Here is a 217,241-nt window from a genome sequence, read left to right on the forward strand (position 1 = left end):
AGAGCACCCCATTATATAAATGGCCACAAAGAGAAAAGGTAGGGAGACAGAGACAACAAAGGATCAAGCCAACAGACAAAGGGGTAGAAAGAAGACAAAGGGAATGAAAAAGGGGCAGGAAGAAAAGACCTAAATACAAACAAGCTATAGTAAAGTAGAACTAGGGATAAACCAAAATATTTACTAAGACTAAAAGAGAAGAGGGGAAAGAAGTGTGGAAAAGCTACTCAGGAGCATCCTCCACTTGATCAATCCATTCTACCAGTCTACTTATTATTATAGATTAGTATATTTTCACCGTCAGCTCCCTTATTTGCTAATTGATTTGCTATTCTACTACCTTCTTAGAAAATATGTTGAATCTAAATTTCTTCGAAGAGGTCTAGAAGTTTTAGAACTTCTTCCAATTTATAATTTAAGACCCAGTTTGGGGTCTTCCTTTTTCTAATGGCATTTATGACAATCTATGAATCTCCTTCAATAATAAGTTTTGTAATTCTTAGGTTTAGGCAAATTTGGAGACCTTCTTGGAGGGCTTCTAATTCTATTAGGTTGTTTGTGGTGGAGCCTATGGATTTGGCCCTTTTAGAGATCCAATTGCCATAATCATTATCAATGATGCATCCTATTCTTGCAATCCTAGGGTTGTCTCTTGAAGCTCCATCAAAATTTAATTTTGTCCAACCACTTGGGGGGGGGGTATCCATCTACACTTGTCCCTAGCATCTTGATTCTTTTTTATATATACAAAAGTAGGGGATTAATTAGAGGTTTCAAGAATACAAGCCTCAATTTTGTTAGTAAGCTCAAATACAGACATGTCCTGACCGTGAAATATTCTTCTATTTCTTTATTTCCATACTTCCCTATAAGGATAGATGGACAAATAGTCTATACTTTACCATAGATACGACTACTACTACCAGATGGCCAACCCTTAAGAAGATCATCCACATACTCTGGCAAAGGAGTGGTCTAACCCAACATTTGTTGGAGCCATTCCCAACAATATTTTGTATATGAGCAATAATATAAGAGATGATCAATATCTTCACTATCATGCTTACATAACGCACATCTGGATGGGCCCTCAATGCCTATCTTTCTAAGTCTCTCAACAGTTAAAATCCTTTTTTGGGAGGTAGTCCATAGAAAGAAGCTTGCTTTTGGTAGGCAAGACGATTCCCAACAAAGTTTAAGGGGAAGAATAACTTCTTCCCACCTTTGTGATTGAGTGATTATTCTATATCCATTTTTAACGTTATATCTATTGTCTTTTGATGCTTCTCGTATAAGTTTGTCTTTCCTCACTAATTGCTTTATTTTTCTCTTATGAATGATATTTTCATAAACGTCTTTTACTGCTAGTTCCAGGTCAATATTATCAATAGTTTTCCATTCCCAACTTATACTGCGAAGAAAATCTTCCTTAATTTTATAATTGTTGACCTTAAGCCCCCAAAGTTTGACTAATTGATCTTTAAGGATTGGTGGGATACCTAAGCAATCTACTAGAGGGTGACCATCCCAGGAGTCCTCCTAGAAGAGAGCTTCATCACCATTACCAACGTCCCAAGTGAGATATTTACTAATTAGGGATATGCTTTTTGCTATAAAATTCTAGCTTTCAGATCCTTTAGGTAGGTTCCTCATTCTAAAGAAGGAGTAAGGGTTAGATGCATATAGGTATTAGTTATATAAAAAATTTGACCATTTTTTATCTCTTTCTAGGAATAGTCACCAAGTCAATTTGGCCCTTAAGGCTTCATTTTGCCAGCTTGAGTTTTTGATACCTAGACCCCCTAGTTCCTTTGGTTTACATACATTTTCCCATTTTATAAGTGCTAATTCTTTTTGTTCATCTATGTCATTCCATAAGAAACTTCTGAGTTTTGCTTTTGCCTTCTTATTAATAGTTTTAGTTAGAGGTAAGCAAGAAAGAGGATAGGTTGGGAGGGCAAACAAGACTACTTTGATCTTTGTGACTTTACCAACTTTTGTGAGCCATTTATCTTTCCAACCTCGTATCTTTTTATCCATTCTTAGGATGCTATGCCATCCCTTGTTTGTTTTACTACCTTTTTCTAGCTCTATTCCTAAGTATTTACATGGGAATGTGCCCCTTTTATATCCCATAATATTACAGATCTATTTTTCTATTTCAAGTTTGGTCTTAATGATTTTTATTTTTATTTTTTTAGCATTCACTATTTGTCCTGATGCTTTCATGTACTATTGAATAATAAACTTAAGGTTTAGGGCCTCTTCTATTGTACTTTCTCATGGCAAAATGGTATCATCTGCATATTGTTCATGAGTAATATTTGGGACATTTTTGATTACAGTAATTCCTTTGATTCTACCTTCAGTCAGAGCTTTAGTTTTTGCTCTACCAAAGGCTTCTACCATGATAATGTATACGAAAGGTGATAGAGGATCTCCTTGTCTTATACTTCTTGATGTGGTTAAAGAAGCCTTTCGGAGTACCATTATTAAGAACTGATATTTTAGTTGTTGAGATGCATTGATAGATAAGATTAATCCATTGGTGTGAGAATCCAAAGGCTTCTAAGGTTTTCCATAGAAACCTCTGATCAATCATCTCATATGCTTTCTAAATATCCAGTTTCATGAACATGCTTGCCATTTTATTCTTATTGGCTGAATGCAACATTTCTTGAATAATAATAATCCCATCTATAATTGATCTTCCTGGTACAAAACCTATTTGTTCTTCTAAGATGAGCTTCGGGAGAATCGGTTTCAGTTAGTTAGCTAAAATTTTGGATATGATTTTATAAATGGTGTTGCAAAGAGCTATGGGTTTGAAATCCCTTGGATTTTTAGGGTCATCTTTTTTGGGTATCAAGGTAAGAAAGGTATTATTAAATTTTGATAGTAATGATCCACCATTTCTTGAAGCTTCAATGGATTTCCAAAGATCAATTTCGATAATATCCCAACATTTTTGGTAAAAGAAAGCCTGAAATCTATCTAGACGTGGAGATTTGTCTGGGTTCATGTTGAATATCAAAAATCTAACTTCTTCCAGAGATATGGGTGTATTCAATACTTTATTATCTTTTGTAGTAACTACTTTTGGGATAGCTTCTAACATTTTTGATTGGGCTATCATATTCAAACTATCAAAATTATTTAATAAATTATTGAAATGACCTACAACAATCTTTGCTATGTTGTTTGGATTTCTAGTGTCACTACTTGTTGAGTCTTTGATTTTTATAATTTTTCTTTTAGCTTTACTATACAAAGTACTGTTATGAGTTTTTTTAGTATTTCAATCTCCTTCTTCTACCCATTTTTCTCTTGATTTTTGTCTCCAGAAGACTTCTTCCTTTGCTAGAATGTTTTCCTGTTTGGCGAGTAGTTCTTTTCTAGAGAAGATTTCTCGTTATTCATTCCTTCCTTAATTATTTTTATGTTTAATTTTTTAAAGCTTTCGTTGTTGTCTATTTTTTCTTTAAATATATTGTCGAATTGTTCTTTATTCCACTTAAGTATATTCTCTTTAATCATTTTCATCTTAGAGACAAATATGTACATTTTGGAACCTTTAAAATTGCCTTGAGTCCACCATACTTTAATAAGCTCCATAATTTTTTTTGTCTAAGTACCACATTTTTTCATATTAAAAAGGATTTTTGAAAGGTTTTGTAGGTTCAATAAATTCAATTCTAATAGGGCAATGATTTGATCCTGCTATAAGTAGAATTGAGGATTGTATATCTAAAGCTAATTCTCTTAGTTCTCCTTTGAGAAAGAATATGTCAAGTTTCTTAGCAATAAATGAAAAATCTTTCCTTCTATTGTTCCATGTGTACTTAATATTATTAATATGAATATCGAATATGTTGTTAAGGTCTATCCATTTTTTAAAGTCCATAGAAGCTTGGGAGATTTGTTGGATGCCTCCGAATTTTTCATCTATGTTCATGATAGTATTAAAATCCCCACGTATTAGAATGTGTTCATTGCTTTAATTTTTAATAAATAGACTTATTTCTTCCCATAATTTTTTTTAATCTATGTTATGGGTAGGTCCATAAATGTTTATTAAAATTAACTGTAAGTTAGTCTTTATGCTTTTAATTTTGCTGTTCATCCACAAATTATTTGATCTTAATACATTTAGAGTTACTTCCCTAGGATTCCAAATCATACCTAATCCCCCTGAAGCTCATCTAGATTCTTGTAGGTTAATGTTCCAACTACCTAATTTATTTTCTAGATTAATTCCTTCTTCCTTATTTAGTTTTGTTTCTTGTAATATAATAATTTCATATTCAAATTGTTTTAAATTTTTCTCTAGTAAGTGTTTCTTGCTAGGAGCATTTAAACTCTAGCATTCTAGGTAGTAATCTTCATGCTACCTTAGGAAGGTTCTTTCCCTTCCTTGGTTTGAGTAATTGACTGATCTTTTGTTATTTTTTTGCCTGCCTGTCTGCTTCTCTGAGTTCTTTAAGAGACTTCCTTCATCTTTTAGCTTTCATTCTTCCATATTTAGGGGTATTTATCCCTTCTTGATTCATCAAAATACCCAATTGCTCTATGTTCTCCTATGCATTTATCACACTATCAGATTGTTTTCCTTCTTTCTCAGCTTTTTTTTTCCTAATTCTTTCATTATCTATTCTGCAAGGATTGTTTGTGCTTTTGTTTCTATATTATCTTCTAAATCTGATATTCTCCATACTTTGTCCATATCTGCATCATCTTCTTGTCTTGTTATTGTTCTTGATTCGGTTGTCTGTAGAACTTTACTTATCTTATCTTCTTCCTCAATGATTAACATATCTCCTCTTAAATCATCAAAGGTGTAGTTATCTTTGCCTAGCTTCAGAACTCTCTACATTAATTCCTCTTTTTGTAAGTCACTACTTTTATCAATACTGTCAAAGTTAAATACTTGGATCAATTCATCAGTTAATGGTTCCAAGTTCTCTTTCTCTACCTCATCTGAAATGAACATTTCCAAATCTTCATTCTTTGTTGGGTCGTTATTCATAAAATCATGAAAATCTTGTGTTATATTTCCTTTCATCTTATTTTGACCCTTCTCACATGCATTGTACTCACTAAGATTATTAGTAGGAAAGTCTTGTATTATGGTTGGTGTTTGCCAAAATTCGATGAACATATTTATTGCCTCTCTTTTGGATTCTATGATTTCCTTCATAGACCTCTTCTTTCTTTTGCAGTAGAGTTTCCATTATTTCCTTCATACACTTAGCATTTCTTTGCTCTAGAGATTCATCCGAGAAAAGAAGTTTGTTTTCTATTTCTTCAAGAGTACTATTGTTATTTACTAAGAGCTTTTTGTCCTGAGACCTAAATTCCTTTTCTGATAGTTTTTCTTTCCCACTTAGTTCTTTTATTTGTTTTTCTTTCTATGCTTTCTTTTGTTTCTTGTTTAGCCTTCTTTTACTATTGATTGCACTTTGCATCCTTGTGCTAGGAATATTATGCTTTATTTTCTCTTCTTCTCTTCTAGTGATTTCTCTGGAACTTTGATCTTCACCGGTAAGAGCAATTTTCATCTGTGAGCTAGTGCCTTTACATTCTTTCATTTTTGAAAACTGAGTAATTCTTTTACTGTTATCTGATTTTGGAAACTTTTCCTTTTCTTTATTTTAGGTTTCCTTTTTCCTTGCAACTTGTAGTATCTCTATTTCTTTCTTCTGATCTTTCTTGGAGATTGGTGTGATAATGTTTTTAATCTTTGTAGTTGAAGTTAGAAATATTGTTTTTTCTTTTCTTATTTCACCATCCTCCAATTTTGAATCTATTTTTCCTATTGCATCCTGAGTAGCCTCCAAAAGGTCTTTATCATTTAAGAATTTCTCTTGATAATCCTTTATGTTTCTTATATCCATCATAGAGAATGTATCTTTAAGATCTGATGTTGGTTGATAAGTTTTAAATGTAATCTTTCTCTCATTATTTAATCTAATTATTTTAGAGATTTGACCTTCAAATCTGTAGTAGTTTAAGTTATATATTGATATGTTTGTTATTAACTTAATAGGTTTGAATTCTGGATTTTTAATTTTTTATTTGATCAATAATTTAATATTATTGTAGTATTTATAAGAACCGTCTATTCCTATCAAAATTTCAATTGAAAAACCTATTTTCCTGAGAATCTCTACATGCATAAGTTCAGGAGGTAGATATTGAATGGAAATCCAGATTGATATGGGGAAGTTTAACTATTCTTCCTTACAATCTAGAGTCCATTCAAAGAATTTAACATAACCTTTAAAATAACAATAAGAGACAAAGAGGAAATCTTTTTCAACATATTCATCACAGTAATATTTATATGTTAATCTATTAGAATGATGAGATATACTTACCTATTTTTTACAAAATTCCTTTAGCCAATTAATGAGATTGATCATCTCTTGTTTTGGCCCATTCGAATATGCGAAAACACTGACATTCTGACAGTCTTGCCAGTGATCTTCGCTGTCCTAATTGCTGATAATCAAGATTTGTTCCTCAATTTTTTTAAGTTTAATATTGGGGTGAGTAGTCGTGGGGGGTTGAAGGGAGGAATGTATAGGAAGCTTGGGGATAGTATTCCTACGGTGAGGGGGAATATACATGTTAGGAAGGTTATGTGGTAGTTTAAAGTTTGAATTCTCCTTCTTCCGAAGATGTGCTTCATAGGTATTGAAGGAAATTGCATGGGGTTCATCTAGGAATCCTATCTACTAAGAGTACAAGGGTAATCTATCTTAGTCTACATATTTTGTATGGTTAAAGAAGAGAATTTGTTTGTCTAAACTTGAAGTGGAGCAGATGATATTAGGTCGAAAGCCTTTTTAGGCATAAGTGCAGACTAATTTGGAGAAATCATCTATTTTAATGGTTTGAGGAATTAACATAAGCTTACTTGCCCTTTTATGAGCCAGGGAGACTTAGAGCGAAGTGACCTGATTCATTTCCAATTTAGCTCTGGCTCTGTTATTCGCATTGCATTTTACCTCTAGTTGAAACCCTAATCTCTCTGTTGATTTCATTGATATCTCTTGAATGGTAGCACTTGGCTTTTTATTAATGATTCGATGTAAATTGTAATTCGCCTGCAGTATATTAGGATGCTCCAGTTCATTGTGCTCAATTAGGGTTAAAAAGGGGTTTGTTGTCTTCACTGCATACCATAAATTTGTAGAATGTGCGAGTTTGAGGGACGGAGGGTCGATGCATTGTCTCCCATACTTGTTTGCTTCTATTTTTTCTGCATTTGGGCCATACTTTGCAAACTACACCGCAATATCTCTTCCATCAAGACACTCAATCGCCTTTTGTGCCTAATTTGCATATTTGTACCAAACAAGTGCAAATCCTTGGGACTTGCTAGTTCTCCTGTCTATGGGAATAAATATATCCACAACCTTACCATATTGATTGAAGAGCGGAAATAGATCATCAGTGCTAGTGGGAAATGTTATGTTAAGAACCAGAAGTGAATATGTGTCTCTGATATTTGGAGGCCCCGATCTCTCGAAGTGCAACATTTTTAAGGTTACAGAGAGTTCAGAAACTATTTTTAAATCCTTGTTATCATTCGATGGTGTATTACATGATAAAAAACTTAATCCACAATTAACTTTTTTTGTAATAGGCAGGTGGTAGACTTGGCTAGGAAAAATACCTGCGGGAACTTGTCAATGATGTCCACAGTTAAAAACTAGCATAGTTTAGAAGAAAAATATCAAAAACCCTCGGAAGCAACACGATAAACAATTTAATGGGAAAGGAGAAGGAAAACATGGTGGCAACAAAATTCAACGACCAGCAAGTTTGTTCATCTTGAATGCCTCTATGATCAAAATTAAGTACGCATAAATCGACCCAATATTTTGAGGGATTTTTTTTCTTTAACTTCAATCGAGGTATAATAATCTATATATAATTACTTGTATAAAATACAATTTTTTAAAAAAATGACTTTAATTTAAAAATGAAATATATTTTATGTAAAATTTTAATTTTATAAAAATATAAAGTTTAAATATAAGTAAAAAATAAAATTGCATTAACAATTTAATTGGAAAAAATAATTGTAATAACAATATTTTCATAATCATTAATTTATTCTTTTCATAATATTAACTATTTTGAATACATTATATATATATATATATATATATATATGGCTCACTTCAAATTTTGTTCAATTTTTTTCTATTAACATGGTGTATATATTGCATATATATTTTTAGAGTTAAAAAGATAGAACACGAGAAGAAATGAACTAAAAAATGAATTCAATAGACTTTTATTAAAAAATCTTGTAAATATTTATATTAAAAAAAATTTAAAATAATTATTATATTAGCAAAAATAAAATTAACATTTAAAATTATATCAAAATTTTAAATTGAAAAAGATGTTATACAATTTTAATTTCTCAAAAATAATTATAATATTTTCTAATATAATAAAAACTTATTCAACTGTCAATTAAAATATTGGGAAAAAATGTTGTTTCAAGACAATATTAAGATTTTTTTTCATTAAATCAATTAGCAAATTAAAAAATAATTTAGTTTAAGATAATAGATAAACTTCAATTTACTTTAAAAAAAATTAATACTTACTAGAATTTACCTTTTAAAATGATATTTAAAATGTTATTTTTATTATTCTTATTAGAGTTTGGTGAATGATTTTATGGATAATAAAATTATGGGCAAATTTATATATGCACCTTATTTAAGACAAATATAAAGGACTTTGACTATTTAACACTAGTTGAGATGCATATAAGTTGCCCCATAGCCCCAGGCCATTCTTTATAGCCGAGATACTTCACTCTCTTGGTGAAAACCAGATTTTAACATATGAATCAACGCGGGACATTAACTGACTACATTTGCGCGCGGATTTGTATATTTTTTCCCACCTGTTCTCTGCTGAAGTTTGGCGAAGTTTAATCGTGGAGCATGGGAGAGCACTCTGTCTCAAAAGTAGATTGCAGTCGTATCATCGCCCACTTTGTAACTAGTTTTTCTCTTAGCTTCTAATTAATGGTTTCATATCTTCTGGAACAATGATCAAGGTCGTAGCGATGCGCTTGTTTTATATCGTTAATTTTATGCTTGACAGTGGTTTTGGCAATTGTAGGGCTAGAGCTAATTGGTAGCTTCATAGATTGCAAATTGGGATTCCCATTTCACATCATGAAAAAAGCATACGATTTCTGGGGGAAGAAAAAGCCGCTTTCGGAAGGAGCTTTAAAGCCCACGCTTAGAAAAAGGTTCATTTTAGCCAAATTTTCATTCGAGGTGTCTCTTGTAGACCCTTCCTATTAGATATCTGTTTCTTTATTATTACACTACCACTGGGTTCTGGCATCATCACAAATTTTCAGAGAAGGCCAAACCCAGCCAATACACCTATTGCAGAGATTTCCCACACTCTTGGAAAGCAGATAGAATGAAGGTTAAGACAATCCCATAGTATCAAAAAATTATCTCCTAGTTACCTGGCAGGGCATCCAGAGCTAAAATCTGTACGGTCACTTTTCCCCAATTGATTAATTTTCCATACATATTAAAAACATTAAAATTATCTAATAACAAAGTTTCGCTGCTTTTAAACTACCTGCAGGGATCCTTCAGCAGATCGAATTCCCCATACCAGGGAGTTAATAATAATAATCAGTCGTTACTGTTGGGATATGAAGCCCAACAGTCACACTGTCTATTCAGCTTCATATGACCATTCAGTTGAAGGCTTTTGTCAGTGTATAAATAGACATGATGTCATGTACTGTATGGTATTGGATAGTCCATTAATATAATTATTCCCTACTTCAAGTGTGGACGTAGGTAAGTTTTGCCGAACCACAATAAATACTTGTGTTATTGTCTTCCATCTTCTTTATTCTGTTTTGTTCCATTTCTTTGCTTGTTTTAATATTTACAATTGGTATCAGAGGTAGTTTGGCTTGAGCAGAGAAGGAGGAAGAAGATGATGATGTTGATTTTGTCATTGAAAAATTTCTTGAAAATTTAGATTCCGCTGAAGAGGAGGACATTGAAGCAAGCGAGGATGAAGTTGAGGATGAAGAGGAGGATGCTGAAGAAAGTGAGGATGAACTTGATGAAGCTGGTGTTTATACGATTGAGGAGGAGTATCAAGAAGAGATTTATGAGGTTGAAGGAAGAGAATTTCCTACTCACAGACCAACTGTTTTGTCTGCACTATAAGTCGGAGGCTTTGTATTGCATAATGAATATTGAAAAAGATAATTTTGAAAAAGAGTGGGACTTTTTTGAAGAAAATTTGTTTCTAGAAGAAGATAATACTAAGAAGAGCTATTCAGAGGACCTTTATCTTACACAAATGTATGACTCGTTGAGAGAGAAGTTTCCTCTTGGTGAAAACCAATCACAAGAAGATTCCGGATGCCTGGCAACTGAAGATCTAAGGAGCGCAGCGATTATAGAGCTCAAGAAGGCCAGTGAGAGCCAGGAGTTCAAGGTTGTGCATGATCCAGAAGCCTTTGGCATGTCAGAGAATAAGAACTCTGATGATTTATTGTTGCAGATTGCAGCAGTAGAAGTAGAATGGAATGCATTAACTGCAGTCTTCTCTGTGAAAGGTGGTGTGCAAGAAGATAAAGGGATAGGTACAGAAAAAGAGAGAAAACGAAAGGACAACAATTCAAACATCAGAAGAGCAGCCACGGTTAGGCATAAGGCTAAGATGTTTTAGCTTCCAACGAATTCTCTATCTGAACAGTCCAACGAAAGAGATCAAAACAGAGATAATTATCTGTTTGAACAGTCATATTTGACTTGCCTTGCCATGATTGGTAATGATAACAGTTGCAAATGTGATGAGTTTGGCAGCCACGGTGGGCATATTTCTTTGAGCAATACAGAAGATATCTACGGTATTGGATAGTCCATTAATATAATTATTCCCTACTTCGAGTGTGGACGTAGGCAAGTTTTGCCAAACCACGATAAATACTTGCGTTATTGTCTTCCATCTTCTTTATTCTGTTTTGTTCCATTTCTTTGCTTGTTTTAATATTTACAATTACATCTGAACTTAGGGAGCTAATATTATTCTATTTTGGGTAATGCAGAAATAATTCTTAAATTATCTATGTTATCGTATAATGCATCTTGGTGTCTTGTTAATAAACGTTAATGTATGAACTTAGTTTGACAATAGTCAGTCACAAGGAAACGAGAGGGAGTCTGCAATTGAGGGAGGTGATAAGGGCACCCATTTGTAGTGATAGTTATATGGGAGAATAACTAAAAGAGAACCCTATTGTACTGTCATAAAGGGAGAACTGTTAAGGACACCCTATTGTAGTGGAAGTTTAGAGAGAACAATTATGAGGGCACTTGTTGCACTATGATTAAAGGAGACTTCTAAGGACACTCTATTACGGTGACAGTTAAGGTACAACTATGAAGGCACCTTACTGCATTGTGGTTGAAGAACCACCAAGGGCATCCTATTGCAAGTACCTTAACAACTCCTATGTTGGGAGACTTTTGGTGAATCATTGAAGAATGGAGGGCTTCATGCAGGGAGAATTGTGATCATAGGGCACCCTACAATGCTTCCTTGTTCCCACATCTTCAATAATTGGAGTTCACATATAATATTGCGTCGTCATGAGGGTTGCCATGATGAACTAGCCTAGCCAACTGTAGGAACCTGCTAGAAATGGGGACAATACAATTTGAAAGGACATTTAATTTTGTGAATTCACTTCCTTCTTTACTTTGATTAACAATTCTCCCCACCAGTTGTATTAATATCTTAATGATATTTTTCCTATTTAATATCTATTTGCATATGTTGTCTTATCTCAAGCAATCTTACCTCTTAGGTCCTGCCATGCTAGTTATAATCATTGACTAACAATTCAATTCTTATGATTGTCTTGGTGAGAGCCACTCAATATCCACATGAGAAGGTCAATAATGGAGAATATCAATTGGGTGTAAATAGTGAAAATAGGTATTATTATTAATCTAGGTTGCTGAATCCTTGCATATAGGCCCATATCTTGATTCCAGTGCAATGTTGATATTTATTCCTCTAGTATTCTGCTCGGAATCCAATAGGATTCTAACCAGGCATCTAGATACCTATGGAGTTCTGCTTTGGATTCCAGGCTAGAATCTTGCCAAAATCAAAAGGAATTTATAGCCACCCAAGGGCATGGGTGCCTGAGAAGGGGCCCCACATGCCATTTTATATTTTTAAAAATCTAAAAAGCATTTGCAACCTAATTTTGATCATAAGGCATGCATTTGGAGTACATACTCCATCCACTTGGTGAAGCGCAATTGTTTGGGTTGCAAAAAAGCAAAGGATTTGGTTTTCACACATTCCAACCTTCACCTATTGTTATATAAGAAAATAGAGTACCATGAGGGTGTGACAAGGAATTGGAATCTAATCCCTGAGTGTGCTGATTTAGATGCCATAGTTGCACAACTTGCCCAAGTTTCTATAGATGAACAAGAGGTAGCTTTTCCACATGACATGGACATAGCAAGTGGCATGACTGTTGGTTCAAATGAAGTTGAAGCGGAATCAATTGTTGACCTTAATTCTTATAAAAATAGCGAAGATGAATTTGGATGTTGAGTATGAAATATGAGTTGTAATTTCAATTTTCATTGTGTAATGGCATTTTGAGACTTTTGCAAAGTATGAATATGATATATGAGATATTTAATTTATAATTTTATTGGCAATTATGGATTAATGAGTATCATGCTTCTAATTTAATTATTATTATATGTTTGAAGTTTCAAACCAATGATGAACATGTACATGTATGAATATCCATACATATTTAAATATATGTATACATGTATATGTATATGTGTATATATATATGTATATGTATATGTACACAATACTAGAACCCGCCCAATTTTTTTTTGCTTAATTGAGGAACCTGAATCCAAGCTTGAATCTTTATCAAAACTAGGATCGACGACTTTGTTATTAATGGATATAATGCAGTGATAGAACAAACTATCACATGACCATCAATAAGACTTATGCCACAATTATTATTGTCTTCATTGTGACTTAAGTCACAAATTGTCGTTAATGAATATAAGGATACTTTCTTCAAAAGAAATGAAAACTTCAAACGTGCATAACTATTGATACCACCATGATGGCTATTGTTGGGCACCATTTCCTCATCAGAGCATTTACGTGCTTTCAGGTGTAATATATGATGCCTAAATCACCATGACTAAAGTATCCTTGCACAAGTCTACAAAGTAGAGAGTTGAAAACAATCTTTTAAATTGACTTCCTCTTAGTTAACCAATAGGTATATATATAAATATTTTAAGGCATCTCCCTTATAAATTTTTCTATGTGATCATAAGTAAATCACTTAACATTATCTTGAATATATTGCTTACTTGATTTCAATGTTGTTGATAGATTGTTATGACCAACTTTTATTTGTAGAGAGGATGTTTTGTGGTGAAATAATAAAATTTGATATAATAAGATAGCATTGGCAATTTTGTAGATTACAAAAATCTTCCTAGAAAGATCCAAAACAGTTTTCCTTTCACAAATTTCATGAATATGAACAAACCTAGAAATAGATTAAGTTTTCAGTCAAGACTAGATGGATTGAATGAAGAAAGAACACTTAGAACTAGGCTTCCTAGAAGTCATAAAAAGGGTTATGACACTAGAGAGAGCAATGCCTTGGACCCAATGGTTTTCTAATCAGCAAAATAAGATTTTTCATATTGCAAGAAAGATTGATGACAACAAAAATAGTAGAGGCTTGGTAAGGTTCTTATACCTCACAAACCTTCGTGGTGTTGAAATGCTCATGGAGCTTCTTATACAAGGAAATCTTAGAAGCCAAGTTACAAGTGTTAAAGCAAACAAGTAATGTCATTAAAAAAAAGGTCAGAGAAATATGATGAAGAATCAAAAAATAAGGTGGTAGAGTATGAGGAAGTAAACACATCAGAGCCATAAGTTGAAGAAAAGGTTTTAGTAGTTACAATTGCTAGTTTTGAGTTTGCTGTGATATTGACAACAAATACTAAGCAATTTGGGAATGCTATTGTTTATTGGGAATTCGAAGTAATAGATTTAAATGTTAGTTGTTTAGAATTTGGTTAGTGCGATTAGTCTAAGCAAGAAATTATTTCTATTTTTTTAAAAAAAAAAGTGGTGGTTAAACTTATTAACGTAGTAGTGACACTAGCATGAAATGCCCTCATGCCCCACGTGAAATGATTTTGAACTAGAGCTATGAACTGGTGACATCAGAAATGGGAAACCTCATCTCTGCTAAGGCTCAAACCCGTGAGCACATGGGATCAACAAAGGTATAAACCCATGATCACAATGGGCTTGCAGGGGTTTGATCCTTGGTGGGCACAACACCACCGCTTAACCAACACATGAAGTAGTGAACCTATTTATTTCCAATCTAATATTAGGAATAATTTTGAATTTTTCCATTAGTTGCAACCAACCCATCTTTTGAGGTGGATGTAGAGAGATTTGTGCATTGGAATAACCCATTTTTGACATCTCCCAATTCAAGTTATGTAACTTGTGTTAATGTTAAAGTATCACAACAAAATTCCAATGGTGAAATGGCTCTTTGAAAATACAACCTTTGAGAGATAGAGCAATTAGTAGCGTTAGGTATGATCCAAGGTTTTTTAGGGCAATATGGATAGTCAAGTGGAACCGTTTAACTTTAAACACAAGAAATATATAGTTATTAAGAAACCGCATTAACAAGATTTAGCAATGAATAAGTAGTTAATGAAATACACTACATCACTAGAGAGATTCAAAGTACTTCCAAGATTGATTTGGGATCTTGATATCTTCAAGATGACTTAATCAAGTGGAGAAGAGATTCTGGAGCATCCTAGTTTGTGATTGAGGAAAATCAATTTTGGAAAGGTGCTAGGGCTTGACACTGCAAACATAGCTCGTTTAAGTGCCATGCTATAAAAACCCTTGTCTTTCCTATAATAGTAAATTACTATAAAGAGTAAGTGTTGTACCAAACATAGAATAGTCTTGAATGTTTTTGTACTTTGGAAGGGAAAGAGCCTCCTACTCTACCAACTGAGAACCCTCTAACTATGTAACTTAGCCTATGAGGGCTACTGATAGGCTAACTCTTGATGCATGAGCATCCTGGGTGTAAGGGTAATCTTGCATCACTCAAAACTATTTATGTTTATTCTTTTGCAATAAGGGTTGTTTTAATGCAGAGTTGTTATTTCTAAAAGATTACTATTTTTAGTAAGTTGGCTTTTTGATCTCATAATGTTTTGATTTCATACATGGAGGTTCAATTTAGACATATCAGCTTGTCATTAGAGTTTCATTGCAATACCAAGTGTATTTGTGAAATTATTGAAAATTTTCGGTACAAAAAATTTAAACTCAGTCTTGAAGGCCTTAAGAGGCTCCAAAAAGGGGTCAAGCCCTAACTGATTGGTGCTTGTGCTTGTCAAACGTTGTAGATCAGGTTGTGCCGTTTGCGAGAGGGGTAATAATAGTCAATTAGAGCAATGATTGATGAGTTAGGGTCTCTAGAAGCTGTGCTACTTGAAATTATGGAAAATGAAATTATTTGGGTCAACTCTAATGTAATAAAATATGAAAAATAATAATAATTTAGGGTTGGTCGACCTCAAGGGCTAGGGCTACATTTTGAGAACCTTCTTGGGTAGTGGAAAATTGCCTATATAAAGATGGTCCATATGGTTGTCTAGGACAGTTTGGGGGTTGTTGTTGGTGGCTTTGGCTTATAAAATAGTCTAAGGAAAATGCTCATGTGGCTTTGCATGTAGTATTTCTGAAATTTGTAAATCCATACTTTAGGAGATAATAATAAGTCAGCTTTCTGTTATTCTAACTTGTTGTTATGTCTTTATTTTTGTTATGTGTTTTTGTTATTGATGGGAGTACCCTTCATTAAGTAGTATCAGAGCCAAAGTTCTTGAGTGTGTAGATAGATCACCAATTGTGAGGTAGTTCGCACTTGGATTGTAGTTGTGGGTTTGAATGATAAGCACGAAAATACCTCCACGAAGAGAATGTGGCGGAAGAGCCGAAGGTGTTACAACTGAGGGTTTTAGAGCCCTCCAAAGACAAGTGCAACATTGCAAGAGGAGATTCATAGAGGAACGAATATTGCGGTAAGAGATGAAAGCAAGGATGAATTCAAAGGATATGTTGAATAGGAACGAGTAGAAGTGACTCGAGATCTTGAGAAAGATTTTTTAGAGCCATTTCCAGGATTGGAAAATGTCCCAAGATTGAATTCCCCACATTTTTGGGAAATCTTAACCTAGAGGAGCTGATCGACTAGATTAATGATCTTGAAGAATATTTTGAGTATGAAGAAATCAAAGACTCAAAGAGGGTCAAGATTGCGAAGGCCAAATTGAAAGGGCATGCAAAATTTGGTGGGAGGAGATTCAGTTGGAGCGAAATATAGAAGAGGAAAGGAGAAAATCACAAGATGGGGTTGGATAGTGGAGAAATTGAAGAGACAATTCGTTCTTGTCGATTATGAGCTTGATATACTAAAAAAAGTGCAGAGGTTGAAGTAAGCAGGAGGATTTGTTCAAGAGTATACAACACAATTCAATTGTGTCCTCATCTAAACAGGTAATTAGGAAGTTGACAAGGTGAAAGTTGCTTGTTACCTTAATGGGTTGAGGCCAAGTATTCAAGAGGAGTTGAGTCTAGTTAGAATGATTAGTATTGAAGAGGCATTCCAATTTGCCTTAAGGGTGGAAGAAAAATTGAGCAAGAAGTTTGAAAGCAGGCAAGGTGGAAGAGGTATGGAGGCCAAAATGAAGATCATAAAAATAATGATGAGGTGAGAAACAATTAGAATCAGATGGGAAACAATTCAATTGCTTCAGTGATCGAAATAATAGAGATTAGAGAGGAAGAGGAAGAGGCCAAGGGCCTAAAAGAGGAGGTTTTTGTGGAACTTGTTTCCATTGTGGTGAAGAAGGTCATAGAGCATGTTGATGTCCTCAACAGCAATGAAGGATAGAAGACCCAAAGGCAATGCACGAGTTGCACATGTGGATGAAGATGCCAAGTCATCACATTCTAAAGATACTGAAAGAGGAGGTCCTAATTAATCGAAGAGTCTTGTTGAATGGTGAGAATGAACTTGAAAAAAGGAGCTCGTTTCGTTTTAGGTGCAAGTGTGAGGATAAGTGTTGTGATGTGATTACTGATAGTGGGAGCACAAACAGTTTGTTGTCAGAGGAGATGATCACAAAGTTAAAGCTCAAGAGAGAGAGAGACACCCACATCCATACCGGATTGCCTGGGTGCAGGATGATCACAAGGTCATGGTCAATGAATAGTGCCTTGTAAAGTTCAAGATTGGGAGCTACCATGATGAGTTACTATGTGGCATTATACCCATGGATGCATGTCATATGTTGCTGGGGAGACCATGACAGTTTGACAAGCGTGTTGTACATGATGGTCGTGCAAATACCTATTCCCTGACAAAGGATGGAGTGAGACATAAGCTAAGTCCATTGAAGGGCATAAAATAAAAGGCAGGGTAAACTTTAAGCAACCCCCCTATAGAAAAAGATAAAAATATTGGCAAATCTTACATTGTTTTGAAATATTAAATAATTTCTATTATTTAATTGGCAAATCTTACATTTAAACTTTTTTTTTTAGAACTAAATTTTATAAAAATGTGGCGATTTTAAATATTTTTAAGAACTAGATTATTAGCCAAAATTTTCTAAAATCATCCAATTGGCGAATATTAGCCACTAAAAAATACCCTGATAAAAGGTATGTAGCAATGCCAAAATATGTTTAGTTGATGGAAGAAAGTTCCTACAAGGCATGAGGCATGGTCATACATATTTTGCTTTAATTCCACAAGATGGTAAAGAAGTAGAAGATGTACATGTAAAAGTTTCAGATTTGCTGAATGAGTTTTAGGATTTTGTATTTGTAATGTGCCTGATGGATTACCACTAGTAAGGAATATCAGTCATCAGATGGACTTGATTCCAGGAGTTAGTTTTCCAAATAAGGCAGCACATAGAATGACCCTAATAGAAAGTGAAGAGTTGAATAGGCAAGTACAAGAGTTATTGCAGAAGGGATTGATTCGAGAGAGCTTGATTCCATGTGCTGTATACATAGTATTGACACCAAAGAAAAACGAAGAATAGAGGATGTGTAGAGATTCTAGAGCTATTAATAAGATCACAATCAAGTACAGATTTCCCTTGCCAAGGATGGATAATAGACTGTTTGAGCGGATCTGTGTATTTCACAAAGATAGATTTGAAGAGTGGATATCTCCAAATCCGGATTAGAGGAGACGGATGGAAGATTGACTTCAAGACAAAGGAAGGGTTGTTTGAGTGGTTAGTCACGTCTTTTCGGCTATCCAATGCATCGAGCACATTCTTGTGGCTCATTTTGGGTGAGTTTGTCATTGTTTACCTAGATGATATTTTGATCTTCAGTATGGCATTGGAAGAGCATATAATGCATAGTCACAAGGTGTTTGAGAAGTTAAGGGAAGAGAAGTTGTTGATTAATCTGAAGAAGTGTAGGTTTGTTAAGGAGTTAATATACTTGGGATTTGTAGTTTCATGTAATGTTCCCACCAAAATTTCCTATTCCTGGCATACTTGCAGGCTAGTATGATCAAGTGGGAAGACCCTGTAGGCAGGATTTGGTGTTGATGATTCCCTATATGGTATGTACATCAAGATGGAAGAGAAATTAGAGTTGTACGGTGGAGTGGACTGGGCTGTAAGGGTGATGTCATACGGTAGGCAACACATGGAGTTCATGCGGTGTTTCTTTGGCTACCTTACAATAAGTCTTAGAAGGAAGGGAGTGGGTATGGTGAGGGTGGGCTGCTGTACAATGCAACATATCATATGGTGAAAGTAGACGTGTCGTACAATGAGGAGATGAAGGACTGTACGATGAGCTGTAACAAACGAATTTTCATAACCAATTTAAAACTCCTAATGATTTGATTTATAAGTAGCTGATTCCATTTCACATGACAATGACTACTATTAACCAAATATAACTATGATAAAAGTAACTGTTTCTAACCTAACTGTATTTCATGTTCAACTGAGAAATAAATATATATACATTGCTAACAATTTAACCATTTCTAACTGATAACATATTTAGCAGAAAAGTAACAACTAACTTTCTTAATTGAATTTATATCAAACTGAAATAAACATTTATTCAATGTAAATGAAAAATATTTACTCTATTTTGAAATATAGAACTGTCTAATTATTCCTACTAAAGGATTTAAAAGTAAAAGTGAAAAAAAAACATACAGAAATAACGAAAGATTGTTTATCTGGTTGTTCAAGCTTTGACATTGGTGAGAGGAGAAGCATTGGCATAGGCTTAACCTCCCAACCTTAGACCATACTTATCCCCACACATCCTAACTTATTAGAACGACCCTCCCTACCTCGAGATCGGGCTTGGGATGTTCTTCAATCCAGCCATCCGAGCTACTGGGTGGCTTGAGTGCCCAATCAGTTATACCTATATAACTGTCGTCTACGGACAAACAAGTGATCTCAAGATTGGCACATATGCCTATAAACTACCTTGGCCAAAGATTTCAGATGGGTTCATGGATCCGATCACCACCACACGACTTGACAACATATTCCATTATCGGGACATGCATGAGCTGTTAATTATTCATTATTTAGATATTCGTATCTGATTTCATTATTGGTTCTTACAAGTTATTTCCACCTCTTCACCATTCCATGGCTTCTATGCTGAGTGAATCCTAGGTACCTGAAAGATTATGATCATCCTGTTATTATTTACACCTCTTCACCATTCCATGGCTTCTTTGGCGGTGAATTTCTTGGTGTTTGTAAGATTATGAGCATTCTGATATTATTTACACCTCTTCACCAATTCCATGGCATCTTGCCGGTGAATTCCTCAGTGTTATAAGTATTCTGATTATGTTTGGGAAATTATGATAGCATGGTCATTGATGTCGGTTCACACATTCAATCAAGTTTTCTACAGCTACCATTTGAATTCATAAATGATGTAAATCACAAGGATACTCGATGAAGGATACTCGATGAAGATCTTCAATGATCTCCATGTAATGAAGGGGATCAACAACAAAGTATTATAAAATGATTTCAGTTTAACAATGCATAGCTGGCTATGGACGGATATTCAAATCAAAATAAAAATAAGTTATGAACTTGAAAACATATTTTGTTTTATTCTCAGTCCTATCATTATGTACTGACTGTAATCAAACATTATACTTTGTGACAATCGAACTATGAATTACAAATGCTTCTACTGTATTTCATTCAACCTTGGAATGAGTAGCCGACTATAGTCAGGCTTATACTTAGAAATGAAGAAGGTAAATTATGACATGCGATTGCTTAAATTCGTGACTAGTGATTAAGATGTGGCTCCTCTCGCCTCTGGCCAAATCTTCTGTTGGCTACTAGGTCACCCACTGATTGATACTTGATTTCAGACTTCAGTCGCCGATAGAATTAAGAAGGAAAAAAAAAGGAAATCGGGTTTGAGAAAACTGGGGAATGTTCGGCTTAATATGAAACATATAGGATAATAGAAAGGAGAGGAAGGAATGATCCGCCTTAGTCGATTCATGGCTTCTTTAAAGGTTAGCCGAGACTCTTCAACTTCTATCGGTTTTTCAAGATGCCCATTCAAATTCATAAACATTAATTCAAGTTGAGAAGAAAAGAAATGTAGAGGGAAAAGAAATAAAGAGGAGTTGAAGAGTTATAATCTTTATTTTATTATTATAATACGTTCTTATATACGTTCACATAAGTATATTGATGAGGTGACATCATTAGATTATATTATTATAATTTATTGGTGCCATTTCATTTTTATATTTATGTGTTCCTATGTAAGTGTTTATTATAATGATAAGAAAAAAATTAATAAACAATCTCTAAAGGTATGTATTATTATTTAATTTAGATTATTGTATGTTTTATTATATTGTTTCCTTAATAGCTCATGCCGTCTCATAATGTAACTTGTGGACAAGCCTTCGAATCCTTTCCAAGGAGGTCTTAGGTCATACTTGCTGATCCTGATGACTGAACCAAATGAACATCCCATTCCGATGATCCTGTTTAGCAATGCTTCCCTTCTCTTCAGTTTGCTCCTGCAATCACCCATGTAAAACATTCTCGCCAAAAATTAATTCCATAGTATTTCAAAACAAAATATATTGATCGTTAATTCAATTCAAACAATTGCTAATCATCTAATAACATTTATAAGTTACCAGTCATTTCATCAATGTATATAAATAACTAACTCATTTCACGCGATCATGAAAAGAAATAATTTTTTAACAATTGGTACAACGTATATAAATAACTAACTCATTTCACATGATCATGAAAAGAAATAATTCGTTAAACCAATAGTTATAATCACATTTTAAAATTAGGGCAAAATTTGGGATGTAACATACCCTTCCCCTTAGATTTTTCATCGTCCTCAATGAACATAACAACAAAACTTTAAACAATACTTAATCAGTTTATACAGGAAGAAAAGAAATGTTCAGTTTCTAGTTCCAGAGAAAAGATGGGGGTATTTTTGGGTAATTTCATGATAATCCTCCCAAGTGGCATTATCTTCAGCATACTGGTCCCACTGGACCTTGTATTGAGTCACCTCCTGATTTTGTAAGGGTAGCTTATGTACCTCGAGTATTCTAAGCGGTTTTAGCTCTACCACCCCTGGTTCTCGCGCCTGCAATAATTTCCAATTGATCATATGATCATGGTGGGTAATGTACTTTTTAAGATATGATACATGCAAGACGTCATTCATCCTGGCAAGGGTTGGTGGTAAAGCAATTCTGTAAGCTACTAGGTTCACAACTTCCAGTACTTTAAAGGGTCCCACATATCTCAGGGCTAACTTAGCATTCTTACCAAACTTGATGGTACTTTTATGAGGTTTAACTCTTAATAATACTTTTTCCCGTACTGAGAATTCTCTAGGTGTTCTTCCGGCGTCAGCATAACTTTTTTGTCTGTCGTTAGCTTCCTTTAATCTTTGACGAATCTGGATTATCTGTTCTTCCATTTCTTTAAGCATTTCGGGTCCAACAATGATTTTATCTTCGAACTGATTCCAACTGACACGAGTTCTACATTTACGACCATAGAAGGCCTCAAAGGGAGCCATTTTAATGGTGGATTGATAGGAGTTGTTATATGCAAATTGTACCAAGGGTAACTATGTTTCTCATTGGTATTGTTGGTCCATACAGTATACTCTTAGAAGATCTTCTAATACCTGATTCACTCTTTCCGTTTGACTATCTGTATTAGGATTATAAGCTGGATTGATGTTTAATTTAGTGCCCAAAGCTGAAAATAATGTTTGCCAGAATTTGGAAGTTATCCTAGCATCCCTATCTGAAATAATTTTCTCTGGAATTCCATGCAATCTGAAAATTTCTTTTATGAATTTATGGACAATCTCCGGTGCTCCATCAGTTAAATTCCCTAGTATAAAATGAGTAACCTTTGTCAATCTATCAACCACGACCAAAATGGTATTGTATCGATTTCGTGTCATAGGTAATCCTTGTATGAAATCCATGGATATTATCTGTCATTTTCACTTGGGTGCCTCATTAGGGTGTAAAGGACCTGCTGGGTATCGATGTTCTGCTTTTACTCTCTGGCATTCCAAACAATTAGTGACAAAATTTGTGATCTCCCTTTTCATCCCCTTCCAAAATTATTGGGGTTTTATATCATATAGCATTTTGTTACTCCCAAGTGTCCTGAATATGGGGTTGAATGGAATTCTCCTAAAATCAGTCTTCGGAGTTCAGGGTCGTTGGGTACATAGATCCTGTTGTGATATCTTAGTAATCCATCCTCTTCTAAACTAAACTCTGAATACTTGGAATCTTGTGGATCCCTGATAAGAGCTGGGCTGATTTTTGCATAAAACTCATCATGTTCTAAGTGTTGTAAAATTTGATCCCTTAACTTGAAGTTTACAGTAGCTATTGTAGAGACGTGTCTTCTTTGACTTAGGGCATTTGCCACCTTGTTTTCCTTGCCTTTAATATAACATGTTGAACTCGTAATCTGTTAAAAATTCCAACCACCTCCTTTGTCTAGCATTTAGATTCGGTTGGGTGAAGATATATTTCAAACCGTGATGATTAGATCTAAGTTCTAAAGGTTTTCCGATTAAGTAACGTCTCCACATTTGCAAGGCATGCACAATAGCTGCTAATTCAAGATCATGGGGTGCGTAATTCTGTTCATGGTTTTTTAGTTTCCTAGATTCATAAGCAATAACCTGTTCATCCTACATTAACACACCTCCTAATCCTTCTCCAGATGCATCTGTTATAACTACAAACTGCTTTTGTGGATCAGACACCTTTACTATGGGTGTTGTAGTTAGTTTTTCTTTCAAAAACTCAAAGGCTGATTGACATTTTTTTGTCCAGATAAATTTCTTTCCCTTCCTTTGAAGCGATGTGATCGGATAGGCTATCCTTGAGAAATTTTTGACAAATTTTCTATAGAATCCTGCTAATCCCATAAAGCTTCTAACCTTTAATACATTTCTAGGTATAGGCCATTTCTTAATTGCTTTTATTTTTGATGGGTCTACTACTATGCCTTGAGTTGATATAATGTGCCCTATATACTGAATTTCCTTTTGATAAAAGCCGCACTTAGATAATTTTTCATACAATTTATGTTCTCTTAATCTTTGCAAAACTATTTCTAAATGCCTTGGATGTTCTTCCTCGTTCTTAGAATAGATTAAAATATCATCTATAAAGACCAATATAAACTTATCCAGGCAATCTTGAAATATGTTGTTCATTAAGTTCATAAAAGTTGCCGGGGCTTTGGTTAATCCGAATGACAATACTGTAAACTCGTAATGTCCATACTTAGTTCTGAATGTGGTTTTATGTATATCTTCATCCTTTATACGAAGCTGGTGGTAACCTGACCTCAAATCAATTTTTGAAAACACTGTCGCACCCTTCATTTGATCAAAGAGATCATCTATTCTAGGTAGTGGGTACCGGTTTTTGATGGTAACTTTATTGAGCATTTTGTAATCTATGCATAATATCATGGTTCCAAATCCTTCTTTCTAACAAACAATTCTGGGGCTCCCCATGTTGAGACATTGGGCCAGAACAGTTTCTTATCTAACATGTCCTGAAGTTGGATCTGTAATTCTATTAATTCTATAGTTGTCATCCTACATGGTGCCCGAGATATGGGTTCTGCCCTTGGTATCAAAGCTATGGTGAAATCAAAGGCTCGGGAAGGGGGTAGTTCAGGGAGTTCTCCAGGAAACACATCTTGATAATTCTTTAAATAGGGGTATTTTTCCTCGAAAGATTCTTTTAACTTTTCTCTGATTTCCCCATTCTCATAAATATAGTCATCTCCATAAGTGGTGGTTTTAGGTTCTCTTGTGTCCTTAATCCTGATTGCAAAAATCTCACAACCTTTTTTTGCATATCTCTTAAGTTGCATTGCAAAGATCTGTTTTGATCTAATTTCATGTTTAATCCCTGTAATGCTTGTTGGTCTACCTCGATCATCCATATAGTTTACAGTTTTGGCAAGACAATCTACCTTGGCCTAATGTTCATCGAGCCAATTGATTCCTATGATAATGTCGTAGGACCCAAGAGGTGCTACATACAAGTTCAATTTTGTTGAAAAATTTGGAAAGTCAACTTGAGCTTCAAATAGGCATTGCTCTACCTTAGCCCTTGACTGGTTTGCATATTCGACTGTCCATGGTTTTGCCATAAAGCTAGATCTTTTTGGAAACCTACTTAATAATCTAGGTGATATAAAACATTTAGAAGCTCCAGTATCAATTAAAATGGACACAGGATTTTTGTAGATCTTACTTGGAGTTTCAATAGGGCCTATCTGCTGTTCTGCTTGCCTATTATCCAGGGCTGCATGAATCCTCTGCTGGAAAACTTTCTGTTGTTGTGGAAGAGGTGGTCGTTGTGGTTGGTTGGTGTTGGGTTTACTGGAGCACTTACTAGCATAATGATTTCCTCCACAGGTGAAGCATCCTAGAAGTGGTCCCTTCTTTTCATTATTCTTGTCATTCTTATTTGCATTGAAGTTACCTTTAACATCTTTAATTCCATTTCCCTTTGACTCTGGTTTGCTGTACTTGAAATCCTTAAATTGTCTTTTTTGGGGTCCAAAATCAGCACCCTTTGAATTCCAGGTTGTTTTTCTCTTATTGTCTCAGATGGAGTCATCCCTCCTGATTTTGTGCTCTTGCCGAACAACCTTCTCTAGAGCTTCATCCATGGTTTGGGGAGTGAGAACATCAATAACTCCACCTATTCTATTGTTCAAACCCATAATGAATTTTCTCACTTTTAGATTGGTATCCGGCTGATACAGTGGTATATACTTTAACAGTCGGGTGAACTTTTCCCAATACTTATGTATTGATAGGTCTCCTTGCTTTAAGTTTTGGAAGTCTAAAAGTTTCTGATCATACAAGGTTTGAGGCAGCCAACAGTTCCTGAAAATTTTTACAAATTTTTCCCAAGTGATCTCGGTGGTTTTTATGTTCTGTTCAACTTTGGTGTGTCCCCACCAGGTTGTAGCTTCTCTGGTAAAGTGATACATTCCCCAAACTACTTTTGATGTTTTAGAGAAATTCCTAATCTCAAAATATTGTTCCATTTCAGTTAACCAAACTTTTGCTTTCTCCCCAGACTCAGAACTGAAAACTTGGGTGATTTGATTTTCTTAATATTTGTTGATAGATCAGCCACTATTTCTTGTTTTTTTTGTTTTTCTGATTGTTTGAGTGAGGAGGTGTTCTTGTTATGCTCGGAGATTTCTGTCTCTACTCTAGGAGGAGGTGAGGATTGAGTTTCCTCGTGGTTCTGCCCTATTTGGGCTGCCATATCATTCATTTTCTTTCCATGTTTACCAACTTCAATTGCGTTTCTTGCAAGATCTGAAATAACAAGTCATTAGAAGACTGAGTGTTCTCATGAATTATGCCTTGCTCTACAACGTTCTCGTTGTTGTTCATTTTATGTTTATTGTTTTCACCTGTTAATATACAAATTTGTGTCAATTAAGTGGATTTAAAATTTTTTTTTCACAAAAAGAAAAAGTCTTGCAAATGCATGAAACGCATGAATTAATAACTTTCGTACTTTGTTGCTTTACTTAGAGCAACCTTATTTAAAAAAATTTCTTTGATTGAGGACGTTTACATCAAAATATTTTAGTCTTGCTTTACAACACTTAATTTTGGCTCAGATTGGTACATATCTCGCACCATCCAGGATCTATGGAACTGTAAAAGAGGATTGCTTTGTCGAGCATTCCAGTTTTGAATCAACTTGTTCCTATATGCTGCCTTACTAGCAGGAGTCTAATTGACTCTTTCTTTCTTTATCCGTTGTATTGCCTGGTTCAGAGTTTCGTTATCTTGGGGCATGGAGTAGCAGGCGTAGTCATATTTTGGCATGTTTTTGATTAAATAAGGAAAAATAGGATGTCGAGTCTTCTTGCGGGGTGTTTTACGTACTTGCATCCTGTGCAATCAGTCTAGAACTTTCAGGTTTTCATAAAAGGTAGCGTGCCTTAGGTTTAGTGTCGAACCCAGTGCTCTGATACCATATGTAACAAACGAATTTTAATAACCAATTTAAAAATCCTAATGATTTGATTTATAAGTAGCTGATTCTATTTCACATGACAATGACTTCTATTAACCGAATATAACTATGATAAAAGTAACTGTTTCTAACCTAATAGTATTTCATGTTCAGCTGAGAAATAAATATATATACATTGCTAACAATTTAACCATTTCTAACTAATAACATATTCAGCTTAAAAGTAACAACTAACTTTCTTAACTGAATTTATATCAATCTGAAATAAACATTTATTCAATGTAAATGAAAAAGATTTACTCTATCTAAAATATAAAACTATCTAATTATTCCTACTAAAGGATTTAAAAGTAAAAGTGAAAAATAAACATACAAAAATAACGGAAGATTTTTTATCTGGTTGTTCAAGCTTTGGCATTGGTGAGAGGAGAAGCATTGACATAGGCTTAACCTCCCAACCTTAGACCATACTTATCCCCACACATCCTAACTTATTAGAACAACCCTCCCTACCTCGAGATTGGGCTTGGGATGTTCTTTAGTCGAGCCATCCGAACTATTGGGTGGTTTGAGTGCCCAATCAGTTACACTTATATAACTGACGTCTGCGGACAAACAAGTGATCTCAAGATTGGCACATATGTCTATAAACTACCTTGGTCAAGGATTTTAGATGGGTTCATGGACTCGATCACTACTAGTCGACTTAACAACAGATTCCATTACCGGCACATGCATGAGCTATTAATTATTCATTATTTAGATATTCATATCTGATTTCATTATTGGTTCTCACAAGTTAGTTCCACCTCTTCACCATTCCATGGCTTCTATTCTAGGTGAATCCTAGGTGCCTGAAAGATTATGATCATCCTGTTATTATTTACACCTCTTCACCATTCCATGGCTTCTTTGTCGGTGAATTCCTTGGTGTTTGTAAGATTATGAGCATTTTTGATATTATTTACGCCTCTTCACCAATTCTATGGCATCTTGTCGGTGAATTCCTCAGTGTTATAAGTATTCTGATTATGTTTGGGAAATTATGATAGCATGGTCATTGATGTCGGTTCACACATTCAATCAAGTTTTCTACAGCTACCATTTCAATTCATAAATAATGTAAATCACAAGGATACTCGATGAAGATCTTCAATGATCTCTATGTAATGAAGGCATTAACAACAAAGTATTATAAAATGATTTCAATCTAACAATGCATAGCCGGCTATGGACAGATATTCAAATTAGAATAGAAAGAAGTTATGAACTTGAAAACATATTTTGTTTTATTCCGAGTCCTATCATTATGTACCGACAGTAATCAAACATTATACGTAGTGAAAATCGAACTATGAATTACAAATGCTTCTGCTGTATTTCATTCAACCTTGGAATGAGTAGCCGACTATAGTCAGGCTTATACTTAAACAGAAGAAGGTAAATTATGACATGCGATTGCTTAAATTCGTGACCTATGATTAAATGTGGCTCCTCTCACCCCTGGCCAAAACTTCTGTTGGCTACTTGCTCACCTGCTAATTGATACTTGATTTCAGACTTCAGTTGCTGGTAGAACTAAGAAGAAAAAAAAAGGAAATCGGGTTTGAGAAAACTTGGGAATGTTTGGCTTAATATGAAACGTATCAAATAATAGAAAGGAGAGGAAGGAAGGAATGATCCGCCTTAGTCGATTCATGGCTTCTTTAAAGGTCAGCCGAGACTCCTTGGCTTCCATTGGTTTTTCAAGATTTCTATTCGAACTCATAAACATCAATTCAATTTGAGAAGAAAAGAAATGTAGAGGGAAAAGAAATAAAGAGGAGTTGAAGAGTTATAATCTTTATTTTATTATTATAATACATACTTATATACGTTCACATAAGTATATTGATGAGGTGACATTATTAGATTATATTATTATAATTTATTGGTGCCATTTCATTTTTATATTTATGTTGTTAGCCGACTGGATGGGTCCGGCGGTGTTTCTGTAGCCGACGGGATGATGTCCGGCGGTGTTTCTGTAGCCGACGGGGTGATGTCCGACGGCGTTTCTGTATTCTGTAGCCGATGTTGTCGGTAATAGTTTGTAGCAGATAGAATATTTGTGGCCGACGAACTCCTTCGGGAAGGTTCGACGGTAGTATTTATATCCCGTCTGGGATCATTGTAAAGCATCATTCATCTACTATTGCAAATCTTATGAAGCATATTGTATGTCTGGCGTATGCAAATATTATTTTGCTATTATTGTCTGTATGCGTTGATTTCTTTCACCTGTACGGTAAACATTTGGCGCCGTTGCCTTATGAACTTAGAAGGTGGGAGGAATGAAGATTAATGCCAAATCAGCTTAACAAGGATCGGAATAAGGTCAAGGGAAAAGATGGAATCTGTATTGCGCAAGAGAATTTAATGCTGGCACAGCAAGCCGAACGTCGACGGAGATTTCAAAAGATTGCCGACGGAAACCAAAGCCCGAAGGAACTGTTGGAGGAGACTCGGTAGCGAGTGGAATTGGTGGAAGAAGCACAGGAGGAATTCTTGAATTTGTGTTCGCCGAGGGAAGAAAATTCAGACGGAAGAGCATCAACTCGCACGGCTCGCAGTGCCGAGGGAGCACGAGCGTGGAGTGACCTCTTCGTTCGGGATAGACTTCCGCGGGAAACAACTTTAGAAGATCCTTCTTCTTCACCAAGATTCGCAACTGTCGAGACCTCTAGTGTGGGAGAGCAGTCTGCCGGTGTGGGAGAGCAGTCCGCCGGTGTGGGAGTGCAGACCGTCGGTGTGGGAGTTCAAACCTCAAAGTGGGAGTGCAGACCGCCGGTGCGGGAGTGTAGACCTTCAGTGTTGTGATGGCGGGACCCAAAGAAAAGCTGCCGAAGTTTGAGGGCGATGGTACAGTCGACCCCATCCGACATTGTAAGACATGTGAGACGATCTGGAGGGCAAATGGCATAACTGATGAAGACGACTGGATGAGACAATTTTCGGCAACCCTACGGGGTGTGGCAATTGATTGGTTTTCGGATACGGATCCACAAAAGCTAAATAGTTGGGATAACATTAAAAAGGAGTTCTTGGCGGAATTTAAACTCTTGCGAGATGATAATGAAATCGTAGCGGAAATTTTCAATACCAAACAGGGGAAGCACGAAACTGTCCGCGTCTATGCCAGGAGATTAAAAGACTTAATAAACAAAATGGAAAGCAAGTCAGCGGACGGATTGCAAAAAAGATGGTTTGTGGACGGCCTACGCTCGAAGTTGCGGAGGAAAATGAAAATTGTGCCACCGTCGTCATATATGGATGCTTATAACAGAGCACTGGACCTTGAAAGTGCACACAAGACAAAGAAGAAGAAAACTAGCTCCTCTGACTCTGATGACGACGAATCTGCTGGAGATGATAGCAGCGACGACGAAGGTAGTAGCAAAAAGGTTCGCGCCTTACAGAAGGATATGGTTCGAATGATGGAGTTTAAAAATATGCAGAAGGAGCCAAAAGGTAGTGAACTATGGTGTACGGAGTGTAAGATAGACGGGCATACTAAAGGATCGTGTCTAAAGAACCAATTTTGTGACATTTGTCAGATCATGGACCATTCGACAAAGGAGTGCCCCTTTAACATGAAGACAAGAGGATCTCCGCAGGTGTTTCTCACACAGGAGGCTTCCCCGTCGGGTAGTAGTGGAAACACGAATATCGCCGGTGCTACATTCGGAGGATACATAAATAATAACAGAGGGCAAAATAACAACAATGCAAACAATAACAATAATAATGGGAGCCGAAGTCGAACTCAGTATGATGCAAACGAATGGCAAATCATTCAATGCCGAGCATGTAATTTGTGGGGTCATTTTGCGCGGGATTGTACAACGGCAAACACACCGAAATTATTATGCAGATAGTGCGGACCCGGCGATCATGAAGATTCCAAGTGTCCAAAGTCTGGAGTAAACTTAATCACTGCCGGCACGGATGTAGAGGAGGTTTTGGCAATTACACGGAGGCAAGCGGAGGGAAAGAGAAAATCGAGGGAAGCGCAAGCGAGAATTGCAAAGGCATCGTCGGCAGGGACATCTCAGTTGAAGGACATCACCGACACCTTGGCAAAGAACTTCGCAGAACAAAACATTGTACGACAGATCTTACAAATGGAGATACCAGTCAAGATAAGTGACCTCCTTCTCACAATGCCCCAGTTACGGACGGCCATTTTGAATCATACACTGTTTCCGAAAGCACCGGAGGACACAGGAAGGGACAGTAGGGAAGTGATAACAACAGACCCAATGCTGCTGGCACTCACATCCGAACGGCATCCGGCGGTCGTCGAGATGGGGATTTTGGGAAATGTTTTGACAGAGACAATTGTTGACGGAGGGTCCAGCGTGAATGTCTTACCGGAGGATACCTGGAAGAAGTTGGGGAAGCCGACGCTGTAGGAGGTAGTGGGACATGAGATCTACTCATTTATGGATGGTTTTTTCGGATACAATCAAATTTCAATCGTAGAGGAGGATAAGTTGAAGACGACCTTTGTCGTAGATGGGGTGTACGCCTATAATCGAATGCCGTTCGGTTTGTCCAATGCGCTTGCGACATTCTAGCGAATCATATTGCACATCTTTAATAAGATGTCCGTTGGAAACTTCAAGGCATTTCTGGATGATTGGTCGGTGTTCAGTGTGGAGGACAAACATCTGGTAACATTGGGCGAATGTATGGAGAGATGCTGACGTGCGCACCTGGCCCTAAACCTGAAGAAGTGCAGGTTTATGGTTCCCCAGGGAAGGTTGCTCGGACACATAGTTTGTAAGGAGGGGTTGAAGATAGATCCGGATGAGGTGAGAGTGATATTGGAGATGCAGCCGTCTACCAATTTAACGGAGGTAAAATCTTTCCTCGGACATATAGGCTATTACAGATGCTTCATCAATTTTTTTGCCAAGGTAGCATATCCGCTGGACAGGTTAATGTGCAAGGGAGAATCATTCCGATGGGAAAAGGATCAAGATGAAGCATTTGAAGGGCTCAAAGTGCGGTTGGCTACGACACCCATCCTGACGTATTTGGATTGGAGCAAAGAATTTCATGTACATGTCGACGCGTCCAATTATGCAATTTGAGCACAAATAGGTACCCACGGGCTGGATCACCCGATCTACTTTGCCAGTCGACTACTATCAAAAGTTGAACATAATTACAGTACGACCGAACGGGAAGCTTTGGGGATGGTCTACGCAGTACAAAATTTTTGTCATTACTTGCTAGCGACACTGTTCATCTTCTATGTCGACCATTAGGCTCTACTATATATGATCAACAAACCTGTCATTCAAGGAAGGATTAGCCGTTGGTTACTCTTGTTGCAGGAGTTTACCTTCAAGATCATCGTATGGCCAAGGAAGAAACATGTAAGCGCAGATCATCTGTCACGTATCAGAACAGGAGAACCGACAGACGGTGTGAATGATGACTTTCCTGATGCATAGTTGTTTTAGATTGCTGCACTACCGAAGTGGTACACAAGCATTGGCGAGTACCTGTCGACGGGACAGTTTCCAAGTAGCATGCCACCAAATGAAAGACGAAAGTTGGTGATGCGGAGCCGAACATTTCAGCTGATTAATGGGTTGTATAAAATGGGACCCGATCAGATCCTGAGGCGCTGTCCTGGAGGAAGAAATCCCACGAGTACTGAAGGAAGCGCATGAAGGACCGGCAGTAGGACACATGGGGCCGGACACAACTACACGAAAGATACTCCTGGCAGGATATGGTGGCCAATGGTACACAACGACACCAAGGAGTGGGTCATTGCATGCGATACATGTCAGCGAGCTGAGAAACCTTTGTAGAGAGACTTCATGCCTCTGAATCCCTCTCATGCTCAAGAGCTCTTTGAACGACGGGGTTTGGACTTCATTGGACCTCTGAAGATGAGCAGAACCAGAAGGTGCTGTTACATCGTCGTCGTGACGGAGTACTTGACCAAATGGGTGGAGGCACGCGCATTGCTAGACAACTCAGCGATAAGCACAACAAACTTTATTTATGAACAAATTATTACTAGGTATGGGATCTCATTGCAGTTAACGAGTGATAGAGAGGGACATTTTGTAAACCATGTTATCTGCCTGCTCACCACGGAGTTCAAAATTTATCATTCGTTATCAAGCCCGTACTACTGAAGAGCAAACGGATAGGCCGAGGCTACCAATAAAGTCTTGGTCTTGATTATATACAAATTTTGCACGGTCGAAGGCGAGGACTAGAAGGAAAAATTACCCTCCGCCCTTTGGGCTTACCGCACGGCGTATAAAGTCACAACGGGGCACATGCCGTTTCAACTGATGTTCGGATAGGAGGTCGTAGTACCAGCGGAATTCATGATACCAAGCCTAAGGATTGCATTGGAAAACAAGTTGGGAGACATGGAAAGCTTAAGGGAGCGGTTGTACAAACTGAACAGGCTGGAGGAGAAGCGATTATTGGCGCAATGGGTGACTGAGGTAACACAAAATAAGCGGAAGGCATGGCACGATAAGCACTTGAAATTGAACAGGTTTCAACTCGGACAGTGGGTGTTGAAGTACGACGGCCAGAATGAGATCAAACCAGGCAAGTTCAAGGTTAAGTGGGTTGGGCCGTATCAGATCCGGGAGGTAGGCGACAATGGAGCGATCAAGTTATGGACGCTTGATGGACAAGAAGTTCCCGACACAGTCAACGGGTGCAAGTTAAAAATTTATCGCACACCTTCGCCACCTCGAACTCTGAAGGAGTAATAGTATTGTATCGAACAAAAAAAAAAAAAGAAAAAAAAAAAGGAAAAAAGAAAAAATTGAAAAAAAAGACTTTTTTTTTATTGAAAAAGAAAAGAAAAAAAAGAACCGTACGGATTTTTAACCCTACTTACTGTACGATTTTTGGAGGATTCATATGACAAAGTCTGGCAAGAGCGTACGGATTTTTTTAATATTAAGTCTGAAATTGGCACAAAACTACACGGATTTTTGGCACAAGAGGGTACAAATTTTTTTTGGCATACGGACTTTCACAACTATATTAACTGTACACCGTACAAACTTCATTGGGTGCATGGCAATTGCCGTACAACATTTAGAGGTCTCAATACAGATTTTAAAAAAAAGTTATTGTACGAATTTTTCAATATAGTGACCATACAGATTTCATCAGCTAATGTACGGATTTCTATGGTGAAAGTTACAGTACGGATTCCAACTTGATTCATCTGCACACCTTGCAATCTGCTGTACGAGTTTTGAGAGCAACCACAGAATTTGTATGACTCACCGTACGAATTTTTGAGGAAAGCCACTGTACGGATTTGTTATCCTTCTGATGTACGGTTTTGTTATTTGATTTTTTAACTTCTTGAATGTACGAATTTGCCTTGGAAGATTGGAATACGGCTTTTTGCAACATCCTACTGTATGAATTCTAGCACCAACGTATGGACTTGAAAGCCATTTCCTTGCTGTACGGATTTTAGTGTACTACTTCAGCAAACGGGTTGCAACCTCATTGTTGTACAGTTCTGTACGTTTGGAGGAAAAAAAAAGTATAACTGACCTACAGGAATATGGAGTCTGTAGGAAAACGAGAGTGGAAAAAGCAGCTGGAATAGTCTGAAGTTGGGGAGGGCATGAACATGTTTGGTGCGGGAAATCAGAATGAAGGCACTAGCAGCAAGCAAAAGCAGAAACCCCTGACACTTGCAACAGCCGAAATTACACCACAAACTATACAATTCGAGGGGTTGAGTGGAATAGACTGTAGAAGATGGTGGCAAGAAACCCTTGAAATGCATCTAGTAAAAGCCAGCATCAGAAGAGCACAAGTAGAATGGGCTATTTAGATGCCTGTTTTTTGCATTTGAGACTATGAAGGGTTCCTACGCGCCATGATTGAGACCTATGGCAGAGCTTCACGAAGGAGCACATTTGAGTATTTAGACAAAGACTTGGTGGTCTCATTCAAGGCAGCTGATTTCACGCGAGTCTTTGGTATTCCAGGGCCTCAGGGCAAAAAGGTTTAACCGAAGAAAATTTCTAAGGAGGTAAAGCTATTTTTGATTAGACTAGTATGTGGAGACATGACGGAAGCAGAGCAGGTGGCATTGGTTGCGACATCGAAGGGGAGGGGTTTAAAGAAAACAGACATTTAGGAAGGACCATGGCGATGCCTGATGGACTTGGTCAAAAGTAGGCTTACGGAATCCTCTAGGGCATCCGGTATTTCATTTCCACAGGTGTCTATGATGAATGGAATAATGAATGGAAAGGTGTACGATTGGGTGTCCCTGCTGGCTGAGCGTATGCACGAGTTCATGACCCTCCAGCATAAGACATTCTATATGCCTTACTATACCACTGGCCTCTTCCTTGATGTGGTAGCACGAATGATTCCAATAGACGAGTTGAAGGCAAAATCGGGACCACTTTCTCCTGGAGAATCCCCAATCATGCAATGGAAGCACTTGGATACAACCACGGGGCAGAAAGGCGTTGCAGGACAGCAGAGGCCTCGGATGGACACGGGTGGTGATACTGATAGCGGTCGTCAGGAGACATCTTCGGAGGAGAACAATATAGGGAACAAAGAAGGGGAAGAAGATGATGATAAGGAGGTTCAGGTTGTCATGGCTACCCCCTTGCTGTTTCCGCGCAGTACAGTTCCTGTTACTCCCTGTTTGGTGCTAGCAGGTCTGCGCATGGCTCACATTCCAGGGTTTGGACAGGCAAGGCGGTCAGTACTGATGACCGATGCACCCCAGCAGGCAATCACAGTAGCAACACTATGGCAACATGTGGTAAGGCCTTCTCCTGTCCGACTAGGAGTTGGGTTTGCCGTAGGGTTTGCTCAGACGATAACACTCGTCAACCGAGGGACTTTTTAGCCCCTACTGAAGCACTTCCGGTAGTAGCACCCGTGGAACCTGCTGTATCTCAGCTAGCAGCAGATGTTGCCGTAGCGCAGCCAATAGAAGTTCTTGTAGTGCAACAAGCGGGAGTTTCCGAGGCACAGCCAAGAGTGGAAGTCACTGTAGCACAGCCAGTAGGAGTTCAAGAACCTTCAATAGAGAACGTACCAGACAGAGGGGAGGAGACGGCCATGGAGGTAGCCGATCTTCCAGCATCGGAGTTAGCAGACCGACAGAGCACTTCAGGTGTACACTTGGAGGTCATAGGATCTGATGTAGTGGTGACGGTGGATGTAACACTTTTGGCATCACCAGAGCATGATAGAGAGAGTCGCATTCGGGAGGTCAGTACTTTTTTGAGCACGCGGTTCCACCGTGCTCCGACTCCTAGGATGGCTTATGTACCGACTCCTATGCGAGATGATATTTTCGAGGTAGACACTCAACCACAGGTAGCACAGCTCGTTCTGGATATTGGACTGTCGCATTGTATTGTTGAGCGTATGGCCAACGCCGTGGAGATGGTTATGCAGGGACATTCATCAGCACGGGAGGCAGGAATGAAGGAGGCATTTCTTGCCGACTTCGCAGCTCTAGCCTCACGGGCTCGTCAGGTTTTGGATTCCATGGAGACTCAGGCATTGGATTTGATTGTAAAGGAGCTGGAGGGAGTCATCTCGTTCATGCGACTTGGATGCCTAGCTGCCTTCATGGTCTGTTTTGAGGAGCGAGGTTGGCCGTATGTAGAGACTGATGAGATGCTTTAGGACTGGGCCACCATGGCGAGTTTTGGTGTGGACAGTCGGGTTGAGGTTTTGTTCCAGGAGATAGGTTGCACAAGTAGGCGTACTACACTCTTTAGAAGGCGCATGCAAATCAGGTAGCAGCTAAGAGAGCTTGGGAGGAGTTAGCTGCCAGGTTGGCTTCAGAGAGAGCAGCCTGGGAATCCGAAAGGGTAGCTTGGCAATTCGAGAGACAAGCCTTGTTAGTAGAGGAGCAGTTGGCAGTGGAGAAGGTGCAGGCAGTGGCGGACAAGGAGGAGATGGGGGAAGTTGGAGCGATGATGCAGTCCGTGCTGGAGCCTTAGATGGAAGCGGAAGCGGAGTTGAAGGTTCGGAAGGAACAGGTCTACAAGCTTCGGGCTGAGCTGAGTGATTTGAGAGCACGGACCTGTCCCCCTGCGTAGCATCTTGGTCGTTAGTTGCACAATTTTGTTGTATCGTCGTCAGGAGATGACTGTTTTTTTTGGGGGGAATGATGTAGTCAGTAAATAATTGTAATGAGCCGACGGGTAGGATAGTATATATTATTTGTTATGTAGCCGACTTGTGCCTGACGGGTTCCTTCGGGAACCTTCTGAAAGGCCCTTCGGAGAGTATTTATACCCCCTTCGGGAAGCATTGTAATCATCATATCATATCGTCAAGCATAATGTAATGTTTTGGCATAGGCGAATAACGGAAGGAGTTCTGCTATTTCCATCTATTGTCTGTGTGCATCAATCAATTAATCTATGCAGTAAACAACATGGTGGATAGAGATGTTATGAAGTTGATTTACATTAGCATTGAAGAACAAAATGCAAACATTTTCACCAAGCCTCTTGCAAAGTTGAAAATTGAGTACTTTACGAACAAACTTGGTATGACTAAACTGTAACTCAAGATTAAAATTTCATATTGTGTAACTTAATATTTAATAAAATCAATATTGCAATATTGTGGATGTATTGTGGCATGAAAGATGACAATTTTTTATGCAGATAAGGTCGCTATTTTAAGGTGACGATCTTATCAATAGCTTGACCTATTATCATGTGTCTCTAAATTGGTTGAAACACTTGATGACAAATGTATCAAGATTGACTACATTAAGTTGAAATCTCGGTTGTGTCAGATATCTTGATACAAGTGTTATCACTGAATCTAGTTCCGAACTAGTCTGGGATTGTGATAACAATTGTATCATAATTGTGATGGATTGAAGACTTCGTTATCTTCATCATCTAAAATTGATACTAGAGCTTTCCTGAGTTGTATGCTTTCAATCCTTCTTCTTCTAAGAGGGAGTGCTAAGATTATAATCTCATTCGGATTGAAGTTTTTAGACTATCACTATGAAATTAATATATTTATATATATAATATGTATTTGAGAAATTATTTATATATATATATATATATATATATTGATATTCACAAACATACATATACATATGGATCAAATTAATTATAAAAATACTGATGGAATCACATCTTTACTGAAAGTATAAATTAAGGACTAATTGATAGTTATTAATCGATGTTTTATGAATATCCAAAGTCAAGCCCACGGAGGGCCATGACTCTCCGTGGCATATGCCATGGGAGAGTCATGTCCCTCTGTGGACATTGGCTCTCCATATATAAATAGTAGATGCTATTGGTGACTGCAAAGATAATCATATCAATATCAAGGGCATAGCAATTACCAATAGTCACCCGATATAAGTTATCACCATTACATCATATTTTGATTTGAATATTGAACATTAAAGTATATATATATATATCTATATATATCTATATATATATATATACACACACACACACATATAACAATTATCCAAGTCTGATATATAAAATAGCATTGATTTTCTCTATAAAGATCCAATTTTTTTTTAACAATAGCACTTATTGATTTCTCTGTGTTTCAAGTTACTCTTCCAATATCAATATATATATATATATATATATATATATATATATATATATATATATATATATATATATATATATATGATATAAAGAGGCATGTCTCTGTAGAGAATTTTTTTGTTAATATCTTAAATCACATTAGTTATTGCTTTAACATATATCACAAATGATATTTTCTCAATGTATTACCATGATTATAATATATGATAATAATTTATACATATATAATATATCTCTTATATATAATATATGTATATATATTATATATAGATAATATATACGTATAATATATCTCATATATAATTTGTTAATAATAATAATGCTCTATTCTGGGCTTCCAATAAGCTTATCTCCCTTCCTCATATCTAGGAATTCCATCTTTATGGGCGCTGACAAACTTAGCTACTGGAACCCTATTATTGAAAGAATTAAAAGTAGAATATTTGCCTGTAAGGTTTGCTGACTTTCATTGTTTGGTAAAATCCTGCTTATTAAATCCATTCTTATAACAATCCCAAATTATTTTATCTCAATTCCTTCAATCTCCTTGTTCAATGATCCATCAAATTGAGGAGATTATCAGAGATTTATTATGGTCTAGTAATTTGATTGCACAAAAGAAGACTCCTCTAATCTCACTAAAGGAAATGTCATCCGCATACGACTTTGGAGGTGCTAAACTTCAAGACTTATCTCTTGGAAATAAGGCCTTTGTAGGTAAATTAATATGTCACATGTACACCAAGCTTGACAGAAAATGGTGTAAAATCTTGCAAGAGAAATATCTAGATTCAAGGGAACCTAGTAGGATCCTAATTGCCCTTAATCCCCTAAAAGGGTTTGTGGTCTGGAATTTCATGACCTCATCTAGGGATATCATCACAAGTTACATTCACGGGAAGTTCAGAATGGGGAATGCATTAACTTCTGGGAAGATTCATGGAATGATCTACCCCCTTTGTCATGTAATCCCGACCTTTCAATTATTGCCGAATCTTCTTCTAGATGTTGGTAGTGGAAATTGTCAGATTATGTTTGTGCAGTTGACATATTCACAAGTAAAGCTCATGGCGAGATTCATCCAAACTTCTAGTTTCCCCTTTGCAGGCTGCAAGTCTTCAAGGTATTCTTGATAAGCGAGTATTCTCTCTCTTTAACAAAAATGATTGCTTGTTTTGGGCCCCCTCTCCTGATGGAAATTATTCAATCAAACATGGATACAAAGTTCTTCAGCTCCTCATGAATCAAAAGTCCAGGCATAGGGCCTTTTCTCTTTGCTAGAATAAGTATGAAGGCAGGGTGTTTTGCTTGGTTAGCCCTTCAGAAGCGTATTCTTACGAGTGATGGATTGGAGCTTTTCAATATTGCTAGATCTTTCCAATATGTTTTGTGCAATTCTGATTCAAAAACAATTGACCATTTATTTCTTCATTGTCCCTTTGCCCAACATTGCTGGCGTTTTGTCATGAATAAACTAAGCATTGCTTTCCCCTTTCTGAACTCGCATTGGGACATTGTTCCAAGCCTAGCCTATATTATTCCCTGAAGCAATGTTTTCTGCTCTATGATTTTGTTCTCCTGCTGCGATCCTATGGGCCATTTCGCGGGAACATAATAAAAGGTTTTTTAGAAAAATTTCTTTCTCCTTGGAGTCTTTGATTCTCAATCTTGAGATATCAATTTTGGAAACAAGTCTCTCATGTGCTTATAGACGAGATAGTAGGCATGATTTCACTTCATGGAATGTAAATATCTGTAAGGAATGGACAGATATCACTTACCCTACCTTCCCCTTCCCAATTCGTCAGTAGCTGCAAGATCCATGAGGTCAAAGGTTAAATGCCTTCCTTCTTGTAGTGGTCAAGCGAAGATAAATTTTGATGGAGCCTCTAGAGGAAACCCGAGCCTGTCAGGAATTGGTATTTGTATTCAGGGTTCTTCACATTCAGTTTTGACTTTGAGATATTTGAATGTGCAGCAAGATACAAACAATTTGATTGAAGCTTTGGCCTTGCTAAATGGTTTGTTCCTTGGGAAAAAACATGGTTTCAATTATATTCACTGTCATGTCCCCTTTTTGGAGGTAATTTGATTTAATTAATTTAATTAATTAAGTTGTCCAAAATAATGAATATTTTATGAGGATGACTAATTAATTATTTTAATTAAATAAATAAGTGGTATTAAGTTAATTATTTATAAAGTTATCAAATAAACAAATATTAAAAGGAAACTTTATATTTAATTAATTTAATAAAGTGACTTGAATTATAAAATATTTTATAAAGTCACTTAATAAATAAAATAATGTTTTAGAAGTTTCTGGAGAAAGTGGAGAAAAAAGAATAAATAGGCATTCTGGGCTTCATTCTCAACAGGCAGATTTGTTGTTGTTGATGTTGATGTTTGTTGATGTGCATTGTGGAGCCTAGGGTTTCTGCAGTAGTCACAATTGGCCATTGAGAACGAAAACTCTCAATTGGTACGCAATTTTGAGGGTGTGAAATATCATTTGAATTATTGCAGCTGGGAGGAAGATACTTCAATCTTCTATTTGTGCTACATTGAGAAAAAAATAGATCCGAAAATGCAAAGTGAAAAAGCAGATCCAAAAAAGCAAAGCGGAAAGGCAGCATTGGTGAAATTTATTACAGCCATCTACAATTAGGTTCCTTTGGATATTTCATGCATTTTTCTTATCATTTAGATGCATATTAGAAGGTAAGGTTGTAGGTGAAAGTTTGTATCAGATTTAAGCATTATTCTTGCGGATGTAAGCCAAGAGTCTTGGCATCTTTTCATTGTCATCATTATAGTAAAGATAATATTTCAAATTAAGTGTCATCCTTTGGGAGTTATATATTATTGTAATGATCATTTGAATATTATATGAGGATGTATGCCAATTGTATGATGAAAAGTCTCTTGGCTGTAGGTGGTTAGTTTGATGTTAGAATTCATTATTATGCATAGAAAGTATATAAAAGACTTGCATAAGAATCCTAGGTGTTTTATAGAATCATTTAGAAGTGAACTTCAAGTAATACTTGCAATCACAAGTACTGGAGCAAACTGAAATTTATAACAGTCATAGATCCCTTGAATGCCAATTGTCTGACATAATGTCAAGTGGCTGAAGATGAATAATTTGCATATAGAAAGCATTGAAGTGCATAAATGGGAAGTTGTAAATGCATCTAAGTGATTGTTTATGCATACTAGAGTTGTTTTCAAGCATTGGAAGTGTTCATTAGTCAATTTTCAAATAACATATCAGTCTGATCACATAAACCAGCAAGCGGGGAGGTTGCAAGTGAATTCTTTGATGATATTCCTTGAGTACCGTATCAACACTTTGAGATCAGATTTGAGCAGGGACATTACATTCACATTGAGGATGATTCGTCAGTTATTATCAATGCATGTATATCAATGAAAACCCACAATCGTAGGCTTGCATGCATCCTTCATCAAGCTTGGGCACTTATGGACTCTTTTGGTGATTGTTACATTTCACACTGCTATGGTGAGGGTAATAGGCTTGCTGATAGATTAGCAAATATGGGATGTGATCATGTCAACATTGACTCCACCACAATGAATTTTAATATTTTTGATTTCCCCCAGCTCTCACAAATTAGTAGAGATGACTTGGCATTATTATGTAATAACCTATGTTGCTCGGGGATGCGTACCCAAGCAAAATACAAGAGTTTCCAAGACGAGCACATCCTGGGGATGGGGGGATGGGTATGGGACATCCCCCAGCTGTCCCCAAAAAAGGCAATTTACCAGGGGACATCCTTGAAACTTGGGGATGATTGGGAAAGGACAGTTTAGAAAGGGTATGCATAGATGTCTCCCAACCGTACTGGGTATGGTGAGCTGTTCCCAAATGTTCAAAAAAAAAAAGGAAATAATTTTTTTTAATGCTAAAAAATTAAAAAGTGAATATAAAAAAATAATTTTAAGGCTCCTAACTAGGTCGCTGACGTGGGCCCCACCCCTCCAAATGCGATAGAGGCAGAATAGGAGTAGCAGTCTACTTCATTTTTCTATGTTGAATGTGAACATGATTATGATACATTGATACTTATTACTTTATGGCAGTCCTCTAGCCTTTGGGCATATAGCTTTAGGCATATTTAGATTTAGATTTTCAGATTTATCATGTTTATCATTATGATATTGTTCATTGATATTGATATGCATTTTGACAATTGAGTACTGAAATCGGATATTATTAATTATTTTCTAGATGGCATTCAAATGTTGTATGTTATGGTTCTATAATGTTTAAATGACATGCTTTAGTTTCATATGAATGACATGTATATTTGTAAATTTCAATGTATATTTTAAAATTTTCCTATATATATATAGCCGTCTCCTCCCCTCCATCCCCAAAATTGCCAAAAAAATTTGCCTTCTTGGAAACCTGTCCCGCCATCCCCCACTGTCCCCATACCGGAAACTTGGGGAAACCTAGGTAATAACCCGTGGATGGTTATAACTTAAACAAGTATAATTTTCCTTTACTAAACCATGCTTGACATTTCATCGAACACTTGGCAAGCAATTCTAGCTCATCTAATTATGCAATAATGTTTCTTGGTTTTGTCTAACTAATCATGAATTGGAAACTTTAATGGAATTTGCAGCATATAATTCACACCACTATGCAACAGGTTTGAACTTGCACTTTTTGATTTTTAACTTCGCAATAAATAATACCATAGTTTTGAAGAGAGAATACTTTATGCACAACTAATCACCTTTATTATGGTTGCAATTTTAACAATCACTTATGACAACTAAACAAATACAAATGCATAAGTAAATTTTATGTATAGAGGAACGTGGAAAATGATGTACATTAGATAAACATGTGCATGTAGCTCTCTGAAGGCAAATTGCATGAAAGATCCTTGATGGATCTCTTCTGCTGATCTACTGTAATTTTCTATTTTTAAATTTGTTTTCTTGTTTATTTATGTTTTCTTGCAGAACTAGACAGAAGTGCAGAAAGGTTTGTTTTTGATAGTTTTATAACATAGAAAGGAATAGGGAACAACAACCATGAAACAAGAGTGAAATAAATAAGGTATTCAGTAAAAATCAGAATTATTGCAAACCGTACCAGATAGATTTGTCTGAATTATAGAGCCAAGCAATAAATCCAATGCATTTCCCAAAGCTCACTTACAAATTTGTTGTCAAACTGGAAGGTGAAGATTGTTCTCGAATCCAACATACATTTGGAGGTGAATACAAGCAATACTCTATACATCACGTGGTGTATTTGCTGCAAATGACGTCTCACAGGCTGCAATGAACCACGTTCAAACTAGAAAGATGATATGCCACGCTGAAACCCCGATGAGAAATGATGCCTCTGTCCTTAATCACCACGCACAATGCCTAAGAGATTCGGTGCCAAAGATTGCTAAGGGCTCGTCCCAGCCAATCACTAACCCGGGGTTTGCGTCCCAGACTAGAAATCGCCCATTCAGAGCAAATTCATAAACAAGTTGTCAAATATGCAAAAGATGATCTTAGAATGAAGCTTCTATCTCCTTATAACCCCTCTCAATTGCAAATCGAACCCTAAGTGTCTGCAAGTGGCGTTGGGTACTGAAAGTGTTATAATTTCTCATTTTAAAGTGGTCATGTTACTAGAAAATGACGTTTTTCCTCATAGATAGAAATTTGTTCAATGAATTGCCTTGAGACCAAAGAGAAAGATTTAGAGAATTTCGAGACCTTTCCAATGAGCTATCACACCATAGGATGCGCATCTAGATGAGGCCAAAAATCCCTTATTACTCCAAAATGGCTAATAACTTAGCCTTATTTAATTATTAAACACTAACTTAGGAAATATTAAAAATATAACCCAAATAGCCACAAAATGCCCAACTGACATCACGAACCATAAAATCATCCTTTCACTTGTCTGTGACTGAAGTCAGAAATCAAGGATCCATTGGCAGTCTCATCCCTAAAATCTAGGGATGCTCCTAAAATTTAGGAAACAAGCCCTATCCCTCTGAAACTGAACCCAAAGAGTAATCTCGTGGAGACCCAACCCTAGGCAAGATCATACCTCCTACAAAATAGGAACTGCCTCCCAAAAACAAGGAATGTCTCCCAAATGATCAATAACTGCCAGAACATCAAGTCCCCAACACTGAATAACCATACTGGGTCTCTATCCAACCATGTCAGCCTACAAGACCCCATAATAAGCTGACTCACATGTTTCTGCTAGACTAAGCTAAAAGAGGGGACATGACATTGCAGCTTACAAGAAAATAAAATGATTGTTGTGGGCCTTAGAATGTGAAACATAGGCTTCAAATACCAATCCACAGGATTGGAAATAAATTGCAGGCTGTTTAAAATGAGGAACATGGTCTGCTGTAGCTTGTAGCCCTAATAACACATCCCAAGCCTGGGAGAAGGGCTTCCAACTTGCTATGAGTGATGTCTCTGCCTAGGAACGGGTTGCAGATGTCTTCAGATACCAAAATCGCTGCTTCCCAGGTAAAAACGACAGCCCAAACAGGCATAGATCGATTCCCAAATAGCATACGCAGGTTGATAAATTACCAAAGAAGCTCTCTTAATGTCATTAATAATCTCCAACAACAAACTTCTTCTTAGCAAACAATGGATGACAGTAGGAAAATTGGCAAAGTGTATACCTCAGCCCAATTTGCCAAGCAATCTCGGAATAATTCCCAGAATTGATTCTACAATACTTCAACTATAGATCCAAAACCCTTATACTTCAGCAAGGGCATAGAAAATCAGAATTTCAGGTAAACGTCACAAAGATGACAAAGCAAAATAAGTTAATCAAATGATCAGATGCTTTTCTTATCAGACGGGCTCATATTTATAATCTCCAAATGACTCAAGTTTCCCAAATAAACTCCATAAGATTAAAATATAATAAAGTGCCATTATAATATAATTTATTAATTGCTTCTGGCTTCCAAAAATGACTTTTTCACCATAACATAATATTTTGATACACAAGGCCACTATTTCTTGTGCCCACGATTTAAAACTTGTCGACCTGACACCAACGAGCTATGAAATTGCAAGAACTGAAGAAATGTCGCTCTCACTCACCTTCAGTTGACTGGTCACATGATGCCTCTGTAACCCCTACCTCCTATGCAATCTCTTTGTCTCACTAACTGCACTGTGATAGTAAATCAAATCAGAACTACTCACCACAAGTTTGCTTACTAAATGGCAATAATAAGAGCACAAACATTTACTACTCGCACACATCTGCAATCAAGGTACAATTACTCGGTACCTCAATCGACACCTTTGAATAAGCGGAATCTCACGCAATATTGCACTCCTCACATGACTCTTCTTCCCCCTCAATAGAAATTTTCTGTAAATCCTAATCCTGAGACCCATCGAAAACCTCCTCAGAGTCATCACCCAATAACCGAGAAGGGGTATCATACCCACTGTAGCTCATAGCATCATCAAATGGATCATCGAAGGTGTCCATACTGTTTGTATCCCCATTAGCTGACAAAGCCTCAACTACTGTCACCTGACTCTGCACACATGACTTTATGCCAGACTGTGAATCAATATCGCTAAAACATACACCAACATCTGTTGACTTTGCTGTAATACCCAAATCACTAATAACACAATTGGATGACTCCATACATGCATCAGTGCCACCCAAGGGACCAACTGCCTCTCGCAAAGGAGCAACACTGCGACAATTGACATACAAATCTCCAATGACAAATCCCTCTTTGAAAAAGTCAGAACAATCAGCAGTAACTATTGCCTTAATAGCACTTGCATTATCCGCACCAACAACTTTGGAATCCTCAACCAGCTGAAGCTCAGTGTTGCTGTCCACCAATGACATTGACACATCCACGTCTCTGTGTGGAAAGTCCATGTTCAGAACTACAGATAGGACTAGTGGTTGCTGTATTGAACACAGGTACATTTTCCTCCTCAATGCCAACCGGTGAGAACTCAAGCCTTCTTCCTTGCATCTTCGGTGCTCATCTCCTAAAAGAGGAAACCATATACCTCGCTGCCCTATCAACCGTCTTTGGATCCGATAGTCTCGCATCCAATCTCTGTTGATGAAGTTTAAGTTTCTCTATACCCTCTCTCAAGGCATTTATTTTTCTGCTATCTTCCTTACTACTACGCCAACTCCCAAAACTACTAAGCCTCCTGTATCTATCCATAGCTGGAAAAAGCTAGAGTGTTGGTCATTCCCAAAACAATAACATATCTGGAATAAAAATAACTTTCCTACCCCATAGGATGGCAAGAAACTGCCCTAATACCACTATAATAACCCCTGGCTAGTTGTAACTTAAACAAATATCAATTTCCTTTACTAAACCGTGTTTGACATTTCATCGAACACTTGGCAAGTAATTCTGGGTCTTTTAGTTATGCAATAATGTTTCTTGGCTATGTCTAACTAATCATGAATTGGAAACTATAATGGGAATGTAGCATATAATTCACACCACTATGCAATAGATTTGAACTTGTACATTGCGATTTTTAACTTCACAATAGTTTTGAAGAGAGAAAATATTGTATGCACAACTGATCACCTTTATTATGATTGCAATTCTAACAATTAAAAATGACAACTAAACAAATACAAATGCATAAGTAAATTTCATATATAGAGGAACTTGGAAAATGATGTATATTAGATAAACGTGGGCTTGTAGCTTTCCTAGGGCCAATTGTAGCTTACAGGAAAATGAAATGATTATAGTGGCCCTTAGAATGTGAAATGAAACACAGGCTTCAAATACCAATCACAGAAATCGCAGGCCTTGGAGAATGGCTTCCAACCTGCTATGAATGACGTCTTGGCCTAGAAATGGGTTGTAGATGTCTTTAGATACCAAATTCGTGACTTCCCCAATAAAAACGACAACCCAAACATGCATAGATCGATTCCCAAACAACATACACAGGTTGATGTGAAATTACCAAAGAAACTCTCATAATGTCATTAACAATCTCCAACAACAAACTTCTCCTTACCAACAGTAGATGACAGTAGGAGAATAGGCAAAGTGTATACCTCAGCCCAATTTGCCAAGCAATCTTAGAATATTTCCTAGAGTTGAATCTACAATACTTCATTTGTAGATCCGAAACCCTTATACTTCAACAAGGGCACAAAAAATTAGAACTTTACGAAAACGTCGCAAAGACGACAAAGCAAAATAAGATAATCAAATGATTGGATTTGTTTCTTATCAAATGGGCTCATATTTATGATTTCGAAATGGCACATGTTTCCCAAATAAACTCAACAGCATTAAAATATAATAAAGTGCCATTATAATATTGTTTATTAATTGCTTTTGGCTCCCAAAATTGACCTTTTCCACCATAACATAATATTCTGACACACAAGACCACTGTTTCTTATGCCCACAATTTAAAACTTTTCGACCCGCTTCCAACAAGATATTATACCAAGGTGACCAACATACAACACCAACAAAGATAACAACCTCAAAATATTTAGATGAATGATAGTAATTATTCACTCGTCTTCCAAAAACAACTGTTGAAGCATTAGAATCGAAATCTGACAACACTAGAATGATCCTGATGAAGAAAGATGATGAATGAACTTGATGTGGTAACTTATTATAAATAGACACTCCCTCCAAGATTTTTGGAGCCCAAACCAAAAGCCTAAAATAAAAGCTAAGAGCATCACTCAACTCCTCTAATTCATCTGAGCTCATTGGAACCAAGAGTTGACTTATTATGAATTGTAATTCCCTCAAACGGAGCAAAACACAACATATGCTGCTGGAAAGCCTATAGCCCCACAATTACAATCAACATTAACAAACTCATCCGATTATAATCAACTAGTAACACAAGATATATATAGTGATCCAGATTCAAGCAATGTTGTTACTGCAACATCAAAACTATCTTTGGGGATAGTCTCCCGTGTGTGTGTTGGATAGGATAAGTTGAAGTATTGCCCTGACGTGTTTGGAGCCATCTTGGGAAGTTTAGAGCAGCTGAGAAATCAGAAGCTGTAGATCAATGAAATGAGATGGTGCTGAAACTTATGCATACATTGGGCATTCTGCAGTTGTAAATTGTTTTTTGTCAATTTCTTAGGGATATGATACCGGGTTGGAGCTCCACATGAAAAAGCTTATCTTTCTCATGGTTATGATAATTATCATCTTTGGTTGCCTCATTAGTTTTGCTTCCTAGTTGTTCAAGACTTCGCTTTCTTGATTTTCTAGGGTGACAGGTGGCAAGAGCAGTAAGAATTGTGTAAATTGTTTTGATAAATACCCATCTTGTTGCTGATTAGACCTACCATTCTGAAGGTGCAAAAATCAATGAATGTGCAGTAGGTACATAGTTTGGAGACTGGTTTTTAATAATTAGCATACAATGTATTAGTTGTAAAAGAGACTTTCTATATGTGAGTTGTATTTCGGGGCTTTTTTGTAAGGCTGTTGGATTAAGCCATCCTTTTTTGCCCTGGGTTTAATAACTAGATTAGAATACTTTAATAGGAGTTGGAGCATTTTGTATGACCAATCATAAGATCAATTTTGGTTGCTCCTTTAGAATTGGTTTTCTTTATGAATTTGAAAACATATCTTTTGTATTATATGAGTAACTAATGAGGGTTTTCTTTCTAGTTCTTTCTCTTTGGAGCTCTTTTGAACCAAGTTATTATTATTAATAAAAAAATATAGTGTTTTTTTCACTTTTGCCCAAAAATAAAATAAAATAATACTCTGACAATAATAGTGAAAGATAGAAATCAAATGTTCAATGCTTATAGGCCATTCAAACATTTGATTTCATTGATTGGAATCATCTGATTGAAGCTACAATCATTCCCATTTATAATTCCTTCATGAGGTTTGATCCATGAGACTAACCTCAAAAGTCACTTTAATGACTTAGATGCTTTTGCATTTGTTGCACAATTGACTTTATGATATAAAATCATATCCTTCTTGATTTAGGCACCCACTTTTAGTGACATTTTTAATGTACATTAATGATGTCCTTGGCCCCTTTTACTATATAAACCTTATAATAAGCTTTAAGAATAAATTATTAATAAAGTGCCACTTTATCAATAAACATGAGATCAAGCTATTAATTTCCTCCAAGAAGTTAACCAAGAATCTAGATATCCACTGCAAATGCCAAATGTATAGGTGCCTGGCAAAAGATAGCAGCTGTGCAAATCTGACTTACTATAAATTATTAAATTTCTGCTCAAGCAAAAGGTGTTAGGGCTTGACATTGCAAACATAGCCCGTTTAGGTACCTTGCTATAATTAGAAATCCTGACTTTCTTGATATAGTCACTTACTATAAATAGTTAGTATGTTTCAATACTTTGGAAGGGAAAGAGCCTCCTGCTTTGCCAACTAAGAACCCTCTAACCATCTGACTTAGCCTATGAGGGCCAATGATAGGCTAACCCAAACATAAGCCATGGCGAGCTAAAATGGGGACATTACAGAGGAGGCATTTTAATCAATCATTCTAGTTTCTGATTTGTACTTCTTGTTGGAGCATTGGACTTTGGCTCAATTAACTTGAGGACAAAAACCCTGTAGGTTTGGGATTGGGGGATGAAATCCACATTTCCTTGGAATGTGTTCACATGGATCGCCATTAGATGCCATTGATATTTGACTTGGAACTGTTTCAGGGTCTATGTTGGCTGTCTTTGATGTGTTGATCACTCACATATGACCAATCTGGATTTAGATTCTCTTCTGTTGCTCTTTAAGGTTTGATATTGCTTATAATTGCTGGCAACAATCATTATGAAATCTTTGTCACAACTCTGGTTTTATAAGGACAAGTCATTGGCATATATTTATTCTTATAGGCTCTAAACAGAAAGGATTGTGACAATCATTGCTCCAACTACGGAAAATCCTCTACAAATCCGATATTGTGTCTCTCAGTGCTGTATTATCATATAAGCAGACCAATTAAGAAATATTCCTAGTTACCGGATTCGTCACTTTACCCTTCGATTCGGATCTGGATTTGCATATGGATCCTTGAGGATTCGTAATCTTGCCTATGGATCCGTCAGAATAGGCAGGATTATGGGTCTTGCCCGGATCCTCAAGGATCCACATGCGGATCCGCGTGAATCCGCGGCAGGGTCATAAAGAAATTGCAAAAAAGTGGGCCCAGGCCCATTTTTTAATGTTTTTTTTTCTAAAGGCTCTAAACCCTAAAAACGACCCTCTAAATCACAATGCAAGTTCATTTACTATCTATTTTACTCTCTATTTTGCTCTCTCATACTTGCTAGTTTGAAGTAAAGAGCTTGGATTCGAAGGAGATCGGTTGTGGAGCTCCAAATACCTTGTAAGAAGTGTTTAAAGTATGCATTTCAAACATATTCTTGAGTTCTTTTATAGATTATTGATTTATTTTTAGTTTTCCAAATTTTCAAGGTTTTGTGTGAGTGTGAAACATGGTTTTCTTTCATTTTTTTTTCTAGATTGCAAGAATAGAACAATGAGTAGTCAATGCTCAGTGGGTGGGGGTGGGGCTACATCACCAAGCTTCAAAATTGATAAGGGGTCTCCTTTATGGAGACACACAACAAGAACTGCACAATGTCCTGGAGGTGGGGCATACATATGGAAATGTAATTTTTGCAACATACAACATAGAAGCTCCTATTCCCGAGTGAAACTACATTTGTTGGGCCTTGCGGGTGAAGGAATTAACATGTGTCTGGGTAGTGATAAGAAGTGATTACCAGTTGCACAAATAGCATCATTAGCAAAAGAGCAAGAGGATGTTGATAGAGCAGTTGCAAAAGCAAAACGTGGTGCTTCCAAAAGAACAAATTTGCCAACACCATCATCCGATCAAACAAACACAAGAACTCATCTTTTTTTGCCTATGCCAACTACAAATGATGAAGATGAAGAGCCATCTCCACTCACCCGCAAGAGAGGCCCACTAGATAAGGCATTCCAAAATGAAAAGAGAGACATTGCTGATCACAAAATTGGACGTTGTTTAATTGCAAATGGTGTTTCATTTAATTTTGTGAGATCATCTTATTTTAGGGAGATGGTGGAAGCAGTAAATGATGCACCCCATGGTTACAAACTGCCTGGTTATGAGAAGTTGCGCACTACCATATTACATGATGAGAGGAAATATGTAGAGGCTCAACTTCAACCAATAAAAGATTTTTGGGTTCAATCGGGTGTGTCTATTATTTCGGATGGGTGGAAAGATTGTAGAAACCATCCATTGATCAATGTTATTGCTGTATGCCCTAAGGGGGCAATGTTCTTGAAGGCAGTTGATTGTGAAGGGCAAGTGAAAGATGCGGAATTTATTTCACGCATTCTCATTGATGCTATAGAGTTAGTGGGTCCTGATAATGTTGTCCAAGTGGTCACTTACAATGGAAAAGTTTGCAGGGCTGCAGGGATAATTGTAGAGTCTAGATATGATCATATCTTTTGGACACCATGCACCGTCCACTCTATCAATTTAGTGATGAAAGCAATTGGCGCCGAACTAGATTGGATGAAAAGGATATATGAGGAAGGTGAAGAGATTCAAATGTTTGTGACAAGTCACCACATGTCACAAGCAATTTTTAGGAGTTTCTCGGACTTGGAGTTATTGAAGGTAAATTTGTATATTTATTATATAATTGAATATTATTGGATTCCATAATTATTAATTTTTGTTGTTGTTTACATTAACATGTTTTAATTTTTAAATGTATTACTAACTTGAGTTTGATATGTTCTTAGGTTGCTGAAACCCGCTTTGCCTCTCACACAATCGTCTTGAGACGACTTGTGAAGGTAAAAGAAGCATTGAAACAGATGGTCATTAGCCCCCAATGGGGCATTTGGAAGAATTCCAATACAACAAGGGCCATAAATGTGAGAAGAATGATACTAGATGAGGATTGGTGGGGTCTTGTGAGTTATGTGTTGGAAATCACCAATTCAATAATGGCAATGCTTCGCTTCGCAGACAGTGATGAGCCATGCCTTGGGGAGATTTATGATTCCATGGATAGTATGCTGGAAAAAATTAAATTGGTAAGTTTTATGCTCTTTTACAACAATTTGAATTTTTTATTTGAGAGATATCTAAATTCTAAAGTTTAAATTGACATATTCACTAATTATAATTATTATTCATATTTCATATCCTAGGTCATATAGAGGAGGGAGAATGATCCTGAGGACACCCTTTACAAGAAGGTGGAAAAACTTGTTCATCATTGATGGAACAAGATGACCATACCTTTGCACCTCCTTGCATATGTGCTATCCTTGAGGTACTGTAGTTCTTATCAAATGCTTGTGCTTATTTTATCCAATGTTTGTGCTATTGATATTTGATAGTGTTCAATTGTCTTTTGTTATCCCCAGGTGTTATAGTGCAGAGGTACTTCACCTTCCAGGTAGAGTGCCACCATGTACAGATGTAGAGGTTGCAGATGGGTATAAGAAGGCACTAGCTAAGATATTCCAAGATCAAGAGATTGGGGCAATTGTGAGGAGTGAATTTGCTGCCTTCAACCCAGATGAGGATTTCCTCCCTATTGCCATAGCAGACCGAAGCAGGATGGGTGCCATCAAATGGTGGTACCTTCGTAGGCAAGCCTTCACATACCTCCAACCTTTTTCCATAAAGGTCCTATCCCAAGTAAGTTTGTAAAATTAAGCTTAAGGTTAACACTCTTAATTCCTTGAATTTATTATTTAATTTATTTATCTTGATTGTTGTATTGATAATTTTTAATTTCTCTTTAGGTTGCTAGCTCTTCTGCAGCTAAGCGGAATTGGAGTACTTACTCCTTTATCCACTCAGTCAAACGCAACCGGTTGGCTCCAAAAAAATCAGAAGACCTTGTGTTCTGTCACAACAATTTGTGCTTGTTGTCACGGAAGGATCCAAAGTACAAGAAGGGGCCTGAAAAGCTTTGGGATGTAGCACCCAAGACTCCTGATTTAGATATGACCATTCGGGATCTTGCTAGATCCACTTTGATTGATGTGGATGATGAGGAGGACAATTATGAGTTAACAATCCCCTCTACTAGTACTATTGGTGTTTTGGGTTCCTCTACTGATACAGATGCAGTACTTGCAGCTCATCAGTACCCCTCTGATGCGGATTTTCTTGAAAATCCATTTGATAATTAAATAAAAAACTTTTAGTCTTGACTCTTGACTCTTTTATGAGTAAATCATGTTACAAACTTTAAGTTTAATGATCTATATTTTGAATGTTACAAACTTTCACTTTCAGTAATTCAATGTGAATGTGTTGATTTTCTTTATAATCATGAAAATAGATTAATTATCAATGTCATTGATCAAGTATACTAGATTCATAGATGCATACGATGAAATGATTTAGTTTTAGAATTATGTATATTTCTCTTATTTTTTAGTATATATAATGCACACACACACACACACACACACACACACACACATATATATATATCCACGAATCATAATTGGGAAAAAAAAATCCCCAAATCCGCGGATCCGATTCTGTGCCCGAATCGGCAACTATGGAAATATTCATTCAAATAAAGAAATTATTGCTTGTTTGTGCTGCAGTATAATGATATTGCTGGTAGTTATAAAGGTTTCATATATCATTATCACACTTATGTTTCATTAATGATAGCTTCCAGAAGTTCTATCTCTGCATAAGGATTAATTGGCTTTCGTATGCATTATTGTTTGGCTTGTTTCCAATACTACACTTGCAATGAAATCTGTTCCCGGCTTCATTTATGATTGTTGAGATTTACTGAGTTGATTTTAACTAGAGTCAGAAAAGATCAAAGTATTCTGACGTGGGGATATTACAGAAGGTACATCTCCAACTACTACAATATTTTTGAGCAGGATGCTTTTCTACCAACCTAAGTTTTTCTTGAGTTAATTTGTACTCTCTCCTATGGCTTATTTAGGTTTTGCTACTTGGAAGATATTAATATCTGTATTGCTTGCTTCTCTTTTACATTTAGCTTGTGCCTTCCCTCAATTTTCTTTGTTTGAGATGAGATTTCCTTGATCCCACTCTTAAAATGTATTCCAGTCTTGAAATTTGTTCTCACTTGATTTCCTGTCTGCTCTTTGTCCTCCATTACTTAATTTTCTTGAACTCCACCTGCTTTCGAGTTAATCTCATAGGCCAACTTCATTCTGGTTCATCTTGCATGGCATTTAGTTTAGTTCACACTCTCTTGTCAGTGACACCACTTGCATTTAACTGGAACCTTTTCGTAGTCCAAGTTCTGCACTGGTTCCTTCTAAGAATTTCAACGCCGAAGCTTCCAGCAGTCCTTGGTTGAGTTCTATCCTCATGCATCGTGCACATGATGAATTCTTCTCTTTGTTTTAAGAACAGTGCATTTTCTATTTGTGTTCCAAGGTGTTAGTAAGACCTTGCATCACTAAAGATGCAGGATTTTTCCACAAACTGAGAAAGTCCAAATGATTTCTGTAATTAGATCAAAATTTATGTTCTACTTAGTAAAACCTGTTGGTACCCATATGTCAAGATCCTTCCTGATTAAGAAAAATAAAAATTCTTTAAAGGGATGTGCAACTGTGATAATAAACAACACACATTTTTTTATGCTTTTTTGCTTTCAATAATTTCGTACCCTGGTACAGAATTACCATGAACTTTTAGAGATGGCCAAATATTGGAAAAATTCTACTCCATAACCTTCTTATTGAATTCCTTCAGAATATTTTGAATCTTCTCTTCAAAATGTTTAAAATCCATAACCTTTTTTTTAAAAAAGCCTTAAGAATATTTTGAACCTTCTCTTCAAAATGTTTAAAATGAGTTATCTCCTATCTTTCAATTATGTAAGGGTTGTCTCAATTGTTTTTCATCAACCCTTGTGACAAATCATTATGAAGATCACTTTTGACCTGGTAGAAGGTTGTAGCTAAGAGAACTTTCAAATGATTTGAGAGGGAAGTTAAATTATTGGTTCAAGACTGCCATAATAGGAGAGTCAATTGTAGAAACTGGAATGAATCCCAAATACAACATGAAGGCTATAGGGACAAAATGAACAACAACTAGAACAAGAATAGGAATCACCTAGCATCCATTACTTTGAATATGTTTGAGTGCTTATGTTGAATCTTAGTGTAGTTCACTTGTCATTATCGAATGATGGGATTATGAACATTAAAGTTAACATAAATGTATAACCTTCATGGGGTATATTATGAATAACATCACCATTTTATGCATTCTTGAGTTGTATTTTAACAAACATTGTAGGAAATTAATAATATTGTGTTGTTTAATTTTATGGAGAAATCAATCATTTTTGTGAAAGGCTACTGTTTGGGAATGATCATATTGGGCATTGATTTTTCCTAGCCATTGCATTATCTTTGAGAAGGGGTGCCCAAGTTCATCACTTGAACCTACTTCTCATCAACTTCATAGAAACTCTTGGATTTCTAGGAGGTTGATTGTAATGCTATATGAGCAAAATAGAAAAAATTATGAATCCTTTGTTGAAGTAATGGTTCCCAAATAATTTTTGTAAAGATTGTGTGGACTATTAAACACAATACGAGGCCAAGACTAGTTTCTTGAGATATTTTTTCTTTCAGTAGTCTGAGTATATTCTTTGATGATTTATCAAAAACAATGAATCCTTTGTCAAAGTATTGGTTACCAAATAATTTTTTCAAAGATTATGTGGACTATTAAACACAATGCCAGAACAACATATGTTTCTTGAGATCCTTTTTAAAATTATATTACAAGTAAATTCTTCCATGTTTCTATGTGCAGGATGTGGACTGTTTCTATGCCCAGACTGAAGTACTTAAAAACCCACACTTGAGAGATCGACCAGTTGGAATTACACAGGTGGTTTTCCTAGTTCAAATCAAACAAATGCTTTTCTTTTTGAAATACATTTTACGATATAAATTAGTGAAAAATTCTTCTGTACTCTTCCATGGTATCTACAATGGGAAGATACCGAGAGAAACATGCAACACATTAACTAATTTGAAGTTCGTAGCATTCTATTAAGTTCTAGTTCATAATTTTTCAGTGGATAAAATATCAAAATGTGTTTGTAGTTTCTGCCAATATATATCAACTTGACATTAATTGTCTCCTTTTTTGCATTGTATTCTATTACTTTGTGTCTGTAAAACTACTCGGAATATTTAATTAAAATTATACAACCACATAGACATGCACAGACACATACTTCACATGTTTGCATATAAATTTTGGAAAATACAAACCATTTTCATTTGTATCAAAGTCAATGTTTGTGCTCTTATTATTGCCATTCATTAATGGTAAGCTTTGTCAATGCCAGTGGGAAAAATACAAATGGGAAGCACTTATGGTTGGTATAATTGTTGGACACAACTGGTCACACATAAAAATTGAAAATACGTTTGTTCATTACACTTTAGTTCAACATTTCTTCTGCAAGTAATGGGGACATTGCTGCATTACTCTTGAGTTTTCAGCATGGGCGGACAGGGAAATGGGTTTCCATGACTGTTTTTGTTGCCATTTTAGGGAATGACAGGGATGGCAGAGGGGAGTGGTATATAAAAATTAAGGAAAATTATATGTGTGTGTGTGCGTGTGCGTGTGCATGTGCATATATATATATAAAATTTCAAATATATTCATACGATAACATAGATAAAAGTAAAATCATTGATAATAGACACATGCATTATACATATCAATTGAGTTGACACTTGAAATGAGAGTTCAAATTTCAATTTCATACGTTCATTGAATCTGAAAACACTGTCAATATGCATGAATAAGGAATATCAAAATTCCCGAAGGCTGCAACTTTCATCAAATGAAAAGTATCATATCCTATATCATTGCATCAATGTATCATATAATACCAAATTTCTCAAAAGACTCAAGTCTTAAAGTCAAAACTCAAAAATAAAACCAAGATATTATGCTGCTGCCCCTAAACCTTCATCAAAATTAGTGCCACTGCAACTGTGCGCCTCAAACTTAAAGCTTGCATCATCCTACAGATACCTAACCAATCCTTCTTGTTGGCCGTCTCATCAAGTTGGGCAGCATCTTCAGGATTACTTTCCCACTGTAAAGCTGGACTCTATCGATACTCTACAGTCTGACAATCTCTATCTCGCAGAGCACCATGCACAACTTCTTGTATGAGGTAAGCTTATTATTCTTGATGCAATGGATAAAGCCATATGTAAACCAATTCTTCTCTGCAGTAGAAGAACTAGAAACTTGTGAGTGGAGGCAAATGGCAAGTGTCCTCAACTTTGGTGCATCTAATCCATGCCATTGCCACCATCCCATAAGATTTTTGTTGTGCCATTACTACTCTATCCATCTTCACCTTTGGTGTGCTGAAGTTTGGACCATAAAGATTTGAGAGGCAACCCATTATTCATGAAGTACACTAGATTGCTTAGGTGAATATGTGATTTCCCCTTATGTAGTATTTTAGGTTTGGGACAAATTTCTTATTGAAAGAGACTTCTCTTTGCTAAACTTATATTCTAAATGAATTTGGGTAGTAACAATATCCAGTTCTTGAATATTCACTTCATTATTATTAACTCAAATGTAATAAATGATGGAGGTTATCTTGGGCCTGCAATCCTTATGTCTAGATATTAATATCAATCTGAGAACCTGATAAGGAATCTCATTGAACCAATCAACTATCTTAAAATCGCTGCTTAGATTAGTTATTAACTCTTTAGTAATATCATTGTTTCAAAACATCTTTTGAAGCATATTAACACTAAGGATATATGCTCTTATTATTATGAATGAATCAATGTTTGTCATGACTATTGTTTTTAGATATATTGATTGCTGCCATAGTTTGCTACAGTTTATATTTAATGAATTACTCTAGTTTGCTACAGTTTATATTTAATGAATTACTCCTTGTAATCTCACATACGTCGTTACTTTCAATTTCTTCAGACCATACTTTCATATCTGTTGATATTAATATTGGATGCCTTACTCTTAGGTGATGGCCTTTTAATGTTCTTTTTATCTCTCCCACTAATCGTATCCCTTATAGCATAACTAACTGCTGCCTCTCTAAATTGTTGGTGTTGATTATATCTGCTACCGATTGACTTACCATTATGCCTTCTTATGACACACATTGATTAACTATTGACTTGAATCCACTTTTACCTACTTTAGTTGACTATCATTAATGTATAATTCATCGGGTTTGTGTAGTGTTTGTTGGGTGGAAATTTTTCAACTGACAGTTTTGTGAAAATCCAGTGGCAAAATAGGATGACCAGCCACAACGTATGGGACAAAGTCTCTCCTACCTTATAGGAAAGGTTCCACCTTCTCATCATTCTTTGGATCAACTCAAGGTAAGCAAGAAGTGGAGATTTTGAAAGGGTATTACCAATATTCTTTCTTCTTAACACTCAGGAAAGAAACCACTTACCCGTAGAGTGAGTAATGGACAAGATGGAATCTCTAACTACACTTCTATCTAAAGCTTGAAACAGTGATATCGATAAACCAACACCAACTCCAAGGCTAGTTGAAAGAGTAACCGGTTTGGCTCTAAGTCCGGTCTTAATCTATTCTATAAGAATAACCTTCACTATTGGGGCTCAAAGACATCCAGAAGTAAAGAACTCTTACTATTTTCGTGAATTAAGAACGTAATACAAGCTATAATCAAAGCTCCTAGTCTATGTATTACCACAGTCTCTTCCAGTCAAAGCTTCGAATCCAATTGTATCTTGACTCTTTATGCTGAATTATTTAAACCAAACAATAAAAGCATGAATCAAAGAAGACAAATAGAAATCACAGTCAAAGCGTCCAATTTTTAGTAATCACAATTGCACTCAATCAAAGTTCAGCGCCAATTGCTTCTTTATTCACTTTTTAGCCAAAATAGTACTACACAATCAAGTTTATGCTTGCACAATTTCTTCAGAGTTTTCTTGCATACCAACAAAAGATGATTTTTACAATGGGAGGACACTCCTTTATATAGGCGAAGGAGTTGAGAAAAAAAGTGTAGGAAAAAGTGGGAGCAATTCAACCAACTTTGACCCAATCAAACTAGGTGAGAGAAATTATTGGATTATATGTCATAAGGATATGCAATCGAATTACATTAATTACATAATTTCATGCAATTCATTCTCTCCAACTACAAACATGAAAACTAAAGAAAGAAAAAGACAGAAGAAAGATGCAACAATCCTAGGGATTTTCTGAAGGGCCTTGTACTTGGCGATGCAATCACGTACTATATGAAGATCTTAGATTTCCATTGTCTTTGATATTGCTTCAATTCTGACTACATCGACATATGCTGATTTCACAACCTTGTAATTTGGTGAAAGAAAATTCCATAGGCGCTTTGCTATTGATTTGTATGTAGCAAACTTGTTCATCACGTGTAATCAGAATTAAGAATTGCACACAGATAATGAATACGAACATGAACAGCAACTAGCAGAACTCTTATTATTATTCGCATATACCCACAGTACATTATACTTCCATGATAAGATATGATCTGATATTCTCATTACAATGCTTCCCGAAGGGGTTATAAATACTTTTCGAAGAACTTTCATGAAGGTATCTGTCAGCCAGATACATTATGTCCGCTACAAACTATTTACCCGTCGGCTGCATAACAAGAACTTTTCCGAAGGGATCCGTCGGCTGATACACAATTTCCTTTCCGAAGGGACCCGTCGGCTGATACACAATTTCTTTTTTGAAGGGACCCATCGGCTGATACACAATTTCTTTTCTGAAGGGACCCATCGGCTGATACACAATTTCCTTTTTGAAGGGACCCATCGGCCGATACACAATTTCTACCGACGACATCATCCCCCCCAAAAAGAAAAGTCGTCTCCTGACGACTATTACAAAATCTCTGAGACAAATCAACAACCAAAATACATTGACTGACTAACTGGTCTTCAACACTGTCACCTTAGCCAATTTGACATCTGACCTTGATAGCCACCTGTGCCGCTTTTGCCTTCCAATTCCGAGTACACTGAACCAAGTGTCGCTGCACTGCCTCCAACTAGATGATCAGCTCCTCCCGAGTTCTCTACGCATCCACCAAGACAGCCTCACGGCCAACACCTACTCTCAGTGCCTCTGATACACAGACACTCCATGCCTGCCGCTCCAAGTCTTCTCAACTGGTTAGACTTCCACGACTGATATTCGCCACGACTGGGGGTCCAGGGGGCAACGCCCCCGGCGGGGTCTAGGGGCAGCGCCCCTCGCCGCCAAGACCAAATTAGCACTCCGAAACCCACACAAAACTGCACGGAACACACCATTTCTGTCATTTTCTGCCGATTCTACACTCTTTCTGGCAATTACTGATGCTTCCCCTTCCCATGGCATCATCTAATACTCATTCTGAGCAACTTGATTCTATCGTTGTTTTTTTTTTTTGTTTAGAAAACCTCTTGTCACCCTTCTGTGATGAAATCCGTACGGCTTCAATCTTGACACTGTCTGCTGATTGCATATGGATGCCTCCTTCCTGGAGCTGCCACGTACACGGGTTTTGATGAAACAATTCTGAAGGCGTCTTCACTATTTCAATCTTCTGGAAAAGCCGTACTGCAATATCCCACCAATTCTTCAAAATCCGTACGATGGAAAATAACAAAATTGGCTCCAAATTCCGTACGTTAACCTTCTGAGGCTATCAAAATCCGTACAATGGTTTCAGTGCAACTTTTAAAAACCGTACAGTGCAAGAAAAAACCATCCCACAGCAAAACCGTACACCAACTTTGAAGATGGAAACCGTACATTGTCTTTAAAAACCATACTGCAAGCATGAAATCCGTACGTTGTCTTTAAAAACCGTACTGCAAGCATGAAATCCGTACGTTGGCTTTAAAAACCGTACTGCAAACATGAAATCGGTACGTTGGCTTTAAAAACCGTATTGCAAACATGAAATCCGTACGTTGGCTTTAAAAACCATACTGCAAACATGAAATCCGTACGCTGGCTTTAAAAACTGTACTGCAAACATGAAATCCGTACGTTGGCTTTAAAAACCGTATTGCAAACATGAAATCCATACGTTGGCTTTAAAAACCGTACTGCAAACATGAAATTCGTACACCCTCCTTCAAATATGAAAAATCATACGTTACTTCCATTTCCCTTTAGATGAGAACCCGTACGGTGTTGTCCCTTGCAATTATGAAACCATACGGTACTTTCCAGAAACCGTACGATACTTTCCAGAAACCGTACGGTACTTTTCAGAAATCGTACGGTACTTTCCAGAAACTGTACGGTACTTTTCTTCTCTTTTTTTTTTTTTTTTTGGTTTAATTTTTTTGAACAACTATGTACAATATTTACATATGTACAGTACTTACAGTCTTCTTCTCTCAGTTGTTCGTCCATGGAGGTGCGTTACTTCTTTCATGGCAGACATTCAACTTTGATCTATTCACGGTGTCGGCAACTTCCTTTCCGTCTAGCATCCATTGTTTTACTACTCCATTATCACCCACTTCCCGAATTTGATATGGTCCGACCCACTTAACTCTGAACTTGCCTGGGTTGATCTCATTTCGTCCATCATACCTCAACGCCAACTGTCCTGGTTGAAACCTGCTACGCCTGTTCTGTGTCATCTCCATATCGCCTAGTTTGTTCCCGAAGCTCCGTACCATGGACTCCGTCAGCTGCCCCTTCTGTTCGTCAATAACACTTCCATTCTGTACTGCTACAACTTTTATTGAACCCTTCCTCTTTGTTGCCTGTGCAGATCGTATCGTGTGTCTTCCTTGCCGTCGATACCTTTCTGCTATATTTGTGGTTTGACATAATACTTTCTTCTTGCGCAGTCGTACAGTAGAATCTTTCCTTCTTTTGGGTTCGTACTGTATGTTCTGTCCTTCAGCTTCAGTCATATCCGCGTTTCCTTCTTCGGCTTCTCTATGTTGCTTCGAACATTCATTTCCTCCTTTGGCTTCTCCATGTTCCTTCGGACATTCATTCTTCCGTCGGCTTCTCTGTGTTTCTTCGGACATTCATTTCTTCCTTCGACTTCTCTGTGTTCCTTCGGACATTCATTTCCTTCTTCTTTCTTACCTTCGTCGATCCTTAGCATATTACAACTTGGAAAGAGCTCGTAATCCTCTATCTGCCAGTGGTAAAGACCATTTATTGAATCCAGATAGTCATCTCCTTCCAATCGTAGGACTCCCTCCTGATCGGGTTCCATACTCTGCCTCCTCTCATCGTCTTCTCCTTCAAAATCCGACGATAAAGCTTCTTCTCCAACCATCTGAGTGTGTAGATCGATGACATACTTGCGGCCTTTGCTTTCAAATGATAAAGTATTTTTCTTCCAATCGTGTTTTGCCTTGGCTTGTATCAACCACCCTCGGCCCAGAATGGCATCATATCCTCTCCGTTTCAGTGGGATCACGACAAAGTCCAACAGGAATGGCTGTGTTCCAATCATCACTGGTTGTGCTGTCAGGACTCCCAATGGCTTGATTCCATGTTGATCGGCCGTTAGCAGCTGGAATGTAGGCGGCCATAATGTCGGCTGTACCAACTTTTTCCAAGTGTCTTCAGGAAACACATTGACACCGGACCCTCCGTCCACAATTGTTTCTGTCAATACAGTCCCGAGAATGCCCATTTCAACAACCGCCGGATAGCGTCCGGATGAAAGAGCTAACAACATCGGATCTTTTGCACTTGTGCCACTTTCCTTGTCTTTTTTGTCCGCTGCACTTGCTCCACTTTCCTGCTTCCTTCCATTTTCTCCTGGTAGTTGGGCAATGGGAACGATGTTTGTGAGTGTTGATCGGAGTTGAGGCATAGTGAGCAACAAATCACTTATCCTGACGGGTATCTCATCTTGCAAAATTTTCTGTACAATGTTCTGTTCTGCGCAGTTTCATACGGAAGTACTCAGCGTGTCCTTCAGGTGTGTCGTTTCTGCTTGTGTTGCTTTCTGGATCTCTACCCATGCTTCCTCCAGTCTCTTCTTTTCTTCCACCGAGTCGGGGTACACTTTCGCTTGCTGCTGTGTGATGGCCAAAACCTCTTCTTCGTTTGTCATGACGGTGATCAAGTTTACTCCCGACTTCGGACACCTAGCATCTTCATGATCACCAGGTCCACACCATCTGCATAACAATTTCGGTGTGTTCGCCGTTGTACACTCTCGGGCGAAGTGACCCCACAGATTGCATGCGCGGCATTGAACAATCGGTCGACCATTCGCATCATACTGAATTCGACTCCTTCCGCCTGTATTGTTGTTGCTGCTATTGTTGTTATTTTGACTGAGCTAGGTTGTTTCTGTATCCGCCCGATGTGGCACCTTCCGTACTGGTGTTCCCGTTCCCTCCTGACGGGGATGCCTCCTGTGACAGGAACACTTGCTGCGGTGTCCTTGTTTTTAAATTGAAAGGGCATTCCTTTACCGAGTGTCCCAAGATCTGGCAGATTTCACAAAATTGATCTTTCAGGTAGGATCCCTTCGTATGGCCTTCTTTCTTACACTCCGTGCACCATAGGTCATTGCCCTTAGTCTCCTTGTTCATGTTTTTGAATTCCTTCATCATCCGCATCATCTCCTTCTGGAGGGCCCGTACCTTCTTATTGCTTTCTTCGTCATCGCTGCTATCTGCTGCTGAAGATGCATCGTCTTCTGAATCGGACGAGCTGTTTTTCTTCTTCTTCTTTGTCTTCTGGTCACTTTCGAGGTATGCTTCATTGTATGTTGATGGTGGCACGATCTTCATCTTTTTCTGCAGCTTCGGGTGAAGGCCTTCAATGAACCATCTTTTCTGGAGCCCATCTGCCGGCTTGTTCTCCATTTTACTGATTAAGTCCTTCAATCTCCTAGCAAAGACCCGTACTGTTTCAATCTTCTTTTGCTTGGTATTGAATATCCCGCTACAATTTCATTATCATCCCGCAAAAGTTGAAATTCTGCGATGAACTCCTTACTGTTATCCCAACTATTTAATTTCTGTGGATCAGCATCAGTAAACCAATCAATCGCAACACCCCGTAGGGTAGCGGGAAATTGTCGGATCCATTCGTTTGTATCTGTTATGCCGTTTGCCCTCCAGATCGTTTCACATGTTTTACAATGTCGAATGGGATCAGCTGCTTCATCACCATCGAATTTAGGCAATTTTTCCTTCGGACCTGCCATTATCACTGTATGTCGAGGGTTTTGTTGTGTACCTGCGCTGTTTTGCACTCCCGCGCTGTTTTGAACACCCGCGCTGTTCTGCACACCCGCACTGTTCTGGACTTCCGCACTGTTTTCAACACCCGCGCTGTTTGGTGAAGAAGAGGGTTCGTCAACCGAAGCTATTCATTCCGGAAGTATATCTCGATCGAAGAGGTCACTCCATGCTCATGCTCCTTCGGCATTCCGAGCTGTGCGAGTTGATCTCCTTCCGTTAGGATTCTCTTCCCGTGGCGTATGCAGGTTCAGAAACTCCTCCCTCGCTTCTTCCACCAAATCAAGCCGTTGTCGAGTCTCCTTCAACAATCCTTCTGCGCTCTTGTTTCGGTTGGGAATCTTCTGAAATCTCCTTCGACACTCTATTTGGTGAGACAAAATTAAATTTTCCTACGCAACGCGTATGTCATCTTTTTCCTTCAGCTTACTCTTATCTTTGTTCAATTGATTCGGCATTTAATTCATATCCGCTTGCCTGTGTACCAGGTCCATCGGGCAATGACGCCAAATGTTTACCGTACAGGTTAATTAAGAATTGCACACAGATAATGAATATGAACATGAACAGCAACCAACAAAACTCTTATTATTATTCGCATATGCCCACAGTACATTATGCTTCCATGATAAGATATGATCCGATATTCTCATTACAATGCTTCTTGAAGGGGTTATAAATACTTTTCGAAGAACTTTCCCGAAGGTATCCGTCGGCCAGATACATTGTCCACTACAAACTATTTACTCGTCGGCTGCATAACAAGAACTTTTTCGAAGGGACCCGTCGGCTGATACACAATTTCCTTTCCGAAGGGACCCGTCGGCTGATACACAATTTCTTTTCCGAAGGGACCCATCGGCTGATACACAATTTCCTTTCCGAAGGGACCCATCGGCCGATACACAATTTCTACCGATGACAATTTCCATTGTCTTTGATACTGCTTCAATTCTGACTACATTGACATATGCTGATTTCATAACCTTGTAATTTGGTGAAAGAAAATTCCATAGGCGCTTTGCTATTGATTTGTATGTAGCAAACTTGTTCATCACGTGTAATCCAAATCCTTGAAAATCATGATCAGCATTAACTTTGATTTTATACTCTAAAGTTATTTCCTCCTTCATGACCAAGTTGTCATGTTCAGTGAGGATATTATATCCCATTTGTTCCACATTGCACATGATCTCTGTTTCAATCGATTGATCTCTACTCGAGTTGTCCTACCAATTGGTCCAAAATTATCACAATCTACTTCGAGCTTAGGATATACTCTCTTGAGGCAATTAGTTTTCAGCCACTTCTTAGTATTAAACAAGATGGATTGAAATCTATCAAACATAGAAGCACTTTCTTTTTGTTGCTACTGCATGGGAAAATGACACTACTTGTCAAAATCAGCCCGATGGTATTTTGAATCAAGAATGTTGTCATCATCTTTAACATGAGAATTGAGTGGGATCTCAATCATGTTAATATCAATGATTTGTTGCAATGTGAGCCTGCAATAATCTATCTTCATGATATCTAGCTCTATGGGAAAATCAATCCACATGTCCTCTATACAATGAACAAAGGTGAATGTTCTTTTGATCTTTGAATGCATACCTCGGTAATTGAAATTATACTTAGCCTTGAACTTCTTTAATGTGATAAGATGAAGTTCTGCCTCCATATTTTTCACCTTGTAGACCGAATTGATCATATACTAACCAATAACCAAGGGCTTGGCTGTAGTGATACCAAATTGTGGCCTGTGTTGAGTATTCTGGTATGCTTGAACCTCCGTCAACTGTTTGGCTAATTCCATAAGAATAATTTTATCAGTAGCATATCTTGACAGAGTATATGGTTCTCCTTTGAAATAGCCAACTCTCAAATAAGTGAAAGTTGGAAACTGCAAAAAGATAGCACCAAATTGATCACTTGTTTATCAAACTGACACCTGAAATGTCCAAAAAATGCATCTTGGACTCTCCTGTATTGATACTTGCTCTGTGTCAATGTGATTTTATTGTAATAGCTCCAAAGTGGAACTTGAAGCCGATCGCCTTTAGTTGAAAGTTTTGAGAAGGATCCCATAGATGCAACAATGTAAACGAGGTAAGAGTTCATGAAAAAATGGTGTTGATGTCCCCACATTGAGCAACTGCTTGCATAGTGTTGTATTGATAAGCTCTCCTCAAAAGATGCGGTCGTCATTGTCAAAGATTTGAATGTAATGAAATTAAAGATTTTTAATGACATCCATGAGGCCATAACCCAAGGGACCAACATAAAACTCCTTATTTAGATTGATGCGATTTCTCCAGGCTGTGCCTTTTGTTGTGAATGAATGAATGAAAGATTTTTAATGATGTCCACGAGGCCATAAGCCTAAGGGACCCACATAAAACTCGTAGTTAGTCTGATGTGATTTTTCCAAGCTGTCCCTTTTGTTGTGAATTTGCATAAGTAAAATGGCCCCCTTGAGGAGTCTTGGTCCTTTGAAAAGGTCTTTAATGCTATTCACTTTTAAAGTTTCTTTGTGCTGGTTGCGAATGTCCTCATATGCGGTGCAATCCTTGAGATAGTGCCACTCCGTTTTCACCACACCCTCGTTGCAAAATCTACAAATTCTGTCCTCCCACTCTTCCTTAGAGACCTTCCATCTGCCAGTTTCACATCTCAAACAGTGTGAACCAGATCTCAATTGGGCCATTAGGAGTTTTGCCTTTCCTTTATCTCAACTCCTAAATACTCTTTGTCATCATCTTCGCATGTGGGATTAAATTCTTTAACATCATAGGCTTTTTTCTACCTAACTGATTTGCCCACCTAGTAGATTTGATTTTTTCTGCCACCCATTTTTTTTATCTCAAAATTGTTTTCCGAGCACTCTTGGTAGTCAATGTTCCACTTGTTGAACCATTTATCATTTTGTTTCTTCCATGTCTTCTTTCGACGAGCCAGTTCTTCGTCGACTACCTTACTAGGCCAGCGATGTGCATCCATTTTACCCACTCTTTTAGATAGCTCAACAATCTAACAATTGTCGAGGCCTCCACCAGGAGCATGCCCACCTCCGCTAAAATAGTCTCGTATGGAACTATTGATTTGATTTTGAGATTAGTTGTGATGAAGTGTTTCTGAATTCTTTCAATTTGCCACCATTTATGGTTTGATACACTGCTGCCCCATACCTCGTTGCCATATAAAATAATCGGTATCACCAACAACCCAAAGAGGATTTTCTTAGTCTTCTAGTTCCGTAACTCCACTGTCTTGCACCTGTTCTGAAGAAGATAAGATGCCTTCCATCCCCCCTGTATCCTTTTTGATCGTCATGTTTCCGAACTTAGCCAGTAATGGAAATCTATCACCAGATACACGTATTCTTCTACAATCTCTAGTGCTTTGTCATTAAATATGAAATTGCATTGTTGTTTTCTTTTCCTCAAGGAAAATACTGTGATCTTAGTCTTAGAAGTGTTAACCTCCATTCCTACCTCTATGCAAAAGGTTTCTAAGTTCTTCAAATGTTCTCTCAGCCCCTATGCTGTTTTAGCAATGAGAATAAGGTCATCAGCATAAAGAAGTAATCTGATCACATATTCAGCGAGCCAAATACCCTCTCCATTGGCTTTGTTTACGCATTCCTCTAACTTGTCAATATAGAGGCCAAACAAGTTAGGAGATAACAGGCACCCTTGTTTGACCCCTATGTTGCTGCCAAAACATTTCGACATGCCCTCTTTGGTTCTGATTTTCGCCTTAACCTGTTCATAAAGTTTATAAATAACCCTATACTCTATTGGGACCTCCAATTCTTCCATCCTATTCCATAGCTTATCCCTAGGGACGGTGTCAAAAGCTTTCTTAAAGTCAACAAAGCTTCAAAAAGCCTCTTCCCCCTCTATTTATCCCACGCTTTTTTGATGAGGTACCTTAGGGTAATGTAGTGATCAATGGTGGAATGTTTTGATTTTAAACCCGCTTGACCCGTAGCTCTTTTCCCTTCTTTTTTGGCCCATCCACTGATTCTCCACTCTACCATACTCCCTTAGAGTTTGCTTAATAGGGGGTTCACCATGATGATGCAGTAGTTGGAAGGGTTGTTGACATTCCCGCTTTTGTGGAGAGGAATAACTACACTGGTGGTCCATTTCGTGGGAAAGCAACTTTGCATAATCATATCAAAAATGTTCTTGATGTGCGGGGTCAACAAATCTGTACCCCACTTTAGAAATTCAGCCCACAGCCTATCAATATCCTGAGCTTTTCCACTCGCTAATCTCCTTATCCCTAGAGTAATGTCTTCATCAAAAAATATTTCATCTGAGTTGTTGATTGTGGGGAGTGAAACTTCATCCTCCGCTCTCTCGTTAAGAGTCTTTGCATATTTTAACCGTTGGGAATCCATAATTTTATTTCCAACCTGTTTTCTAGCTGCTTGTAACTTCCTCCAAAAATCTTTAGGATTGTGCTTTCCTAACATGATTGTCTCCTTCCTCCGATTAATCACATATTCTTCTTTTTTGGATTTGATCAGCTGTTTGTATTCTCTTATGATTGTTTTGTTATCCTTTCTCCCTTTAAATTTTCTTTTTGTGACCTTGTATTCTTCGTCATACCATGGGTTAGCCAGAAAGGTGTTTGAGATGCTCTTCTTTATTCTTGTTCTCTTACAACCCTTTAGTGCTTCCTGAATTAGTGGGATCAGTGAGCTGCTGTTGATGTAGCTTTTCTTATCACTGTTTTCCTTGATATTCGTGATGTCATAGCGCATTTAGATCTGCTGTTCAAGAGCGGTGCAAAATATTTTTTTTATTTTCATTGTTTATAAGAATCTTGCCCTCTTTATGTCCTTTTGTGCTGCAATTTAGGACCTAATCACTTTTTCGCCTTTTGACCTTCATATAGTATTTAATACAGAGGGGCATATATTCTGAATTTAGGTCCATAGGACATTGTTTAATTCTGAAATCAGCTACCTTGGTGATGGTTGATTGTGAACATATCATATAGTCCACCCCACTTTGTCTGTTATACGTTTTACGAGTAATTTTGTTTGATTTTGGCCACATCTTCATACCATTACAACCAATCAACATGTGGAGGATACATAGCCCTAAGAGTTCAGTTCCAAAGTGAGACACACCACCTTTTTCATCCTGTGAGGTCTATTTACTAATACTATCATTATCTTCGTTTAGCCACAAGGGGTTGTTGTCCTCTGTTAGGTCATTGCTCAATGTAATGTCCCCATTTGTTGCTAGCATCAAAATTTTAGGGATTAGCCTAATATTGGATCCTCGTAGGCTAATGAGGATGGTTGGAGGGTCTTTTGAGGATTGATTCATCTCCAACATTCAGTGATTTATGGATTTGGCCTTCGTTTGATATCATTTGGACTTCATTTGCCATACTTACTATGTATAGTAAGTTAGGACTAATAGAGATGGACCCTTTCTATTTTTAGAAAGTGTATTTGGTCACATGGGGAATTATGAGGAGAGTCTCCTATTTTAGACAACATGGCAATCAGACAAGTATTTCAAGAGATATTAAAGTTCAAGTGACTTAAGTGATTTATTTAAATATTTTAATGTTATTATAAAGTTATAAGGTAACTTAAGTGACTAAAAAGACGAAATTGGCTTTTAATCCCACGTTGCTTAGTTGTTTGTATCTTCCCTCATATCGAGGTTATAAAAGCGTGGAGCTACATTGGGATTCACACCACGAATATATGTTATTTTGCAAATCCTAAAGGTTGCTTAAATGTGACTAGATATTTCCTAAGGACGAAACCCCTTAAGGAAATTAGTGAGGCTGGACGCAAACCTAGTACTGACATTTCACTTCATAGTTGAGAGTTGAATTGATTCATTTGGTTTATAGGAAGTTGGAGTCCCCATAGTAGATAGAAGTAATAGAGATTTGAAGGTAGTACCGGTTATTGGTAATGTAGAGGCAACAAGAGCAGGCAGACTAGAGTGCACACAACAGAAAGGTTGATAGTTTACACAGTCGAATTGCAGTTTTAGCTCAGTCTTTGGATGTCAAACGGTTGGGGTGATGAACAACCCAATGTGACCAACCTTAACACCTAAAGCCGACAGCAAGTTCGGAGTAAGAGTGGGAGCTGAATGCAAAAGGGAGAAGTGAGTGCATAATTCTATAAGGCAGCATCAGGTTATCCCCATGGCAATAGTGTAGATGTAGCATCCTCCAGCAGCAAGTTCTTCCCTCCACACAGTCTGCATCCTCTCTGGTATAGTAGGTATTGGGGTGGTCAGTGAGTAATGTGGCATCCATCTGAAGAAGTATCGATAGTGGTTGGGTGAACAACAGGAAGCGAGGATCATTCGCAACTTGCAGTACCGACATTTTGGGTCTGCATACACCACTCCAGGTTCCTTTTGTTGTAATTCATCTTGGCATTTTAAGACTGTCATTTTATGATAGTTAAGAAGTATCTCATTTAAAACTCGCATTTCAGTTGGGTTTTGCTGTCAGTTCTTATATTAGAAGTATACATATCAGTGAAATAATATTGTCCTTCTTGTGCCACCATTTGTATAAATCATCTTGGACATTTGCATATCATTTGTTTGGTCAGTATACCATCGGTTTTAATAACAGTCCCAGCTGGAAAATCACAGTGATATCAGAACATTCATTTTGACCTTACACACAAACTGTTTGTAAGAATGTCACTCGATGAGTTTTGAATTTTCTACAGTTCCTAGGATTGGGATATTACAGTGGTATCAGTGTTGGTCTTCTTGCTAGCCTGTGGATTTATAATAAGGATTTATCAGAAACAGTTTGAGTTGAGAGATGGAGATTGTTGAGTGAATTTGTAAGGAGCTGAAGATTTATTAATTTTTTGAAGCTATTTGGCTTGAGTGATATCATATATCTCTTCTTGTTCGACTACAATCATTCTTAAGTATCGGGAAGACTATTGATGTCATGTTTTTATATATTTGCTGCAAGCAGCTTGAAATATCATAGAAACTGAAGTTATCTTCTGCCGTGAAGGAGATGCATGTGTCGTGAGCAGTCTAAATAGGTTCGGTACGGTGAGGAGTGTTTATGCAAGTAGAAGTCCATTTGTGAATGCACTAGTGCAAAATCGTAGTTTTGGAAGATAGTGGTATTGTGATTTTTGCTATCATCACAGAGGTAATAAAAGCCAGGAGCCAATAGTGCTATGAAACAGAGCATTGTTTAGTAGCAGGTACAAGAAAGATGAAGTGAAACACGTACAAGGCACTCAAATGGCCTGTAATGTGAATGAACAAGAACGAGAAGTGAGGGAAACTTTGTGGGCTATTAGTAATGGGCAGAACAATATTGCCACCGCACTTCAGCAGCTTACAGGTGTTATGCAACAGTCAGCTCTGCCTCATAGGGCAACCTCGAGTCATCATAGTGGAGGTGGTAGTGTGGCAAGATCACCCCAATCTGCTAGGGCCCCCACACAGAACACTGATAGGCCTTTGATGCCCGTTTTTAATGCAGAGGAAGAGGTAGCACCACCTGTGACACCAAACTTACTACCTGATAACGTTATGGCAATGTACAATTAATGGGATTTATTCCCTGATCTAGTTAAGCAAAATTTGTCCTTTGTTCAATACTTAAATAAAAAAAAAGGAGAGTTTGTCAGATTCAGTGACAATTGAGAGGACAATGAGGTATATGGTTTCTGCCTTTAGAAGGCCGACATGGAGATTACAGGGAAGGAAGCTTGAGTTTTTCCCGACAGGTGTTTATGATGCAGATGTACCTGTATTTAGTACAACACCTGCTAGTCCTATTTGCAATGTTGATGATGGACTCAGTTTATAGAGATCAATAGATGTGTCAGTACCCTTGGTGGATAACGACACTAAGCTTCAACACGTTGAGGCCCCTAGAGTGGTTGCAGTTAGTGCAGGGACAATTGATGTAGTTGTTACTATTGATACTTCAGGCTCTCTTAAGGAGGGAATTATTATTGAAGATTTTTATGAGAGTTGTCATAGTGTTGCTCTAGTGCAGGAGGCAATTGCTTCCTTAGGTGGGACCGATGCATGTATGGAGTCACCTAGCTGTGATGCTGGTAATTTGGCTGTTACAATGGAGTCAGTAGATGTGGGTTCATGCTCTAGCGTTATTGATTCACAGCCTGGCATAGAGTCATGTGTGCAGGGTCAGGTGACGACAATTGAGGCTCTATTAGGTGATGGGGATGCAGACAGTATGGACACCTCTGGTGATTTGTTGGATGATGCTATGAGTTGCACTGGATATGATACCCCTTGTCAGATATTGGGTGATGACTCTGATGAGGTTTTGGAAGAGTCCCAGGATTGATGTTTACAGGATCTTACTATTGAGGTGGAAGCTGAGACATGTGGGGAGATTGAGATTGTGGGGGCTTCTATTTCTTTGAAGGAGTTGTTTGAGGTACATAGTAGTTGTATCTTGGATGCAGAGTTGTGCAAGGACAATAGCACATGTATAAGTGATCTTGTGGTGGATAGTTTTGGTTTAGTTTCCTATCATAGTGCAGTTATTGAGACACAGAGCTTGCATAGGAGTGAAGGGTTACAAAGGCATCATGTGACTTATCAGCTGAAGGTGAGTGATAGTAACATTTCTTCATCTCTTGCTCATTATGATGCTATTCGGCATATGCTAGCTACTTCTAGTTGGGGTGCCCCTATGTCAGATGAGCACAATGATAGTAGTATTTCCTTAGCAAAGGTTCATGCGCTTTGAGAGGCTGTTAGGATCTTGAAGCATAGTTACTCTCAGTTAGTTGATGATAGAGATTACCTTGTGGAGTGGGGTAACACCTACTATGAGATGTTGTTAGGGAAAGAGGAGGTGATTGAGCTCACCCAGGAGCTTGAGGTGAGGGTGGACTCTCTTCAGTACACTTAGTTGGCTCTTTAGGAGTCATAGTCACAGTTGGGTGAGGTTACCGTGGAATTAGAATGGGTACAGTCAACACCAGCCCCAGACCCTGTTCAGTTACATATTGTGGTTGGTTGTGAGTTTGCTTCTACGATCAAGGATGAGGGATGTGATGATCTGGTGAACACATTCGTCCAGGATATGAGTGTAGTATATACAGAGGAGGTGAGAGCATCAGTGGAGACGAACTCTCATGGTGATTTGCTTCCTTCTAGTGGAAGTGAATTTATTTCTTCTTTTCATACAGCTAGTAGCATTGGACAGTTGGCATTGTCACATTTTTAGAGAGGTTAGTTGTGGATTGCGAGGGAGCAGATTGATGCTTCCACATATAATTTCTACTGTACTGAGTCATTCATGGAGTATTTGTTGGAGGTTTCATACAACATATCTGAGGGTGCTCTCATTTGGGGCTCTCGTGCTATTTGACGATTGGTGAGGAAGATTGTAGAGACCTTGGCTACAATGCTTCCCAATAGGGATTTTAGGGGGTTGCCCAAGACCCTGCCCGACCAATAGTTTAGAGTTAGAGATTGGAGCCATCTTCTGATTTTCAGTTTGATGATGATGAGCCCTTGACAGAAATTGGGAGTTTTTATCGGCATTACATTGTGAAGAGAGCTCATCACTTTTCTTTTGACCCATAGGTAGAGGACTTGGTTTTCAACGTTATGGAAGGTGATAGAAGGTCTGTTATTCATTATATCCGCAGAGGGCATACTTCTCCACCAATGGAGGGAGATTCTGAGATATAGGGTATTATGAAACAATTGGATGTGCAAGTGAATGAGATGAATCAAAATAAAAAATGGATGACCTAATTGATTTCTAAGCCAAATTTCGAGCAGAGAATGATATCACTTTTTCTAAGAGTGGCAGGTGATGATACAGTTGCGGCTTCAGATTTGTAGGACATTTCTTATGAGACATTGCATTAGTTGGGCACAATTGAGGTGGAATGTGATGAGGATTTATGTCAGGTTAAGTCACATGATGCAGTGGTTGGCATGAGTTCTTTGGATCATGTATTTGATGGCGATGCAACGATAGTGAGAGTAGGAGCATGTGAGGATATTGTCATATCAGCAGCCACTTCAATGTTGGTTGAGCCATCCAATGAGGAGTTTAGCAATATGCATGTGGTTGTATATGTGTGCTCTAATGATAGTACATTTGTTATTGTTGATGAGGTGAGCGATGTAGTGATAGAGTCATGTTATACTATTGATCAACAGTGTTGATGTTCACTTCATGAATATTCCTACATTTGACATGGATGCAACATTGTCTTATGACAATCTGTTGTTTGAGGTTGATGTTGATCACTCACCTTAGTGGAGTTGGGCTCAGTTTTCGCCATTTGTAAAGATTCAGTTTTGTGTTGCGGCAATTAATAATGTTCCCATGTCCCCAAATTTTGACGTGGCTACACCTATGGTTGACAGAGTTGACATAGTTGGCATGAGTGCATATGGTTCTCTTGTAGTTACGTCTCTTCAAGGGATTGTTGATCAAGATTCCAGTCTAGTTTATATTATATGGGTGAGAACTAGGATGAAGATATTCCTTGTGGGGGATTCTTCTGGTGATATTCTAACTCCTTCATCATTAGCACAAGTTTTGAGTGCTATACTGCAGGTTATGTTGTTGGTCCTGATGATGTTAGTGTTATACAGTTGGTTCAATGTTAACAGGGGTGTCACATACTACTTCATTTGGGATCCAGGTGGAGGTTGGAGTTCACAATGATTGCTAGGTTGCTTGAGGTCAAACAATCTCAAGAAGGGAGGACTGTAATGTCCCCATTTGTTGCCAGCATTAGAATTTCAAGGATTAACCTATATTGGATCCTCGTAGGCTAATGAGGATGGTTAGAGGGTCGTTTAAGGATTGATTCATTTCCAACATTTAACAATTTATGGATTTGGCCTTTGTTCGATATCATTTGGACTCTATTTGCCATACTATGTATAGTAAGTCAGGAGTAATAGAGATGGACCCTTTCTATTTTTATAAAGTGTATTTGGTCACATTAGGAATAATGAGGAGAGATTCCTATTTCAGACGGCATGACAATCAGATAATTATTTAAAAACATTAAAGTTCAAGTGACTTAAGTGATTTATTTAAATATTTTAATGTTATTATAAAGTTATAAGGTAACTTAAGTAACTAAAAAGACGAAATTGGCTTAAAAGGCCACATTGCCTAGTTGTTTGTGTCTTCCCTCATATCAAGGTTATAAAAGCGTGGAGCTACATTAGGATTGACATTTCCTAAAGGTTGCTTAAATGTGATTGGATACTTCCTAAGGACAAAACTCCTTAAGAATATTTGTGAAGCCGGACGCAAACCTAGTACTCATTTTTCATTTCATAGTTGAAAGTTGAATTGATTTATTTAGTTTACAAGAAGTTGGAGTCCCCATAGTAGATAGAAGTAACAGAGATTCAAAGGTTGTACTACTTATTAGTAATGTACAACCAACAGGAGCAGGCAGACTAGAGTGTAGACAATAGAAAGGTTGATAGTTTACACAGCCGAATTGCAGTAATAGCTCAGTCTTTGGATGTCAAATGGTTGGGTGATCAACAACCCAACATGACCAACCTAAACACCAAAAGCCGGCAGCAAGTTGGGAGTAAGAGTGGGAGCTAAAAGCAAAAGGGAGAAGTGAGTGCATAATTCTATAAGACAGCATTGGGTTATCCCCACGACAATAGTGCAGATGTAGCATCCTCCAGCAGCAAGTTCGTCCCTCCACATAGTCTGCGTCCTCTCTAGTATAGTAGGTATTGGGGAGTCATTGAGTAAGGTGGCATCCCTCTGAAGAAGTATTGATAGTGGCTGGGTGAACAACAGGAAGCAAGGATCATTCTCAACTCGCAGTACCAACATTTCGGGTTTGCATACACCACTCTAGGTTCCTTTTGTTGTAATTCATCTCGGCATTTTAGGACTGTCATTTTATGATAGTTAAGAAGTATCTCATTTAAAACTCGTATTTTAGTTGGGTTTTGTTGTCAGTTCTTATATTAGAAGTATACATATCAATGAAATAATATTGTCCTTGTGCCACCATTTATATAAATTATCTTGGGCGTTTTCATATCATTTGTTTGGTCAGTATACCATCTGTTTTAATAATTGTCTCAGTTGGAAAATCACAGTGATATTAGAACATTCATTTTGGGCTTACACATAAACTGTTCGTAAAAATGTCACTAGATGAGCTCTGAATTTCCTATAGTTCCGAGGGTTGGGATATTACACCTAGTTGAATAGCTTGGTTACTCGCAGTCCTAGCATTAAAATCTCCTATAAGGATTGTGTTACCAGTATGATTAAAATAAAGCACATTTTTCTTTAAAGCTGCAAATGGGTCTTCATTGTCTAGGTGCCTCTTTTTATAGAATTTAAAGCTTTTTGGTGCAAAATAGCATGCTGCTAGCCATCTGATCTCCTCATCATCCTCAATCTTCAGCCATATAAAATGTTTATTTGGGTTGTCTTTCTCCAATTTTATGTTTTTGTTCCATGTATCTTTTATCAAGATAGTAATCGCTCCACGACCTTTACCTGTCTTTGTTTCCTCATTCCACATGGAGACTTTATTGTACCCTTCAATCTGGAATCCTACACCCCTCATGTTCATGTGGTTTTATGAGACAAATAATGTCTTGCCCCTCGGCTATGGGCCCCAACCCTGGTCCTCTTCTCCATGGATATCCTCTACAATTCCGACTCACCATGTTTAGATACTTTTGTGGGGCCCTAAGTTCCTATTTTTGATTCGCTGATTTATTGGCAATCTATGCTTTACTGTTTTTCATCCAATCCGATTTGCCGGCAACCCTTGCTGATTTTACTTTCTCCCACTCCTTCCTCCTTTCCTCTTGTTGGTTAATGGTCAAATCCTCGTCTAAGTATATTTGGTTGTCTTTGAGTAGGCCCCCATTCTTCAAGATTGCACTCTTGTCTTCTATGTTGCTGAAAGTAACTCTCACATGTCTATTTTACCCCATTTCCATACTGCTCCCAATTCTATTTGCTTGCCGGATTTTACCTGTCCAATTTAATTTGTCCCTAAGGAAATCATGTGTCAAAATCTCCGTTTTTTCACATTCCCCATAGTCTTATAAGCCTTTGATAATGATGTTTACAGCCTTTTCTTGTATTTCTTTCTCCTCTCTGATTTGTCTTCTGACTTGTTTTTGAATGACTTCCTTTTGTTCCGTGGATGGTTCATCGACCACTTGTGCCCATGATTTGGCCTCTTTTATTTTCTCTTTTAGTTCATTTTCTCTTAGCACCATGCCTGCTAATGTTGCTTGAACTTTCTCAATTTTTGTTGTGGTATCTGATTTAGTTATTTTTTCCAAGTTATTTTCAATTTTCAGTTTCCCTTCGTTCAAAGCCTATTTGATAGTGATAATTTCTTGTTGCCCTCTCTCGATGTTATCTTGAAGGTTTAAGACTTGCTTTTTCAACCATTTGTTTTCTCTTTCAAGTTCCTATTTGGTTATTGTGACCTCCTGCAAATTTTCCCTCTTGCTGTCCTTTCTCCTTCAAGGCCTCTATCCTTCTTTTCATGTCCATAAGGTCATTCAGATACATTTCCGAAGGCCAAAGCAAAGGAAAGGAGGAGGGGCTGTAAGGTTCTTGTAGAAAGCCCCCCTCGCAAGTTCCTTTGTCTACCCCATCTTTTATTTTAGGAATCCCTATCATAGTTTCCTGAGTTTCCTCTTGTACCGGTGAAACATCGTTTGTTTGTTCCTTTGTATCAATTACTAGGTGATTTTTAGCTGTCCTTGGTAAAATCATGATAAATTTCCTCTTTTGTAGTTGTCTTTTCTTCTTTTGGATTCTTTGTTTAAGTATCCTTAGGTATTTCTTTTTATTGACGAAAATGAATTTGGTGTTTACATTGTGATGCTCTTAGTGCTGCGTCTCTGGCGAGATGTACTAGCGATCTATAATAACTTTTGGTTGTGACTACATTTGAGGACTACATAGCGACCACTGTGCTATCCTGAGGTTGTTCAAACACTGGTTTAGGTTCCCATACTGTTGCTTGTCATGGTCTTGGGTTTTCGATGGAGGACCTCCTATTCTTAGTTTCACCATATTCTGCATTGTTACTAGAGGAACGAGAGGTCAAACAAACCCCAAGGTCCTAGCTTCTTGGTTTCCTAGCTCCTTAGTTCAAGTGAACCACATTTGAGAAGTCCCGTTTGGGCCCTTATGTATCCGTTGGCAAAAATCACTGTGTGTAACCCTAGATATAGAATCTCTGTATGTTTGTGTTCATTGTGTGTTTAGGTGGAGTTCTTTTTTTGTTGTGAGAGAAAAGGTGAATGTAGTTTTCGGGTTCCAAACCGCTCATAGACAAAATACAGTAGAAAGAAAGGAAAACGAGGGAGAGTTTGCAGAATCTGACCTATGGCTGCCACTTTTCGGAAAACCTTGCTATCGCCTGGTATTTGAAAAATGAATTTTTACGTCCATGGTTCAAAGTCACTAGACCCTTTGAGACCACATATCCTACTAAGGAGAGTTATCAAATCTTTGCATTGTGACTTGAATTTAGATCTGTGAATGGTCTTGGACCATCTTGAAAAATTATTTCTTCTGACATCCAACGAATATGCATGTATATACCTTTGATAATCAGCCTTCTTCTCATCCCATAACTCTAAAGACGTCTCTTTTGGTCATAGTAATGAGAATCGCAGCAATTCACACGATTCAACAGTTTGATTCAAGCCAAATGACTTTTTGTGAATCGGTGAATCGAATCAATGATAAAGGGTTTATGAAATAAGTTACTAAATTTCAAGGGTTTTTTAAATTTGTTGATTTGTGGCTGATTCGATTCCGATTCATGGCTGATTCGCGATTCAATTCAGCCTTGCCGATTCCGATCCGATTCCAATTTTTGTTACTTTGCTTTTGATAGATCTACACACTCGGCACTTTGAGAAACTCAGAAGATCTGCTCAATAACTTATGTATCCAGGCTGATGATGACATTACCATTTGCATCCTTGATTGTTTTGGTCTAAGGATAGAAATGTTGGACGCATCCTAAGATGGATTTTGGTTCCAAGGCAGCCATAGGGAAAGTAGACACCAAATGAATGTTGCTTCTCTTGAGGCGTCTCATGTCTCTGTTTGAAGGAGTTTTAACCCTTTGTAAGAAATCATTCATGTCAACATGTCCAATCTTTGTGTCAGATACTTGATTCAGAGGAGATGAGACATGTGATGCAGTTGCATGAGCTAATTCCTTATCATATTGGTACTTCATCTTTCCTTTAGACTTTGTAGACTTAGGCATGTCTTGTGCTGTAGCATGAAAATTCCAAAGGGTGAATACATCATTGGAAGATATGGACTCCATGAAAATATTGGCAAAAATGGATCTGTAAAGAACAATGTGTATGGAGTATTGATTAAATACTCATGGAATCTATGCAATGAAATGAATGAGATACGAAAAGAACATTTAGAGGGTGAAAATGGGACTTAGGAAAATGGAAAGCATGTGGGTAAGGATAAGCTTTATGTGACTATTTCAGGAATGTAAGCTAGATGCATGAAGTAACATGCAAATGATAACTTTGGTATTTAAAGAGTGACCCTCTACCAAAGTTGGGTTCTTCGAATGTAATCACATGTAATCATGTAATTAGGTTCGGAGGATGGGATTACATGTAAGTAGGCATTAAGGTATTTGCATGTAAATGATGATGGAAGATGAGGTTAAATTTAAATATGTACAAATGATGAGATTACATGTAAATGTAGATGAAGGATGGAATTACATATAAATGAAATAAATGTATTTGTGTTTGTAAGAAGATGGATGCAATGTGCTTTGGCATGTGTTGGTGGACTATGGAATGATGTGATGCCATTTGCATGAAAAAATGGCAAGTGGAATGGTGAAGAACACTTGCGTTCTTGGCAAAGAACCTTAGCCTTTTCGAAAGAGGAAAACAAAACAGCAAGCACACAACAAACAAAACTATGCACAAAACAAAAACATACCTTTGGTTTTTGAGTCAAACATGACAAATACCAAGTTGCTTTCCTACGCAAATTTGAAATTGGAATTTGGGGAAATTTTCAGCACGTGAAAATGAAAGTTTTTATCATATTTAAAGAAAATTTGCATAATACGTGGCATATTTTTGGACAAATGTACAAGGATGAACCAAAATATTCAATGAAATAGTGAAGGTTTGAATACTTCAACTTTCTTGGTGATCAAAGAGCCAAATATGGAAGATTAAGTAGGTTTGAAAGAATGTTTTTCCTCCAAATTCAAATCTTCAAACAACTTCTTGACTTTTTCAATACTTGCAAATGATGGATTTGAATGAGCAATAGATGAGGCGTTTTTGGATGGAGATAACAAAAACGTTTTCTTTAATTCTAAAAAGTGCAAGACATTTTTTCAAATATCATGTTCTTGAGATGTTTTTGATAAAAAACATGGTCTCAAGATGCAATGACATGAAATGTTTTTGGCAATGGATGGTAAAAACTTGATTCCCCAAGGTATAAACATGCATCAAAACCCCAAAATGCCTTCCATCTATCCAAAAACGTGATCTCTAAATATCATTTTTGGGCGTTTTTGGACAAAACGTGCCCTTGGTTTGCTTTGAAAAGACTCAATTTGGCAAGAGATGTTAACGCCAAAGGTATGAATATGCAAGGAAACTTCAAAACGCCTTCATGTAGATCGATTTCATGGATTAGAATGAAGAGAAAATCTGGACATGATCATAAAAACGTACCCTTGGATTGCATGAACATGGACGTTTTTGCTCTCCTATGCAAAATCGTGGTCTCAAGATCGATTTGCATGGATGGGAAAACCCAAACACACTCTATTAGAGGCTTTGCATGTTTTAAAATGCAAGTCTTTTTGCTCCTCTATGCAAATCGTGCTGTCCAGGTTGTTTTACATGTTTTGAAAACTTGCTTTTGGAGGTTGAGAGAACAAATCACACTCTCTAGGGCCATTTTCAAGTTTTAAAATATGCAATATGTAATATGCATCGAGCAAATTTGACCTTGGAAGCAAAATACACTCTCTATGTATTTACATGAGACAATTAACATGTAAAAGACCAAGTTCATGCAAATCACATTCTTGGAGGTCTATTACATGTTTTAGAAACATGTTTAAAGTGTTTAAAGTGCCTTTCTAGTGCAAATCTCACTCTTGGAGGCTCTTTACATGTAAATGTGTAATTGGGTTGAAAGTTGCATTTGCACAACTTAAATGATCAATTAAGCACATGGTTAATTGATTTTTGATCAACAATAAGATTTACACAGTATAATAAATAATAAATATATTAGGTGCAAATATTAATCAAAAAACAATATTTAACTTAGATGTTTTGAAATAAAACATAAAGTAACTCAAAAATAAAGCAAACTATATAGTTTAATTTTTCACTTAAGTGGAAAATTAAAAAACAACTCAACTTGAAAATATAGCATAAAGTAACTTAAAAATATAACATAAAATGAATTTATGTTATATTTTTCAAAAAGTGAATGTTAACATTAAAATATAACATGATATTTTACATTATGCAATTGCATTTGGAGAGTTCGCCTTTTGGGCACTTAAATGGTCATATTTTTTGACCGCCAAGCCCAATTAAGCCCTAAGATACACCGAATTGAAGGGAAAACCGAAAGCAAGGGATTGAACAAAGCCAAAAGACCATGAACAAACAAACACATACTCAAAAACGCAAAAAGGGACATTGAAGGCTTAAAAAACCAAGCACAGGCTTATAAAAAAGAAAAACAAAAAGGACTTGACGAAAGCCTTTAGTAAAAGGATTCATTATTCCAATTGGGGTTGATCAATTGATCAATATTATCCAATTAAATAATGAACTTATCATAGAGAAATGCAAAACTAAGTTAAAAAGTTTTGGACTGCTACCAACATTTTCTGGTGACAAAATGCAAGACAACAACTGACTCCGTCTTGGGAATGTTAGTCATTTGTTTTTGGAAACAAAAAGTGACATAGAATCTAGTTCTCTAAGTGCCTTCGTCCACTCCATTGGGTTATAGAGTTAGGCAACTAACAAAAATAAAGCTAAATATAAAGGACCCTATGAATCAAAAAACATAAAACTATGTACAAGGGTTACTTATCTGGTAATCACTAGAAGTAATGTTTTAGATGTTGTCCACTGTAAGGCAGTGGCATTGGTGTTCCATGACGATATGCAAGACAAAAACTGTATTCCCTTGCAATTTGATGAATTGTAAAAGGTTCTCGCCATAGAGAATCAAAATTTCCATGCATTCCTTTTGGTTCTCGCCTTTTGTCCTAGAGTAGGAAAGATCATCAATTTGAAATTCTCTGTATTTGGCCTTTTTTTCAAAAATAATTTTGACTTGTTGATGGTGAGCAGCAAGTTTATCAACCACCTCTTTTCTTTGCTCCTCCAATTGTTGAAGAAACATAATTCTCTTATCTAGAGCATCTTAATAAGTTTTGTCTTCGATGGTTTGTATCAGCTTAAGAGCAGGAAGCTCTAAAGTTATTTGAATCTCAGTAGTGATCTCATATAGAAACTCAAAAGGTGACATTCCAATTGCCCGCTTTAGAGTAATTTTGTCAACCCAAAAAGCATCAAACAACGCCTTGTGCTAGGTTCTTTGATTTGATTCAATCAACTTCCGCATGATGGTCACTATATTCTTATTGTTTGATTCTGCTTGACGCGGGTAATAATTTGATGCATGTGCCAAAGTTATCCCATAATTGAAACAAAAACCACTCCCTTTCTTAGAAGAGCAGATAGCTGCATTATTTGGGACAACTTTATTTGGAACACTATAACGTGAAATGATGTTCAGTTTCAAGAAATCACAAATTATTTCTGATGTAGAGCCTTTCACAGAAATTGCTTCTACCCACTTGGTAAAGTAGTCATTTGCCGCTAGGATGTGAGTATGACCCTTGCTTGAAGGTGGATTGATAGTACCAATGAATCGACTCCCCATTGTTTCAAAGGTTCGTCGATCTCCATTGTCTTTAATGGCAAAGCAACAAGCTTTTGTGTACCTACGAATTGTTGACACAATTCACATTTTCTTACCCATTGATATGCATCTTGAAAAAGTGTAAGCCAATAGTATTTTTCTCTCAAAATTTTATGTGCAGTGATAGGTGGTGAAAACTATCCATCGCAAGCTTGATTATGAAAAGAATCCAAAGTCCACACCTGTTGACTTTTTTCCACACATTGGAGAAAAGTTCCATCCATTTTATGCTTGTATAGACCATTGTCCCATAAGATGAAGCTAGAAGCTTTCAACTTGAGAGTACTCCATTCCTTATATGTCAAATGTGAGGGGCATTCTCCATAACTTAGATAGTATGCCATATTAGAGTACCAATCATTTCCAGTGCTGACAAACAAAATAGTAGGAAGAGAAGAGGAATTCTCATCGTCCACTTACAAAAATTCATTTTCAGACATAAGCTGAAAAAGTCCTTTGCTGTGAACTAGCTTGGTCGGTCGTATCTCCATATCATATTCTTGGATCTTGGCAATCCAGTTTCCTCTTTTTGTACCAAACTCTTGTTGTGTCAAGATAGTCTTGACAATAGTATCTAGAACCAGAGCTATAATATGAGAGTTCAGTGTGTAGAATCTGAAATGCTTCATTGCTTTGACAACAACATAAGCATGCTTCTCCATCTGATTGTATTTTAACTCATAAGCCTTCAGAGGGCAACTCATGAATGAAATAGGTGATTCAATGCCTTCATTTTTTGCAGATGAAGTATGCTTAGAAGCATAACTATACATGACGAAGCTTTTCATGTAATCAAGACATAGTAGCACGGGTGCGTGTGCTATTGCATCTTTGATTTCGGTGAATGCTTTCCTCCCTTCATGATTCTAGTGGAAAGCATCTTTCCCTTTCATCATATCAACAATGTGACAAGTCTTTTCATCAAAGTCTGGTAGAAACCTTCTCAAGAAATTCACCTTTCCAAAGAAAGAATGAACTAGTGTTTTGTTTGATGGTAAAGATAAGATTTGAATTGCTTGCACCTTCTCTGTATCGATTTTAATACCTTCTTTGGACACAATGTGTCCCAACAGCTTGCCTTTCATTAAACGAAAAACTGATTTCTTGGTATTTAGTGATATGCCATGTTGTGTGCATCTCTCCAAGACTTGTCGGAGATGAAAGAAATGATCTTGACGTGCTTTGGAGAAAACAGTCAAATCATCCAGGTATACAACGATGCTTTCATTGATGATACCATCAAAAGCAAGGTCCATTGCTCGCTGGAAAGTTGAAAAAGTCCAAAAGGCATCCGCCGATATGCAAATGTTCCACATGAGGTAGTGAATGCTATCTTATACTGATCATACTCACGAACTTCAATTTGATTGTAGCCCGAGAAACCATCAAGCATAGATAACATCTCTAAACGAGCAACAACTTGTAATACTTGGTCCATGACCGATAGTGCATAATTATGCTTGAGAGATAACTGATCGAGATTTTGAAAATCCACACATGCAAATTTTTCCATTCTTCTTTCTGACAACTATGTTAGCTACCCATGATGAATGATGGATAGGAAAGATAATAATTGCTTCCAATATCTTTTGAATTTGGGCGAGAATGGTACTCAAAATATTGGGATTGTATTGCCTCTGCTTCTGGCAGAAAGGAATTGTGCCAAACTTAAGATGGATATCATGCTGGACTTCCTTAGAACAAAAAGACTTCAGATATTCGTAAGAGTAAGCCAAAACATCCTTGTATTCACGAAGCAAAGTGATGAACTTTTCCTTTTCTTTGTTTGTACACCAGCTACTAGAGTTAACCATGTTAGGATTGTTTTTAGTTCCAATGTTGTATTTCTTATATTGTCCCAAAGAACTTGCCCTCGTCTTCTGCTGCTTTTTGACATACCTATCATGCTTGTCAAACAACTTCTCCAAAGAAATCGAACTCTTGGGGATCTTGTTTCCTTTCAATGGAATAACCTCCTGACCAATTTTAGGATCTTTATTAGAGATAACCTCATTGGGCGCATTTTTGCTTCCTTTAAAGTAAATATCGTCAAAACCTTCCTTAGATTCAAGGAAATTGATGATATGAATATCATCATTAAAAACTTGCCAGTGCTCACAATTGTCTGGGATACTTGGTCAATAAACCAACTTTATCTCATATATGCCATCTTCAAAATCTTGGTGAGGAATGAGTAGAGTAGCCGAAACAACAAGTAATCAGCCCTATCATTAAGCTCTCGAGGAGTTACTAAGATATTGAAAGCATCAAATGTCTTGATGAAATCCCAGATAAATCACGATAATGTCTAAGTTGATCATTTCTGGCTTGATACTGACCTTTGACTTGACATACTACTATTTCAACATCTCCTTTGACATGTAGATTCGGGATTCCTTTGATTTGCGCCATATTCAAACCCAATATCAAAGCCTCATATTCAGCTATGCTATTGGTATTAGGGAATTGTAACTTGTAAGAATAAAGGAAAGATTCCCCATTCTACTGAGTGATACTTTCTTTTCTTGGTATAAATTTGCATTCACTTTCGACAGGTTGGAAGGGTCACCGGTTTTGATACCACTGTAATATACCAAATTGCTTGCATTAAGAAAACACCCTTAAGGCTCTGTCAGATGGCGTTGTACGATCTGTATGTGATATCCCAAATTCATATGGAGACTAAGGTTGTACAATAAGAGTAGAGTTTGTTCTATGGAGAGCAAGACAAAGACTGTATAGTGATCGAGTATGATGGGCGTACGACACAATGATAACGATAGTGGGTTGTGATGGATGATGGAGGGGAGGCACAATGGAGACAAACAATCCGTAGGAAGAGGGCGGAAACCATATGGTGGGAGTGAGAGTATTACCATACGAAAGGCTAGTAGACCGTACAGTGATGGAGAGGTGAGTAGGCCTTTAGGTAAAGTCGAAGCTTCTACAAAGAAGTAAATTGCAAGCACCATGTAGAATGGATACATTCTTCCTTGGAGTATTCACAAATATATATTTCCTCAGTACAATCCAGCTATTGAATACAATAAGTACACTGAGAGATAATCATTTAATATGATCCCACACGATATAGAGGAAAGACATGCAATTTATCGCTTAAATAGAAAATACATTCGTTGACAAGGATGGCGCTTAGATTTGCCAGATCCGAGAAAAGTAAAATCAAGCAGAGTAGGGTAGGCCCAAAACCCTATCGAAACTACACAAGCCAAATAGGGATGACTTTTCACTTCTGAAACGACGAGATAATGAACTCAATTTGCAATACAAAATAAAATTATATGCATGCCAACAACAACCAACTCGACAAACATATATATCTTGTCAGAGGTAAACTCTTGAGGGAGAAAATAATGTGTCGACACATGACATGACTAACACCTATGGAAAATAAAAATAAAAATTGTCCCTAAGATATACTAATTCTATTGGGTTCTACACACAAATTTAATATCTTAATTTTATTTTATGACGAGGATATTATATTTGTTTATTATTTTATATATGTAGAAAATAAAATTTAATAATATATATGTAATTTGTAAAATTTTAAAAACTAAAAAGTGTGTTTATATTTATATTTTTTATTTAGATCTATATAAAATATAAGTATTTAAAACTAAAATTATGCAATTTTATATTATATAACTTGTATGTAAATTTTGATTTATATTTTTAAAATTAAATCTGAAATATATTGATCACATTTTATATCAGACAAGTATTTGGTGACTCCCTTCTTTAAAAGTATGAAATAATTTGATCTTAGTTAGTATATAATATATATTTTATTGCAAACTTATCTAATTCCTTATTCCTTATTCTTGGACTTGTAGACTTCTAGTCATTGTAGAAAATGGTTGGTGGCAGAAAGAGCCCTGGTGCTCAACTTAAATTGCTAGGCATTGCATGGAACAAAGAGATGCATGCAAAGACAAGGGTGGCAATTGCAAGATTTTGGTACGACAACGATATTCCCTTCAATGCTTTGTGTAGTTCATAGTGGGATCAATTGTTTATCGTGATTTTCATGTTTGGTAAGGGGTTGAAGCCCCCAACTCGTTATGAGGTCAGTAGATTGTTCCTATAGGATGATGTACAAAATATTCATCAACTTGTGGAAGAGAAAAGAAGAGTTTGGGAACAGAGAGGCTACACTCTTATATCTGATGGGTTGATAGATGGCAGGAATATGACACTCATCATCTTTCTAGTTGCTTAAGGGGGACAATTAGTATTTGTAAAATCAGTTAATGCCTCTGATCAAGTGAAAAATGAAGAGACTTTGTGCAACATGTTGGATGAGGTGGTGGAAGTGTGTAATGACCCTGCTCAAATCTGATTTAAAAATTTTGATTTTTGGCCTTGGAAATTTTGTCGAACACTTCACATACAAGGGTCATATGACTGATATAACATTTCAGTTTTCTTTAATGACTCTTTTCTTCAATTAACATCAATGAGAATGCTTGCAAGAAGACTCAAAATTGACTAAACAATGACCCTAACATGAATGTGCAACTTATTTTGACAATATTCAATGCATATATGTGACTGAAACTACTTGCAATATGCAGCTACAGCAACTAGTAATTATGACAAACACTTTGGATGCAACCTAAGATGGCATTGATGCACTTATAGCCAAGTGGCATTAATAAAAACACTGGGTATGCAAAATTATAACATTATTTATGCCAAAAAGAGAACTTACAGCCAATTGACATTTTGTCAAACAATTGGCATGCAAACTAATAAGCTGATCATGAAACTCTAGGTTGGCAATATAGATAGTCTAAAAATTACAATACTCTTTCACTTGCAAAATCCTAGCCTTCCTTTGATACCAATAATGCCAAATGGCAAACAAAGACAAGTACAATATAAAATAGTAAAGTGCTGAAGTTATATTTTTGTACTCAGCTGAAAACATACATTTCTCAAAAAATATGCCAAATGCCAAATGAGAAGTGAAGAACCTGATTGTAGATGGCTGTAATAATTTTTACCAATCCTGAAGATGCCAACACCCCAGCCAAAGTCACCCCAAATCTGAAAATGTACTTCCTTGCAAATTATCGAAAATGTCTAGGAGTTTTGAAAATTCCTTAAAAATAAATCATGGCATTTTGGAACTCCAAAATGCACCTATCTTTATCTCCTCGACGATAGAAATCTGATGCAAAAATACCTAGAATGATATGTTGAGTAATGAGAAAGATATGAACAAAAATGTCGTTCCAAAGCCCTATCCTGAAATTTTGAAAATTGGATCAGGCTTGTAGCAAAAACGAACCAGCAGCTATAAATCTTTCCTCCACCACAATCAAGCCTTCTAAAGATGTCCTGCAATCAATCCATGACTGAAAATGAATAGTCCTCAAAAAATGCCCTTCTGCTATAATTTCGGGTCTGCTAAAAGAAGCCTCCTAAAATTTCGAATCTGCTAAAAATAGCTTCCTATAATTTCGGACCTGCTAAAAACGACCTCCTATAATTTCAGCCTTGTTAAAAATGGCTTCCTATAATTTCGGACCTGCTAAAAATGACCTATAATTTCGGCCCTGCTAAAAATGCCTCTTGAAATGTTGGAATGCTGAAAATGGCCTTAGGTCCAATGATGCCCTAGCTGAAGTGACTATAGTATCACCTTCACATGTGCAACCCTTCAGAAGATATTCCACTTCCTCAATTATGCAAATCTAATGGAGACTCCATTCCCAAAGACCAATAGACTATTTGAAGACCAACTTGGCTCCACAATAGAGTATGTGACTGAATCACAATCCGATGTCAAGAGAGAAATACAAACTGGATGATCAAATGCAAGACCCATAGGGTCTATTTATTCACTTTTCAGTAGCTTCCTCTAGGAGTCACTTAAACATTCTAGAAGCATCCAAATATTCTTATGAAATAAAGTGCACTTATATAAATATTACTTTATAATAAAATGTGCATCTCAACATCAAATTATAAAACTAGGCCCGAATAAAGTAATTTTACTTTATAACAAATGTAGGCCCACATCACTAATCAACTGTAAGGACAAAATATTGCCAAATAGTCGCTGGTCGACTCTTTCCACATCACCACTAGTCTATGAGAGCCTGTGATAGACTGATCTTGCACGCTAAACGATGTCAGCCAAAATGGGGACATGACAGTTCGCCCTTCTTGAAATTGCTTGTCCCCAAGCAATGATTGAACAATAAACCAATCAACCCACTTGGATCCCAAATATAGTCATGTACTATACTGCTATCAATCAACACAGGCTCTTGCAATATCCTCTGCAATATAACCGAGAAGAATACATGAATTGTAATGTCCCTTCCATAGTCAGCTTGAAATATCAGGACATTTTTCCAGAGTTTCAATTACAAGATACTTCTTCCCATTTAAACTCTTTATTGACAATAAGTACCTTGATATTATGCAACAATTAGCTAGCCCATAATACTTTATTTGTATAGGCCTATCTACCAATGTTATATCCGTTTCTTATTTCTAGCCCTCATAGCCTTTAAACCATTGTTCACTTCTACTTGTTTCCAATTCAATTGTCAAGGACAATCTTCATCTTCTCTTCTACTTTGGATTGTTATATGAACTTAAATATTCTCTATGTGATCGCTTACTAGATGACCCCTGACTGATCTATCCTTCTTGGTTATAGGGCAATTCATAAGAATTAATTATTGGTAAACTGGTTATGATACTTGTGAGGCTTCTAGTGTTTATTATCACTGAAATCTTTTCCCTTTGATTTTACATTCATGGATTGTCCTGTATGTTGCCGTCTTTATTTTGTATATTCAATCACATCAAATAAACTCAGCTTCCAGTAAATAACGGGTTATATTGGAAAGTTGGCCCTATTCTTAGAGATATTGGATTTGCTTGTCTATAACTTCCCCAATCCCACGATAATGATTTGATTATTTGACTCTATTGCTCCCAACGTACATGTTGTGATGTTTATTCTCTAAATTTCTATTGATCTTTTATTCACTGGATAGAGCTTGGATTCTCCAGATATTGATGTGTTGATTGGATTGTATCTCCCATTGATTGTATACGATTGGTTGACTTCAAGAATTTTATACCTTCGTACCAATTCCCTATTGGAATTTATTATCATTTCTTTTGCTTATTATCATTTGGTTAGTCAATCGTATTCTCTTTAATTGCCAGAAAAAAGCTTCATGTTGGATAATTATTACTCGTGAATAAAGGGGGAGTGACTCTTGTTCTGTAAGTCTTCGTTCTGTGAAGTGCTTGCATCCTTCATGCGGCTATGAAATATTATTGTTAAATAATACGAATGCCCGAGTATATAAATATTATAGAAAGACGGTTTTGGTGCACATTCAGAAAGATTTCATTTCTTGTGGAGTTTCTGCTCTATCGTTGAGTTGGATCCCCTCCCATTAGGTATCTATCTATTGTTATTCTCCATTTCGATATAACTCCGTATATATTCCCAAAGATTGTTCGATGGTTTTCCTACCATTATTCAATTGATTGTTTTGCGTTGGAGGGTCCTAGCCTCTTTTACTCTTCTCCTCCAAAGATGGTTTTCTCCACACTTTTTCAATATGCGTGATGCTCCCACTTCTCTACTATATAAATAACGAGATGGATAATGATATATCATTCGTTGTGACTATTCTCTATAGTCATATTATTATAATTAATATTTAACATGTATTAATCATATATTTAAATATTATGTGATGAAATAATTAACATTATTTTAATATTTCTTATACAAATATTATTTGTTCTATTTTTAATAACAATCTCTTTGTTATTATATTTAATATTATTATTATATAATAATATTAAATAAATCATTTTTATATGTATTAGTGCAATTAGAATTCTTTGTTATTTAATTAATAAACTATATATAGTTTATTATTTTATTTAGTTAATATTTTAATTTACTAAATAATTATTTATTATTATTGGGTTTTCTAAATATTTATTTTTTCATTTATTTAATTGTATATGAACTCTATTATTATTAAATCATTCTTGGAAATGGGGACATTACATGAATGAAGCGTGAATCACTGCTCAACTGAACTTCAAATCCACTACTGCCATAGTCAGGAACCCACGAAACACAAAATCCCAAAATATCAAAACCCAAGTAGAGTGGACATCCCAAATTGCCAACATAGTAAATACCATCGACACATCCCACTGGCCTATGCGGGATGTACAATCCAACTCTGATGGACACTCCCAAATGAAATTGTACCAAGTACGGAGAATCCACACACTATGCACCTGTGCACCTACTGCAATCAGCACAACTCTGCAAATCACCAACCATTGTCTCATAACCATAACTCCCATGCACCGCTGATGGTGAGTAGACATCACAAGATAAACAACAAGAAATAGAACCCAAACCAAGTCTGCCTGCCATCAACTCCTCAACACAAGGATCAAATGCAAACTGATGTACATACCCTGCAGTATACTGCTGATAAAAAGAACCAGCCTAAGTTGACAACTTGCCATGCACAGGTGATGCAACCCACTGCAACTGATCGCCAAGTCAGGAGATGACAATGCCAAAGGAGTAGAATCAATAACAACCACTGAAGCATCACTCCCAAACTCCTGCTCTGAGCCATGTACTGTCAAGTTGTCAACCGCAGAACCTATCGCCATGTCATGCCCATCACAACTCTCATCCTGTGGCATCAAATCGTCCAATAATTGATGACAAGCACTAGGAACCAAAATACATCTCCGTATCATCATCTCATCAACATGGTTATCAAAGGTAAATTGATGAGCATACCTCACAGTGTAAAGCCGGTAGAATGTGCCAATCTCAGTCAGTGGCTCAGATTGCAATCTAGATGAAACTATCTGCAACCGATCACTAACCAAGCTGGAAATGACTACTACCTCCGTAGACATCGCCAAGGGAGTAGTATCACTAGCAAGAACCATGCCAATTGCTGGCATGATCTCTGACACAACATCCCTAGTCTCCATGCCATTAGCAGTAGATGCTATCACCATGCAAGGCATACCACAACAATCTGCTGCAGCACCCAACTCAACTAAACCTAACTCTAGTGGAAATGAACCCGATATGCCAATGCTAGTATCAAGGATGGATGCATCCCCATCTCCACTGTCTCTGACAATCTCGACCATGGACATCCTCGGATCACCAGACACCACAACCTGTGACTGTACAAAATCTGGTAAAGACTGCAGTCGCTCTAACTCCATGATCACCTCAGCCAAATGAAACTGTGAGTCCTTGAAAGCCAGTTGTGTACTCTCAAGAATCTCAGAAGTCACCTCAAGCTGCCGAGTAAGCTCACCCACCTCATCTTCCTTGGCCAATAATGCATCATATGCTGTAATCCCCCACTCCATAAAATAATCTCTGTGGGCTACCAACTGCATATAATTCCGTCTCAGAATCCGGATAGCCTCCCATAAAGAGTGGATCTCTGTCAAGGAAAGATAATTGCCTCCTTGCTCATCACTAGTAGGAGAACCCCATCCATAAACTGCTAACAACAGATGAGCAGCATCGAAATGCTGGCAAGCGATAGGAATGTCTCACTCACTAACTCTCAGCTTACTAGACACATGATGGCGCTAACTAGACTGTCTCCTACAAACCTCCTTTGATGCACTTTCCAAAGGAGTATCCTCAAAGTTATTGGTCTCTAGAGTATCAACATTCACATCCAGCGAATCAACTCCAAAGCTCATATCAACATACAAAGTATCAAAAACTGTAGCACTGTTGTCCAACTCCTTTGTACCAAAAGAAGCTGCCGAGGAAACTAAGTCCCCAAAATTGTCCACCGCATCCTCCTAGATGTCATCAATGCCAATATGATCCTGGGACTCATCTGTAAACACTGCCAAATATGAAAGATCATCAATACATTCCAACAAGAATGGTCGACTGGATATATGATCAAAGTTGAACACTGGTGTATAAAAACTAATACCAACATCGAACAAGCTACTGGTACAAGAAAGGACAACACCGTGCAATCTGCTAATCAAATCCATGATAGCACCCAAACAAACACTGCTACCACAAAGTGATAAAGATCTCCAGTCAACTGAATCCCAAACGCCAATATAACAATCTCGAGTCCATATCCGTAAACTAGAATCAGCTGGTAACTCAAGCAAACTCCTCACCTGAGTAATATGACTAATACCAACTCCACATACCTGTCTGACACTGTCCCGGTATCCTGGATGTGAATGCAAGATGAACTCACAACATTATCAACGACCACATATGATCTGCCTGCCGTAGACAGCTGAGTATCAGGTGTGCAAGATGGAACTAAACTCAACTCCACGCCATGCTCATCCCCATGTCTTTCCAAGTCCTGTAATGCCAATGGAGTATTCACCAAGGAAGCTCAAGTGTCCTCAAGCTCGCGAGAAAGCCTGTCAACTTCCTCCTCCTTCCTCCTCAAGGCATTTGAATAGTCTTCGGCAAGGCTAAGAAGATGGTCACGATCTGATAGAAGATGTAAATAACTCAACTTCATCATTCTCATTCCTTCCCTAATCACTTGTAAGTCAATACAAGAAGACTCTGCCTGAACTCCCTTTTGTCTGCCCTGTAACTGAATCCTTCGGATGTGATCCTCTATCATATGTCGCATCCTGTCATGATGAGATAATGAAGTCACAATACTATCTTCGCTCACCTTCAGCTGGCTAGACAAATCATGCGAAGTACTACCACCTTAACCTCATGTGACGAAGCATCCAAATGTGCTTGGTACTCCCTCTCAGCAAAGTCATGAATACTCAATGTCTGCTCATCTCTATTAGGTATCTCACCATCGTGCACAACAACATCCTCGAAATCATCATCTGAACCCCCTACACCGTAGTCACTGCCTGTCGTAACTAAACCATCCTGAGTACTTGTGACATCACCCTCTGGCGACCTGTATACGACTGTCTCAATTTGAGTGTCAAGTTGACCGTTACTATCAATCTGCATAATATCCTTTACCACTACCTCTTGTGGCAGAGTAGAATTTGAGACCTCTGCCTGGCTGTAAGCTAGTTTCTCGAACTCCTCATGCAAGTTCTTGGTAATTGTGTCATCTGCCCCGTGAGAAGATTTGCCAAATAGAAATCCAGTCAACTTATCCACCTTAGCTGGGTCGGACAGCATGTCATTCATAATACAGTGGTGCTTAACCAACTGTTCAGACATGTCATGGCTTATTTTCCCAAGTTCATCTCGAATGTCTAAATAACCATCCTTTCTGCTGTCTGACTCTGGATCTTCTTACTTTGTCTATCAACTGTCCAAGATCATGTCCTCTGAGACTCTGTACTATACCTGTCCATTTTGGATAAAGTAGAGTGCTGATCACTCATACAAGACGACTCTTACCTAACATGATGGTAAGAAAATCGCTCTGATACCACTGTAATGACCCTACTCAAATCTGATTTAAAACTTTTGATTTTTGGCTTTGGAAATTTTGTCGAACACTTCACATACAAGGGTCATATGACTGATATAACATTTCAGTTTGCTTTAATGACTCTTTTCTTCAATTAACATCAATGAGAATGCTTGCAAGAAGACTCAAAATTGACTAAACAATGACCTTAACATGAATGTGCAACTTATTTTGACAATATTCAATGCATATATGTGACTGAAACTACTTGCAATATGCAGCTACATCAACTAGTAATTATGACAAACACTTTGGATGCAACCTAAGATGGCATTGATGCACTTATAGCCAAGTGGCATTAATACAAACACTGGGTATGCAAAATTATAACATTATTTATGCCAAAAAGAGAACCTACAGCCAATTGACATTTTGTCAAACAATTGGTATGCAAACTAATGAGTTGATCATGAAACCCTAGGTTGGCAATATAAATAGTCTAAAAATTACAATACTCTTTCACTTGCAAAATCCTAGCCTTCCTTTGATTTCAATAATGCCAAATGGCAAACAAAGACAAGTACAATATAAAATAGTAAAGTGTTGAAGTTATATTTTTGTACTCAACTGAAAACATACATTTCTCAAAAAATATGCCAAATGCCAAATGAGAAGTGAAGAACCTGATTGTAGATGGCTGTAATAATTTTTACCAATCCTGAAGATGCCAACACCCCAGCCAAAGTCACCCCAAATCTGAAAATGTACTTCCTTGCAAATTATCGAAAATGTCTAGGAGTTTTGAAAATTCCTTAAAAATAAATCATGGCATTTTGGAACTCCAAAATGCACCTATCTTTATCTCCTCGACGATAGAAATCCAATGCAAAAATACTCATAATGATATATTGAGCAATGAGGAAGATATGAACAAAAATGTGGTTCCAAAGCCCTATCGTGAAATTTTGAAAATTGGATCAGACTTGTAGCAAAAAACGAACCAGCAGCAATAAATCTTTCCTCCACCACAATTAAGCCTTCTAAAGATGTTCTGCAATCAATCCATGACTGAAAATGAATAGTCCTCAAAAAATGCCCTCCTGCTATAATTTCAGGTCTGCTGAAAGAAGCCTCCTAAAATTTCGGATTTGCTAAAAATGACTTTCTATAATTTTGGACCTGCTAAAAACGACCTCCTATAATTTCGGCCCTGCTAAAAATGGCTTCCCATAATTTCGAACCTGCTAAAAAAGGCCTCCTATAATTTCGGCCCTGCTAAAAATGCCTCCTGAAATGCTGAAATGCTGAAAATGGCCTTAGGCCCAATGATGCTCTACCTGAAGTGACTATAGTATCACCTCCAAATGTGCAACCCTTCAGAAGATATTCCACTTCCTCAGTTATGCAAATCTAAGGGAGACTATGTTCCCAAAGACCAATAGACTATCTGAAGACCAACTTGGCTCCACAATAGATTATGTGACTGAATCACAATCTGATGTCAAGAGAGAAATACAAACTGGATGATCAAATGCAAGACCCATAGGGTCTGTTTATTCACTTTTCAGTAGCTTCCTCTAGAAGTCACTTAAACATTCTAGAAGCATCCAAATATTCTTATGAAATAAAGTGCACTTATATAAATTATTACTTTATAATAAAAAGTGCATCTCAACATCAAATTATAAAATTGGGCCCGAATAAAGTAGCTTTACTTTATAACAAACGTAGGCTCAAATCACTAATCAATTGTAAGGACAAAATATTGCCAAATAGTCGTTGGTTGACTCTCTCCACATCACGACCAGTCTACAAGAGCCTGTGATAGACTGATACGGCATGCTAAACGATGTCAGCCAAAATGGGGACATGACAAAGTGGGAGTGACTAATGTCATCCAAATTGACTGATAATGCAATTGTATGTGTGGTAGTTGGTAGAATGTGATGGATAGGCATCCCATTTTATATTGGAGTCCTAATGCTGCCCTGTGTCTTGACTTGCTCCTTGAGGACCTAGGGAAACTAAGTTGGGTGGAGAAAGTGGTTGAAGAAGGAAGGAATATCACAAAATACATCTACAACCACACATGGTTTCTGAGTGTTATGAGAGAGCACATTGATGGTAGGGATCTTCTGATCGAGGGTCATACACATTGCCACTAATTTCCTCACCTTGTAGAGGATATTGGACACATTGGCCAACTTGAGGTGGATATTTGTGAGTAAGAAATGGTTGGAGAATCCTCATGCCAAGAAGCCTGGAACATAGAAGGTTGTGAATGCTATGTTTTATATTTGATTGATGATTTATTATTTAATTTTCAAATATTGCTATTCGTTGATTTTTTTATAATGTTTTGTCCGGGTGTTAGAACTGTGTGTTAGAGTTCTATGAATGGTGGATGGGAATAAAAATCCTATGGGGTATCTATATGAGGCTTTGGATAGGGCCAAAGAGGTCATTCAACACGTGCATAAGTCAAATGAGATCAAATATAGACCCATATGAAACATAATCGATTGTAGGTGGAAGCGACAACTCCACCAACTTATTCATATATTTTCCTACTACTTGAACCCCAAGTTCTATTTCTCCAATACTTTTAGAGTAGATGCAGAGGTTCAAGTTGACTTGGACACATGTATTTAGAGATTGGTTGCTGATTTGGACCTTTGAGACCTCATACTTGATGAGTTACAAGGCTACAAGAGGGAAGAGGGGCCAGTGTTTTCTTTTCCCAATTGTAATTGTAGGAGATACTCCCAATAATCAGGTAAACAGGAGCATGTCTTTAGTTTTATTGGACCATTTTTTTATTCATTAAGTTTATTGAAATCTTCAACACATTATAAATTCTTTTTTTGTTGTATCCTTGCAAATTTGTTGTCGGAAGATTAATGGTGCCACAACACCTAATCTTCAAAAGCTTGCCATCTAAATATTATTGTAGTGTTGTAGTGCTTCTGGTTGCGAGAGAAACTAAAGTATTTTTGAGAACATACATACAACGAAGCACAATAGGTTGATCCAAAAGCGCTTGAATGACTTGGTTTATGTGCGGTACAACCTTTGGTTGCATGAAAAGGTGCAAGGGCAAGTTTCATATGAAGCATTTAACTTGGATGTGATTGATCCATATTCAACAAATTCGTTTGCTCCTCATGATGGTGATAATTTAGATGCACATGGGGATCTTCTATTGAATGATGAGTAGCTAGCTAAGTTTGAGATGGAGGCTGATGATTGGGATGCAAAAGTGGCAACATGCGAGGAGGAACATGAACTTGGTCATTCACTAGAGGCTTCTGTTGAGCCTGAGACACCTATTCAAGCACTTGTTGAGGATACTGCAACTACCTCAGCACCACCCATAAAGAAACATCAATATCTTCCGAGCTTTAGTCATAGACGCAATTTATGTTTTCTACTTCTAGTTTTCATTGATATTAGAACTTGAACTTATTATGTATTCAAAATTTGTAGTTTCATTGAGTTTTTTCTATATGTATCAAACTTTTTCAGATGTTGTACTTGTTTCTTGGTATATAATTCTATGCTAATCTACTAAGTTTTAGTTTCTATGTATTTAATTGAAAACTTTGATTAATATATGGTGTATCTGAAATCAGTATATGTTCTACGAATTCGGTGTGTATGTGTGGTTTTTAAGAATATTTTAAGAAATTGAATGTAATATCCCTTACTAATTCTAATTCCAATTTTATGATTTTTGACCTTATCAAACACTTTACCCAATGGGATATCTTGTAGATTGCTTCTAATATGCTTAACTTCAATTGGTAACAATAGAAATGCTTGCAAAAATCTTCAAAAACATCTCAACATTGTATTAGAATGAAAATGCAAATGGCTGATCACAATCATTGAGTGATGGCCAAGACTCTTGGCTTACAAAAGAATATTCTTTAGAAGCTCTCTCATACCAAGTTGACCTCCATGAAACCTGAACATAATTATACCTATGTGAAAGATTGAATATCTCTCACCCAAACAACTGCAACCCTTCGTAGGATCTTTCTCCACCTCAGTTATGCTTATCAATGAGAGTGATCATTCCCAATGACTAATGATGTGGCTTTGTAGAAACCCTTGGCTCCACAAAGGAACATATCAAAGCAATTGTCAAGAACTCGATGATCGAAATCTTAATTGCCACCCCCATATTCGTACATTTTCATCCTTTAAGAAGCTTCTAGGAACATTGAAGAGGTGGATCTTTCAAGAAGCTTCTAGAGATGTAGTGGTGGGTCCTTCAAGAAGCTTCTAGAAACATGAGGAGGCGGATCCTTCAAGAAGCTTCTAGAGACATGAGGAGGTGGGTACTTCAAGAAGCTTCTAAAAACATAAGGAGAAGCTTCTAGGAACATGAGGAGGTGGATCCTTCAAGAAGATTCTAGAAACATAAGAAGCTTTGACATGAAGAGGTGACTGTCCTTCAAGAAGCTTCTAGAAACATAAGGAGAGAGTTTCTAGGAACATGAGGAGGTGGATCCTTCTAGAGACATTTTATTTTGTTGTCTTAACAATAATTAAATATAAGGTTATCTTTTAATAATCATATAATAGATAACCTTATAATTAATTGATTTCTCCCTTGTTTCTCCTCTTACTACTTAGCCTTCTAAGAATGAAAGGCTAAGAACTCCACTAAGTGGCTAAAAAGATGGGGGCATTATATTGTATATTTTCAAACATTTGATAAAATTATCGATTTATTGCTGAATTTTTGGTGATTTTGAGATTTTCAGAATTTTTGGGTCATCCGGGATATTGCTGAGTCCAAGTTTTTAAAGTTTTGACTCAACAATAAATTTTAAAACATGAAAATCTGAAAAATCTAAAAATCAGCTATGTCTTACCTCACAATGGATTACCAATCATCATCAAGGATCTTTTTATTCGATGGTTTTTCCTTCAACAGTGTTTGCATTACACTATCTATTCCACTTTGAACTCACCACCATCATTTGTAGAGCATCATGCACCTCAATCATCCTCTAAGAAAATGAAGTAACCAACATATCTTGTTTATATAGGTTTAAAAAAATTCTTCTTTGAAAAACTTCTGAAGAGAGCAAGTGAAGTGTGGTGGTTGCAAATGAATATTTCATATTTCTAACTTTTATTAGCACTTCCTTTACCCAATCTAATTTTCATATGTACTTCAATGTATTGTTCAATGCATGAACACAAATGGAGTCCAAAATATGTGATTGTAAGCACTCTGCACCATCAAGCCAACCAATTTGCACATGTGATGAATCAATGATCACTTGAACAACATTTGAGACTTGAATCTCCTCTATGGCCTCTCTTAAAATGCCAAACTGTAATTTTGCATCCTTGGATTTCCTTGAACAATCAGCAGCCCTAAGAAAATAAGGGTCAATTGTACATGTGACTATTATGTTGATGAGTGGCTGATTTCTAATATCGGTTCACCCATCCATCAATAGAACAACTTGTCCTTACCCAAGTTTGCCTCATATCCTCCATCACCAAACTTACCTTAGAACTCACCTCACTATGCTTTGTCAAGGAGGGTAGTACGTAGTTTTATGATCTCCAAGATGTTCAAAGGAAAGACCAACATTGACTAAATGTTTGACCATTTTTTTTGAGGTAAGAAGAGCAGGTCACATGCAATGTGATGACACGAGTATAAAGAAAATTAGCAATGGAAGTCTCTATCGATTCCCGTGCCTGCATCTTGAACATATTTGAAACTGGCCCTGGCTGCCCACTATCGCTAGCCTTTCTCTGTCCTCTTTAGGCATCCACACTATGAGTAAAACTGCCATTACCTACATTAGATAGCAGAGGCTAATGAATAGACAGCTATGAGGGCTTATGCATTGGCATGAGCACACCATTACACTTGCTTTGTGCGTCCATATGCAATCTATAACTCTCTAACTTCTCATCCTCCTTTATATCTTTACAAGATTTGACTCCTGTGCGAAAAACTCCCAAGATTTAAGACCAAAACCCTCTAAAATTAGTGTTACATATATAACTTAATACGCCCTAGTCCCCCTTGAAATTTTCTTTTTGACATCTATTGGATGAGCAAGGCGAAGAACAAGATTTCTCAGGTTAAAAGGGCCATTAGTAGTCCTTCATGATAAAGGCTACTCAAACATTTTAGGTGCATATTGTGCTTCACCCCCAACACTAAACACTCCTAGCACGAATCTCAATTCCTTCTCATTCTTGGTTGCTACTGTCATTGCCCGTGTTGCTGCTGCTAATGTCTAATGTGTATAATGCAAGTTCATAATACTGAAATATAAAGAAAAAAAGTCAGATGTTTCTTCTGTAAACTTTAAAAAAAATTGTAAAAGAAAACCATAAATGAAACAGCCGACTTACCTTCAATGCTCCAACTCTAAATGCTCCTTGAAGCGGTACCATTGCCTCCTTTTTTTATCTACTTCAAAGCTTCAAACCCTGCTGCTTCTTTCCCCTTTTTGTCTCTCCTTGAAAATGACAATGAAATGAGAAAACATGGTTGCATTACCCATTTTGGGCAAGTTAGAAGTATGGGGGCACTTAAAACAATAACAATGTGTTTTAAAAATCTGTTTTATAAAAAAAATTGGCATTGATTTTTATTGAGAACAGGTGGTTGTCTTCACGACAGTCAAGGGGATGAAGTCAATAGCATCCCCAACTACCATAGATGTTTCCAATTTTCTTCACCTAATTGGTGATGGCTTGGAAATGTTTCATGTCATACTTAAAACAATAACAATGTGTTTTAAAAATCTGTTTTATAAAAAAAATTGGCATTGATTTTTATTGAGAATAGGTGGTTGTTGTTTACCGCATAAGGTAAGAAGTTAACACATGTATAATGCGATTCAATTCAGAACAGGTACTTTATTCATGTATGCACTTGCAGATTACAATCCGATTACAATGACTACAATTATCTATCGATTATATCTCCTCCTTCCAAAGTCCATCTTGGACGTGTACATATACCTTTCCGAAGGGGTGACTCAAGCGTCACGCGCTCGTTCGGATACTACTCTACCCGTCGGCTACACTATACATTTTACTGACAACATCATCCCCCCCCAAAAGAAAGGTCGTCTCCGGACGACAATTACAAAATATTTGAGACAAATTAACAACAAAATACATTAATTGACTAACTACAACAAGATAGATCTGTTTCTGTCGCATCACTTTCACATTCATCCTATGCCTGCACCAAACTGGTCTCCAACCCACGTTGCATCTGTAGCCTCTGCTAACACAATACTATATCCTTAGCTGACTTTGATAGCCACCCGTGCTGCTTTCTCTATTTCCAACTATTGGTTACACTGGGCCAAGTGTCGCTATACTGCCTTCAACTGGATGATCAGCTCCTCCCGAGCTCTCTACGCATCCACCAAGACAACCTCATGCCCAACACCTACTCCAAGTGCCTCCTCTGATACACAAACACTCATGCTTACAGCAGCAGCTCTAGGTCTCATCAACTGGTCACACTTCCCATGACTAATATCCGCAATGACTGGGGGTCTAGGGGGCAACGCCCCCAGCGAGGTCGAGGGGCAGTGCCCCTGCGGGGTCCTGGGGCAGTGCCCCAGGTGTGCTCCTTGTCGCAGTATAGGGCGGGGTCGAGGGGCAGCGCCCCTCGCCGCCAAGACCAAATTAGCACTCCGAAACCCACACAAAACTGCACGGAACACACCATTTCTGTCATTTTTTTCCGATTCCACACTCTTTCTGGCAACTGCTTATGTCTACCCTTCCCTTTGGCATCATGCATTACTCATTCCGAACTGTTTCAATCTGTCGTCGTTTTTTTTTTCGCTCTTCCACATCCTCTTTCCTGTAGACCTGCTTTGTGAATTGGCTACAACAATTCCTCTTCCTTTCCCGATACCCTTCGTACGGCTGTTCCAGCTTCTCCCTTGCCGTACGTTGTACGACCTTTTTCTTCCCTTTCCTCTGGTTGCCCAATCCGTACGGAAAGGCCGTACAGTCTTCTTACGCTATTCCTTGCTTGTGTTTTGGGCCGTACGGACATCAATGATTCATTGTGTTTCGACTTGCCTTAGGACCGTACGGTCTTTCTTTGTATCCTTCGCTATTCCACCGCGGTATGGTTTTTCCACTAGAAGTCGTATGGTCTATCTTCCGTACGGTACGGTATGGTCTAGTACAGTTTCATTTATAAACTAAACAAAAAACCTCAAGGCCGTATGGTCGCTACTCTTCACTGTACGATATCACAGTACGGGCTTATATCTCCAGCCTATGCGAGTTTTTCAGGCCATACGGTCATCCTTTTACAATGTGTTTTCTTTCAAGCCATACGGTCTTCCATTTAGCTCTCCTCTGTCTCTCTCAGGCCGTATGGTCTTCCATTTAGCTTCCTTGTGTCTCCAAGGGTTGTACGGTCTTTCATTTCACTCTTCTATGCTGGGTCTGATCGTATGGTCTTCTTTTATAGTCTCCTAGGGGCCGTACGGTCTTTTCTTAGTCTTCTCCAGGCATCAACAGCTGTACGGTCCTTTCTTTTCATAATTTACAACTTTATTACTTTAAGGTAGTAGAGTATTATATATATTTTTAACTTTGCATTACAAAGCTCGAGTCCGTATGGTCATAAAGGAAGGCCGTACTGTCATTAAGGACTCCTTTTTCAATTCTTTCTGAACTCATTTTATTAAAATTTCCTCCCTTTATTATCATTTTGTTATTTTGCTCCATTTTTTGCATACTTTTCATCTGATGATGTTTTCTATAGTCGTACTACAGGCTTTTGTTCCTCCAGAATTCCAATACATTTTATGTTTCATCTTTCATTTTATCACTTCATACTTTTACAGTGTATCACTTGATTTCAAAGTAACAAGAATCGGAATTGGATCGAAATCGGCAAGGCCGAATCAAATCGTGAATCGGCCATGAATTGGAATCGAATCGGCCATGAATCGGAAAATTAAAAAAACCCTTGAAATTTAGTGAGTAACTTATTTCATAAACCCTTTATCGCTGATTCGATTCACCGATTCACAAAAAATCGTTTGGCTTGAATCGAATCGCCGAATCGCGTGAATCGCATGAATCGCCGTGATTCTTGGAACTATGCTTGATTTTTTAACTAATTCGGCTTTAATATTATACATATGTACATTATTTACATTATTTACAGATATCTTTTCTTCGTTCATTCCCTTGCGCACAGAGGATCCTTCTTTTCCTTATATATTTTCAACTTTGATCCATTTACGGCATCTAGTATTTCTTTTCCGTCCGGTGTCCACAATTTAATTGCTCCATTATATCGAACTTCCCGTATCTTATACGGTCCAACTCATTTAACTTTAAATTTTTCAGGCCTTATTTCATTTCGTCCATTATACTTTAGTACTAACTGATCAGGTTGAAATCTGTTTAATTTTAAACATTTCTGATGCCATACCTTCCACCTATTTTGTGCAACTTCCACGGCCCATGCTGCATAGTTCTTATTCCTTCGGTACGGCCGCTTCCGTACAAATACCGCACCTTCGATTAATGGTATCCGATGGACACATAGTTCTGGTGGTACTTCTTTTAAGTCTTTATACGTCCAAGCTGCTGCCTTCAATATTGGGTTCCAATCATCTCCTACACAAATGTTCTTCGGATTTTCCTCATCACCCAAGTTCATTGTTTTCACTGTCAGCTTTTCATACTTTATTGGTTTATCTTTACTGAACGTATGGGTAGGTGTTTCATCCACCTGCGTTTCTCCCTCCTTCAGTTCACTGTACTCCTTTGAAAACTCATGGCCTTCTTTTCCTTCCTCGATACTCAAAATATTGCAGCTCGGAAAGACCTCATAATCTTCCATTTGCCAATGTAGCAATCCGTTTACTGAGTCTAGGTCGTCATCAGTTGACCCTCCTATTCTTAGCACGCCTTCATCATCTGGTTCCATCCTCTTTTTCCCTTCGTCATCACTCTCGCCACCGCCTTTTGAGTCCGACGACGCAGCTTCTTCTCCTACCATCTGTGTATGCAAATCAATTATAAATCTCCTACCTCCCTTCTCCATTGACAGGGTGTTCCTTTTCCAATCATGCTTTACCTTAGCTTGCACCAGCCACCCCCGTCCTAAGATGGCATCATACCCTCTTCTCTTTAATGGAATAACTACAAAATTCAGTAAAAATGGTTGTGTCCCAATTGTTACCGGCTGCGTCATTAGAGTGCCCAAGGGTTTTATCCCATGTTGATCTGCTGTAAGTAACTGAAAGGTGGGTGGCCATAGTGTTGGTTGTCCAAGTTTCTTCCAGATATCTTCCGGCATCACATTCACTCCCGATCCTCCGTCTACTATTGTATCCCTTAGCACCGTACCCAGAATGCCCATCTCCACCACTGCTAGGTGTCTACCTGTCGTAAGTGCTAATAACATCAGTTCTGTTGTTGTTGTTGTGGTTGTTTCCGTACTATCCTTTGCTTCCTCCGTTACTCTCGGGGACAGTGTCATATTTATAATAGTCGTACATAGTTGTGGCATGGTGAGAAGAAGATCATTTAATTTAATTGGCACTTCCATTTGCATTATTTGTTTCACCATGTCTTGTTCCGCCAAGTTTCTTTTCGAAGTTTCAGCAATGTCATTTACTTGTGACTTCTCCGCTCTCATCTGCTTCTCTATCTCTGTTCGGGCTTTTTGTAACCTCTCCTTCTCTTCTTCCGCATTCGGATATTTTGCCTTCCTCGCCTGCTCCCGCGCGATCGCCAACACGTTTTCATCACATGTTTCAATACTTAATAAATTTACGCCTTGCTTTGGACATTTTGAATCTTCATGGTCCCCCAGACCACACCATCTGCACAGTAGCTGCGGCGTCTCTTTCGTAGTACAGTCCTTCGCGAAGTGACCCCAAAGATTACATGCCCGGCACTGTATCATCGGCCTTCCGCTCGCATCATATTGTATTCTACTTCGGCATCCATTGTTATTGTTATTGTTTCCACCCCTTTCGCCTTTATTATATTGATATCCACCTGAAGTTGCATCATTGCCCGCATTGTTGCTATTGTTGACGCTTCCTGCGTTAGTAACACCTGCTGGTGTCCTTTTGTTTTCAAGTTAAATGGGCACTCTTTCAGGGAATGCCCCACCACCTGGCAGATGTCACAAAACTGCTTCTTCGGGCATGAACCTTTCGTATGGCCGTCCTCCTTACAATCTGTACACCACAATTCTTCTTTTACTGTATCTGGATTCTTTTTCAAATTTTTGAATTCTTTCATCAAATGTAGCATGTCTTTTTGTAGCACTTTCACCTTCTTGTTTGATTCCTCATCACTACTACTACTCTCCGAGGATGAATAATCTGAATCAGAGGACTTATGTTTCTTCTTCTTACTCATCTTCTGTTCACTTTCTAAATCCATGGCACGAGTATATGCATCGGTGTACGATGACGGTGGTACAATCTTCATTTTCTTTTTAAGAGCCAGCCGTAGCCCCTCCACGAACCACTGTTTTTTCAACCCATCCGCTGGTTGACTCTCCATCTTTCCGATCAATTCTTTCAGTCGCTTGGCTCAGGTTCGGATTGTCTCATTCTTTCCTTGTTTGGTGCTGTAGATTTCTGCCACTATTTCATTATCATCTCGGAGTAATCTGAATTCTGCTATAAATTCTTTTTTAACATTCTCCCATGTATTAAGTTTCTAAGGACTAGTGTCAGAAAACCAGTCTATCGCCACACCCTGTAGGGTCGCTGGAAATTGTCTTACCCAATCATCCTCATCTGTCACACCATTTGCCATCCATATGGTTTCACACGTTTTACAATGTCTGATAGGGTCTGCTGAACCATCACTATGAAACTTGGGTAACTTTTCTTTAGGGCTAGCCATCATTACTTGTCTTGGATTTTGAGGTACTTGTGTACCCGCGCTGTTATGGACTCTTGCGCTGTTCTGTGTTCCCGCATTGTTCTGAACTCCCGCGTTGTTCTGTGTTCCTGCGCTGTTTTGGACTCTCGCGCTGTTCTGAATAGCAGTCTTGTTTCCAACAACTGTGTTGTCTGGTGAAAAGTCTTCAAGTGACGTTCTATTCTCCGCCTGTATCCGTTCGTCCGGTGTATCAGGAACGAAGAGATCACTCCACGCTTGTGCTCCCTCGGCACTCCGAGCTGTGTGATTTGCTTCCCTTCCGTTCGGACACTCTCCCCTCGGCGTATACAGGTTAAGGAATTCTTCCCTTGTTTCCTCCACCAAATTCAAGCGTTGTCGAGTTTTTTCCAGCAATTCCTCGGCACTCCTTAGCCTACTAGGTGAGTGCACTCCCTCTGTCTATGTCCCTTCACCCCTTCGGTGCCCTTCGGCAATTTGTTGAAGTCTCTGTTTGCGTTCTACTTGCTGTGTTAAAATTAAAATTTCTTTTGCTGTACTTAGTTCATTCTTATCTTTGACCTTATTCCGATCTTTGTTTGGCAAATTCGGCATTAATCTTCATATCATTCGTTCATTCTAGGTACGTCTGGCAATGGCACCAAATGTTTACCACATAGGGTAAGAAGTTAACACATGTATAACACGGTTCAATTCAGAACAGGTACTTTATTCATGTATGCACTTGCAGATTACAATCCGATTACAATGACTACAATGATCTATCGATTATATCTCCTCCTTCCAAAGTCGATCTCGGACGTGTACATATACCTTTCCGAAGGGGTGACTCAAGCGTCACGCGCCCGTTCGGATACTACTCTACCCATCGGCTACACTATACATTTTACCGACAACAGTTGTCTTCACGACAGTCAAGGGGATGAGGTCAATAGCATCCCCAACTACCAGAGATGTTTCCAATTTTTTTCACCTAATTGGTGATGGCATAAATGTTTCGTGTCATCCCCCTGTCCCTGTTATGGTCCTTGTTTTTGGGACACTGCTATTCGGGGTAGACGCATGACCCTAGGTAAGCGTGGTATATTGTTTTCCCTGAATAAATATTAAGTTATGCGATATAAATGAGCTACTCTGTCATAACTATCGACTTTTTTCATATGATTATTTATGTAAATTGTAGCAATCGCTAGTGTTGGGTAGATAATTACTGTAGGTAGTTACCATCCTTCGATGTTGTTAAATAGACGGTTGATGTGAAAGGTACTAGAAGGTTCATTAAATCTAGACAATGTCGCTGTGTACAAAGATCGTGTGAGAAGCTACTCACACGTTTATAAATAAGGAATTAACACCTTAATATAATGAATCCCAATTTCGTATGAATAAAGCTATTTGTTTTTTTCGCATTTATGGAGAAGTATTTCTTCCATCTTTTAGATTTGCAGGCACAATCCTTTGATTATGGGCATCTAGGTAACTTTAGTGAACTTGTTCTCATGTTATTGTGTTTGCTAAGGTTATAGGTATGCTACAGCACATATATTTCAATTTAGGTGAGAAGTTCCAACAAAAATTTTCTCTTAAAAAAGTTTGCATCCTTTGACAACAATCTAGGGTCTAGAATTAGGGCTGGCTGATGATCCAACAGGGTCTAGAAAGTGCATAGGTTAGAGAGGCACAGATTGGAAAGCTTGACTTTTATGGAGAGAATGAAGAATGCTTTGGTCCTGGCTATTCTATAATTGTCCTTCATCGTAGGCTTATACGTAGCCATACAATGTCACCCTTTTTGTTGGGTTCAGTTCTGATCTAGGCACCACTATTCTTGTAAAGTTGTAGTAGAATTGCATTGCATGGCAATTTCAAGTTTGCCTATTGTATGTAGGTATAATTGAACACCCCATAAATTATTTTGAAGCTTGCATTTTGGTCACAACTTAGTTGCTAGTAAATCTACTTGATGATGAATGCTTAGCTTGTCCATGCACACAACATGGATATTTAAATTTAATGTTCTCTAAAATTGGATACGCAAGTTGTTCAGAGCTGTTCTAACTAGTTTTTCCTTTATTTTCAGCTGGATCCTAATTCTATTGTAAAGTTTTATAGTCTATTGCAATCCTGTATCGTTGCTATCTACTGTATAACTTATTTGGTTTTAGCACATGATATTGTTAGAACATATATTTTATTATAGTTTTCTTATCTCTGTTGCATTTTAAATTGTATAAGTGACATGTATTTCATTCAAGCATCTGACTTTTACTTGCAGTGGCTCGGGAACCACCAATAAAGTTTTGATGATAGTCTAGAAAAATCACTTAGCAATGTGACAGTTTTGTCTTTTGTTCATTATCAGAAGTTTTTAGTGGTCACTTGCAACTACTTGGCTCGTCAACATGGTGTACCAAAGATGGCATCAATTGAGGAAGCACAAAGGAGGTTCACTGAAAATTACTTTCTAATGGTTCATATTTTGTATACTTTTTTGATATTCTTCGTGTACAAAATTTAATATGAGGTAGCTATTTGTCAGACGCTATTGCATGCCATTTAAAGTGTACACAATTGTTGATGAATGATTTTCTTACGTTTTATGCATCTACCTTTCTTTTCAAACATTGAAATCCTTCTTGAATATGCATGTGGTCTTCTTCATCTTTTTAATGAATAAATAAGGCAGATCATTTCTAATATTTGCTCCTAGTTTTAGTTTAATAAATTATATTAATCCTTTTTCTTCCTTTACTTTTTTGCATGGCTATATTACTTGGTTCTCTTGGATATGTCTACCATATCTGATGTTGATATGGGATTGGATAGGCAACAAGTTTACTAATTTTATTTGGATAGGTCTAGACATAGTTAGATATACCCTATAAGAGGTTATCTTCAAGATAGTGATTGTAGTTTGTGGATGGTTTTGGCCAATGGAAATTGATATTTTTAATGTATTGGATTGAAAGTTTTGCTATTGTATATTCATTGGTGAAAGTAACCTAATTTTGTGGTTTTGGATTAGATTTTGTCATTTTTTTATTTGACCTGAAAGCCAATGTAATAGGCAGATATGCAAATGAAATAAATTAAACATAATATAATTTCAAAAAAATAAAGCACCATCTTCAAGGTTATGTTGCTCAAGTGTTTTCTTTGTTAGTTGTTCTAAGGTGGGAAATAGGGTTCACTAGGTATAATGGGCAAACTAGGATGCTTAGGCCTATTTTCCTTTACATTGGAAGGAAGATGATCCAGTAGGCCTCCAGAGGGATGAAGCACTAGGCAGATGCAATGATCGTTTGTTGTTATGGAGGGCTTCAATGCAATTGTGGATGGAAGGTGAGATTGGCAGCCAACTGGAGAGAATTGAGGATTTTATGTAAGGTAGATTGAGAATAAAGAACATATTTTGGAAAGGATTTGGAACCAACAGATTGCAATTGCCCTGTGATTTAAATATGGGGTTGAAATGGTGGGAACATGGTGCTTTCCTCAACTTGTTTCCAGGGTCCGAGGAAAAAGGTATCTAGCTCAATTATTTCCTGAAATTTTTTGTTCAAACAAATTGCAAACTATAGCTCCTCACCTAATCTCTTTGTATCTTTTTCCATGCATCTACCACTAGTTACTGAAATATGTTGTATAGAAAGTGATTTTCCTAAGTACAATCCTGGTTGAGGAATTAATCTTGAAATTGAAATCAAATATACGCAAAATCTTTAATTGTAGATGTGTTATACCTTGATGAAGCAATGCTCTTTAAATGTAATCCAAAGTTTAGTGCAATAACATGACCCTACAAACACTCAAAAGGAATTCTAGATGAGGTATTCAAGGAATTTGTTTGTAGTATTAAAATGAGCTAAAGCTTGTGAAGCTTCCTCTTTTGAGAGCTCACCCTCAAGAGCTGGTCCAAGAGATGTAACCTACTGGAAACCAATGTATACCCTGCCAAACTTTATTCCTCATGGCTGCAAGTTCCACATCCTTGTGAATTCTTCTCCTCTTTCAAGAGTTCTAACACTTGATGTGTTTTCACATTATTATTGATGTCGAGGTATAAAGTTTCCTCCTCCACAACTGGTTTACAATCAGCATCATGCTCAGCTGTAACAATTTCATGGCTGCAATCTGAATCTTGGTGTACCAATTCGCTCACATGTAGTTCATCAACTCTTAGTACTTCTTGGGCTTCATCTGTCATATCTGACTGCTGAAATAAAGAATAATCTGACGAAATCATTTTTGGAACAATCTTATCTACCCGATTTTTAACTTCATGAAGTGCCACTAAAGTAGTCTCTAGGGTGTTCTTAGTATTCGAGAGCTTGAAGGTAAGGGTGTCTACTTCTTCCTTCTTCCTTAAATGCCTCTGCGTAAATCTCTGCAAGATCGAAATGATCACAAACTGAAAGAAGTTGTAGATAGTATGATTTCATTGTTTTAATCCCTTCCTTGACCACCTGCAAATGTGAAATGTATTATCCTCATTTTAGCTCACCTTGGTTTGTGGATAGGTTTAGCCTATCGTTGAGCCTTGTAGGCTAGGTCAAATGGTTAGAGGGTCTCAACTGGTATAACGTGAGGCCAATTCCCATTCTAGAGGATAAAAGTGTGTTGGATGGATATTTTGCTACCGATAGTTTTGTGAAAATCCAGTAGAAAAATAGGTAGACCAGCCACAGCGTATGAGACAAAGTTTGTCCTACCCTAAAGGGAAGCATCCCCCTTCTCACCGTTACTTGGATCAACTCAAGGTAAAAAAGAAGTTAAGAGATTTGTAAAAAGTGTTACCAATATTCTTTCGTCTTAGCTTTCAGGAATGAATCCACTTACTCGCGGAGCGAGTAATGGGCAAGATGGAATCTCTAACTACACTTCTTTCTTGTAGCTGGAAATGGTGATACCAATAAACTAACACTAACTCAAAGGCTAGTTGAAAGTGTGTTGGTTTGACTTTAAGTTTGATATTAATCTATTCTATAAAAACAACCTTTACTATTGGGGCTCAAAGACTTCTAGAACTAAAGAATTCTAACTATTTTTGTGAATTGAGAAAGTAATGCAAGCTACAGTCAAAGTCTTACTCTATGTATCACCACAATTGTTTCCAGTCAAAGCTTCGAGTCTGATTGTCTTTTGACTCTTTATGTTCAATCATTTAAACTATACAATAATAACATGAATCAAAGAAGACAAACACAAATTACAGTCAAAGTTTCCAATTTGCACTTATCACGATTGCTTTTAGTCAAAGCTTCGAATCCAATTACTTCTTTTATTCACTTTTCTCCCAAATTGGTACTACACAATCAAAGTTATGCTTGCACAAGTTTGGTAGAGCTTTCTTGCATGCAACAAAACATAATTTTTACAATGAGAGAGACACTCCTTTTATAGCAAAAGAAGTGAGAAAAAGGAGGACAAAGTGGGAGCAACTTAACCAACTTTAACCTAGTTACACTAGGTGAGGCATTATTGGATTACATGTCATTGGGACATGCAATCGAATTTCATGTAATTACATCTCATGCAATTCATTCTCTCCAACTTCAAACCTAAAAAGTAAAGAAGGAAGAAGATGGAAGAAAGTTGAAACAATCCTAGGGATTGTTCTGAAGGGCCTTGTACTTGGCGAAGCAATCACACACTGTAGGAAGATCTAAGATTTGCATTGTCTATGATATAGCTTCAATTTTGATTGCATCGACATATGCTGATTTCACAACTTTGTAGTTTGGTGAAAGAGAATTCCACAAGTGCTTTGCTACTGATTTGTATGCAGTGAACTTGTTCATCGTGTGTGATCCGAATTCTTTAGAATCAGGATCAGCATTGACTTTGTTTGTAGATGCTGAAGTCATTTCCTCTTCTGTGACGTAGTTATCATGCTCGATAAGGACATTACATCCCATTTGCTCCAAATTGCACATGATATTTGTTTCAATTGAGTGATAGTCTTCCAAGATTGCTTGCAACTTCGTCAAAGGTTTTCTCAGTGTCTCTTCTTTGTGACCCATGAGTTGTTGACATGTGTAGAACATTTCTGAAGATGGAATGACTTCACATGTAGTCATGCTGTCTAGATCAACATTAGCCATTTGATTCCAATCAGCCAGGATTTCCTTCAAGGTATTAACTTCTTGATTCAAAGAAGCAATCAAGTCATGTAACATTTCTTCAATACCTCTGATACGTTCAAGAACTTTGATCGCATCTTTGATGGCATGAACTACTTCAAAGACAACTTCTCCAAACCAAGTATTTGCTGCCTTAATTATCCATTTTTCCCAAGGTGTCTGAGACGTGGTGACTGCATGTTGACGAATTACTTGATTCAGGCGAGTAACCTCTTGGTTAAGCTGATTCTTCTTCTCCCACAACTCATGATTGCTTTTTGACACATTGACAAGTGCATCTTGGGCATCTTGCAAACACCCTGACTGTGATTTTTTACCAAGTTCAATTTTGGTGTCTTGTAATCCGAACGGTTAAGTTCCTCAACTGGTTTACCTACCAAAGGTTTTTCAATTTAGTCCTTTTAGAATCCAACACAATCTTTGAAACAATCTTGTCTTTCAAAGACTTGACTTATTTTTCTTAAAAAGACGTGGTGACTGCATGTTGACGAATTACTTGATTCAGGCGAGTAACCTCTTGGTTAAGCTGATTCTTCTTCTCCCACAACTCATGATTGCTTTTTGACACATTGACAAGTGCATCTTGGGCATCTTGCAAACACCCTGACTGTGATTTTTTACCAAGTTCAATTTTGGTGTCTTGTAATCCGAACGGTTAAGTTCCTCAACTGGTTTACCTACCAAAGGTTTTTCAATTTAGTCCTTTTAGAATCCAACACAATCTTTGAAACAATCTTGTCTTTCAAAGACTTGACTTATTTTTCTTAAAAGGAATATTTTATGAAGGTAAGACAACCTTTCTTCTCTTCATATTGATTTCACCCAACTTGTAATATACCGATTACAGTATTCGTTTGATGATTGGTTACCAATACTGGATGGCCGTACGAAATGAGCTTTAGAATGGCTGTACGATCGAACGTATGAGTTGTACGATAACTGAAGGTATTGTACGGTGAAACAGGTGTGATTAGGGCTGTACGGGGTGAGAGATGTGAGGTGGCCGTACAGTGGGTGTAGACAGCGAAATAGGAAGGCCGTATGGTAGAATGAAGGAGGGCTGTATGGTGATAGCTATGGAAGCCATACGGTGGTAGTAATGGAGGTCGTACGGTAGGAGGGTGGAGGCTGTACGATATAGTCTAAGATGTTGCTGAATAGAGGGGCCGTATGAAGCTCGGAGAGGACGGAAGCACAGACAACAAAATGTATGGAATATGCAAAAGAAACACTAAACGTTCTATAAAAGATCTTATTCATTGAACACAGAGAATTTGATCAAACTAAATATAATGACTTCTCCAATTTGCAATGTGATGGTGCTTCGATTTGCCAGATCCGAGGGAAGTATTACAGGTGACGGAATAGAGTGAGGGGTGAATCCCATTGAAATCGGAAAGCCAAATAGGGAAGATCTTTCACTTCCGAAATGGTGAATAACAGAGAATCCCAATGGGAATTCGCAATACAAAAGAAATAATTTGAATGCCTCCCTACGACTACCTACAAGTTGTGCTTAAATACCTGCCCAGAAAACTTTCTGAGGGTGTACAAAGATAGCTGATGGCTACACTTACCTACGGAAAAAAAACTAAAATGGGTCCGAGATATTTTACATTAATCGGTCCATTAACAAAGATTTAATAATCTATTTTATGACAATCTAAAATAGTGATTTTACCTAACCATGCAGCCAAACTAAAGCCTTCATTTGTTGAAATAAGGATAGTGGCTACCACAAACATTGGTTCTGATTGTATTTCTGTAGTTGGTCAAGGGGAAGAATACAAAGCGGCTCCAACAATAATTCTAGAGTTGATCAAAATCGAGTGCTCTATGGAGAAATAGTGGACAGGTTGAAAGTAATGGCTAAGAGATGTGTTGAAAGTAGGGCATACCTTCTACGTCATTATGTTGCCCAAATAATATTGGCTAGTGCAAATGAATTCTCGGAGAGATAAAATAATTGCAAATTCAGGCAATAGGGACAGCGCCATTACACGAATATTTCAAGGATATTTCTAGAAATTATTAATAACCATCGTCATTGATATAACTTCTCTTGCTGTGATTGGCTTGGTATTGATATTTGCAACTTATCATCAGTCTTTTGTATTCATTAACGCTCATCTGGTGCTTGATACACTTCCATTTCCAGAACTAGGACCAAAACCATAGGTCATCAAGGGTGAAGATTGCACTACAAGATATATGTCGAGGGTCCATTAAACATTACCAAATAGTAGGAGAATTAGCAAATGGTTTTACCACAACCTTTTGCAAAGCAAACCTTTACTAAAACCTTAGATTCGAATCTACAATACTTCAGTTGTAAATCCAATGGGACAACTCAGAATTCAGACCCTTATACTTCAGCAAGGGCACAAAAATGAGAACTAAGAAATAACCACAAAGGCATCAAAAGCAAATAAAATATCCAAGCATGCTTTTCTCAACAAATGAGCTTGTATTTATAACCTCTAAATTCCCTTTTGTTGCCAAAATGTAATTTCACTCAAGAAGCTTCACCACATAACATTAATTAGAAGCTTCCATTAGATTCTTTCACTTGACTTGGCTTAACTAATTAATAAATGACTCTTTCCAATGATAACTCAACTATCAACTTAAGTGAAATTATAAAGTTAAATTATAACTTTATAATAAGCCATTTAATAATTTAATAATCATTTGGCCACTAAAAATATAATAACTCCCAAAATACTCATCATTTAAATATGCCGTTTGAAATAAGAGTCATACCTATTAGTTCTCCATGTGACCAAATGCACTTTCCATAAATAGAAAGGGTCCATCTCAATCAAAACCAACTTACCACAAATTGTAATTACACAAAACTAAGCTCAAACAAAGTCCAATTTGAGCTAAACGAAGACCAACCTATAGCTTACTGAATTGTGGAGAAGATAAGACCCTCTCAAGCCAAGCCACTGCCTCAAAAGACCCTCTATCCACAATAATTAGCCTACGGGGATTACAATAATAGGCTAATTCTTGAAACTCTGATGCTGACAAAAATGTGGACATTATAGAGTTCCTAAGCCAAGTAAGAACTTTCCCATCCAAGAAGGTGATTAAATACCCTTTGTCTTCCAGGGCTGAGTTGGATACTGGATTTTTTTAAAAAATTCCTGGTACAAATAGCACTCTAGTTAGTTGTGGGTAAACTCTAGTTTTTAATTGAATTAAACAAGGTCTAATTCCTTTCACCGTATACGTTTAGTCTATGTCACAAGGTTTGCCGAATTTTCGGCTCTAGGTTCGAAATTCGGCAAACCTAAATTTTTTTTAAAAAATTCGTATAAATTCGTCTCAAATTCGTGTTTGTAGATTGTAACCATGAGTGTAGGTCGTAGGTCGTGGGTTACAAATCCTCCAACCTCTCTGCTTTCCCGTCTACTTTCAAGGCATTAACTTCTCTGCTTCTCATTTGCCTTCGACGTCTCTTGAATCCCTTGCAACGAACGACATTTGAAAAAAACTTGGCTTCATTCCTCTCCATCGGTAAAGGCGTCTGAAGAAAAGTCGCATCCATTCCTCACCGTCGACGGTTTAGGCATGATTTATTGTTTTTAACTTTTTTATAATGTTCAGAGATTATTTAATTTTAGGTTTTGGTTAATATTTTAGATTTTGATTATAGTATGTTTAATATTTTATTATTTTGAGATTATTTAATTTTAGATTTAGTTAATAGTTATAATTTTTTATTATTGGATGTTTTGCTATTGTTATTAATTTGTTATTGTTATTAATTTTATATTATTATTAAATATTAAAGTTTAAAACATGTTAATATTATTTTATATTATATAATCATAAATAGCATATATTTAAATACTTATATTATTTTATCAATGATTAAAATATTTAATAATAAAAATAGCATATACTTATATTTTTTGAAAATTACATTAAGGCGAATTTAATGTCTATTTTTTCTCGATATTTTTGACTTGTCGAACTTCATCCAATTTCATGGTCATCGAACTCGAACCTTGTGACATAGGGTTTAGTTATCTCCAATAGTGATTTCTTCATTTAAACTCTCTTGCAGGCTATCTAGTTGTAATTTGAATCCAGTTATATCGTGGGATGCTCCATTATCAATGACCCAAGTATTTCTACTAGTTATTAATTCACTTAATAATGCTGAAAAGAATACCATTCTTTTTGTATCATTGACTTTTGCTAGTGAGGCTTGATTCTTGAGTCTTTTCGAACATTTTATGATGAGATGTCTATACTTGTCACATCTATAGTATTGTATCTTAGGTATGTCCTTCCTTTTGCATGAGTGTTTATTGTTGTCTTTTCCACTTTTTCGTTTAAAGTTTCCTTTCTTCCCTTTCTTGTGTGAATTTGTATTCAATAATTGAATCTTTCCATTGAAATTATTTATTCCAATCCTTCTGGGGGTTAGTCTTGATTCTTTTTGAATATAGTCAATTTTAATTCGGGCAAGCTTTGGAAGTTTGGATTGGGCACTTTTTCCTTGTATAAATGGTTACCAAGATGTGGGAAGTCCATTGGAAGCCAACATTGTTAATCCTTTGTTGTCAATTATATTTCCAATTGTAGATGATTGGCCCCTCAACTCAATTATTCTTATAAAATAAGATGTAATGGATTAACCTTTGTTCATTTTTACATGGTGTAGTTGTTTTAGTTCGAGAGCTCTATTGGTGTTGTTTATCTCATACATGTTTTCGAAGAGGGTAAACATAGCATGTGCAATTTCCAGCTTTGATATAACAGGAACTATATGATCCTTTATTGCATCCACTAGGATCTTTTTTGCTTTTTTATTATTCTGTTTTCATTGAATGTTCTCATTTTCGTCATTTGGTATAGGTACAATACTTTGCACAAATGAGTCTAAATCTTGTTCTCTTAGTGTCATTGTTAATCTAAGTTTCCATGAGATGAAGTTTGTAGCACCCTCAAGTCTATCTTCAAATCTAGTTTTCTTCACCACAATCGCTAATCTCCTTTTGGTGGTGTTTAGATTTTTTGTGATTATATTTCCTCTTGGTATTTTTTTAATGAATCTTTGATAGCATGTTAAGGAAATAGGATCAAATTATAATACCTCTTTTTATTTTGTATGCTTGATATGATAGATCAATCTAATAGAATCTCCTTGATAATATTACTGTTTTACTTTTCGGGTAGGGCTCGTTGTTCGTTAGTCTTGGCTTCAACTCTTCTAGGTTTGATTGGTAGTACTATTGTCACCTCCCCCCCTTTCAGTTCTTTTTGGATGCCCCAACTCACCTCCTTCCCCTCCTACAGGAAATGAATGAACATGTCAGGCTTGACATCTATAGATATTATATTATTACGACATGGAGTAACCCTTTGGGAGGGCTTCATTGGAGGATGGCTTTCTCTATTGAGCACTACCTGGGTATTGAGGACGAGGTTATTGTGCATCCTTGGTACCTCACTTGCTGTTGGACCCATGCCCTCCGCATCTCACTGAGATATTTTAGAGTGCGCTCCCATCAGCTGCCTATACAAATCAACCACCAGATCAAGAGAGACGATAGGATTTGTTGGATTTGTCCTCTTGGTGAGGTGGAGACCAAGTCCCACTTTATTTTCCGTTGCACCACTTACTATGAGATCAGAGAAAGGTTCTACCACTTGCTCAGAGAGTACACACCCATTTCCTCTTTCTTCAAGTATTCTGATCAATAGTGTCTCGCACTTTACGTCCAAGTGGCCATGCGATTCCTAGATTAGACTTTACAACTTTTGTTCCCACTGAGACAAACTTCACACCAGCTCATCACCTTTTTCTTCACTCCCGTGTCTCCTGCCCTGGGGACAAAGTGATCGCTCGACCTCCCCTCTGGACACACTAGGCCTGTGAAGCTTCGCAAAGGACTTACCTGACAACATCACCATTTTCATCATCATCATCATCGGCAACATCAGCATACTCCCAATGGTTCACTTAGGTGGGCCAGGGCACATCCTAGACCTAGACCACATCCTTTAGTGCTGGGCTACTTTTTGCCTGTGAGGAGTATTTAGTCTTTGTTTTTCTTTTTTTGCTTTCTTTTGCTTTTCCTTTTGTTCTTGTTCTTTCTATGAACACCATTTAGTGTTCCCGCTGTTGGCTTTTGCCTTGGTTGTACATTTTTAGTCCCTTAGACCCATGTAGTCTCTTGTTGGACATTAACAAATTTATCTTATCTTTCTTGCAGATTTGTACTGTTAGATGTTGCTACAACAAGTTGCTGCAACCTGTAAGTATATTTTGTATTTAATTGAATATAATTTCAAGTATGATCACTGCAACTTGTAATAACACTGCTGCAATTTTTGTGCATTCCAAGTGCAATGATCTAATAGTATAAATATGTAATAAGACATGCATATCCATGTAGAGACATGTCTCTACGTGTCGGCCCACGCCACGTAGGTACATGTCCCTACATGGGACAGGGCCGAACTTTTCAATGCCACTGATTCACAACTAAAACATATGCCGATTCATCAACAATGATAATCGCTGATTGATTGCCAATGACAAAAGCAGTGAATACATTCATTATATTATGGGGTTTACATGAATATCAATCTCAATAAATCGATTATAGTATTTGGCATGTGATCGATTCAATCAGATTATATAGTATTGATCATAATTTGTCATTAATTAATTAATATTAGATATTAATAACATTGTACAGCATGTATATATATTTATATATGTGTCTGTATTTATAAAAATACTCACCTATATGTGTGTGTGTGACTAATCAAATAATTATTAATTAGTGGTAATAATGTTTAACTGATAAACATGATTACTGTTAAGAACAATTTATCTTTTGATCAAACTAATCTGACTGAAGCTACAGCATTAACATGATCAAGGGGTTGAGCTTAATTTGTTAAAGCATTGATTTCTCATTGTGGAGACCCAACTTCAAATCCCAAGGTGAGATATAATATGGAATTCTAAGTTATGCGTCTTGATCTTCCATGGTTGGCTTCTTGTGTGGAGGTGCTTTTTAAATAAGTGGATTTTAGGTTCTAATATTTAGTCTTCCATAGGTGGTTTGTAATGTGGTTGCTCAAAAGGAGCTAGTTCTAGACTAATTTTTGTGCCTGTAAGAGCTTGTATTGGTCTCCCATTGACACTTGTATGAGCAGAATATTTGTAAGTGATTAGTAATACTAAAAAATGAAGTTAACCTCTGCAAGATCATCCTCGGAGAGAGAAAAAGAGGCGCTGCACGACTAATGAAAAATTCGTGGCTACTACTTTCATGTAACATGCACCATAAGAAGTCCCTAGTCTTTTTATTTTAATCAGTGTCTTCACCTTGCTGGTGTGGTCAAGTTTATCCATTTCGTGCAGAGTATGTTGAAGTAGGTCTCATTCCTATGTATATTATTGTATTATTCATTTTTCTTTTCACAAATTAGACACTGCTTTTGCAATGTCATATTTAGTTTGGTAAGATTGATTTTGAAAGATATCGAGCTATAAGAAGTGGAATGAATCGTGCTACATCATTTGATCACCTTACATTTTTTGGGTTGCTTAAATTTCCCATTGTACTTCTAGGTATTGAAGCCTCAATCCTTATTTGTAAGTTTTTTCTATTGATGATTTACATTTATTCTTTTTAGTTAATTATAATTGGAGATTTTTCATTGTAGTTTTGCCTATCTTGTTGCCTGTTGGATATCTGTTTTGAAGTTGACAGTTTTGTCTAATATAGCTCAACTTATGCCCTTTTTTTAATCATCACCTGCTTTGTTTTGTTTGAACAGGTGTCCTGAAATAGTCTTGATTAATGGGGAAGATCTTACACCATATAGAGCAGCTAGCAGAGGGATAATGAATGTGCTCAGGCGGTTTGGCACACTGGAAAGGTGCTTATATATGGTCATTGAATGATGCATACCTCTTTTAATTTCCTTGTAGAAGCAAGTTGTGTAGGCAGCACCAAATTTTGTTGGTTATAACACTAGCAAGCAATGTGTGTGATATGGTCACTCTGCAGGTCAGGATTGGATGAATCTAGTCTAGATATCACATCTGAGACCAAAAAGCGTGCTTCATTAGGGTTTTTTACCGAGCACTTTGTGGGTTTTGTAATAGGCTTGGAATCTGCAAAGAAATTTGAAAAGGAGCATATAACAGATGAAACTACTTCTACCGGATGCAACATTGGACACTTGATTCCATATTCAGGTTCTGAAAGAAAATGTGAAGGGGTCAGTTCTTCTGTAAGCAATATTTCTTCAGGGATTGAGAATGAGTTGCATACTGTTTCTTCTGATGGCACAAATCTGCTTATGATTGGAAGCCATTTAGTTGCTGAAATTCGAGCAATTGTAGAGGCAGAGACTGGGTTTCAATGTTCCTGTGGAATCTCCTACAATGTATGTTTTTTTCCCTATTTTATGCAAATCATCACTTTTGACAATATGGATTTGGAAGCCAATGTATGACTGCCTTGAAATGCTAGTTATCTCAATAAATTTAAGGAGTCTGTCCCTGAGATTGCACTCTACTAATAGAAATAAAGAGTACGAGGTCTTCCCCAGTCCATGAAATATAGAGTAGATTTCTGTATAAACCTGTTACATATTCAGGAGTTCATCAAGCAATTCAAAAATATGCTGACCTTCTCAATTATTAATAAATATGTGGATTACACCATGTAACCTGACTAACACATAGGAAAGAAGATTTTGCGGAAGGAAACTTGTGCTATTGATGGAAGGAAATATTCATACCAACTCCCCTCAACATTTTCTTCCGCAAACTTAATTTCTATAGTTTATTTGATAAATGCTCTGTATAGGCCTCAAGGCAATATCTAAGAGATGAATCTACAGGCTATAAAACATCAAGAATCTAATATAAGGGTTTCATCCAATCAAAGGACTCAATGCAAAAAACAACTTCGTAAAACTTAATTCTTGCCCATTTATAGTTTACTAGTGAACAATAAAGCCTTGAGAACAATTTGAGCCATTATATAAAGATCGTAAGGAGAGAGCTGCCTAGTCTATTTAAGTACTGATAGTGTTGATTTGACATTCATTATGTCTAGGAAGACGGTATTTTCAACTAACAAAGAAGACAATGGAATGGAGGTGATGATGGAAAGCTAGAATATGAGGATTGTATTCAGTTTTAGCTATCAGGATTATCATATACCCGTAGTTGTTTTGCATGATTAAGATTGGATGATAGAGAAGCAGTAAAGAATCAGAAAATTTAAAATAGAAAAAATGGACTTATAAAAGACACAACAAAAATTAAGAAATTTAGAATTATGTTAATACAACAGTAAAATTTAAACTAATGCATGGACAAAAGATAATATTCTAAAAGGATTTAAAACTAGAATAGGAAGAACTGTAAAGTGATCAACTGCCAACTCACTCATCCAAGAAGCATACCAAATGCAACAAATGCATATAATTATTTATACCATCACTGCCTTGCGCAGGATATGGGGGATGTAGAAATATGCATGAACTTTGGTTTGTGTCACAGTAATCATAACTTGCAATGGGTAAAGCTTGTAAGATAAATTTCAGTCTTTGGAGCCATCTCTGTGGGTAGAGTTCTTGACTAGAATATGAAAAGTAACACTCGGAAAGGTTCAAATGGTGCACCAACTCATTCTGACAAAAATTTTCAATACTTTTTCATGTTCATCTAGGAACCAATTTACTGACTACAGTCAAATCATATATTCTAGATGGCCAATAATTTTTTGAATGCCATGATATCCTTAAAATGATTTTTTTTGAAATCAATATAGTTTGGAGTTGGAATGCATTTCTAGTGGTTTATACAAGTCTCATTGCAAGGCCAAGTAACCTGATAGGGCAACATGATTTATAAGTTCTAGAGACATCTTGAAACATGCCTTGAAATTAGAAATATATTGTCATCAGGCTCAACAATTGCTAACAAGGAGGTCCTAAACTGTTTTCATAGAGCAATTATCATAATGAGACTATCTCAAAGAAAGAAGTGCAACAAAAAGCATATGGATTGTCAAGTACTCTCTTATCTGCATTTACTCAGACAACCTGATTCTTCAGGATCAACCAAGATGCCTTTTATAGAATGCAATTTACATTAGTAGGAGAACACAACATGGATATTGCAAGAAACTAGGAAATGCAAGGTTCTAATTAATAATGACGAAAGAAAGAAGGAAAATATGTTGTTGTCCACAGATTGCCCAAAAAGATCAAAGGGATTGGAATGTATATTACGTTCAACAGGAATTCTCTAGGAAACAAAGTGTCATTGTTATAAGGCATAAAGTGCTATTTACACGAAGTAGAAAACGTGCAACGTGGGGTTTGACCCAAAAAGAGCAACCCCCAAATTAGTAGAATTATAAATGGAACAGTGTGGAGATAACTCTGCAAAGCAATAGAAACAAAGGAAGACCACAAGATTTTTATTCAAATTACTCTGAAGTGTCAGTGTCAAGTGCTTATTGGAGGACCCATTTACTTTAGGAGTTCCATTTTCAAGTTTAAGAATGCTTGTCACACAAAATCTAAATCTACAGCTGAGGCCAAACTTGACAATCCTAGGGGGCAAGCTCATTAGATATTCACAATGCAAGCAAATGGTATACAATAGATAATTTATTTGTTGCTTCCTATTGACAGTGAAGTGATCTATGGGTTTTTGGATTTCCCTTGAAATCATCCTCTTGGCAGCATTCAAATTCTTTAAAGTGCACTTGGCAAAGAACGTTGATTCAGGTCTTTGTAGGCATTGTTGCAACATGAAGGGACATTTCAGACGTGACCTAACTTATTGGAAACTTAAAGTCAAGGTGTAATGCCCCTGTAGGGAACCTGAAAGGGTAAGTCTAAATGTTACCAAGTTTGGCAAGTAATGCTTTTTTTTAAGCATCTTTTTCTTGCCAAGTTCACTAAATCACAGATGTAAAAGTCCTAAAAGGTTCCCTAATGTTAGTCTGAAACAATATTACTTAATTTTCAAATTCAAGAGTTAGCTTTTGTCATCCAATCAACTGAACAAGTATTCCTTATTTGTTGCTCGCTTAATTTCCTTTCTAACATTTCTTTCTTAACTTATAAGTTAATACATCTATTCATCTTATGTCTACTTATGATCTAATACATTATTGATCCTAACATCTATTTCCAAATTAGGAACTAATGTCCTAATCCTTATAATCAATTGTATCTACTTAACATGCAATAAAAATACGTAAAATAGATTTAAACTATCAACCATACATGTAAACCAAATCATCTTATATTCATTAATTACATAGATCGTTCATTTGACAACACAATGAAAAGTACATGGCTCTTTTATACATTCACATATATACAGGGGAATATACAATGTCATGGCATGATCATAACTTCATTCATCTTTGAAATAATATAATATGATCACCTATCCCTTCATTTCTCCTAGAGATACCCTTTACCATTTTACATAGCTTTCAATTCATGATACATATATATATGAACTTTTACTTTCTTCAAGGGTTTACATTACAATATTACATGGATTTTTTCCAAGGAAATTTAACATATAGACTTCAAGAAATAATATTCAATCGATACTCCACAATGATCAATATAAATCCATCCATGAGCACTCGAACAATACCTTGAAAATATTTTAGCACCCAACCACGTGGAGCCATAAATGGTCCACTCCCCCAAGCTAGGATTTAAGACCATGCCCCACAAAGGTTGTAAGGTAATCCAAGGCTTATACCCAAAAATCAAAGTACAAAGGTAACATAAGCCACTAAAAAGAACAATGCTCAAAATGGAATCACAAAGTAAATGGACAACTAGAGGAAAAAGAAGAGTTAGGGATTCAACAACATCTAGGCAAGTGTCATCGCATAGCCCTCAAATGTTGGGGTCAACCTCCTGAACCAATGTCATTCTGTCGCATGCATGCCTTATCCAAAATGACATATGGACCCAGTACTCCAATGGGGCATACGTGGCCTTATCACACTTTTCTTAATGTTGGGATCAACCTCCTAAACCATTGTCACCCTACTACATCAAGGCCTTATACATGATGACCTATAGCCCTAGTACTCCAACAAGACAAGTCTGGCCCAATATGACTTATCTTGATTAATGTGTTAACCCAAAAACCCAATAACCCATTTATTTAAATAATGTTTCCACATGATTACAAACTCACATGTAGAACTAGACTACTCAGGGCTCTGGTCTCTATTGCATAGGATCCTCCAATAACCACTTTTGGGTCCCAACACCTATGGTGAGCCACTCACCTAGGGCCTCTACCCTACTCAAGAATCCAAAACCAAAATCAAAGAAAATTGAAAGGCACAACATTCTTAGGGTCCCATACCCCTAGTTTTGAAACAAAGCATTAACACATTATATAAGCATCACAATCCATAAACAATAAAAAAGGCACAAAGACTATAAGCATATGTCTTTACAAGCATTTTAAATGGTAAACATAAATGGTATACATCACATAACAATTTGACATGCCTCTGGTGTCTTAAACAACAATTGGGAGCATGAAAAACCAAGTAAGAGGTCAAACTTGTTAAAAAAGCCCCGAATCAAACATATATAATTTTAAATCATATAATAGAAACATGTAGCATTCACAAGAAAACATGGATAAGAATACATGAAAGATACTGTTGGGTGGATATTTTGCAATCAATAGTTTTGGGTAAAATCTTGTCTCAATATAGGATGACCAGCCACAATGTGTGAGACAAAGTCTTTCCTACCTTAAAGGGAAGGCTCCCCCTTCTCACCGTTCCTTGGATCAACTCAAGGTAAGCAAGAAGTTGAGAGATTTTGTAAAGGGCTGTTACCAATATTCTTTCCTCTTAACTTTTAGAAAAGAATCCACTTACCTGCTGAGCGAGTAATGGGCAAGATGAAACCTCAAACTACACTTCTATCTAAAGCTGTAAACACTGATATCGATAAACCAACATTAACTAAAAGGCTAGCTGAAAGCGTACCAGTTTGGCTCTAAGTCTTGTTTTAACCTATTCTATAAGAATAACCTCTACCATTGGGGCACAAAGACTTCCAAAAGTAGGGAATTCTAACTATTTTTTCGTGAATTTGAGATAGTAATACAAGCTATGGTCAAAGCTCTTAGTTTATGTATTGCCACAACCGCTCTCAGTCAAAGCTTCAGCTCTGATTGCTTCTTAAATCACTATGCTCTATTATTGAACATACAATAATAACATGAATCAAAGAAAATAAGCACAAATTTTAGTCAAAGCTTTTAATTTGCTCTATTACAATTGCTTCCAATCAAAGCTTCGAATTCAATTGGTTCTTTTATTCTCTTTTTTCCCAAATTCATACTACACAATCAAAGTTACGCTTGCACTAATGTGGCAGAGCTTACTTGCATTCAACAAAAAATGATTTTTACAATGAGGGGGCACTCCTTTATATAGGCAAAGGAGTTGAGAAAAAGATGGAGGAAAAAGTGAGAGAAACTCAACCAACTTTGACCTGGTCTTACTAAGAGAGAAATTATTGGGTTACATGCAACTGCACATGCAATTCACATTACATGCAATTATACATTTTTCATGTAATACATCCTCTTCAATTACAAATAAAAATAAAAACAAGAAAACAATCTTAAATATTATTCTCTAGTGCCTTGAACTTGATGATAACATCACGTACTGTAGGAAGATCAAAAATCTCCATTGTCTTTGATATTGCCTCTATTCTTACTGCATCTGCATATGCTGATTACACAACCTTAGAATTTGTCATCAGAGAATCTAGCAAGTGTTTTGTCGAAGATTTATAAAGGACAAACTTGTTCATTGTGTGAGAACCAAAATCTTTAGAATCTAAATCAGCATTGATCATGATTGTATATTTTGAACTTGCTCTTTCGACTGCAATAAAATTACCGTATTCGCCAATAATTTGACATCCCAATTTCTCTAAATCACATATGATCCCTGTTTCTATCATCTAACAATCTCCAAGAGCTGTTTGCAACTTTGTAACCAATTTTCTCAATGATTCTTCTTTAGAACCCATAAGCCCTTGATACCTGAAGAATATTTCATAGGATGGAAGAATGTCACATGAAAGCATGGCATCTAAATCAAATTTAGCAATCTCATCCCAGTCATTGAGAATCTCCTTCAAATCATCCGCTTCTTGAGTTACGAAGGAAATCAAGCCTTGCTCCATTTCATTCATATCTTTGATATGCTTAAGAACTGTAAAAGTTTCTGTAATGGCTTGAACTCCTTTAGAAATGACTTCTTCTATCCAAGACTTGGCGGCTTCAATCAACTTTCTTTTCTTGGATGTCTGAATCACAATAAGGACACTTTGAGAAGATTGTTGCCGAATGACTTCATTTAGGCGAGCAACCTCTTGTTTGAGTTGATTCTTCTTTTCCCATAATTCATGATTGTTTTTTGACACATTAGCCGATGCATCTTGAGCATCTTGCAAGCAACTCAAATGCGTCTTCTTCCCGATTTCTACCTTGGTGAACTTATAATCAGAACAAGTAAGTTCTTCAACGGGTTTGTCCACCAATGGCTCAACAACATCTACAAATTTGGTTTTCTCCAAATCAACTATGATCCTTGACACAATCTTATCTTTTAAAGATGTGGACTTAGTTTTCTTTAGAGGAAGGTTATCTAGAGGTACAACCACTTTCCTTCTCTTCATTGTGATCCTGCTCAACCATGCAGGCAAGCTGAAACCTTCATCTGTGGAAGCAGGTACAGTGGAGACCATTGGCATTGATCTTGGTTGTATCTCCGTTGTAACTGAGAAAGATTCAGTCTGCATAGCTGAATTCATTGGTGCATGATGAGAGGATTCCATCATGAATAACTCAAAACCTGTTAGAGATGTATCAAGTTGAGAAACTTGACCCTTTGTAAGAGTTGGAAAATCTTCGAACACACTTCCCAAATGTTCATATCGTTCATTTGTTAAAATGAGAGGAGCCACTGGAGAAATAGGAAGAACCAATGTATTGACTTTAGAAACTAGAATAGAAGGTGTGAAAATAGTGGAAAATGAATCCATATCATCATTCATCTATCTCATCTAGAAAAGGTACTTCATGCATGGATGGTGCATGAGTCTGTATAGGTCTTGGGGGAGATATGATTATAACTTCCCCTTCTTCCTCCTCATCTCCTTCATCAGATTCTTCCTCTGATTGTTCGTCTGACTCTAACTCCTCCTCTGACTCTTGAATTGGTTCAAGGATTAAAGATGATTTGGATCCCTTTTTGCCCTTCAACTTGAATTTAAGAGAATTCTTTGCATCAGAAGAAGAAACTCCATCTTTACTTATTATTTCTAGCTGTGACTTCCTTCCAGGAGGACCAAAGCTTCCACAATCCAAACCCAATTTCGGATTAACTCGTTTTAGGCCTTTAATTTTCTGCGACTTGTTGGTGTTTGCTAAAATTGATTTAAATCCATCAAGGATTTACCTTCCTTCTGCTGCCATTGAATGGGAAAAAGACACCTTTTTCAAAACTTGCCTGATGATATTCAGGATCAAGAATATTGCCATCATCTTCAATTTGGAAATTTGATGGGATCTCAAGCATGTTAAGATCAATGATTTGCTGCAAAGTTATCCTGCAATAATCCATCTTCATTATATCCAGTTCTATTCGCATGTCAACCAAATATCCTTGATGCGATGAACATTTGTGGAAGCCCTCTTGATTTGAGAATTCATTTCTCGGTAATCAAAGTCAAATCTAGCTTTAAATTTCTTCAAAGTGATCAGTTGCAGTTCTATAGGTATGTAAAGCATGCTGATCAAATTGAACTTCCATGAGTTGTTTGGGTAATTCCATGAAAATGATCTTATTAATAGCATACTAGGTAAGGTATACAACTCACCTTTAAAATATCCAACCCTCAAGTAAGTAAAAGTTGGAAATTGGATAAAGATACAAGCATACTGATTTACCTTTTCCCAAGCTTCATCAGATACCCCTTTGATGGATAATTGTCTATCAAACAGACACCGGAAATGCCCAAAGAAAGCATCCTAAACTCTTTTGAAATGAAACTTACTATTAGCCAGAGTGATCTGATCATAGTAATCCCAAATAGGAATCTGAAGATGATCTCCCTTGGTTGAGAGTCCAGAGAAAGATCTCACGGTAGCAGCAATTGTTGTCGGTAAAATGTATAGTGTAGCCGATGGGTAGAGTAGTATCCGAACAGGCGCGTGACGCTTGAGTCACCCCTTCGGAAAGGTATATGTACACGTCCGAGATGGACTTTGGAGGGAGGAGAGTTATAATCAGAGATCATTGTAGTCATTGTAATTGGATTGTAATCTGCAAGTGCATACATGAATAAGTATCTGTTCTGAATTGCATCATGTTATACATGTGTTGAACTTCTTACCCTATGCGGTAAACATTTGGCGCCGTTACTAGATGTACCTGGAACGAAGGAATGATATGAAGATTGATGTCGAATTTGCCAAACAAAGATCGGAATAAGATGAAAGATAAGAATGAACTAAGTACAACAAAAAAAATTTAAATTTTAACACAGCAAGCAGAGCGCAGATAGAGACTTCAGCAGATTGCCGAGGGGCATCGAAGGGGTGAAGAGGCACCGACGGAGGGAGTACACTCACCTAGTAGGCCGAGGAGTGTCGAGGAATTGCTGGAAGAAACTCGACAACGCTTGAATTTGGTGGAGGAAACAAGAGAAGAATTCCTTAACCTGTATACGTCGAGGGCAGAGTGTCCGAACGGAAAGGAAGCAACTCACATGGCTCGGGAGTGCCGAGGGAGCACGAGCGTGGAGTGATCTTTTCGTTCCTGATACACCAGACGAACGGATACAGGCGGAGAATAGAATGTCACTTGAAGCCTTTTCACCAGACAACACAGTTGTTGGAAACAAGACTGTTATTCAGAACAGCGCGGGAGTCCAAAACAGTGCGGGAGTTCAGAACAACGCGGGAACACAGAACAGCGTGGGAGTCCAGAACAGTGCGGGAGTCCATAACAGCACGAGAGCTTAGAACAGCGCGGGTACACAAGTACCTCAGAATTCAAAAGAAGTAACGATGGCTGGCCCTAAAGAAAAGTTACCCAAGTTTCACAGTGATGGTTCAGCAGACCCTATCAGACATTGTAAAACATGTGAAACCATATGGGTGGCAAATGGTGTGACAGATGAGGATGATTGGGTAAGACAATTTCCAGTGACCCTACGGGGTGTGGCAATAGATTAGTTTTCTGACACTAGTCCTCAAAAACTTAATACATGGGAAAATGTTAAAAAAGAATTTATAGCAGAATTTAGATTACTTCGAGATGATAATGAAATAGTGGCAGAAATCTACAGCACCAAACAAGGAAAGAATGAGACAGTCCGAACCTATGCCAGGCGACTGAAAGAATTGATCGGAAAGATGGAGAGTCAACCAGCGGATGGGTTGAAAAAACAGTGGTTCGTGGAGGGGCTACGGCCGGCTCTTAAAAAGAAAATGAAGATTGTACCATCGTCATCGTACACCGATGCATACACTCGTGCCATGGATTTAGAAAGCGAATAGAAGACGAGTAAGAAGAAGAAACATAAGTCCTCTGATTCAGATGATTCATCCTCGGAGAGTAGTAGTAGTGATGAGGAATCAAACAAGAAGGTGAAAGCGCTACAGAAAGACATGCTGCAGATGAGGAAAGAATTCAAAAATTTGAAAAAGAATCCAGATACAGTAAAAGAACTGTGGTGTACAGATTGCAAGGAGGACGGCCATACGGAGGGTTCATGCCCGAAGAAGCAGTTTTGTGACATCTGCCAGGTGGCGGGGCATTCCCTGAAAGAGTGCCCGTTTAACTTGAAGACAAAAGGACACCAGCAGGTGTTACTAATGCAGGAAGCGTCGAACAATAGCAACAATGCGGGCAATGATGTAACTTCAGGTGGATATCGATATAATAATAGAGGTGGAAACAATAACAATAACAATGGAGGCCGGAGTAGAATACAATATGATGCGAGTGGACGGCCGATGATACAGTGTCGGGCATGTAATCTTTGGGGTCACTTCGTGAGGGACTGTACTACGAAAGAGACGTCGCAGCTACTGTGCAGATGGTGTGGTCCGGGGGACCATGAAGATTCAAAATGTCCAAAGCAAGGCGTAAATTTATTAAGTATTGAAACATGTGATGAAAACGTGTTGGCGATCATGCGGGAGCAGGCAAGGAAAGCAAAATATCCGAATGCGGAAGAAGAGAAGGAGAGGTTACAAAAAGCTCGAACAAAGATAGAGAAGCAGATGAAAGCGGAGAAGTTACAAGTAAAAGACACTGCTGAAACTCTGAAGAGAAACTTGGCGGAACAAAACATGGTGAAACAGATAATGCAAACGCCAATTAAATTAAATGATCTTCTTCTCACCATGCCACAGTTGCGTACGACTATTATTAATATGACACCACCTCCGAGAATGACAGAGGAATCAAAGGATAGTAAGGAAACAGCCATGACAACAGCAACAGATCTGATGTTCCTAGCACTTACGACAGGTAGACATCCAGCAGTGGTGGAGATGGGCATTCTGGGTACAGTGCTAACAGATACAATAGTAGACGGAGGATCGGGAGTGAATGTGATGCCGGAAGATATCTGGAAAAAACTTGGACAACCAACACTATGGCCACCCACCTTTCAGTTACTTACAAGTTACAGCAGATCAACATGGGATAAAACCCTTGGGCACTCTAATGGCGCGGCTAGTAACAATTGGGACACAACCATTTTTATTGGATTTTGTAGTTATTCCATTAAAGAGAAGAGGGTACGATGCCATCCTAGGATGGGGGTGGCTGGTGCAAGCTAAGGTAAAGCATGATTGGAAAAGGAACACCCTGTCAATGGAGAAGGGAGGTAGGAGATTTATAATCGATTTGCATACAGAGATGGTAGGAGAAGAAGCCGCGTCGTCGGACTCAGAAGGCGGTGGCGAGAGTGATGACGAAGGGAAAAAGAGGATGGAACCAGCTAATGAAGGGGTGCTGAGAATAGGGGGGTCAACTGATGACGACCTAGACTCAGTAAAAGGATTGCTACATTGGCAAATGGAAGATTATGAGGTCTTTCCGAGCTACAATATTTTGAGTATCGAGGAAGGAAAAGAAGGCCATGAGTTTCCAAAGGAGTACAGTGAACTAAAGGAGGGAGAAGCGCAGGTGGATGAAACACTTGTCCATACGTTCAGTAAAGATAAACCAATAAAGTATGAAGAGCCAACAATGAAAACAATGAACTTGGGTGATGAGGAAAATTCGAAGAACATTCGTGTAGGAGATGATTGGAACCCAGTATTGAAGGCAGCAGCTTGGACGTATAAAGACTTAAAAGAAGTACCACCAGAGCTATGTGTCCACCGGATACCACTAATTGAAGGTGCGGTACCTGTACGGAAGTGGCCATACTGAAGAAATAAGAACTATGCAGCATGGGCCGTGGAAGTTGCACAAAATAGGTGGAAGGTATGGCATCAGAAACGTTTAAAATTAAACAGATTTCAACCTGGTCAGTTAGTACTAAAGTATAATGGACGAAATGAAATGAGGCCTAGAAAATTTAAAGTTAAATGGGTTGGACCGTATAAGATACGGGAAGTTGGATATAACGGAGCAATTAAATTGTGGACACTGGACGGAAAAGAAATACCAGATGCTGTAAATGGATCAAAGTTGAAAATATATAGTGAAAGGAAGGATCTTCCGTGCGCAAGGGAATGAACAAAGAAAAGATATCTGTAAATAATGTAAATAATGTACATATGTATAATATTAAAGCCGAATATAGTTAAAAAATCAAGTGATAAACTATAAAAGTATGAAGTGATAAAATGAAAGATGAAGCATAAAACGTATTGGAATTCTAGAGGAACAAAAGCCTATAGTACGACTATAGAAAACATCATCAGATGAAAAGTATGCAGAAAATGGAGCAAAATAACAAAATGATAATAAAGGGATGAAATTTTAATAAAGTGAGTTCAGAAAGAATTGAAAAAGGAGTCCTTAATGATTGTACAGCCTTCCTTTATGACCGTACGGACTCGAGCTTTGTAATGCAAAGTTAAAAATATATATAATACTCTACTACCTTAAAGTAATAAAGTTGTAAATTATGAAAAGAAAGGACCGTACGGCTATTGATGCCTGGAGAAGACTAAGAAAAGACCATACGGTCAGACCCAGCATAGAAGAGTGAAATGAAAGACCGTATGGCCCTTGGAGACACAGGGAAGCTAAATGGAAGACCGTACGGCCTGAGAGAGACAGAGGAGAGCTAAATGGAAGACCGTACAGCTTGAAAGAAAACACATTGTAAAAGGATGACCGTACGGCCTGAAAAACTTGCATAGGCTGGAGATATAAGCCCATACTGTGATACCGTATGGTGAAGAGTAGTGACCATACGGCCTTGAGGTTTTTTGTTTAGTTTATAAATGAAACCATACTAGACCATATTGTACTGTATGGAAGATAGACCGTACGACTTCTAGTGAAAAAACCATACCGTACGGTGGAATAGCGAAGGATACAAAGAAAGATCGTACGGTCCTAAGGCAAGTGAAAACACAAAGAATCATTGATGTCCGTACGGCCCAGAACACAAGCAAGGAATAGCATAAGAAGACCGTACGGCCTTTCTGTATGGATTGGGCGACCAGAGGAAAGGGAAGAAGAAGGTCGTACAACGTACGACAAGGGAGAAGCTTGGACAGCCGTACGAAGGGTATCAGGAAAGGAAGAGGAATTGCTGTAGCCGATTCACAAAGCAGGTCATCAGGAAAGAGGATGTGGAAGAGCAAAAAAAAAATGACGACAGATTGAAACAGTTCGGAATGAGTAATGCATGATGCCAAAGGGAAGGGTAGACATAAGCAGTTGCCAGAAAGAGTGTGGAATCGGAAAAAAATGATAGAAATGTTGTGTTCTGTGCAGTCTTGTGTGGGTTTTGGAGTGCTAATTATGTCTTGGCGTCGAGGGGCGCTGCCCCTCGATCCCGCAGGGGGCGTTGCCCCCTAGACCCCCAGTTGTTATGGATATCAGTCATGGGAAGTGTGACTAGTTGATGAGACCTAGAGCTGTTGCTGTAGGCATGAGTGTTTGTGTGTGTCAGAGGAGGCACTTGGAGTAGGTGTTGGCCATGAGGTTGTCTCGGTGGATGCGTAGAGAGCTCCGAAGGAGCTGATCATCCAGTTGAAGGCAGTATGGCGACACTTGGCTCAGTGTAACCAGGAGTTGGAAATAGAGAAAGCAGCACGGGTGGCTATCAAGGTCAGCTAAGGAGATAGTATTGTGTTAGTAGAAGCTACAGATGCAACGTGGGTTGGAGACCATTTTTGTGCAGGCATAGGATGAATGTGAAAGTGATGCAATAGAAACAGATCTATCTTGTTGTAGTTAGTCAATTAATGTATTTTGTTGTTAATTTGTCTGAAATATTTTGTAATTGTCGTCCAGAGATGACTTTTCTTTTGGGGGGGGGGATGATGTTGTCGGTAAAATGTATAGTGTAGCCGACGGGTAGAGTAGTATCCAAACGGGCGCGTGACGCTTGAGTCACCCCTTCGGAAAGGTATATGTACATGTCCGAGATGGACTTTGGAGGGAGGAGAGTTATAATCAGAGATATTATAGTCATTGTAATCGGATTGTAATCTGCAAGTGCATACATGAATAAGTATCTGTTCTGAATTGCATCGTGTTATACATGTGTTGAACTTCTTACCCTATGTGGTAAACAACAATATAAACAAGGTAGGAATTCATGTAGAAAGACATTGAAGTCTCTACATTGAGCAACTATTGATAGAGTACAGTGCTAATAAGTTTTCCCCAATAGATATGTTCTTTATTCTCCATGATCTGGAAGATGAATTTGTACATCCATGGTTCAAAATTAGTAGAATCTTTAAGATCGCAAACCTTTCTAAGAAGAATGATAAGAACTTTGTACTCCTGCTGGAAATTAGATCTCTGAACGATCTTTTTCCATCTTGAGAAGTCGTTTCTCTTGGTATCCAACCAATATTGATTTACAGACCTCTAATAATCTCCCTTTTTCTCATTCCATATTTCCAAAGACGATTCTTTGGTCAAATCTACACATTTTGAATAATGGAGCACTTTGAAAATTTATTCAATAACTTCTGGATCAAGACTAATAATAACTCTGCCATCAACATCTTTGGTCGTCTTTGACTTTGGGCTGAAGCGTTTTGTGTATTTGAGAACGAACTCAGGCTCCATGGCAGCCATGAATATGACTTCTCTTGATACGTTTCATCTCATGACCAATAGGAGCTTCTATTCTTTGTAGAAAATCAGTCATGTCCACGTGTCTGATCTTTGTGTCTAACACATTGTCAAGAATGGATGTGACTTGAGATGGAGTTGCATGAGCCAATATCAAACTGGTATCTCATTTTCCTCTTAGATGTAGATGGTGAGAGCATCTCTTGTGCTTGTGTTGCAACACAAAAATCCCAAAACATAAACACATTATTAGATGAAATCACCATAAAGGATGATTCTTCATTAGCAACAAAGGTTTGAGTATGGATTAGATACTTTGTAGATCCGATGAGATAATCTCGAAAAGAGACATCAACATAGGTAGTGGATGAAAATGGAAGGTGGAGTGAAAATTATGAAGGTGGAAATGGACGGATATGAATGTGTGACAGTGGAACGCATGGGAATGCGTGTGAATGAAGATTGCTGATTTTTAAAAAGTGAGTTAGGTTTTCAAGATGTTATTGCATTGAAAATGGATTACATGTAAATGCAATCTGTAATGAGGTATGGAAAGTGAGATGTCATGCAGATGCAGATGAAAAGTGAGCTTACATGTAAGTGCGGATAACGGATGAGATGCAAAGTGTGTAATGACACGAGAAGTGGAATAACATGTATTTGCTCATGGAGGCATAAGTGCATATAGAAAGATGGAAATGGAACGTAGCTTGAGGTAAATAAACTTTATACTCGTCTTTGTCGAAAGGTGAAGTCAAAGTACATGGGAAAACATGCATATGACATTTTTGACCTTTCAAAAAATGACTTTAAGTCAAAAACGGGTTTTAGAGATGCAATTACACATAAGACTTTTCATGTAATCATGTCGTACGATTGGATGCGGAAAGTGAGATGAGTGGAAATGGAAATGGAAAATGAGATTACATGTACGTGCAGATGATGAATGAGATGAAATAAATGTAATCGCATTTAATGAATGAGATGCAAAGTGTTGTGGCATAGAAAGATGAAAATGGAATGTGATGATGTTCTTGCATGAAATGGAAGATAGAGTGAAGTGAAACATGTCCAATAGAACATAAATACATAAATAATGCTAGGGGGTTGGCTAAGAGTATGCATTGTTGACAGCTAGTTGGAAGTAAATGACATTACGTTGCCAACAAATTATTCCTTAACTAACACATTTATTCCAAAACTTCTACAAGACTACCGACTACATCAGCACTCCTCCCAAAAGAAGTCTTCTAGATGATGAAAATCAAAATGGGCACTATTTACATCTCAAACATCGAGGAAGAAGGGTGAGGAGGCATACCTAGATAAGTAGAGGACATTGGAAGAAAAGTGCACCCATAGGTGGAGAGTCTCTGTTAGAGACACTGCACCTACTCTGTGCAAATTTTCAAATCTCTTCGTGTTACTAGTTCTTGTTCATAGGATCTCTTCAACATCTACACAACTTCCATCAAGTCCTTCCTAGTTTTCTCCAACTTAGCCTTTTTCTATTCTAGTTGATTTTCCTTCATTGCTAGGTTAGTCTTGAGGGCTATGTGGCGATCCCTCTACAAAGCGGTATGGCTACTTCATTGTGCAAGTTGCTCTTGACAGGTGCACACAAAGGCAAATAGCTCATCTTGAGCCGCTTCTGCTTGGCGTAGTGTAGATGCCTTATTATTTTCATAGTAAATGGCTACATTCTCATAAATGTATCCTTGAAACATGTATTCATACTATGTAGTATAGAATGCACCTTGCCATGTTTATTTGCTATAGTGGGGTGTGTTGGGTGCCATGCACTCCTACATCTTAGGAGTCCTAGATCCAACCACCCTTTTGATCCAAAGCAATGTGTGAACTCCTAGTTGCCTTCCTGCATAAACATCAAGACTTAGTTATTGGTTCAAGTTTGATTTGAAGTTCGAATTCAAAAAATCGGTTTGCTGGTACGACAAAAGTTTGGAAGGGGTTTTGGGTTTGTTTCGGTTCATTCATACAAAAAGATGTAAAAATTATAAAAATTTATATTTATACATATTTATGAAGCCTAGCTACATATGTTAAAATTAGAATGTCAAATAGTATCATACAATCATATGATTTAATCATTTAAACGACAACGACACTATGGCCATAACCTTTAAAGTTTAAACTTGTAATCATAGTATCATGAATCGTGATCATACCATCATATATTTCAAGTTCAACATCAAATACTCAAAACATTAAAATTAAATCATGATTCATGAATCATAACAGCAAGATCTAGTATCATTGTTTCAAGTTCAAGTTTTAACTAATGGATTAAAAATGTATTAATATTCATCTTCATCTTCTTCTTCTTCATCATCTTCTCCTCCTCCTCCTCCTAGTCCGTCGGCATTAGTTGACTTGGCAATAGAGCTAAGGCTAGTGAGTGTTAGAAACCAACGCAAGCCATTTGCATTCACTTTTTAGGGCTTAGGAACTCAAAAAACTATAAAATATGCACAAACAAATGACTTAATCGCCCTCTGGAGGGCCTAGTTTGATGGGGTTTGCTGCAAATTCAAAGGTTTTTTGCAAATTCGAGTTGTTTGTCACAGATTTGCCTAGGTTCATTTTTGCTTTGGACCAGTTTGAACCATGTTGCCAAAAATTGAACCCTGATCATATTTTGGATGAATGGAACCCGAATTTGGTACTGGTTCAGACTGAGACATGGTCTGGAGGCCATACTAGTGAACTTGGAGGCCATACTAGTGAACCAGGGTAACTAAGCATTAAGACCTTCTCTATTTCTATGATGATTAGTGGTTCTAAGTCAATATATTTTCTATCCATTGAGTTTCTCTATCTCTTAGTTGATCATGGCACTATTTTTTGACTCAAGCAAATATCATTGTATTGAAGCCAAGGCATTTTTTGGATCTAAGTTTGAAAATTTGATATAAACACCCCGGTTCTCTCTTGGGGATCCATCGGATCTTCTTGCTGGCATTGTAAATTTGGCCTTGGCCCTAGTCATAGCCGACTATTTGAGAATGATAATCTTTTTCTCATTGGTTTGCTCAATAGTCACCATAATCTTCACCAATTCCAACTCCTCCATGCACGTAGGTCTCTTTTCGGTGATTGGTTCCTCTTCTATTAATACTTCCACTTCTACCTTGACAAACTCTAAGCTTCTTGGGAGACCAGTTGTTAAATTTCTTCCTACTATCTCCATTTTGATGATAGTTGGCATCCTGCCGATGCTTACTGCCTAGTCCCCATCACATAGTGGTTCCTTTGTTTCTAAGATTCTTTTCTGGTTGACATTGCTCCTTGTTGACTGTGTCACCGACTATATTTGTAATTGCCTTGTTTTATCGTGGTATGATTTGTAGATGATTTGTCATCTTGACAGGGATTGTTGTTTGGAACAACTTTCTTGCTATATTCTTTTCAAACTTTGACAATAATGGTGTATTAACAACTTTATTTGAGGCTCTTCCTTCATCCATAAGTTTTTGTTCCACATCGGCTTTGGCTTCTCAAACTCCTTCCTCCTCAGGGTCTTTTGCTTAGGTCCATATATTCTTGGTTCTTCATTTACGAACAAGTTCTCAGTACAATGCAGATTGTTCTCAAATATTTGGGCGACCTCATTCTCAAGGTTCCCTTCTTTGTTGCCTTCGTCACTTGCAGGGTGTACTGACTAGATGCTCTTGGCGGATTCCGTCTCTGAGTCTTCCTCGTCTAATACTTCTTGTTCGTACATATTGTTTTTCTAGTCAACAAAATCTTCTTCTACCTTGTTAGTGAGTGACAAGTTTTTGGAAATCTCTTCCCACTCATGCCACATACATTGTGTTGCACCAATGTTACTGCAATACTGGGGTACGTCGGGACGGTGGAATGAGTTTCCGAGACGGGGGGAAAATGCCCTCATTTTCAGGACAATGCGGGGATGGCCAAGGGACAGTGGCAAGGGGAGGATGGGGTGGGGACAATTGTTGTATAGCATACATATAGAACTTGAAATGCTTGTTATGAAATGATGTTTCAATAGAACATACCAAATTAAAATACTTGGACGTAGCCAAATTGCAACATGAACTAGAACCATTGAACATTCAACATAGTAACATATTACATACCCAATAGTAACATTCAAAAAACAAAAGTCAAATAGGAATCCAAGTCCCCATACTAGCAGCAACATGGTTGCGAAATGGCGGAGGTGGGGGTACTGGGGTACCTGGTGCGGGGACGTCTCAGGGAAGAGTACTCCGAGGTTTGGGAGGGGGGTGCGAGTCCCTGTGTAACACTATGTTGTACCTTCCTTGTCAAATGGTTTTCGTGTCTCTGGACTTCAACTTTTTGTTTATGGTGAACATTGAGATTCTTCGACGATTTTCTGTTATTCATTATTCAGAGTGATCTTTGTGCAAATACTTCTCTCTTCCCTAGTATGCACAATTTGTCTCCTTTGTTTAGTAGAAGGGGTATCAATTGATGGAATTGTCAAGAGGTATGATGTCTTGTTGTCATGCTCTCCCTCTGCCCTCCAGTTCCTTTCCTCGTACCATTGTATTTTTATTAATGTTGTTCTTGGTCTCTTTCTTCAAAAAGATCTCAGAGGGTTATTATGTGAGAGAAATTTTGGCAGCCTTAGCAAGAGACATTGAGTTTGGTCGTCTTTCACACTTAACCCTAACCAAATGTCACTCTCAGGGAACCCTTAATGGAGGGCTTCCCTCCAAGCATATGAGTTGATAGATACTTTCCACAAGTATGTAAAGTCTATCACCTATTCTTCTACTATGTTTTCTTTCTCGATTTCAAAAACTTCTGGTTGTTCAAAGGTCAGATCATTATAGTCTCATACGAGCTACTCCATTGTCCTACACAATTTAGATCTGCAGGCTTTATATGACAACAGTGCCAAAATGCTTACTCTTGAAGGGAACTTCTTGATTGTGTAAACAATGTACTAGAACATGCCTTACAACAATATGAGAAAGAAAGTAATTATCAATATAACATGGAAGAAAGATATGATCTTTATTTCGAAATGTAATGTTTACAATCTAGACCATGCTATTTTCTGATAGAACATTAGTACATTTATAGGGCTAGGTAGTTGGTTAAGAGTACTAATCATCGACAACTGCCCGAAACTAATCTGAAGTAAATTACATTACATTGCCAACTAATTATTCCTCAACTAACATATTTGTTCCAAATCCTCAACAAGATTGTGGACTACAACAATTGATTTTTGAGGTAAACTGAGACTTAATGCATAGACTCTACAAATTAAAATACCATGAAATATGGATTGTTATATCCATGGAATCAATAACAAAACTCAAAATATGGAGTTATGAACTATTGTAGAAAGAAGCTTGTATCCCTCAACCCAACATTTCTAGCTCTATGTGGAGTCATTTGCTTGTATCTTAAACAAGTTTGCAAATGTTTTTGCATTTGTAGGAGTGTTACTAAAGGTTTGTCTTAAAAAAATTGATGTATAAAATTTAATTTCTTTACTAGGAATTTAATTGCAAAATGTTGGAAAAATATAAAAAAGCGTCATTTTTCTTTAAAAGTTAGATTAGGGATTTAGGAGTAGTGTCCCAAATGAGGGATTGGGGGCAACACTCCTTGTGGAGGTTTGGAGGTAGCGCCCCTTGTGGGGTCCAAGGGTAGCCCTAGTGTGCACACTGTCATAATAGAATGTGGGGTTTAGGGCTAAACTCGACAACTAAGCCCAACTTAAAGCCTGTGAGATCACTCAAACCATTATTTCATGTGTTGTTTTTTATTATTTTAATAGTTTTAAGTTTTAATTATCCTCCAAAAGTCCTCCAAACCTTTTAAAAAAAGATATTGGTTTTCATGGTTTTACTTTTAAGCATTTTCATGTTTCTGAGCCTTTTTTTTCAAGTAGTCATACACCCTCCAAGTAAAGTAGTTTGGACTCACCAAGTCCTTCGAGTCTTACCAGACTTACCAAGTACCTGAATCATGAGTCCCTAGGCCTCATTTTAATGTGCTAGTCTTGGGACTTGCCAAGTTTGGGTGAATGCTGGCAAGTGTTGGTGAGTCTTGTGACACTGATTTCGTGTTATATGTGGTCTTTTGCAACAATTACTTATGCTAATGTTGTCTGAACTCAAAATATAATAACTTTCTTTATCACATAGAAAATGATGCGAGATAGCAGCATATCTTGTTACTTACGTCCAAGAAATGTCTTGATGCTCAATTATGTGTTTTAACATTATGTTTTTTAGGCTCAGTTTTGTTTATTAGTTTGAGGTGTTAGTTTAGTTTCTTACATTCTTTTTAACATTGACAACTTTTCTGTTGCAGAAAATGCTTGCAAAGATGGTAAGCTCAGCTAATAAACCTAATAAACAAACATGCCTTCTTCAATCAGGTGTACTTGAATTTCTTTGCCCACTTTCAGTGCGTAAGGTTGGTTTAGTTTACTTTGTATGTGATTCTTGGTAATGTAAGTTATATGATGACTTAATTGAAACTAATAGATTTTGTGTTGAAAGCTACCTGGTGTTGGACATCGGACAGAATCCATGCTTGCAGAAATTGGAATCATGACAGTAGCTGATCTTCAAACCTGCAGTCTGCATCAGCTATTACAGATGTATGGGTACTTTGGAGATATTGAGTTCTTCTAACATTATCTCTTATGTAGTACTTTATTTTATATGTTCTGTTAAAGTCTTCCAAATAATGGGTGGCATATGCCCATTAATTTTTCCAATGATTCAATTTAGTTTTTCTTGTCTTCTTTAAAACAGGTTTGGGGAGAAAATGGGTCATTTCCTATATAATGCATGCAGGGGTGTTGACAGGTCCCCTGTCAGGGATAAAGGACCACAGAAATCTGTATCTGTTGAAGATTCCTTCCCTCCATGTACTTCTTTGAAGAGAATAGAGGTAAAATGGTCTTGTTATGTCTTCCCACTATTGATAAAAATATCAATAATGGAGTTTAAAGTTAATAAAGTATATTCTGTCTTGGAAAACACATTCCATTCAGCATGTTAGCATGATTAGACTGTCAACAATGCATCACATGAAATAGGATACTGAATTTGGTTGGTAGCTTAGTTTAACTGCTATCCTGAGGTAACACACTGTAGTTTGAGATTCAAACCTTTATCAGCTAATCATATATTCATGAGCTTCAAAAGGCAAATGATGACAAAAGATTTGCAAGTGGGGTATGTTGGGCAAGGAGATGGGTTTAGAGTATCTTTATCAAGGCACACCATGGAGAATAGTCTAATATGCTATAAGATAGTTGTGAAGCCATAGCTGGTGCACAGAACAAGTTAGGGAAAATATCGTTTACGACGCCACAAGAAAATAAATATAAAATATCTTTAATATTTTAATTCTTAATATTCCAAGTACAGATAAGATAAGATAATATTATTAATGTCCAACAAAAGACCACAAAGGGTCTATGGGACTGAGACCTACAACCAAGAAGTTGACAAATGTAGGAACACCAAACGGTGTCTGAGAAAAGCAAAACAAGAAACAAGAGAAGAGAGAGGCGAAGGCGAAGACTAGGAGTCTTTCCATGGCAAAAAGAAAGCAGTCACAAACGGATAAGACTTTGAGTAGATAGGAGCCCTAGATAGTTGTAGTGAACTTGTGGAAGAATGTCACTAACGTAAATAACCACCGTGGGGCCTGACAGATCTAGAATGGCCAGTAGAACTGGATGAACTAGACGACCTTTTTACACCCCGTATAGGAGATAAGGGTGTGAAAAAGATAGTAACAAGCTGATCAGAGGTATATGCCGGTGAGGAAGTAGAGATTGTAAATTACTAGCACGGAGCAAAGTAGCCTCCTGAAGATAAAGAGCAAGACATCTCTAGTCACATTAACGGAAGAAGGCTGAGAGAGGACGATAGTCACGGAACAAACAATGAAATCTCCCTCTGATCTCATAAAAGATAGGGCACCGGAAGATAAAGTGAGTCTCCGTCTCAATCTCATCAAGAGTACACAACTTATAGATACATTCTCCTCTGTCAATATGATGATCTGTCTGAGCACAAAGAATATGAGAATCAACTCTAAATGACCCTAGAGAGATACGCAAGGCATGACATCACCGTTGAGAAAGATAACTAGGACGAATAATAATCCCATCACTAATCTCCAAAAAATGCTCCACATAGAAGGCCATCTTTGGACGTAAACCACCATGAGTCTTGGTCCAGGTAGCGATAATGTATTGTCTGTAAATATCAAGTCTGACATGCTCATTCAACTCTTGCCAAGATGGGATGAGATGGGCAGGAGGATTCAATGAGAACTAATAAGGAGGAAGACGATCAATATCAACACCAATCGAGCTAAGTGGAGAAGATGCTTGAGCATACCAACAACAAGCCCGAGAGCTAGTATCAGAACTCGCAGTAGCAACAGAAGAACAATAAGCTAGATAGGAGTATCTATCACGTTCACCCACAAAATCCGCAAAACCACATAAGCGATGAAGGAACCAAATCAGATCAAATATGGTTGCAAGAATGAAAGGATGAACACCAAACTTGGTAAAAATAATACTATGAGGATTGAACTTGCGACATCTGAGGATGTGCCAAAGAAGCAAAGTCTGAACTTGCTCAATTGAGGCCCAATCGGAACTAAGAAGAGAAGGCCCTTAAGCCACATAACCATAAAGAACAGTCGACTAAACAAGGGAGTCCAAGAGACAAAGCTTGGACGAGGTGTCCTGAAAATGGTGTCTGAAACATTGTTTCTCAAGCATAGCAAGAAAACCAATACCCTTACTAACTCTGGACTGAATAGCCGGCTCATACTAAAGCGGGGCCCAAAAACCTTCACTCCAAGATACATGTAAGACAAAGTAATCTCAATTTCCTGTCCTTGAAAATAGAAGTGAAGATGAGAAGTCTTTAGGCAATTAAAGACCATAACACGAGTCTTACTTAGGTTAGCTGCAAGCTGTCTCTGAACACAAAAGAAGCCAATCCATCTAAAAGTCTCTGTAAACTCTCTGGAGAAGAAACAAGAATAATCATATCATCTGCAAAAAGAAGAATGAAGATCAAGACCTGTTGTAAGTAGCAATGGTCTCCAGGGAGCAAAGATTTTAAAAGAAAATCCTCAAGCTCATCAATGTATAAACCAAACAAAGTGGGGGAGAGAGGACTGTTGAAAATAATAGTCCATCAAGATAATTGAGAGGGGGTGGGGGGGTGAATCAATTATCCAATAATTAAAACATTTATCCACCTTAACTAATCTTAGTCATTCAACCAAAGTAAACAACAACCATAACAAGATGCACATACACAATTACACCAGATATGTTAACTAGGGAAACCCTTGATCAGAGGGAAACCCCCATTGGGAATGATGCCCACAAGATGATGTACTAATATAAATATTCTTTGTTAGGGGATGGACCCTGTTAGGAGTCTATTACAACATTTAGTACATATGAATCCCTGTTAGGAGACTTTGAATCCTTGTTAGAAGATTCCAACCCTGTTAGGAGTTGTAGAAGACAAAAGGACCCATTGTCCAAACAACTTCTAGGGCAAGATCACCAAACTCACTGTCCAACTGATCTCTTAAGTATTCCTTGCAGAATAACTAGATGTACTGAACTTTTACTTCTTTCCTTTGTCCTATCAACTGGACCAATCATTGTTAGACCTTGTAGACTAGGTCACAAACCTCGGATCCAAGTATCAAACTTCGGATCACACAATAAAACTTAGGCAATGAAGTTTCCTTCACCTTCGCTCTACTTTGCTTAACTTTGCATTCTGCTCTTTGTGCTGCTTACAATGATTCACATTCCTCCATACAAGATAAAGGAAAATGTCCTTCCTTTATACCGAATCCATAAAACAATTCCCTGAGTCCGCTATTACTCCTTCTCAATTACTTATTATAGGACCACATTAAGAACATGTTACACTTAGCGGTAATATTAATCTTTCACCTTGTAACTTGAATAACTTTTCGTACATGTAATATTATGACGAGCGAGCTTAGCCATGTCACCTCCAACATGTCTTCTTCACATCTTTAACTTCGGCTTCTTAGAATAATAACTTTGCTAAGAGATGTAACAAGTTTACCAGAACATGCCTCTGTAAACTCTATCTTAGAATAATCTTCACTAAAACTTGCATAACTTCTTCCAGACTTAATATCTTTTCTTCTGAGGTTAGCTACATATACTAGACACTTAGTAGTATCTCCCTTTCACCTCATTTAGTGAAAATACTCAACTGTCTATCCTTACCAACTTGATCTTTCTGCTATTCTTTTCTTAGATACCACAGAAAACTGCTATGTTGACATCAATGACAAACACAATTTTGAATGTAACATATCATCATGATAATGATCTAATCATGTTTCTACAATACACCCCCATAGGAATATCATCAGCATTCATGTTTCCAACAAGGACATCCTTGCTTAACACCAATGGTGCTATGGATCGGAATTGATAGACCATCAGGAGTCCTTAATCTACACACCTCAGTCTCGTATAATCTCATGATAGCAATAAGTAAACATCTTAGAAATCCCAACGTCCCAAAGCCTCTAAAATAAAGCCATCCTGGGACTAGAGTCAAAAGCCTTGCAAAAATCAACAAGTAGTAGTAAATTTTCTCCGATCTATGTCTAGCCTCCTCAATAATAGCCCGTAAAGTGAAAATATGATCCATGGTCTGATAATCAGCTCGGAAACCAGCTTGATCTCTAGCTCTGCAACCTTTCCTATCAAGCTCTCTAGATAACCTAGCATTGAGGGTTGTGGCATGCAGTTTGGCAAATGTGTGTCCAATCATAATGGTCCTATCATTCGCAAGGTTAGAAGCAGAACTGGTCTTATGGATTGGGTAAATCAGATGCCTGGACCAGGATACCAGAAACCTAGTAAAAATCACCTTATTAAAGAGAATAGATAGATAGGGGCCCAAAATGGAGGCACCAAACTTGAAGAGTTCAGCTTGGAACCCCTCCTCATCTGCTAGTCTGTTGCATCTCATAGATCTTATGGCTTCGTAAATGTGAGAGGGGGTGAATAGGTGGGAGAAAGGAGGCAGGATGGGATGAATAGAAGGCTGCCTAGGAATGTCATAACAAGCCGTGGTGCGAGAGGTTAGGGAGCGAAAGTCAAGGATGGAAGATGGAGGAGTACAGCGAGGAAAACTAGCGTGCCAGAACAACTGGGGATTACGAATTGACATGCAGCAAAGGGATTTACACTGGGAGGTAGTAAAGGAAAGTTTCTTGCAACGAAGAAGACGAAGATAGGACAACCGAAGGTGAGCGAGGTCGGGGGAGTGACTCACAAAAGCGACACACAATGTGTGATGAAAAGCTTTACACTCATCAAACCATTGGTTCATAGGGCAAGTGTTATGACGCTTGCGACAGAGGGAGAGTGACGGACGGTGAGGTATGGAAAGGAAAGCGGACTTTCAAATGGCCGAAGCAAGCAAATCAAACATGGAGGAGGCCTCATAGGAATCAGCAAAATGCTCAGGAATAAGGATTCTAGAAAGATGGAAGGAAAACAACTCACTGTCACTGTCAATGAAATAGAAACGAGTAAGGGGTCGAGCAACAGAAGAGACGAGATGAGGCGATTGAAGAAAAGGTGAAGAATGCGAAGAAACACAAATATGAATACTAAGGAGAGCATGGTCGGCAAGAGGGAGGCACAAGATTGTGAAGCTGTGAATGAAGGAGATGAAGGAGGGAGAGGTGAGAGCATAGTCAACAACACTAGCACCCCCACAATCAGGCTAGCAAGTAAAGATCTCAAAACTAGGAAAGCAGGAGAGACCGTTCAAGATCACAAGCCCAAAGGACTCACAAAGCTGCAAAAGATGGCGACCATAACAGGAAATTGGTCCAAGAACATCCTTAGAAATATGCTGAAGTCCCATAGTAGTCGAATCAATCTCAGCAGAATAGGTGGAATTAGAGCCACGGTCATAAATTGGAGTCTGGAGCTCTCTGGTCCTTGGATTGAAATCATTGAGAATGATGAAGTCACCAAAAGCAGCAAACTGAGAGATACTGTCATTGAGGTCAACAAAAGGGTGTCCATCCTTGGTACCATGAATACCATAATGGGAGGAAGCTGGCAGGAAATAACAAACATCAAAAAAGAAATCTCTATGTCGGTGACACGATCAATATGGACCCACATGGCCCTGACAAATGCATCTCAGTGGGCGATAGAAGTACAGCTGAAAATAGAATCTTTGACCAAACAAGTAGACCCACGGATCCCACTGGAAGCATGTACTTTCTCTCTGCAAACAGATAACCACTGATACTCTGTAAATCCTGGAAGAGGACGTACAAGACTCTCATGGGTCTCAGTGATGACAAGTATATTAGTGGACCCCACTGCATCATGCAAAACACGGGGTAATGACCATAAAGAACCATTACCATTCTAGCAGTTAACAAGAAGAGAGCAAGTGGCAGTCTCCCTCTTGTCAGACTGTTAGCAAGACCGTCATTTGGTCTTAGCCTGTCTTGCTTCCTAACCAGTGAGGGAGAATCCTGAACAATTACCTTGAGATTCCTAATAACTGCCCATTTACCTGCACGTCTGGCCTCTGCAACAATACCACAAGCATATTTCAACTTTGTCACCTGAGCCCTCGTGAGATCTTTATCTAGAAATATCTTAGAAGGGAGAGAGAATAATTTCCTCTTTGCTTTGAGAGCACGAAGTCTATCTGATAAATTAAGAAACTGAATGAAAAGGGTGTCACCGTGACCAATCCAATAGTTGTCCAATACAATGTCAGAGATACCATGCTGATCAATAAGGAAGGAGCATCAAACAGAGAAAGGATCGGAAGTGGGAGGGAGACCACGAACCCGTAGGTTGAGCTCATGAGCATGTCTGACACATTCATCTTCAATCTTCCCTGAACAATCTTATCCAAATTTGGTGAAGGTGTAGTAACAATTGAGGCATTGCAAATAGAAGCCCAAGATTTAACTTTTGATTCAGTTTTCGAGATGAGAGAGGAGTGTTTTGCTGCCATTTCTATTTGCTGTATTTTCATTGTATCTAGCCCCTCAAACTACTCTATAATGGATTCCAAATTCATTTTAAAACCTGTTGTTTTAGAAGTGAAGGTATCAGAGAAATGCTTAATCTGGGAGGTATTTGATCCAGTGGCATGTCTGAGCTCAGTGATGGCCTCATTTAAAATTTGGATTTGTTCTCTAAGCTCTTGATTATTGGATTCTAGCTTAGAGACCCGATTCGAGAGCCTTTGATAGGTTAGAGGTTGTGACGTATCCCCAGTTGTAGTTGTCATCAGTTGCAACAAAATGAGTGGAAATCGCAGTAAGGCAAAAATGTAGGAGTCAGAAGAATAGACCACGAATAGGAAGCTCTCAAACCCTAGTCGTTAGCAGGAAAATTACCAGCAAACATGTAGATGCCTAACCCCTAGTTGTAATAGTGTGATCATACACACAAACTCAGGTTGCAACACACCTTGGGTTGATGAAAACCAAATGATGTCCACTGTATTGAGAAGCAAAAACACAAAGGTCGCGGATGAAGGTAAACCGGATCGAAACTGTCGATTTCAACAGTCACCCCTGTGAAGACAAGCAGTAGATAGTAAACTGGTCGTCACCCCCTTAACACTTGTTAACACTTGGCATGGAAAGGCAGAGATAAATCATCTAAAAGAAAAAGTCGTGGCTAGAGAGAAAACTGAGTTGAGAACAATCACGATCACCCATGCCACCCACGGCAGAAGAGGGCACATAGTCGCTGTGAAGAAAACACTTGGACAAGGGCAGATGCATAATAGAGATCCTAGCGATGGCCATGAATGGAGTCATTGTGGGAAAGAGGAGCGGTGGAAAAATCGTAGGTGGAGATATGGTTGTGGGTCGTGGATGGAGTCATCACGGGTGGATTCATAAATAACTTCTAGGATTCGAAAGTTGAAAGGAGAAAGATACTCTAGTCCCAAATTTCTACCACCTTCTAGACACCAATGTTTAAAGCTAGGTTACTTGTTTGTGCTTGGGCAAGCCTAGGTCCTAGTCCAGTTTGAAATTTGGTTTAGGGTCCTGGTCTAGTCCTTTGTTGGTTTGGCCAAGATATTGTCCATAGCCTCTGGGTTTGTCCTGGATGAGCCATAGTGAACCTTAATGTTTACCTCTAGATGTGTCTAGTTGACAAATTTGGGCGTTTCTTTACTTTAGTAACTACTTATTGTAACTTATTCATCTATATTTGTGATAAAAATATTGTCAAAAACAAGCATCAAGGAATAATTTAAAATAATAACTATGTATATGGCCCCAAAATTAAAATTATTATCTCTGGAGCCCTTGTTTATTTTATTGTTAGTAATATTTTGGCTGTGTTGGCACTTTTTTTAATCCTTTGAAAACTATTTGTGAAGCCATATATAATATTGGGTTAGTTGTTGTAGGTACGTGAATTTGGTATTTTACTTGGTATGTGCAAATTCTCATTGGAGTTTAGTTGTTTGCCATTTTGGAGGTGAGATACCCTCCTTACTTGGCATCTATAGATTCGGTGGGAGTAAACCTTCACCTTATTCTACTTTGCTCTTATCCAAAGTTATTGTAATCTGGAGTGTTTTCATCATTGAATATATTTCCTCTTACATGCGTGAATTTCTTGACCTATGTGTTGGTGCATTGAGTTGAAGATTGTTTTGTGTATCCATTTTAATACTTGCATCTAAATTGTTATTATACCAAGTTAAATTGGCGATGATATAATCCACGCAATAGGAGGGCCACTAATGTTGTACGATTTCTAAATAGTACGCAAGGCAAGGAAGTCACCAAATAGTCATATTCATACTCGTGCAACATGGTTCCACCATACATTTGTTTCACTTTTGTAGGACCCAACCCAGTCGTACAGTATGCCATATTAAGTCCAAGTTACTTTAAACATAATTGCAAAGTGAGAAGTCATACTGGGAAGTATTTGTTTGAATAGAGACTAGAAGTGTTTCGTACAGACATCATAGAGAAGGTCTGTATGTACACCATGTCACATTTGTGTTGCCTATAGGTCTAGTGTCGTATGGGCCTGTCATTGTGTGTATGAACTAGAAGTGGTGCCAATAATAGTCCACCATGACTAGTTGTAGGGAGTAGACAAGGGTGCATATAGTATTGCCATACAAAGAAGTCAAATGCCATATGGAAGTTAGGCAGTGGGATTATAAATAGAGAGGTCACACGGAGTTGTGTCAAGTCACGAGATTACAGTGGTATCAAAGTTGGTGATTTTGCTAACCTGTTGGATAGTGGATGCAAGTGTATACTAGAAAGAGCTATCATTCGTTTGATAGAATGGGGGAATCGTAGGTTCCCATGGTTGAAGTCATGGTAGTGTTGAGAGAGATAACCAAAAGCCAAGTGCAACTCAACACAACCATGGTCAGGGGGGAAGAAGAACAACTCATGGAGGAGAGACGAACAAAGAACAAAATGGGTACAACTATAATTCTTACATAAAGAGAGCAAAACCTCAACATTCATGCTCTTGACCTTCGATGTAGACATTTTTGCTGATAACCAAAGCACTTTGTAGAGAATGAGTAACCACTTTATAGGAAATGTAAGAGCAACTAAGGCAAGATTGGAGGAACAAAGATCTTGAAGGAGACATATCCTTCAAGGATAATGTTGATCTGTGAATGAGATATTTGGGAGGCAGTAGTTCTGGCGACTATAGTGATGGCATCAAACAAAAGATAGGAAAGGTAAATCTGTCATCCTTTGATGGATCTAGATCAATTTCTGTAGAGTGTGGGTATAGAAGGTGGATGCGTATGTCCAACTTAACCCGATGTTGGAGGATAAGACAATCAAATTTGGGCCGCTTCACTAAGAAGGGATCACTCACGATGGTGACATCAATGAATGGTTTTCCTCGACCACAATCAAATAACTTTGTATGCCGAATTCACAAAGAGGCTGATAGACCACTTCAATGGGAAAGATCTAGAGCTTAGTGTTAAGGAGTTGGTGCAATTGAAGTAATCTAGATCAGTCGACAATTATATTATAGAATTTTAGAGGCTATTCATATTGGTGACAAATACCTTAGAGAGGCAATTTATTGTGTTGTTCATGGATGGGATGCTAGAACCGTTTAAAGGTTGGGTGAAAGAATTCAACCTCATCATGCTCACTAAAGCAATTAAGAAGGAACGTGACATGGCAAGATCCACTTCTTCCTATAGGAGTTTCTTGCACCCCAAGCTATCCCTCCCTCAAAAAGGAGAAAGACAACAAACCCCATCCAAAGAAGCCATCACTAGATGAGCCACTAGACAGGAGCTTAGGGGGAGGAAACTCTATTTTACCAATAGGGAGCCTTGGGAACCACAATACTGATGCTTAGTCAAAGGAAATATCCGTTATATTGAGGCTATGTCCAACAGCGAGGAGCATGAAGAAATTGAGCCTAAAGGAGATGCTTAGCAAGCTTCCAAGGAGGTTAACATAAATCGAGCAGAGAGGACTGCCAAACTTGTACGATGAGGAGAAGTCATCCTAATACTTTTTGATACTTTAAGGTGCACTATATTCTGGGTATGGGGTATACTCAAGGGGAAGTAAGTTGTGGTCCTACTCAATAGTGGGCTTATTGGTTCCTCAAATTGTTGGTTGAAAGGCCTATGAACCTTGCTTTCTCAATGCTGGGTAATTCAGCACAATTTTGCCAACAACTAGGATTGGTACTTGATGGTCAAATCCTCCTCTCTCAAGGCTCTGCCAACCTAGGCAGATATACCTTATGGGAATTGATTTATCTTACTATTGCAGATTTCTTAATTGATGCTCTTTAGATTGCAAGTTCTTCTCAAGGAAAAATCAGGATTAGGTGTTTATGATAAATGTAAAAGATGAATGAAAATAATGACAGTGACTTAATATAGTGCAGGTAATCAAGTTAAGAATTTGACCAATTACAACTGTTAACCAACTTAATCATAGCAAGACCAGTCCTTTGTTATTGGGTAAATAGAGTCTAACCCGCGTAATCAAAGTATCATCAAATTCTTCAGACAATGTGCAAGTTATCAATTATTGGACAAAGAACTTGAAGAATATGAACCCTATTCTAAATGAATTTAACCTCGGTATTGGAGATCAATTAGACGGATATCGCATAGCGTGTAATATTTGATATCAAAGATGCATATGAAGTTCAATCCATCAACAATAACAAAATTCAAGAGGACAATACTAACAATGAGTTATTGAACTCCAAATATCGGAATTTGAGAATCAAAGGAAAGTGTCTTTATATTACTATTTCAAATAAGGAACAACAACAAAACAATGTAGATTGCATAAACCTTGAAACTGTATCAGTCATTAAGGTTCAACTTGTCTTATAATATTGCATAAAAGGAATTATATCCGATAAAATTGTATTTGTATCACTTATATTAAAATGAGATCTTGGTACCCCTTCTTATAGAAAATGAAGGGGTGCAACAAAGCTTCAGATCTCTTCAAAATACAACTATTTATAACTAATTATCTGATTACAAACTAACTATGCATATCAACTTAAAAAGACTATTCGATAAAACTTTATATTTGCATTCTCCAATGGTGGCCCCCCTTGTTGGTTTCTACTTCTACCTGCACGGATTCAAGTGCTGTCTTGTAATCATTGATCCACCTTGAAATCTGAGCGTTCATTGGCCATACAAATTTAGAGACTTAAGGGATGAACTTTTGTAGATCCAACAATTTTTTCTCTGTAGCAACACAGACATCAGTCTAGAATTTGATGAATTCACTCTCCAAAGTAATAACCTTTTCCAGCAAAGTATGGAATTCACTTAATTGAAAGTCTTTATTTTCCCTTAATCGAGCCATGGCTTTCTAAGGTAGTCTCATCATCTCAGTTTTCCATTCCTCTAAGTTTCTAGTCCTTCCTTCACTATCTTTCAAAGTAGGTACAACACAATTTTAGTAGAAGCAATGAGTACTATATTTTCTTCAATCTTTTGCTGCTCTTGTTCCATGTATGCCAGGTTCCTTGATATGGCTTCCAACATATGAACAATGCCTTTAATTTGTGGGGGAGCATTAGGATCTCTCTTTGTGATCTCATAGAGCTTACCCAATTCAAACCAGAAGGGTTTTCATTTTCTTTCCAATTCAGAGATTATGACTTTGTTTTTCTTGAAGAAGTCAAGCGCTTCACACTTTGGAACCCTTCATATATTTCATTACACTTTCCCAGAATCATCTTCATCCTAAAAGCTAGAATTTCCTCCAAGTTCCTTTAAATGCACTCTTTATGTACATCATCTCCTCCGGCTTCTTCAATTGCAAGCAACAAGAGGGGCTGCCTAATGAACTACAATTGCACTTGGTGCAAGAAGGGCTTTTAGACAATTGAATTCACTTTCCAACCTCCTAGTTTTTGTAGGCATTTTGTTTATTATCAGATTCATAGTTGTTTCCCTTATCTGCAGCTCTTCAATCCTCTCTTTAATGTGTTTCATCGGAGCCCTAGTGAACATTGTCCTCTGTATTAACTTAGTAGGTGTTTTCAATTGTCTGAACCACTGCCATTCCTTGTGTTTCCCTAGAGATGTCAATCAATTTTGGTTTATTACCTTTGAATGTGACCCAAGTGGCCAAAGTTTTTGTTTTAGGGTCAAACCCAGATCCTTCTATTTTTCTCCAATGTCTCAATCTTAGTAGAAAATGTTGCATATTCTTGTTTTCTCACTTGGTCTAGCAAGAATAGTTCTTTGAGTGTTAGCCCAGGTATAGTAAGTATGTCACTTTTATGCACAACCTCTCTAGCTTCCTCTTCTGTGCAAGTTATGTTATCCAAATGTAACTCGTCAATCATTTGTTGCACTATGACAGCATGCTGAGATTCATCTACCCCCTGCAATCTTTTCCTCTTTCTTTCATCAAAATCTTTCATTTTTTATTTAATCCCAAAGTACTTAAATTTCTGCATCTTGGTGAAGTCGTCCTATTCAATAAATCTTTAAGTGATAGCTTATCGCTCATCTTTTGTGTCTAATGGGCAATCATTCTCCACATGATAACCATCTACACTGGGGTTGGTTGTGGCTCCTTACTTGCAGTATCCTCCTTCAAGCTCCTCAAAATATGAGAAACTTCTTTCACCCTTCTCCTTCATCCAAATCATCATATGTAACCAAGGGGATATTGCTTCCTTCTCGTACACTAACCTTTTGTTAAGAGGCAAAAGAATCCAAGGCACCTGTCAGCAACTTCCTTTTCTTTTGGGCTGGTGAAGGCCGTGGCTGTCCAATTTCTTTTCCCTTCTTTTGCTTCACATGCTCTTGATACAACTTGTCAAAATCTTGAATACACTGTCAACCATAATTGCTTCCAACTCTATTTCATCATAGAAACGAGGGAGTCGTTTACTCAACCTTTTCTTTTCTATATTCAACAAGATTCCCCATTTCTTCACTCTATATTATTTTAGGAATATAATCATAATTTTTGATGATACCTTATGTTAAATTGATGATTATGTCTTGCAATGAAAGATTTTATGTTTCCTTCAGGATCATACTGCCTTGCTTTGTCACTTTGAAATCTGAAGTTATTCATGATATTTTCCTGCACCTCTTTTATATTTGAATACCCTATTATAAAACCATCAAATTTGAAGAAATGGGGCATATGATTTCCCTTTCTCCTAGGGTTTGCAATGTCCCTTAAAATCTAGAACAATTGCCAGACGAATTCTAGAAAGCCTACCCTCTCAGATACAAATTGGGGTAGTCTATGAGGCTGCTTCCTACACCCATACAACCTGATTAATGCAAATTCAGGTTTGCATATCCAATCCCCAAAATTGAATTTATACTTCTTATCAGGCAAGTATTCTTTAGGCCTCAACATAATCTTAATTTGCTTGGGTATTCTGGTAATTGATCCTCCGAGCAACCTAGCGATTCATACAACAAACACATCCCTGAATACTTCATAATCTCTATCCTTGCCATGCTTATCCCAAGTTCTACACCACATTTAAATAGGCAATGGGTTACCTTGGTCGTTGGTTCTGGTTAGCTTAAATGAATTCCTGAATTGGTTAGTATTTTGAAACAAGAGTAAATGACATAACAGAGAATAATTCTTGAAAGATTTTGTGGTCTTCCATCTGGCTAATCATGCGGAGTATCTTCTCAATTTTGCTGGTAAAGTCAAATTTTAGGTAAGAATGAGGGTTTTGAATCCTCATACATATGTACATGTAATCGAGAGGAATTTTCTCTTTCGAATCTTCTCCAAATTATTGAGCCCAACCATAATAGGTATTCTTGAAGAAACCCAAGAATTTGTCCACAGAATCAGGGCCTATGTGCTCAACTGGCATTAACCTTTTATTCTGACCTCTATTCATGAAAGGGGAAATTTCTGTAAGCATGAACTTCATCATTCTTTCAGAATCAATCTTGAACTTTGTTGGGTGGATATTTTGCAACCGACAGTTTTGGGTAAAAATTCAGTCGCAAAATTGGATGACCAGCCACAGCATGTGAGACAGAGTCTCTCCTACCTTAAAGGGAAGGTTCCTCCTTCTCACTGTTCCTTGGATCAACTCAAGGTAAGCAAGAAGTCGAGAGATTTTATAAAGTGGGTGTTACCAATATCCTTTCTTCTTATCTTTCAAGAAAGAATCCACTTACTCGTGGATCGAGTAATGGGTAGGGTAAATCTCTAACTACACTTCTATCAAGAGCTAGTGTAATGTCCCCATTTTAGCAGTTGACCAAGTGTGTGTGCGTTAGCCTTGTTCTACATGGTCCCGAGGGCTAACGAAGGGTTTAATGGGATCTTGGAGTGTTTTGGCCTAGTCATTTCCAGTTTGGGCCAAAACAAAGTTGAATTACTCAGTTTCAGGCATACTTACTATTTTTAGTAAGTCAGCAGGACATAGTGTAGGTCAATTTTGGTGATTGGATTTGATACTCCTCGGTGAGAGCTTTCCGATGAGCTATCACTCGCATTATTCGGAGTCCGATTGCTAATACATTTTAATGCCTAAAGTTTTATTAAAGTAACGTCTAATTTAGTTGTAAAATATTAAAGTGTTACTTTATTATTTATTTTATGGGGATGTGTACCCAAGGGAGACATAAGGGGTATTTTAATATATGTTTTATATACTACACATCTTTTATCCCACATTGCTCATATGAGTTGAGCGGACCCTTGGAATAGAATAAAAGGAAGCATTTGTGGCTTCATTAGCGAGGTTGAATATGAGAAGAAATTGGTGTGTGAGTTGCAGCTCCGTTCTTGGGATTTGAGGACGTCTATCCTCTCTTGTAACATTCTAGACGTCATTCCCTTGGGGTTTGGCCTTTGGAATTCTTTGTTATTGGCTTCATTATTAGGCAATTTAGTTGCATTTCCAGCTACAGGCAGATTTGGTATTTTGCTCATATCTTCTTCACTACTTTTCCGACGCTTATGCTGCTTTGAGGGAATGATATTACGAAAGTAGTGGACTGATTGAAGGACAAAGCACTGTAGCAGCAAGTTCGAAAGCATGGGCTGGAGTATTATGTCAATACTGCTGAAGTAATTAGTGAGTTGATAAATCTGCCATGTATTTGGTTTTATGAATTCTGAAAATAACATTTTATTAGCAGCAGTTCATTTCCACTTTGCATATTATTGTAGTTTCTTTCTTGTTTATGTTGTATGATACCAATTCCATGCACAAAACACAACAAACAAATAAAAGTTTGATTTCCGGAGTTATAAGGGGTTTAAAACATTAAACGGAGAAATAAGAGGTTGAATGCAAACTGTTTGACAAAATTCCTTTCAGCAAATTAGTTTAGTTTTTTGGGACATCCAGGGGTGCCCACTACAGCTAGAAACAGTGATACTGATAAACTTTCACTAACTCAAAGGCTAGCTGAAAATGTACCGGTTTGGCTCTAAGTCTGATCCTACTTCTATATGAAAAGCTTTACAATTAGGGCACAAAGACTCTTAAAAGTAAGAATACTTAACTATTTTGTGAATTACGAAGAAAATATAAGCTACAGACAAAGCTTCTAGCTATACACTTTCACAATTGCTCTTGGTCAAAGCTTTGGCTTTAATTGCTTTTCAACTCTTTCCTATTCAATTCATGAGATACAATTACCAATAATACAAGATAACACGAATCAAAGACAACTTGGATGAATTATAGACAAAGCTTACAATTCACACAAATAACAATCTCACTTCATCAAAGTTAAGTCTCAAATGCTCCTTTGTATTCACTTTCTCTCAAAATAGTGCTTACACAAACAAAGTTTTTCTAGCACAATTTCTCCAGAGCTCTCTTGCATAAAAATAATGATGATTTTACAATAGAAGGGCACTCCTTTATATAGGCATAGGAGTTGAGAAAAAGATGGAGGAAAAAGTGGGAGCAACTCAACCAACTTTGACCTAGTCTAACTACAAAAGAAAATAAAGGGTTACATGCAACTGCACATGCAACTCGCATTACATCCTTTTACATAAATGGAACTTGCATTACATGTAATTATGCTTTTTCATTTAATGCATTCATTACAACTACTAACATGAAATAAAAACAAAACAACAATCTTAGAGATTGTTTCTTAGTGCCTTGAATTTGACAATGATGTCACGCACTGTGGGAAGATCAACAATTTCCATAGTCTTCGATATGGATTCTTCTCTCATTGCATTTGCATATGCTAATTGCACAACTTTGGAATTTGCTGTTGTAGTATCTAACAAGTGTTTTGTCAAGGATTTATACAAAACAAACTAGTTCATCATACGTGAACCAAAATCTTCAGAATCTACATCAGCATTGATCTTGTTGGTATATTTTGAATTTACTATCTCTATTGTACTAAGATTACCAGATTCATCAGTAACATGACATCCCATTTGTTCCAAATCACAAGTAACACTTGTTTTGACTGCTTGACAATCTCCAAAGGCCACTTGCAAATTTGTGATCTGTTTCCTTAATGTCTCCTCCTTGCAAACAATGAGCCCTTGAAATCTGAAGAACATTTCACATGACGGACGAATGTCACATGAAACCAAGACATACAAATCGAATTTCACCATTTCATCCCAATCATCAACGATTTCCTTCAAGTTATCAGCTTCTTGAGTCAAAGAAGAAATTAAGTTTTGCTCCATTTCATTCATCTCAACATGCCTAAGAACTGCAAATGTCTCTGTGATAGCTCAAAACTCCTTCAGAAATGATTTCCTGTATCCAAGACTTAGCAGCTTCAATCAGCCTTCTCTCTTTAGACGTTTGAGACATAACAACAACACTTTGAGAAGATTGTTTCTGGATAACCGCATTCAAATGAGAGATATCCTATTTCAGCCGATTCTTTTTTTCCCAAAGCTCATAATTGCTTTTTGATATATTGGCCAATGCATCTTGAGCATCTTGCATTTACATGTAATCCATTTTCCGTGCAATGACATCTTGAAAGCCCAAGCCACATTTTGGAAATCAACAATCTCCATTTGCACGCATTCCCATGTGCCAAGCACTTTACTTTTAAAGGTGCTGATGGAAAGTTGTTCTGAGTGTACATCCGGACATCATCAAGAAGGTTTTCAAAGTGTTAGAGACTCCAATTTGTGCTGATCTACAAAGGAGAATTGACGACAACTTGAGCGAAAAAAGCTGGATCACATCAAGTTTCCACATGACAATGGACAATTCATCAGAGTCAGAGGTTATCAAAAGATGCAACACTATGGTTATCAAAGTGAATGTAGCGGTACAAAGTACATGAACTTTTGATCCTGTGATCATCCGAGATTGCATCGTCAAGTACAAGGCCCTTTAGGATGTTTGTAATTGAAGAGAATGCATTTCATGAAGATGTGTAATTATATGTAATGCGAGTTGCATGTGTATATAAAGAATGTAATGCGAGTTGCATGTGCAGTTTATTTTCTATAGTTAGACTAGGTCAAAGTTGGTTGAGTTGCTCTCACCTTTTTTTCCACCTTTTTCTCAACTTCTTTGCCTATATAAAGAAGTGCCCCCTCATTGTAAAATTATCATTATCTTTATGCAAGAAAACTCTGGAGAAATTGTGCCAGCATAACTTTGTTTGTGTAAGCACTATTTTGAAAGAAAGTGAATACAAAGGAGCATTTGAGATTTAACTTTGATTAAGTGAGATTGTTATTTGTATGAATTGTAAGCTTTGTCTATGATTCATCCAAGTTGTCTTTGATTCATATCATCTTGTGTTATTGGTAATTGTTCTAATGAATTGAATTGAAAAGAGTTAAGAAACAATTGAAGTCCGAGCTTTGACTAGGAACAATTGTGAAAATCCATAGCTAGAAGCTCTGTCTATAGCTTTTATTTTCATCTTCATTCACAAAATAGTTAGATTGTTCTTACTTTTAGGAGTCTTTGTGCCCTAATTGTAAAACTTTTACCATATAGAAGTACGATTGGACTTAGAACCAAACCAGTACGTTTTTAGCTAGCCTTTGAGTTAGTAAAGATTTATCGGTATCACTGCTTCTAGCTTTTGATAGAAGTGTAGTTAGAGATTCACCCTGCCCATTACTCGCTCCACAAGTAAGTGGATTCTTTCTTGAAAGATAAGAAGAAAGGATATTGGTAACATGCATTTTATAAAATCTCTCGACTTCTTGCTTACCTTGAGTTGATCCAAGGAATGGTGAGAAGGGGGAGCCTTCCCTTTAAGGTAGGAGAGACTTTGTCTCACATGCTGTGGCTGGTCATCCTATTTTGCGACTGGATTTTTACCCAAAACTGTTGGTTGCAAAATATCCACCCAACACTGGGCTCCTTCATCCCTATGCTCTTTAATAGAATGGTGTGCACCGGTTTCCTTGACTCTTGGTCAAGGCATGTGATCTATCTGATTCATAAGGTAGGGGCAAATCCGGAACTAGGTAACTATAGGACCATCATGATCGGCCACACCTTCGCCAAGTATGCCACGATGTTGAACACCATTTATCTAGCAAGCTTGACAGGAGACATTGCCGCGCTAAGGGGTAGATGGGGTTTTTGGCTAACTACCAAACCATAGACCACATCTTCACGCTACCAACTATTATTGAGGATGCTTGACATTGCTTAGCGAAAGTCTACTAATATTTTATGGACTTTTGCAAAGCCTTTGATTCCATTCCTTGGATAACTCTCTTCTAGAGGCTTCAAGACATCGAGATTTCTGAGATTTTGATGACTGTGATTATGAGACTCTATGAGATTGTTGTAGGAAGGTTCCAGACTCCAAAGGGTTTCTCTGATCCCATTTAGAGCACCTTTGGTGTGAAGCAAGGTTGTCCTTTATCTCCCACCCTTTTTGGCATCTACATCGACAAGCTCAAGGCTTTTCTCTGCAACTCCTTTCTTCTCGAGGACGACAGTTACTTGCATCAGGTCTTGATCTCCATCCTTCTCTTCGTGGATGATGTGGTTCTTTTGTCCTCTTCTCTGGAGAGTCTTTAGAGGCTTCTTGATGGGCTGGCTTCTTTTTGTGACTTGCACCAGCTCGTTGTGAACTTAGGTAAGACTCGGGTCATGGTCTTCAACCGCTTGAAGACCTCACACCTACACTTCTATTTTTAGGGATAGGAGGTAGAGATAGGTTCATCTTATACGTAGATCAGGGTCAAGTTTTCCAAACCTCGCTTCAGTTTGAGGTCTATGATCCAGCTCAGGATTTGCGTATGGCTAAGTTCCCTTGCCATGTTGGAGAGGCAGTGCGTTAGACATCACTTTCAGGATACTTTTTCTAAGTTGTCCCTCTTAGACTCCTTCGTCAAACCTACCGTGCTCTATGGTTTTGTGGTGTGGGGTCCCTCCCTTCTTGACTCTGATTGGGCCTTGATTGAGTGGGTTCAGACGATTTTTCTATGATGTATCATTAGATGTCATTGGACCACCTCACAAGGTATTATCTTTGTTGAGTTTGGTGCACATTCCTTCAGACTCGGTGCAATCTTTAACTTGATCTAGAATCTCCACCATCGATGTGGTTTTGTGGATTCCATCAATGGTCATGACCACTACCCCTATCTAGCCAACTGCTCCTTCGTTGTTATTGCTGCCTCAGACACTACCACCAGAGCCCGTTGTTGGTATGCTTAGGCCACCACCCTATTGAGATCTGTGGGGATTGAGATTGACCGCCTTCCCCCATTTTAGTTCTCTTTGGATGGTTTTGTTCACCTTCTCCCCCCTCGGCAGAAGTTGAATAGATATGTCTGACTGGATATATACAAACGCTACATTGTCGTGACTTGGTGCAACCCTCTGGGGGGGCTTTGTTTGTGGATGGCCTTTTATGCGGAACACTTTATAGATATTCAGGATGGGATCATTGCACTCCCTGGCTATTTGTTTCGGCGTTGGCGCCATGCCTTGCGTATCTCCCTGGGTTCCTTCTGTGTTGGTTCTCACAGATTCTTGATCCAAACTTATCATCACGTTGATAAAGATGATCGGATTTGTTGGCTATGTTCTTTGACTGAGGTCGAAACACAGATCCACTTCATTTTTCGGGGCCCCATCTATTATGAGATTAGAGGGAGGTTCTATTGTTTGTTCAGAGAGTGTAGTTCCCTCTTCACCTTTTTCAGTATTATGTTCTATTTGCATAGTTACATAGAATTGGTCTGAACTTCAATGGGAGCACTTATTATGTTATACTAACTATACTTTACTAGATATGACGATTTGTAGTTCAGACCAATTACGATTATCAAAATTACATAGAATTAACACTCCCTCTTAACTTGATAATCGGAAATAACATATTTAGCACCATCAATCAAGATGAATACGCATAGATTGATACTCTATGTCTATCTGAATCTTCTAAGCATGTGGTATCATTGAACACATGATACTATGTCATATTACTATCCTTGTGATATGACTTATCACTTATACTAATGATAACAAAATTGCATGGAATGCAACATACAGGATAAAATCTGGAGAATGATTAAATTCTTCCTTTATCCAAGTTGTGACTCATAGGTACTGGAAGGCCTATATCATAATATGATCCCGAGTTAAGATCTACCAATACGCAGGTTAAAATCCAGAGAATGATTAAATTCTTCCTTTATCCAAGTTGTGATTCATAGGCATAGAAATGTCTACATCAAAATGTGATCTCGAACTCATCCAAATTTGACAGTAGTTCTCTATTGTTCAATACATTATCTTAGAGATTGTCATCTCTCATAATGTCTTTTATACAAGTGTTCATTATCTCAAAGATCGTCACCTCTTAAATAATGAATACAAATGGTGGAGCCCATAAGAGTGAATAACCTAACAATAATAATTTTAAGTCAAAATTATTTCATTAACAATTAAAGAATACAAATGTATTATAATTCAACCATACCGAGTCTTTTCCTGAAGTGATCTATCTTCACTTGAGAGAGAGGTTTGGTAAGAATATCTGTTGTCTAATCTCTAGTGCACATGTATTCTAATTTCATAGTATTCCTGTCTACCATATCTCTTACATAATGGTAAAGAATTTTAATATGCTTGGACCTGTCATAAAAAACTGGATTCATAGAAAGCTTGATGGAACTCTGATTATGACAATGAATAATAGTAGGATTTATGTGTTGACCAAATAATCCCACAAGTAACTTTCTAAGCCAAACTGCCTCCCGAGAGGCCATTGCTGTTACAATGTATTTAGCTTTTGTGGAACTTTGTGCTATTGAAGCCTGCTTTCTACATATCCCAGATATCATCGCTGACCCTAAACTTAAACAACATTCTGAAGTGCTTTTACTATCAGTAACACTTCCAGCCCAATCTGAGTCTGTGTACCCATGTAAATCTAAGTCAACTTTCTCATACTTGAGCCTAAGGTTAAGAGTGCCTTGTAATTATCTCATAATGTGTTTGATTGCAACTAGGTGAATCTCCTTTGGCTCACACATAAACTAACTTAAGACATTAACGACATAACAAATATCAGATCTTGTATTTACCAAGTACATAAGAGACCCAATCATCTGTCTGTAAAAAGTATAATCTATGGAGGGTGATTCTGCAGATGCTTTCTTAAGTTTGTGTAGATTAGTCTCTATTGGAGAAGACATAGGTCTGTAGTTCCACATTCCAAATCTCTTCAAGATGTCTAATGTATACTTTCCTTGATTAAGTATGATGTTGTCAAAGTTCTGCCATACTTCCAGTCTTAGGAAGTAATGAAGTCTTAAATCTTTCATTTCAGATCCTCTGATCAGATCTTTCTTGCATTGATCTATAAGATGATCATCACCTGTTATTAGTCAATCATCTTTATCCTTTTTATAATTGATATTTGGATCAGCTTCATTCTTGGAGAATCCTAAACTAGAGAAATACTTATCAATTCTTTCATTCCATGCCCTTGGAGCTTGTTTAAGCCCATTGAGAGCTTTCTTGAGCCCATCTGATGTACTTTCCATCCCTTCAATGCTGCAATAGCTAGGACTGCTCTTATAGAGATTTATCTGGCAACTGCAGCAAAAGTTTCTTCATAATCAATTCTTCCCTAAGAGAATCCCCTAGCTACAATTCTGGCTTTATATTTTTCAATGCTACCGTCAGCAACATGCTTGATTTTAAATATCCACTTAGAAGAAACAACAAATTTTCCTTCATGCCTTGGAACAATTTCCCAAACATCGTTCTTAATAAGAGATTGGTACTCTTTTATCATATAATCCTTCCATGCTATATGTTTAATAGCATCTGAAACATTGGTTAGTTTTGATTTAGATAAATCACTCATGTTTGTTGCATAACTAGAAAATCTTTTGGGTCTTTTGCTTTCTCTGAAGGTTCTAGATGGTGCAGTGAAGTCTTGTGCTTCCTCTATAGTCTTAATAGCCCAAAGTGGTCTTTTCTTAGGATTTTGAGTTTCCTCAAGATTAAGATTTTGAATTTCATTTTGAATTTCTTCAATGTTCTCCCTCTGAAACTCAGATTCATGATTTTCTTCAAAACTAGGTATATGTGTAGGATCTTCAAAACTAAGGGCTCGTTTGAATGCTAGATCTTCTTCAAATATTACATCCCTATTAAGCTCAATATTTTTCTGACCAGCTATGAAAACTCTATATGCCTTAGATGTTTCACTATACCCGACAAAAATACCTTTCCTCCTCGAGGTTCTAACTTAGTTCTCTTTTATTTTGGAACATGTATGTATACTGGGCACCCAGAATTCCCTAAGATGGCTTATGTTTGGTTTAACCATAGAAAAGACTTCTTTAGGAGTTTTATCTCTAAGGTGGGAGTGAGGACTTTTGTTTTGGATATAGATAGTAGTACAAGAGGTTCCTTCCCAAAGATAATATCACAAGTTTTGATCAAATATCATAGCTCTTGCTGCTTCTATAATTGATTTGTTCTTCCTTTCTGCTACCCCGTTTTGCTGTGGGTTATAAGGAACAATATACTCGCTCTTATATCCTGCTTCTTTACAAAAATCTTTAAACAAATCTGAAGTATATTCCCCTACATTATCAGTCCTAAGAGTTTTAATTTTGTGTCCTGATAAGTTTTCAATTAAGGTTTTGATTTCTTTAAGTCTCTTAAGGATTTCTTCTGATTCTTTACATTTTAAGAAGTAAATCCAAATTTTTCTAGAGAAATCATCTATAAAAAGTATATAGTACCAGAATCCTCCAAGAGAAGGAACATACATAGGTCTACATAAATCTAAGTGGACTAATTTCAAAATATTGTTAGTTTTTCTAGTGCTATCATGAAATGGACTTTTGGTGTTCTTGCCCAGAGTGCATCCATTGCATATGCTTGAATGATCTTTATTCAATTTAGGTAAACTAGTAACCATCTTCTGTATAGTTGATAAAGCTTTGAAGTTTAGATGTCCTATTCTTCTATTCCACATTTTGTTTATATCAGCAGCTTCATGAATTAAGGCTTGAATAGGTTCTATGTTTAATTTATACAAGTATCCCTTTCTTTGACCAATTGACTTTGATTTCTTAAATGAAGAGTTTTTAGACCAAGTCATTACTTTAGCATTCATGAATGCAACATTATGTCCATCATTTTCAAGTGTTGTAATAGAGATTAGATTCCTCTTTATTTTTGGTACATAGAGTACTCTTTTGAGATGGAGAGAAATACCCAACTTCAGTTTCAAGGTGTAGTTCCGAACTCCTTTGATTGAATGAGTGGAATTATCACCTATGGTAACTTCATCATTATCGTTTTCTGATATTGAGTCTAGTACTTCTTTGTATCCTATAATGTGTCTAGATGATCCACTATCAATTACACATGTTGTGCTTGATACTTCATTTGATAGTACAGAATACAATATACGTTTCTCAGGATCATAGTTGTCTTCTTTCCCAGTAACGTGTGTACAATTTACTTGCTGCTTTGTATTCTTAGGGCAATTAGATCTATAGTGTCCAAGTTTTTCACATTTGAAGCATTTTATTTTGGATAAATCTCTCTTAGGTTTGTCATTTCTTTGATTACCCTTCTTCTTGAAGTGTTTCTTACCTTTATAGGAATTTGTGTTGAGAACATGAACTTCTTCATCTTCACTTTTCAATTATCCTCATTTCTTAATTTCCTAGATTCTTCTTGAAGGCAATCTCCTTTAAGTCTATTGAAGTCTAGAAGATTGTCTCTAGCACTTACTCCTTGTGAGAATGTTTCCCATGAATCCGGTAACCCATCTGTCGCCATGAGTGTTAGCTCTTTGTCTTCAATTATGCACCCTATACTTGCAAATTCATCTCTTAGACTAGCCACCCTTAGGAAGTATTAATTCATAGATTCTCCCTTCTTTATCTGTATATGATTTAGTTGACTTTTTAGTGCAAGGTTTCTAGTTGCATTCTTGACCTATATGTATTCATCATATTAAATGTATTCCGATGTTTCATTAGCATAGGTACTATTTCATTTTTAACTCCATCTAATATGATTTGCATGGCTTTCCTATTTTCTTTACTCCAGATAGTTTTATGAGGATTAGCATCAGGTTGCTTGGATTCTTTATCAACAAACTGTATTACATCATTGTCTTCAAGAATCACCATAATTTTGAATTTCCAAGCAACGAAGTGTTCTTTTCCATCAAACCTATTTTTGGGTCTGATTGTGCTAGCTATTGAAGGTAGGAGTTGGTAGATATTTTAAATCTGATTGTCAATTTGCAGAGCCTAGGTTCGACTACCAGAGCTCTGATACCATGTAAAGTTTCTGCAAATTTTGAGCAACCAGACTGATATAATGCCTTTATGAATTGTTGAAGATGGTCTTGAATATATCAGACCTATATATGAAGTGTTACTTATAGTATAATAATTATTTTGCAGATGTTTTGTATCTGCTACAAGTTGTATAGGGTAGTAATGCTAAAGGAGCAGACCTTATGTTTTTCGTGTGTCCTTTATCCACATCCTTACCCCTTTATTTATATGGCAACCAAGAGGCATGTCCTCTTAGAAAGGACATGATTGTTTCCAAGTCCGCTCTCCATATAAAATCTCAATTTTTCTTGCCAGGATCGGCGTCTCAAGAAGAATATAATTAGTTAGTAAATATACTGACTATACTATGCAAATAGAACATAACAAGTGCTCCCATTGAAGACGCCGATTAGATTATGCATGAAGGGTATTTAAGAGACCAATCCTTTCTAAGGATCTCCATTCTTTACTAGATCTAACGATCTGTAGTTCAGACCAATTACGATTATCAGAGCTACATAGAATTAACATAATGTGATATAGATATAGTAGAGTGAAAGAAAGAATGAGGGATATTGTATAATCAGAATTTTATCCTATATATATATATATATATATATATTTTCTTGAGAGTATAAGGAAGATTAAGAAGTAAAGTATCGAGTAATTGGCTGACTTCAAGGAAGAAGAGTGGATAAATTTTATATAGAGATTAGAAGGGAATTTGTGCATTTGAATTGTCCATCATCAGTTGAAGATAAGCAACATTATCAGGGTGGAACAAAAGTGTGTGCGCAGTGGGTTGGTGCTCACGAAGATAGTAGAGGGAGTTGGAGCTTCTTGTAGGTCGGAGCCTAGGAAGTGTGGGAGTTGAAACTTTTAGTAAGTCGGTGCTCATAAACATAGAGGTCGTAGCCTCTAGTAGTTTGAAGCCTACAAACCAATTTGCAAACTAACAAGTTTATATATAAAACATTTATTTGTCGTCATTTTCGCCCACATTGGGTTTCCACGTAAATCTTGTGTCATAGTGTTCATGTGCATAATTGTTCATTTCAGCATTTGAAGTTAATTGTTTGGTTAAACTGGCAAATTTATTAATATATTGATTCACCCCTTTCGCCCTCTCAGTATAATTGTGTGCTCTTCATTGCTAATTGAGGATGCCACGTGGGAAGGTGAATAGATTCAAGAGCATCCAAGTCTACAGTTTCTTGAGAGCAAGTTGAGAGTACTATAATGTCCCCAATATTATTAAATAATTTTGTCTATGGCCCCAAAATTAAAGTTATTATCTCTTAGGCCCTTGTTTATTTTATTGTCGATATTATTTTGGTTGTGTTGACACTTTTTGTGATCCTTGGGGAAGTTTCCCTGAATTAATTTGTAAGTTTGAGTTAGTTGTCGTTGTAGGTATGCAAATTTGGTATGTGCAAATTCCCGCTGGAGTTCATTTGTCTTCCATTTAGAAGGTGAAAGACCCTACCTATTTGGCATTCATAGTTCTCATGGGAGTAATCCCTCACCCTATTCTACTCTGCTCTTCGTCTAGAATTATTGTAATCTGAAGTGCTATCATTATTGACTACATCTCCTCTTGCATGTGCAAATTACCCGACCCATTTCTTGATGCATCAAATCGAAGATTGCTTTTTGCGTTCATTTTAATACTTGCATCCAAATTGTCATCATACCAAGGTGAATTGATGGCGATATAATCCATGCAAAAGGATGGCCATTAAGGTCGTACGAAATCTTGATTGTACGAAAGGTAGGGAAGTGACCAAATAGTCATATTTACGCTCATAGGACAACATAGTTCCACTATACAATGGTTTGACTATCATAGGACCTAACCCAGCTATACAGTTTTCCATACAAAGGCCAAGTTACCATACACATAATTACCTAGTGAGATACCATATTGCACAGTATCTGTTTGAAGATAGAGACTATAAATTTGTTGTACAAATATCACACTTAAGGCCTACACATACGCAGTGTTGGGTTTGTGTTGTTTGTAGGCCTAGTGTCATATGGCCCTATCATTCTACCGTACAGACTAGAAGAGTGTCGTATGGACTAGAAGGGTGCAGCTTGGGCTAGAAGTGGTGCCAACAATAGTTTGTTGTAAGTGGTCGTAGGGAGTAGACAAGGGCATATAATTTTTTATCGTATAAAGAAGCTGAATGCCATATGGAAGTTACACAATGAGAGTATAAACAGTGTGGTCATATGTAGTTGTGTCCGATCGGGACATTACACTAAACACACATGCATCTTAGGGTTTGCAGATTTATTTAAAACTTTTTTAAAGCCCTTAATTATTTAATAAGACAATCCTCAACATGGGCACCTTTTTTTTAATTCACGTGATTATAAAGTCACTTCATTATTAATTTTAAAAGTTATAATTTTATATTTTTTACGCAGTGAGTTGTGTGAGTGCTGTGAGAATTTTTTATTAATAGTTATAAACTATTACATGAGATCATTTGGTGTCCGAGTAGAGCTCAAGGACTCAAACTGCTATGTCAAAACCAGTGGTTTAGATATTATACTGTTAATCTCTTAAGCATTCCCCTATATACATCTATATGCTATTAACCTTGGATTGTTGGGCTTTGAGACAAATGCGAGAGCCAAAAATTCTTGATCAAAATCCCCAATTATCTACATTTAGAGGCCACCATAATGACCAATCTATAATTATATCACATGCAATATTACAATTGTGATTTTTGTACATAGAAAAACTTGAAAGTTGATGAAACAAACAAGGGAGAATCAATAGTTAGCAGGGACCATCCATGTGTCCTTGGTGAGTCCACTAACCTGTGTTGCCTTGGCTCAAGCCAGGGAGTTCCATGGCCTCTCCTGACGCATATTCTTTAGGGATGTTTAGTCCTAAGTCTTCTCCCTCCTTGCTATCAAGCCCTTCCTTTTTAAGTTTTTAAGCCATTCCGCACCTTCACTCATCTTTAGACCTATAAGATTTTGTAAGAAATTAATATTCCGTTGAATCCCTGATAGTAAGAACCGTGTTGGTTCTACCTCTGTTCACTGACACTCCTAGATGATGGTTTTGCAATTTCGTGTGTTTTAAAGTTTAATGTTTTTTTGTGTTTTTTTCAACATATAAAATCAATACATGAAAATCAAACTAACTGTTGTGATTCAATGCAAATAAATTCTAATTTACTCAATATAGGTTATGATCTTTCCATGTGATCTCCATTATTTAAAACAAAGAAGGAATTAATAACATTGTGGAACCTGGAATATGGATGCATCTTTGCGTAATTAACCCAATTGTATTGCAGCCTTAACATAATGCACAAAGACCTTTAGGTGCCTAAGTCTAAGGCCCAAACTCTGCTCAAAACCTCCACACCTGCCAACCTGGAAGCTAGGCTTAAATCACTAAGGTTCACACAGCTTGGATTGCTAAGTGTGGCAGCCTCAATAGCATCTCAACATAAATCAGAATGCTATGTTTTTATTTGCCATCAATCAATTTCAAACCCTTTTATTGCTGAAAATCAATGAAATTCCCTTCGTTGTTTTACACAAATAATAACCCTGAATTGAGTCGCTCCAATTAGCAAATATCAGTGCTTCTTTCAGCACCTTAGATGCTTGTAAACTCTGAAGAATCAACCTTCTCCAACGTGCAGAAACCCTGATGGAAATTGCACCAATTCCCAAGAGCTCAGGTCGAAAACAAAGACAGAAGCATTTGCATCATATGATCGATTCTTTTAATGAGGCCTTTATATACTTGACGCCAAATCCAACTTTTGTGTTTTCTTCCTAAAAAAACATTAAATATATTTTCTTTTTATGGCTCGCCTGACTTAGGACAATAACAAATAGGCCCCCACATTATAACATTCATTTAATGCAGTTTTAAAAGTCAATTGACCTCATTTATTAAATGCTATATATTACAACTTTACAATGACTTTATCGTTATTAAAGTGACTTTATTAATGATAAGCAATATCGATGCACTCAATACAAATCAGTCCACTAAGCCAACTGACAAATGAGTAAGCCACTGTGTAGACCATGAGTCCAGGTGCCTGTCCAGATATAGAGGAGTAATTGTAAATGCTAAGCCAATAGGATTGATTGTGGATGCTTTTATGAGATTCAGAAGCTACATAGAGAAGTAATTGTAAATGCTATTTGGAGTGATTTCAGTGCAAACAATTTAATTTTTGCTTTCATGTTAGCATTGATGAAGACTTGAAATTTCAATCTTGTGCGAATCAGTTCACTTTTTCTCCTCTTCCCACATAGATTAATCATTATTATCTACATATTGTAACTGATTGACTCTAATTGAGTATGTATTTTACATTTATCATTAGTAACTTAGGATGTGTTATTGATTCTCTTGGTATTAATTATACTCCAACGTTCTTTTAATTGGTCATTTTGCACTTCTGTGCATTTTTTGTTGATACAATATAATTGGAATGTTTATCAGAAACAAAAAAAAAAGAAGGTTTACAATATATATAGCATATCTTAGATTCTACACTTACCACTTGGGCTTGTGCATTATTGTAACTACTGAAAGGTTTTTGGATTTTGTAGTGTATAGTATCATCATTGGCATCGGACTTCATGGCTAGGCTAGATGAAGATAGAATTGAAACTGGGCGGGCACCACGGGTGTTTACAATCAAATGGAGGCAAAAGGGCAGTGGGTAAGTGAATTGAATTGTCTAGAGGCTGGCAATCATTTATAGCTTTTAATTTGCCAAAAGGTTTTTACCATTACTTATGTTTGGTGATATTCAAGATGTTAATATTAAAATAAAAACTAAGCTTTAAATACACTTAGTGTATTTTGTTATTAGGTATGTAAATTGTTCAAAATGCCAACGCGCTACATTTTACATACTCTTTGCTTCTGCCTCTGCTTTAGAGCATTGCAAGTAATCAAGTTTCTGATTATTGGAAGAATGCTCTGATATATATTTTTTCTTATGCTGTCTATTACTGAAGGAGTTTTACAAGTGCATCAACTCAAATGCCTGCCGAGATGCTATCATCCAAATGTCCCATGGATAGACGAAAGCAAATTTTGGTCCAAACAGGGATGAGCCTTGTATCTCGTGCTCTTAGGGGGCATTCTTTTTCGGTGGTTGTGTTAAACATTGGTGCCACAAATTTTACGGATACAAATAGAGGCATTTCAAGTGCTTCACAAGATATTCGCTTTTTACTGCAGAATTCTACTAAAATGCAAGAAACTTGTTCTACTGGCAAGGATGAAATTATGTTTGGGAAGGTGGTAGAAACAGATCATTCAAGAAACAGCCAAGCTTGTCGATCTTTGTTTGGCCAGTTGCTCAACAAAGATTCTGCGAAATCTTCTTCAACTGGTAAATGTTAATCTCCATGCCATGCTTATTTATTAATTTATTATACTGGAATTTGGTAAGAATACATTCCCAGTAATGAGTTGTGAGAATGTTTCATTGCATGATTCTTCAATTTATTTGACATTATCTTTTGTTCTTTGGTTTGTCTAACAAATTTAGGAACCTTTTAAACCATTTCACTATGGATGCTCATATCTTACATGGCTAATTGGTTTGATGACATCACAGTGCTCCAAAGTTTGTTTTCAAACTTTGAAGGTATAAGAAAACTGCTGTCTTTTCAAATTTAATTAGATCACGTAATTGCATATGCCATGAAACTGGGAAAATTAACAGTTTCTAAAGAAACTGAAAAATAAGCAAAATGTCAATGGTTCTCCGACTTTCAAGGACAGCAATTTTTTTCCCAGATTCGTTAGAAGTTAGAACAGCAGGGGAATGTTTATTAATAAAAATAAAATAACAAATAAAAAATATGTCAGATAAATACATACATACATACACAAATATATATACACATACATATACATATACATATATATAGATAGATAGATAGATAGATAGATAGATAGATAGATAGATAGATAGATAAAATTTTAATGTCCACGAGGCTAAAAATAGCCTATGGGACAGCAAGACAACTCAAGCAAACTTAAGTAACAATGTTCGTTGCTCGTGTAGGATGATGATGAGTCCACCCAATTGCTCAATGTACTCTTCGTTGAATAGGTTATGCTAAGAACTGTCACATATAGTGTCCACAAATTTATCTCTACTACTCTTGTAGGCTTCACATTCTAAAATAAAGTGCTGTTCAGTTTCCACTTTCTCAGAATTGAAGAATCTGCAGATTCTTTCTTCCCAAGCCTCCTTTGGCCTCTTCCAACGTCCGGTCTCACAACGAAGTTGGTGAGAGTTGGTTCTCAGCTGAGCAATAAGAATTTTAGCCCTCCAATAAATGTTGGCTCCTATGTATGCTTTTTGGAGTTGATCACAAGCGGGGTTGAACTCATTTATATAATATAATTTCTTCCTTCCGATCTTGCTTTTCCAATTTCTCTTGTAGAATTTCTCCATGACAAAGCCCTTTATTTCTTTATTATTTGTGGGGCACATATTGAATTGAATATTCCATTTACTCATCCATTTGATGTTTTGTTGCATCCATGTCCTTTTTCGCTGACATAGTGTGTCACTAAAGACCACTTTAGGCCATCTATCCTCTTCCATTTTTTCGATTCTTTTTAGATAACTTAGAAGGCGAACCATAACAAGTGCCTCAATAGGAGCAGCCCCCATTTCACTTAGCATGATATCATATGGAACAGTGCTTTTGATTTTAAACTTGCTTGTGATCAAGCGCTTTTGGATTCCTTCGATTTGTTTCCATTGTGCTATAGTAGTGTTGCTAGCCCATAATTCACACCCGTAAAGAACAATTGGCAGCACAAGAAGACCGAACAAAGTTTGAATAGTTTTCCAATCTCACAACTCTGCTTCACGGCACCTATTCTGAAGAGCGTAAAAAAGCCTTCCACCCACCTAATATCCTTTTATACCTGCAGCTAGACTAGCTTAGTTTTTTGTTGAAATCGATGCCAAGGTATTTATACTCCGCAACTTCTTCAAGAACACTTCCATTGTAATAAAATTCATGTTGGTGTTGTTTTTTATTATTAGAGAAAATCATAACCTTAGTCTTGCTGATATTGACCTGCATCCCCACCATTCTGCAAAAGCGCTCAAGAGAAGATAGATGATCTTGCAAACCATAGGCAGATTTGGCAATTAAAATGAGATCGTCCGCATATAGGAGCAGCTTTATAACAAATTCACCTAGCTGAATGCCTTCACCCTTTTGCATGTTTAACCACTCTTCCAATTTGTCAATATATAAACCAAACAAAGTAGGAGATAAAGGGCAACCCTGTTTGACCCCGATATCGCTCCTAAAACATTCTGAAATGCAATCTGAAGTTCTGATTTTAACTTTCACCTCTTCGTACATCCTATGAACAACAGCTCTGAGATGCATAGGAATCCCCAATTTTTCCATCCTAAACCAGAGCTTGTCTCTCGGGACGGTGTCAAAAGCCTTTTTAAAGTCGACAAAGCAACAAAATACCTCTTCCTTTTTCTCCCATTCTTTTTCAATAATGTGTCTCAAAGTGACACAGTGATCCACTGTCGAGTGCTTTGGCCTAAAACCAGCTTGCCCTTTAGTACGTTTATGGTTTTCTTCTGCCCATTTGCTGATCCTAGTTTCTATCATGCTGCCAAAAAGTTTAGCAAAGAGGGGATTGATCATTATAGTTCTGTAGTTGGAGGGATTGTTAACATCACTACTCTTAAAAAGTGGTATTGCAAGGCTGATTGTCCAATCTTTCGGAAACCCTTCTTGGTAAATTTTGTTGAAAATTTCAGTGATGTGCAGTGCAAGAGTTTTCATACCCCACTTCAAATATTCTGCTTGGAGCGCAACAAGGTCTTTTGCTTTACCTCCACCTAACTTCTTAATCCCTGCCTCTATCTCTTGCACAGTGAAAAGATTTGTATCATCATTGACCAAAGGAGGCTGTCCCACTCCACCCTCTTGTTCATAAAGTTTCTTAGCATATTCAAACCATTGGGTGGCAGTAATATTATTATTTTCAGTTTGTTTTCTTCTTGGTTGGAGTTCTTTCCAAAAACGTTTGGGGTTATTTCTGCCCAAGAAAATTAACTCCTCTCTCCTTGTGAACATAAAATCAGTTTTTTTCTTCTTTAGGATCTGTTTGTAGGCCTTAATGTCAAGGTTAGTTTTATTTGACTCCCTTAGGTTTCTTCTAGCCCTCTTGCATTCCTTATCAAACCAAGCATTGGCTGGAAAACAATTAGTTTCAAATTTTCTATTTTTTGCTCTCTTGCATTTTGAAAGAGCCTCATGAATCAAATTTGATAAATCATAACTGTTAACACCATGTTTATACATAGGGTGTCCCATACAAAGTTCCTCAAGAGTAGTTCTGAAAGTGTTACTGTTTTCTGAAGTTAACAAAATTCTGCCCTGAGAAGGGGGGTATTGAGGGCCTTGGGTTTTTCCTCCAATCCGCCTATCCTTTGCCCAATACAAATTTACGTACAGCGGTCTATGATCTGATTTGAGATCCCAAATGTGTTCTCCAATTGCAACTTCTTCAATATTTTTATATATATATAATAAAAAATAACTTAAACATACAAAAAATTAATTCTTTAAAAAAAAAACAATGTGCTGAATTTGCAATGTATTTTCTTTTTTCAATTTATCACAACGCATCAGATTTTAAAAATTCATATTTTAATAGTGTAGCACAAATACATTTGTGGGTGATTTTGGAAGGTTGATCTAGAAAATAGCCATGGTGTGGCATTGGTCCGTCTTTCCTCTATTTTTCATTGAATCTAGTTAACAACAACAGTCCAATACTCTATTCAATTCTCAATAAAAACTATGATAGTTTTAATTTTGGGTGCCTTGAAGGCTCGTTTTTGGTTGAAAACAAGTAGGCAAGATCTTGAGTGCCAAACCAAGAAGTATTTAAGCATATTATCATGTGATTAACAAAAGGAGGCTTATAATTGTTAAACTCCATGTGATGTAGAATCCTTGCTATGCCTCCAAATAATAACAAAATTCGCGCAAGTGATGTTGGAGCTTGTTGTGAAATAAACATGATAAGAAAATAGAACATATGAAAAGAGAATTGCCCTACCATACTAATCATTCACTACTTTATTGACATTCAAACAAAATATAAATATAAATATGATCTATCAAGTAAAAAATGTCAATAATCTCTCTCTCTCTCTCTCTCTCTCTGGAATAGTTCGAGGCCATTGGATCTAACCTAATGTCCTAGGGATAGTTGAGGGAGTACAAAGATACCTATGCTTTCGTGTGACATACCTAAAAAGGCATGGCCCTAGAAGTGTTGTCTAAAATGATGTGATGTTCCTCCATCCTTGTCCCAATAATGAACCCATAACTGATGTTATAGAAAGTATTTAATATTTATACATGTATACTTATTATAGATACCATGTAATTTGTGTACATACAAACATATTATTGTAATAAGTTACTCAAAAGAATTCATGTATGAACATATACACCAATTGTATATAAAATAAAATCAATTAGCCAACTAAACTACTAATGTGAGATCGATATTATAACATAAGAAGCATCTTTGTAACTAATTAAGAAATTAGTCATAATCAATTATATTCATATTATAATTAAAATAATAAAATAATTTCTTACAAACATATTATTATAAGCAATTACTAATAATTAATAATTACTAATTAAATTACATGCCATCTATGATATGATAAGCAATTGATTTTATTAACAAATAAAATAATATTTAAATTGACCCATATTTAGTAATTCAAACTTTACATTAAATTAAAATAAATAATTTAATGGGTTACAACCCATTTCCCAAAAGGCACAAATAGGCACATATAAATAGTAAATAAAGTAGAGACATACATGCATCATTTATGACGTGGAAGGAAGAATAGTTAATAAGCTATTTAAATCCATTCATGTGGAAAGTAAGGCAAGGGTCCAAAAAAGAAAGGAAAAAGACAAAAAGTATATAACAAAGGTAAAATGACCATTTCAAAGGAGATTGTGGGCACAATGTAAGCAGATAGAAAATTAAACAACCAAACCACCATTGAAGAATGAAGGAAATAATCAAGCAAAACATAAAAGCATACACGTGAGCACAAGGACAATAAATAAATATAAATTACATACATGTGGAATATATGTAGGAAGTGGTAAGACATCAGCACCCAATCACCAAATAAAAAGAAAGATGAACATCATATAAATAGGAAAGATTTCATATTCTAAGATCCTTCAAGGTAAGACAAGAAGGGTTTTGGTCTACTAATAGTTTCTCTTGGAAAACATAACTAAAGATCAAGACCTAAAAAGGTAAAGCATCAAGTAATTAAGGTAAGTATTTGTGTTTTATTAATTGACTTTTATTTTCACAATACTATGAAATATATTAAGTCTTTTATGTAGATATATGGTAGATATGTAAATAAGTATTAATATATATCTGTGTGTAGTAATTTATAAGGACAATATTTTTCAAGAAATTCTATTTAATAATTTGTTACTATAATTTTATTGATATATTACAAGGCATTAATATAATTCTTTTGTGGATCTAAGTTATTGATTAAGACTTACGTTACATAGCGCTAGTGTAGAGTCTATGATCATCTCTATATAAATGGTTGCGTACAAGTGTAGAGCTTGAGGTTGTCTTTATATAAATGGCTAAATGGAATCTCATAGTGCCAATGCAAGAGGTTAGTACAATCTTCGTATGAATGGGTAACGTGCTAGTGCAAGTGATTAGTACAAACCCCATATGAATGGCTAGATGAATAATAAATGGAACCTCATAGTGCATGTGCAGGAAGTGAGATCCTTGTATGAATAGCGATCGTGCCAATGCAAGAGATGAGTAACCCTGTATGAATGGCTAGATGAGAAATGGATAATGGCCAAAATATGCTAATGATGTCAACGCATGCATATGTGAGTGGGCTTCGATAGAGGATGTTCCGTCCAAGAAGAATCTTAAGGGTTGCCTTTAGGGAAGACTGTGGAATAACTAAGGGTTAGGAAACCCGATCTGGAGACGTCATTAAGGTTGGGGTTAAATTAGAGGTTAAAATAGTATGATTAGATTTTTTATTGTTATGATTCCAACAATCCTATTACAGGTATTACTTGTCCCAAGATAACCCTAATAGTGGGGACATTACAGTCCTAGACCCCTGAAATATCCTTTTTTGACGATTGCTATAAACCTCCAAGTAGTGTTATAAGACTTTGCAAGTACCGAGATAAGTCAGGGCTCTAGAGATTTGTGGGCTCTGTGCTCTAACTCGACTAAGTCCTGCAAAGTCCTGCCAAGACTCACAAAGTGTGATGTCCCCCTTCTAAAAGAAGGATTTATAATAGATATTAATACAATTAAAATATACAAAGAAACAATAATAAATTATAGCATACATGGAGAATAAGCTGAATAAAGGAGGTATGAGATAGAAAACACACAATAAATTAATTAGTAAGCCATGAATACACAAACATTAGTAAGATACAATGTTAATCTCTAAAGTCTAAAATACACCATAATACAATAATCAAACTCCTATTTGGAAACTACAATTAGGGATGCTAATTGCAAAATTATTGGCTTTGACAAGTGACATTATTGCGGACTACTATACCGATTCCTTAACTGACTTGGACAAGATACTCCATGTATTTTTGAAGAGGTCATTTACTCCCACAATCATGTGGTGTTAAGAAGTTGATGAGATCAGCATATGTAAGGATTAGATCTCTATGAATGTGGAGATAGAGCGGTAACAAGCAACCAATAGATAGATAAAACAAAACTATATCGTTAATAAAACCATTGTCTTAAGATAGAACCAACGATTAGAAGGCATCAAGGAGCCCACGTAATTGCATCAACTGAGTTGGACTAGATATCATTGTGCGTGGCAATTACCTTGCATAGAAATGAATATGGGTTTGTTTATAGATAAGGAATATTGTGATATCAACGATGTAGTTACATCCTCACATAAGTCAGTAATAGGAACTATCTTGGATATTGTCAACTATTATTGAACACATGCTTGGTAATAGGGATTGAAATGAGGAAATGATACGGTTAGGCCATTCATTGGATCAAACCCAATGATATTACTAACGAGAATGATATGATTGAGGATTTCCTCGATCACCCAAGCTAAAGGGTAGGATATGATATCAAATCATCAAATGATCTCCTTGAGAAGTTAGTGCATAGCTAGAAGAATTGACTATGATAGAAAAAGCTTTAGGAGAGTATAATATCATTGAATGCTTGGTTAGTGATTTCTAATAGATGTCATTGAATAGACAAGATAACTAGCCATTAACTATGAAACATTGCGGTATCTTGGAGACGGATGAGTAAGAGAGATGTGTCTTCTAAATCGAACAACTGTAATTGTTCAGTTAACAAGATAATTATTAGAGATGATCTCACTTCTACCAGGATCGAATAAGGAGTTGTATCATTGAATAGAAAGAAGCAAGATGATTATTATCAAAAGAAAATGAATTTGTTATAAAGCTGGCAAGCACTATTTAACAATAGTTAATGCTCTAGCGTATCGATGAGTAATGCTGATCTACATAATATTAAATCAGAATTATATATACATTTGTATAAAATAAATATATTCATAACAAATTGATAAACTTATATCCATCTAAATCCTATTACAAATAACTTATAGATAGGAAGCTACAATGTTACCTAGGAGAGGCTTGTGTAAGTCCAAGCAATGAATCTTGGTCCCGAGATAGGGTAGGGAACAATGACCCCAAGCGCCTTGCAGGCATCGTCCCAAGAAAGGCTTAAGGGCTTGGATCTGTAAACTTTGAGCGAATCCATTATGAAGTTGGTGTCTACGAAACTTCGATAGCATCTACTCCATTAAGTTGAAGTAGTAATAAGGTAGGTATAGATGATAATAATTTGTACAGATAACTTAAATCTAATAAGATTAATGATTAATCCTATCAGGGAACATTACAATCTAAACCCTAATTGAGAAACTTAGGTTAAATTAAGTAAAGTTCCTATAGAGGATGTTGTCCTGCATTTTGTCACCACAAAATGTATGTAATAGTACAAAACTTTTCAACTTAGTTTCATATTTCTCTGTGCTTATTTCATTATTTAATTGGTTAGTATTGATCAATCAATCGACCCCAATTGATATATGAATCCTTTTACTGAAGGCTTTCATCAAGTTTTTTTCGTTTTTTTGTTTGTTAAGCCTATACTTGATTTTTGAAGCCTTCAATGTCTTTTTTCTCATTTTTGAGTGTGTGTTTGTTAGCTTTTAGTCTTTTGGTTTTTCTCAAATCATTTCCTTTGGTTTTCCCTTTGATTTGGTCTAAACTAGAGCTCAATCGGAGTTGGCAGTCAAAAGATATGATCATTTTAGTGCCCAAAAGTGGACTCTCGAGGTGCAACTGTATGATTTAAAAAATCATGTTAGATTTGAATGTTGACATTCACTTTTTGAAAAATATAATTATGTTATGTTTTTAAGTTACTTTATCATTTAAATTTATCACTTAAGTGATTATAGTGCACTTAATGTTATATTTTCATGTTGAGTTGCTTTTTAAAATTTTCACTATAGTGACTATATTAACTATATAGTTTGATTTAGTTTTTGAGTTTTAATTCAAAACATCTTAATAGATATTACTTTTTGAATGATATTTGCACATTATATATTAAACTATATAGTGTAAATATTATTTATGACCCAATTAAGTGACATTTCTTCAAAAATCAATTAAACATGTGCTTAATTGATCACTTAAGTTGTGCAAACATGTCTTTTAACTCATTTGCATGCAAAATATCCAAATGCTCCTAGAGAATGCATTTTTTAACTAAAGGCATCTAAATGCCTTTAAACTTAAAATGTGCGATGAGCCTTCTAGAGTGAGCTTATGCATATTCAAGTTTTAAAATGTGCATTCACCTTTGGAGACTGTGTTTTGCACTAAAAGACTTATGCTTATTCAAGGTTTTAAAATATGAATGCTCCTCCAAGAATGTGTTTTGCACCTTGAGGGCATATAACATATTTTTAAAACATGTCATTGCACCCCAAGAGTGCATTTTACATGGGCAAGTCACATTCATGTTTTTAAAATGTGTAATAGCACTCCAAGAGTGTGTTTTTGACCAAATGCATATTTTAAAATATGCAAAGACTACTCAAGAGTGTGTTTGGCATGGAAAAGGAAAAAGACATGTATTTTAAAATATGTAATCCCTCCTAGAGAATGTGTTTTGCATGTATTTCATGCATTGGCAAAGATAGAACCAGTTTTTGTCGATTCAAGGGCAAAAAACTTCATGTTTTCTTCCTCCATGAACACGTGTTCCATCAAAAAATGCTTAGATCTGCCCATATAATGACTTGAAATCCATCACACAAGGGGGGTATTTTTGAGTTTTAATGCATACACATGCATTTGGGGGTCACGATTTTGCATATCCAAGACAAAAATGACTCAGATTTTTGCATTTTTTAGCCACACTTTGGTGAAGAACGCCCAGATTTGGGCCAATTTTGATCACGTTTTGGCTCAAATAGAAGTCGTTTTGAGGTTTTGATCCACGTTTTTGCTTTTAGATATAAAAAATGCTTCATTTCATGCAAAAAACGGCCAGAAATTTGGGTTTTTATCCACTTTTTTGCATTTTGGAGTCACGTTTTTGCATTTGGGTCCATGTATATACATTTGGGGAAGATGTTTTTATATCCAAAATAAGAAATCAACTCAAATACATGCATTTTTTGGCCACCTTTTTGCAAAAAATGACCCATATTTTTGCATGAAAAGGGCACATTTTTGTTAAAAACACAAAAAAATGACATTTCCAGCCCATATCTTTGGATCAACAAAGGTCGTTTTTGAGTTTTAATGCATGCTATTGCCTTTGGAGACCACGTTTTTGGCATTCTCATGTCAAATTTGACCATAGAATGCTCATTAATCATTCATTATTTGCAAATGTGAGGAAGTCAAATAGTTGTTTGTAAATCCAGATTGGAGGGAGAACTGATCTTCAAGTCTATAATATTTTTTATTTTCACTCTTTGATCTCCAGGTAAGTGGACATTTTCAATCTTGCTTACTAAGTCATGCTTATCTTTATATTTTGATGCATATTTTAGCTTGATGTTGCACACTTGTTCATATATGTATGTATGTATGTATGTATGCCATGAAAAGTGCATTTTTCCTTTAAATATGATGAAAACTCTCATTTTCACACTTTCGGATTTTCCCCAAACTCCAATTCCGATTTGCACATGAAAACAACCTACTTGTTGACATGTTTGAGTCTAAAACCAAACGTACGTGTTTGCTTTGTGCTTGTTTTTGTTGTTTGTTTGCTTGTTTTCTCATTTTTCTTCTTTTGGCAGAAGTTGCAAGTTCTTTCCCAAGAACTTGAGTTGGAGCACATTTCACTTCACTTCACTCACTTGTTTTTGTTGTTTGTTTGCTTGTTTTCTCATTTTTCTTCTTTTGGCAGAAGTTGCAAGTTCTTTCCCAAGAACTTGAGCTGGAGCACGTTTCACTTCACTCCACTTTCCATCATTTTGTGCAAGTGCATCATTTCATTCCATATCCATCATTACATGCCCAAGGCACATTGCATCCATTCCTTTCATATGCAATTACATTCCAAGAGAAATTACATGTAATTCCATTCTCCATCTACATTTACTTATAATCTCACTCTCCATCCTCATTTGCACGTAATCTCATTCTTCGAACCTCATTGCATGATTGCATCAAGTCATGATTACATGTAAATCAATTTATATGTAATGACATTCAGAGAACTCATTTTTGACTAAAGATCATACTTTTAAAGTCAAAAGTTATCATTTGCACACATTCCCATGTGCCTCGCCTTCATTCCTCAAGGCATCTTTCTAAGAACTCATCCTTTTCCCATACGCATTTACATGCCATCCATCTTCCTAAGTCCCATTTTAGCCCTCTGCATGTACTTTTCATATCACATCCAACTCATTGCATATGCTCCATGAGTATCTAATCAATACTCCGAATATATTGTTCCTGAGAGATCCATTTTGCCGATATTCTCATGGAGCCAGAATCCATATTTTCTAATAATGAATTCAACCCCTTTGAAACTTTCATGTTGTAGCAAGTCAAGTTATGCCAGAATTTCTATAAAGAATGAAGACATCCAATAAAAAAGTGTGCTTCGAATCAAAGAAACAGTAATTCATTTGGTCTCCATTTTTCCAATGGTTGTTTAGGAGCCTAAGTTCATGTGGGAATGCGCCAAGCACTTTGCTTCAAAAAAAAAAAGTTAAAGGTGTTGGTGGAAAGTTGTTCCCAGTTTTCATCCAGACACCATTGAGAAGGTCTTCAAATTGTTAGAGACTCCATAATGTGCCAATCTACAAAGGAGAATCAACATATATGACAACGAACAATTCATCAAAGAGAATCAAAGGCTATCAAAAGACACAACACCATGATTATCAAGGTGAATGTAGTGATACAATAATATAGGAACTCCCGATCCTGTGATAATCTGGGATAACATCGCCAAGTACAAGGCCCTTCTGAACAATCCTTAGGATTGTCTCAATTCTCTTCCATCTTCTTCCTTCTTTAGTTTTCATGTTTGTAGTTGGAGAGGATGTATTACATCAAAATGTATAATTACATGTAATACAATTTACATGTCCTTATGACGTGTAATCCAATAATTTCTCTTGTTATTTTGACCGGGTCAAAGTTGGTTGAGTTGCTCCCTCTTTTTCTCAACTCCTTTGCTTATATAAAGGAGTGCCCCCTCATTGTAAAAATCATCTTTTGTTGTATGCAAGAAAGCTTTGCCAAACTTGTGCAAGCATAACTTTGATTGTGTAATACGAATTTGGGAGAAAAGTGAATAAAAGAAGCAATTGGATTCGAAGCTTTGACTAGAAGCGATTGTAATAGAGCAAATTAGAAGCTTTGATTGTAGTTTGTGCCTATTGTTTTTTATTCATGTTATTATTGTGTGTTCAATAATAGAGCATAGTGAGTTAAGAAGCAATCGGAGCTAAACCTTTGAGTGGGAGTGGTTGTAGAGATATATAGACTAGGAGCTTTGGCTGTAGCTTGTATCTCTTTCTTAATTCACAAAATAGTTATAATTCTTTATTTTTGGAAGTCTTTGTACCCCAATGGTAAAGGTTATTCTTATAGCGTAGATTGAGGCCAGACTTAGAGCTAAACTGGTACACATTCAGCTAGCCTTTGAGTTAGTGTTAGTTTATTGGTATCACCATTTACAACTCTAGATATAAGTGTAATTCAAGGTTTCATGTTGCCCATTACTCGCTCCACGGGTAAGTGGATTATTTTCTAAAAGCTAAGAGGAAAGAATATTGATAATACCCTTTCAAATCTCTCAACTTCTTGCTTACCTTAAGTTGATCCAAGGAATGGTGAGAAGGGGGAGCCTTCCCTTTAAGGTAGGAGAGACTTTGTCTCACACATTGTGGCTGGTCTACCTATTTTGCGATTGGATTTTACGCAAAACTATCAATTGCAAAATATCCACCCAATAGAGGACATTACACAAAGTCCATGGACTCTCTTGACTCGGCAAGTCGCGTGGACAGGTTTCTATCATGATCAATTGAGCCATAAAGTAAAATGTAAACATTTTAAAATTGTTTTTAATGATTTTTTGGCTTATACGATCATATTGCAATAGCAAGTTCTAAAAATTTGTAATGGTAATTCCCAATAAGGCAACCAACTTGGAGTGATAAAAAAATTTGTTGCATGTAACAAGTATAAAACATAACAAATTGTCTATAAAACAGATTATAGATAGGATTTCAGTAAAAAAATTGTCATATCACCAATTGTATCAAAAAGTTCAAGAATCAGGTATTAAAAATTTAAAACAACAATATCAAATTTGAAAATATTGCAACAAATAAAATTCTATCCTTTTAAAGAATTGGACATCTTGTGAAAAATAAAAGAACAATTTGAAGTTTTGTGAAAGATTAAAAAAATGTTTGTTTAGCCAGTCATTTGACAAAGTTAAAAGATGATGACATTTGAGCAATTATAAACTTGATATAATTCTAAAAAAATCAGAATGGCCTTTCTTATCTACTTAGAACAAAAAATCTAAGTGAATTTTTTATGAAATAACCTGTATGGTATAAGAATATAGTATGAAATATGATGTAAACACTTGATAATAATACGTTACTTTGAGGGAGCAATCTTGTAGTCTGCTTCAAGGGAGATACCACCAACAATCTACAACATGAGCACAATACTCAACATGATGATAATAAAGAACCTATATCTTCTATATATTTTTAGTTTAACTTATTTCTTTCAGAAATTCACATTTATACTTATATGATCAATGTAAATTTGTGTACGTGTGCAAAGTAGCTTCTATTTATCTCCATTATTGTGTCTTTGATGTTAATTGAGTAAATGATGCATGAAAAAAGTTTTGAATCCTTAAAAAAAATGAATTTCTTGTGCTTTTCAAATTGTCGAGTCCTTATTGAGTCTAACTACGAGCCTAGACCAGCTTGCCAAGTCCAAGTCATGTAACTATACCTCCAAGGATGCATGTCTAGGGTACACTTAAAAATATATGAATCTTCATAATTGTAGATTTAACATCTTTATGATGTATTTGTTATATATTTTGAGTTCATAATAGTCATGGACCATTTGGATTTCAGTAGAGCAAGTATATATGAATATAATTATATAATATTAGCAGTTTTATAGAATTCTTTATAAGTACTTCATTGGTGTATGTGCGCATTTGTGCACTTCGCATCTAATATGTATTTCTCATGCATTTATTGTTGGAAATTTTAACATTGATATCAAAGGAGAATTAATGTTAAGATGATGTCTCATTAAAGTAAAAGAAGAAGAAGAATCGATTGACTTATCGACCAATGGAATGATTTGATGCCATTATTACGATTTAATTTTTAATGGTTGACCTATGTGTCTTGGTGCTCGAGGAATCTCAATTTTTAGCACCCATTTTTTGGGTCAAGTCATCCCATTTTATATTACTTGGGCTACCTCTATGGAAGGGGATGACTTCACTAGGGAGAATTTCCCCTTTTCATGAAGAGACATGAAGTGGTATAAAAGATGAGATGGGGAAGAGTAAAAAAATGTGATTTATGTAAGGAAAAACATTAAATCATTGACAAGCAGAATTTATGCAGCAGATTTAAATGATTGACCACCATTGAAGAAACAATATTCAAAAGGGCAAACATCGTCTTTGTCTAGAGGTTGTTGCCTTTTAAAGAGGAGATTGGCATCTCTTGCTAAGTTGGTGCTTAGTTGTGCGGATTGATGTCTCTAGTGAATTGGTACTTGCAATTTTTTGAAGAGAATTTTGTTTTGTGGTTGGATTTGCAGTAGATCCAAGTAGGTTTTGTGGTTTTTTTGTAATATCCCCTTCATAATATAAATATAAAATATAATTTCTGTTTTAGGGACCCGATTGATTTAGTATATTTCGGGGCCCAGTTTTATTTTTCAAAGGTTTTTACCATGTTGTATGTCGATGCATTGTTTCTCCTTTGGGAGTTTTCCTTTGACTAGGTATATTTGTCTGTCATGTTGGATGTCTTTGGTATGCACGCGATTTTTTATTCCTTAATGTAAATGCCATTTGGAGTTTAGTTTGTCACTATTTCAAAAATGAAAAACATTTGCTATTTGGTTTGTTGCAATTTCGGTAGGATTTTAGGTCTACCCTATTATGCTTGAATGTAGTTTTCTCGAGTCTGACAAATTTGATGCCTTCTTTCTTTGAGAATCAATCCTTCTATGTGGCGATAATTACATAATTCTTGTGGCATCAATTGTTGGTTTCCTTTCTAAGCAACTGCATTTAATTATTTTAGATTGGTTTTGGCACACATACCACCTACAGTAATGTATGCTGAATCTTTCCCTCCTCAAATTGTACACCACCATACTCTTACTTGCACCATACACACCTGCATATTTCGTACACACCATGTTCGTAGTAATGTTGGCCACTGCAAGGTAGCATAAAAAATGCATATCGTACGGTCCCTATTGTTAGATGGTTTTGTCAGAGGGTATGCTAAAGGACAGGAGGAATTTAGTGTTGCTAAGTGTACAGGATGAATATTGCCCCAAGAAGCATACAGATCAATATTAGGCCAAATAGTTCTTCAGATGTAGATAATGATATTGCTTCAAATTTGCCAACTTCGAAAAACCTAAACAAGCAATGCAGAATAGGGTGAGGATTGAATCCCACTGAGATCATGATAACCAAATGGGGAAGGTCTTTCACTTTTGAAATGGCGAAGAGAAAAGAACTCCAACTGGAATTCGCAATGACTATTAAAATATCAAGTCACATACCTACAAAAATCAAACATGATGGTCATCTTTACCTTGTCAAAGGAAAACTCTCGAGAGAGAAACAAAGTGTCAACACATGACATGAAAAAAACCTAGAAATAAGTTAAAATTAGAAATGGGCCTTGAGATATACTAAATCAATCAGTTCCTCATACAAAGTCTTTATATTTTATTTATTTTATGACGGGGACATTACACAAGGTAAGCTTGGGGTGATGACCTTTCTTGATCAGAGCTGATTTATGCATGGATTTACATCAGCCCAATGATCCTCACAGAATTATCTTTATTCTAGATTAGTGTTTTTTGTGGCTACTACTCATAAGTTGTTAGTATTGTGAAGTATGATTTTCAGTTCTTGTGACTTTTTCAATTGATTTTGGCCGTAATGATTTACATTCATGTACCTTTGTCATTGATGTCCAAGGGGGAGAGGTTGCTATGTGAAAAACTATGTGATCTAAGGGAGAGAAGTTGTTTTCTAATGGAGATAATTTGTTAAAGGAACTCTGACAAAATTATTGTTGGGATTGTTTCTTTGTGCATTGATTTAGTTTTTCACATCATATGTTTCCATCAGTGCCAAAGGGGCAAATTGTTGGGATTTTTGCGGGAGATTGTTGGGATTGCTAAATTATATGTGTTGACATTGATAACATATTTCCAGTGTAACATGAGGACTAGCACCCTCCTCCCAAATCTCGAAGTACCTGTCCCTGAGACGTCCCCACACCGGGTACTTGTGTACCCACGTACCCCCACCTCCTCCATGTTGCCGCTAGAATGGGTACTTGGATTTCTAATTGAATTTTGAATTTTGATTGTTATTATTTGGTATGTAATATGTTGATATGTTGAATGTTCAATGGTTTTAGTTCATTTTGCAATTTTTCTATGTTCAAGTATTTTAATTTGGTATGTTCAATAGAAACTTCATTTCATAACAAGCATTTTAAGTTCTCTCTGTATATATACTATACAACACCCCTCCCTGTTCCGTCCTCCCCTTGTCGCCATCCCCTAGCCGTCCCCCCGCTGTCCCAAAAATGAGATCCATTTTCCCCCCATCCCGGAAACTCGTCCCGACATACTCTAGTACTGGCGTAACATTGCATATTTCTTTATTGCAAACAATGTTCTTAGTTTAATCAATTGAGAGATTGGATCAAAAATTTTTGGTATTGAGAATCAAATGTTGTCTAGTTATAGATGATTAGAGGGTTTTCTATAGTTGATCTATGTCAATTTAGAGAGGTTCAAGTTATGATCTGAGTGAGTTGTTTTTTTATCAAAGATTGGTTTTCTGGTTATTTTGGAGATGGTTGCAGTTTTTGGATTGGTTATGCAATATTTTATGTTGCTAACCTAGTGTTGAGATTAAGACAGAGATGTGTTCTTTAGCTAGAATAGTTCATGATTTTGATGCTAGGAAGCTCTTTTTCTTTAGTGACAGATGTCATTTAATGTTTACAATTATCAATGCAAAGATACTAGTGGGTTCTGAGGCGGAGTTGTTTATGTAGCCATTGAAATAGGAGCCAATTGTATGAGCAATCATACAAAAGTCACCCATATGATAGCATAGGGATATGAAACTCAGCCGTATGACAAAATACATTCCTTGTATGACAAAGGGCGCACATATGGAAGTCACTTGTATGGAAATGAATAACACTTGTATAGTAGCAAAGAGCACACTTATCGTAGTCACCTGTACTAGAGTGGACAACTCTTGTTCGTAGCTCATTTGTACGAGTACGAGTATCAATAGTGGAGACTGTACGAATGACACGAGTGCAAAGTGATGAGCACAATTGGCACAAACATGGGAGCACCTAGCACAGTCAGTACTGTTGCCAAGATAGGTGAGGAATCCACAGTAGGCGAGGAAGGGGCTAGCAATAGGCCAATCCTCCTAGATTGGGGAGAAAAGAGGATAGCCTTTACACCTTATATGTCAGCAATAGCCCACTTAGTTTTTGTGGAATAGTTCCCACATACTAAGGGAGGGGATATCAAGACCACGAAGAATGTTGCCCACACTATATGCATCACTACCTCATACGGAATAGAGACTACACAGCCTATTACACTAGTGACCACACCTAAAAGAGTACCTCCTACTCAAACAATTCCCACTCCCACACCATCACAGATCATAACTTCAATGGTTATGGTTATTTAGGATACAAAGAAGGGACATGACACTAGCAAGGACACTGACAAGGATGTTGGGATGAATGCAAACAAAGAGGCAGACAACCTAATTGCCAAATTCTAAATGGGAGTTGAGGATATACCACCACCCTCCCCAACCTTAATGAGAGTACCCTCTCTAATCTTGATGGGAGAACACAAGGACATGGATCTGTAGTTGGAACCTGTTGGGATGGATGGTGAGAGTCGGCACGTGGGAGAAGGTAGAGCTGCTGAAAATACAGAAGGCTCAACACCTTTTGAGGAGTACATAAAAATTCTTGGCGGAATTGATCCGTGTCGCACATCAAATAAGGAGAGAGCCAAGGCAGCTGATATCTAAGCAATGGTCTCTATAGCAGAGTCCCTATTGCACTTCATGAAGGAAGGTTTTCATGAGGAGTTTAAGGGGATTTTCACAAAGTAGGGATGGCCCAATGAGGAAATGGAAGAACAAATACATAAATGGAGAGCCCTACAGACCATACAGGCATCCACCTCACAACTAGCCATGATGACTATCCTCTCGCAAATGAAGGAAACTTTTAGGACCACTTTTGTAGAACTTCAGAAGGTAACTTGGGAAGTGGCTAAGATAGAAAGAGAATGGGTTATCTTGGGGGAAAGGGTGGAAAAGATAGAAGCTGAGCTAGAACAAGAGAAAGCCATGCATGTCGAGAAGTTGGCCTCGGTAGAGAAGGGTAGGATGGATACATTGAGACTTCTGCAGACAGTATGAACCAAATATTTAACAGTCAAATGGGATATGAAGCTCCTAAGACAAGAGCTTACACAAGTGATAACATCTACCAGTCCAGGGATGTCTTCTCTTCCATCTCAATAGCCCACTATTCTAGCTATTTTGTTTTGGTTGTCTGGAAGACGACTATTTCTTTTTTTCTTTTTTCTTTTTGGTGGGGGGGTGTGGGGTGTGGCGATCGAGGGGATTAATCTAGGCTAGTAATAAAGTAATTAAGGTATGTGGTAGATTCGTTATGAAATCACATGTACCAAAGTATCACGACGGTTGGTTCTCTGGGATTATTGGGAATTGGAATGGTATAGTAATATTGGAAACATTGGTAATACTAGAAATGTAATCCTTTGGTACAATCAATATAGTGATATTTTGCCATTGTTGTGTAATTCATATGTTCTAGTTATTAGTTTAGTACTCTGCTTGCATTGGCATATAGTTCTTTATAATTTGCATACTTAACATGTGAACCTCTCTAGGTTTGGCATATGAATACTTCCATACTTGGCATGTAACTAATTCTATTCCTGGCGTATAATTTCTTTATACCTGGCATGTGACTGTTGCCACATTTGGCATATAACAATGTGGTATTTCAAGTTACTTGTTGATGTTCCTAGATCATGTCTTATTCTAGTTTGAATCGCATTGGATTACATGATCGGACTCAAAAGATTTCTTGAGAAGTGTTGTTATTTCTCTGAGTTCTTGACCAACTTGGTGAGATAACATGGTGTGATGGATCGTGGCATGATTTGTGGATTAGATTGATTATTTGGGTCCTAGCTATGTCTTTACTGACATGTCTTGGATTGCTTTGATAATGTAAGGTAATTTGTTAATTAAGGTTATGGTTGAGGCTAACCTTGTTTATGTTTACAAGGTTCATGTAATGTATATAAAAATGAGATTATTTGTGTAAATAAGAGAGTGTGCGAGTATGGATAGCTAAGAAGATGTGAACATGTTGTATCACAGATTAAATGAAGAGATATGCATGAAATTTGTTATTGAGACAAAGAGTTGTTACACTTTATTGAAGTCGTATTGACATATTAGAGATGCTATCAATCAATTCATAATTCGGTGAATTGTTGTCCACAAGTGGATTACAATCCATCTTGGGTTGTTGACCTTTTTTATTTTGAGTAGTAAACTCTAGGTTATGTACCTGAATACATGGGCATTCCTTTGTACCTTTAAAAGGGTATTTGTGTCAGTACATCATCTAGAGGGTTTTATTTCGACTCCCTTAACTGAGATCACACACAACAAATTTAGGTATTATGCATTGTGGTGTTGTTTATGTTGTCCTACATTTTGTGGGTACAAAATGTAGGTAACAGTACGAAACTTTTTCAACTTAATTTCACATTTCTCTGAGTTAGTTCATTGTTTAATTGGCTGACATTGATCAATCAATTGACCCCAATTAGTATAATAAATCCTTTTACTGAAGAATTTCTTCAAGTCCTTTTTTTTTTCATTTTAATAAGCCTATGCTTGATTTTTAAATCCTTCAACGTATTTTTTTGCATTTTTGAGTGTGTGTTTGTTTTCTTTTTGTCTTTTTGTTTTGTTCAAACCCTTTGTTATCTTAGGGTTCAATCGAACCTGGGAGTCAAAAGATATGATCATTTAAGTGCCCAAAAGGTGGACTCTCCAAATGCAATTGCATATTTAAAATATTATGTTATGTTTTAATGTTGACATTCACTTTTTGAAAAATATAACATAAATTCACTTTATATTATGTTTTTAAGTTACTTTGTCACTTAGATTTATCACTTAAGTGACTATAGAACACTCTATGTTATATTTCCATGTTTAGTTGCTTTTTAACTTTTCACTTCAGTGACTTTATTGACCATATAGTTTGATTTATTTTTTTAGTTAACTTTATGTTTTATTTTAAAACATCTAATTTAAATATTGCTTTCTAAATAATATTTGCACATGATATATTAACTATTAGTGTTAAATATTAGGTTTGACCAATTAAGTGATATTTTCTCAAAAATTAATTAAACATGTGCTTAATTGATCACTTAAGTTGTGCAAAATCAACTTTCAACCCATTCACATATTTACATGTAATTGCCTTGAGAGAGTGCGATTTGCACTAGAAAAACATTTTAAACACTTTAAACAAGTTTTAAAAACATGTAATATACCTCCAAGAGATTTGCATGAACATGGTCTTTTACATGTCAAGTGTTTCATGTAAAGCCCTTGGGAGAGTGCCATTTGACTTTTTCAAACATGTAAATGCATTGAGAGTCCATGATTTTGCCTTCCAAGGCCAAAATTGCATTGTTTGTTGTGTGTGTACATTTTAAAACATGCAATAACACATGGAGAATGTGATTTCCCTTCTTTCCCAAGAATGCGTCCATTTTAAAACATGTTAAGGCTCCAATAGAGTGCAATTTAGCATATCATCATATGCATTTGTCTTTGGAGACCACCTTTTCCCTCCAAGGCCCAAAAATGCCCATGTACATGCAATCTAAGGGCACGTTTTTTATGAGAATGCTCAGATTTCCTCATTCCAAGCTATGAAACATATCTAAACAAGGGTGTTATTACATTTCTATGCATATTCATGCCTTTGGCATTAATATTTCTTGCCAAATTGATTCATTTCAAAGCAAATCAAGGGCACATTTTTTTCCCAAAAACACCTAGAAATGATGCTTCGAGCTCACTATTTTGGATCAATAGGAGGTATTTTTGAGTTTTGCTGTATGCTATTGTCTTTTGGTATCATGTTTTATCCTTCCCGTGCAAAAAACAATTCATGCTATTGTCTTTGCAGACCACATTTTTGCTCAAAAACGTCCAAATGCATGAGTTATTTGAAAATGTTTGACATGTTGAAGTTTTGAGATCACATTTTTGGGCATTTACATCCAAAAACACCTCATACAAAGCCATCAGTTGCAAAGCATTAAAAAGGTCAAGGAGTTGCTTGGAAATTCGAATTTGGAGGAAAGTCAATCATTCAAACCTATCAATCTTCCACATTTGGCTCTTTGATCTTCAAGTAGTTGAAGTTTTTAAACCTTTACTATTTTGTTGCATGTTTTGTCTTATCATTGTACACTTGTTCAAAGATATGCCATGTATTTTGCAAATTTCCTTTAAATAAATTAAAGCTTCTATTTTCAAATGCTTGGGATTTCTACAAATTCCAATTTTGAAATTGCATATAGGAGAGCAACTTGATATTTTGTGATGTTTGAGTAAAAACCAAAGATATGTTTTTGATTTGTGCATATTCTTGTTTTCTTTCAGTTTTTTTCCTCTTTTTGAAAAGGCTAAGGATTCTTTCCCAAGAATGCGAGAGCATTTCACACCATTTCACGTTTCACCTCTTTATGCAAGTACATTGCATCTTTTTACCAACACATGTCAAAGCATATCTCATCCATTTTCCAATATATACAATTACATCTATTTTCATTTACATGCATTTCCATCCTCCGTACCACTTACATGTAATTACATCCTCCGAACCTAATTACATGTTTTCTTAAAACATAATTACATGTAAATCACTTTACAAGTAATTACATCTACAGAACCCGATTTTGATAAAAGGTCACTCTTTAACTACAAAGTCATTATTTGCACGTATCCGCATGCGTCTAGCTTACATTCTTGAAGCATTTACATGAGACCCATCCTTACCCACGTGTGTTCTGTCTTCCTAAAACCCATTTTGGCCCTCTGCATATGCTTTTCATTTCCTATCCAAGCTATTGCATATGTTCCATGAGTATCTAATCAACACTCTGAACGTATTTACCAATCAAAATTAACATCTTCGTGGACTCAATACCTTGCAATGATGTATTCACCCTTTGGAATTTTCATGTTGCAACACAAGATATGCCCACATCTACGAATTCCAAAAGAAAGAAGAAGCACTAGTATGACAAAATGTTTCGCTCGTGCAACTACATCTCATGTCCTCTGGATCAAGTATCTGACATAGAGATTGGACACATTGACATGGCTGATTTCCTAAAAAGGGTCGAAGCTCCTTCCAATAGAGAGATGAGATGCATCAAGAGAAGTAACATTCATTTGATGTCTACTTTCCCTATGGCTGCCCTAGAACCAGAATTTGTCTTAGGATGTGCTTGACATTTCAGTTTCACGACCAAAACAATCAAGGATGCAGATGGTAAGGCTATCATCAATCTAGACCCAAAAGTTATTGAACAGATCCTTTGAGTTCCGTAGAGCGTAGAGCGTGTAGACCTGTCAAAGGAGACGTCTCTAGAGTTATGGAATGAGAAGAAGATAGATTATCAAAGGTATATGAATGCATATTGGTTGGGTGTTAGAAGAAATAACTTTTTAGGATGGCCCAAGACAATTCACAGATCAGAATTCAAGCCGGAATCTAAACATTTGATTACTCTCCTTAATAGATTATGTGCCCTCAAGGAATCTAGTGACTTTGAGCCATGGATGTACAAGTTCATCTTTCAAATCTTTGATAGTGAAGAACCCATTTTTTGTGGAGAGGTTATAAGTACAACACTGTGCGAACAATTGCTTAATGTGGGAATGTCAACACCATTTCACATGAACTTGTATTTGGTTTACATTGCCACATCCATGGGATCCTTCTAAGGACTTTCATCCAAAGGGGATCAGCCTCAAGCGCCTATTTGGAACTATTATGATCAAATCACATTGACACAGAGCAAATATCACTATAGGAGAGTCCAAGATGCATTTTTTGGACATTTCCAGTATTAGTTTAATAAACAGTTGGTAATCAGAAGAGTATCAGATGAAGCTTGGAATAGGATAAATCAAGTTGGTTGCATCTTTTTGCAGTTTCCAACTATCACTTATTTGAGAGTTGGTTATTTCAAAGGAGAACCATATATCTTGTTGAGATATGCTAGTGATAAAATCATTTTGATGGAGTTGGCTAGACAACTCATGGAGGTGCAAACGTATCAAAATACTCAACACAGGCCAGGATTCGGTATCACTATAGCCAAGCCCTTGGTGATTGGTTAGTATATGATCAATTCAATCTACAAGGCAAAAACTATGGAGGTAGAACATCTTATCACATTGAAGAAATTGAAAGCTAGGTTCGATTTTGACTATCAAGGAATGCATTCAAAAATCAAAAGAGCATTCACCCATGTTTATCGCATAGAGGACATATGGATCAACTTGCGCACAACGATGGATATCATGATGATTGATTATTGCAGGATCACATTGCAACAAATCATTGACCTCAACATGGTTGAGATCCCACCCAGTTTTATGGCAACATTCTTGATCTAGAATATCATCAAGCTGGTGGAGTACATAATAAAGTAATGCTTTATTAAGCTTTGTGGGGCGGGTAGTTAGGAAGTGAGGGGATGCGTCCTTTGGTTTTCCCAACCAAGCGACCGTTATATAAGAACTTGAAATTATGAATGTACTCATTTTTTTGGTAATCAATAAAAGAAATAACATTTCCTTGCCATTTGGTATTCTGGTATGAGTAATGAATGTTTTGTAAGTACTATTGAATCTATGTTGTATTACTCTGTATCTTGTGCGAATAACCATTCTATATTTTAGCGTCATTGCCTAAGTCCGAACTTGGAGGTCACCGGCTAGGTGGGATGGAGTAATGGGAATACCTTCCTACCACGTATACAAGTAACAAATAATGACGAAGAAGAGGAAATAACAAGAGAAGTTCAGTTCCCACGCGATTTGGTGGTGGCCTGGGAAGTTTTTGTTGACTTGCACTTGCAAAAGGAAGCTCGAGAGAGAGAGCGGTTCCAAAAAGCATGGTACGGGACAAACTTTCGGTACCACCAGCAGTGTACGATCTACTTGGACAGATCCGTCGACTGTTGGCAAGAAACTTGGTAGGTGGGGAGGAAGAAAGAGCCGAAATAGAAAGAGAAAGTAAAAGACAATAAGTGCTGCGATAGTTCGCCAAAAGGACACAGGAATTGGATGAGCATGACAATCCAAGAAAGATAACTAGGCACTAAATCAATTCATGTGCCTGCTCGCAAATAAATACCTCAAGTGAGTGCCAGAGGAAGAAATTGAGGAGGAAGCCACCCTGCGAACTCTGCGTTTCCACCAGCAAGAGGAAAGACGTTGCAACTTGACAAGACTTGTGAACCAACCCAAGAGTAAAAATAAAATTGAAGAAGGGTTGATAAAAAACATAATCGAAGGAATAGCCAATTTGGCTATCTCTGAGACACTAGGAAGAAAGGAAGGGTGCAGAAATCGTGAAACCCCTGCATGAAGAGAGTATCGGCAGGAACAAAACTCCAACCTAGGAGGAGATACTATTGGACCAAACACCTAGGAATCTAGCCCATCATGAGGGAGCATCCAGTCAAGAGGGAGCGTCCTGTTAGGAGGGAAAGTCCCAACAGGAGTGAGCATTTCGGCAGGAGGGAAAAACAATAGAAGAATGGCAATAGACAAACAAAAATTCCCTAGATTCACGGGATGCATAACCATATGCCAAGCCAATGGAGAGAATGATGCAAATGAATGGCTAAAATCATTTTTGGCCACAGTAAGAGGGATAGCCATTGATTGGTATATAGACTTGGAGGCAGGCAAGAAGAACACATGGAATAATCTCCGTTTAGCCTTTGAAGAGGAATTCAGACTCCTTCAGGGTGATGATGAGATTGTGACAAAGATCTATAATACAAGGCAAGGGAAGAATAAATTTGTGAGAGCATATAGTAGGAGGCTAAAGGAATTGATAGGAAACTGGACAAGAAGCCTACGGATGGATTGAAAAAAAGGTGGTTTATCGAAGGTTTGACTTCGTCCCTAAGAAGAAAAATGAAATTAGTACCACCATCCTCCTTTGTAGATGCCTGCACCCGTGTAATGGATATAGAAAGTGAAAGCAAAACCTCCAAGGCCATGAGGCATGGTAGTGGAAGTGAAAGCGGGGATGAATCCAAGAGCATTCAAGCCCAGAGGAAAGATATGATGAAGTTAATGAGGGAGGTAATAGGAAGTAAGGAAGAGAAAAGAGAAGGGAGGGAACAATGGTTTACAGATTGTGAAAAAGAGGCCCACACAAAAGGGACATGTCCGCATAAAGAATTTTGTGATATTTTTCAAGTGTTGGGACACATAATCAAAGATTGTCCTTACAATCTAAAGGCATGGAATGCGCAATTATTCTTTACACAAGGGGAGCAATCCACACTGCCTTCCACTCCACGAAACACAAATACAGTTGCCTCACCGGGAGGATATATAAACAATAGGTGAGGAAGCAACAACAGTAACAACAACAATAATAATACACCGAGGAGAGCAATCTAGTATGATTCTAAAGACCCATAATCCAATACAGGTGATGCAATGAATGAGGCCATTTTGCACGAGACTGCCAGAATGGTGGAGGACAGAACAGAGGAATGTTGTGTAAATGGTGTGGACCGGGTAATTGCTCTAGAGAAAAAGGGGTGATATGCTCAATATTGAAGAACCAGAGGGAAAAACATTAGCCATCAGAAGCCTACAGGCAAGGAAACTTGAAAATTTGGATGCAACTAAAGAAAAAGAAAGATTTGAGGAAGCCTAAAAGGACATTAGAGACAACATGATAAAGGAAGGAGAAGTGAGTAGGGCTAAGCTCACAAACATCTGATCGGTACCAAACATTATGAAACAAGTACTAGAGACCATCCCTGTGAAAATCACAGATCTATTAGAAACTCTATCTTAGTTGCGGGTAGCAATAACACAGGGAGAAAGTACGAAAGTTGTACCCTCCAAGGAGTAGAAAGAAGAAGTGCAAGTAGGAAAAGAAACCAACACCTTGTTCACCATAGGAATGGGGAGGATCTCGGCAGTGGTAGAAATCGAAATAATGGGTTACAAACTTTCAAATTCTATTGTCGATGGAGGATCTAGCGTGAATGTCCTATCTGAGGAAACATGGAAGGCAATAAGGAAACCCACACTCTAGCCACCCACAGTCCAACTGGTAGGTGCAAACCAGCATGGAATCAACCCAATAGGAACCTTGATGGGGAAAAAGGTAGTAGTTGGGACACAACAATTCCTTTTGGACTTTGTGGTGATTACCCTGGAGAAAAAAGGGTACGATGTGCTGTTGGGAAGAGGATGGCTAGTCATAGCAAAGGCCACCCATAATTGAAAGAGGAATACCTTGTCCCTAGAGGTAGATGATCGAAAGTACACAATAGATCTAAGGAACCAGTTTGTGAGTCAAGACTTGGCATCAGATTCAGAGGCAGAAGGAGAAGACGGAGGAGTGGAACCAGATGGAGTGCTTCGGCTTGGGGAGTGCTCTGAAGATGAAACAAGCTCCCTCAATGGCTTGTTTCACTAGCAGATGGGGGACTAAGAAGTATTTCCAGCTAGAATGTAATATGTTGCAAATCCAAGAAGGCGAATCAGAAGAAGGATATCTGGAAGGCTATAAGGAATACAAAGAGGGTACGACAACCCTCAATAATAAACCAACACATATCTTGACAAGGAAGCAATAAAATTCAATGAAGGCCTCACCAAAGTAATAAAGTTGCTAAAGAGATAAACAAGGTCTTTGGGATTCCACATCGTGGACAAGAACTCACCTAAACCCTAATGACAATGGAGGAAAAGAAGAAGTGGTTGAGATTAATATGTAGAGATGATCTGACAAAACAAGAATGGGAGAGCATTATGAGCAACAAGAATAGTAGGGGTTTAAAGAAAACTTTTTTGGCTAATGAAGATTGGCGATGCATTGTAGACTTAGTGAAGAGTAAACTTACTGTTGGAAGCCGCACGTTGGACATGACTCTATGGATGTTACCTATAGTAGTTGGGTTGAACAATGGAAAGGTGTATAACTAGGTACAATTCTTCTCAGAAAGACTATAGGAGTTCATGGAATTGAAGCACAAAGAATTTTATATGCCTCATCATGCCATTTCTCTTCTCCTAGAAGCCGTCAGAACATAGGTGGCAGTCGAACGTAGGGGCACCAACAAATCGAGCGGAGCCCTACAAATTGGCCATGACCTATTGGATGCACATGGACACTTTCGGCATAGGACCAGGAGCTGGAGAGCCAAAGCAAAAGAAACCCAAAGAGGCCATACAAGAGAGCTCAAGTGAGGAGAAGAGGAGCCTTTAGAAGAAGAGGACACAACATCAAATTCACAGGATGTAGAAATCTATCTAAGTCACTTAAAAGGCACGCCTTGGGATATCACCTTCCTACCACTAGGAGAAGGACTATCGTCGATGAGGTTACCTAAGTATGCTCAAATCCACCAATTTGACCCAAGTATAGAGGCGGGTGTCCAAGGAGGTGTCTATACGAAGGAAGGTGGCCATGGAGGCAGTTGTACAATGGATTGTAAGGATGACCATATCAGGGAGAAGAACAAAGAGAATGAGCATACACAGGGTGAAGGCGGTAGATATTAGCAATAAATTCCACAATGGGGGGCAACTAGACTTTCACTTCAAGGATTAGCGCAAATGCTTCCCCCAGATCAGCAACCCCTTACTAAGGTGATAGACCTCAGGTGCCAGAAGCAATGTGGAGACAAGGTGAGGCTGTAAACATCGTTGGGTACAAAAGTTGTCCACCTTGTTGCTTTGGTAGTGCAACCTACAGGACAATTGGACACTCAGAAGGAGAAACATGTGGAGAAACTAGAGTTGAGGAGGACATGCCGATTGAGGACACGGTCTTGGGAGAGATTGATAAATTGCTTAAGGAAGAAGGGATGGTATCTCCCCCTTCATCGACCCCTCTAGAAGTAGAGGATGAAGACCCCACAAAAATACAGAGTGAGAAAGTGGAACCGTCTAAGACATTTTCCTTCGAAGACAAAGCTGAAATATTCCTGAAAGAGTTATAAGCTATGGAACATTCCACCAAAGAAGTGATGAAGCAAGCTAAAAAACAGAATATGGGAGCTATAGTTAGAGTAGCTGATCATTGGTAGCATCTATGCATAAAGGCTGCCATAACGACTGGGACTTGCTTCAGTAGAGTGGGTATAAATAGAAGCAAATAGTTGCAGAGTGGATAAAACGATACACCATACCTCTAGCTCAAGAACAACCACCTCTCATACGGACACTTGCAGACATGGAAGTTGCATTTTGAAGGACATACTTAGAACTCCAATAAGGAAAGAACTTGGCACGAAGGTTGGCTAAGGAGTGGAAGATTGAAAAAGTTGTTCTAGAAGAATAGTGGAAGGCAGAAAAGGCTGCCCTAGAAGAAAACTGGAAATAGAAAAGGCTGCCTTGGAAGATAAAATCACAACAACAGAAAGGAAAAAGATGGATGCTTTGTGGGTTTTGCAGGGAGTTTGTGCAAAAGAAAAGGCGGCTGAACAAGATCTTCAACGACTTCATGGTACCCCAAGTACAGGGATGTCTTCCCAACTCTTCTTGAAGTTTGGTTTTTCTTTATTTTGTTGGGTAGTCGTTTGGAAGATGACTTCTTTTTGGGGGGGTATAAATGTAGTGCATAATAAAGTAATGTTGTAATTAGATCTAATTAAGCTATATGGGAAAATGAGGGGATGCGTTTGTTGGTTTTCCCAACCAATCGATCATTATATAAGAACTTTGGACCATTATATAATAGGCTTCCTTAGATTTGCTTTGACAAGCAGTGTCCTTTTCCCATGCATTTGTAACAGAAAGATTGTGCTTCTATCTTTGATAGATTCCAATCCATCTTAGCCAATACTAACAAATGGTTAAAAATCAATCATTTTAAGAGTATATCCTAGGCTCTGGGTGGATTGTGATAATTTTGGACCAGTCTGAAGGACAACTCAAGTGGAGATTATAAGCAAAGATGGTGCATCTTCCTCAGTACCAGCTAAATCTCTCAAGTTTAAACTTAGAGGCAGAAAGGGATCAAAATCACTTCAAGAATCTTCTCGAGCACCTGTGCAAGCTCAAGAACATGAACAAGAATCTGAAGGAGAGTCCGATGAAGAAGATGAAGAGGAAGGAGAGATTATGATCATATCTCCTCCGTGGCCAACAAACACTCAAGGTCCATCTATTTAGGAAACACCTTTCTTCGATAATATAGACAATGATGTGGATTCATTCTCCATAGTTTTTACATCCACCATCCTTGCTTCAAAAGTGAACATGTTGGCACTCTCGCTCTTTGGCAGCCCCCCTATTCTCACAGCTAAGCAGTGTGAGAATTTGGGAACTGTATTTGAAGATTTCCCAACCCTCACAAAAGGTCAAGTTTCCCACCTTGATAACTCAATGGATGGCTTTGAATTGTTCATGACATAATCTTATCATCGGGCACCAATGAATTCAACTGTGCAAATTGAAGCATGCACGGTAACAACAGAAATACAATCAGGATCAATGTCCATGGTAGCCACTATCCCTATTTCAACAGATAAGGGTTTTAGTTTTTTTGCATGGTTGAGTAAAATCACTATGAAGAGAAGAAAGGTTGTTGTACCTCCAAATAATCTTCCTATTAAGAAAAATAAGATTAAATCTTTGAAAGACAAGATTGTTTCAAGGATTGTGGTTGACTCTAAAAAGACCAAGTTTGCAGAAATCACAAAACCTCTCGTATTCACCAAAATTGAACTTGGTAAATAACCACGGTTAGGGTGTTTGTAGGATGCTTGAGATGCACTTGCCAATGTGTCAAAAAGAAATCATAAGTTGTGGGAGAAGAAGAATCAGCTTAAGCAAGAAGTTGCTCATCTAAATGAGGTCATTCACGAACAATCTTCACAATATACAATCACTGCATCTAAGACACCTCAGGAAAAATGGATAATTGAAGCAACAAAGACTTGGTTTGGAGAGGTTGTCTCTGAAGGAGCTCGGGCCATCAAAGATGCGGTCAAAATTCTTGAACATATCCAAGGCGTTGAAGAAATGTTACATGACTTGATTGCTTCTTTGAATCAAGAAGTTAATACCTTGAAGGAAATCTTGGGTGATTGGAATTAAATGGCTAATGCTGATCTAGACAACATGATTGCATGTGAAGTCATTCCATCTTCAGAATTGTTCTACAAATGTCAAAGACTCATGGGTCACAAAGAAGAGACTGGGAAAACTTCTGACGAAGTTGCGGGGAGTCTTGGAAGACTGTCAATCGATTGAAACAAATATCATGTACAATTTGGAGCAAATGGGATGTAATGTTCTTACTGAACATGACAACTTGGTCACAAAGGAAGAAATAACCTTAGAGTATACAGTCAGAGTTAATGTTGATCTTGATTCTGAAGAGTTTGGATCACACACAATGAACAGGTTTGCTTCATACAAATTAGTAGTAAAGCGCCTATAGGATTCTCTTTCACCAAGTTACAAGGTTATGAAATCAGTGTGTGCCAATGCAATCAGAATTGAAGACATATCAAAGACAATGGAAATCTCAAATCTTCCCATAGTGCATGATTGCATCGCCAAGTGCAAGGTCCTACAGAACAATCCCTAGGATTGTTTCAACTTTTTCTGTCTTTATTTATTATCATGTTTGTAGTTGGAGAGGATGAATTGCATGAGATGCAATTACACGTAATTTGATTGCATGTCCTTATGACATGTAATCCAGTAATTCCTCACCTAGTTTGACCGGGTCAAAATTGGTTGTGTTGCTCCCACTTTTTCCTCTTTTTTCTCACTTCTTTTCCTATAAAAGGAGTGTTTCTCTCATTGTAAAAATCATTTTTTTTTGTATGCAAGGACGCTCTGCCAAATTTGTGCAAGCATAACTTTGATTGTGTAGTATCAATTTCAAAGAAAAGTGAATAAAATAAGCAATTGGATTCGAAGCTTTGACTAGAAGTAATTGTGATAGCACAAATTGGAAGCTTTGATTGTAATTTGTGCCTATTGTCTTTGATTCATATTATTAATGTGTGTTCGATAATATAGCATAGAGAGTTAAGAAGTAGTCGGAGCTGAAGCTTTGACTGGGAGCAATTGTGGTGATACATAGACTAGAAGCTTTGACTGAAGCTTGTATTACCATCTCAAATTCGTGAAAAATAGTTAGAATTCCCTTACTTCTGGAAGTCTTTGCACTCCAATGATAGAGGTTTTTCTTATGGAATAGATTAAAACTGAAAATAAGTTATTGAATAGAAATCATCTACTTCTAGAAGTCTTTGCACCCTAATGGTAGTGATTTTTCTTATAAATTAGAAAAACAGGACTTAGAGCCAAACTGTTACGCTTTCAATCAGCCTTTGAATTGGTGTGAGTTTATTGGTATCACCGTTTCTAGCTATTAGATAGAAGTGTAGTTAGAGATTTCATCTTGCCCATTATTCACTCCGCGGGTAAGTGGATTCTTTCCTGAATGTTAAGATGAAAGAATATCTATTGGTAACACCTCTTACAAAAATCTCTCAACTTTTTGCTTACTTGGAGTTGATCCAAGGAATAGTAAGAAGGGGAAGCCTTCCCTTTACGGTAGGAAAGACTTTGTCTCGTATGTTGTGGCTGGTCTACTTATTTTGCGATTGAATTTGAACAAACTATTGGTTGTAAAATATCCACCCAACAGTTTACTTTTGTGCCCTATTGTTTATCTTTTAGGTTTGAGCTCTTATGTTGTTGAATTCACCAAGATATTAAGTTTTGGGACACAACAATTCAACGCCCCTCGCCACCCCACTCCTTAGTTGTATGTGTTGCCTTGCTTCTAACATATAGGGAGCAACCTTTGAGATATATATGCACCTTTTCATGCCAATATTGGGCCAACCTATACATCAATTTAAATTTGTTTATTTTCAAGATTCAATTCACACAAAGCTGGATGACTCCATATGTAAGGTCAGCTTATGAGATTTCATTATTATTACTAAATACTCAAGATTGTCCCTATCTATTTATTTATTTTATTTTAAACTTAGAATCTCAAGGAGAGGTGCTCAAACTTCAAGGGTGCCTCACTATTCATTTTATGTTCATTTGTGTAAGGAAAATTAACATCTCTGATTTGGGCACCAAAACTAAGGGTTGGCCCTCACAAGTCATTATAAGCAGTGTTACTCGGGGATGCGTCCCCACTATATTTTCAGCCGACCCGTCCCAGAAATGTCTTGGAGACTTGGGCCTAGGGGATTTTGAGTTTGACTTCTAGAACAAATTAGACTTTGACTCTCAAAGTAACACAAATTTGGCATTTGAATTCTGCTGATTTGTATATTTTAAGGTTCTATTATGTAAGTACATGTTTTATCCATGTTTTCATACAAATATTTTAAATTTCTCTATATATTTAAATTTTACCTATTGTTATATAGCCATCCCCATTTGCCATCCCCCACCATCCCCAAAATTGGCAAAAAATAATTGTCATCCCGGAAACCCATCTCGCTGTCCCTGCCATCCCCATCCCGGAAACTTGGGGGAACATAGATTATAAGTTGATTTATTTAAGGAAAATCAAAACCTCTGATTTGGGCCCTAAACTAGATCAGGTCTGCCAGAAAATGTAATGGAGTGTCTTGATTTCCTCTTTGATATCAATGAGAACATGTTACGTGAATTACTTTCATGACCCTTCCCCCTTGGAAATCAAGATGGAAACTCTAACTATTGAAGTATCACTAATATTTCTTGAAAGATGTAGATCTGAGGAGGCTGCAATGTGATGAAGTTTGTGATGAGTTATCTGTGTTGTCTTGTCAAGGACCTAAGGATGATGATAGATGTATTTGGTAATAATTCTGGCTTCTCCAACCATGATTTGATTGTAAATTATTGATGATAATTGTTGATATCTAGAGCTTTCAAAATCTCATATTTTGTGTTGTGACATTTTGACTTGTATATACAATTTTTGAATCTGACAATTCATACTCCTCATTTAAACTGGGACTTGTGCAAAGATCAAGCTATTCTATTACTAGATTCTAAATTATGAATAAAATGTCAGGGAATCATGAAATCTCTTATTTGTGTCATATATGTGTATATATGTAATCATTATCTGATAATGGTTTTTAATACATAAGTTTGAAATTTACAAAATTGCAGAAACCTAAAATTTGGTCTGTCAATGGAAATGGTCTACAATAAAAACTTGTTCTTATTGGAGTTCTATGTGAATATCACCAGTTATCTTTTGTAACTTCTCTACTCAAAACAGAAGTGCTGTGCAAGCATTTTTGAATCACATGGTATCTAAACTAAGGAAATGATGATGTGTGTATTTCAATTTCTCTTAATGCTGATTACATTTCAAGAATCTATAGTCTTTTTTATATATTACAAAATACAATTTCAAGCTCCGTGGAACTTCTGAATGCATTCTCTTACTAAGCTGTCTTAAAAATGCTTCATTTGTGTATATTATCTTAACTATTTTTGTTTCTTAGGTGAACTGTTTTGCAAAAGCTCTCTAGAGTTGAGAAAAGCTGTTGAGGAACAGTGCGAGAGAAATGATATGACCAAGTTGAATACAACACCAAGGCTAGAAGATGACGATGATGATGTCTGCCGACCTTTTTCAGAAGATACCCAAATTGCTGTCTCAAACTCCTTTATTTATAGAGCGGGTTATTTCCAGGCAGAGAATGACTTAGCAGAGGAAAACTCTGGGAGGAAGGTACTTATATTTCCTTGCGAGTTTGAGAAACAAACAGGAACTGCTGACAGTGGTAATCTGGAAAGCAGAGCCTGTGTATCCAGAGTAAGCATTGATATTGAACCGAATCTGGGTGAGACCTCTCTAGGAAGCTTACATGTTCAAGGTGGCAACAGGGAACAGGGAAGTACACGAAAGAGAGGACTTCAGATGCAAGAGAACGATGTTATGGGGTTTTTTGTTTGTGAGAAATGTGGACAGAATGTAGGTTGTGAAAAACAACAGCAGCAGGAACATGATGATTATCATTATGCACTAGAACTGCATTCCAAAGATACAAACGATTGGAGGAAACAAAGTAATCTTTTGGCTAGGAATCCTTATCCAAAGAAGAGGAACCAGAATCTTACTTTAGATTCATTTTTCTCGAGGCCCAACTAGCATGACTTAAAAGTGCTGAGGAATTATGTCGTTCAAGAAATTATTCTCTTTCAAAGAAAATTTTCATGCCAGCCGACAATTTTCCTCATACAACTTCTCTCCACTTGTGTATCCTAGCTTTCCGAACATGGAGGATTTTCCATGACAATTTGGCAGACAGCTCCTGAATTCTATATTGGTTGAACAAAAATTATGAAATAGATAAGCAACACTTGATCAAATGTTCCTACAATCTGGTTTGATTAGCTCAATTGGATAGGCTTGGTATATATTTGCCTTGAAATGGTACTTCTGGATTTCACATTATAGAGAATAATTTTGTATATATGTTTTTATTGCTTTTATCAAGGATTGAAGTAATGGGTTCCATTGGTTTTAAGTGCACATAAAATTAGTTCAATTGGAAGAGCTTGGTATTTATTTCCATATTAGTGACACGGCTGGATTTAACATTTTGTATTCTTTTGTTGATATATCCAAGATTGAAGTAATAAATTGTACTGATTTAAAGCGCCCATAAGATTAGCTTAGCTTGATTGTAAAGACTTGGAATGTATTTGCTTTGAAATGGTAGTGCCGAAGTTCACATTATAAAGAATGCATTATGTTTGAAGTAATGGATCTTACTGAATTGAACACAAAAACTTTCCAAAGACTCTTTTGAGTCTTGAGTACTCCCAAGCCACTCTCCAACAAGTTTTTGAAAAACTCTCAGCTATTTTTTCCTATAAAACCCTCCAGTGAACACAAAAATCATGAGTTTTGTATTAAAAACTCCAAATTCATATAATTTATTTATGTTTGCTTGCTGTCATAATATTTTCCATTATGCCATTGTTTCAATGTCATGTTCATCATCTCGTGATTAATTAATTATGTTAAATGTCCTAATGTATGTAACTAATGATGTTATATAAATTTTGAAAATATTAAAGATTGACTATTAAGCTAATACTATGCATAATGTTCAAACATATTTTATGAAATATTTAAATATAATGTATTTTTACTAATGTTCATACTATATGATTTAGTCATTATAAATAAAGTTATCAATAAAAAATTACTAACAGTTAATTAATTGAATTTAAGTTTATTATATTATCATAATAATGGTAGAAAATTACGTCAAAAACATGAACCTCAAATTTATTAAGGAAAATTTAATAAATGGTAATAAGTTATTACCATAGTAACATGAGGATGCATCTTCCCCACACAAGCCCCCCCCGCCCCCCGCCCCCCCCCCCCCCCCCCCCCCCCCCCCCCCCCCTTTTACCTCACATCCCAAAGATGAGGACACACTAGGGACTTGGAGACTTTGTTCCCATGCCCCAGCAACACCATTGGATTCAGCCACCTCCGTCGAAGATGTGGGGACCTCTCGGTGTCGACTATTTATTTTCAATGTACGATGTTCCAATTCAATGTGATGCTCAAATATTTATTATTTTACTTCTTTGCATCGTATATTGTAATACATCTTTTCATAACTAGCATTTTAATTAGCATATGTATAGTATATATTGTTGTCTTGCATTTTGTCACCACAAAATGTAGGTAACAATACCAAACATTTTCAAGTTAGTTTCACATTTCTCTGAGTTTGGTTTGTTATTTAATTGGTCAGTATTGATCAACCAATCAATTTCGATTGATATAATGAATCCTTTTACGAAATGCTTTCGTCAAGTCTTTTTAGTTTCTTTATATTTTGAGCCCACACTTGGTTTTTGAAGCCTTCAACGTCCTTTTTCTCATTTTTGAGTGTGTTTGTTGTCTTTTGGTTTTACTCAAATCATTACTTTTGGTTTTCCCTTCAATTTGATTTATCTTAATGCTTAATTTGAATTTTCAAAAAAGACCATTTAAGTGCCTAAAAAGTGGACATTTTCAGTGCAACTTCACAAATAAAAGATATCATGTTATATTTTTAAGTTGACATTCATTTTTTGAAAAATATAACATAAATTTACTTTGTTATATTTTTTAGTTGCTTTATCATTTAAGTTTTTCACTTACGTGACTATAATAACTATATAGTTTAATTTAATTTTTTAGTTTTAAATCAAAACATCTTGACAATTTAAGATGATATTTGTATATACTATATTAACTATATAGCGTAAATATTATTTATGACCCATTTGAGTAATATTATTCAAAAATTAAATTGGCATGTGCTTATATTATCACTTAGTTGTGCAAACATTTATGCAAGCACATTTTAACTCAAAATATGCAATTGCACCTAAAAAGTGTGATTTTGAACGGAAAAGCCTTTGAAAACACTTATTGTATGTTATTATATGTATTCTTAAAACATCCAATAGCACCCAAATGATGTGTTTTGCCTATAGACACATTTTTGTGCTAAATTCAAAACATGCAATTGCACCTAAAAGGTGTATTTTCATTTATGGCTCCCATAGCTTACATGCAATAGCACCTAAAAAGGTGTGTTTTTCCTTTAGGGTCTTTTTTGGAGCTTTTGAAATATGCATATGCACCTAAAAGGTGCATTTTTGTTTGACTTCAATTTTAAAAGGTGTGTTCTACTAGGAGGCCAATATTGAAGTTTTTAAAATATGCAAATGCATCTAAAAGGTGTGTTTTGTCTCCAAGAGCATGCATTTACCTTTAAGGAAATTTTTTTTGCTTGGAAACTCTAGATCTCTTCATTTCAAGTCAAAAAACTCTTCTCTATAGGGTCGTTCTTGCATTTCATGGCATTTCCATCTATCAAACATTAAATCTCCATGCAAGAGATGTCATTCTTCACTCCATTTTAGGGCACATTTTGACCAAAAAAAAACCCAGATTTGGCCATTTTTGTATCATGTTTTTGCATAAAGGAGGGGTGTTTTGTGGTATTAATGCTTTCCGTAGCTATTGGAAGTCACATTTTTGACATTCAATGCTAAAAGTGACTCATCTAAATGCAAATTAAAACCACGGTTTTTAAGAAAAATGTCCCATTATCTTGTATTTATTGAAAATGTTGGGATTGAGAGGGGTTTTAGGGCATGTTTTGGGCATTCTCATTCAAAAATGCCTCATTGGATGCTCATTTTGAATCCATCATTGCAAGGTTGCAGAGGTCCAAGTTTGTTTGGGAATTTGTCAAAGTTGGAACTTCATTCCCTTCATATTTGGCATATTAACCTTCAACACAAGCACAAGGGATGCCCTCATTTACAAAATCAAAATGTAAACTGAAATATCAATATGATAAAGAGTTGGCTCATGCGACTCCATCCCAGGTCACATCTATTTTTTATAGTTGTTAGATACAGAGGTCACATCTATTTTTTATAGTTGTCAGATACAAAGATCGGGCATGTAGATATAATCGATTTCTTGAGAAGGATAAAAGCTCTTGCTAGTCATGAAATGAAATAAATCAAAAGGAGTAATACTCATTTGGTGTCTACTTTTTATATGGCTTCCCTAGAACCAGAATTTGTTCTAGGATGTGCAAAGTGTTTCAGTCCAAAGTCTAAAACAATCAATGATATTGATGGTAATGTTATTATTAGCCTTGATCATGAGGTTATTGAACATATTTTCAGACTGCCGTAGAGTGTAGAATGTGTGGATTTAACTAAAGAACCATCTTTGGAGATAGAGAATTCAAATAAGGGAAATTATCATAACTATGTTAATTTGTATTGGTTCGATTCCAAGAGAAACAATTTCTCAAGATAGCCCAACACTATTCACAGATCTAGTTTCAAGTCGAAATACAAAGACTTGATTATCCTTCTCAGCATAATATGCGGTCTCAAGGGTTCTAGTGATTTTGAACCATGGATGTATAAATTAATTTTCCAAATTATTGATAATAAGGAACATATCTTTTGGGGAGAACTCATTAGCACTGCACATTGTGAGTAGCTACTCAATGTGGGAACATCGACACCATTCTACATGAATTATTATCTTGTCTATATTGTTGCTGCTATGGGATCCTTTTTAGGACTTTCTACCAAAGGAGACTGTCTTCAAGTTCTAGTTTGGGAATATTATGATCAGATTTGACAAATAGTATCACTATGGGAGAGTTCAAGATGCATTCTTTGGACATTTTTGGTGCTTCTTTGATAAGAAGTTGTCTATCAAGAGTGTGTCTAATGAGACTTGGGAAAAGGTTAATAAATATGGTTGCATCTTTATTCAGTTTCCAACTTTTACTTATTTAGGAGTTTGGTATTTCAAAGGAGAACCATATACCTTACATAGGTATGCTACTAAAAGGATTATTCTAATGGAATTAGACAGACAACTCATGGTGGTTCAATCTTATCAACATATTCTTCATAGGCCAGGTTTTGGTATTTCTTCTATCAAACCCTTGGTGATCGGTCGTTATATGATCAATTCTATACACAAACCAAAGGACATGGAAGCAGAACTTTAGTTGGTTACATTGAAGAGGTTTAAAGCCAGATTTGATTTTGATTATAGAGAGATGAATTCAAAAATCAAGAGAGTATTTACTCATGTCCATCATATAGAAGATACTTGGATTGAGTACATGTGGATGGAGTTGGATATAATGAAAATGTACTACTATAGGTTGACTTTGCAATAGATCATTGATCTTAATATGCTCGAGATCCCATCTAATTTTCAAATTGAAGACAATGGTAATATTCTTGATCCAAAATATCATTAGGCTAGTTTTGATAAAAAGTGCCCTTTCCTTGTTCAATGACAACAAAAGGAAGGCACTTCTATCCTTGATAGATTTCAATCCATTCTAGAAAATACCAACAAGTGGTTGAAAATCAAAGGTCTTAAAAGGGTCAGTTTAAAGTGGAGTTTGGATTGTGGAAGTTTTGGTTCCCTTGGAAGGAAGTCGCAATTGGCAATTATCAATAAAGATGGGGCATCTTCTTTTGATTTGAAGAAGTCCCTCAAATTCAAATTAAATGGTGGAAAGGGATTTAAATAATCTCAAACACTTGAACAAGTTCAAGAGTTAGAAGGAAAATCAGATGAAGGACTTGATGAAGAACTTGATGAAGAAGATGAGGAGGAAGAAGGAGAAGTCATGATCATATCTCCTCTAAGGCATGCACAAACTCAGGAACCATCTATATAGGAAGCACCTTTCTTGGCTACAATAGATGATGATGTGGATTCATTTTCCATTGTTTTCACACCTTCCATCACGACCTCAAAAGTAATTACATTGGCTCTTCCTATATCTTCAGCAACTCCTCCTATTTTAATGGCCAAACAATGCGAGCATTTAGGGAATGTGTTTAAAGATTTTCCAACTTCCACAGGTCAAGTTTCTAAACTTGATATATCCCTAACTGGCTTTGAGTTATTCATGACTAAATCCTCCTATCATGCACCAATGAATTCAGCTATGCAAACTGAATCTTGCTCAGTCACAATAGATATACAATCAGGATCAATGCCAATGGTCTCCACTACACTTGCTTCCACAAATGAAATTTTCAGTTTGCCTAAATGGTTGAGTAGGATCACAATGAAGAGAAGAAAGGTTGGTGTACCCCCTGATGATCTTCTTATTAAGAAAACAAAGTCCAAATCTTTGAAAGATAAGATTGTTTCGAGGATCTTAGTCGATTCTAAACAGACCAAGTTTGTAGAAATTGTTGAGTCATTGGTGAACGAGCCAGTTGAAGAACTTACTCATTTTGATTACAAATTCACCAAGATAGAAATTGGAAATCAGTCATGACTAGGTTGCTTGCAGGATGCTCAAGAAACACTTGCTAATGCGTCAAAGAGGAATCATGAATTATGGGAAAAGAAAAACCAGTTTAAGAAAGAGGTTGCTCGCTTAAACGAAGTTATTCAACAACAATCCTCACAACATGCAATTGCTTTATCTTAGACACCTAAAGAGACAAGGATAGTAGAAGTTGCTAAGTCTTGGATGGGAGAATTTATTTTTGAAGGAGTACAAGTCATTACAGATACAACCAAAGTTCTTGGATGTATCAAAAATGTTGAAAAAATGATACATGATTTGACTGCATCATTGGCCCAATAGGCTAATACTTTGAAAACAATTCTAGATGATTGAGGTGAGATTGCTAAATATGATCTAGACACCAAGATTACATGTGACATTCTTCCTTCTTGTGAAATATTTTATAAATGTCATGGGCTTATGGGCTATAAGGAGGAGATACTAAGAAAGCTTGTAAGAAAGTTGTAGGCTAATTTAGAAGATTGTTAAGCAATGAAAGTTGGGATCACGTGTGATTTGGAACAAATGGGATGCCAAATTCTTGATGAACATGGTAACTTGGTTGCAGTTGAAGGGATAACTTCAAAATATACAATCAAAATCAATCTTGATTTAGATTCTAAAGATTTTGGTTCTCATACAATGAACAAGTTTTCTTTTATAAATCTTTAGCAAAGCACATGCAAGATTCTTTGTTGACAGATTCCAAGATTGTGAAATCAACATATGTCGATGCAGTAAGAATAGAAATCATATCAAAGACAACGAAGATTTCTGATCTTCCTACAGTGCATGATGCCATCACCAAATTCAAGGCACTAAAGAACAATCTTTAAGATTGTTATTTTTTTTATAGGCCAAAGATGATGTATTGCATGAAATTGTGTAATTACATGTAATACAAATTGCATGTGTAGTGAAATGTAATCCAATAATTTCTCTTTCAGTTAGACTAGCTCAAAGTTGCTTGAGTTGCTCCCGCTTTTTCCTCCATCTTTTTCTCAACTCCTTTGCCTATATAAAGGAGTGTTCTCTTATTGTAAAATCTATCTTATATTGTATGCAAGAGAGCTCTAGACAAATTGTGCAAGCATAACGTTGATTGTGTAGTACTATTTTGAAAGAAAAGTGAATAAAAAGAATCAATTGAGACTTAACTATGATTGAGTGAAATTGTTACTTGTGCAAGTTAGAAGCTTTGACTGTGATTTGCATTTGTTCTCTTTGATTCACATATTTTTCATTCTTAATAATTGAGTTTAAGAAAGAGTTAGAAAGCAATCGAATTTGTCGAAGCTTTGACTAGGAGCGGTTGTAGAGATATATAGACTAGAAGCTTTGTTTGTAGCTTATATCTCTTTCTTGATTCACAAAATAATTAAGATATCTTTACTTTTGGAATTCTTTGTGCCCCAATAGTAAAGCTTATTAATATAGAATTAATTGGTACACTTTCAGCTAACCTTCGAGTTGGTGTCAATTTATCGGTATCATCATTTCCAGCTATTAGATAGAAGTGTAGTTAGAGATTTCATCTTGCACATTACTCGCTCCATAGGTAAGTGAATTCTTTTCTAAAAGTTAAGAGGAAAGACTTTGGAGCAAATCATTGATCGTAATATGCTCAAGATCCCATCTGATTTCCAAATTGAAGACAATGGTAATATTCTTGATCCAAAGTATCATCAGGCTAGTTTTGATAAACAGTGCCCTTTCCCTATTCAATGACAACAAAAGGAAGGTACTTCTATCCTTGATAGATTTCAATCCATTTTGGAAAACACCAACAAGTGGTTGAAAATCAAAGGTCTTAAAAGGGTCAATTTAAAGTTGAGCTTGGATTGTGGAAGTTTTGGTCCTCCTCGAAGGAAGTTGCAATTAGCAATTATCAGTAAAGATGGGGCATCTTCTTCTAATTTGAAGAAGTCCCTCAAATTCAAATTAAACCATGGAAAGGGATTTAAATAATCTCAAACACCTGAACAAGTTCAAGAGTTAGAAGGAGAATTAGATGAAGGACTTGATGAAGAAGATGAGGAGGAAGGAGAAGTCATGATCATATCTCCTCCAAGGCATGCACAAACTTAGGAACCATCTATGTAGGAAGCACCTTTCTTGGGTACAATAGATGATGATGTGGATTCATTTTCCATTGTTTTCACACCTTCCATCATGACCTTAAAAGTGATTACATTGGCTCTTTCTATATCTTCAGCAACTCCTCCCATTTTATTGGCCAAAAAACGTGAGCATTTAGGGAATGTGTTTGAGGATTTTCCAACTTCCACAAAAGGTCAAGTTTCTAAACTTGATACATCCCTAACTAGTTTTGAGTTATTCATAACTGAATCCTCCTCTCATGCACCAATGAATTTAGCTATGCAAATTGAATCTTGCTCAATCACAATGGAGATACAGTCAGGATCAATGCCAATGGTCTCCACTATACTTGCTTCCATAGATGAAATTTTCAGCTTGCCTGAATGGTTGAGTAGGATCACAATGAAGAGAAGAAAGGTTGGCGTATCCCCCGATGATCTTCCTATTAAGAAAACAAAGTCCAAATCTTGAAAGATAAGATTGTTTCAAGGATCTTAGTTGATTCTGAAAAGACCAAGATTGTAGAAATTGTTGAGTCATTGGTGAACAAGCTAGTTGAAGAACTTACTCATTTTGATTACAAATTCACCAAGGTAGAAATTGGAAATCATTCATGACTGGGTTGCTTACAGGATGCTCAAAACATAATTGCTAATGTGTCAAAGAGGAATCATGAATTATGGGTAAAGAAAAACCAGCTTAAGTAGGAGGTTACTCGCTTAAACGAGGTTATTCAATAACAATCCTCACAACATGTAATTGTTGTATCTCAGACACCTAAGGAGACAAGGATAGTAGAAGTTGTAAAGTCTTGGATGGGAGAATTTATTTTTGAAGGAGTACAAGTCATTACAGATACAACCAAAGTTCTTGGATGTATCAAAAATGTTGAAGAAATGATACATGATTTGATTGCATCATTGGCTCAGGAGGCTAATACTTTGAAAGAAATTTTGGATGATTGGGGTGAGATTGCTAAATATGATCTAGACACCATGGTTACGTGTGACATTCTTCCTTCTTGTGAAATATTTTATAAATGTCATCAACTCATGGGTTACAAGGAGGAGACACTAAGAAAGCTCATAGAAAGTTGCGGGCTAATTTAGAAGATTGTCAGGAAATGAAAGTTGGGATCACGTGTGATTTGGAACAAATGGGATGCCAAATTCTTGATGAACATGATAACTTGGCTGTAGCTGAAGGGATAACTTTAGAATATACAATCAAGATCAATCTTGATTTAGAGTCTAAAGATTTTGGTTCTCATACAATGAACAAGTTTTCTTTGTATAAATCTTTAGCAAAGCACTTGGAAGATTCTCTGTCAGCAAATCCGAAGATTGTGAAATCAACATATGTCGATCTAGTATGAATAGAAATCATATCAAAGACAACTAAGATTTATGATCTTCCTACAGTGCGTAATGTCGTCACCAAATTCAAGGCACTAAAGAACAATCTTTAAGATTGTTATTTTTTTTGTGGGTCAAAGAGGATGTATTGCATGAAATTGTGTAATTACATGTAACACAAATTACATGTGTAGTGACATGTAATCCAATAATTTCTCTTTCAGTTAGACTAACTCAAAGTTGCTCAAGTTGCTCCCACATTTTCCTCCATCTTTTTCTCAACTCCTTTTCCTATATAAACAAGTGTTCTCTTATTGTAAAATTTATCTTATATTGTATGCAAGAGAGCTCTAGAGAAATTGTGTAAGCATAATGTTGATTGTGTAGTGCCATTTTGAAAGAAAAGTGAATACAAAGAATCAATTGAGACTTAACTGTGATTGAGTGAAATTGTTACTTGTGCAAGTTTGAAACTTTGAATGTGATTTGCATTTGTTCTCTTTGATTCACATGGTTTTTTTCATTCTTAATAATTGAATTTTTAAAAAAATTAGAAAGCAATTGGATTTGTCGAAGCTTTGATTGGGAGCGGTTGTAGAGATATATAGACTAGAAGCTTTGTTTGTAGCTTATATCTCTTTCTTGATTCACAAAATAATTAGGATATCTTTACTTTTGAAAGTCTTTGTGCCCCAATAGTAAATCTTATTAATACAGAATTAATCGATACACTTTCAGCTAACCTTCGAGTTGGTGTCAGTTTATCAGTATCACCATTTCCAACTATTAGATAGAAGTGTAGTTAGAGATTTCATCTTGCACATTACACTCTCCATGGGTAAGTGAATTCTTTTTTTAAAGTTAAGAGGAAAGACTATTGGTAACACCCCTTTACAAAATCTCTAAACTTCTTGCTTACCTTGAGTTGATCCAAGGAACGATGAGAAGGGGAGCCTTCCCTTTAAGGTAGGAAAGACTTTGTCTCACATGTTGTAGTTGGTCATCCTATTTTGTGACTGGATTTTATCCAAAAGCATCAATTGCAAAATATCCACCTAGCATATACAACCCCTCTCATCCCTCACCACTATCCCAATCGTCCCCAAATTAATGCTACTCTGTCCCCCGTCCCAAAAACTTGTTCCCCAATTTCGTCGTCCCCCTATCCCTCAAGGTTGTGTAACTATGGTGATTACTAATTGATACAAATGATTAAATTTAGGTGTTTGAATTCTTAGTTTGTTGTTCCTATTAAAAAGGAAATACCATACTCCCTACTATGGAAACCAATTGTTTCAATTCTTTGTTTTAGAAGTTAATCTCATGCATG

At 37.0% G+C, this 217,241-nt stretch overlaps 3 protein-coding genes across 9 annotated transcripts; all 3 read left to right on the top strand.

Moving 5' to 3' along the window:
* Positions 1-8,786: 8,786 nt before the first annotated feature.
* On the top strand, positions 8,787-207,101 carry LOC149543414 (uncharacterized). 7 transcript variants are annotated; one of them, XM_089798204.1, is made up of 12 exons: positions 8,816-9,029; positions 9,157-9,289; positions 56,395-56,472; positions 109,668-109,750; positions 121,267-121,368; positions 121,500-121,881; positions 142,182-142,286; positions 142,373-142,473; positions 142,631-142,769; positions 171,807-171,919; positions 172,221-172,600; positions 206,073-207,101. In XM_089798204.1, the coding sequence occupies exons 4-12, from the start codon at positions 109,722-109,724 to the stop codon at positions 206,720-206,722; spliced, it is 2,001 nt and encodes a 666-aa protein (XP_089654330.1). In that variant the 5' UTR covers positions 8,816-9,029; positions 9,157-9,289; positions 56,395-56,472; positions 109,668-109,721; the 3' UTR covers positions 206,723-207,101. The 7 variants fall into 7 exon arrangements, with proteins under 7 accessions (XP_089654331.1, XP_089654330.1, XP_089654327.1 ...); XM_089798201.1 differs by lacking the exon at positions 9,157-9,289 and adding an exon at positions 119,685-119,726; XM_089798203.1 differs by lacking the exon at positions 109,668-109,750 and adding an exon at positions 87,782-87,905 and having other exon boundaries at positions 8,818-9,029.
* On the top strand, positions 9,649-10,892 carry LOC149543415 (uncharacterized). The gene is made up of 2 exons (XM_089796287.1): positions 9,649-9,863; positions 10,051-10,892. The coding sequence occupies exon 2, from the start codon at positions 10,087-10,089 to the stop codon at positions 10,750-10,752; it is 666 nt and encodes a 221-aa protein (XP_089652413.1). The 5' UTR covers positions 9,649-9,863; positions 10,051-10,086; the 3' UTR covers positions 10,753-10,892.
* Positions 52,338-53,768, top strand: LOC149543416 (uncharacterized). The gene is made up of 4 exons (XM_089796288.1): positions 52,338-52,634; positions 52,752-52,876; positions 52,971-53,247; positions 53,355-53,768. Exons 2-4 carry the CDS (start codon positions 52,833-52,835, stop codon positions 53,745-53,747), a joined length of 714 nt encoding a protein of 237 aa, XP_089652414.1. The 5' UTR covers positions 52,338-52,634; positions 52,752-52,832; the 3' UTR covers positions 53,748-53,768.
* Positions 207,102-217,241: the final 10,140 nt, after the last annotated feature.

The sequence above is a fragment of the Cupressus sempervirens genome, chromosome 8, assembly GCF_028749045.1.
Source record: "Cupressus sempervirens isolate cs-2001-9-10 chromosome 8, ASM2874904v1, whole genome shotgun sequence".
Classification (NCBI taxonomy): domain Eukaryota; kingdom Viridiplantae; phylum Streptophyta; class Pinopsida; order Cupressales; family Cupressaceae; genus Cupressus; species Cupressus sempervirens.

Coding starts and splice junctions, on each gene's coding strand:
- LOC149543414 (XM_089798201.1), top strand. CDS start 8,976: ATGGGAGAGCACTCTGTCTCAAAAGTAGATTGCAGTCGTATCATCGCC. Junction 109,751..119,684: donor ATTGAGGAAGCACAAAGGAG/GTTCACTGAAAA, acceptor TCTTTCTTGCAG/ATTTGTACTGTTAGATGTTG. Junction 119,727..121,266: donor ACAACAAGTTGCTGCAACCT/GTAAGTATATTT, acceptor TTGTTTGAACAG/GTGTCCTGAAATAGTCTTGA.
- LOC149543415 (XM_089796287.1), top strand. CDS start 10,087: ATGAAGTTGAGGATGAAGAGGAGGATGCTGAAGAAAGTGAGGATGAAC.
- LOC149543416 (XM_089796288.1), top strand. CDS start 52,833: ATGACCATACCTTTGCACCTCCTTGCATATGTGCTATCCTTGAG. Junction 52,877..52,970: donor GCATATGTGCTATCCTTGAG/GTACTGTAGTTC, acceptor TGTTATCCCCAG/GTGTTATAGTGCAGAGGTAC. Junction 53,248..53,354: donor CCATAAAGGTCCTATCCCAA/GTAAGTTTGTAA, acceptor ATTTCTCTTTAG/GTTGCTAGCTCTTCTGCAGC.